The sequence below is a fragment of the Taudactylus pleione genome, unplaced genomic scaffold (assembly GCF_031769625.1).
Source record: "Taudactylus pleione unplaced genomic scaffold, aTauple2 ptg003137l, whole genome shotgun sequence".
In the NCBI taxonomy this organism is placed as follows: Eukaryota; Metazoa; Chordata; class Amphibia; order Anura; family Myobatrachidae; genus Taudactylus; species Taudactylus pleione.
Genome location: NW_028287496.1, coordinates 4,482,444 through 4,770,801, shown reverse-complemented (window position 1 = coordinate 4,770,801; position 288,358 = coordinate 4,482,444). Strand labels below are relative to the sequence as shown.

At 46.3% G+C, this 288,358-nt stretch overlaps 1 protein-coding gene across 1 annotated transcript; it reads left to right on the top strand.

Moving 5' to 3' along the window:
• The first annotated feature begins 97,201 nt into the window (after positions 1-97,201).
• On the top strand, positions 97,202-266,176 carry LOC148430841 (pancreatic triacylglycerol lipase-like). The gene is made up of 13 exons (XM_088466432.1): positions 97,202-97,255; positions 97,371-97,485; positions 99,511-99,568; positions 109,963-109,970; positions 110,146-110,300; positions 112,718-112,843; positions 113,447-113,581; positions 178,092-178,200; positions 180,072-180,191; positions 185,036-185,155; positions 210,893-211,011; positions 258,101-258,217; positions 265,930-266,176. The coding sequence occupies exons 1-12, from the start codon at positions 97,202-97,204 to the stop codon at positions 258,209-258,211; spliced, it is 1,230 nt and encodes a 409-aa protein (XP_088322558.1). The 3' UTR covers positions 258,212-258,217; positions 265,930-266,176.
• Positions 266,177-288,358: the final 22,182 nt, after the last annotated feature.

Below are 288,358 nucleotides of genomic sequence, written 5' to 3'. Positions count from 1 at the left end.
ATTTTGAGCTTCATGACAAAGACCGTGAATACTTATGTATATGTGATATCTTAGTGGTGGGTTTTTTATTAAATTTGCAAAAATCTCAAAAAAACTTTTTACATGTTGTCATTATGGGGTATTGTGTGTCGAATTTTGAGGACAAAAATTAATTTATTCCATTTTGAAGTAAGGCTGTAACATAACAAAATGTGGAAAAAGTGATGCGCTGTGAATACTTTCCGGATGCACTGTAGCATAATACTGCTTCAAACAGCTATTTTATTAAAAATATTACAGATAAAAAACAGAACCTCTATATATAATAACAAGTCCAGAAAATAAAAAACACTAAGACTCATTTGAATGAGGATGCCTACCATCCCACTGCCAGGGACCACCCCCGCTCCGCCTCCAAAACACCACAGCCTGTCAATCAGGCTGCAGCTGGGAGACACTGCAAGCGGACAGAGCCAGAGGGCTGCACATGCGCAGTTCTCCCACCATCGGAGATGTGACCTAGCCATTGGGTTACCGTATACCTCTGAATCAGGCCCAAAGAGCGCCATTCCAAGGGAGTGATATACAGTATGTGGGACTATACATACTGTGAGCCCTCATAAATTAAATATAAAATAAGTATGATTTCAGAAGTTTATTGGTGTTTTATATGTTTAAGCACCTACAGGTCTATTAAAAAATAGAAAAATTGGTTAACATCGATGTTCCAGAACCAATGTTTAGGTCTAAACAATGTTTTGTAATCAACATTAAAAACTTTACAGTACTTTCAATGTTGTCTTTTTATGTCCTATTCTTAGTGCACACACTCCAAGCAGTTCTCCCCCTCCCCCTATCCCTGATAACAGCATCACTGGCTCTGTGTGCCCCCCTCCCCCACCCATAGTAGTGTAATGGCGCATACACACGTAGCGATCTGCCAGCAATACAATATCGCTGGCAGATCATACTGCACACTCCCTGGTGTATATAGATCATCCAACACACCAATAACTTGCCAGCAACTATAGTGACCCGCGATCAGCAGGTTGTGCAGCATGCAGGGACGAAGGGCGATATCGCTATCATCCACACGTGACTGCACATTGCTGGTTGAAGGTAAGTTGGTAGGGTACATTAAAAAAAAATGATTTGATAGATAACGGTAATGATAACGATATCGATATAATTTATATCGTCCTTTTAAATTGCTACATGTATGCACCTTTACAGCAGCAGCTCTCCTCTTCCTTCCCCCTCTATGAACAGAGCAGCGGTGGCTCTGTGTGCCCCCTCACCCATAGACACCACTGGCACTGCTGACATTGCCAGTACCCCTCACTGAGGACACTGCAGCACTGCCATCCCATGTACTACAGACACCGTCAGCAACCCCTGCACTGACGACACAGCCAGCAAACCTGCACAGAAGATACTGCTGGCACCCCCACAGTACCAACACTGCAATTCCATGTATCGAGGACACCATCAGCAACCCCTGCACTGCCGACACAGCTAGAAAACCTGCACTGAAGACACCGCTGGCACCCTGCAATGCCAACACTGCCAGTACCCTTCACTGAGGACACTGCCAGCACTACAGCACTGCCATCCCATGTACTGCAGACACCGTCAGCAACCCCCGCACTGCCGACACTGCCGGTACCCATCACTGAGGACACTGCCAGCACTGCAGCACTGCCATCCTATGTACTGAGGACACCGTCAGCAACCCTGCACTGCCGACACAGCCAGCAAACCTGCACTGAAGATACTGCTGGCACCCCCACACTACCGACACCTCCATTACCTGTCACTGAGAACACTGCCAGTACTGCAGCATTGCCATCCCAGTATTCATATACAGTACTGGTTCTAGATACACATTATAATTCAAAAACTGCCCATCAGTAATTTACAGTGTGTTCATGTCCTTTTTCAGAATAACCTGCCCATTGTTTGTCTCTACACAGAGGGGGAGGGAGGAGGAATACATTTGTAAAGGCTGCACTTTTATACACAGACAACAAATCAAGTTTTCATTAGCCCTCCCCCTGTGTGTTGTTACTACTCATTAATGTTTCCCTTTGTGTACTGAGACACTTTTGTACTTTCAGTCCCTCCCTTCCTCCCAAAACTGTACTCATTTTCCATGGTTATATTGTACATTCATAGACCAGTAATGTAGCTGGAAGCAAAATGTTTTGTTTTCCACTTTGTTATTACAGTAAAGTATACACAGTATGCCAATTGCTATATATATATATATAGAGAGAGAGAGAGAGATGTGCTCCCACCGTTGTGTTTTTGTTTTTGGATCTGGATATTTTCTTAAAATATCATAAAAACAGTTAAAATCACATTATGGGCTTGTTTTTGATCCTACAGTATTATTAACCTCAATAACATTTATTTAAAGTCATTTCCAATCAATTTTGACCACCTCACAATATTATATTTTTCATCTTGTTAAGGCAAAAAGGTTGCATCCAGCTAGCTGGCTGACTAAGCTAAGTGACACAGTGTGTGACACTAACATGTGGCAGTTCATCTTCCAATTTCCAACATGGATACAGTGTGTTATACAGTGTGGGTTGGATACACCAATAGTGCACATACTGTGACAGCAGTGTCGGCAGTGCAGGGTTGCTGAAGGTGTCCTCAGTACATGGAATGGCAGTGCATTGGTGTTGGCAGTGTCCTCAGTGAAGGGTACTGACAATGTCGGCAGTGCCAGTGGTGTCTTTAGTGCAGGTTTGCTGGCTGCATCAGCATTGTAGGGGTTGCTGACTGTGTCCTCAGCATGTGGTTTGGCCATGCTGCGGTGTCCTCAGTGTAGGGTACCAGCGATGTTGGTAGTGCGGGGGTGCCAGCAGTGTCCTCAGTGTAGGCTTTCTGACTAAGTTGGCAGTACAGGGGTGTTCTTAATGCAGGGTGCCGGCGATGTCGGCAGAGCGGGGGTGCCAGTAGTGTCCTCAGTGTAGATTTGCTGGCTGTATCGGCAGTGTGGGGGTTGTAGGCGATGTCCTCAGTACATGGAATGGCAGTGCTATGGTGCAGGCAGTGTCCTCAGTGAAGGGTACCGGCGATGTTGGCAGTGCAAGGGTGCCAGCAGTGTCCTCAGTGCAGGTTTGCTGACTGTGTTGGCAGTGTAGGGGTGTTCTCAATGCAGGGTGATGGCAATTTCAGCAGAGCGGGGGTGCCAGCGGTGTTCTCAGTGCATGACTGCTGACAGTGTCGGCAGTGCAAGGGTGCTGGTGGTGTCCACAGTGTCGGCAGTGTGGGGGTCGCTGACTGTGTCCTCAGTACGTGGGGTAGCAGGGCAGGAGTATCGGCAGCGGTGGTGTCAGCTGCGGGGGATGCTGCCAGTGGGGTGCCGGCAGTGTCGGCAGCAGGGGTGCAGGTGGTGTAGGGCAACGGGGGATGGTGGGCGCAATCTTCTTTTGCTTCGTGTGTGCATAGTAAATCGGCTTAATGCTGATTGGCTTAGAGCCATGACGGAAGGCTCTCTCAGCCAATCAGCGTTAAGCCCGCTCAAAACAAAACCTCGTGACCCCACAACCTCGTGACCCAAGAGTGGGATCGCGTGGTTTTGCCTTAGGTTAGGGATCTGGGGCAGACAGAGAGATCTGAGCACCCTCTATGGGTTGGTGCCCTTGTTCGACCGCACTGGTCGAACATCCCAAGAGTTGGCTCTTATTAGGGGGTCCTTAGCTCCCCACGGATTCCCGGCCTGGGCTGATTAGCGGTCAGGTTTCATGCTTTGACTGGGGGGCCCAGTGAAAGGGCTCCCCTGGCTGTGGCATTAGCCCCCTCACTAGAAAACGTCTGGTGCTGGTTCTGAATTTTACAGGGGGACCCTACTCATTTTTCCCCCTGTATTTCCAAAATCAGATCAGTGCCCAGTGCTAGTTGCGCACTGTCCCTATGTCATTTGTCCCCCATATTTTTGCAACCACAGCTGGTTCTGACTAGCCCAGTGCTTGTTGTGCTTAAGTACAGGGGAACCCTATGTCATTTGTCCCCTGTATTTAATCAAAAACAGCACTGGGTCACTAAAAGCTCAGGGCTCTTTTGTGGAGGGGGGCATGCCATTTTTTATTTATTTGTTTTCACAGGTTTTTGTTTTTTTTACCACAGCAACACAGACAGGTCTCTCTGATCCCATCTATGCTCTGTATCATTGATATACATAGCCGCACAGAGGGGTCTCTCTGATCCCACCTATGCTCTGTATCATTGATATACATAGCCGCACAGAGGGGTGTCTCTGATCCCGTCTATGCTCTGTGTCATTGATATACATAGCCGCACAGAGGGGTGTCTCTGATCCCGTCTATGCTCTGTGTCATTGATATACATAGCCGCACAGAGGGGTGTCTCTGATCCCGTCTATGCTCTGTGTCATTGATATACATAGCCGCACAGAGGGGTGTCTCTGATCCCGTCTATGCTCTGTGTCATTGATATACATAGCCGCACAGAGGGGTGTCTCTGATCCCGTCTATGCTCTGTGTCATTGATATACATAGCCGCACAGAGGGGTGTCTCTGATCCCGTCTATGCTCTGTGTCATTGATATACATAGCCGCACAGAGGGGTGTCTCTGATCCCGTCTATGCTCTGTGTCATTGATATACATAGCCGCACAGAGGGGTGTCTCTGATCCCGTCTATGCTCTGTGTCATTGATATACATAGCCGCACAGAGGGGTGTCTCTGATCCCGTCTATGCTCTGTGTCATTGATATACATAGCCGCACAGAGGGGTGTCTCTGATCCCGTCTATGCTCTGTGTCATTGATATACATAGCCGCACAGAGGGGTGTCTCTGATCCCGTCTATGCTCTGTGTCATTGATATACATAGCCGCACAGAGGGGTGTCTCTGATCCCGTCTATGCTCTGTGTCATTGATATACATAGCCGCACAGAGGGGTGTCTCTGATCCCGTCTATGCTCTGTGTCATTGATACACATAGCCGCACAGAGGGGTCTCTCTGATCCCGTCTATGCTCCGTGTCATTGATACACATAGCCGCACAGAGGCGTCTCTCTGATCCCGTCTATGCTCCGTGTCATTGATACACATAGCCGCACAGAGGCGTCTCTCTGATCCCGTCTATGCTCCGTGTCATTGATACACATAGCCGCACAGAGGGGTCTCTCTGATCCCGTCTATGCTCCGTGTCATTGATACACATAGCCGCACAGAGGGGTCTCTCTGATCCCGTCTATGCTCCGTGTCATTGATACACATAGCCGCACAGAGGGGTCTCTCTGATCCCGTCTATGCTCCGTGTCATTGATACACATAGCCGCACAGAGGGGTCTCTCTGATCCCGTCTATGCTCCGTGTCATTGATACACATAGCCGCACAGAGGGGTCTCTCTGATCCCGTCTATGCTCCGTGTCATTGATACACATAGCCGCACAGAGGGGTCTCTCTGATCCCGTCTATGCTCCGTGTCATTGATACACATAGCCGCACAGAGGGGTCTCTCTGATCCCGTCTATGCTCCGTGTCATTGATACACATAGCCGCACAGAGGGGTCTCTCTGATCCCGTCTATGCTCCGTGTCATTGATACACGTAGCCGCACAGAGGGGTCTCTCTGATCCCGTCTATGCTCCGTGTCATTGATACAAATAGCCGCACAGAGGGGTCTCTCTGATCCCGTCTTTGCTCCGTGTCATTGATATACATAGCCGCACAGAGGGGTCTCTCTGATCCCGTCTATGCTCCGTATCATTGATATACATAGCCGCACAGAGGGGTCTCTCTGATCCCGTCTATGCTCCGTGTCATTGATATACATAGCCGCACAGAGGGGTCTCTCTGATCCCGTCTATGCTCCGTGTCATTGATATACATAGCCGCACAGAGGGGTCTCTCTGATCCCGTCTATGCTCCGTGTCATTGATATACATAGCCGCACAGAGGGGTCTCTCTGATCCCGTCTATGCTCCGTGTCATTGATATACATAGCCGCACAGAGGGGTCTCTCTGATCCCGTCTATGCTCCGTGTCATTGATATACATAGCCGCACAGAGGGGTCTCTCTGATCCCGTCTATGCTCCGTGTCATTGATATACATAGCCGCACAGAGGGGTCTCTCTGATCCCGTCTATGCTCCGTGTCATTGATATACATAGCCGCACAGAGGGGTCTCTCTGATCCCGTCTATGCTCCATGTCATTGATATACATAGCCGCACAGAGGGGTCTCTCTGATCCCGTCTATGCTCCGTGTCATTGATATACATAGCCGCACAGAGGGGTCTCTCTGATCCCGTCTATGCTCCGTGTCATTGATATACATAGCCGCACAGAGGGGTCTCTCTGATCCCGTCTATGCTCCGTGTCATTGATATACAGAGCCGCACAGAGGGGTCTCTCTGATCCCGTCTATGCTCCGTGTCATTGATATACAGAGCCGCACAGAGGGGTCTCTCTGATCCCGTCTATGCTCCGTGTCATTGATATACAGAGCCGCACAGAGGGGTCTCTCTGATCCCGTCTATGCTCCGTGTCATTGATATACAGAGCCGCACAGAGGGGTCTCTCTGATCCCGTCTATGCTCCGTGTCATTGATATACAGAGCCGCACAGAGGGGTCTCTCTGATCCCGTCTATGCTCCGTGTCATTGATATACATTGCCGCACAGAGGGGTCTCTCTGATCCCGTCTATGCTCCGTGTCATTGATATACATAGCCGCACAGAGGGGTCTCTCTGATCCCGTCTATGCTCCGTGTCATTGATATACATAGCCGCACAGAGGGGTCTCTCTGATCCCGTCTATGCTCCGTGTCATTGATATACATAGCCGCACAGAGGGGTCTCTCTGATCCCGTCTATGCTCCGTGTCATTGATATACAGAGCCGCACAGAGGGGTCTCTCTGATCCCGTCTATGCTCCGTGTCATTGATATACAGAGCCGCACAGAGGGGTCTCTCTGATCCCGTCTATGCTCCGTGTCATTGATATACAGAGCCGCACAGAGGGGTCTCTCTGATCCCGTCTATGCTCCGTGTCATTGATATACAGAGCCGCACAGAGGGGTCTCTCTGATCCCGTCTATGATCCGTGTCATTGATATACAGAGCCGCACAGAGGGGTCTCTCTGATCCCGTCTATGCTCCGTGTCATTGATATACAGAGCTGCACAGAGGGGTCTCTCTGATCCCGTCTATGCTCCGTGTCATTGATATACAGAGCCGCACAGAGGGGTCTCTCTGATCCCGTCTATGCTCCGTGTCATTGATATACATAGCCGCACAGAGGGGTCTCTCTGATCCCGTCTATGCTCCGTGTCATTGATATACATAGCCGCACAGAGGGGTCTCTCTGATCCCGTCTTTGCTCCGTGTCATTGATATACATAGCCGCACAGAGGGGTCTCTCTGATCCCGTCTATGCTCCGTGTCATTGATATACATAGCCGCACAGAGGGGTCTCTCTGATCCGGTCTATGCTCCGTGTCATTGATATACATAGCCGCACAGAGGGGTCTCTCTGATCCGGTCTATGCTCCGTGTCATTGAAATACATAGCCGCACAGAGGGGTCTCTCTGATCCCGTCTATGCTCCGTGTCATTGATATACATAGCCGCACAGAGGGGTCTCTCTGATCCCGTCTATGCTCCGTGTCATTGATATACATAGCCGCACAGAGGGGTCTCTCTGATCCCATCTATGCTCCGTGTCATTGATATACATAGCCGCACAGAGGGGTCTCTCTGATCCCGTCTATGCTCCGTGTCATTGATATACATAGCCGCACAGAGGGGTCTCTCTGATCCCGTCTATGCTCCGTGTCATTGATATACATAGCCGCACAGAGGGGTCTCTCTGATCCCGTCTATGCTCCGTGTCATTGATATACATAGCCGCACAGAGGGGTCTCTCTGATCCCGTCTATGCTCCGTGTCATTGATATACATAGCCGCACAGAGGGGTCTCTCTGATCCCGTCTATGCTCCGTGTCATTGATATACATAGCCGCACAGAGGGGTCTCTCTGATCCCGTCTATGCTCCGTTTCATTGATATACATAGCCGCACAGAGGGGTCTCTCTGATCCCGTCTATGCTCCGTGTCATTGAAATACATAGCCGCACAGAGGGGTCTCTCTGATCCCGTCTATGCTCCGTGTCATTGAAATACATAGCCGCACAGAGGGGTCTCTCTGATCCCGTCTATGCTCCGTGTCATTGATATACATAGCCGCACAGAGGGGTCTCCCTGATCCCGTCTATGCTCCGTGTCATTGATATACATAGCCGCACAGAGGGGTCTCCCTGATCCCGTCTATGCTCCGTGTCATTGAAATACATATCCGCACAGAGGGGTCTCCCTGATCCCGTCTATGCTCCGTGTCATTGATATACATAGCCGCACAGAGGGGTCTCCCTGATCCCGTCTATGCTCCGTGTCATTGATATACATAGCCGCACAGAGGGGTCTCCCTGATCCCGTCTATGCTCCGTGTCATTGATATACATAGCCGCACAGAGGGGTCTCCCTGATCCCGTCTATGCTCCGTGTCATTGATATACATAGCCGCACAGAGGGGTCTCACTGATCCCTTCTATGCTCCGTGTCATTGATATACATAGCCGCACAGAGGGGTCTCTCTGATCCTGTCTATGCTCTGTGTCAATGTACAAAAGTGTCTCATGAAAATGTGGTTTGTTGTCTGTATGTTGGAAATGTGCAGCTTTTACAAAATGAATTCCTCCCCCCTCCTCTCTGTGTTGAGAAAAGCAAAGGGTTTACCTAGAGAAGGACATAAACATATAGTATATTACTGATGGTCAGTTTTTGAATTATACTAAATATATATTGAATCATAAAAATTTATTTTTGGAGAAAAAAATAGGTTTACACTGAGATTCAAACCCTAATTTCCTGGTGTGATGTGCAGTCACCTTATCACTACACTATAACCCCTACAGGCAAATACTGAAGTCTTTTACCTCTTACATAGTGAAAATGAACTGAAACTGACATCTGACAGCTTCTGTTCTAGATCCAGCTACAAATATAGCAATAGTGTTTTTTTTAGTATATGAAATATGGTGCTATAATTCCAAGTGCTATTTTCTATTCTGTAGGACTTTTTACTGTATATGTAGCCAAAGTATGCAGGAGATTCTGTAAGCCTGTCTGGCACTGCAATGGGAAGCAGCTCACTGTATTGGATCTTCCTCTCCAGCTTTCTACTTTTCTAAAAATGCCACCTGCTGTCTGAAAAGTGGTACTACACTATATTTCAGCCTCCTTACACATTTCCCGACATGTATATCTTGGCAGGGCTGGTTATCTGATGCCATGAATGGCAGGCCATGGTTCAATTTTCACAAAGGTGTATATGGACACATCTGTACCTGCTGGTGTTGGCCATGTAACCCAGTTGGGATGCCAAGTTCGGGATTCTGACCACCGGGATTCTGAGTGGCGGCATCCTGTACCAAACTGCCTGAGGCAGAGTGTAAAACACATGCAGTGTGTAATATAGAACGGATCTTAGTACAGTATATGGGTGCAATGCTCATACAATAGATATTAGAATAGATTACTGATTAGCGTTACACCAACAATAGTAGCTAATCCAAAGACCTCACTTTCCGAGCAGCTTCCATCTACAGAGGAAAAGCAGAGGTCAGGGAACGCAGCAGGTATACAGGCAAAGATGTACCCACAATGGAAAGAGAATGGCAGCAGTCCATTGTGAATGGTGCCCCCGTCATTTATATGCTGCTATGCTGGGACCGTCCGCTGGTCTATTGATATATTAAAGGATATAAAGGTGACCACCCATGTGGCCCTGCCAGCACCTGGAGCACATGCCCTGACTGCTCTGCCCTCACTGTGCCCTTGGGTATATGACCATGGTAAGGGGCTGGTTTATTAAGCCCTATCGCTGAGCAGATATTGTGTTTGCTATTCATCAAGGGACACTGCCTGCAGCAGCCAACTGACCAGTGTGTCTATTTACTAAGCCTTGTATGGAGAAAAAGTGCCAACCAACCAGCTCCTAACTGTTATTTTTTAAGCACAGCCTGTAACAAGACAGTTAGGCTCTGATTGGCTGGTACTTTATCTCCGTCCACTTTATCTCCATCCAAGGCTTAGTACGTAGACCCCCAGATTCTGTAACGACATTTGATCAGGGGGATGTGATAAAAGGAAAAAATCTTCATTAATAAAACAAAGCGATTATTCCTTTAATGAACAAATTAGTCTTTAATGCTAGTTTCATTATTACAGTGAGTCCCCGGCATGCACTTAGGGAACCTGGAGCTTCTCCTTGTTTCGCCATGATGGGAGATGTAACTAGCAGGGGAGCCAAGAGGGGGGGGTGGCGGGTGCAGATTACCCTGGCCCGGGCCTCCTGAGGGGCATGGCGGGGACCCGGGTCTGGCACCGCCCCCCTCCCAGCAGCCCAACACACGTGTGTTGAGCTGCAGTGGGAGACTGCTCGTGGCTGTTGAGCAGGAGCCACAGCAGTCTCCTATGCCTGTGCGGGGGAGCGATCTCATTGATTGCACCCCCCCTGGGAAGGGGGCATGGCCACACCTCCTACGATTAGACCACGCCCCCTGTTACCCTGGCCCGCCGAGGCTCTTGGCGGGCCTGGTAACTAGGGGCAGTGACAGCGCCCAGGGAGCGGCACCGTTCATGTCTCCTGGTCCCTGGAATGGCACCCTGCAGCCTAGACAGTCGGGCATCTCGCTTCTTGTACCATCATACATTTGGGTGTGGGGACAGCACAATGCACCCTATTGCCCGCCTACAGCTCGGAGATAAGGGGATTTTTGTCTAGAACAGGATTGTGCAGGAGAGGCGCTTCAGGACTTTTAAATGTCTTTTAGGACTGCAACATGCGGCCATATTCAATTAGGCTGCGAAAAGCCGTTATCGGCGATAAAGTATATGACGTCATTTTTTGCAGGTTTGACTTATCCCCGCATTAAATTTTCCCGACTTTACACTGGAGCGAAAAGTCAATGCATCAGAACCAGCGAAAAAGTATCGCCTATGAAAAGGTGGCGAAAAAAAGTGAAGAATTGGGGTTTTGGGGTACAAACTTCAACAAACCACACTGCACCCCTTGGACAGTCCCCCAAAAGTATTCTGTTTCAAAAAAGTTTAAAAAAGTACCACAGGACATCCCAGAAAAGGGGGCAAAAAAATAAAAAGATGGGGGATTAACTTCTAAACCAGCAAAATAGACTCGGGAGGGGGGTAAGTATGCCCCAGGTGTTTTTTGGATTGCAGGTGGTTGCAGCGAGTGGATTTTCCACAATTTGAAAAAATTCACTTTAGCCATTTAAAAATATGCTTGCACCCATTTTCAGTTACCACAAATTTCATGGGACTACTTATTTTCCCCCCAAAAAGTGGCTAAATGCTATTCTTCACCACTGTCTTAAAAACGCAAAACTGCAGCTATTGAGACCGTTTAAAGACCCCACATACCTTTAGCAGTGCTATTCGGGGGTACCCATAGTGACCCCCATGTCAGAGCATCTTTTGGGGGGTGTCAGGCTGATCTAAAAAAGAACTAAAAGTAACATGCACAGGGTGAGTACACAAAGACTGCAGTGATACCAGGGGTGATCCTCACAATCTGTACCATAAGACATAGAAAGGCCGCTATGGCGCACATTGTGGTGAATTCAGTTAGTGACAATGGGCCTCATCCAAAGGTGCACGCGGTGTCAATGTTGCATGCAGTAGAGCGATTTTTTTACTACTGCACATGTACAAAGGCAGCGCTGCAAATGGGTTTTAGGATTGCTCAGATGTTCAATGTACAACCAATGTTTTGAAAAATGCGATCGTTTTCTGCAGAACATTTGCTGTTCTTTGTGTGCACCTCCCTGAGCAGGTGGATAGACAGGGAAAATGCCGGCACGCTCCTACTTATGCTTTGGTACACCTTAGCGGTGTCACTTGGGAGAGTCGCCCCACACCCTGCCACAAGCTGTTCTGCTCACGGGGTATCTTCTGCCACCCACTAATGTACTCTCTGATCACAATGGCATCTCTCTCGCTCATTCTAGCACACCAATCTCCACTACACCCCCGTTGTATTCATTGGTTTCTCCTTGCTCACCCTTAGCACGGCTCCATTTTTCTGGCTTCCAGTCTCTCCTACTGTACATGCACCTTTTACATTCCTCTGCCCCAATGGCTTGTGTGATTTGTATTCCTGCACAACCGTTGCTTCCTTAAGCTGACTTCAGTGATATTAGATAAGTGATACCCAACAATTGCGGGTGTCACAGAATTTACTAAAATACTGATCATTTGCTCCATCTCCTACACAAATTATCTTCAGGAAAGCAGCCAAGGTAGAACTGCATACTGTGGGCCTGATTCAGACCCGCTCGCAAACGCACAGCACTCGCAAGTGCTTCGATGGTCCCCCACTGCGCATATGCATGCCGGAGCTGGTAGGGTCAGTTGTGAGCTTCCGGCTCTATTAAAGCTGAAAGCTCACTGGGGCTTGCGGGAACGAGACCCTACCACATGGGTCCAGTCGCAAGCCCCGATGGTCGCGATGGCCGTGACCATCAAAACCATCACCTGGCTGCTCGCTAAAGCTATGGGTGGTCACCCACAGCTATGCGAGTGGCCAGGAGGCCGTCTTTTTAAAAAAACAGAGATGCCCTGATTCAGAGCGAGTGCTCTCAAAGAGCGTCCGGCTCTGAATCAGGCCCTGTGTACGGTAGCTATACCCTGAGTGTACTTTAGCTATACATGAGTGTACTGTAGCTAAACCCTGAGTGTACTTTAGCTATACATGAGTGTACTGTAGCTATACCCTGAGTGTACTTCAGCTATACATGAGTGTACTGTAGCTATACCCTGAGAGTACTTTAGCTATACATGAGTGTACTGTAGCGATACCCAGAGTGTACTGTAGCTATACTCTGAGTGTACTTTAGCTATACTCTTAGTGTACTGTAGCGATACCCGGAATGTATTGTAGATATTCTCTGAGTGTAAAGTAGCTATACCCTGAGTGTACTGAAGCTATACTTTGAGAGTACTGTAGCTATACCCTGAGTGTACTGTATCTATACCCTGAGTGTACTGTAACTATTCTCTGAGTGTAGTGTAGCTATACTCTGAGTGTACTGTAGCTACATCCTGAGTGTACTATAGCTATTCTTTGAGTGTACTATAGCTATACTCTGAGTGTACAGTAGCTATACTCTGATTGTACTGTAGCTATACCCTGATGGTACTGTAGCTAAACCCTGAGTGTACTTTAGCTATACATGAGTGTTCTGTAGCGATACCCAGAGTGTACTGTAGCTATAACCTGAGTGTACTGTAGCGATACCCTGAGTGTACTGTAGCTATACCCTGAGAGGACTTTAGCTATACATGAGTGTACTGTAGCTATGCTCTGAGTGTACTGTAGCTATACCCTGATTGTACTGTAGCTATACCCTGAGTGTACTACATCAATCCCCTGAGTGTACTGTAGCTATACCCTGAGTGTACTGTAGTTATACCCTGAGTGTACTGTAGCTATACCCTGAGTGTACTGTAGCGATACCCTGAGTGTACTGTAGCTATACCCTGAGTGTACTGTAGCTATACCCTGAGTGTACTGTAGCGATACCCTGAGTGTACTGTAGCTATAACCTGAGTGTACTGTAGCGATACCCTGAGTGTACTGTAGCTATACCCTGAGAGGACTTTAGCTATACATGAGTGTACTGCAGTCATATTCAGAGTGTGCTATAGCTATACACTGAGTGTACTCTATCTATACTCTAATTGTACTGTAGCTATACTCTGAGTGTACTGTAGCTATTCTCTGAGTGTAATGTATCTATATTCTGAGTGTACTTTAGCTATTCTCTGAGTGTACTGCAGCTATAACTGAGTGTACTGTAGCTTTACCCTGTGTGTTCTGTATCTATACCCTAAGTGTACTACATCTATACTCAGAGTTTACTGTAGCTATTATCTGAGTGTTCTGTAGCTATTCTCTGAGTGTACTGTTGCTATACCCTGAGTGTACTGTAGCTATACCCTGAGTGAACCGTAGCTATACCCTGAGTGTACTGTAGCTATACCCTGAGTGTACTGTATCTATACTCTGAGTGAACCGTAGCTATACCCTGAGTGTACTGTAGCTATACCCTGAGTGTACTGTATCTATACTCTGAGTGTACTGTACCTATACCCTAAGTGTACTGTGTCTATGCTCTGAGTGTACTGTATCTATACCCTGAGTGTACTGTACCTATACCCTGAGTATACTGTATCTATGCTCTGAGTGTACTGTAGCTATTCTCTGAATGTACTATAGCTATACTCTGAGTCTATTGTAGCTATACCCTGAGTGTATTGTAGCTATACTCTGAGTATACTATAGCTATACTCTTGAGTCTACTGTAGCTATACTCTGAGTGTACTGTAGCTATACCCTGAGTGTACTGTAGCTGTTCTCAAAGTGTACTGTTGCTATACCATTAGTGTACTGTAGCTATACCATGAATTTACTGTAGCTTTACACTGACTATGCTGTATCTATACCCTGAGTGTACTGTACCTATACCCTGAGACAGAGCCGTAACTAGACTTTTTGGTGCCCTGTGCCAGAAAGAACATTGGAGCCCCCCTCATTTCTCAAAGGGACATAATGCACCTAAAAAGTGGCTTCATGGGGAAGGGCCAGGGAAGAGATAGGAGAGGCCAGGAGATGCTGGGGATGGAATAAGAGGAAGCTACAAGCAAGAATTATAATAAATAGAAACTTGTCATGCTCAAACAGCACCCCCTGACCTGTGGTGCTCTGTGCGATGGCACCAGCCTCACTACCCTAGCTATGGCCCTGCCCTGAGTGTACTATATATATACTCTGAGTGTACTGTAGCTATTCTCTGAGTGTACTGTACCTATACCCTGAGTGTACAGTATCTATGCTCTGAGTGTACTGTATCTATACCCTGAGTTTACTGTACCTATACCCTGAGTGTACTGTATCTATGCTCTGAGTGTACTGTAGCTACTCTCTGAGTGTACTATAGCTATACCCTGAGTTTATTGTAGCTATACACTGAGTGTATTGTAGCTATACTCTGAGTGTACTATAGCTATACTCTGAGTCTTTTGTACCTATAACACAGAAAAAAGAAATTTGCCCCACAGCACACTGCAGCAAAAACAATACTTAAATCCTACATGATAATAGCGATTCAGAGGTATTAGTTACACACATTTGCAAATATATGAATAAGCGCCAGGCCAATCGTCAAGGCTCCTCTATAGTGGCGTCCCTAAAATTAAGGGGCTCACGTCCAAGAAGCAAGGCACCCCAAAAAAATTCCAGCCAAGGGCCATCCCCAGGGCATCACACGAAAAAGGGAAAAAAGGTGATAGTGAAGTATAAAGAAAAGATGTGTAAAGATAAATCAATAAGTGTTAATGAAATGAAAAAGAATTAACATGACATAAATAATATACAAACAAATAGAGAAGTGATAAAAGTATTCTATGTGAATTAAGTGGTGATGCCATGAGAAAGGCCCAGTCAGAAGCCCCCCGGGGGCCCCACTCCCAAATGCTCACCCTAAAATAATTATTGCTACATAATGGTAGCACCCACTCTAGGTCATATAATTACAATTGATGTACTGCATGATAACAGCACATATATAAGCTGAGAGCTAACTTACCCTGGAGGTACCCCAAAAAACCTCCACATGGCACTATAAGCATCAGCACCTCCTCCTAATGCTCCTTTCAGCTTTAATAGAGCCGGAAGCTCACAACTGACATCACTCGTAATGTCAGTGGGTTCCTTTGGGAACGCCTCCGTTTGGCCATCCACCCCCCCGCCCGCCTACAAAACAGGGCAAGCTGCGAATCACAATCGACAGCTGTTCCGCTTTGGTGCAAGACCCGTAGCGACGGAGCACCCGTCGCTGGCCGGGTCTCGTGCATGCCCAACTCCTAGCCAGCTCCGGCGTGCGTATGCACAGTGGGGGACCATCGACCCGCTTGCGAGCGCTGTACGTTTGCGAGCGGGTCTGAATCAGGCATAGGAGATGGAGCAAATGATTAGTATTTTAGTAAATTCTGTGACTCCCGCAATTGTTGGGTATCACTTATCTAATATCACTGAAGTCAGCTTAAGGAAGCAACGGTTGTGCAGGAATACAAATCACACAAGCCATTGGGGCAGAGGAATGTAAAAGGTGCATGTACAGTAGGAGAGACTGGAAGCCAGAAAAATGGAGCCGTGCTAAGGGTGAGCAAGGAGAAACCAATGAATACAACGGGGGTGTAGTGGAGATTGGTGTGCTAGAATGAGCGAGAGAGATGCCATTGTGATCAGAGAGTACATTAGTGGGTGGCAGCAGATACCCCGTGAGCAGAACAGCTTGTGGCAGGGTGTGGGGCGACTCTCCCAAGTGACACCGCTAAGGTGTACCAAAGCATAAGTAGGAGCGTGCCGGCATTTTCCCTGTCTATCCACCTGCTCAGGGAGGTGCACACAAAGAACAGCAAATGTTCTGCAGAAAACGATCGCATTTTTCAAAATTGAGTGAAAATGAAAAGTACGGTGCGAGTTTGCAGTGAGAATGGATTGCAGGAGCCACATTGGGCCCAGGTCAGTGTTGCAGCAAATCCTATCGTAACTGTGATCCCGTGTTCAGTGTTGATGCAAAATTACGCTAATGACTTGTGTCTAGTGCACAGGGACGCCAACCTCCAGCGCCCAACACACGCCGACTGCGTACAAAAGACAAAACATTGGTTGTACATTGAACATCTGAGCAATCCTAAAACCCATTCACAGCGCTGCCTTTGTACATGTGCAGTAGTAAAAAAATCGCTCTCCTGCATGCGACATTGACACCGCGTGCACCTTAGGATGAGGCCCATTGTCACTAACTGAATTCACCACAATGTGCGCCATAGCGGCCTTTCTATGTCTTATGGTACAGATTGTGAGGATCACCCCTGGTATCACTGCAGTCTTTGTGTACTCACCCTGTGCATGTTACTTTTAGTTCTTTTTTAGATCAGCCTGACACCCCCCAAAAGATGCTCTGACATGGGGGTCACTATGGGTACCCCCGAATAGCACTGCTAAAGGTATGTGGGGTCTTTGGCCCTCATTCAGAGCCGCTCGTTAGCGGCAGTACGCTCGTTCCGAGCGATGTTTGCACATCTGCGCATGCGTACGCTTTTTAGTACGCATGCGCGAACCAGTCAGTGCGGCCGAAAATCGTTTGTACGCTATATAGCGAGTGCCTGCTATTTTGAGTGACAGAATGAGGCATATGTGAGTGGTAACGGGGGAAGGTGCTTGAAAATGGGGAGTGGAGATCCGAACGCAGGCGTGCTTAAAGGTCAAAACGGGCGTTTTATGGGTGTGTATATTTAAAACAGCAGCGTCAATGACCACGTCACTGGGTTATTTTATAGCCAGAACTGCTCGCAAATTTGTGGTAGCAAACACCAACCACAAGAATAGCGAGCAGTTCATACGCTGGTCGATGTACTCGATTAATCTAATAAATAGCGGACATGACGTATGGTGCGAGCGGCCAGGGGGCGTTTTTAGCAAATAAACGAGCGTATGTTTTGCTCGTTCGTTCAGACTTAGAGGTGTGAACAGACTGCAATGTGCGTACGGATCATTTGAATAGCCACCCCTTGTTTTTAAACGAACGACCGCAAATAGCGAACGGCTCTGAATGAGGGCCTTTAAACGGTCTCAATAGCTGCAGTTTTGCGTTTTTAAGACAGTGGTGAAGAATAGCATTTAGCCACTTTATTGGGGGAAAATAAGTAGTCCCATGAAATTTGGGGTACCTGAAAATGGGTGCAAGCATATTTTTAAATGGCTAAAGTGAATCTTTTTAAATTGTGAAAAATCCACTCGCTGCAACCACCTGCAATCCAAAAAACACCTGGGGCATACTTACCCCCCTCCCGAGTCTATTTTGCTAGTTTAGAAGTTAATCCCCCATCTTTTTATTTTTTTGCCCCCTTTTCTGGGATGTCCTGTGGTACTTTTTTAAACTTTTTTGAAACAGAATACTTTTGGGGGACTGTCCAAGGGGTACAGTGTGGTTTGCTGAAGTTTGTACCCCAAAACCCCAATTCTTCACTTTTTTTCGCCACTTTTTCATAGGCGATACTTTTTCGCTGGTTCTGATGCATTGACTTTTCGCTCCAGTGAATAGTCGGGAAAATTGAATGCGGGGATAAGTCAAACCTGCAAAAAATGACGTCATATACTTTATCGCCAATAACGGCTTTTCGCAGCCTAATTGAATATGGCCGCATGTTGCAGTCCTAAAAGACATTTAAAAGTCCTGAAGCGCCTCTCCTGCACAATCCTGTTCTAGACAAAAATCCCCTTATCTCCGGGCTGTAGGCGGGCAATAGGGTAAATTGTGCTGTCCCCACACCCAAATGTATGATGGTACAAGAAGCGAGATGCCCGACTGTCTAGGCTGCAGGGTGCCATTCCAGGGACCAGGAGACATGGACGGTGCTGCTCCCTGGGCGCTGTCACTGCCCCTAGTTACCAGGCCCGCCAAGAGCCTTGGTGGGCCTGGGTAATAGGGGGCGTGGTCTAATCGTGGGAGGTGTGGCCATGCCCCCTTCCCAGGGGGGGTGCAATCAATGAGATCGCTCCCCCGCACAGGCATAGGAGACTGCTGTGGCTCCTGCTCAACAGCCATGAGCAGTCTCCCACTGCAGCTCAACACACGTGTGCTGGGCTGCTGGGAGGGGGGCGGTGCCAGACCCGGGTCCCCGCCGTGCCCCTCAGGAGGCCCGGGCCAGGGTAATCTGCACCCGCCACCCCCCCCCTCTCGGCTCCCCTGCTAGTTACATCTCCCATCATGGCGAAACAAGGAGAAGCTCCAGGTTCCCTATGTGCATGCCGGGGTCTCACTGTAATAATGAATCTAGCATTAAAGACTAATTTGTTCATTAAAGGAATAATCGCTTTGTTTTATTAATGAAGATTTTTTCCTTTTATCACATCCCGCTGATCAAATGTTGTTACAGAACCTGGGGGTCTACGTACTAAGCTTTGGATGGAGATAAAGTGGACAGAGATAAAGTACCAGCCAATCAGAGCCTAACTGTCATGTCACAGGCTGTGCTTAAAAAATGACAGTTAGGAGCTGGTTGGTTGGCACTTTTTCTCCATACAAGGCTTAGTAAATAGACACACTGGTAAGTTGGCTGCTGCAGGCGGTGTCCCTTGATGAATAGCAAATACAAATCTGCACAATGATAGGGCTTAATAAACCAGCCCCTTACCATGTCATATACCCAAGGGCACAGTGAGGGCAGAGCAGTCAGGGCATGTGCTCCAGGTGCTGGCAGGGCCCGGGAGGTGCTGGCAGGGCCACATGGGTGGTCACCTTTATATCTTTTGAAATATCAATAGACCAGCGGACGGTCCCAGCGTAGCAGCACATAAATGACGGGGGCACCATTCACAATGGACTGCTGCCATTCTCTTTCCATTGGGGGCACATCTTTGCCTGTATACCTGCTGCGTTCCCTGACCTCTGCTTTTCCTCTGTAGATGGAAGCTGCTCGGAAAGTTAGGTCTTTGGATTAGCTACTATTGTTGGTGTAATGCTAATCAGTAATCTATTCTAATATCTATTGTATGAGCATTGCACCCATATACTGTACTAAGATCCGTTCTATATTACACACTGCATGTGTTTTACACTCTGCCTCAGGCAGTTTGGTACAGGATGCCGCCACTCAGAATCCCAGTGGTCAGAATCCCGAACTTGGCATCCCAACTGGGTTACATGTCCAACACCAGCAGGTGCAGATGTGTCCATATACACCTTTGTGAAAATTGAGCCATGGCCTGCCATTCATGGCATCAGATAACCAGCCCTGCCAAGATATACATGTCGGGAAATGTGTAAGGAGGCTGAAATATAGTGTAGTACCACTTTTCAGACAGCAGGTGGCATTTTTAGAAAAGTAGAAAGCTGGAGAGGAAGATCCAATACAGTGAGCTGCTTCCCATTGCAGTGCCAGACAGGCTTACAGAATCTCCTGCATACTTTGGCTACATATACAGTAAAAAGCCCTACAGAATAGAAAATAGCACTTGGAATTATAGCACCATATTTCATATACTAAAAAAAACACTATTGCTATATTTCTAGCTGGATCTATCAGTTTCATTTCATTTTCACTATGTAAGAGGTAAAAGACTTCAGTATTTGCCTGTAGGGGTTATAGTGTAGTGATAAGGTGACTGCACATCACACCAAGAAATTAGGGTTTGAATCTCAGTGTAAACCTATTTTTTTCTCCAAAAATAAATTTTTATGATTCAATATATATTTAGTATAATTCAAAAACTGACCATCAGTAATATACTATATGTTTATGTCCTTCTCCAGGTAAACCCTTTGCTTTTCTCAACACAGAGAGGAGCGGGGAGGAATTCATTTTGTAAAAGCTGCACATTTCCCACATACAGACAACAAACCACATTTTCATGACACACTATTGTACATTGACACAGAAGTACAGATGGGATCAGAGAGACCCCTCTGTGCGGCTATGTATATCAATGACACAGAGCATAGACGGGATCAGAGAGACCCCTCTGTGCGGCTATGTATATCAATGACACAGAGCATAGACGGGATCAGAGAGACCCCTCTGTGCGGCTATGTATATCAATGACACAGAGCATAGACGGGATCAGAGAGACCCCTCTGTGCGGCTATGTATATCAATGACACAGAGCATAGACGGGATCAGAGAGACCCCTCTGTGCGGCTATGTATATCAATGACACAGAGCATAGACGGGATCAGAGAGACCCCTCTGTGCGGCTATGTATATCAATGACACAGAGCATAGACGGGTTCAGAGAGACCCCTCTGTGCGGCTATGTATATCAATGACACAGAGCATAGAAGGGATCAGAGAGACCCCTCTGTGCGGCTATGTATATCAATGACACAGAGCATAGAAGGGATCAGTGAGACCCCTCTGTGCGGCTATGTATATCAATGATACAGACCATAGATGGGATCAGAGAGACCCCTCTGTGCGGCTATGTATATCAATGACACAGAGCATAGACGGGATCAGAGAGACCCCTCTGTGTGGCTATGTATATCAATGACACAGAGCATAGAAGGGATCAGAGAGACTCGTCTGTGTTGCTGTGGTAAAAAAAACAAAAAACCTGTGAAAACAAATAAATAAAAAATGGCATGCCCCCCTCCACAGAAGAGCCCTGAGCTTTTAGTGACCCAGTGCTGGTTTTGATTAAATACAGGGGACAAATGACATAGGGACAGTGCACAACTAGCACTGGGCACTGCTCTGATTTTGGAAATACAGGGGGAAAAATGAGTAGGGTCCCCCTGTAAAATTCAGAACCAGCACCAGACTTTTTCTAGTGAGGGGGCTAATGCCACAGCCAGGGGAGCCCTTTCACTGGGCCCCCCAGTCAAAGCATTAAACCTGACCGCTAATCAGCCCAGGCCAGGAATCCCTGGGGAGCTAAGGACCCCCTAATCAGAGCCAACTCTTGGGATGTTCGACCAGTGCGGTCAAACAAGGGCGCCGACCCATAAAGGGTGCTCAGATCTCTCTGCCTGCCCCAAATCCCTAACCCGAGGCAAAACCTCGCGATCCCACTCTTGGGTCACGAGGTTGTGGGGTCACGAAATTTTGTATTGAGCGGGCTTAACGTTGATTGGCTGAGAGAGCCTTCTGTCACTGCTCTCAGCCAATCAGCGTGAAGCCCATTTAATATGCACACAGGAAGCAAAAGAAGATGGTGCCCACCATCCCCCACTGCCCTACACCGCCTGCACCCCTGCTGCCAACACTGCCGGCACCCCACTGGCAGCATCCCCCGCTGCTGACACCACCACTGCCGACACTCCTGCTGACACGCACTGAGGACACAGTCAGCGACCCCCACACTGCCGACACTGTGGACACCACCAGCACCCCTGCACTGCCAACACTGTCAGCACTCATGCACTGAGGACACCGCTGGCTCCCCTGCACTGCTGAAATTGCCATTACCCTGCATTGAGAACACCCCTACACTGCCAACACAGTCATCAAACCTGCACTGAGGACACTGCTGGCACCCTTGCACTGCCAACATCGCCGGTACCCTTCACTAAGGACACTGCCAGCACCACAGCACTGCCATTTCATGTACTGAGGACATCGCCTGTAACCCACGCACTGCCGACACAGCCAGCAAATCTGCACTGAGGACACTACTGGCACCCCTGCTCTGCCGACATCACCGGCACCCTGCATTAAGAACACCTCTGTACTGCCAACATAGTCAGCAAACCTGCACTGAGGACACTGCTGGCACCCTTGCACTGCTGACATCGCCGGTACCCTTCACTAAGGAGACTGCCAGCACTACAACACTGCCATTCCATGTACTGAGGACATCGCCTACAACCCCCACACTGCCGACACAGCCAGCAAATCTACACTGAGGACACTACTGGCACCCCCACTCTGCCGACATCGCCAGCACCCTGCATTAAGAATACCCTTGTACTGCCAACATAGTCAGCAAACCTGCACTGAGGACACTGCTGGCACCCTCACACTGCCAACATCGCTGGTACCTTACACTGAGGACACTGTCAACACCGCAGCACTGCCAATCCATGTACTGAGGACATTGCCTGCAACCCCTGCAGTGCTGACACAGCCAGCAAATCTACACTGAGGACACTACTGGCACCCCTGCACTGCCAACATCGCTGGTACCCTACACTGAGGACACTGTCAGCACCGCAGCATGGCCAAACCACATGCTGAGGAAACCATCAGCAACCCCTACAATGCCGATGCAGCCAGTAAACCTGCACTAAAGACACCACTGGCACTGCCGACATCGTCAGTACCCTTCACTGAGGACACTGCCAACACCAATGCACTGCCATTCCCTGTACTGAGGACACTTTCAGCAACCCTGCTATGCCAACACTGCTGTCACAGTATGTGCACTATTGGTGTATCCAACCCACACTGTATAACACACTGTATCTGTGTTAGAAATTGGAAGATGAACTGCCACATGTTAGTGTCACCCATTGTGGGGCTGATTCAGACCCACTTGTGTGCGCAGGACGCTCGCAAGCCGGTCATTGGTGCCGAATTGCGCATGCGCATGACGGAGGGAGCTCTGTCGTGCGCATGCGCGAGACCCGAATAACGATGGCTAAGCCGTCGTTATGGGTCTCGCACCAAAGGGGGCGTGCTGTCAATGGTGACTGACAGCACGCCCCCTTTGATGGGCGTGCCAGGGGCGTGGCTGCCAGACGGAGGTGTTCCCATGGGAACGCCTGCCGTCTAAGTCCGGCCCTACTGACATCACTAGTGATGTCAGCGGGAGTGATTTTGGCTCTGATAGAGCCAAAATCACTCCAGGGCTTGCGGCAGTGAGACCCTACCGCAAGGGTCTCGTCGCAAGCCCGATGGTCGCGATGGTCTTGACAATCACGACCATTATCATGGATGCTCGCTATAGCTGAGGGTGGTAACAGTAGTGTGGCTGTGTCGGCAGAGCAGGGGTTGCTGACGGTATCCTCGATACATGGAATGGCAGTGCTGCAGTGCTGGCAGTGTCCTCAGTGACAGGTAATAGAGGTGTTGGTAGTGTGGGGGTGCCAGCAGTATCTTCAGTGCAGGTTTGCTGGCTGTGTCCTTAGTACATAGGATGGCAGTGCTGCAGTGCTGGCAGTGTCCTCAGTGACGGGTACCGGCAGTGTTGGCAGTGCGGGGGTTGCTGACGGTGTCTGCAGTACATGGGATGGCAGTGCTGTAGTGCTGGCAGTGTCCTCAGTAAAGGGTACTGGCAGTGTTGGCATTGCAGGGTGCCAGCGGTGTCTTCAGTGCAGGTTTTCTGGCTGTGTCGGCAGTGCAGGGGTTGCTGACGGTGTCCACGATACATGGAATGGCAGTGTCGGTAGTGTGGGGGTGTCATCAGTATCTTCAGTGCAGGTTTTCTGGCTGTGCCGGCAGTGCAAGGGTTGCTGACGGTGTCCTCGGTACATGGAATGGCAGTGTTGGTAGTGTGGGGGTGCCAGCAGTATCTTCATTGCAGGTTTGCTGGCTCTGTCGGCAGTGCAGGGGTTGCTGACGGTGTCCTTGGTATATGGAATGGCAGTGTCGGTAGGGTGGGGGTGCCAGCAGTATCTTCAGTGCAGGTTTGCTGGCTGTGTCGGCAGTGCGGGGTTGCTGACGGTGTCTGCAGTACATGGGATGGCAGTGCTGCAGTGTCCTCAGTGACTGGTACTGGAAATGTCAGCAGTGCCAGTGTTGTCTATGGGTGAGGGGGGCACACAGAGCCACCGCTGCTCTGTTCATAGAGGGGCAAGGAGGAGGAGAGCTGCTGCTGTAAAGGTGCATACACGTAGCAATTTAAAAGGATGATTTAAATGATATCGTTATCGTTACCATTATCTATCAAATCATCCTTTTTTAATGTACCCTACCAACTTACCTTCAACCAGCAATGTGCAGGCACGTATGGATGATAGCGATATCGCCCATCGTCCCTGCATGCTGCACAACCTGCTGATCGCGGGTCGCTATAGTTGCTGGCCAGTTATTGGTGTGTTGGATGATCTATATACACCAGGGAGTGTGCAGTATGATCTGCCAGCGATATTGTATTGCTGGCAGATCGCTACGTGTGTATGCGCCATTACACTACTATGGGTGGGGGAGGGGGGCACACAGAGCCAGTGATGCTGTTATCAGGGATAGGGGGAGGGGGAGAACTGCTTGGAGTGTGTGCACTAAGAATAGGACATAAAAAGACAACATTGAAAGTACTGTAAAGTTTTTAATGTTGATTACAAAACATTGTTTAGACCTAAACATTGGTTCTGGAACATCGATGTTAACCAATTTTTCTATTTTTTAATAGACCTGTAGGTGCTTAAACATATAAAACACCAATAAACTTCTGAAATCATACTTATTTTATATTTAATTTATGAGGGCTCACAGTATGTATAGTCCCACATACTGTATATCACTCCCTTGGAATGGCGCTCTTTGGGCCTGATTCAGAGGTATACGGTAACCCAATGGCTAGGTCACATCTCCGATGGTGGGAGAACTGCGCATGTGCAGCCCTCTGGCTCTGTCCGCTTGCAGTGTCTCCCAGCTGCAGCCTGATTGACAGGCTGTGGTGTTTTGGAGGCGGAGCGGGGGTGGACCCTGGCAGTGGGATGGTAGGCATCCTCATTCAAACAAGTCTTAATGTTTTTTTATTTTCAGGACTTGTTATTATATATAGAGGTTCTGTTTTTTATCTGTAATATTTTTAATAAAATAGCTGTTTGAAGCAGTATTATGCTACAGTGCATCCGGAAAGTATTCACAGCGCATCACTTTTTCCACATTTTGTTATGTTACAGCCTTACTTCAAAATGGAATAAATTCATTTTTGTCCTCAAAATTCTACACACAATACCCCATAATGACAACGTGTAAAAAGTTTTTTTGAGATTTTTGCAAATTTAATTAAAAAAACTCCACTAAGATATCACATATACAGTCAGGTCCATAAATATTGGGACATTGACAGAATTTTCATATTTTGGCCTCTATTCACCACCACAATGGCTTTGAAATGAATCAAACAAGATGTGCTTTACCTGCAGACTTTCAGATTTAATTTGAGGGTAATTACATCCAAATCAGGTGAACGGTGTAGGAATTACAATGGTTTCTATATGTGCCTCTCACTTTTTAAGGGGCCAAAAGTAATGGGACAAGCTAAACAATCCTAAATCTAAACTTTCACTTTTTAATACTTTGTTGCAAATCCTTTGCAGCCAATTACAGCCTGAAGTCTGGAACGCATAGACATCATCATCCCTAGTGATGCTCTGCCAGGATTGACTTGGCCACTGTATAAAATTCCATTTTTTAGCCTTAAAAAACTCTTTGGTTGATTTTGCAGTATGCTTTGGATCATTGTCAATCTGCACTGTGAAGCACAGTCCAATGAGTTCTGAAGTATTTGACTGAATATGAGCATATAATATTGCCCAAAACACTTCAGAATTCATTCTGCTGCTTTTGTCAGCAGTCACATCATCAATAAATATAAGGGAACAAGTTCCATTGGCAGCCATACATGCCCACACCATGACACTACCACCACCATGCTTCAATGATGAGGTGGTATGTTTTGGATCATGAGCAGTTCCTTTCCTTCTCCATACTCTTCTCTTCCCATCATTCTGGTACAAGTTGATCTTTGTCTCATCTGTCCATAGGATGTTGTTCCAGAACTGTAATGGCTTTTTTAGATGTTATTTGGCAAACTCTAATCTGGTCTTCCTGTTTTTGTGGCTTACCAATGGTTTGCATCTTGTGGTAAACCCTCTATATTCACTCTTGTGAAGTCTTCTCTTGATTGTTGACTTTGACACATATACATCTACCTCCTGGAGAGTGTTCTTGATTTGGCCAACTGTTGTGAAGGGGTTTTTCTTCACCAGGGAAATAATTCTTCTGTCATCCACCACAGTTGTTTTCCGTGGTCTTCTGGGTTTTTTGGTGTTGGTGAGCTCTCCGGTGCGTTCTTTCTTTTTAAGAATGTTCCAAACAGTTGACTTGGCCACACCTAATGTTTTTGCTATCTCTCTGATGGGTTTGTTTTGATTTTTCAGCCTAATGATGGCTTGCTTCACTGATAGTGACAGCTCTTTGGATGTCATATTGAGAGTCAACAGCAACTGATTCCAAATGCAAATGTCACACCTAGAATCAACTCCAGACCTTTTACCTGCTTAATTGATAATGAAATAACGAGGGAATAGCCCACACCTGTCCATGAAATAGCTTTTGAGTTGATAGTCCCATTACTTTTGGCCCCTTAAAAAGTGGGAGGCACATATTGAAACCGTTGTAATTCCTACACCGTTCACCCGATTTGGATGTAATTACCCTCAAATTAAATCTGAAAGTCTGCAGTTAAAGCACATCTTGTTTGTTTCATTTCAAATCCATTGTGGTGGTGAATAGAGGCCAAAAATTGAAAATTCTGTCAATGTCCCAATATTTATGGACCTGACTGTACATAAGTATTCACGGCCTTTGTCATGAAGCTCAAAATTGAGCTCACGTGCATCCTCTTTCCACTGATCATCCTTGAGATGTTCCTACAGCTTAATTGGAGTCCACCTGTGGTAAATTCATTTGATTGGACATGATTTTGAAAGGCATACACCTGTCTATATAAGGTCCCACACTTGACAGTGCATATCAGAGCACCAAACAAGCATGAAGTCCAAGGAATTGTCTGTAGACCTCCGAGACAGGATTGTCTCAAGGCACAAATCTGGTGAAGGGTACAGAAAAATATCTGCTGCTTAGAAGGCCCCAATGAGCACAGTGGCCTCCATCATCCGTAAATGGAAGTTCGGAACCACCAGGACTCTTCCTAGCGTTGGCCGTCCATCTAAACTGAGCGATCGGGGGAGATGGGCCATAGTCAGGGAGGTGACCAAGAACCCGATGGTCACTCTGTCAAAGCTACAGCATTCCTCTGTGGAGAGACAAGAACCTTCCAGAAGAACAACCATCTCTGCAGCAATCCACCAATCAGACCTGTATGGTAGAGTGGCCAGATGGAAGCCACTTCTTAGTAAAAAGCACATGGCAGCCCGCCTGGAATTTGTCAAAATGCACCTGAAGAACTCTCAGACCATGAGAGACAAAGACTGAACTCTTTGGCAAGAATGCCAGGCATTCTATTTGGAGGAAACCAGGCACCGCTCATCACCAGGCCAATGTCATCCCTACAGTGAAGCATGGTGGTGGCATGCTGTGGGGATGTTTTTCAGCGGCAGGAACTGGGAGACTAGTCAGGATAGAGGGAAAAATGAATGCAGCAGTGTACAGAGACATCCTGGATGAAAACCTGCTCCAGAGCACTCTTGACATCAGACTGGGGCGACGGTTAATCTTTTAGCAGGACAACGACCCTAAGCATACAGCCAAGATATCAAAGGAGTGGCTTCAGGATAAGTCTGTGAATGTCCTTGAGTGGCCCAGCCAGAGCCCAGACTTGAATATGATTGAACATCTCTGGAGAGATCTGAAAATGGCTGTGCATCGACGCTTCCCATCCAACCTGATGGAACTTGAGAGGTGCTGCAAAGAGGAATGAGCGAAACTGCCCAAAGATAGGTGTGCCAAGCTTTTGGCATCATATTCAAAAAGACTTGAGGCTGTAATTGCTGTCAAAAGTGCATCAACAAAGTATTGAGCAAAGGCTGTGATACTTATGTACATGTGATTTTTTAGGTTTTTTTTTATTAAATTTGAACAAATCTCAAAAAAAACTTTTTACACGTTGTCATTATGGGGTATTGGGTGTAGAATTTTGAGGAGAAAATTTAATTTATTCCATTTTGGAATAAGGCTGTAACATAACAAAATGTGAAAAAAGTGGCGCGCTGTGAATACTGTCCGGATGCACTGTATGTACTGTACCTCTATTTACTTTTATGTTAGTACATGAAATATCATCTGGAAATCATCTGTTGCAATAAAGGATTTTATTGAAATCTACTGTATGCTGTTGAATCCTCTTTATGTGAAGAAAATTATAAGGTAACCTTAAAACCTGAAGGGGTAATAAGAGGTGTTTGCTTTAAATATATCAAGAGGTATGTACCTTGAACATCAGGTGGACGGGACTGTTCTATCAACACCTATTTTTCAGATATAAATAATCCCTCACATTGGGTGGATCAACAATAATTTTAAAATACTACACTATGGGTCTCATTTATTAACGAGTTTTATCACCAGAACGAGTGAAACATTTCACTGTGTATGATAAATGGTGCTCCAGCCAATCAGCTCCCAACTGTCACTGTGTATGATAAATGGTGCTTCAGCCAATCAGCTCCCAACTGTCACTGTGTATGATAAATGGTGCTCCAGCCAATCAGCTCCCAAATGTCACTGTGTATGATAAATGGTGCTCCAGCCAATCAGCTCCCAACTGTCACTGTGTATGATAAATGGTGCTCCAGCCAATCAGCTCCCAACTGTCACTGTGTATGATAAATGGTGCTTCAGCCAATCAGCTCCCAACTGTCACTGTGTATGATAAATGGTGCTTCAGCCAATCAGCTCCCAACTGTCACTGTGTATGATAAATGGTGCTCCAGCCAATCAGCTCCCAACTGTCACTGTGTATGATAAATGGTGTTCCAGCCAATCAGCTCCCAACTGTCACTGTGTATGATAAATGGTGCTCCAGCCAATCAGCTCCCAACTGTCACTGTGTATGATAAATGGTGCTCCAGCCAATCAGCTCCCAACTGTCACTGTGTATGATAAATGGTGCTCCAGCCAATCAGCTCCCAACTGTCACTGTGTATGATAAATGGTGCTTCAGCCAATCAGCTCCCAACTGTCACTGTGTATGATAAATGGTGCTTCAGCCAATCAGCTCCCAAGTGTCAACTGCAAGAAAAGTGACAGTTGGGAGCTGATTGGCTGGAGCAACATTTATCATACACGGTGACATTTGTCACTCGTTTTGGTGATAAAACTAGTTAATAAATAAGAGCCTTTGATTGTTTCCTTTTGTTGTCATCATTTTGAGGTAAATATAAGGACACAAAGGGCCTGGATGGAATTGCAGAACCGCACATAAGCGCACACAAGAGACTGTGCAATTCTGTTCATTTAAAATGCGAATGCAGAAGGAGGTATCGCACACACACACATACATACATACACACACATACATACACACACATATATACATACACACACACACATATATATACATACACACACACATATATATACATACACACAAACATACACACACACAGACATACACACACACACACACACACACACACACAGACACACACACACAGACATACACACACACAGACACACACACACACAGACATACACACACACACAGACATACATACACACACACACACACATAGACACACACACACACACATAGACACACACACACACATACACGCACACACACACACACACACATACACACATACACGCACACACACACACACATACACACACACACACATACACACATACACCTCCTTTCTGCATTTGCATGATCTCAGCTCTGCCACTGAGCTAAAACTTCCCACAGCCTGGCCGGGTCCTGGCAGCTTGCGAGGCCAGAAAGTCTGCGTGCACCCATATGGACTCTGCCCTTGCCCCTCCTTGAAAAATGGGGCAACACGCCCCTGTTTCCGGGAACACTGCCAGGGAACATCCCCGCTCCACCTCCAAAACACCGCAACCTGTCAATCAGGCTGTGGCCGGGAGACACTGCAAGCGGACTCGCAGTCAGAGGGCTGTACATGCTCAGTACACCTCCTGCACATGCGCAGTCCTACCACCATAGGAGATGTGCGCTAACCATCGGGTTTCAGAACCAATGTTTAGGTCTAAACAATGGCCCTCATTCAGAGCCATACGCACTGAGCAGAGCGCACGCTCCGAATGAGGGCCGCCCTCCATAAAAATGGAGCGTCCTCCTGGACGCTCGTAAAGCTGTGGGTCACCACCCACAGCCTATACGAGCGTGCATTTTGATGGCCGCGATGGTCGTGACCATCGCGACCATCGAAACTGCGAGCCGGAGCCTGCGGTTGAGGTTTTCAACCGCAAGCTCCGGAGTGATTTTGGCTCTATCAGAGCCAAAATCTCTCCCACTGACATCACTAGTGATGTCAGTGGGCCGGCTTCTGATGGGAGGCGTTCACGTGGGAATGCCCCAGTCAGGGAGGCACGCCCCCGGCACGCCCACCAAAGGGGCCGTGCTGTCAATCAACATTGACAGCATGCCCCCTTTGATCAGACACAACGAGCGAAGGACTTTCCTTCTCTCGTCGCGTCTGGCGCATGCGCACGACGGAGCTCCCTCCGTCGTGCGCATGCTCAGTGCAGAACATCGACCCACTTGCGAGTGGACAGCCGCTCGCGAGTGGGTCTGAATCAGGCCCTATGTTTTGTAATTAATGTTAAAAACATTGGTACAGTACTTTCAATGTTGTCTTTTTATGTCCTATCCATAGTGCACATACTCCAAGCAGCTCTGCCCCTCCCCCCATCCCTGATAGCAGCATCACTGGCTCTGCGTGTCCCCCTCCCCCACCCACAACAGTGTAACAGCAGCAGCTCACCTCCTCCTCTTCCTTTCCCCTCTATGAACACCACAGTGGTTGGTCAATGTGCAACCCTCACCCAGGGCTAAATTTAGGTCTGTGCAGATTCCTGGGAAACAAATGTGGGGGTTCTATCAAGTATATATATATATATTAGAGGTGTGCACTGGCCACTTTTCGTGTTTTGTGTTTTGGTTTTGGATCTGGATCTTTCTTCGTGTTTTGGATCTGGATTGGTTTTGCCAAAACCACCCTTCCGTGTTTTGGGTTCTGGGTTTTGTGTTTTGGATCTGTATTTTTTTGAAAAAAAGCATAAAAACAGCTAAAATCACAGAATTTGTGGGTTTTTCTGCTCCTATGCTATTATTAACCTCAATAACCTTAATTTCCACTCATTTCCAGTCTATTCTGAACACCTCACACCTCACAATAGTGTTTTTATGTCCAAAAGGTTGCACCGAGGTAGCTGGATGACTATACTAAGCGACACGAGTGGGCAGCACAAACACGTGACCCATCTCGGAGTGATACTGCAGTGGCAGACAGGATGGCAGTTTGAAAAACTAGGCCCCAAACTGTACATAATGCAAAGAAAAAAAAGAGGTGCAAGATGGAATTGTCCTTTGGCCCTCCCACCCACCCTTATGTTGTATAAACAGGACATGCACACTTTAACAAACCAATCAATTCAGCGAGAGACACCACATAGGCTTTAAACCTAGGATCGAGCATGGTGGCCAAAATGTAGTGGTCTGATTTCAACAGATTGACCACCCTGGAATCCTGGCAAAGGGCTTCATCCACAAGTCCCACATGCAGAGCGGAATCGTTCCATCTTAGGTCCTCCTTCACTTTCTCCAGCTGCTTCTGCAAAAGCCTGATGAGGGGAATGACCTGACTCAAGCTGGCAGTGTCTGAACTGACTTCACGTGTGGCAAGTTCGAAGGGCTGGAGAACCTTGCACAACACGGAAATCATTCTCCACTGCACTTGAGTCAGGTGCATACCCCCTCCTTTGCCTATGTCATAGGTGGATGTATAGGCTTGAATGGCCTTTTGCTGCTCCTCCATCCTCTGAAGCATATAGAGGGTTGAGTTCCACCGCGTCACAACCTCTTGCTTCAGGTGATGGCGGGGCAGGTTCAAGAGTGTTTGCTGGCGCTCCAGTCTTCGGGACACGCAGTTGCTGAATGGCGAAAGTGGCCAGAAATTTTTCGGGCCACCCAAAGCGTCTCCTGCATGCCCCTGTCGCTTTTCAGAAAATTCTGCACCACCAAGTTTATTGTGTGAGCAAAACATGGGATGTGCTGGAATTTGCCCAGATGTAATGCCCGCACAATATTGGTGGCGTTGTCAGATATCACAAATCCCCAGGAGAGTCTAAGTGGGGTAAGCCACTGGGCAATGATTTCCCTCAGTTTCTCTAAGAGGTTGTCGGCGGTGTGCCTCTTACTGAAACCGGTGATACACAGCGTAGCCTGCCTTGGAACGAGCTGGCGTTTCTGAGATGCTGCGACTGGTGACGCTGCTGCTGTTGCTGTGTAAGGTGATACATCTACCCAGTGGGCTGTCACAGTCATATAGTCCTTAGTCTGCCCTGTTCCACTTGTACAACGGCATTTTTCAGGACACTGAGGACACTTTTTCTGACGTTTCTGTACAGTCTCGGTATCGCCTGCCTAGTGGAATCGAGACGGGATTTGGAACCGGGGACACACTACCTCCATCAATTGTCTAAATCCCACTGCACTAATGGCGGATACCGGATGCACGTCTAACACCAACATAGCAGTCAAGGCCTCAGTTATACGTTTTGCTTCAGGATGACTGCTGTCGTACTTCATCCTCCTCACTAAGGACTGTTGAAGGGTCAATTGTTTAGTAAAAGTAGTGGTGTTCCTACTTCCTCTCTGGGATGATGAACGACTCCCAGCAGCAGCAACTGCAGCAGCGGCAGCAGGAGGCGTAGCAATGCAGGATCCTCCGGAGGAATCCCCGATAGGAGAGTCAGTCATGCCAGTGACATGGCCTGCAGGACTACTTCCGATCCTGACTAAGGAGGAAATTGACGAGGAGGGAGTTGACAGTGTGGTTTGCAGGCGCTTGGATACAACAGGACAACGGGATTTAGGTGTCTCTGGACTGCTTACGGTCTTAGCCAAAGTTTCTGAACTTGACAGTAACTTATTATGAACGCGCTGCAGGTGCCGTATAAGGGAGGATGTTCCTAGGTGGTTGACGTCCCTACCCCTACTTATTCCACCTTTACATAAGGTACATATGGCAAGACAGTTGTTGTCCGGATTTGGATAGAAATATTGCCAGACCAAAGAGGTGGAATGTTTGGTCTTCTGCCCAGGCATGACCGTGATGGGCTTTTTCATCCCACGGACAACAACTGTCTTCCCCGGAGCCTGATTTAAACAAACCACATCACCATCAGAATCCTCCTCGCCAACTTCCTCCTCAGCGCCAGCTACACCAGTATCCTCATCCTGTTGTACTTCAACAGTGACATCTTCAATTTGCATATCAGCAAGTGGACTGTGGGTGCTCCTTTCAGCACTTGCAGGGGGTGTGCAAATGGTGGAAAGAGCCACCTCTTCCCGTCCAGTGCTGGGAAGGTCAGGCATCGCAACCACCACCACACTTGGACTCTCCTTGGGGATTTGTGATATCTTCTTAGAAAGCACAGTTCTTCGCTGTGCTTTTGCCAGCTTAACTCTTTTGATTTTTTTAGTGGGAGGAGGGCTTCCATTGTCATGTGAAGCTGAACCACTAGTCATGAACATACTAGGGATCGACCTTAGCCGTTCCTTGCCACTCCGTGTCGTAAATGGCATATTGGCAAGTTTACGTTTCTCTTCAGCTGATTTAAATGTTTTTTTCAAGGTCATTTTCCTGAACTTTGTCATTTGGGATTGTATGTGCCCTCTATTATGACATTGGGCATCGTCCTTGGCAGACGACTTTGATGGCATGTTATCGTCTATGTCATGACTAGTGGCAGCAGCTTCAGCACTAGGAGGAAGTGGTTCTTGATCTTTCTCTATTTTATTTTAATCAGAGAAAGTTTGGTCCTCCATTTATGTTATATCGATTTGATATATACGTGCGGCTAAACACAGAAAATATTGCTGGAGAGTAGTGCACTTAGTGGGTTACACCAGCCTTTAAGAAATGAGCCAGCTGGCTCTTTACTTATGGGACACAGGCGCACGCTTGGCGCTTCTCCTTTGTTGATGCACGTGCGGCTACTGCGCACACAATTCACAAACACAGAAAATAATTTTTTTTTTGGTTCGGACTGGAGTGTACTTTGGGGGTTACAGCACCCTTTAACGGTCAAGCCAGCCGGCCCTTTACTTATGACACAGGTGCACGCTTGGCACTACTTTGTTGATGCATGTGCGGCTACTGCGCACACAATTCACAAACACAGAAAATATTTTTTTTTTTGGTTTGGACTGGAGTGTACTTTGGGGGTTACAGCACCTTTTAACTGTCAAGCCAGCCGGCCCTCTAGTTATGACACAGGCGCACGCTTGGCACTACTTTGTTGATGCACGTGCGGCTACTGCGCACACAATTCACAAACACACAAAAAATATTATTTTTTTAGCACTTGGGTGGAGTACCCCTGATGGACAGAGCACCCCCTGGACAACACTACAGCACCCCTTTAGGACTGGGACACTGCACAGGACTTTGGATTGGACACAGCCCCTATGGAGAACTGACTGCACAACACAGTCCAGCCAGCCCCTATGGACTTTGAAGTAGTGGACACAGCCCCTATTAACAACAGCAGCACAGCACAACACAGCCAGCACCTATGGACTTTGAAGTAGTGGACAACAGCAGCACTACACTACACTACACTACACAGCCCTAACTCCCACCCTCCCTCTTCACTGTCCACAGCCGAGTGAGAAAATGGCGCCGACGCGGGTACCTTATATAGGATCCAAAACCCGCGAGACTCGGAAGGCGGGATGATGACGTTTTGCCTCGATTTCAGATCCGAGTCAGGCGGGAAAAGTCGAGCCTGACTCGGATCTGCCTCGGATCGGGGGGGCTCGGGGGGGTTCGGATTTCTGAAATCCGAACCCGCTCACCCCTAATATATATATATAAAAAGCTAGTTCAGCACTTATATAAGCACACAAAGAAACGGGTCACTCCAAGACTTGTAAATTAGAATTTTTTTTTTTTTGCAATCCGCATATTCCAACGTTTTGGGACTGCGCAGAGTCCCTTTATCAAGTTTACAATAATAGAAACACAATATAAGCTGTGCTTACCTTATATCCCCTCGTGTGAAAAGAAATGCGGTCTCCGGAGGTGAGAGTGGCCCACCCGCTCCGTCTTGCCGCGCAGGCGGGATGACGTCAGAGCGAAGGCATGTCTGGTAGCCATGGCAACCATTAGCAGCGTCTCTCCCTCTGGCAGATGGCTACAACAACAATAAAAACAAAATTAATCTATAAGTGCAGTGTATATATATATATAGCAATTGGCATACTGTGTATACTTTACTGTAATAACAAAGTGGAAATCAAAACATTGAGCTACATTACTGGTCTATGAATGTACAATATAACCATGGAAAATGAGTACTATTTTGGGAGGAAGGGAGGGACTGAAAGTACAAAAGTGTCTCAATACACAAAGGGCAACATTAATGAGTAGTAACAACACACAGGGGGAGGGCTAATGAAAACTGGATTTGTTGTCTGTGTATAAAAGTGCAGCCTTTACAAATGAATTCCTCCTCCTCCCCCCTCTGTGTAGAGACAAACAATGGGCAGGTTATTCTGAAAAAGGACATGAACACACTGTAAATTACTGTTGGGCAGTTTTTGAATTATAATGCATATCTAGAACCAGTGCTGTATATAAAATATCGAGCCATATTTTCAGGGGAAAATTTCTACACTAAGAAATCACTACACACATACGCCATTCTCACTGACTCAGATCCCCACATAGTGTACACGGTGTTCACAGCCTCTAGATGAAATATATTATTCTAAAAAGTTTTATTATTATTATTACTGTAGCAAAAAAAAAAAATTTTTACACTGGGATTCAAACCCTAACTGCCAAGTATGATGTGCAGTGACTTTACCACTACGCCACAATACTGGTGGATGGGAAGTACAGAATCAGTGTTTTCAGGAACTGATGACAGTTTCCTAGTGACAGTTTTTTTGGTGCTAGTACAGTGTTTTAGCGGCTAGTACAGTGATATAGCCGCAAATGCATATTAGCCCATATAATATGCACACAGGAAGCAAAAGAAGATGGCGCCCATCACCACCCGCTGCATGACACTGCCTGCACCCTCGCTGCTGACACAGCCAGCACACCACTGGCAGCATCCCCCGCTGCTGACACCACCGCTGCTGACACTGCCAGCACCCTTACACTGCTACCCCACGTACTGAGGACACCGTTAGTGACGCCCACACTTCCAACACTGCTGGCACTCCCACACTGAGGACACCACCAGCACCCCTGCACCGCTGACACTGTCAACACACATGCACTGAGGACACTGCTGGCTCCCCTGCTCTGCCGACACCACCAGAAACCTGCATTGAGAACACCCCTGCACTGCCAACACAGTCAGCAAACCTGCACTGAGGCCACTGCTGGCACCCCTACTCTGCTGACTTTGCCAGCACCCTGCATTGAGAACACCCCTGCACTGCCAACACAGTCAGCAAACCTGCACTGAGGACACCACTGGCACCCTTCACTGAGGACACTGCCAGCACCACAGCAATGCCATTCCATGTACTTAGGACACTGCCAGCAACCCCTGCTCTGCCGACACAACCAGCAAACCTGCATAAAAGACACCACTGGCACTGCCTACATCGCCAGTACCCTATATTGAGGACACTGCCAGCACCTCAGCACTGCCATTCCTTGTACTGAGGACACCGTCAGCAACCCCTGCATTGCCGACATAGCCAGCAAACCTGCACTGAAGATACCACTGGCACCCCAGCACTGCCAACATCGCCAGTACCCTTCACTGAGGACACTTCCAGCACCGCAGCACTGGAATTCAATGTACTAAGGACGCCGTCAGCAACCACTACACTGCTGACACAGCCAGCAAACCTGCTCTAAAGACACCACTGGCACTGCCGACATTGCCAGTACCCTTCACTGAGGACACTGCCAGCACCACAGCACTGCCATTCCATATACTGAGGACACCGTCAGCAACCCTGCTCTGCCGACACTGCTGTCATAGTAAGAGCACTATTGGTGTATCCAACCCACACTGTATAACACACTGTATCCATGTTGGAAATTGGAAGCTGAACTGCCACATGTTAGTGCCGTCCACTGTATCACTTAGCGTAGTTAGCCAGCTAGCTGGATGCAACCTTTTGGCCTTAACTAGATGAAAAAAATAATATTGTGAGGTGGTTAAAATTGATTGGAAATTACTGGAAATAAATGTTATTGAGGTTAATAATACTGTAGGAACAAAAACAGGCCTATTTTATGTGATTTTTGCTGTTTTTATGATATTTTAAGAAAAAATCCAAAACCAAAACACGAGGGCCGGCACACATGAGAGAGATAGAGAGAGAGAGAGTGAGTGAGTGAGAGTGCAACTGACATACAGTGTATACTTCTTCTAGCTCCATTACTGGTCAAATAATGTATAATATAACCATGGAAAATGAGTACTATTAAGTGTCTCAATTCAAAAAGGGCTACATTAACAACACAAAACACAGGGGGAGGGCTAATGAAAACTTAATTTGTTGTCTGTGGAAAATGTGCAGCCTTTACAAATGAATTCCTCCTCCCCCCTCTGTGTTGAGACAAACAATGGGTTAATCTGATAAAAGAACATTAACATACTGTAAATTACTGATGGCCAGTTTTTGAATTATAATGTATATCTAGAACCAGTACTGTATATGAAATATCGAGCCATATTTTCAGGGGGAAATTTCTACACTAAGAAATCACTACACACACATGCCGTCCTCACTGACTCAGATCCCCACAGCCTCTAGATGAAATATGATATTATTCTAAAAAGTTTTATTGTTATTACAATAATATTATTGATATTATTATATTATTGAATTATATAAATTTATTTTTGGAGCAAAAAAAAAAAAATGTTTACACTGGGCTTCAAACCCTAGCTGCCAAGTGTGATGTGCAGTGACCCTACCACTACACCACAATACTGGTGGATGGCAAGTACTGAATTAGGGCCTGATTCAGAGCCGCTCGTAAGCAGACGCTCGTTCGTTCCGAGCGATGTTTGCCCAACTGCGCATGCGTACGGATCGTAATACGCATGCGCTAACCAGTCAGTGCGGCCAAAAATTGTTTGTTTGCTAAATAGCGAATGCCTGCTATTTTGAGTGACATGAGGAGGCGTATGTGAGTGGAAACAGGGGAAGGTGCTTGAAAACGGGGAGTGGAGATCCGAACGCAGGCATGCTTAAAGGTCAAAATTGGGGTTTTATGGGTGTGCATAATTAATACAGCAGCGTCATTGACAACGTCACTGGGTTATTTTTTAGCCGGAAATGCTCACAAAATTGTGGTAGCAAAAACCAACCACAAGAATAGCGAGCAGCTCATACGCTGGTCGATGCACTCAATTAATCTAATAAATAGCGGACATGACGTAGGATGCGAGCGGCCAGGGGGCGTAGTTTCCCAAAAAACGACGGCAAGTTTTGTTCGCTCGTTCAGACCTAGAGGTGTGAACAGACCGCAATGAGCAAACGGTTCATTTGAATAGCCACCCCTTTTTTTTGAACAAACGACCGCAAATAGCGACCGGCTCTGAATCAGGCCCTTAGTCTTTTCAGGAACTGGTGACAGTTCCTAGTGAGTTTTTTTGGTGCTAGTACAGTATTTCAGTGGCTAGTACAGTGATTTAGATGCAAATGCATATTGCACCTTAACATAAACACTCCTCAAAACTCCTTGTTTGCCCTCTATTAAAATCCAAAGGAGACCACTACTGTATATTTGTTACATAGGTTGAACACTATTAAGTGCTACATTACATGATACACTGGCCACCCAGTGGTGAAAGTATGAATTGCACCTTTGCTGCACCGCAGATAGCACGGCACGACAATATATGAGAATTGATGTCATGCCAAATTGAGAGCTATGGCACAGTTTTCAGAAAGGTGTATGTGGACACATCTGTAAGTACACTAACCCTACCCCTAAATCTCACCCACCCTCCTCACAACCTAAACCTAACCCTACCCCTAACCCACCCTCCTCACAGCCTAAACCTAACCCTAAACCTAACCCACCCTCCTCACAACCTAAACCTAACCCTACCCCTAAACCTAACCCACCCTCCTCACAGCCTAAACCTAACCCTACCCCTAACCCACCTTCCTCACAGCCTAAACCTAACCCTACCCCTAACCCACCCTCCTCACAACCTAAACCTAACCCTACCACTAACCCACCTTCCTCACAGACTAAACCTAACCCTATCCCTAAACCTAACCCACCCTCCTCACAACCTAAACCTAACCCTACACCTAAACCTAACCCACCCTCCTCGCAGCCTAAACCTAACCTTAAACCTAACCCACCCTCCTCACAGCCTAAACTTAACCCTACCCCTAACCCACCCTCCTCACAACCTAAACCTAACCCTACCCCTAACCCACCTTCCTCACAGCCTAAACCTAACCCTACCCCTAAACCTAACCCACCCTCCGCACAGCCTAAATCTAACCCTAAACCTAACCCACCCTCCTCACAACCTAAACCTACCACTAAACCTAACCCACCCTCCTCATAGCCTAAACCTAACCCTACCCCTAACCCACCCTCCTCACAGCCTAAACCTAACCCTACCACTAACCCATCTTCTTCACAGCCTAAAACTAACCCTACCCCTAAACCTAAAGCACCCTCCTTGCAGCCTAAACCTAACCCTAAACCAGTGTTGGCTAACCTTGACACTCCAGCTGTTGTTGAACTATATATCCCAGCATGCCCTGCCACAGTTTTAGCATGCCCTAATAGCAAAACTGTAGCAGTGCATGCTGGGTTATGTAGTTCCATAACAGCTGGAGTGTCAAGGTTAGCCAACACTGCCCTAAACCTAACCCACCCTTCTCACAACCTAAACCTAACCCTACCCCTAAAACACCTTCCTCACAGCCTAAACCTAACCCTACCCCTAAACCTAACCCACCCTCCGCACAGCCTAAATCTAACCCTAAACCTAACCCACCCTCATCACAACCTAAACCTACCCCTAAACCTAACCCACCCTCCTCATAGCCTAAACCTAACCCTACCCCTAACCCACCCTCCTCACAGCCTAAACCTAACCCTATCACTATCCCATCTTCTTCACAGCCTAAAACTAACCGTACCCCTAAACCTAACGCACCCTCCTCGCAGCCTAAACCTAACCCTAAACCAGTGTTGGCTAACCTTGACACTCCAGCTGTTGTTGAACTATATATCCCAGCATGCCCTGCCACAGTTTTAGCATGCCCTAATAGCAAAACTGTAGCAGTGCATGCTGGGTTATGTAGTTCCATAACAGCTGGAGTGTCAAGGTTAGCCAACACTGCCCTAAACCTAACCCACCCTTCTCACAACCTAAACCTAACCCTACCCCTAAACCTAATCCAGCCTCCTCACAGCCTAAACCTAACCCTACCCCTAAACCTAACCCACCCTCCGCACAGCCTAAATCTAACCCTAAACCTAACCCACCCTCCTCACAACCTAAACCTACCCCTAAACCTAACCCACCCTCCTCATAGCCTAAACCTAACCCTACCCCTAACCCACCCTCCTCACAGCCTAAACCTAACCCTACCACTAACCCATCTTCTTCACAGCCTAAAACTAACCCTACCCCTAAACCTAAAGCACCCTCCTTGCAGCCTAAACCTAACCCTAAACCAGTGTTGGCTAACCTTGACACTCCAGCTGTTGTTGAACTATATATCCCAGCATGCCCTGCCACAGTTTTAGCATGCCGTAATAGCAAAACTGTAGCAGTGCATGCTGGGTTATGTAGTTCCATAACAGCTGGAGTGTCAAGGTTAGCCAACACTGCCCTAAACCTAACCCACCCTTCTCACAACCTAAACCTAACCCTACCCCTAAAACACCTTCCTCACAGCCTAAACCTAACCCTACCCCTAAACCTAACCCACCCTCCGCACAGCCTAAATCTAACCCTAAACCTAACCCACCCTCATCACAACCTAAACCTACCCCTAAACCTAACCCACCCTCCTCATAGCCTAAACCTAACCCTACCCCTAACCCACCCTCCTCACAGCCTAAACCTAACCCTATCACTATCCCATCTTCTTCACAGCCTAAAACTAACCGTACCCCTAAACCTAACGCACCCTCCTCGCAGCCTAAACCTAACCCTAAACCAGTGTTGGCTAACCTTGACACTCCAGCTGTTGTTGAACTATATATCCCAGCATGCCCTGCCACAGTTTTAGCATGCCCTAATAGCAAAACTGTAGCAGTGCATGCTGGGTTATGTAGTTCCATAACAGCTGGAGTGTCAAGGTTAGCCAACACTGCCCTAAACCTAACCCACCCTTCTCACAACCTAAACCTAACCCTACCCCTAAACCTAATCCAGCCTCCTCACAGCCTAAACCTAACCCTACCCCTAAACCTAACCCACCCTCTTCACAGCCTAAACCTAACCCTAAACCTAACTCACCCTCCTCGCAGCCTAAACCTAACCCTAACCCCTATACTTATGATTGTGATGCTGGCAGTTGGCGTGATGGCGCCAGGATTCTGATTGGTGATGGAATTCCATCACCAACATTCTGAGCACCGAAATCCCAACCGCTGAGATATGATCTACATCCCACCTCGGGTACTCACTGCTCAATAAATAATTTCAATACTTTCTAATAATTATCATTGCCTCTGGCCCTTCAGTGTTGTTCCCCTCTGCCAGCTTCCACGTGTTACCTCAGCTGGCCATTCACCTTTGCATGGATGTTTAGGCCCCTTAAGCACCACGACACACTATTTCATGGGCTTCCAGTATTGCACTAGACCATCACTGTTCGCCTGCTGAGTTTTATTTTTTGCAATTCAGCTTGACCCCCACATGTTGGCCGTGTCTCTTCCCCATACACTTCAGTACCATTGGTGGTTGGGGGGAGTGGGCCAAGTGCTTTCTCCTGGCACCATGATTCCACACTATACCTCTGCATATACCTTAAGATATTTTATACGTCCTGAAGATCCATTCTCCAATCTAAATGGAAATTTCAGAACATACTGTAATGTCATTTTATCAAAAAGGCAAATAAGAGTAAGGAGATAACTGTAGTGACCCATTAATGAGTGTCCGCCATCTTGTGTTAGAAGTTATAACGCAGACGTCTAATGTTTGTTTTTCATTGTCTTGTTTGCAGAGTCAGAAGCAATAACATACTGTAATATAACATACTGTAATACAACATACTGTAATATAACATACTGTAATATAACATTAGGAGGGTCTGGCAAACAATAATTGGAAGTTGAAGATGTTGGAGTAACCAAAGCTGGAAATATCCACTTATATAAGGATAAGGAGAAGGGGGCTCCGACCAGCAGCTTGCCTGGGGTCCAATGGGGGTCTTAACACAGAGTTTGATATAACTCCTTTTTAGAGACCACCACATTTAGCAGGAGAATATTGGCAGCTAAATTGAAAGAAAAGCAACAAAATCAAATAGTTTATTAGCAAGTAGCTGGGAGCCAGGACTCAGCGATAACTTGTTCCCATGTGAAATAGATGCACCCAGGTTGGTGCTTTGAATGCAAAGATCAGTTCATGGAAATTTAGCAGAATCTTGTTCTTTATCTGTGTTTTCCTAAGCTGTCGCTAAACCAAGAGTCCCGTGTAGCATTGACCTTGATCATGGTGAAGATAAGTACAGTTACAGTGTTCTGTGCTGTACACCAATGATGATAAATAACGCTGCAGGAGAGTCACATAGGTGGATTATTGTAATTATCTTAGAGCTGCCCTGAAGTTTATTATAATTACATTTTTATTGGTGTTTTATTAATGTTTAGAGGTGGTCTCCTGGGTATCAGCCTGGAACGTGGACAATAGTGCCACAGTGCCAGCCGGATAATCTGTGCCAGCGGGCAACATCATGAGCTCGTGCCTGAAGATATGCTAATTAGGGTTCCCTAGAGAGTGCTCCATTAAACTGCATAACGTCATAATCCCACTGGTCCTGATTGGCAGAGGAGGGAACAGGGAGGAGGGTGCCGCAGGCAGTAGAAGTGGGTGTTGCAAATGTGGCAGGAATAAAATGTAATTTTCTTTTTGTTACTAAGAACAGTAGCTGAAGGTCTTACTCCAATAGGCCTGATTCAGAGGGGGTGCTAATGCAGTCTCCATTGCGTCTCTTTACAGAATCGCAGCAGTGATAATATGCAAATGCTAGTTTCAGCCTTCCCCATGTGTAGTAGCGCGCGCTGGACAGTGCAAGCCCTGAGACACGCATTGCCTGTGGATGGTGCAACTCAGCCAGTGGTTATGAACACTTACACTTCACAACTGGCACCTCATCACATGTATCATCGACATTTGCACCAGCCTACGGTAAGTGCAGCATCTCCTTCTGAGATTCATTTGAACATGGCATCTGTGGCTGCTGCTCTGCATCTGAGAACGCGGCTGTGCTCACTGACACGTCCAGGACACTCCAGTAACACGCAGATGAGATGGACATTTACTGCATTCAATTCAGGCCACCATCCAGTCAGAGTATCACCAACTGTGGCACAGAGGGAGGCACCCTAGGGTGGCTATCTAATCATTCACCATCGAAGGTCCCCAGCAATAGTGCGTGGTGTAATTGGTGTTTACTGACAGAATTTACTGCTTCTCACTGATTATTAAGCAACTTAGCGGTGACCATCGCAGTGTATTGTCGGTGGTCCCATAGTTGCTGCAGGAGCTCTTCTGTGTCACCTTTCCCATTAGGAAGCTATTTACCATGGACAGTGGTGACCTGTCCCCTGTCCTCCTACACCGTCACCGTCTGGATAGCACATGCTGTAATCAATGAAAGCTGCTGTTCATCACATTGTAATTTATAATAAAATATATGTATTTATTTCTTTATATTTATTATGTTTTAATTGAATTTGCACAGGAAGCACTTTGCATGTGTAAGACCACAACCATCTCTATGGTGCCTCAACAATAGCTCAAACAGACAATACTAGGACATTTTTAAGCCTATTTTTGTGACGTCTTCACTCATTTTATTATTCCCTGGGTTATTGTAACCACCCAATAATAATATATAATATAACTGAGGTACATTTAATTATAGTTACGGTAGGTTTACTAATGTATGTTTTGTTAAATATTCATACTGTATAACATATGTACTATTATTGTCAGATTAGATTTTGTAGATATTGTTAAAATATATATGTTTGAAGGAATTGCTTCCCTCTACCCATGCATTCCACAACACACCTCACACGCGCCCCGATGGTCACCTCCGAGGGACACAGATAATATTATATGGAGATCCATGCTAATTTGGTGGGTGTTTCTGTGTGGTAACTGGTGGGTGGCTAACAGGTGGCAGCGCGACTTCTAAAGATGCAGTTCCACTGACACCAGTGGGTGTGGTCCCTTAGACATTCAGGTGCAATGTCCACTGATGCGGCCGTAGTGCAACTTTGTAGGCACATCCGCAGATTTGTACCACTGGCGGTGGGCATCTCAATAGGATAACTATAAACTGCGGAATGTACATAAAGACGTAGGAACTACTGCAACTGTGACCACAGTTATTACAGGAGTGTCTGGACAGAGGACTGAGGATTATTGGTAGATTTACTAAAGTTACTAAAAAGGAAATGTCGGGTGTTGCCTACAGCAACCAAATTAGATTATTTCATTTTCTAGAATTCAATAGAGAGATTATAACTATAACCTGATTGGTTGTTATGAGCACTTTTACTTTTGAGAAACCTTTGTAAATATAGCCCTTAGGTCAGTAAAAATTCAGAATTTAGCGCTGTCTAACTTCTTTCAGAGAATACTGGCTCTGGTTTAAAAAGTTATCCATGTCCAGCCTCCTATTATCCCAATGCAAGTGTTCCATGTCCAGCTTCCCTGTATCCCAATGGGAGTGTACCATGTCCAGCTTCCCTGTATCCCAATGGGAGTGTTTCATGTCCAGCTTCCCTGTATTCCAATGGGAGTGTACCATGTCCATTCTCCCTATATCCAAATGGGAGTGTTCCATATTCAGCCTCCCTGTATCCCAATGGGAGTGTTCCATGTCCAGCCTCTCTATATCCCAATGGGAGTGTTCCATGTCCATTCTACATATATATCCAAATGGGAGTGTTCCATGTCCAGACTTTCTATATTCCAATGGGAGTGTTCCATGTCCAGCTGCCAAATATCCCTATGGGAGTGTTCCATGTCCAGTCTCTCTATATCCCAATGGGAATGTTCCATGTCCAGCCTTCTTATATCCAAATGGCAGTGTTCCATGTCCAGACTTCTTATATCCCAAAGGGAGTGTTCCGTGTCTATTCTGACTATATCCCAATGGGAGTGTTCCATGTAAAGCCTTCTTATATTCCAAGGAGAGTGTTCCATGTCCAGTCTTCTTACATCCCAATGGGAGAGTTCCATGTCAAGCCTCTCTATATCCCACTAGGAGTGATCCATGTCCAGCCTACCTATTTCCCAATAGGCATGTTCAATGTCCATCATCCCTATATCCAAATGGAAGTGGTTCATGTCCAGTCTTCTTATATCCCAATGGTAGTGTTCAGTGTCCATTCTGCCTATATCCAAATGGGAGTGGACAATGTCCAGCCTTCTTATATTCCAATAGGAGTGTTCCATGTCCAGTCTTCCTATATCCCAATGGGAGTTTTCCATGTCCAGCTTCCCAGTATCCCAATGGGAATGTTCCATGTCCAGCCTTCCTATATCCCAATGGGTGTGTTTCATGTCCAGCTTTCCTGTATCCAAATGGGAGAGTTCCATGTCCATTCTCCTTATATCCAAAAGGGAGTGTTCCATGTCCAGCCTCCCTGTTTCCCAATGGGTGTGTTCCATGTCAAGCCTACCTATTTCCCATTGGGAGTGTTCCCTGTCCAGACATTCTATATTCCAATGGAAGTTTTCCATATCCAGTCTTCATATATCCCAATGGGAGTGTTCCACGTGTAACCTTTCTATAGCCCAATGGAATGTTCCATGTCAAGCCTTCTTATATCACAATGGGAGTGTTCCATATCTAGCCTTCCTATATCCCAATGGGAGTGTTCCAAGTCCAGTCTCCCTATATCCCAATGGGAGTGTTCCATGTCCAGCCTCCCTGTATCCCAAAGGGAGTGTTCCAAGTCAAGCCTACCTAAATCCCAATGGGAGCTTTCCATGTCCAGCCTCCAAATATCCCTATGGGAGTGTTCCATGTCCAGCCTCTCTATATCCCAATGGTAATGTTCCATGTCCAGCCTTCTAATATCCCAATGGGAGTGTTCCATGTCCATTCTCCCTATATCAAAATGGGAGTGTTCCATGTCCAGCCTCCCTGTATCCCAATGGGAGTGTTCCATGTCAAGCCTACCTGTATCCCAAAGGGAGTGTTTCATGTCCAGCATTTCTATATCCCAATAGGAGTGTTCCATGTCCAGCCTACCTATATCCCAATGGGAGTGTTCCATGTCCAGCCTACCTATTTCCCAATAAGCATGTCCAAGTCCAGCATCCCCATATCCCAATGGGAGTGTTCCATGTCCAGTCTTCTTATGTGCCAATGGGAGTGTTCCATGACCAGCCTCCATGTATTCCAATGGTAGTGTTCCATGTCCAGCTTCCCTATATCCCAATGGGAATGTTTAATGTCCAGACTTCTTATATCCCAATGGGAGTTTTCCATGTCCAGACTCCCTGTATTCCAATGGGAGTGTTCCCTGTCTAGCCTCCCTATATCCCAATGGGAGTGTTCCATTTCCAGCCTTGATATATCCCAATGTGAGTGTTCCATGTCCAGCCTTGATATATCCCAATGGGAGTGTTCCATGTCCAGCTTCCCTGTATCCAAATGGGAGTGTTCCATGTCCAGCCTCCCAGTATCCCAATGGGAGTGTTCCATGTCTAGCCTTTCTATATCCCAATGGGAGTGTTTCATGTCCAGCCTCTCTAGATCCCAATAGGTGTGTTCCACATCCAGCCTCACTATATCCCAATGGGAGTGTTCCATGACCAGCCTTCTTATATCCCCATGGGAGTGTTCCATGTCTAGCCTCCTTTTATCCCCATGGGAGTTTTCCATGTCCACCTTTCATGTATCCCAATGGGAGTGTTCCATATCTAGCATTCCTATATCCCAATGGGAGTGTTCCATGTTAAGCCTTCCTATACCCCAAAGGGAGTGTTCCATGTCCACACTTCTTATATCCCATTGGGAGTGTTCCATGTTCATTCTGCCTGTATGCCAATGAAAGTGTTCCATGTCCAGCCTCCCTATATCCTAATGGGAGTGTTCCATGTCCATTTTCCCTATGTCCAAATTGGAGTGTTCCTTGTCCAGCCTCCCTATAGCCCAAAGGGAGTATTCCATGTCCAGCTTCCCAGTATTTCAAATGGAATGTTCCATGTCAAGCCTTCTTATATCCCAATGGGAGTGTTCCATGTTTATTCTCCCTATATCCAAATGGGAGTGTTTCATGTCCAGACATTCTATATTCCAATGGAAGTTTTCCATATCCAGTCTTCATATATCCCAATGGGAGTGTTCCACGTGTAACCTTTCTATAGCCCAATGGAATGTTCCATGTCAAGCCTTCTTATATCACAATGGGAGTGTTCCATATCTAGCCTTCCTATATCCCAATGGGAGTGTTCCAAGTCCAGTCTCCCTATATCCCAATGGGAGTGTTCCATGTCCAGCCTCCCTGTATCCCAAAGGGAGTGTTCCAAGTCAAGCCTACCTAAATCCCAATGGGAGCTTTCCATGTCCAGCCTCCAAATATCCCTATGGGAGTGTTCCATGTCCAGCCTCTCTATATCCCAATGGTAATGTTCCATGTCCAGCCTTCTAATATCCCAATGGGAGTGTTCCATGTCCATTCTCCCTATATCAAAATGGGAGTGTTCCATGTCCAGCCTCCCTGTATCCCAATGGGAGTGTTCCATGTCAAGCCTACCTGTATCCCAAAGGGAGTGTTTCATGTCCAGCATTTCTATATCCCAATAGGAGTGTTCCATGTCCAGCCTACCTATATCCCAATGGGAGTGTTCCATGTCCAGCCTACCTATTTCCCAATAAGCATGTCCAAGTCCAGCATCCCCATATCCCAATGGGAGTGTTCCATGTCCAGTCTTCTTATGTGCCAATGGGAGTGTTCCATGACCAGCCTCCATGTATTCCAATGGTAGTGTTCCATGTCCAGCTTCCCTATATCCCAATGGGAATGTTTAATGTCCAGACTTCTTATATCCCAATGGGAGTTTTCCATGTCCAGACTCCCTGTATTCCAATGGGAGTGTTCCCTGTCTAGCCTCCCTATATCCCAATGGGAGTGTTCCATTTCCAGCCTTGATATATCCCAATGTGAGTGTTCCATGTCCAGCCATGATATATCCCAATGGGAGTGTTCCATGTCCAGCTTCCCTGTATCCAAATGGGAGTGTTCCATGTCCAGCCTCCCAGTATCCCAATGGGAGTGTTCCATGTCTAGCCTTTCTATATCCCAATGGGAGTGTTTCATGTCCAGCCTCTCTAGATCCCAATAGGTGTGTTCCACATCCAGCCTCACTATATCCCAATGGGAGTGTTCCATGACCAGCCTTCTTATATCCCCATGGGAGTGTTCCATGTCTAGCCTCCTTTTATCCCCATGGGAGTTTTCCATGTCCACCTTTCATGTATCCCAATGGGAGTGTTCCATATCTAGCATTCCTATATCCCAATGGGAGTGTTCCATGTTAAGCCTTCCTATACCCCAAAGGGAGTGTTCCATGTCCACACTTCTTATATCCCATTGGGAGTGTTCCATGTTCATTCTGCCTGTATGCCAATGAAAGTGTTCCATGTCCAGCCTCCCTATATCCTAATGGGAGTGTTCCATGTCCATTTTCCCTATGTCCAAATTGGAGTGTTCCTTGTCCAGCCTCCCTATAGCCCAAAGGGAGTATTCCATGTCCAGCTTCCCAGTATTTCAAATGGAATGTTCCATGTCAAGCCTTCTTATATCCCAATGGGAGTGTTCCATGTTTATTCTCCCTATATCCAAATGGGAGTGTTTCATGTCCAGTCTCCCTGTATCCCAATGGGATTGTTCCATGTCCAGCCTCCCTATAGCCCAAAGGGAGAATTCCATGTCCAGCCTCCCTTCATCCCAATGGGAGTGTTCCATGTCCAGCCTCCCTATATCCCAATAGGCATGTTCCATGTCCAGCCTCCCTATATCCCAATGGGAGTGTTCCGTGTCCAGCCTTCTTATATCCCAATGGGAGCCTTATCCAGCCTTCATATATCCCAATGGGAGTGTTCCATGTCCAGCCTACCCATATCCCAATAGGTATGTTCCATGTCCAGCATCCCTATATCCAAATGGGAGTGTTCCATGTCCAAACTTCTTATATCCCAATGGGAGTGTTCCATGTAAATTCTGCCTATATCCCTTCTTATATCCCAATGGGAGTGTTCCATTTCCAGCCTTTTTATATCCCAATGGGAGTGTCACATGTCCATTCTCCCTATATCAAAATGGGAATGCTCCATGTCAACACCTCCATAAATTGCAATGGGAGTTTTCCTTGTCCATTAATCCCTATATCTAAATGGGATTGTTCAATGTCCAGCCTCCCTCTATCCCAATGGGAGAGATTTATGTCCAGCATCCCTATATCCCAATGGGAGTGTTCCATGTCCATACTCCCTATATCCAAATGGGAATGTTTCATGTCCAGCATCCCTGTATCCCAATGGTAGTGGTCCATGTACAGCCTCCCTATATAGCAATGGGAGTGATCCATGTCCAGCCTACCTATATCACAATAGGAGTGTTCCAAATGTAGCCTAACTATATCCCAATGGGAGTATTACATGTCCAGCCTCCCTATATCCCAATAGTAGTGTTCCATATCCAGCCTCCCTATATCCTAATGGGAGTGCTCCATGGTCAGCCTCCCTATATCCAAATGGGAGTGCTCCATGTCCAGCCTCCCAATATCCCAATGGGAGTGTTCCATGTCCATTCTCCCTATATCCAAATGGGAGTGTTCCATGTTCAGCCTCCCGATATCGCAATGGGAGTGTTCGATTTCCAGCCTCTCTAAATCCCAATGGGAGTGTTCCAAGTCCATTCTCCCTATATCCAAATGGGAGTGTTCAATGTCCATTCTCCTTATATCCAAATGGGAGTGTTCCATGTCCAGACTTTCTATATTCCAATGGGAGTGTTCCATGTCCAGCTGCCAAATATCCCTATCTGAGTTTTCCATGTCCAGCCTCTATATATCCCAATGGGAATGTTCCATGTCCAGCCTTCTTACATCTAAATGGGAGTGTTTAATGTCCAGACTTCATATATCCCAATGGGAGTGTTCCGTGTCTATTCTGACTATACCCCAATTGGAGTGTTCCATGTAAAGCCTTCTAATGTCCCAATGGGAGTGTTCCATGTCAAGCATCCCTATATCCCAATGGGAGTGATCCATGTCCAGACTACCTATTTCCCAATAGGCAGGTTCCATGTCCATCATCCCTATATCCTAATGGACGTGGTCCATGTCCAGTCTTCTAATACTGCAATGGGATTGTTCCATGTCCAGTCTTCTTATATCCCAATGGGAGTTTTCCATGTCCAGCTTCCCAGTATCCCAATGGGAATGTTCCATGTCCTGCCTTCCTTTATCCCAATGGGAGTGTTCCATGTCCAGCTTCCCTGTATCCAAATGGGAGTGTTCCATATCCATTCTCCTTATATCCAAATGGGAGTGTTCCATGGCCAGACTCCCTGTTTCCCAATGGGTGTGTTCCATGTCAAGCCTACCTATTTCCCATTGGTAGTGTTCCATATCCAGTCTTCATATAGCCCAATGGAATGTTCCATGTCCAGCCTTCTTATATCACAATGGGAGTGTTCCATATCTAGCCTTCCTATATCCCAAAGGGAGTGTTCCATGTCCAGCCTCCCTATATCCCAAAGGGAGTGTGCCATGTCCAGCCTTCCAATATCCCAATGGGAGCGTTCCATGTCCAGCTTCCTTGTATCCCATTGGCAATGTTTAATGTCTAGACTTCTTATATCGCAACGGGATAATTCTATGTCCAGACTCCCTGTATTCCAATGAGAGTGTTCCTTGTCCAGCCTTGATATATCCCAATGGGAGTGTTCAATGTTCAGGCTTCCTATATCCCAATGGGAGTGTTCCAGGTCCAGCCTCCCTTTATCCCAATGGGAGTACTCCAGGTCCAACCTCTCTTTATCCCAATGGGAGTGTTCCATGTCCACCCTCCCTATATCCCTATGGGAGTGTTCCATGTCCAGCCTCCCTGTATCCCAATGGGAGTGTTCCATGTCAAACCTACCTATATCCCAAAGGGAGTGTTTCATGTCCATCATTTCTATATCCCAATAGGAGTGTTCCATGTCCAGTCTTCTTTTATCCCAATGGGAGTTTTCCATGTCCAGCTTCCCAGTATCCCAATTGGAATGTTCCATGTCCAGCCTTCCTATATCCCAATGGGAGTGTTCCATATCCAGCTTCCCTGTATCCAAATGGGAGTGTTCCATGTCCATTCTCCTTATATCCAAATGGGAGTGTTCCATGTCCAGCCTCACTGTATCCCAATGGGTGTGTTCCATGTCAGGCCTACCTATTTCCCATTGGGAGTGTTCCATGTCCAGACTTTCTATATTCCAATGGTAGTGTTCCATATCCAGTCTTCATATATCCCAATGGGAGTGTTCCATGTCTAGCCTTTCTATAGCCCAATGGAATATTCCATGTCCAGCCTTCTTATATCACAATGGGAGTGTTCCATATCTAGCCTTCCTATATCCCAATGGGAGTGTTCCATGTTCAGGCTTCCTATATCCCAATGGGAGTGTTCCAGGTCCAGCCTCCCTATATCCCAATGGGAGTGTTTCATGTCCACCCTCCCTATATCCCAATGGGAGTGTTCCATGTCCAGCCTCCCTGTATCCCAATGGGAGTGTTCCATGTCAAGCCTACCTAAATCCCAATGGGAGTTTTCCATGTCCAGCCTCCAAATATCCCTATGGGAGTGTTCCATGTCCAGCCTCTCTATATCCCAATGGGAATGTTCCATGTCCAGCCTTCTTATATCCCAATGGGAGTGTTCCATGTCCATTCTCCCAATATCAAAATGGGAGTGTTCCATGTCCAGCCACCCTTTATCCCAATGGGAGTGTTCCGTGTCCAGCCTTCTTATATCCCAATGGGAGCCTTATCCAGCCTTCATATATCCCAATGGGAGTGTTCCATGTCCAGCCTACCCATATCCCAATAGGTATGTTCCATGTCCAGCATCCCTATATCCAAATGGGAGTGTTCCATGTCCAAACTTCTTATATCCCAATGGGAGTGTTCCATGTAAATTCTGCCTATATCCCTTCTTATATCCCAATGGGAGTGTTCCATTTCCAGCCTTTTTATATCCCAATGGGAGTGTCACATGTCCATTCTCCCTATATCAAAATGGGAATGCTCCATGTCAACACCTCCATAAATTGCAATGGGAGTTTTCCTTGTCCATTAATCCCTATATCTAAATGGGATTGTTCAATGTCCAGCCTCCCTCTATCCCAATGGGAGAGATTTATGTCCAGCATCCCTATATCCCAATGGGAGTGTTCCATGTCCATACTCCCTATATCCAAATGGGAATGTTTCATGTCCAGCATCCCTGTATCCCAATGGTAGTGGTCCATGTACAGCCTCCCTATATAGCAATGGGAGTGATCCATGTCCAGCCTACCTATATCACAATAGGAGTGTTCCAAATGTAGCCTAACTATATCCCAATGGGAGTATTACATGTCCAGCCTCCCTATATCCCAATAGTAGTGTTCCATATCCAGCCTCCCTATATCCTAATGGGAGTGCTCCATGGTCAGCCTCCCTATATCCAAATGGGAGTGCTCCATGTCCAGCCTCCCAATATCCCAATGGGAGTGTTCCATGTCCATTCTCCCTATATCCAAATGGGAGTGTTCCATGTTCAGCCTCCCGATATCGCAATGGGAGTGTTCGATTTCCAGCCTCTCTAAATCCCAATGGGAGTGTTCCAAGTCCATTCTCCCTATATCCAAATGGGAGTGTTCAATGTCCATTCTCCTTATATCCAAATGGGAGTGTTCCATGTCCAGACTTTCTATATTCCAATGGGAGTGTTCCATGTCCAGCTGCCAAATATCCCTATCTGAGTTTTCCATGTCCAGCCTCTATATATCCCAATGGGAATGTTCCATGTCCAGCCTTCTTACATCTAAATGGGAGTGTTTAATGTCCAGACTTCATATATCCCAATGGGAGTGTTCCGTGTCTATTCTGACTATACCCCAATTGGAGTGTTCCATGTAAAGCCTTCTAATGTCCCAATGGGAGTGTTCCATGTCAAGCATCCCTATATCCCAATGGGAGTGATCCATGTCCAGACTACCTATTTCCCAATAGGCAGGTTCCATGTCCATCATCCCTATATCCTAATGGACGTGGTCCATGTCCAGTCTTCTAATACTGCAATGGGATTGTTCCATGTCCAGTCTTCTTATATCCCAATGGGAGTTTTCCATGTCCAGCTTCCCAGTATCCCAATGGGAATGTTCCATGTCCTGCCTTCCTTTATCCCAATGGGAGTGTTCCATGTCCAGCTTCCCTGTATCCAAATGGGAGTGTTCCATATCCATTCTCCTTATATCCAAATGGGAGTGTTCCATGGCCAGACTCCCTGTTTCCCAATGGGTGTGTTCCATGTCAAGCCTACCTATTTCCCATTGGTAGTGTTCCATATCCAGTCTTCATATAGCCCAATGGAATGTTCCATGTCCAGCCTTCTTATATCACAATGGGAGTGTTCCATATCTAGCCTTCCTATATCCCAAAGGGAGTGTTCCATGTCCAGCCTCCCTATATCCCAAAGGGAGTGTGCCATGTCCAGCCTTCCAATATCCCAATGGGAGCGTTCCATGTCCAGCTTCCTTGTATCCCATTGGCAATGTTTAATGTCTAGACTTCTTATATCGCAACGGGATAATTCTATGTCCAGACTCCCTGTATTCCAATGAGAGTGTTCCTTGTCCAGCCTTGATATATCCCAATGGGAGTGTTCAATGTTCAGGCTTCCTATATCCCAATGGGAGTGTTCCAGGTCCAGCCTCCCTTTATCCCAATGGGAGTACTCCAGGTCCAACCTCTCTTTATCCCAATGGGAGTGTTCCATGTCCACCCTCCCTATATCCCTATGGGAGTGTTCCATGTCCAGCCTCCCTGTATCCCAATGGGAGTGTTCCATGTCAAACCTACCTATATCCCAAAGGGAGTGTTTCATGTCCATCATTTCTATATCCCAATAGGAGTGTTCCATGTCCAGTCTTCTTTTATCCCAATGGGAGTTTTCCATGTCCAGCTTCCCAGTATCCCAATTGGAATGTTCCATGTCCAGCCTTCCTATATCCCAATGGGAGTGTTCCATATCCAGCTTCCCTGTATCCAAATGGGAGTGTTCCATGTCCATTCTCCTTATATCCAAATGGGAGTGTTCCATGTCCAGCCTCACTGTATCCCAATGGGTGTGTTCCATGTCAGGCCTACCTATTTCCCATTGGGAGTGTTCCATGTCCAGACTTTCTATATTCCAATGGTAGTGTTCCATATCCAGTCTTCATATATCCCAATGGGAGTGTTCCATGTCTAGCCTTTCTATAGCCCAATGGAATATTCCATGTCCAGCCTTCTTATATCACAATGGGAGTGTTCCATATCTAGCCTTCCTATATCCCAATGGGAGTGTTCCATGTTCAGGCTTCCTATATCCCAATGGGAGTGTTCCAGGTCCAGCCTCCCTATATCCCAATGGGAGTGTTTCATGTCCACCCTCCCTATATCCCAATGGGAGTGTTCCATGTCCAGCCTCCCTGTATCCCAATGGGAGTGTTCCATGTCAAGCCTACCTAAATCCCAATGGGAGTTTTCCATGTCCAGCCTCCAAATATCCCTATGGGAGTGTTCCATGTCCAGCCTCTCTATATCCCAATGGGAATGTTCCATGTCCAGCCTTCTTATATCCCAATGGGAGTGTTCCATGTCCATTCTCCCAATATCAAAATGGGAGTGTTCCATGTCCAGCCACCCTTTATCCCAATGGGAGTGTTCCATGTCAAGCCTACCTATATCCGAAAGGGAGTGTTTCATATCCCAATAGGAGTGTTCCATGTCCAGCCTACCTATATCCCAATGGGAGTGTTCCATGTCCAGCCTACCTATATCCCAATAAGCATGTCCCATGTCCAGCATCTCTATATCCCAATGGGAGTGTTCCATGTACAGACTTCTTATATCCCAATGGGAGTGTTCCGTGTCCATTCTGCCTATATCCCAATGTGAGTGTTCCATGTCCAATGGGAGTGTCCTGCGTGTATACATTATATATCTACAGCCTGCATGCATACATCATATATCTATAGCCTGCGTGCATACATCATATATCTATAGCCTGCGTGTATACATCATATATCTATAGCCTGCATGTATACATCATATATCTATAGCCTGCATGCATACATAATATCTATAGTCTGTGTGTATACATCTTATATCTATATCCTGTGTGTATACATCATATATATATATAGCCTGCATGTATAGATCATATATCTATAGCCTGCGTGCATACATCATATATCTGTAGCCTGCATGTATACATTATATATCTTTAGCCCTGCGAGCATCCATGGGAGGAGGTTGTGTGTGCTGCTGCTCCTCCTCTACTACCATGGCTTTGTGAGAGGGAGGTTCCCCTGCAGGCTTCCCAAGGCAGGCTGCCTGTGCCTTGGGGAAGTGTTTAGGAAAGTGTGGTTGTGAGCCTGGTGCAGCCTACACAGCTTATTACTGCCGTTTATTGTGGGAGAAAGTGGACTTTTTTTCCCTGTTTAATCCCAGTGTTCTGTACTTGGCTAGAGACGCACAGGAGAAGTGCCAATGACTACAAAAAAATAGGCCCCGGGTTTGTGTGGCTGTTTCCCAGCCAAGAGTAATGGACAGCAGTGGGGGACCATGTGTAACAGATGTACTGCAGCAGCAGCCAGAGGAAAGTCCCTCTGTTTCTGGAGTGACAGGCGTGGGGGATCCGGCAGGCGCGTCTTACCTGGAGGGCCCCAGCATGAGTATGGAGCTAGGTGAAGCGGTTCCAGCTGCACTTGTGGCTTTGGACATCTGGGTGGGTGCTGAATGTGAAGCATCCATCCCAGCAGAGGCTCTGGTGTCAGCGGCAGAGATGTCCTGGGGGATGGATGGCCTGGAAAGTGCGGTGGCTCCTGTCAGAGTTCTGGCAGGGTCACCGATGACAGGAAAGGTTGCAGTAGGCCCTCTGCATACTAAGGGTGTCCAGGCGGATGCCGGTCCGGTGGTGCAGTCTGGGGTGTCTCCAGTCCTGGCAGCCTCTATTGTGGTTGAAAGTGTGTCAGCAGACTCTGGGCAGGAGAGGAAGCTGTCAGCAGCTGAGGACCTGGCAGTGCAAGCAAGAGTGTCTTGGTGGTCACAGGGGGGCAAGAATGTTCCAAAGGGTCTTCTAATCTAGCAGTTTCCCATAAACTACCAGTGGGGGAAGCCCTGAGTGAAGTAACTCAGGGTAGTGTGTTAGAACCCACTGGCAGTGAGGCAGGGGGAGCACTGTTACTAGAAGTAAGTGACAGTGTGCTAGGTTCTGCTGAAGCAGGCCTGGAAAGTGAGGAGGATGCTTATGCCCAGTACAGCATGGAAGAGCTGCAAAGGGAAGCTTGAAGGCTGAATTCTAGGATGCAGTATAAAGTGACAAAGAAAAGCACTTGCTTTATATGGGAGCGTCCTGCTGTGGAGGATGAGATCCTGATAATGACAACAGCGTTAGATAAAATTAAGAAAAATCTGGCGGTGATTAAAAGAATAAAAAAGGAAAATATGCAGAATCTGTTGGTGTTTTAATACCACAGACAGTGGCAAAGATGAGTACAGAAGGTTCTGATGAGAGGAGTGTTGGTGTAATAAAAATCAGTCGGAGGTGCAGAGGAGGATGGAGTCCCAGGATTCAGTGGTATAGATGGATACAAGGGCGGGAGATGCGGTTCTCCAGAGCAAACCAGAACGGTGGGTAAGTGATGATTCACGAGGGCCTGGGAACGTGGTAGGTGTTGGTGCTCCATCTACTGTGCCGTTCGTCCTATATGAGTCAGGGCCACCCACAGTAGAAACCGGTGTTTTGATAGTTTGGTTGGGTTGGAGCAAGTGGCGCAGGGTATGCCGATATTGGATAAGAGCACGGTGTCATTGGAAGAGAGACTGATAATAGAGACAGTGTATGGTGATAAGGTGGCAGGCCCTTTATGGGCGAAAAAGGCTGCTGAGGTGATTGCCAAAGACGTGGAAGCAAGAGCTGGGAGAACCATGGAATGTATGGACAAATCTGTGTCAAAGGCAGTTTCCTATGCGAGCATAAATGTGTCTTGTAATGTGCCTGTTGGGAATGTTGGGAAAAGGAGGAATTTGGTGCAATTCAGGTGGGTGGGGGAGGGTGAAGCACCAAATAATGAGCAATTCTTAAAGATTCTATTTGATTTTGGGTTCACTGCAAGTGATCTGTATGCCTGCATTCACCCAGCAAGGTCTGTGGGATATGATTTGAGTTTCCTGACATATTTTTTGTTACAGGCCTTCTGGGTGAAGTGGCAGGCATATAGGAAGTCAGAACCATATAGTAAGTTTCTCACAAACTGGTAACAAAGTGAGATAGGGTAAACGCTACAGTTTTGGTCAGAAACAAATCATTGCCGCCTGAGGATATACATTTCTGGCTATCCAGGTTTTGTGATGTGCAATCGTGAAGGCTGGTCACACAATGGGGGTGTGTGGGGGGGGGCTTGGGAGATATTGATCAAATTGTGTCATTCAGATGCCGGGTTTGTGCATGTTCCCTTGGCTGCCTACCTAGGGCGAGATAGGGTTCTGTGTTTTTACCCTGGGCAGCCGAGGACGTGTTTTAAATGCGGGGACTTTAGGAATCTGAGTGATGATTGTACAGTTATTAAGTGTTCGCTATGTGGCAAAATAGGCCATGTCTCAAAGGATTGCCATGTGGTTAAATGCAATTTATGTGGGGAAGAAGGGCACCCTTATAGCAGGTGTCTGAGAGCATGTCACAATGCAGAATCTAGACAGCCTTATCAGGGAAGAGGGGAGAGTAAGGATATGGAAAATAGGGAAGATGCAGTGGTAGAAGTGATAAAAGAAGGACAGAGTAAGAGAGTGGAGGAGGTGAGAAGGGCGGGGGAGAGAAGAGTAGAGGTTGGGGAAGAACCTTTTCAAAAAGTTAAAGGTGGGAGGAAGAAGAAGAGGATAGGGGAAGATACGATCTTAGTATTATCAAATAAATTTGATGTCTTTATGTCTGATGAAGATGGTGAAGCAGTAAGAGAGGGAGGTGAGTTGTTTTTGGTATTTGGGGTTAGTAGAAGGAAAGTGAAGAGGGTGACAAAACGAGGTGAAGTGAAGTATGGTGATAGAGAGAAAGGGAGAAAGAGAAAAGGACCAGAACAAGAGGTGTAGGTATCACCAAGAGAAGATCAAAATGACTTGATATAGAACCCAGTAGGAACAGAGAATGTTTCAAAAATTGATGGGGTGATGGAGGATGTGGCAGATGTTATAGACATCACTACTGATGTCAGTGGGGCCGGACTCAGACGGTAGGCGTTCCCATGGGAACGCCTCCATCTGGCAGCCATGCCCCTGGCACGCCCACCAAAGGGGGCGTGCTGTCAGTCTCCATTGACAGCATGCCCCCTTTGGTGCGAAAACCCCGAGCGTCACTTGCCGGGTCTCATGCAAGCACACGACGGAGCTCCCTCCGTCGTGCGCATGCGCATTCAGCCAACATCGGCCCGCTTGCGAGCGTCCTTCGCTCGCGAGCGGGTCTGAATCTGGCCCACAGTTTTCTCCCAGTAACTTTGAATACCTCAGAAACCCCTAAGAAAGCGCAGGGCCTCTGGCATTTGAACTCGGAGCTTCTGGAAGAAGAGAAAGTTAGGCAGTCCTTTAGGGTCTTCTCTCAGGAGATGCTTCTCGAGGCTGGTTGGAGTAGGTCAGAGTGGCGGGAGGTAATTAAAAAGAGAATCTGTAAGTTTGTCCGTGGTCCTGTAGCGAAGAGAAACTTAATAAAGAAAAATTGATCTCTGAGGAGGGAGATTGTGGGGAAATCTCCCGAGTGAACTCTGAGATGAGAGAGTTTCAATATAACCGTTTGGCGTCTTTGGTTTTGGAAAGGGATTATTGTATATACCACTCGTCAGATCCTTACCAGAGCTGTAAAGTGTCAGTTGATGCCATACATATCAGAGGATTGGTTGACGGACAGGGTGCTCTTCGCAAGGATAAAGAAGGCATTCTGGATGTAGTTGTGTCCTACTATTCTGATCTGTTGTCTGAGCAACCACTTATTAGAGAGAGGATGGAAACATTTCTAAGGGGGACTCCTGGTCTGATTCCTCAGGATACGTCTCTTAACTCTTTGGCTTGTGATATAACTGCAGCGGAAATTAGGAAAGAGATAGTGGGTCTGAACCCCAAGAAATCACCAGGACCAGTTTTATAAGACCTTTTCAGACCTCCTAATTCCCCGCCTAGTGGAAGTATTTAATGAGAGCCTGGATGAGGGAATTCTCCCTCCTTCCATGAGGTTGGTGCCCCATAGCCATTCTTAATACAGACAGAAAGATTTTGGTGAAAGTACTATTTAATAGGCTTTTAGAATTTTCGGAGCTTTTGCTTTCTTCTCAGCACTGTACTGTGAATGGTCGAAGCACATTTAGTGCTGTCCTTGGTGTCCGAGAGGCCATTGAGTGGTGCAGGGCTGAGAAGTGGGGAAAGTACCTACTGGCATTGGATCAGTCTAAGGCTTTTGACTGGGGAAACCACAAGTACCTTTGGGCTTTACTGGAATAGTATGGTCTTCCAGGGTGGGTGGTTAATTGGTTGCAGACTCTATAATGACTTGCTGAAAGCTTCCCACTTGTGAATGGTTGGGTGGGTCCTACCTTTGAGGTATGCTCTGGGGTTTGTCAGGGTTGCCCCCTGAGCCCCCTTTTATATATTTTTCTGATCGATCCCTTTATCAGAAGGGTAGAGAGTGAAACTGTAGGAGGGGTGCAGCTGAGTCAGGAGTGTCCCTTGAGGGTGGTAGCCTACACAGATGATGTCACAGTGGTTCTGTCTTCTCAGGCAGAGGCCTGTGACATAGAGCATATTATTTGTGAGTATTCTGAAGCCTCGTGCTCCAGGGTAAATCAGGAAAAGTGCGACGTTTTTTGGATGGGGGAAGAAGGTGATGAATTTTCCCTTCCGGACAGCTTCCCTCAGGTCAGCGATCAGATTAAAATCCTAGGCATCAAATTTGATTATGGTGACTATGCCTCTCGAAATTGGGTTATAAGGCTGGAAGATGCTACCAAGAAGGTAGAGTGTTGGAAAAGATGTATGTCATCTTTTAGGGAAAAGGTTGACCTGTGCAAAACTTACCTTGTCCCTATAATTTTGTATGTTAGTTAAGTGTGCTTTCTGCCTCAATTTATGTGGGCTAGATTGAACTCCTTATTCTTTCTACTGTTGTGGTGGAATAGGACCAACATAGTTAAGAGAAGTATTACCTAAACCGAGGAAAGAAGGCGGTTTAGATATGGTAAACCCTGTGGTCTTTTTTGCAACAGCTTTTAGAAAACTCAATGTCGGGAGTATGTTTTTGGATACTCCCCCTCTGTGCGTAGAGGGATTCAGGCCATGGGTGTCTCCCTTCCTCAGTCTATGGATAGATGGTGGCCAAGTGAAAAGTTTTCAGATTTGGCTTTGTTACCTCCCGATCTATGTCATCCAGAACTTGAAGGTGATAAAGCTATATGGTGTGAAAGTGAGTGAAGGCAAAAACTGTTCCAGGAGGAAGTTGGGGAAGAGAATTTTGCAGACTCACTTTCATGTCCCGCTGTCACTGAGGGACTGCCCGGGTAATGTTGCTTCAGACGGGTTAGCTCTGCTAAATTCATAGAGGATACAACTAAACTTTAAAGATATTGCTTTTCTCTCTTTTTATGGAAAGCTTTACGTTGGAGAGAAACTCAAGTGGCGGAGTGCCAGTGAGCGTGGTTGTCTAGGGGAGGAATGTCCAGGGGTGGAGGAGACAATGGACCACTTCCTGCTTGAGTGATCCTTTAATGTAAAAGTTTATTTTCAAGGTTTCAAGGGCTATTGGAATCCCGTGCCTTTCGGGTCTTAGTTACCCTAAGTGGACTTATGGGGTAGTCAGAAGATACGGTGGATTCGATTTGACCACAATTTTTTTAGTTAGTTTAGTGGTTAGATACCACACATGGGGTGCACGGTTTCATGTCTCCATACGGAGAAAGGTCCTCCTCTGTGAAGTGGTGGTGGGTTTGATACTTCAAGAGGTGAAGAGTATGATGGATCTGGATAAGGGGAAGCTAGACACTCTCAGCTGGTCCAGTCAGTGGGGTCATTTGAAGGCCCCTTGAGTAGGTGATGGATAGCCTCTTTTTGTCCAGCTGGGAGTCTTTTTCTTCTAATGCACCCCGTAGATTTTGTGGTTATTATTTTTTTATGAGAAGGTTTTGCATACATCTGTCTGGAGGTGGCAGGTAATGGTGGTGGGTAGAGTTAAGTTTTAGTTAGTTAATTTATAATAGGTGATGTGTGTTATAAATCCTTGCTCAGGCTTTTTTTTTTAAGGATAAAATGATATATGATTAAGTTAGGTGATATCTGCTTGGAGGGGGCATAATATGTCGTAATATTATGTGTACCTAAGTTTTTGTTATTATGTATATTATATAATATTATTTATTATATATATATATATATATATATATATATATATATATATATATATATATATATATATATATACTATATTTAGGCTATTTATGAATTTTATGTTGCAAGTTTTAAAATAAAATAAGTATTATCTTATATCTATAGCCTGTGTGTATACATCATATATCTATAGCCTGCTTGAATACATTATATATCTATAGCCTGTGTGTATACATCATATCTATAGCCTGCATGTATACATCATATCTATAGCCTGTGTGCATACATCATATATCTATAGCCTGCATGCAGCTTTACAATTACTATCATTACAGAATCAGGCCCTGAGTACCCAATTACAAGATGCTGCATCCTCTAAAATTTTATTCCTATGCATCTTCCCTATATAATGGAATAAGAATTATTTTATATTTATGCTATTTATGTATTTTATGTTGCAAGTTTTAAAATAAATGAAGTATTATCATATATCTATAGCCTGCTTGCATACATCATATATCTATAGCCTGCATGCATACTTCATATATCTATAGCCTGCGTGTATACATCATATATCTATAGCCTGCATGCATACATATATATCTATAGCCTGCGTGTATACATCATATATCTATAGCCTGCGTGTATACATCATATACCTATAGCCTGCGTGTATACATCATATATCTATAGCCTGTGTGCAGCTTTGCAATTACGATCCTTACAAAATCAGGCCCTGAGTACCCAATTACAAGATGCTGCATCCTCTAAAACTTTATTCCTATGCATCTTCCCTATATAATGGAATAAGAATTCTTAATTTGTATGGCACCATTATTATCATTAATGTTATCATTAGTGTACTACTATAGTTGATGGTAAGATACCACAGTGCTCTGCAGCAGTGGCCAGTGGGGAACATCATACATACTGTCATATATGGGCCCATTGTTTCCACATGATTTCGGTAATGGGACCATTTATGATTATGGGCCCGATGTGGACGCCTAGTATTCAGCCAACTCCAAAAACTGCAAGTTTCCAGAGATCACCTGCAGGAACCAGCACCATACTCAGATGGCATTGCTTCCTGGGGCTCACTGCTTCCTAAGGGGCCCCACTGCTTCCCGGGGTCCACTGCTTCCCGGGCCCCACTGCTTCCCAGGGCCCCACTGCTTCCTAAGGGAAGAAAAATAAGGGGCGCAAAGAGTGATCTGAGCTGATCCCGAGGCCCCGATTATACTGTGTGCCCTATGGCATCATGCATGTGGATCGGCAGAGATAAGTACAGTATCACTGCTACTTCAGTTGTGTTAGGGATCGTGGGGACAGATGCTTTTTGAAGCAGCTGTTCCTGCACCAGATTAATACTGAATTACTCCGGTAGTTAAGTATCCAGCACTACAAATCACAGCCAGTTGGATACTTAATTATTGGGGGCCACCTGGCCTCCAATGATGAATAGGCCCACAAATCACAAGAATCAAAAGGTACCATGAACAAAGAAGGAGAGAAGACCTTACACCCTCTACTATATACCTTCTGTAACACCTCACACAACTGCCTTATTGGGTATCAGCCATATCTCCATTACAGTTACCACAAATCACATCTGGTGCTCTATAAACCTCAGGCTGATATTGTTGGCAATGATGTGTGTGCAGGAGCTGATATTGCAAAGTTCTGTAGGCACACACCAGCAGATGACTCACACTATGAACATCCCAGTTACTTACCCAGTGGTGTTGGTTCATTGATAGATATAGCAGGTACAGCTGTACTCACTATTATATGCACACTGGTGATGTAGTGGAGCCTGAGCAGAACGGGGTTCTATACAGTGCACCAACCAGTGAGTGTATGCTGGAAACGGGTGGCAGTGCAGCGGTCTGGAACAGATTTATATACATGGATTAACCAGATTATATTAGAAGATAAGTAGGAGACTTATGTCTTCTACCATGTCACTCTCACAGTAAAGATGGCTGTAGTCACATGTAGTAGCACATCAGGTTGGAGGATGGACCTTCCTGCAGACTCTGGGTCCAAGTGCCCAGCATGTATGCACAGTGAGGAGACTGATTTCTATGAATGAGGCCCAGGAATATCCTTGATCTATTTCTTCATAAACTGTACAAATAAATAAAGTCATGCCTGTAAACACGGGACAGATGGGTGATGATGGGAGACTCTTGAATGGCACTAAACCTGTGACAGGTGATGGCATAAGGGAAACCCTGACACTCACCACATCCCGTGTGCAGATATCTGGATTTAGAAATGGCTGTGTTACTCTCTACATGACAAGAGAGGCGCTATACAAAACATCAGGAAAGTGGCACCGTGCCATTCTTTCAGTGACCTGCGCATGTGCAGTAGACTCTGAGCACAGACTAGTGCCCGGAGTCTACTGAGGCTGTCAGTGTGCGGCGGCTGCCAGATGGGGAGTGAACACGGGGCCTCTCTCTCTTAATACTCCCCTGCTTCTATATACTGTATGTGCTTCCTCTATAGTCTATCTTTGACTACACAATAAATACTAATTTATACACTGCTCCTCCAACCTCAGCACTGCACCTTCTCCGTACATTGCAGGGAACGTCTAACTCCTCACCCAGCTGGCACACTCCTGCTCTGCCAGAAACACTGCATGAGCTGTCTAACTCCTCCCCCAGCCAGGCACACTCCCACTCTGCCAGAAACACTGTATGAGCTGTCTAACTCCTCCCCCAGCCGGGCACACTCCTGCTCTGCCAGAAACGCTGTATGAGCTGTCTAACTCCTCCCCCAGCCGGGCACACTCCTCCTCTGCCAGAAACACTGTATGAGCTGTCTAACTCCTCCCCCAGCCGGGGACACTCCTGCTTTGCCAGAAACACTGTATGAGCTGTCTTACTCCTCCCCCAGCCAGGCACACTCCTGCTCTGCCAGAAACACTGTATGAGCTGTCTTACTCCTCCCCCAGCCGGGCACACTCCTGCTCTGCCAGAAACACTGTATGAGCTGTCTAACTCCTCCCCCAGCCTGGCACACTCCCGCTCTGCCAGAAACACTGTATGAGCTGTCTAACTTCTCCCCCAGCCTGGCACACTCCCGCTCTGCCAGAAACACAGTATGAGCTGTCTAACTCCTCCGCCAGCCATGCACACTCCTGCTCTGCCAGAAACACTGTATATAGCTGTCTAACTCCTCCCCCAGCCTGGCACCTCCTCAGCCAGAAACACTGTATGAGCTGTCTAACTCCTCTCCCACCCGGGCACACTCCTGCTCTGCCAGAAACACTGTATGAGCTGTCTTACTCCTCCCCCAGCCGGGCAAACTCCTGCTCTGCCAGAAACAATGTATGAGCTGTCTAACTCCTCCCCCAGCCGGGGACACTCCTACTCTGCCAGAAACAATGTATGAGCTGTCTATCTCCTCCCCCAGCCGGGCACACTCCTGCTCTGCCAGAAACACTGTATGAGCTGTCTAACTCCTCCCCCTGCCGGGCATACTCCCGCTCTGCCAGAAACACTGTAAGAGCTGCCTAACTCCTCCCCCAGCCAGGCACACTCCTGCTCTGCCACAAACACTGTATGAGCTGCTTAACTCCTCCCCCAGCCGGGCACACTCCCGCTCTGCCAGAAACACTGTATGAGCTGCCTAACTCCTCCGCCAGCCGGGCACACTCCTGCTCTGCCAGAAACACTGTATGAGCTGCTTAACTCCTCCTCCACCCGGGCACACTCCTGCCAGAAACACTGTATGAGCTGCCTAACTCCTCCCCCAGCCGGGCACACTCCTGCTCTGTCTGAAACACTGTATGAGCTGCTTATCTCCTCCTCCAGCCAGGCACACACCTGCCAGAAACACTGTATGAGCTGCCTAACTCCTCCCCCAGCCGGGCACACTCCTGCTCTGCCAGAAACACTGTATGAGCTGTCTCACTCCTCCACCAGCTAGGCACACTCCTGCTCTGACAGAAACACTGTATGAGCTGCCTAACTCCTCCCCAAGCCGGGCACACTCCTGCTCTGCCAGAAACAGTGTATGAGCTGTCTTACTCCTCCCCCAACCGGGCACATTCCTGCTCTGCCAGAAACATTGTATGAGCTGCCAAACTCCTCCCCCAGCCGGGCACACTCCTGCTCTGCCAGAAACACTGTACGAGCTTCCTAACTCCTCCCCCAGCCGGGCACCTCCTATGCCAGAAACACTGTATGAGCTGCCTAACTCCTCCCTCAGCCGGGCACACACCTGCTCTGCCAGAAACAATGTATGAGTTGTGTAACTCCTCCCCCAGCCGGGCACATTCCTGCACTGCCAAAAACACTGTATGAGCTGTCAAACTCCTCCCCCAGCCGGGCACACTCCTGCTCTGCCAGAAACACTGTATGAGCTGTCTAACTCCTCCCCCAGACGGGCACACTCCCGCTCTTCCAGAAACACTGAATGAGCTGTCAAACTCCTCCCCCAGCCGGGCACACTCCCGCTCTGCCAGAAACACCGTATGAGCTGTCTAACTCCTCCCCCAGCCAGGCACTATCCCGCTCTGCCAGAAACACTGTATGAGCTGTCTAACTCCTCCCCCAGCTTGGCACACTCCAGCTCTGCCAGAAACACTGTATGAGCTGTCTAACTCCTCCCCCAGCCGAGCACCTCCTCTGCCAGAAACACTGTATGAGCTGTCTAACTCCTCTCCCAGCCAGGAACACTCCTACACTGCCAGAAACACTGTATGAGCTGCCTAACTCCTCCACCAGCCGGGCACACTCCTGCTCTGCCAGAAACACTGTATGAGCAGCCTAACTCCTCCCCAAGCCGGGCACACTCCTGCTCTGCCAGAAACACTGTATGAGCTGCCTAACTCCTCCCCCAGCTGGGCACATTCCTGCTCTGCCAGAAACACTGTATGAGATGCCTTACTCCTCCCCCAGCCGGGCACACTCCTGCTCTGCCAGAAACACTGTATGAGCTGTCTTACTCCTCCCCCAGCCGGGCACACTCCTGCTCTGCCAGAAACACTGTATGAGCTGTCTAACTCCTCCCCCAGCCTGGCACACTCCCGCTCTGCCAGAAACACTGTATGAGCTGTCTAACTCCTCCCCCTGCCTGGCACACTCCCGCTCTGCCAGAAACACTGTATGAGCTGTCTAACTCCTCCGCCAGCCAGGCACACTCCTGCTCTGCCAGAAACACTGTATATAGCTGTCTAACTCCTCCCCCAGCCGGGCACCTCCTCAGCCAGAAACACTGTATGAGCTGTCTAACTCCACTCCCACCCGGGCACACTCCTGCTCTGCCAGAAACACTGTATGAGCTGTCTTACTCCTCCCCCAGCCGGGCAAACTCCTGCTCTGCCAGAAACAATGTATGAGCTGTCTAACTCCTCCCCCAGCCGGGGACACTCCTACTCTGCCAGAAACACTGTATGAGCTGTCTATCTCCTCCCCCAGCCGGACACACTCCTGCTCTGCCAGAAACACTGTATGAGCTGTCTAACTCCTCCCCCTGCCGGGCATACTCCCGCTCTGCCAGAAACACTGTAAGAGCTGCCTAACTCCTCCCCCAGCCGGGCACACTCCTGCTCTGCCAGAAACACTGTATGAGCTGCTTAACTCCTCCCCCAGCCTGGCACACTCCATCTCTGCCAGAAACACTGTATGAGCTGCCTAACTCCTCCGCCAGCCGGGCACACTCCTGCTCTGCCAGAAACACTGTATTAGCTGCTTAACTCCTCCTCCAGCCGGGCACACTCCTGCCAGAAACACTGTATGAGCTGCCTAACTCCTCCCCCAGCCGGGCACACTCCTGCTCTGTCTGAAACACTGTATGAGCTGCTTATCTCCTCCTCCAGCCAGGCACACACCTGCCAGAAACACTGTATGAGCTGCCTAACTCCTCCCCCAGCCGGGCACACTCCTGCTCTGCCAGAAACACTGTATGAGCTTTCTAACACCTCCACCAGCTAGGCACACTCCTGCTCTGAGAGAAACACTGTATGAGTTGCCTAACTCCTCCCCAAGCCGGGCACACTCCTGCTCTGCCAGAAACACTGTATGAGCTGCCTAACTCCTCCCCCAGCCGGGCACACTCCTGCTCTGCCAGAAACACTGTATGAGCTGTCTAACTCCTCCCCCAGCCGGGCACCTCCTCTGCCAGAAACACTGTTTGAGCTGCCTAACTCCTCCCCAAGCCGGGCACACTCCCGCTCTGCCAGAAACACTGTATGAGCTGTCTAACTCCTCCCCCAGCCGGGCACCTCCTCTGCCAGAAACACTGTTTGAGCTGCCTAACTCCTCCCCCAGCTGGGCACACTCCTTCTCTGCCAGAAACACTGTACGAGCTGCCTAACTCCTCCCCCAGCCGGGCACACTCCTGCTCTGCCAGAAGCACTGTATGAGCTATCTAACTCCTCCCTCAGCCGGGCACACACCTGCTCTGCCAGAAACAATGTATGAGCTGTCTAACTCCTCCCCCAGCCGGGCACACTCCTGCACTGCCAAAAACACTGTATGAGCTGTCTAACTCCTCCCCCAGCCGGGCACACTCCTGCTCTGCCAGAAACACTGTATGAGCTGTCTAACTCCTCCCCCAGACGGGCACATTCCCGCTCTGCCAGAAACACTGAATGAGCTGTCTAACTCCTCCCCCAGCCGGGCACACTCCCGCTCTGCCAGAAACACTGTATGAGCTGCTTATCTCCTCCTCCAGCCAGGCACACACCTGCCAGAAACACTGTATGAGCTGCCTAACTCCTCCCCCAGCCAGGGCACACTCCTGCTCTGCAAGAAACACTGTATGAGCTGTCTCACTCCTCCACCAGCTAGGCACACTCCTGCTCTGACAGAAACACTGTATGTGCTGCCTAACTACTCCCCAAGCCGGGCATACTCCTGCTCTGCCAGAAACACTGTATGAGCTGTCTTACTCCTCCCCCAGCCGGGCACATTCCTGCTCTGCCAGAAACACTGTACGAGCTGCCAAACTCCTCCCCCAGCTGGGCACACTCCTGCTCTGCCAGAAACACTGTATGAGCTGCCTAACTCCTCCCCCAGCCGGGCACCTCCTCTGCCAGAAACAAGGTATGAGCTGCCTAACTCCTCCCCCAGCTGGGCACACTCCTTCTCTGCCAGAAATACTGTATGAGCTGCCTAACTCCTCCCCCAGCCGGGCACACTCCTGCTCTGCCAGAAGCACTGTATGAGCTATCTAACTCCTCCCTCAGCCGGGCACACACCTGCTCTGCCAGAAACAATGTATGAGCTGTCTAACTCCTCCCCCAGCCGGGCACACTCCTGCACTGCCAAAAACACTGTATGAGCTGTCTAACTCCTCCCCCAGCCGGGCACACTCCTGCTCTGCCAGAAACACTGTATGAGCTGTCTAACTCCTCCCCCAGACGGGCACACTCCCGCTCTGCCAGAAACACTGAATGAACTGTCTAACTCCTCCCCCAGCCGGGCACACTCCCGCTCTGCCAGAAACACTGTATGAGCTGCCTAACTCCTCCCCCAGCCAGGCACTATCCAGCTCTGCCAGAAACACTGTATGAGCTGTCTAACTCCTCCCCCAGCTGGGCACACTCCTGCTCTGCCAGAAACACTGTATGAGCTGTCTAACTCCTCCCCCAGCTGAGCACCTCCTCTGCCAGAAACACTGTATGAGCTGTCTAACTCCTCTCCCAGCCAGGCACACTCCTACTCTGCCAGAAACACTGTATGAGCTGCCTAACTCCTCCCACAGCCGGGCACACTCCTGCTCTGCCAGAAACACTGTATGAGCTGCCTAACTCCTCACCCAGCCGGGCACACTCCTGCTCTGCCAGAAACACTGTATGAGCTGCCTTACTCCTCCCCCAGCCGGGCACACTCCTGGTCTGCCAGAAACACTGTATGAGCTGTCTTACTCCTCCCCCAGCCGGGCACACTACTGCTCTGCCGTAAACACTGTATGAGCTGTCTAACTCCTCCCCCAGCCTGGCACACTCCCGCTCTGCCAGAAACACTGTATGAGCTGTCTAACTTCTCCCCCAGCCTGGCACACTCCCGCTCTGCCAGAAACACTGTATGAGCTGTCAAACTCCTCCGCAAGCCAGGCACACTCCTGCTCTGCCAGAAACACTGTATATAGCTGTCTAACTCCTCCCCCAGCCAGGCACCTCCTCAGCCAGAAACACTGTATGAGCTGTCTAACTCCTCTCCCAGACGGGCACATTCCCGCTCTGCCAGAAACACTGAATGAGCTGTCTAACTCCTCCCCCAGACGGGCACATTCCCGCTCTGCCAGAAACACTGAATGAGCTGTCTAACTCCTCCCCCAGCCGGGCACACTCCCGCTCTGCCAGAAACACTGTATGAGCTGCTTATCTCCTCCTCCAGCCAGGCACACACCTGCCAGAAACACTGTATGAGCTGCCTAACTCCTCCCCCAGCCAGGGCACACTCCTGCTCTGCAAGAAACACTGTATGAGCTGTCTCACTCCTCCACCAGCTAGGCACACTCCTGCTCTGACAGAAACACTGTATGAGCTGCCTAACTACTCCCCAAGCCGGGCATACTCCTGCTCTGCCAGAAACACTGTATGAGCTGTCTTACTCCTCCCCCAGCCGGGCACATTCCTGCTCTGCCAGAAACACTGTACGAGCTGCCAAACTCCTCCCCCAGCTGGGCACACTCCTGCTCTGCCAGAAACACTGTATGAGCTGCCTAACTCCTCCCCCAGCCGGGCACCTCCTCTGCCAGAAACAAGGTATGAGCTGCCTAACTCCTCCCCCAGCTGGGCACACTCCTTCTCTGCCAGAAATACTGTACGAGCTGCCTAACTCCTCCCCCAGCCGGGCACACTCCTGCTCTGCCAGAAGCACTGTATGAGCTATCTAACTCCTCCCTCAGCCGGGCACACACCTGCTCTGCCAGAAACAATGTATGAGCTGTCTAACTCCTCCCCCAGCCGGGCACACTCCTGCACTGCCAAAAACACTGTATGAGCTGTCTAACTCCTCCCCCAGCCGGGCACACTCCTGCTCTGCCAGAAACACTGTATGAGCTGTCTAACTCCTCCCCCAGACGGGCACACTCCCGCTCTGCCAGAAACACTGAATGAGCTGTCTAACTCCTCCCCCAGCCGGGCACACTCCCGCTCTGCCAGAAACACTGTATGAGCTGCCTAACTCCTCCCCCAGCCAGGCACTATCCAGCTCTGCCAGAAACACTGTATGAGCTGTCTAACTCCTCCCCCAGCTGGGCACACTCCTGCTCTGCCAGAAACACTGTATGAGCTGTCTAACTCCTCCCCCAGCTGAGCACCTCCTCTGCCAGAAACACTGTATGAGCTGTCTAACTCCTCTCCCAGCCAGGCACACTCCTACTCTGCCAGAAACACTGTATGAGCTGCCTAACTCCTCCCACAGCCGGGCACACTCCTGCTCTGCCAGAAACACTGTATGAGCTGCCTAACTCCTCACCCAGCCGGGCACACTCCTGCTCTGCCAGAAACACTGTATGAGCTGCCTTACTCCTCCCCCAGCCGGGCACACTCCTGGTCTGCCAGAAACACTGTATGAGCTGTCTTACTCCTCCCCCAGCCGGGCACACTACTGCTCTGCCGTAAACACTGTATGAGCTGTCTAACTCCTCCCCCAGCCTGGCACACTCCCGCTCTGCCAGAAACACTGTATGAGCTGTCTAACTTCTCCCCCAGCCTGGCACACTCCCGCTCTGCCAGAAACACTGTATGAGCTGTCAAACTCCTCCGCAAGCCAGGCACACTCCTGCTCTGCCAGAAACACTGTATATAGCTGTCTAACTCCTCCCCCAGCCAGGCACCTCCTCAGCCAGAAACACTGTATGAGCTGTCTAACTCCTCTCCCACCCGGGCACACTCCTGCTCTGCCAGAAACACTGTATGAGCTGTCTTACTCCTCCCCCAGCCGGGCAAACTCCTGCTCTGCCAGAAACAATGTATGAGCTGTCTAACTCCTCCCCCAGCCGGGGACACTCCTACTCTGCCAGAAACACTGTATGAGCTGTCTATCTCCTCCCCCAGCCGGGCACACTCCTCCTCTGCCAGAAACACTGTATGAGCTGTCTAACTCCTCCCCCTGCCGGGCATACTCCCGCTCTGCCAGAAACACTGTAAGAGCTGCCTAACTCCTCCCCCAGCTGGGCACACTCCTGCTCTGCCAGAAACACTGTATGAGCTGCTTAACTCCTCCCCCAGCCTGGCACACTCCCGCTCTGCCAGAAACACTGTATGAGCTGTCAAACTCCTCCGCCAGCCAGGCACACTCCTGCTCTGCCAGAAACACTGTATATAGCTGTCTAACTCCTCCCCCAGCCTGGCACCTCCTCAGCCAGAAACACTGTATGAGCTGTCTAACTCCTCTCCCACCCGGGCACACTCCTGCTCTGCCAGAAACACTGTATGAGCTGTCTTACTCCTCCCCCAGCCGGGCAAACTCCTGCTCTGCCAGAAACAATGTATGAGCTGTCTAACTCCTCCCCCAGCCGGGGACACTCCTACTCTGCCAGAAACACTGTATGAGCTGTCTATCTCCTCCCCCAGCCGGGCACACTCCTGCTCTGCCAGAAACACTGTATGAGCTGTCTAACTCCTCCCCCAGCCGGGCATACTCCCGCTCTGCCAGAAACACTGTAAGAGCTGCCTAACTCCTCCCCCAGCTGGGCACACTCCTGCTCTGCCAGAAACACTGTATGAGCTGCTTAACTCCTCCCCCAGCCTGGCACACTCCCGCTCTGCCAGAAACACTGTATGAGCTGCCTAACTCCTCCGCCAGCCGGGCACACTCCTGCTCTGCCAGAAACACTGTATGAGCTGCCTAACTCCTCCTCCAGCCGGGCACACTCCTGCCAGAAACACTGTATGAGCTGCCTAACTCCTCCCCCAGCCGGGCACACTCCTGCTCTGTCTGAAACACTGTATGAGCTGCTTATCTCCTCCTCCAGCCAGGCACACACCTGCCAGAAACACTGTATGAGCTGCCTAACTCCTCCCCCAGCCGGGCACACTCCTGCTCTGCCAGAAACACTGTATGAGCTGTCTAACTCCTCCACCAGCTAGGCACACTCCTGCTCTGACAGAAACACTGTATGAGTTGCCTAACTCCTCCCCAAGCCGGGCACACTCCTGCTCTGCCAGAAACACTGTATGAGCTGTCTTACTCCTCCCCCAGCCGGGCACATTCCTGCTCTGCCAGAAACACTGTATGAGCTGCCTAACTCCTCCCCCAGCCGGGCACACTCCTGCTCTGCCAGAAACACTGTATGAGCTGCCTAACTCCTCCCCCAGCCGGGCACCTCCTCTGCCAGAAACACTGTTTGAGCTGCCTAACTCCTCCCCCAGCTGGGCACACTCCTTCTCTGCCAGAAACACTGTACGAGCTGCCTAACTCCTCCCCCAGCCGGGCACACTCCTGCTCTGCCAGAAGCACTCTATGAGCTTTCTAACTCCTCCCTCAGCCTGGCACACACCTGCTCTGCCAGAAACAATGTATGAGCTGTCTAACTCCTCCCCCAGCCGGGCACACTCCTGCACTGCCAAAAACACTGTATGGGCTGTCTAACTCCTCCCCCAGCCGGGCACACTCCTGCTCTGCCAGAAACACTGTATGAGCTGTCTAACTCCTCCCCCAGACGGGCACACTCCCGCTCTGCAAGAAACACTGAATGAGCTGTCTAACTCCTCCCCCACCTGGGCACACTCCCGCTCTGCCAGAAACACCGTATGAGCTTCCAAACTCCTCCCCCAGCCGGGCACTATCCCGCTCTGCCAGAAACACTGTATGAGCTGTCTAACTCCTCCCCCAGCCGGGCACCTCCTCTGCCAGAAACACTGTATGAGCTGTCTAACTCCTCTGCCAGCCAGGCACACTCCTACTCTGCCAGAAACACTGTATGAGCTGTCTAACTCCTCCCCCAGCTTGGCACACTCCTGCTCTGCCAGAAACACTGTATGAGCTGTCTAACTCCTCCTCCAGCCTGGCACACTCCTGCTCTGCCTGAAACACTGTATGAGCTGTCTAACTCCTCCCGCAGCCGGGCACACTCCTGCTCTGCAAGAAACACTGTATGAGCTGTCTAACTCCTCCAGCAGCCGGGCACACTCCTGCTCTGCAAGAAACACGGTATGAGCTGTCTAACTCCTCCCCCAGCCAGGCACATTCCTGCTCTGCCAGAGACACTGTATGTGCTGTCTAACTCCTCCCCCAGCAGGGCACATTCCTGCTCTGCCAGAAACACTGTATGAGCTGTCTAACACCTTCCCCAGCCAGACACACTCCTGCTCTGCCAGAAACACTGTATGAGCTATCTAACTCCTCCCCCAGCCGGGCACCTCCTCTGCCAGAAACACTGTATGAGCTGTCTAACTCCTCCTCCAGCCTGGCACACTCCTGCTATGCCAGAAACACTGTATGAGATGTCTAACTCCTCCCACAGCCGGGCACACTCCCGCTCTGCCAGAAACACTGTATGAGCTGTCTAACTCCTCCACCAGCCGGGCACACTCCTGCTCTGCCAGAAACAATGTATGAGATGTCTAACTCCTCCCACAGCCGGGCACACTCCCGCTCTGCTAGAAACACTGTATGAGCTGTCTAACTCCTCCCCCAGCCAGGCACACTCCTGCTCTGCCAGAAACACTGTAGGAGATGTCTAACTCCTCCCACAGCCGGGCACACTCCCGCTCTGCCAGAAACACTGTATGAGCTGTCTAACTCCTCCACCAGCCGGGCACACTCCTGCTCTGCCAGAAACACTGTATGAGATGTCTAACTCCTCCCACAGCCGGGCACACTCCCGCTCTGCCAGAAACACTGTATGAGCTGTCTAACTACTCCCCCAGCCAGGCACACTCCCGCTCTGCCAGAAACACTGTATGAGATGTCTAACTCCTCCTCCAGCCTGGCACACTCCTGCTCTGCCAGAAACACTGTATGAGATGTCTACCTCCTCCCCCAGCCGGGCACACTCCCGCTCTGGCAGAAACACTGTATGAGCTGTCTACCTCCTCCCCCAGCCGGGCACACTCCCGCTCTGGCAGAAACACTGTATGAGATGTCTACCTCCTCCCACAGCCGGGCACACTCCCGCTCTGCCAGAAACGCTGTATGAGCTGTCTACCTCCTCCCCCAGCCGGGCACACTCCCGCTCTGGCAGAAACACTGTATGAGCTGCCTAACTCCTCCCCCAGCCGGGCAAACTGTCAGTCCAATTGTACTTGCTCAGGTCGAAATCTATGGCGTGTCCAAAGCTGATTTTGCGCTGTACATCTGACGCTTTGCGCTTCATAAATTGTCTCCAAAATGTTTTACATAAAAGATACTAATAAGGAATAATGATCAGGGAACAGAAAACATTTATTCCAGATACGGTGATTATGGCCTATAATATATATTATACAGTTTTCTATGGTGCTAGAGCTGGTAATTTCCTCAGTTACATCATCTACTAGAAACACACAGATCACATATCCAACATCTGCCACAGTAACAAGCACATATATTAATAGTAATATAGGCTAAATGCTCTTAATTATTAATTGTGCTCGAGGACATTCTGCAGTATACGGCAGACTCCTCCTATCCATGTCTATATTTATACAATCACTCCTCCCATCAATATATCTATATATACAGTGTGATGTCCTCACTAAGGTGCTTCTAACAGTAAGTCTGAAGGGATAAAGGTGAGTGTAAAGTATCACTGTGTGTACCCTATAGTCAGGGTAATGTATCACTGTGTGTACCCTATAGACAGTGTAATGTATCACTATGTGTACCCTATAGTCAGGGTAATGTATCACTGTGTGTACCCTATAGTCAGTGTAATGTATCATTGTGTGTACCCTATAGTCATTGTAATGTATCACTGTATGTACCCTATAGTTAGTGTAATGTATCACTGTGTGTACCCTATAGTCAGTGTAATGTATCACTGTGTGTACTCTATAGTCAATGTAATGTATCACTGTGTGTACCCTATAATAGTCAGTGTAATGTATCACTGTGTGTACTCTATAGTTAGTGTAATGTATCACTGTGTGTACTCCGTAGTCAGTGTAATGTATCACTGTGTGTACTCTATAGTCAGTGTAATTTATAAATGTGTGTACTATATAGTCAGTGTAATGTACCACTGTGTGTACTCTACAGTCAGTGTAATGCATCACTGTGTGTAATCTATAGTCAGTGTAATGCATCACTGTGTGTACTCTATAGTCAGTGTAATGTATCACTGTGTGTACCCTATAGTTAGTGTAATGTATCACTGTGTGTACTCTATAGTCAGTGTAATGTATCACTGTGTACACCCTATACTATGTGAAATGTATCACTGTGTTTACCTTGTAGTCAGTGTACTGTATCATAGTGTAAACCCTATACTATGTGTAATGTATCACTGTGTATACCTTAAAGTCAGTATAATGTATCCCTGTGTGTACACTATAGTCAGTGTAATATATCATTGTGTGTACCCTATAGTCATTGTAATGTATCACTGTGTGTACTCTATAGTCAGTATAATGTATCACTGTGTGTGCTCTAGTTAGTGTAATGTTCCAGTGTGTACGCTATAGTCAGTGTAATGTATCTTTGTGTGTACCCTATAGTCAGTGTAATGTATCTTTGTATGTACCCTATAGTCAGTGTAATGTATAATTGTGTGTACCCTATAGTCATTGTAATGTATCACTGTATGTACCCTATAGTTAGTGTAATGTATCACTGTGTGTACCCTATAGTCAGTGTAATGTATCACTGTGTGTACTCTATAGTCAATGTAATGTATCACTGTGTGTACCCTATAATAGTCAGTGTAATGTATCACTGTATGTACTCTATAGTCAGTGTAATGTATCACTGTGTGTACTCTATAGTCAGTGTAATGTATCACTCTGTGTACTGTATAGTCATTGTAATGTATCACTGTGTGTACCCTATAGTCAGTGCACTATATCACTGTGTGTAAACTATAGTCAGTGTACTGTATCACTGTGTGCAACCTATAGTCAGTGTAATGTATCACTGTGTGTACCCTATAGTCAGTGCAATAAATCACTGTGTGTACTCTATATTCTGTGTAATGTATCACTGTGTATACTCTATAGTCAGTGTAATGTATCACTGTGTGTACCCTATAGTCAGTGTAATCTATAACTGTGTGTACTCTATAGTCAGTGTAATATATTACTGTGTGTACTCTATAGTCAGTGTAATGTATAACTGTGTGTACTCTATAGTCATTGTTGTCACGACCAGGGGTGACAGGCTGCTGAGATCGCGGCGCTTACCGCTCCGGGGGCTGTGGCATGGTGTTTCCAGCAGAGGTGCAGGTTCCTGGAGAATAGCGCTGGGTGCTATGAGTCTCCGCAGACCAAGGGCTTCCATCTGGAGGCAGGTGAGAGGGGCTGAGACTGGTAGAGCTTCCATGCTGTGACCACTGGGCGCGGCCATCTTGGATTTGGGTCACATGTCTTTTCTGGCCAATCAGGTTCAGTCTGGGCTGGGGAGGCTAGCAACCAATCCTGCACTAACTGAGGGTACTAAAGGGCTGTCCAGAGGCTCTTTAGTTGCCAGTGCAACGTCTATGACAGCGTATGCTGTGAGCTAGTTCTCTGTGCTCCTTTGCTCATTTAAAGTGTCAGTACCAGTGTGTTTCTGCAGACTCCCCTCTCAGCCTTGGTGCAGTTTGCTCCTGTTACTACCTGTCTCCTGATCCCGTCTACCTGCTATACCCAGCCTACCCCGGGTCTCTAAGGTCTGCGAGTGTCTCGCAGCCTGGTTCTGATCCCGTCACGAACCACTGCTTCATGAGTCATACTCCCCTAAGGCCGGCTGCCTTCAAGTACCAGCAAACGAATCCTCATTCATCATCCGACTCCACTCCGGGTCCAAGCGCATGCCAAGCCGTGACAGTTTGCACTGGCCAGATGGATTCGGCCAGTGGACAGGATCTGAGGGCCGACTTGCTCCAGGGTATCGCCAGTCGCCTAGAGGGACTAGAGGCGTCTCAGCACCAAATGGCTCAGTTCCTGCAGGAAATGTCTCTTCGTCAGGATACGCTGCAAGCTTCCCTGGTTACTGTTAATTTGCCTGCCGCCTCCAACCAGCCAGCAGCTCCAGCTGTCCCTGTTCCACCTGCACCATCTCATTTGCTCCTTCCGACTCCCAATAAGTTTGACGGGAACCCCAAGTTGTGCCGAGGGTTTCTCAACCAGTGTGACGTCCACTTCACACTACAGCCTGCGAACTTTCCATCTCCAAATTCCAAAGTGGCATATATAGTGTCTCTACTGACCGGTTCTGCCCTGGACTGGGTTTCGCCTCTCTGGGAGAGGTCCGACCCGTTACTAGACAACTACTCTGGATTCCTCACGTCCTTCCGGAGGATTTTCGACGAGCCCGGCAGAACAACCTCCGCGGCGACGGAAATCCTGCGACTTCGCCAAGGGAACCGACCAGTCAGTCAGTATATCATTCAATTTCAAACGCTGGCTTCGGAACTAAAATGGAATGAAGAAGCCCTGACTTCCACCTTTTGGAATGGATTGACAGATCGCATAAAAGATGACCTCGCCACTCGTGATCCGCCGGCTACCCTCAATGAGCTTATCTCCCTTTGCAATAAAGTGGATTTGCGGTACAGAGAATGCCAGAGTGAAAAAACTAGGGGACATCGCTTTAGGTTCCGGCCGACCACTACTCCAACCCTCCCTCCGTCTGAACCTGCGGGTGACGAACTCATGCAGATTAACCGGGCCCGCCTCACGGTAGAAGAACGGCAAAGACGCCGACGAGAAAGTCTATGCATGTACTGCGGGGAGACCGGTCATATGGTTGCAGCCTGCCCACGTCGTCCGGGAAACTCCCGATCCTAATCTGTGCCGGAGACACCAGGTTAGGAGTGATGTCTCCGTCTCTGTCAAAAAATGAATCTACCCTCTCCATTACTTTTGAGATCTCCACTGGTTCTAAAACTGTTCTTTCTCTCCTCGATTCAGGGGCCGCTGAAAATTTTATCACCGCTGAACTTGTCCAGAGGCTCCGGCTTCCTGTCTCCTCTCTCGACCACACCATCACTCTATCTGCTGTAGATGGCACTCAGATTACCAACGGAATCGTCTCTCAACGTACCCTTCCTGTGCCAGTTCGTATCGGAGCTCTCCACACTGAAACTATCCGGTTCCTAGTAATTCCCAAAGCCTCCCATGAGGTCATCCTTGGATACCCCTGGTTACGCAAGCACTCCCCCAATATTGACTGGGGCACCATGCAGATCTTGTCCTGGGGAGAGACTTGTCAAGTATCCTGCCTTTCTCAAATCAAACCCGTCAAAGGTAGTTACATTGCAACCACTACTCCAATTCCCTACCAGTGTCGCTCCTTCTCCGATGTCTTCTGTAAGACCAAAGCCGATATTCTGCCTCCTCATCGGGAGTGGGACTGTCCTATTGAGTTGATTCCTGGCAAAATTCCTCCGCGAGGTCGTACTTACCCACTCTCCCTACCCGAGACTGTAGCCATGTCAGCATACATCCAGGAGAACCTGCAAAAGGGGTTCATTCGACCATCCTCCTCACCGGCAGGGGCAGGATTCTTTTTTGTGTCTAAGAAGGATGGAGGCCTGCGTCCTTGCATCGATTACAGGGGCTTAAACGATATAACCATCAAAAATCGCTACCCGATACCCCTCATTACTGAACTTTTCTATCGAGTAAAAGGTGCTACTATTTTTACCAAGCTGGATTTAAGAGGGGCCTACAATCTCATTAGGATACGAGCCGGGGACGAATGGAAAACAGCATTCAATACTCGAGACGGGCATTTTGAATACCTGGTAATGCCTTTTGGTCTCTGTAACGCACCTGCTGTGTTCCAAAACTTTGTGAATGAGATCTTTCGGGACTTATTATATATCTCTGTGGTAGTATACCTCGACGATATTCTGATATTCTCCTCCAACATTGTCAGACATCGATCCCAAGTCAAGGAGGTGTTAACTCGCCTACGAATGAACCACCTGTACTGCAAAGCTGAAAAATGCGTATTTGAAGTTCCCTCAGTTCCCTTTTTAGGTTACATTGTTTCAGGTGCCGGCCTTGAAATGGATCCCCAGAAAGTTCAGGCAATATTGGATTGGTCTCGTCCGAATTCTTTGAAGGCAGTACAAAGATTTTTGGGCTTTGCAAATTATTATCGAAGGTTTATCAAAGGATTTTCCACTCTCATGGCACCCATTTCCGCCCTAACTTGCAAGGGGGCAAATCCATCCCGATGGCCTCCAGAGGCTGAAACTGCCTTTCTACTCTTAAAGCAAGCCTTCATTTCCGCCCCCGTGCTGAGACAACCCAACATTAACTACCCATTCTTTCTTGAGGTAGACGCCTCTTCTGAAGCGGTAGGGGCAGTGCTATCCCAGAAACTCGAGGATAGCAAGTTTCATCCCTGTGGCTTCTTCTCAAAGAAATTTTCCCAAGCAGAAAAGAATTATCCCATTGGAGAGCAGGAATTATTGGCTGTGAAACTAGCTTTTGAAGAGTGGCGTTATCTTCTTGAGGGCGCGATGTATCCCATCACCGTTTATACAGATCATCGGAATCTCCTATACCTAAAAAATATTCAGTGCCTGAGTTCCCGCCTGGCTCGATGGTCAATATTTTTTTCTCGTTTCAATTTTACTTTAACTTTTTGCCCAGGCTCACTAAATCAAAAAGCAGATGCCCTCTCTCGATCACTCTCCTCCGATGCATCTTCTGAAAGTCATAAGGAAACTCCAGTTCTAGACTCCAGAGTATTCACTACCACTTGCATTCAATCTCCTCCTGGGAAGACATTTGTGGCCTCAGATATGCGCAAGCAGCTTTTGAAGTGGGCTCATACCTCTCGTTTTGCCGGACACCCGGGCATATGCAAGACCTTGGAATTCCTGCAACGATCATACTGGTGGCCTGCTATGAAGTCGGAAATTTAAGCTTTTATCGCCTCCTGTCCACAGTGTGCTCAACATAAAACATCCAGACAGGTTCCTGCCGGCACACTCCTACCTCTGTCAGTACCAACCCATCCTTGGACACACCTTTCCATGGACTTTGTAACGGATCTACCTGTTTCTAATGGGTTTACCACCATCTGGGTAGTAGTGGATCGTTTCTCCAAAATGGTTAATTTCGTTCCCCTCAAGAAGTTGCCGTCTGCTCCAGAGTTGGCTCAGTTATTCATCGACAACATCTTCCGTCTCCATGGACTTCCAACTGAGATTGTTTCTGATAGAGGGGTACAGTTCATAGCCAGATTTTGGAGAGCTATATGTTCTATCTTTCAAATCAAACTGAATTTTTCAACAGCTTACCATCCTCAGTCTAACGGGTCTACAGAGAGGGTCAATCAAGACCTTGAAACTTTCTTAAGAATTCACATGTCTTCAGCACAAGACAACTGGGCGGACACCTTACCCTGGGCCGAATTTGCCCATAACAGCTCCTATCATTCATCTACGGGGCAAACCCCATTCTTTGTAGTTTTTGGACTGTATCCCAGAGTACCAGAGTTTCAAGAATTGCCAGTCTTCGATGTACCAGCAGTGACCTCCACCCTACAGAAATTGTCTCAGATTTGGACTCAGGTCCATTCCTCCTTACAAAAAGAACACACTTCGATATAAATTAACAGCGGACAAAAAAAGGAGAGCGGTGCCCAACCTAAAAACAGGTGACTTAGTATGGCTATCCACTCTGAATCTTCGCCTTAAAGTGCCGTCTATGAAATTTGCTCCTCGTTTCATCGGTCCTTTTCCCATCGTTCAAGTGATCAATCCAGTAGCCTATAAATTAAAACTTCTGTCCTACCTCAAAATACCAAATTCCCTTCATATTTCCCTGCTGAAACCTCTCATCCTGAATCGCTTTCGCAAGACTCTGCCACGCTCCCCCAAAGTCTTGACTGAGAGGGGTGTAGAGTTCGAGATCAAACAGGTCCTGGACTCTCGTTTTCGTTATGGGCAACTCCAATATCTACTGGATTGGAAAGGTTACGGTCCCGAAGAACGTTGCTGGGTGAAAGCTGAGGATGTGTACGCTCCTCGCCTAGTGCTTAAGGTTCACTCTGAGAATCCTGGTAAACCCAAGAAGTGTCCAGAGGCCACTCCTAAAGGAGGGGGTACTGTCACGACCAGGGGTGACAGGCTGCTGAGATCGCGGTGCTTACCGCTCTGGGCACTGTGGCATGGTGTTTCCAGCAGAGGTGCAGGTTCCTGGAGAATAGCGCTGGGTGCTATGAGTCTCCGCAGACCAAGGGCTTCCATCTGGAGGCAGGTGAGAGGGGCTGAGACTGGTAGAGCTTCCATGCTGTGACCACTGGGCGCGGCCATCTTGGATTTGGGTCACATGTCTTTTCTGGCCAATCAGGTTCAGTCTGGGCTGGGGAGGCTAGCAACCAATCCTGCACTAACTGAGGGTACTAAAGGGCTGTCCAGAGGCTCTTTAGTTGCCAGTGCAACGTCTATGACAGCGTATGCTGTGAGCTAGTTCTCTGTGCTCCTTTGCTCATTTAAAGTGTCAGTACCAGTGTGTTTCTGCAGACTCCCCTCTCAGCCTTGGTGCAGTTTGCTCCTGTTACTACCATTCTCCTGATCCCGTCTACCTGCTATACCCAGCCTACCCCGGGTCTCTAAGGTCTGCGAGTGTCTCGCAGCCTGGTTCTGATCCCGTCACGAACCACTGCTTCATGAGTCATACTCCCCTAAGGCCGGCTGCCTTCAAGTACCAGCAAACGAATCCTCATTCATCATCCGACTCCACTCCGGGTCCAAGCGCACGCCAAGCCGTGACAATTGTAATGTATGTAACCTATAGTCAGTGTAATGTATCACTGTGTATACGCAATAGTCAGTGTAATATATCACTGTCTATACTCTATGGCCAGTGTAATGTGCAACTGTGTGTACTCTATAGTCAGTGTAATATATCAGTGTGTACCCTATAGTCAGTGTACTGTATCACTGTGTGTACCCTATAGTCAGTGTAATGTATCACTGTGTGTACCCTATAGTCAGTGTAATGTATCACTGTGTGTACTCTATAGTCAGTGTAATGTATCACTGTGTGTACGCTATAATCAGTGTAATGTATCACTGTGTGTACCCTATAGTCAGTGTAATGTATCACTGTGTGTACCCTATAGTCAGTGTAATGTAACATTCTGTGTACCCTAAAGTCAGTGTAGTGTATCACTGCGTGTACCCTATAGTCATTGTAATGTATCACAGTGTGTACCCTATAGTCAGTGTAATGTATCACTGTGTGTACCCTATAGTCAGTATAATGTATCACTGTGTGTACTCTATAGTCAGTGTAATGTATCACTGTGTGTACCCTATAGTCAGTGTAATGTATCACTATGTTTACTCTATAGTCAGTGTAATGTATTACTGTCTATACTCTATAGTCAGTGTAATGTGTCACTGTGTGTACTCTATAGTCATTGTAATATATTACTGTGTGTACTCTATAGTCAGTGTAATGTATCACAGTGTGTACCCTATAGTCAGTGTCTGATTCCTTACCGTCCCACTCCATTACTGCGATCCGTTGACGAAGGATTATTAACAGTGCCTAGAATATCCCGGAATTCGTCTGGGGGGTCGAGTTTTCAGTTTTGGGGCTCCAACCTTAAGGAACTCACTTCTCCGCACAGTTCCAGAGGCCTCCACTCTAGAATCCTTCAAAAATAGACTCAAGACTCACCTATTCACCCAGCATTTCACTAATGTCCCTTGTTTAAGCTTATTTTCCATTTTGTACTGTAAAAGCAAATGCAAAGCACTTTGAGTCCTTTAGGAGAAAAGCACTATATAAATAAACGTATTATTATTCATTATTATTATAATGTATCCCTGTTTGTGCGCTATAGTCAGTGTAATTTATCATAGTGTGTACTCTGCTGTATAGTCAGTATTATGTACTGTGGGCCTGATTCAGAGCCGCTCGTAAGGGCCTCTCATTCGCTCCAAGCGATGTTCGCACATCTGCGCATACGTATGGGTTGTAATGCGCATGCGCCAACCAGTCAGTGCAGTCGGAAATCGTGTGCTTGCAAAATAGCGAATGCCTGGTAATTTGAGTGACAGGATGAGGCGTTTGTGGGTGGTAACGGGAAGGTGCTTGAAAATGGGGAGTGGAGATCCGAATGCAGGCGTGCCAAACTGTCAAAACGGGCGTTTTAAGGGTGTGCATAATTATCAAAGCAGCGTCATCGACCACGTCACTTGGTTGTCTTTTAGCCTGAACTGCTCGCATGATTGCGGTAGGAAAATTCTACCACAAGAATAGCGAGCAGTTCATACGCCTTTCGATGTACTCGATTAATCAAATAAATAGCGGAGATGACGTATGATGCGAGCGGCCAAGGGGCGTCTTTAGAAAATAGCGAGCGCATGTTTCGGACGCTCGCTCAGAGATAGAGGCGTCAACAGACCGCAAAGAGCGAGCACTCAATTTAAATAGCCAGCTCCTTTTTCTGAACGAGCGTCCGCAAATAGCGTCCGGCTCTGAATCAGGCCCTGTCTCCCTTTCAATAGTGTCATATTTCACAGTGTATCCTACTTTTTGTTTGATCACCTTTTGTATGTTTTGTGCTCCCTGTAGATGTTACTTGTCTGGACCGTTGGTATCTTCTTCCTCGGTGCTGTGAAAGGTATAATAAATAATGTATATTAACTTTTATACAGAAAAAAGTTTGTGATCCCGCACTAGTATTATAATGTTTATGATTTATTTTATAATATACAATTCTGACATAGCAAATAAAGGACGTGACATTTAATCGGAATTGCTTTGTCATTATTTGTTCTTATTGCTCATGTGCTACCACAAGCTCTATATATATAAGTTTGCAAAAAAAGGAGAAGAAAAAAAGTAGAGCTATTCTTGCAGTGCACTAAGCTGTCAGTGAATGTTAATCCGTCCTATATTAAAACATATTAGTCTATTCAATTCCATTAAAATACTAACACATAAGGGTTATCACAACTGGCGAAATATTATTTAAAATGAATTCAACATTCAATAGGATAGAAAGATGTGTATGAAAGAATGAAAATAAGTGTATTGTTTTAAAAGAAAATCATGTATGTCGCTGGCTGTAATAATTATATTCTTGTATAATAGAATTGATGTTATTCTCCCAGTATCTTAATTATAATATAATATTATGTGGATATGTGTGGATTCAGCAATCCACATCCATTATTCTTTAGCAGTGATATAAGGGAGAAAACTGTTTATCTGCAGCAGCCAAAGTGTAATAGTTACTATTGTAATAAACTCCCAAAGCAACTATTCAGAGGTAGCGATTTAGCTACTTGTGTAACACTTCACATAAATATTGATAGTAGTCTGTTCACACCACAATATACTGTTATTACGTTTGAGCTAATTAGCTCCGTATGATGGTATCCAGCTTATCAATTCTATAATAACTCTGCTGTTTATTCAATGAAGGAACATATAATATATGGTATTCCCTCAACACTGCTGCATGTATAAACATTTAAACATCAAGATATTTGATAAATAATAGTAAAGAACAGCCAGTCGGCATGTGAAAGAAACGCCAAAGCGCGTTTCGCCCGGCTGCTTTTTCAAGACATCCAAAGGATTATTTATCAAATATCTTGATGTTTAAATGTTTATACATGCAGCAGTATTGAGGGAATACCATATATTATATGTTCCTTCATTGAATAAACAGCAGAGTTATTATAGAATTGATAAGCTGGATACCATCATACGGAGCTAATTAGCTCAAACGTAATAACAGTATATTGTGGTGTGAACAGACTACTATCAATATTTATGTGAAGTGTTACACAAGTAGCTAAATCACTACCTCTGAATAGTTGCTTTGGGAGTTTATTACAATAGTAACTATTACACTTTGGCTGCTGCAGATAAACAGTTTTCTCCCTTATATCACTGCTAAAGAATAATGGATGTGGACTGCTGAATCCACACATATCCACATAATACTATATTATAATTAAGATATTGGGAAAATAACATCAATTCTATTATACAAGAATATAATTATTACAGCCAGCGACATACATGATTTTCTTTTAAAACAATACACTTATTTTCATTCTTTCATACACATCTTTCTATCCTATTGAATGTTGAATTCATTTTAAATAATATTTCGCCAGTTGTGATAACCCTTATGTGTTAGTATTTTAATGGAATTTGAATAAAGACTAATATGTTTTAATATAGGACGGATTAACATTAACTGACAGCTTAGTGCACTGCAAGAATAGCTCTACTTTTTTTCTTCTCCTTTTTTTGCAATATTTACATTTATGTAGACTTTTGACATTTTAAATCTACAAAAAAAGCCATACCTCCCAAACAGCTGACAATAAGTTAATAACATTTACATTTAATACATGCATCGATTTCCTACAACCAGCACTGATAATAATTAATGAGAGTTATGTAAGAAGTTACCTTTGTTAACTCTCTTTCTTTGAAGTCCATAGGGTCCACAGTGAGACCTTGGCGGTATAGGTTTGGGAACCAATTCCAAGCACCACGCAGATAAAGCTTTCAGCTCTGAGGATGCATTGGGTCCTCTCTCCCTATAACCCTGCCCCCAAGACAGAGGCACCTCAATTTCTAAGTAGCCAAAGGCCGGAGTAGGAAAGAGAGAGAGAAAAAAAGACTGGAACACCCAATAACCACAGGGTGCCCTGTGGACTTCAAAGAAAGAGAGTTAACAAAGGTACAGTAAGTTCTTACCATAACTCTCATTTTTTTCTTCAGGGTTCATAGGCTCCATAAGGAGACCTTGGGGATGTCCCAAAGCAGTACTTTTAAGGGTGGGGACACTCCTGCACTGAGAGGAGAATCCGGCACCCAAAGGAAGCATCTTGAGATGTATAGAACCTTAGAAAGGTCTCGATGGAAGACCACATGGCTGACTTGCAAGGCTAAACAGCCGAGGTACAATGGCGAGCTGCCCACGAGGGGCCCACAGACCGAGTAGTATAAGCATTAACAGAAGCCGGAACAGGTAGGACTTCCTGTGTGTAAGCCTCTGAGATAGTCATTTGAAGCCACCTAGCCAATGTTTGTTTTATTGGCAGGCCATCCTTTCATGTGAAATCCATACAGCACAAATAAGGAGTCAGATTTCCGGAAGGAACTGGTACGTCCACGTAAATCCTGAGAGCACAGACCACAGTCAATGCGGCCTTACCTGCCGAGAGGACAGGTGACTGAAAGGCCGGTAGAATAAGTTCCTGAATAATATGGAATTTAGAAACCACCAAAGGAAGAAACACAGGGCGAGTGCGACTCACAGTCCTGTCTTGGTGAAGTATCCAGAAGAGGGAGCCACAGGAGAGTGCCCCCATTCTAACACTCTCCAGGCAGATGCAAACGCCATAAGAAAGAGATTCTAAGTTATAATCTACATAAGGTCTACTGAAAACAGTGGTTCAAATGGAGGCCCCTGGATAATCCAAAGAACTATTGCCAAATCCCATGGTCCCCCTAGGGAGGACAAAGGAAGGTAGAATCCAGAGAACACCCTTAAGGAAGGTATTTTTACCTGGGAATGGAGCAATTCTACATTGTAACCATACTGATAATGCAGAGACCCCTCATTTTCATGGAGGCCAGGCGGAAGGCTAGACCCAATCCAGCTTGAAGGAATGCCAAGACTGGAGATCCTAAACACTTGAGGATCATAGTGTGGTAATCCCCAAGAGCCTGCAATAGCTCTAGTAACTTTATAGGCTTGTAACAGTGGTAATTATATTCAGAGAGGCAAGTTCCCCTTCTACATAGATCTTAGGCTCTAGATTTAAGTCAGTCACAGCTATTAAATATAAATTTAGAATTCAACACAAATAAATTATCTTTACTATTTAATTACATTGCATGTCCACCAATTTATCCAACACCTTATAACATAATATACATGACACTATTTTTCAATATGCCAATACACTATACAGCACAACTTCTATCACTTGCCGGTGGAACTAAATAACATTGATAATGTTTTTATACTGCAGTATAAACTATTTCAGTACAATAAAATGTCTCAAGAGTCAAACCCAAATTATGAGCTGGGAGGTGCACATACATTAGTCCCTGAGCATGCAGGAGGTTGTATAGTGCTGCAGATAACGCTCCAGATTGTTTACATCTACTGTATATGATGTCACTGTGATTGCCAGTGGCAGAGGGCAACCCTTTGCACTTTGCACATTTGTCACTATATATATGCTGCATATATATCTCTATTGTAGTCACTTTATTTCATGTCAGTTTCCAGGTGTGTATTATCTTCCCAGGCCCTGTGTGATCCTCACATGTGGCCGTTACATATACTTTATATAGTATCTCCTCAGTGTGCTTCATATGTTGCTGTGTGCAAGTGCAGGTAGTCCACTCATATGCTCTATATGCCAAATACAGGGGCTGCAGCACTATAACCAGCTCCCTGGGTACCAGTCACATCAGTCTCAGACCAGTCTGCCCTCTTCCCAACTCTGGGGTCTGTCTTGCATCTTACAGACTGCCTCAGGGCTTTCCACCTTCAGAGAGCTGCAGAGCATCCATCTTCCTCCCTGACCATCACCTCAGAGTCTCCTTGAGTAACTGCTGTTCACTTCAAGGTATCACATGTCTGACCACCTGACACTGGTCACGTGACCAGCTGCTGACCTCTTCAGTAGCTGCAGAGACTGCTGGAAACTGTGGTCTGCCTGTGTAATGGCTTCTACATGTGCTGTAGTGTGCTGCACTGTGTAAGACATAACTCGCATAGCGGGGTACAACAATAGCTACTGGTATGAAACAATTAGAAATATGTATGCCACACTCTGTGGCAGATCCCAGCAGAAGCTGCCTTACGCGCTCTAAGCATCCTGATGATGACAGAACCAGAGAATCCTTTGGTCCTTAGTAGGGACGCAGTCAAAAACAGATGAACCAGGTCTGGGGAAAGGTAAGGACCCTGAGACAACAGGTCCAGACGTTAAGGCAGCATGAACGGAGTGTCGATGGAGAGACTCCGAAAATCTACGTAGCCGGGGATGTCTGGGTCAATCTGGAGCAACCAGCAGAACAGTACCTCCACCTTGTTTGAACTTCCGAAGAACTTGAGGAAGAAGGGACACTGGTGGAACAGGTTCGCAAATTGGATCTGGACCCTTACTTCAGCAGTTTGTAATTGTGTCAGGAGGTCATGAGGGTCACCTCTGGGAGGTCCCATCTGCACACTAGGAGCTGAAACACCTCTTGGTGAAGAGATCAGTCCCTGGGATGCATGTCATGATGGCTGAGGAAGTTTGCTTCCCAATTGAGAACTCTCAGAATGAACACTGCAGAGATGGCCGGGAGGCGACCCTCGGCCCATGTCAGAATGTGTGACACTTCTGCCATTGCTGTCCGACTTTGAGTGCCTCCTTGATGTAAGCCACTGTTGTGTCATTGTCAGACTGAACCTGTACAGATTTACCATGAAGTATGTGTTGGGCCAGCGTGAGGGCCCTTAGATAGCTCAAAGTTCCAATATGTTGATTGGCAGGGTTGAATCGACTGATGTCCAATGGCTCTGAAAAGAGTGTGGACTGGTCTATGCACCCCAGCCCATTGTAAAGATTACCCAGACCAGGATCCAAAAAGAGGTGACCCTTGGTTAGATAAGATGGCTATAGCCACCCAGATAGAGAGAGACGCAACACCAGAGAGAGCATCATTGTCTGAACATTGATCTGATGGAGAAATCTGTTCCACCTGGAGAGGATCAATTTTTGCAAAGGCCTGGAATGGAAATGAGCATATTCCACCATGTAGAAGGTGGACACCATGGATTCTAGAATCTGCATTATTGAGTGGATAGACACTCGTCGACTGTGGAGACAGCTGCGCACTCGTAGTTGAAGAGTGGAGATCCTGTCTGATGTCAGAAAGATTCTCTTATCCTGAGAATGCAGCAGGGCTCCCAGATTAATCATTCTCTGTGAGGGATTCAGGGAGGACTTTTTCCAGTTGATTAACCATCCATGCTTGTGAAGGAAAGCAATGGTAAACTGTAAATGACTTTGAAGCACCTCTGGGAATCCTGCTAAGAGCAAGAGGCTATCCAGATATGGTAGCAGTTGGATACCCTGTGCAGGTGGGCTGTCATTGTAGCCATAATTCTGGTAAACCCCGGCGGAGCTGTGGACAGTTCAACAGGCAGAGCTTGAAAATTGGAAGTGTTGCTGTTGCATAGCAAACAGGAGATAATGCTGAGGAGAGTACGAAATAGGTACATGTCCTGAATATCAAGTGATACCATAAAGTCCCCAGGCTCCATAGCTTGGATGATGTAGCGTAGAGTTTCCCTTCTGAACTTTGGCACCTTTAGGAATTTTTACAGGGATTCAAGCTTGAGGATAGGCCTATGAGACCCATTCAGCTTCTGAACCAGAAAGAGAGTAGAATGAGAACCAATCTCTTGCTGAGATAGTGGGACTGGCATAATTACCCCTGCTTACAGCAATGACTGTCTAGCTTTCTGGATTTTTAAGGCCTTGGTCGGGTCTGAAGCAGGGCCTGTGTAGAAAAACTGGTGGGAAGGCCATCTGAGAAATGAGAGTGAGAGACCCCTTTTCCTACCCAAATATGCGTGGTGGTTTGACACCAGCACTGGGCGAACTGAAGAAGTCAGTTTCTTACTCTGGGATCCCCCAGATGAAGGCCTGTCCCGTCAGACTGAGGGTTTATCCACAGGTTTAGAAGCAGGGCATCTGGTGTTCCAGGTGTGCTTGGTTCCGGATATGGTGGCCCTCGTGGAGGACAACTGCCTAGGATAGGACTGGCCTTTAGGCTTTCCTTGAGGACAAAAGGACATAACAGATGTAGTTCAAGGCCTTGTAGTGGAAGTAGCTGAAGGCAGGAAGGTCATTTGTGACACTGCCAACATTGCTACAATCTTGTCAAGGTAAGGACCAAACAAGATCTCCCCATTATAGGGCAATCCTTTAATGCCTATCTTGGAATCCACATCTGTCTTCCATGAGCGCAGCCACAGGATATGTTGAACAGATACAGTCTCGGCCGAAACCCTGGAGGTTAGGAGACTGGCTTCCAATGTTGCTTCTCCAACATAGGAAACTGCATCTTGAATGTGAGCAACAAACGACATCTGATCCCCAGAAGCTTCTGAGGGAAAAAAAAGTCTTCAAATGCATCAGCCCATCTCTTTATAGCGTTAGTCACCCATGCAATAGCCATGGTAGGATGGCAACTGCCCCTGAAAGAGAGTACATTAATTTCAGGCAAGCTTCCACCTTCCTATCCATAGAATCCTTCATGGGAGGGATGGAAGGCATAGTATCGCTTATTATCAAGCGAGTAACATGAGAATCCACCACAGGAGGTGATTCCTATTACTTGCAATGACCTTCAAGGGATGGGTAACATGAGGCCAAACGCTTTTGTGATACCTCTTAACTGGCAATTGCCAGACCTCTGCCATGGGATCCACCAGCTGGTCATAGAGGGGACATTTTAACTGAGTGTCTTGATTTAGGTGCAGGTTCGTCATCCTCTATAACTAAGGTGGACCTGACCACCAGCACCAAAGCAGGGATAGTAATACTTGATTTAGACTCCACCTCGTGATGAAGTGAATCAGAGTCAGACACATCATTCATGTCTCCCTTGTCTGATGATCTGTGTTAGACAGCAGTGCAGACTGGGAAGACACTACAAGATAGCATGTTGAGGTAACCCCAAGTGGGTTACAACATTTGTGGGGGCAGCCAGGCGAACTGCAATGATCCATTAAGGGGCCCGGCATGATGGCACCTTATACATAACCCTTCCTAAGTTAAATCCCCCTTACTCACACCTGCAACACATGACTTGCAGGATAGCAAAATGGGTGCACTATTGTCCTCCATTTCCTGGTCAGACATATCTGATTAACAATTATTGTGGAAATATCAAGAAGTGCTACACTGGTCCTGACTGATGCTAAGATTAGCTGCAGGGACCCACTATCAGTGTATGCAACGCACAGTTCCACCTAAAATATGGCAACATTGAGCACGCAACAGTATGTGACCAACCTCACAAATATTGATAAGTATATATATGTGAGGTCTCAGAACCACCCTAAGTACACTTGTATCAGGGCAGATTGTAAAGAAAAGGGATAGATATACACTGACAGGTGAGAGAATAAAGTACAGACAGTCAGCACTAGCATAAGTCACATAAAATGTAGAAATATATATACAGTATAAACATTACATATAATATACTGCAAATGGCACTACAATCAACTGCACAGATTCAGTGTCTGGGAAGACTATAACACTGTGTACACTGACCCAAAGTAGAGGTACACAGGGGGACTCGACCAAATGCCATCCTAGGAGATCTGTGATGCACCATAGAAAAATGGCCGCCAGAGACCTCAGAGGGAGCGTGGCGCAAGGAGAAAGCAGCTCAGCAAAGCCAGACCTTAGAGGAAAGATGTGTTGAGCTGAGGGGAGGAGCCACTACAACAGGGAAAGCTGTCTCCCCTGGCTGACAATTAACCCCCGGCTTCCCTTGCCAATATTGTCCCTGTTGGTCTAGTGAAAGCACAGGGTATGGGGTGCCTGCATCCTCCTCAGTGCCTCCGGTCTGTCCCCTGAGATCGGAGGCAATGACGGCTCATATGTGGGTCACTGCAAGTGGTGACCCACTTTACCTTGTCCCCGTACATCTGGCAGCAGTCTGGGAAGTCCACAGGGCCTGGCTAGCATGGACCCCGGGGTCCCACCGAGATCCCCAGATTGGTACTGGTGTCACGGCACCAGCGGGGTGACAGAGCAGCAGCACAGATGTCCAATGGACAGTCTGTTGCTGTGCAGTCTAGAGATAGTGAAACTATCATAAATCATAAAAATAGCTTTAAGGGCTGTTGTTATGATCAGAGGGTTAGTCAGGCAGGTTAGAGTCTGTTGGCCAACTTGAAGGCTGGTATGCCTTAGATAGTCATGGCCAAAGGGCCAAGGGTGAGTTGCAGCCTTTGGGCTGTGAGAGCAGCCTTGAGGGCTGGTGTGCCTTAGCTAGTCATGGCCGAAAGGCCAAGAATGAGTTGCAGCCTTTGGACTGTGAGAGCAGCCTTGAGGGCTGGTATGCCTTGACTAGGTATGGCTGAAGGGCCAAGGGTGAGATGCTATCTCTGAGCAGTGGGAGCATCCTTGAGGGCTGGTGTGCCTTGGCTAGTTGTGGCCTGAGGGCTAAGGGTGTGATGCAGCCTTTGGGCTGTGGGAGCAGACATGAGGGCTGGTGTGCCTTGGTGAGTTGAGGCCTGAGGGCAAAGGGAGTGATGCAGCCTTTGGGCTGTGGGAGCAGCCTTGAGGGCTGGTGTCCCTTGGCTAGTTGTGGCCTGAGGGCCAAGGGTGAGATGCAGCCTTTGGGATGTTGAGTCTCTGTCGATGGTATACTAGACAACGTACCCTGGGTGCTGGAATGTAGCTAATGTCACCGGGTTGACACAAGCTGCCGGATGCAGGCAAATCACCCCAGGATGATGATGCACGCCATGCCACCTAGATGACACAAGCATCACTTAGCAGATGGTATGCAGATCGAGCCCCCTGGATGGAACAAATGGCAGCAGATAGACACAGCAGAACTGGACACTGGAACTCGACTGATCAACAGGAGACTGGCACAACCGGAAACATGAGAAACGCTATCACCGGCATCGGAGCAGTGCTGACAGCAGAAGGAAATGGATTCAGGAGCCAATCCGGACCAGCTCCAGAATGACAGACAGGAGGTAGGCGGAGTCTCAACGAATGCTAGCTCGGTGGCTTGTGACAGTACCCCCCCCTTGACGAGGGGTTAAGGAACCCCTAGACCCAGATTTGTCAGGTAAGTCCTCAAAAAATCTTCTCCTCAGGATAGAAGCATGCAATGATCTCTCCAGAAACCTGGAGCACTCCTTCGGAAACTGGAAACCGCCTATGGAAAATCCAGTCCAAGATCTTTTCCATGACAAACTCTCAGCATCCCTGAACAAGAACTGGTGGTGGTCTGATTGAATATCTGGGAGAATATCAGGTGGAGAGAACAACTGGTTTTAGAAGAGAAGAATACAAAGTGTTATTGATCCTGAGAGACCGGGGTAACTTTAATCAGAAACTCATAGGATTTATTTGAGCAATGATTCTGAATGGTCTGATGAACTTAGGTCCCAACTTTTGCGATCTTTGGAGCAGGTTGATGTTCTTGGTGAACAGCCAGACCAAGTCCCCCACCTTTAGACTGCAAGGCCTACGGTGTCTGTCTTCCCAGACCTTGGAATGACCAGACACCTGTAGAAGAGACTGATGTACTTTCTTCCAGACCCACCATAACCTGGAAACAGAGGAAGATGAAGGAACTGTGGTTGAAGAAGTCTCAAAAGAATTGCTCCTGGGATGAATCATGAAATTGCTGAAAAACAGAGATACTGAGGTAGTGGAATGGCAAGTATTGTTGTAGGCAAATTCAGCAAATGGCAACAGGGACACCCAGTTGTTCTGACATTTGACAATGAAGCAACAGAGATACTGCTCCAGAGATTGATTGGCCCACTCCGTCTGTCCATTGGACTGCGGATGATATCCAGATGACAGGCTGACCTTGATGCCCAGATCAGTACAGAAACACCTCCAGAATCTAGCAACAGACTGGGTACCATGGTCCGAAACAGTGTCCAAAGGAAGCCCATGTGTTCTAAAAACATGCTGGACAAAAAAATGGCCAGTTCTTTGGCTGGGGGTAACTTACCGAGCGGAACAAAATGCACCATCTTGGAGAATCTGTCGACAGTGGTCCAGATGACTCTACAATGAGAAGAAGATGGGAGATCCACCACAAAGTCCATTGCGATATGTGTCCATGGTTTAAGAGGAGTTGGTAATGGACACAAAAAACCTGCAGGAGAGGTACGGAGAGTCTTGCTCCTAGAATAGATATCGCAAGCAACCACAAACTCACGAACATCTCGAGGCATGGATTGCCACCAAACAAAGCGTAACAGAAGTTCTACAGTCCTGGTAACACCTGGATGACCCACAGCTTTGGACGAATGGAGATCCTTAAGAACTGCCTTGCGACATCTTTCCAAAACTAACATTAACCCACGGTGCATTTCCGGAGGAGATTCAGATTGACACTGTCTGAGAGAATCTGCCAAGGTTCTTGTCACGGCCCAATGAATCTGAGAAGAGGGAATGATGGTCTCCTCTTTATCGGTAGGACAAAGCTCAACAGAAAAACTACGAAAAAAGGGCATCCGCCTTCATGTTCTTGGACCCAGGCCGAAAAGAGATGGTAAAATTGAAATGGGTGAAGAACAAGGTCCATCGTGCTTGTCTGGCATTCAACCTTTTGGCAGACTCAATATATGCCAGATTTTTATAATCCGTCAATACAGACACCACATGGTTAGCCCCCTCTTAGCAGTGACACCAATCCTTGAATGTCCACTTGATGGTCAAAAGCTCTTGGTTGCCCACGTCATAATTTCTCTCAGCTGACTGGAATTTCTGCGAGAAAGAGGCACAGGGTTGTAATTAATTGTCTTTCAAGTCCTTCTGGGAAAGAATGGCCCCTTCTCCAACCTCAGAAGCATCCACTTCCACTACAAAAGGAAGGTTAGGATTGGGATGATGGAGAACAGGAGCACACACAAAGGCCAACTTGAGATGATTGAACACCTGTACGGCTTTGGGAGGCCAATTACAGATATTCACCCCTTTTTTGGTCAAATCCATGATGGGAGAGACGGTGGTAGAGAAGGACCTGATGAATCGGGGATAATACAGTAGTTTGAGAACCCAAGAAATCGCTGTATGGCCTTAAGGGACATGGGTTGTTTCCAATCTAAGACTGACTTCACCTTATTCGGGTCCATGGAGAACCCCCGAGAGGAAATTATGTAACCCAAAAAGGATATCTTCTCCACCTCAAATTCGTACTTCTCCAGTTTGGCGTACAAATTGTTATCCAAGATTCTTTGCAATATCAGTCTCACGTGTCGTCGGTGTTGTTCCATGGACTTGGAAAAGAAGAGGATGTTGTCCAAGTAAATGACTGTGAAGACTCCCAGGAAATCCCTCAAGACCTCGTTAATAAAGTCCTGGAAGGTGGCTGGGGCAGTGTATAGACCAAACGGCATGACTAAATACTCAAAAGGCCCCAAGTGAGTGTTGAAAGACATCTTACATTTTTCTCCTTTGCAAATGCGGATGAGATTGTAGGCTCTGCTAAGTCGATCTTGGAAAAAATAGATACCTCCCATAACTGGTCGAACAGTACAGAGATCAAAGGAAGACTAGGCATTTTTCACAGTGATCTTGTTAAGACCTTGAAAGTCAATGCAGGGCCGGAGTGATCCATCTTTCTTTTGTATGAAAAAGAAACAGGCATCCACCACAGACTTGGATGGCTATATGAACCCTTTCTCCAGAGCTTCCTGAATATATTCCTGCATAGCCCTGCTTTCAGGAACTGACAAGGCGTAGAGCCTACCCTTGGGGAGTCTGGCATCAGGTAAAAGATCGATGGCACAATTGAAGGACCAATGAGGTGGTGTAACATTAGCTTTTTTTAAAAAAAAAAACCTCCACCAGGTCACGATACGGGGCAGGAATCATGGGAGTTTCAGTGGAAATGACTGCGGCAAGACGAACAGGATGAGACAAACAATGAACAAAACAAGAAGAATCCCACTGTAGAATCTCCCCAGTCTGCCAGTGGATCACTGGGTTGTGTCTTTTTAACCATGGTAAACCCAGAACAACAGGAGCCATCGGACACTGGAGGAGAAGAAAGGATAGTACCTCCTGATTATGTGCACCAATGGTCAACTGTATGGGTGGTGTTTGGAAGGAAAAAGGTAGTGAAGAGAGATTCCTGCCATTGAGACCAACAACAATGACTGGATTATCCAGAGGTTTCGGAAAAAGTCCCAAGGTCTCAAAGAATGCCTGGTCCATAAAATTTTCTGCAGCCCAACTATTACTAAAGGCAGAGACAGAGACCTGGCCATCTTAAGACTTGATCAAGGTGGGGAAAAGGACTGAATTTCTAGGAGAGATGGATCCAAGGCCTAGAAGCAACTCTCCACAAGCATCTAGACCTTGCCTTTTCCCGACTTGACAGGACATAGTTGGGCCATATGTACTTTACCTCCACAATACAAGCATAGGAAGACAGAAAGCTCCCAACTGCATCAGTTCCTCCTGTTCTGCAGAAGTAACCTAAAGAGGAGAATGGGGAGCTAGAGACGGCAGGTTCTTCTCCAGCCTGCGCTCCTGGAGACGTCGTTCTATACAAATAGTCAGACTCATGAGATCATCTAAAGTGCCTGCGGAGGGCTGTTGAACCAGGATGTCCTTAAACTGTTCCGATAGACCCAATAAGAACTGACTTTGCAGAGCAGGGTCATTCCATGCAGAATCCACGGCCCACTTCTGGAAATCTGTACAGTAATCCTCTACAGCCCAGTTCTCTTGTCTCAGGGACCAAAGCTAGCCTCTGCCAGAGCTGCCTTGTTTGGGTCATCATTTAATAGTCCAAAAGCTGAGAAAAAGGAGTCCACAGTTTGAAGTGCCGTAGAAGTGGAGGGGAGACCAAATGCCCAAGTCTGTGGGTCCCCTTGCAGAAGGGAAATAATGATCCCAACTCGCTGGATCTCGGAATCTCAGGATTGAGGCCTAAGGGCCTGATTCAGAGGCGCTTGCTATTTGCGAGCGCTCGCTCTGAATCAGGGCAGATTTTTTTAAAAAAATCTGCCTCCAGGCCACTCACATAGCCGTGGGTAACCACCCACAGCTTGTGCGGGCGGCCTGGTGATGGTCATGATTATCGTGACCATCGGGCTTGCGACGAGACCCTTGTGGTAGGGTCTCATTCACTGCAAGCCCCAGTGAACTTCCTGCTCTAATAGAGCAGGAAGTTCAATACTGACATCACATGTGTTGTCAGTAGGGCTGCCCAGAAATGGCAGGCATTCCTTCAGGAACGCCTCCGTTTGTTCTGCCACCCCCCGACCCGCCTACAAAACGGGGCGAGCTGTATATCAACATCGACAAGTGCCCGTTTTGCTGCATGCCCCGAGCGAGTGAAGTTCTCACTCACTCGGGGCTCGCGCACGTGTATTGCGCATGCTGCGCGTGCACACTGCCTGACCATCGACCCGCTTGGCCCTAAGCTTGAAGTAGAGTTTGCAGCTTTCTTTAACATTAACAAAGGGCCTGATTCAGAGGCGCTCACTATTTGCAAGCCCCAGTGAACTTTCTGCTCTAATAGAGCAGGAAGTTCGCTAGTATTGTATGTCCCTGCCAGAGCTGTATTAGGTATATGGCTACTGCTCCCAGCACATACTGGCCAACTCTCCCTCATTGTCAGGGAGACTCCCTGAAATAGCAGCAATCTCCCTGTCTCCCTGAAGAGTCCACTAATCTCCCTCATTGCACCTTACCCCCATTATGACACTGTTATATAAAAGAAAAATCAGAGATATATACATTCAAATATGATCATTAGTATAATTTCCCTGCATTGGGTATAAGGCACAATGATCCCTATGGCTACATGTATTAGTATAATTTCCCTGCATTGGGTATAAGGCACAATGATCCCTATGGCTACATGTATTAGTATAATTTCCCTGCATTGGGTATAAGGCACAATGATCCCTATGGCTACATGTATATTCTGAGAAATATCAAAGTGTTTTCATCAACAAGTAGATCTTACTGACTGCTTTGGGGCTCATTTACATGTGGATGTAAATCAATTTTAGGACACGCCTCTCAGATGTAGCTGTACACGCCCACTTTACCGCCGCGCTCATAGGTGCTGCTTTCACAATCTCCCTGAAATGCTTTTTCAAAAGTAGGCAAATATGTCCCAGCATATTCTTGCTGCATTGTATTTGTGTGTCTCTGCCTGAGCTGTATTAGGTATTTGACTACTAATTGAACAATTAAATTAGAAGTAATGTTATATTAAGTAGTTTATCACTGTATAGTATCTGTAGCTGATGGTTTTGAATATAGTTTTTTATGTTTTTGTGTTCTTTGTTAGCTTCTAGATATATAGACCCAGATGTTCGCTTAATGGAAATGCTATTTGTTTGTTTAAGGTAATCTATTGCTGGCAATATTAGTGGGACTGTTTTAGGGGTAGTTAGTAATCAGTGGCCTCACATGCCAGGTCCCCTATGTAAGGTTCATTAGATGGCTGGATAGCGCTGGCTGGAGTTGCCCTATCTCATAAGTGTCCTAATTAAAAGTGCCAATTACAATCTAAATTGATTATTGGCGTAATATCAGCGTGAAACAGAAATGAAACAGAAGGAACAACTACGAACAAACAACAACCCAAACATTAATTGGACAAAGTGGGATGAACAATTGTGAGTTCACATTCTCCATACTACTAGATCCTGAGGATACATAACCAGGACTTTCATTACTGAACTCCCTGTTTAGTGGCTACATAAAGCAAACAACTAAAGGCAAAATACATCTGCACACATTTGTATCTATTTATAAGAAAACCCCATATTTAGATTAATATTCCAGTTGGGGGTGCTTATGATTATTTACCACACACTGGTTTATCAAGTAATTTATTCATTTTTTGCACTTATTGTGATCATGATCACATCAAACCAACACCGCACCACTTTTCATTATTAGAATGTGTCAATATTATATTAAGGATTATTCTAATAGCGAAAATGTAACATTTCTTATTTATATAATATGGAATAATTTCTCTAATGATTTCATACCAGTATCGGATTCACATATTAATGATGTGAATCCGCATCCATAATAATGGTACCCCTAGTGTATATAATCGATTTTAGATTACCGTTGTTTATTTCTTATTTTAGTGTAATACACATAATAGCTATTTACTATCAATGTGAGATGTGATGTATACTGATTATTCGTCCCTTTGTAACAAAGCAACCTTATCGGATATATACTACATGTTCCAAATTATTGTCCCCTCATCACGAAGATGACCATAAGTTATTTCTATTCATTATTCTCCAGATATATTTAATCGATTGAGATGGAGATAGAACCACAGTATTATGATATCAATAACATACATGTTCTACCTTGTGTATAATATCACTTCGGTCATTAGGACCACATCGATGTAGGGACACGACTATGAATGAAGGGAAGCTCATTGGTTACCACTGACACACCTCTCATTCATGGCCGAAAGATCTATCATCTCATTGGAGAAGACGCGGAACTCGAAGCGCGAGTGTATTATGACATAGGAATGGTCCCGTTTGACACGTGACCAAAGAAACTGTTTTGAGTGGTCTGCCCACATGAATATAGTTTGGGGCAGTGCTTGCAATCGGCTTGCCTTGACAAAGCATCCAGCGAAACGCGCATCGGCATACCCGCCGTGTGTGCTCTTCAATTTAACCAGCTGAAATATGTGTTATATGATAGATTTATTGTGAACCCAGAGAAATTTGCACTGTGATAGAACTTGTATGCGTGAGATGGTCAAGTGATCTCACCGGTAATTTCACTGACAGCACTGTTGCAACCTCTATATAATTATACAATTGCTTAGAGGACATAATATATGAACCTGCATTGTGACAGGGCGCGAATGCGTGAGGCATATCAGTTACCTCACTAACTATTTGACAAGCAACAGTACTGCTGTGTGTACTGCCACCAATCGAGTCAGTGCTACATTGGTTACAATATAACAAGTTCTCATATTTTGTGTTACTATCTATAATAACCACCCCACAAGATTTCTGGGGGATGGAATAGATAATATATATGAATGACTCATTTATTAAAATATGTATCACATGAATGGGGACTATTAATATTCTATTTGGTGAGATCTATATATATAATGAATCATTAAACTACTCACACAAAAACTAGGTGCATTTACCAAGGGGAACAAGACCAATTTGGTCAATTCAATTATATTACAATTCTTGAGAGACTGCACAGTGGAACCCTGTTAACATGGACAATACTATTGGATAGAAGGGTACCCCCGTCATCCAGTAAAGCCCTTATATTGATATAGGAATATATCCTCTGTTGCATGTGGACATAGGCCCTGATTCAGAGCCGGACGCTCTGACCAGAGCGCTCGCTCTGAATCAGGGCCCACCTCCATTAATATGGAGCGTCCTCCTGGACGCTCGTATAGCTGTGGGTCACCACCCACAGCATATACGAGCGTGCAGGATGATGGTCGCGATGGTCTTGAACTTCACGATCATCGAAACTACGAGCAAAAGCCTGTGGTTGAGTTTTTCAACCGCAAGGCCAGGAGTGATTTTGGCTCTATCAGAGCCAAAATCACTCCCACTGACATCACTAGTGATGTCAGTGGGGCCGGCTTCAGACGGTAGGCGTTCCCTTGGGAATGCCTCCATCTGGCAGGCACGCCCACCATAGGGGGCGTGCTGTCAGTCAACATCGACAGCACGCCCCCTTTGATGAGACACTCCGAGCGAAGGAAATACCTTCGCTCGTCGCGTCTCGCGCATGCGCACGATGGAGCTCCATCCGTCGTGCGCATGCGCAGTGCAGACCATCGACCCACTTGCGAGCGGACAGCCGCTCGCGAGTGGGTCTGAATGAGGGCCATAGTCTCCTTCATACTTTTCTCTCCTACCGTTTTCTCGGGTTGTCACTCAATAGTCTTAATCAATAATACTGTGATTACAAGACTGGAATATCATTGCATTCTATATTAATGGGTATAATACAATAATAAAAAGAGACACATGGCGGGGTAGTTTTTATTATTTTATAAACACTTTCACAGACACCTTTCACAATTGTCACAATATACCATTTTCTTTTTATTGATATTTCGCTGATCTTGGTGCTTTTTGCACCTATTTTTAATGTATACCCAATAAAGATTTATCTTTTATGTCAATTTAATGTTGTATGTGCACCATATATTTAGACAAACACTTTTTTTTCCCTTCATTAATTTAGTGGCTACATAAACCTGGTGCCTCCCTTGCTACTATTTGTGCTGGCTCTGTGCTTTACACATAATCCTAATGCATACTTATCTGTGTTACTGTCAGTATACCTCTATGATAATGTACTTTTACCTTAGCTCTTTTTCTAAGTCTTATATCATCTAGCTCCAATCACTGTCTTATTTATTATTTAATTTCTGCTCCCACCAAATCTCCACTTTGATTATACTCAATAATAAACTTTTGCTGTACAGACACTTTCCCCACACTGTACTATTACTTGCATTTCTGGAAATCTGCTCTCTCCTACATTCTGTCTTCATTCCTACTTTCAACTTTTTCTTCCCCTATTTACATCATCCTTACTATTACCACGATTTCTTCAACTCCCACCTTCACTCAGTGTCTACCTAATCTTTTGTTCTGCCCCCTGCTTCCACCTTTATCCTTTCCCCCTTGTCTCCTCCACTTCCTCTTCCCTTTATCTCCTCTCCTCTGTTTACCTTCCTCCCCATTTTCTCCCATTACTCCACTATCATTTTCTTATACTCCACCGGGGTCCTACTACCTCACTGCTAATCCCTCCTCCCACCTCCGCTCCATTTCACTTCACCCCACATCATTAAGCTCCCTTCATGCCCACCTTCTACTGGCTCCCCTTCTAGCACTGGAGACCGCACCATCACTACACTATTCATCTTGGCCCCCAAATTAATCTCACCTCCATGATACAGCAACCTCGATAATCTCATTCAAATCTCTCCATCAAACTTTGTCTCTCTATCCTGTGCCCTCTGGAATGCCAGGTCAGTCTGTAATAAACTGGTCCCAACCCATGACCTTTTCATCTCCAAATCCCTGAATATCCTAGCCATTACTGAAACTTGGATTTTACCATCTGACACCACTTTTCCTGCAGCTCTCTCCTCTGGGGGCCTCACCTTTTCCCACACCCCATAACCTGGGGGTCACCATGGTGGTGGTGTTGGGGTCCTCCTCTCCCCTGGTTACTCCTACCAGCTAATACCCTCTGAACCATCCCTTACATTATCTACATTTGAAGTCCATGCTTACGCCTCTCCCTCCCAAGTTTCTTGACAACTTTGCTTCCTGGCTCCCTCACTTTCTCTCCTCAGACGTTCCCTCCATTAACCTAGGTGACTTCAATATTCCAATTGATATCCCCACAGAATCTTCTGCCTCTAAACTCCTCACCCTCACATCTTCACTTGGTCTCTCCCAATGGACCTCCTCACCCTACCATGTGAGTGGCCATTTGCTTGATCTGGTCTTCACTCACCAATGTGATATTTCTGATCACTCCAATTCCCCTTTCCCACTTTCTGACCATCACCTTCTCTCTTTTAACCTGTCCCTCTCTCCTTCCCCTCCTCTACTTCCAAAAGCCACCATCAATAAGCGTAACATTAACGCTATTGACACAGTTTCCTTTTCTTCCCTGCTTGACTCACTTCTCTCCCCTATCCTCTCTCTCTCCTGCCCTAATCAAGCCAGTCACCTATACAATGCCTCCCTTACTTCTGCTCTGGACTCTGTTGCTCCGGCGATCACTACTCACACTCGCAGATCTACTCCTCAACCCTGGCATTCCAAATGCACCAGATACCTGCAAAAGTGTTCATGAACCCCCGAGCGACAGTGGAGAAGATCACACTCTAAGGCAGATTTTCTCCATTTCAAATTTATGCTCCCATCCTATAGTGCTGCTCTCTCCTTCTCTAAACAGTCATATTTCAAGATCCTCATCTCCTCTCAGTCCTCTAAACCTCTAATCCACCTCATCTCTTCACCACTTTCAACTCCCTCCTTCTCCCACCCCCTCCTCGTCTCCTTCCTTGCTCTTTGCCCTTGACTTTGCTTCCTACTTTACATCTAAAATTGATTCCATACATCAGGACATCATATCCAACCAGTCCCCCAGTTCTCCACCTCCTCCTTTCCCAGATCACCCCTCCCCATCAACTTTACCAACTCTAACATCCTTCTCCCCTGTATCTAGAGAGGTAGTCATGGCCCTCATCCAGACCCCCCCCTTGATCCTATCCCCTCCAGCCTCCTCCGCTTCCTCTCTTTCTGCCTGCTCCCATCTTGCCCACCTCATTAACCTCTCCCTCTCATCAGGCACTGTTCCTTCTGCATTCAAGCATGCCCTTGTCTCCCCCATTCTTAAAAAACCTACCCTTGATCCTATCCTTTTTTCTAACTACCGACCCATCTCTCTCCTCCCTTTTGCCTCCAAACTCTTTGAGCTGATTGTCTACAAATGCCTTACCGCTTTTTTTCCTCCCACTCCCTCCTTCACCCTTTTCAGTCTGGCTTCCGTTCTCTCTACTCCACTGAATGTCTCACGAAAGTCAACAATGACCTCCTTGCTGCCAAATCCAAGGGCCACTACTCTATTCTCATTCTACTTGATCTCTCTGCTGCTTTTGACACTGTGGACCACCCTCTCCTGCTGCATATCCTTCACTCCCTTGGTCTATGTGACACTGCCCTCTCCTGGCTGTCGTCCTACCTCTCTGACCGATCTTTCTCAGTTTCCTCTCATGACTCCTCTTCCCCCCCACAGCCTCTTATAGTAGGTGTTCCCTAAGGTTCTGTTCTTTGACCTCTCCTATTCTCCCTCTATACTTCCTCTCTAGGTAAACTCATCAGCTCTTTTGACCACATTATCATCTCTATGCTGATGATACTCAAATCTACCTTTCCTCCCTGATCTCTCCCACTCTCTTCTGACTCGTATCTCCAACTGTCTCTCTCCTATCTCTTCCTGGATTTCCCAGCAATTTCTTAAACTTAATATGTCTAAGACAGAGCTGATCGTCTTCCCACCCTCCCACATCACCTCACTTCCCACTATTTCTTTATCAATTGATGGAATAACTATCTCATCTAGTCCCAAGGTGCACTGTCTTTGAGTTATCCTGGACTCATCCCTCTACTTCAAACCACATATCCAGAATCTCTCACAGTCCTGTCTTTTCCATGCTACAAAAACCCTCATACACTCACTTGTCATCTCCAGATTGGACTACTGTAACCTCCTTCTATCTAGCCTCCCCAAATCCCTTCTCTCTCCTCTCCAGTCTATCCTTAATGCTGCTGCATGGCTTATCTTCCTCTCCAAATTCTCTACATCTGCCTGACCTCTCCTACAAGCCCTCCAAGGCACCCCTTCCCTTTTAGAACCCAATTTAAGGTTCTCATGCTCGTTTACAAAGCCCTCGCCTAATCTTCCCCATATACATCTCTGATTTCATCTCTCTTCACTCTCCTCTCCGCTCTCTTCGTTCAACTAATGCATGCCGCCTTTCATGCAAGCTGATTACTTCCTCCCACTCCCGCCTCCAAGATTTTGCCCGCACTGCTCCAAACCTCTGGAACTCTCTCCCACTCCCCATCAGACTTTCCACCTGTTTGCAATTCTTCAAACGGGCTCTCAAGACCCACTACTTCATCAAAGCCTTCCAGCTATCATTCTAACTCCCTGATACATGCTCCTTCCTCCCCATCTACCCCATCTGTGTCACCCCTGTTTGTCTTCCCCTCCCTTTTAGAATGTAAGCTCTAACGAGCAGGGCCCACTACCCTCTTATACTTCTCCCTACTTTAGTTTCATCTACTTCTTACTAACCACTAGGGCACCTAACACTTGGTTGCTTATGCTCTGTTGCTTATCTGGGTGTTATGGTTGCTAATGTAGCAATATATATTATCCATGTCCTGGTCCTGTATTGTATTGTTCTGTAAGTCGCTAGTCTAGAACTTGTTTATGTACTGTGTAAGGTGCTGCAGAACATTTGTGGTGCCATATAAATAAGATAATAATAATACTGACATCACATATGATGTCAGTAGGGCCACCCACAAATGGCAGGCATTCCTTCTGGAATGCCTCCATTTGTGCAGCCACCCCCCGACCCGCCTACAAGCTATCAATCAACATTGACAGCTTCCCCGTTTTGCTGTGAGTCCCGAGCGAGTGAAGTTCTCACTCGCTCTGGGGCTCGTGCACGTGCAGTGCGCATGCCACACATGCGCACTGCCCAACCATCGACCCGCTTGCGAGCACTGTGCGCTCACGAGCGGGTCTGAATCAGGCCGAAGGTCTACACGACTCCCTAAGAAAATGGTCGGGCAGATTAAGTTTGGGCTCATGAACCGTGGGGTGGATGGATACTGCCTACGTTTCCTCGACCTTAATGTAAAGCTCTTGTACTTTCTGGGTAATCAGCTGAATTTCATCTGCCAAAATTTGTGCTGGATTCTGTCCGGGTTTCATGACAAATCCCTACTCAAACTCTTTTTGGGCCGGTGATAATGTTATGATCAGAGGGTTAGTCAGGCAGGTTACAGTCTGGTGGCCGCCTTGAGGGCTGGTATGCCTTAGCTAGTCATGGTCGAAGGGCCATTGGTGAGTTGCAGCCTTTGGGCTGTGAGAGCAGCCATGACTAGGCAGTATGCCTTGACTAGTTGTGGCCGAAGGGCCAAGGGGAAGATGCAATCTCTGGGAAGTGGGAGCAGCCTTGAGGGCTGGTGTGCCTTGACTAGTTGTGGCCTGAGGGCCAAGGATGAGATGCAGCCTTTGGGCTGTGGGAGCAGCCTAGAGGACTGGTATGCCTTGGCTAGTTGTGGCCTGAGGGCCAAAGGTGTGATGAAGCCTTTGGGCTGTGGGAGCAGCTTTGAGAGCTGCAGTGCCTTGGCTATTTGTGGCCTGAGGGCCAAAGGATGATGCAGCCTTTGGGCTGTGGGAGCAGCCTTGAGGGCTGGTGTGTCTTGGCTAGTTGTGGCCTGAGGGCCAAGAGTGTGATGCAGCCTTTGGGCTGTGGGAGCAGCCTTGAGAGCTGCTGTGCCTTGGCTAGTTGTGGCCTGAGGGCCAAAGGATGATGCAGCCTTTGGGCTGTGGGAGCAGAATTGAGGGCTGGTGTGTCTTGGCTAGTTGTGGCCTGAGGGCCAAGAGTGTGATGCAGCCTTTGGGCTGTGGGAGCAGCCTTGAGGACTGGTGTGCCTCGGCTAGTTGTGGCCTGTGGGCCAAGGGTGTGATGCAGTCTTTGGGCTGTTGAGTCTCTGGTGCTGTGTGTCAAAGATGTAAGGGTGTGGCCAATATTGCCGGGTTGACACTGGTGGTGGTTCGCCGGATTGTGCACTTTGGATGCTGAGGTGCGACCTATGTCGCCAGGATGACACTGGCAATGTTACACTAGACAACGTACACTGGGCACTGGAATGTAACTAATGTCGCCGGGTTGACACAAACCGCCGGATGCAGGCAAGCACCCCAGGAAGAAGATACATGCCGTGCCTCCCAGATGACACAAGCAGCACTTAGCAGATGGTATGCAGATCAAGCAGCCTGGATGGAAAAAGCAGCAGCGGATATACACAGCAAAACTGGACACTGGAACTTGACTGATCAACAGGAGACTGGCACAACCGGAAACACGAGAAATGCTATCACCGGCATTGGAGCAGCGCTGACAGCAGGAGGAAATGGATTCAGGAGCCAATCCGGACCAGCACCAGAATGACAGACAGGAGGTAGATGGAATCTCAACAAACGCTAGCACGGCGTTCGGCTCGCATGGCATTAGCTGTGCGGCGGTTTGTGACAGCTGCTAAGCAGCCCCTCAGCAATGTGACCCGACTCCGGCCAGGCACCAACACAAACTGAGGTGTTTCTGGCTCGGGGGCCGTGTAATTGGGAGAGTGGACCCAATGCATCCTGGTAGCTGAAAGCTTTAACTGCTTGGTGCCCAGATTTGGTTCCCCAACCCATACCCCCAAGGTCTCCCTGTGGAGCCTATGGACCCTGAAGAAGAAAATTTGTTTTCACATTTATTAAACATCCCTCCTCCCCAAACTCAATTAATAGTCCCCAAACAACCCCAGCATGAAGTGAGATGTCCATATCCGCATCCAGGAACCACACAGTGCACTGAGACCACCCCATTCCTGGGCAACTGGCCTAATTCTGTGGTACACGCTATGGCGATGGCGCACGCAAGTGGCCAATGTTTTACATATCTCCGAACATCGTTAATTTTAGCATCGGAACACCTGCGTGTCAAAGGCATGGTCGTATCGGAAAAAGGGGTGTGGCCTCATGGTGAATGGGGTGTGGCCTTGTGACGTGCCCCCGTTTACATCATCCTGGGGGTCCAGCACTACTGGAGATGCTGAGCTGCCCCCAGGCTGTGCACATGGGATTGACACTATATAGCATCTCTAATACTATATAGCGCCTCTAATACTATATAGCGCCACTAATACTATATAGCACCTCTAATACTATATAACGCCTCTAATACTATATAGCGCCTCTAATACTATATAGCATCACTAATACTATATAGCACCTCTAATACTATATAGCGCCTCTAATACTATATAGCACCTCTAATACTATATAGCGCCTCTAATAATATATAGCACCTCTAATACTATATAGCACCTCTAATACTATATAGCACATCTAATACTATATAGCACCTCTAATACTATATAGCATCACTAATACTATATAGCATCACTAACACTATATAGCGCCTCTAATACTATATAGCGCCTCTAGTCGTGCACTTCTTGCACTATTATTGGTTTTGCGCATGCAGAGCTGCAGCCCATACACGGGTCAGACGGCAGGACAGTATGCAAGTATGGTCGTCAGTCTGCGCATATGTCCTGATGGTTAAAGCAGAAACCCGCAGAATGAATCTGGACGCAGAGAAAGGCAATTTTAGTGGTCTCTTCGTGGGCGTGTCGTGGTCAGTGACTACGGCTTTTACAGCAGTGACACAGATGGCCATGTTTAGATGGAGATTCTGCCCCTCCATAGGGCTGGTGTAAGCTCCGATGCTGTAACTACACCTACCTACTTTCTGGCTGCTCCCTCCGGGCAAGTACAACTGTAACCATGATGCGTCATAATACGCACAGCGAGGATTAGCGCCGCAGCCGGTGGGTGTCTCTGTACAAATCCCATTGGCCGCTGCATTAGCATAAGGATGAGGCTGCGGCTGGAATAGCGCACACCTCTGTATCAGGCTCTTACTCAGGTAAATTGTATATAGACTGTAATCACTGTGTACAGTAATAATCTGTGTATGAATTTACAGGACACCATTTATTACACAATGACAGCAATAATACAGTATTACTAAGTGTAACACTCTCAGGGGTCTGTTTATTAAAGTGCGGGTGTATAGAAGTGGAGATGTTGCCCATAGCAAACAATTAGATTCTAGCTATTATTTTCTAGAAGGTGCTAGATACATAAATAGAATCTAATTGGTTGCACTTCAGTAAATAGACCCCTCAGTGTCCGGCTCTCACAGACAGCACATGTAATAATGATGAGTGTGACTTGTCCTGATCCGCAAGTGCTGAGGTTTGTTACAGCACATGTAATAATGATGAGTGTGACTTGTCCTGATCCGCAGGTGCTGAGGTTTGTTACAGCACATGTAATAATGATGATACGTGTGACTTGTCCTGATCCGCAGGTGCCGAGGTTTGTTACAGCACATGTAATAATGATGAGTGTGACTTGTCCTGATCCACAGGTGCCGAGGTTTGTTACAGCACATGTAATAATGATGATACGTGTGACTTGTCCTGATCCGCAGGTGCTGAGGTTTGTTACAGCACATGTAATAATGATGAGTGTGACTTGTCCTGATCCGCAGGTGCTGAGGTTTGTTTCGACAGACTCGGCTGCTTTTCCGATGACCCTCCTTGGTCAGGTACTGAAGAGCGACCCTTTACAAGACTACCATGGAGCCCTGAGGAAATAAACACACGTTTCATGCTGTACACCCGGGATAACCAGGACAGCTATCAGGTGAGACTCACAGCCAGGTATTGGGCCGTTAGAATTCTTATAAGGACATATTTATATATTTATGCAATTTAGCCCTTTTAAAGATGATCTTTTATCGCCGCCATTTGTGCAGAGAGTTGTTGAAACTTTGGGGGAATTTTCCATAAAACCCCACCGGGGACATTGCATCCGAAAAGATGTCCCAGCACAGGCACAAAAGTCTGGTGACAGCTGCAGCTCCTGTATCCTTATAAATACAGGTAAAGGCGCGCTTAATCCGGTGCAGATCGCGATAGGCGGGAGCTGCCGAACTAGCGAGGTCACCACTTACCTCTTGTTAAAATGAATGACGTTATCCCAGTCAGCGCTCACCTACCTTATACTGAGTGTAAATGTGATTATGTTAAATAAGGTAATTCCACATGGACACAGGTATCAGACTAGTATTAACAATTTAATAAGAAAATCAATAATAATGTAATTACATATAAATAAATAGGTTATAATACATGGCTGTGTTAATATTGACAAAGCAGTAAATAGTAACTAACTAAAAATGCAATTTCATAAAATTAAACAAGTAATATATAGTATACAGAATGAGTTGGAAGCAGGGTCGGACTGGCCCACAGGGGAAATCCCCGGGGGGCCCCACTGCCCGGGAGCTCCACCTCCTCCTGTATTAGTGGAGCAGGATCATGGATGAACTTGGTGTAGTTTCCATAGCCCCCAAGATTAGCCCTCCTGACAAGTGGGTGGACCTGACACACCCCTGTCCCCTCTTTAATAAAGGGGAGCTATTCTTTGCATCCCCTCTCTAATGATTGGCCAAGTCTCTCTGTTATAGCTAGCCACACCCCCACTGGAGGCTGGCCACACCTCTTAAGCTTGGGCCCCTCCCACTGCATTCCCTGGTGGGCCCTTTATGTCCCAATCTGACACTGGTTAGAAGTATACAACATCACCCTCAGGATTAAGTTCCAGGCCACATTTACATATAAGGTAGGTGAACGCTTAGACCAGCATCCTGGTCCTGCACAACTACCGCAGGAGCAGGGTGAAAATTGGGTCCAATGTCTACAACTCACTTCTAAAGGGAGAAAAATACCAAAAAGAAAATACTTTTATTAGATCACAGGAAGCACCAGAACCACTTTGCAACACCACTAAGGGAGGGTTAGGGGGGGGGGCAGGGAGGGCTAGGGTACTTATTTGCATCCACCGTCGGTACTTCAATCCCATTCCAAGTGGGCCCCCCCTTTCTGCCAAGTGTCCTGTCCTGGCAGTCTCCCCCTGATAGTGGCCCTCGGTGCATTATGGGAGTGCCAGTGATGCAGCTGCATTCTCAGCCGCAGAGCCGCAGCCACAGAGGCCATGTTTACTCGCAGTTGAGAAGGAGACACTGAGTCTGCCATAGGCAGGTGCAAGGGTCAGTGGTGAACGCGATGGTGTGGCCAATGGAGGAGCTTTCAGAAACCACCGGTGAAAGTGGGCGCCCCAGGGCTTGGACTGCCCGGCACATGCTAGGGTACAAGGGGAAGGCTGATACTAGCATTTCCATATTACGCCAATGCAGCGCCACAAAAAGTTACATCTGCCCCACGTGCAGCGCAGCACGGTGTTACCAAGGTGCACGGAAACTGGCCCCCAATTCAGAATCAGGCCTAATATGCGCCATTGATAAATCAGGCCTAATATGCGCCATTGATAAATCAGGCCTAATATGCGCCATTGATAAATCAGGCCTAATATGCGCCATTGGTAAATCAGGCCTAATATGGGCCATTGATAAATCAGGCCTAATATGCACCATTGATAAATCAGGCCCAATATGCGCCATTGATAAATCAGGCCCAATATGCGCCATTGATAAATCAGGCCTAATATGCGCCATTGATAAATCAGGCCTAATATGCGCCATTGGAAAATCAGGCCTAATATGCGCCATTGAAAAATCAGGCCTAATATGTGCCATTGATAAATCAGGCCCAATATGCGCCATTGATAAATCAGGCTCAATATGGGCCATTGATAGATCAGGCCTAATATGCGCCATTGATAAATCAGGCCTAATATGCGCCAGTGATAGATCAGGCCTAATATGCGCCATTGATAAATCAGGCCTAATATGCGCCATTGATAAATCAGGCCTAATATGCGCCATTGGTAAATCAGGCCTAATATGCGCCATTGATAAATCAGGCCTAATATGCGCCAGTGATAGATCAGGCCTAATATGCGCCATTGATAAATCAGGCCTAATATGCGCCATTGATAAATCAGGCCTAATATGCGCCATTGATAAATGAGGCGCTAAAAATAGATTCAGTAAATATCATCAGCTGGTGAACAAAGAAGAACATGTCTGTATTTATGTTTCCTGTTACCACATTAGATGAACCTGTATAATAACCTAACGCTGCTTCTCCCTTCTCCAGGTGATCAGCGCTACTGACCCCTCTACCATCATCTCATCCAATTTCCGTACCACCAGGAACACCCGCTTCATTATCCACGGCTTCAATGGAAGCGGAGAGGACAGCTGGCTGTCTAACATGTGCAGGGTACGGACTGTAGGGGTCCCCGGATCTGAGACTTCAGATGTGACTACGGATATTACATACAGTACAATAACACTTTATCGTAACGTTTTAACTCCATCTGTGTACTCACTATTACACACAATATACAGTATGTCACTAACACCAGCAGTCACTCAGTACAGATGTGTCCTGTTGGATCTTTGTCAGTCGTGCTACAAACATGATTATCCGGGTGCGCTATGCTACGCCATGCACGCTGCATTCACACCATGCAATCCTATGAAGCTGCGGGTGCGAAGGTAGCGCACATACCTGCTCGCGGCTACACATATCGCGCCTTGAGTGGTGTGATTTGATGCAAAAGTGGCATAGATGCAAGAGGGCATATCTGTAGCACACAGTCTAGACAGGGGTATAAACAGTCTTGTAGACTGAAAGCTCTTGTGCCAACGATCCTGGCTGGGATGATCCTGGGGACGAACAGGCTGCAGATACAGGAGAAGTGATCACCACACACAGGCAGTGTATACGTACTGTAATACTATACACAATAATGGACGTATATAGCACAGGGCAGGATGAGTTATTGATAATAATATATTATACATTTATGTTTTTATCCAGACACTGTTCCAGGTTGAAGACTCGAACTGCATCTGTGTGGACTGGAGCGGAGGCTCCGGTGCTCTCTACTCACAGGCCGCTAATAACATCCGTGTGGTGGGGGCAGAAGTGGTCTATTTTGTAGACATCCTCTCGGTAAGGATCCCCAGATATATGATGGTGTTTTATGTCTCTGACAAGAGTCTGTCTTCATTGTTTTAGGGGTATATTTACTTCAGTGAGAGTTTATACAAGTGGAGATGTTGCCCATAGTAACCAATCAGAGTCTACTTAATATTTAACTAGCACATTCTAGAAGATAATAGCTAGAATCTGATTGGTTGCTATGGGCAACATCTCCACTTCTAAAAACTCTCACTCTTCTTCTGGGTGCAGGGAGGAGGAGGAGAAGGCCTGGACTTCCTGCAGAGGTCACCAGCAGATAACTCCAGGGGGCTAGGAGGGGTGGGAGACACACAGAGACATCCTCACCCGGCAGTGGCAGGTTCGCAAAGAGCAGCTCTTATCGCAAAAGCTGTCCTGTACGATACTAATAGAATATGTTAGTACATACTGTATGCGAGTATTATCAGGGCCGGATTAACGGGGGGGGCGACAAGGGCCCCCACACCCATCGGGGTTAAAGTGAACCGGCGGAGACAGAACTAGTTCTGCCTCCTCCGGCCAACCTAACCCCGGCACCGCAAGGAGGCACCATTTGCCAGACGCCCTCTGAGATTGTAACCAGCAGGCACCCAGCTCCCTCCTCGCAGCAGCAGCCGGAGACTGGAGCTCACTCATGAGCTCCGGCTCACGCAGTGCACTATGGGAGAGACTTCATGGTTTTATTATCCTGGTTTTGGATCTGGATTGGTTTCGCCCAAACCGGCCTTCAATGTTTTGTTTTTGGGTCTGGATTTTTTCTCAAAAAATCATAAAAACAGCTAAAATCACATAAAATAGGCCTGGTTTTGCTCCTACAGTATTATTAACCACAATAACATTTCACTCATTTCCAGTCAATTTTGACCACCTCACAGCTCACTATATTGTTTTTATCCAGTTTAGACCCAAACTGTGCACCAAGCTAGCTGGCTGACTAAGCTAAGTGGCAGCAATGGGCGGCACTAACATGTGGCAGTTCAACTTCCAACATGGTACATCAGGAAACAAATGGTTTTATTATTCAAGAGAGGCCTGATGGAGTTGGAGTATGTATGTAGTTGAAGGCAAGGACAAGAAGGATTGATTGGTAGTAAATTGAATAAAATTTACTTAGATTCTGAAGTAAATTTATGAGGGAGAAGGGGAGGCATTTACAAAAAAATATTTTACTCATTCACATCAGTCCTTGCCACAGAAGAATTCTTGAGCACCATGCCTGCTGCTGCTGGGAGTGGATTTTCTCATCCCAGAAGGGGACCAGGAAGACTTCTAGTAGTGCTTTCCAAAATAATTGACTGTTAAATAATCTTTTGCAAAGCTTCCACATGAAAAAGCATTTCCCAACCTGTACAGTGACATTAAAAAAAACATAGTTAGTTAGTGGCTTCCAAACTGCCACTTAACCAGCACAGATATGTGGAGAAACACAAGATTTAAGATTATGGGGTAAATTTAAATGACTAAAGTGAGAGTTTTTACAAGTGAGTTTAAAAGTGATGTTGCCAATAGTAACCAATCAGATTCTACTTAGCATTTACCTAGCACTTTCTAGAAGATAATAGCTAGAATCTGATTGGTTGCTAGGGGCAAGGAACATCACTTCTAAAACTCACTTCTAAAATCTCTCACTTTAGTAAATTAAATTTACCCCTTAAGGTCTTATGTTGTATCTTTCTTTGGAATCTTGCACCAACTTCTGCTGCTAGAAGTGGATTTTCATCACAGAAGGGGACCAGGAAGACTGCTTTCCAAAGCAATTGACTGTAAAATAATCCTTTGCAAAGCTTCCACATGAATATTTCCCAACCTGTACAGGGACATTAAAAAAAACATAGTCAGTGGCCTTCAAACTGCTGTTGTTCCCACTGTCCACTAATATCCTTTTTACACCAGAGCAAAAACCTGGGTTTTTGCTGGGTCTACCTGGGTCACAGCTCAGTGTAAAAGGGTCAAGTGACCCGGCAATCCAACCCAGGTAGCTACCAGGGTTGGACCCAGGATGGTCCTGGGTAATGGTGCAGTGTAAACAGTGCAACCCGGGTTATCTGACCTGGGTCATGCCTAAAATGGAAACAGAGAAAGGAAAACCGCACAGGAAAGAGTGACTATTGATCTTAATGTATGATATATATCTCTTAAACTGACCTATTCAAGAAACAAATATATATTGCATATTCTTCCAATATGCATATTCCCAAACGAGTGATAATAAGACCTTGTCTAAAAAGATCAATATATGGGTAAGTTCCTGGTGCTCCCCAGAGTCAATAAATGGCATTTAGAGAAAAGAGAAGAAAAGGACTCTTTTTGGGGGCACACAATAGGTGATGAGATAAGGCTAATATAACCAGAATAAAAATTAACTTTTAATGAGAATATATTAAAAGGAGCAATTTATCATAAATATAACATACAACAAAAAATATGTAGTTTCAACTGGAGACTGTAATCTCTCAGTTTAGACAAACAAATGCACAATACAAACATATAATTTAGACACTATTAGTCTTTAAAGGTAAAGATATATGGAGGTGTATTCCTCCTGGAGTTGACAAAAAGCCAGGCGAGATAATTGAAAACCAATGGTATATATATACAGCAATATATATACTTCATTGGATTTCAATTATCTCGTCTGGCTTTTTGTCAACTCCAGGAGGAATACACCTCCATATATCTTTACCTTTAAAGACTAATAGTGTCTAAATTATGTTTGTATTGTGCATTTGTTTGTCTAAACTGAGAGATTACAGTCTCCAGTTGAAACTACATATTTTTTGTTGTATGTTATATTTATGATAAATTGCTCCTTTTAATATATTCTCATTAAAAGTTAATTTTTATTCTGGTTATATTAGCCTTATCTCATCACCTATTGTGTGCCCCCAAAAAGAGTCCTTTTCTTCTCTCCTCATGCCTAAAATGAGCTGATACTGGTGGTTGTGGATCAGTCACCTCCCACTTTTTATGACCTCACAAGTTTAGAAGGCCAGACGCAGATTCAGTGTGAACGTGGCTGACCTGAGAATAACCCAGATCGATGGTGCTGTGTAAACGGTGTCTGACCTGGGTTGGACCCATGTCTGAAAATCCAGGTCGGACCTGGGTTTTTGGTGGAAAAGAGGTATTAACCAGAGCAGATATGTGGAAAAGCAGAACAGAGCAGCAAATGCAACATTCAGAATTAAAGTTTACGTCTTACGTTGTGTCTTTTTTGAGAATTCTTGAACGCCATGCCTGCTGCTGGGAGTGGATTTTCAACCCAGAAGAGATGAAGACATTGTTTCGTCTTCCTAACGGACACAGATCTGGAGAGATGTAAATAACTACTGGCAGGAAAAAGAGGCAATTTGGAGGCCCTTACACAAAACTGCCTTTGCTTTACTTGAGCTGCCCACCTTCCAGTGTGTACTCAGAAAGAGTTTTCAGCACAGCCGGGAACCTCGTCAGTGATCGGAGTGAGGCTACTTCCCCAAAATGTGGAAAAGATGATGTCCATGAAAATGAACTACAAATTCTATAAGAAAGATCTTTACCGTCAATTACATGCAAAAATTACAGAGACACCTGTAATGGTGGATTCCAGTGGGGACAAATTAATATTGTGTGAAGATGATGTATACATCACCCCAGATTATACCATCACCCAATCCTATATCGTCACCCCATCCTGTGTTGTGTATAAATTACAACTGCGCTCCCTGTTAGATTGGGGATCATTGTGCACTTTAGTGGATGTGAGCTCCATTTTAGTCCATATCACCAAACACCCTACACATCTTCTGACCTGGGCTACAGGAGGAGCAGCTGCACTCTGGAATACGGTTGCATGGAGTTGCCCCTCTGCCTCGCTGAAATTCAGGTAGAGGTGCCATGGGTATGGAGTAGGGACACTGTAATCAGAGAACGCAGTTTTAGCTGCTTAATTCCATTTTTTCAACCATATCCTCTATTTTCACCTTTGAAAATGTTTATGCAAATCTCAGCTGAGGCGTTTGTGATGCCATGGCTAATGCGCACAGACCGAAAAAAGAACACATTGATTGATTAATTGATTCATTTTTCTTTTACACTGGACAACACAGCAGAACACCTTATGGACTGCAGTGACACAGGAGCCACTGAAGTCCCCTCTTCTGTCTGCAGCCAGCCCTAGTATATAGAGTAACACAGCCCTTATGGACAACAGGCACAGCACAGCCCAGCCCAGCAGCTAGCCCTGGTATATGAATATGGATGGAGTGGACAAAAGCCAGCCCCTATGACAAGTGACAACAGCAACAAGCCCCTATGGAGTATGGACATTAAGCAGCCAGCCCCTGACAAGTGACAACAGTAACCAGCCCCTTAAACACACAGCAACAACGCAGCACAGCACAGCAAAGCACAGCACAGCGCAGCACAGCACAGCACAGCAAAGCACCCTCCTTCCTGTTCACTGTCCACAGTCAGAATGAAAATGGCGGTGATCGTGGGACCTTTTATACAATCCAAAACCAGCGAGAATCTGACAGCGGGATGATGAAGTTTTGCATTGTTTTGAGATCTGAGTCAGGCGGGAAAACCAGAGCCGACTCAGAACTAGCTCAGATCACCTAAGTTCGGGTGGGTTCGGATCTCTGAAATCGGAACCCGCTCATCTCTAGTTTCTACTAGTAATCTATATCTTTGTCCCTTTTGTTTATAGAACATTCTGATCATACTGATCTCTATCCTACAGACAGAGGGCCTGATTCAGACCCACTCGCGAGCGCTATGCTGGTGGCCCAGTGCGCATGCGCCCGACGGAGCCGGCTCCGTCGTGCGCATGCGCAAGACCCGGATAGCGACGGGCAAACCATCGCTCCAGGTCTCGCACCAAAGGGGGCGTGCTGTCGATGTTGAGTGACAGCATGCCCCCTTTGGTGGGTGGGCCGGGGGCGTGGCTGCCCAGACGGAGGCGTTCCCATGGGAACGCCTACCGTCTGGGGCCGGCCCCACTGACATCACTTGTGGGAGTGCTTTCTGCTCTGTTAGAGCCGAAAGCACTCTGGGGCTTGCGGCCATGATACCCTACCACAAGGGTCTCGTCGCAAGCCCGATGGTCGCGATGGTCTTAACCATTGCGACCAACTTCCTGCCCACTCGCTATAGCTGTGGGTGGTCACCCACAGCTATGCGAGCGACCAGGAGGCCATTCAAAAAAGAAAACAGTTCGGCCCTGATTCAGAGCGAGCGCTCTGTCAGAGCGTCCGGCTCTGAATCAGGGACAGAATACATAGTGCACCATACTTGCCCACCTTTGGCTTCTCCTCCCCGGGAGACACCTTGGTAGGAGAAGCAGGTGGGCTGTGACGGGGTGGGGCCTGATGGTTCTCATCATTAAGCCACGTCCCCTTCATGGGAAAATTGACACAATTGGCTTAAATTTAAATAGGGGCGGGGCTAAAATATGTATTTCATGGATAATCACGTCATTAAGCACCGCCCCCTACATGGGGACCCGCGATCGTTGCGGAAATCTCCCCATTATGCCCACTTCACTAGGAAGTGGGCAAAATGTGGGATAAGTGCCTACACTTCTGGGGGTACGGGGGGTTACCTGAAAAATCGTGAGCCTCCCATGAAAACTGGGAGGGTAGGCATGTATGTAATACACATGGCTACAGCCCTCATACCTCGCTGTCAGTTTTTATGCTAAAGACTCCAGAATGAATGTATGCAGTACTGTTTTATCATTAGGGGACCAGGCAGCACCTACTTCTATATGAGGAATATCACAACATATGATAATTTTTTTGACCTGTGAATCCCTGTTCAATGCTAACTATTCCTCAGCATGATCATATGTATATAGGGAATCCTTCTGTATGCCGTGCAATTGCCCCCTGTACTCTGTAGCACACATGATGTAGGTAATGATTTACAAATTTGCCTACTCTACTGATTGTACCAGGGGCCCGATTCAGACCTGGACGCCTAGCCGCGATCGCTTGCTATGGGCGATTGTCGCTCATCTGAGCATGCGTCGCAGTGTCCGTGCGCGAACCAGTCTGTGCGATGGGGTAGTGCTCGCTCAAAACCTGCAGACGGGCCGCTCATTTCAGTGACAGATAGTGCCGTTTGTGGGTGGGAACAGAGGAAGGTCCTTTGAAATGGGGAAGTGGTTGTGGGAGCGCAGGCATGTCTGAGCGTCAAAACGGCGTTCTTTGTGCATGCATAATTAACATGGAAGAGTCGTTGTACACGTCACCTGGTTGTATTTCTGCCTGCAGTGATCGCAGTGCTTGCGGTGGGGTATTGTCTACCTTAAGGGCTGCGTGCAGCTCCAATGGCTCTCGCTGGTTCTGATTAATCATACACTTCCTGGAGATGACGTGTGCTAAGAACGAAAAATGGGCATCATTACACTGGCACTGTCTATAGATCATTCTGCCGTCGCTCTCTGAGACATAGAGGGCATCCTTTAGCCTTGCTGTGCGATTGCGGCATTTGTATATCCTCCCCCTGACGGCTGCGAGAGAGCGCAGCTTAGCGTCCGGGTCTGAATCGCCTCCCAGCTACATTAAGTTTGAAGCACACGCAGCTACATTCACCAGACTCATTGGTTATTTCTGTATTAATGATGTTTATGTGATAGTTTTTTGTCTATTACTTTGGTTTTGCTCCCATTACAATATATGACATTTTTCACCACTATCGGATGATTGAACTATCTATAATAATTCTGTCTATATATCATGTTTGCCAATTTCTTCCTGAGCTAATGTAAATCGTGTATGATGATTATCACCTGTTACTTAAAGAACATGCTAGAAGCCTGTGCCACAAATGGTATGATACAGTGATAACTTGTACACGGTTGTTATTTACATCACCTTTCTCTAGACAGGATATTATTCAGTCCTGATCATTCAACCTATGATTAGTTACACATGTATAATCTAGGGATGTGCGCCGGACCATAAAGTAGTGTCTCTTATTTATGTTACCACACAGAGTAGCGCCCCTTTTACACAATGCCAACAGTAGTGCCCCTTTTACACAATGCCCACAGTAGTGGTGTCCCTTACACAATGCCCCCAGCAGTGGTGCCCCCTATGCAGTCCCCTTAGTAGTAGGGTCCCCTATGCAGTGCCCCCAGTAGTATGCCCCCCAGTAGTATGCCCCCCATTAGCAGGCCCCCCCAGTAGTATGCCCCCCCAGTAGTATGCCCCCATAAGCAGTCCCCCAGTAGTATGCCCCCATTAGCAGTCCCCCCAGTAGCAGGCCCCCCCAGTAGTATGCCCCCATAAGCAGTCCCCCAGTAGTATGCCCCCATTAGCAGTCCCCCCAGTAGCAGGCCCCCCCAGTAGTATGGCCCCCAGTAGCAGGCCACCCCAGTAGTATGGCCCCCCCGCACCCCCAGTAGCAGACCCCCCCAGTAGCGCCCCCAGCCCTTACACACGTAAAAAAAAATCTTTCCTGTATCCCCGCTCCCGCGCCGTCCGCTCTGCTGTCACACGCTGAGGAGGGAGCCGGAAGATGGAGCTCCTGAGTGAGCTCCAGCCGGCTCCCTCCGTGCAGCAGCCAATGAGAGTCTGTATGACTCTCATTGGCTGCTGTAACAAACACACAGCTGCCGCTGGCGGCTGTGTGTTTGTTCTGTGTAGGGCAGACTGCTATCTCAGCGTTCTGCCCTACACGCAAGAAGACCTGATGTCGGATTCTCTAGTGAGAATCCGACAGCAGGCGGCCGCCGTTCGGCCCCTAACGGGGATCTGAGTTAGGTGGGGAACACCCGAACAGGGTTCGGGTGGACTCGGATCCCCAATGTTCAGAGCTGTTGGAATTCCACAGAATCCGAACCGCTCATCTCTAGTATAATCTTGTAGGTGTATTTTGTAATCGAAGTCTCACTTAAGTGTATTTTTTTCAACACTATAGTGTAAGACCCAGAACATCTTTTCAGGATAAGATAAAACTTATTCTTGTCACCATATGTTTATGTGTTGTGTTATTGTCACATTCATGTGAGTACCCTCCTCTACAAATACTTTATATACTTATAATAAAAGTTAAGTTTTAGTTGTATCATATAATTTATTATTTTCTATTATTTATGATGGATTAGCGCCACACCTAGGAGCGTGTCCTTTTCTCCTTCCATTTACCAATATTACACCCCAGTTACTCTCATGGGAGCACCTCTGTGTCCTTATTATATTCATATTCTCATATTTATTACTCATCACAGCATCACATCCATCATTTATCTCTTTTCTGTATTTCCTACATAAGGTCATTGTGCCAGCGTTCCAGTCGTGTCCCATTCCCCTTACACCCCCCCCCACATATTTACCATTTCTGCTGGTTACTGGTTACATTGCTGGTCACACTGTCTGTTACTGGTTACACATATAGTTACTGGTTATGGTGCTGTTTTCACTAGTGCAGGTCACAGTGCTGGTTACATTAATGGTTACTGGCTATGGTGCTGGTCATATTGCTAGTTACTAGTTAAGGAGCTGGCTACACTGCTGGTTTCTGGTAAAGCTACTGGTCACTGGTTACACAGCCGGTTGCTATGCTTTTCACACTTGGTAACTTATTACGGTGTTGGTCACCATGCTGGTTGCTGGTTACGGTGCTAGTCACACTTCTAGTTACTGGTTATGATGCTGCTTACACTGCTCATTGCCAATTAAGCTGTTGGTACAGATTATGGTGCTGGTCAGGTCACACTACTGCTTACTGGCTAAGGTACTGGTTATGATACCGGTTACACTGCTGGTTACTGTGAAAGCCATACTGCTAGTTACTGGTCACGGTGCTGGTCACATAGCTGTTACTGGTTATGACGTTGCTCACTTTTCTGGTTTCTTTTTAAGTTGATGGTTAATGGTTGCAGTGCCGGTCACACTATTTGTTACTGGTTACACATTAGTGCCGGTCACACTATTTGTTACTGGTTACACATTAGTGCCGGTCACACTATTTGTTACTGGTTACACATTAGTGCCGGTCACACTATTTGTTACTGGTTACACATTATTGCCGGTCACACTGTTTGTTACTGGTTACACATTAGTGCCGGTCACACTGTTTGTTACTGGTTACACATTAGTGCCGGTCACACTGTTTGTTACTGGTTACACATTAGTGCCGGTCACACTGTTTGTTACTGGTTACACATTAGTGCCGGTCACACTTTTTGTTACTGGTTACACATTAGTGACGGTCACTCTGTTTGTTACTGGTTACACATTAGTGCCGGTCACAGTGTTTGTTACTGGTTACACATTAGTGCCGGTCACACTGTTTGTTACTGGTTACACATTAGTGCCGGTCACACTGTTTGTTACTTGTTACACATTAGTGCCGGTCACACTGTTTGTTACTGGTTACACATTAGTGCCGGTCACACTGTTTGTTACTGGTTACACATTAGTGCCGGTCACACTGTTTGTTACTGGTTACACTTTAGTGCCGGTCACACTGTTTGTTACTGGTTACACATTAGTGCCGGTCACACTGTTTGTTACTGGTTACACATTAGTGCCGGTCACACTGTTTTTACTGGATCCACATTAGTGCCGGTCACACTGTTTTTTACTGGTTACACATTAGTGCCGGTCACACTATTTGTTACTGGTTACACATTATTGCCGGTCACACTATTTGTTACTGGTTACACATTAGTGCCGGTCACACTATTTGTTACTGGTTACACATTATTGCCGGTCACACTGTTTGTTACTGGTTACACATTATTGCCGGTCACACTATTTGTTACTGGTTACACATTAGTGCCGGTCACACTGTTTGTTACTGGTTACACATTAGTGCCGCTCACACTGTTTGTTACTGGTTACACATTAGTGCCGGTCACACTTTTTGTTACTGGTTACACATTAGTGCCGGTCACACTGTTTGTTACTGGTTACACATTAGTGCCGGTCACACTGTTTGTTACTGGTTACACATTAGTGCCGGTCACACTGTTTGTTACTGGTTACACATTAGTACCGGTCACACTGTTTGTTACTGGTTACACATTAGTGCCGGTCACACTGTTTTTTACTGGATCCACATTAGTGCCGGTCACAGTGTTTGTTACTGGTTACACATTAGTGCCGGTCACACTGTTTGTTACTGGTTACACATTAGTGCCGGTCACACTGTTTTTTACTGGATCCACATTAGTGCCGGTCACACTGTTTGTTACTGGTTACACATTAGTGCCGGTCACACTGTTTTTTACTGGTTACACATTAGTGCCGGTCACACTGCTTGTTACTGGTTACACATTAGTGCCGGTCACACTGTTTTTTACTGGTTACACATTAGTGCCGGTCACACTGTTTGTTACTGGTTCCACATTAGTGCCGGTCACACTGTTTGTTACTGGTTACACCTTAGTGCCGGTCACACTGTTTGTTACTGGTTACACATTAGTGCCGGTCACACTGTTTGTTACTGGTTACACATTAGTGCCGGTCACACTGTTTGTTACTGGTTCCACATTAGTGCCGGTCACACTGTTTGTTACTGGTTACACATTAGTGCCGGTCACACTGTTTGTTACTGGTTACACATTAGTGCCGGTCACACTGTTTGTTACTGGTTACACATTAGTGCCGGTCACACTGTTTGTTACTGGTTACATATTAGTACCTATCACACTGTTTGTTACTGGTTCCACATTAGTGCCGGTCACACTGTTACTGGTTACACATTAGTGCCGGTCACACTGTTTGTTACTGGTTGCACATTAGTGCCGGTCACACTGTTTGTTACTGGTTCCACATTAGTGCCGGTCACACTTTTTGTTACTGGTTACACATTAGTGCCGGTCACACTTTTTGTTACTGGTTACACATTAGTGCCGGTCACACTGTTTGTTACTGGTTACACATTAGTGCCGGTCACACTTTTTGTTACTGGTTACACATTAGTGCCGGTCACACTGTTTGTTACTGGTTACACATTAGTGCCGGTCACACTGTTTGTTACTGGTTACACATTAATGCCGGTCACACTTTTTGTTACTGGTTACACATTAGTGCCGGTCACACTTTTTGTTACTGGTTACACATTAGTGCCGGTCACACTGATTGTTACTGGTTACACATTAGTGCTGATCACACTGTTTGTTACTGGTTACACATTAGTGCATGATGCAGAGTATATTTAATAGGCTGTGCACTATATGATTTACATGTATATTTTGTAGAGAAAATGCACTTATTGAATATATACCTGTATAAGACATGAGCAGCCTCTGTGTCTGCCGATACTAGATGCTGATTGTGATTCCCTTAGCAGGAGATCTGATGAATAGGGTGACTGGAAGGTCTCTGTGTAAAGGTGTCATATAGCCAAACACTACATGTACAGAACTTACTTTGAAAAGACAATTTGTTGTTAAGAACCTTTTGGATGTCACTGAATAGTGTTATGGTTGGAAATGCCAAACTGATGAGGATAAATGTCATTTACTATTTCCTGTGACATGTTATACCAACATTATAGGAGACAGTATAATGTATGATAAATCAGTTTGTGTGGTGGATTAGGAAGGAGGATATTGAGAGACTCCTTTGAAATGTAATATGTTGTTAATTTATGTTTTCTGAGCTAGAATGATTGGCTAGAAGGAGCACAGGGTGGATTTGCCCCCCTGTGATGTTGTGTGTAAGAATAACATAAAAAGAGGGACTGTGAGCCCTGTATGGTGGTACAACCCTGTAACTTCTATGAGGAGAAGAGCTGCTGATGAGGTTCCTGTATGTGGTACATCCTTGTAAATCCTGTGTGGAGAAGAATTGCTGTAACATCCTGTATGCTGATATTCCCCTTCAGACGGAAGGGAGGGTCTTTTTTAAGACTTTGAGCAATAAACACCTTTGCCTTTACCAATTGCCTCAATCTTGCGACTAACAGAATTGCGCAAAACGCTATTCCGTTCTCCTGCTGTTCTGGGTAAGAGCTCCGTGTCTCCAAGTTCACGCCCTCTGCCAGCTACCGTGCAGACCTGGTCCCTTGCGAGGGATCAGGTGGGAACAGCCGACACCAAACAGGAGGCGTGTCCACAGTTAATCAAACGCATATGCAGCAGAAGCGGTTCCAGGTTCCAAGGCAGGAGCCTGAGTGTACCTAGTAAGCGGTTCCAAATGCCGATGGTAGAGTTTGGTGGTGGCAGCATTGTTAAACGCCCATGGCGCAGTGGGCGGAGTTAGTGACAGGCGGTCACTGACGGTGAGTGGGAGTCCACAAGCGCTAACCCGTGACCAGGGACGGCCTAGGCGAAAGGCGTCCGGTCACATCTGGTGGCATAGCGGTGGGATAATCCCAGGCGGCTTTTCGGTCACCCGACGAGAGAAGCCGAGTTACTCAGGAGAGGAGTAACTGCAGTTCAGGAGAACGCGCAGGATGGCTGATTACAGCGGAACGTCCAAGAATGATCTTGAGATGGTGTGCCAGGAAAAGGGCATTTCACTCCCTTACAGTGCAACCGCAAGCGACATGAGGAAGGCACTCAGGGGCTGGATGGAGTTGCATCAGACGGAGGTGGAAAGTGCGGCCAGCGTAACAATGGATGCCCCTCAGAACGTGGTGAGAGCAACAAGTCCTGCCCCCTCTCACAGCAGTTATGTTTCTCAGCATTCCCCAGCATGGCAGGGATCCCAAAGAATGGATACCCTAGCGGAACGGCTAGCGGAATTGGGAGAAAAGGCAACGGAGCAGGAGCATCTGCTAATCATTTGGATGTGGCATGACGAGCGGGCACCACTGGCTGTGGTACCCCAAGCACAGTTGCAGACTGCTGTACCCAGATCAGATCGTATACAGTTTGCCAAGTTTGCAGACAGTGATGGGGACATTGATGGACATTTGCAAGTATTTGAAAGGACATGTAAACTACACGGTTTACCCAAGCAGGAGTGGGTCAGACACCTGGTGCCCACACTGCACGGAGAGGCCCTGGAGGCCTATCGAGGAGTGGCCACCGAGCACTGCGGTGACTATGATGAAGTCATAAGGGCCCTCCTACAGCGATACTTTGTCACTCCTGAGTCCTACAGGAAAAAGTTCCGGGACTTGCCCAAGAACCCTACCAGCACCCATGAGCAGTTCGTCACCCAGCTGAGGCAGTACGTGGTGAAGTGGGTGAAGGGATCTTGTGCCACTACCTGGGATGCACTGATTGATCTGCTATGTCAAGAGCAGTTCTACCGCAGGTGTGCCCTAGAGGTGAAGGAGTGGGTGCTAGACCGGGAGCCACCCAGCTTGAAGATGGCGGCCCAGTTAGCGGACAAGTATGTGGCAATTCGGCCACAAGGGCAGAAGTGCCCGACTAGCGGCAGACCCCAATGGACTGTACAACCAGGGGAACACCCCTCTTCTGCTCATCACCCCCCAAAGCGGGCATCCTCCAACCCGGGTGCTCTTGGCCAGCAATCGTCCCGCCCTGTCCCTGCAAATCACCAGAGACCACCGGGACCCCGACTGGTCAAGAAGTGTTATGACTGTGGGAAAATCGGACATCTGAGGATGAACTGTCCCACACCCCAAGCACCCCAGACTCGTGCCCCAAATCCGAGTGCTGGAGCCCGGCTTGCTTGCCTGACCCGGGGAGGTGAGCCCAAATAGACTGTTCCTACTCCAGATAGTCCAATGGAGTGTGGGGAGAATCAGGTGGACTCTACGGAGAGAGTCACCTGCATGGCCAAGGGGCCACCCCAAAATATGTGGCGGCACCTGCAGATGGTCCAAGTGGGACCCCTGCAGGGACAAGGATTAAGAGACTCTGGGGCCTCAATAACTGTTGTAAGCCCCAGCCTAATTGATCCTGCTGCAGTACTGCCAGGTTGCACTGCCAAAGTGACCGTGGCAGGCGGAATGGAGCGAGAGGTACCTGTGGCGAGAGTCTACCTGGACTGGGGAGCTGGCCCAGAGTTGAGGGATGTTGCTGTCATGGATGGCCTTCCAACGGATGTGGTCCTGGGGAATGACCTTGGTGGTGGAATCATTACCACGTTTGCGGACGCCATCGCCCGGAGTCAAGTTTCCAGATCACAGTCTACATCAACTACACCAGAACAGCCCAGCCCAGAAGAAAAGACCACAGCGGCTAGACAACTGCCAGCGCAGCTTACCACAGCATCAACCAGCCCAGAGGAAAAGATTACAGTGGCTAGATCAGCACATCTACCCAGCATGCCTTTTGCCTCTGGTATGCCTACGTCCCTTAGCAACGCAGAGGATGTTGGTTCCGGCTCGTTGGATCCTGTGAGGGTGCCCAGTGATGCTCCTGTCCCTAGTGGTTTGCCAACTCCGGCGGTGAGTATGAATGACCACACTGACTTCCCTTTGACTGACCTCAACCAGACTGACCCTAGCGATGCCAACCCATATCCCCCTGTAGACTGTCCCTACTTAGAAGGAAGTGAGGGCCCCAGACAGGAGTTCAGGGAAGCTCAGCTTGCTGACCCATATCTGGAAGGCATATCGTGCCAAGCTGGCAGCGGCCTTCCAGGGATAGCGGCAGTGAGTGTGACCTAGCAGGAAGGAATAAGGTACATGATTGCCAGGAAGGTAGAAGGGGATAGGCCAGTTAGGGAGCAAGGTCCCCTGCTTGTGCCAAGTAGATCGGGCAAGACACGCAGCCTACCCATGGTGGATTCCACACGGAGCTCAGAGGCTGGTGATCTGTCCGCCATCACTGTGGAACAGGTAGCGGACGAGGTGGTGAGAGAAGATCTAGGTGACAGGGTAGGTTCCCCTAGTCATAGGTCATTGGAGGATGGTAGGGCAGGTCTGACAGGTAGTACAGACAGATGCCAGGTGGAGATGACAGAGGTGCAGTGCCCAGGGTATAGAGTGGGGGGAGACAGTGGTAGGCCCAGACCAGTGGGGGTGGAGGCAATCAGAAACTGTCCCCGGCCCACAACCCCAAGACAGGTACTGACCTCAGAAACTGTAAGGCCCTACGGACGAGTTGTCCCTGACTGTAGTACTGTAGTGACACCCCTTACAGAGTTGACCAGGGAGGGACTTCCCAAGTCAGTGGACTGGATACCCGCTTGTGAGTTGGCATTCCAGTCATTGAAGGAGGCTCTGGTACCAGCTCCAGTGCAGATGGCGCAATTTCAGGACCAGGACATTGTGGTACGATCTAATGCGTCATTGCACGGACTGGGAGCAGTACGGAGCCAGGAGGAGCCATATGGGCAGGAGCACCCTGTGGCTTGTTTGAGCAGGATACTGCTATGGTGGGAGGTTGGGTATGCCACAATTGGAAGACAGTGGTTGGCAATTGTTTGGGCATTGGACCCCCTTCGGCACTATGTGTGCGACCGGCCCCCCAAAAGGGAAACTGACAGACTGTTGTGGTGGAGCCTTGGACTTCAGTGTGACTATTTGGACATTGTGCACAGACTAGGAAAGGCCCACTGCAATATGGATGAACTGTCTAGGCCGGAGCCGAAGCCCCCTAGATAGTTTCCCTGAACCCCCCAAGAGACTGCGGGACCAGGAGCCAAATCGTTGGGACATGGCCCTCTGGTGGCCCACTTGAGGGGGGGGGGAGAAGTGTGGCCGGAGGCAGGCCACACGGGGTTAATGGCTGCCACAGCACTGAAAGGGTTAACCCTCGTGCTGTGCCGTCATTTTTAAAAGGACAGTGTAAAGGGACACTGCACATGGTTTATGATAAACTGTATTAAAATATATATGTATTTCTGTAATGTACTGCAGCTGATCTGCAATGCATTAGTGCATGATGCAGAGTATATTTAATAGGCTATGCACTATATGGTTTACATATATATTTTGTAGAGAAAATGCACTTATTGAATATATACCTGTATAAGACATGAGCAGCCTCTGTGTCTGCCGATACTAGATGCTGATTGTGATTCCCTTAGCAGGAGGTCTGATGAATAGGGTGACTGGAAGGTCTCTGTGTAAAGGTGTCATATAGCCAAACACTACATGTACAGAACTTACTTTGAAAAGACAATTTGTTGTTAAGAACCTTTTGGATGTCACTGAATAGTGTTATGGTTGGAAATGCCAAAGTGATAAGGATGAATGTCATTTACCATTTTCTGTGACATGTTATACCAACATTATAGGAGACAGTATAATGTATGATAAATCAGTTTGTGTGGTGGATTAGGAAGGAGGATATTGAGAGACTCCTTTGAAATGTAATATGTTGTTAATTTATGTTTTCTGAGCTAGAATGATTGGCTAGAAGGAGCACAGGGTGGATTTGCCCCCCTGTGATGTTGTGTGTAACAATAACATAAAAAGAGGGACTGTGAGCCCTGTATGTGGTACAACCCTGTAACTTCTGTGTGGAGGAGGAGACCTGCTGATAAGATTCCTGTATGTGGTACATCCTTGTAAATCCTGTGTGGAGAAGAATTGCTGTAACATCCTGTATGCTGATATTCCCCTTCAGACGGAAGGGAGGGTCTTTTTTAAGACTTTGAGCAATAAACACCTTTGCCTTTACCAATTGCCTCAATCTTGCGACTAACAGAATTGTGCAAAACGCTATTCTGATCTCCTGCTGTTCTCGGTAAAAGAGCTCCATGTCTCCAAGTTCACGCCCTCTGCCAGCTACCGTGCAGACCTGGTCCATTGCGAGGGATCAGGTGGGAACAGCCGACACCAAACAGGAGGCGTGTCCGCAGTTAATCAAATGCATACGCAGCAGAAGCGGTTCCAGGTTCCAAGGCAGGAGCCTGAGTGTACCTAGTAAGCGGTTCCAAATGCCGATGGTAGAGTTTGGTGGTGGCAGCATCGTTAAATGCCCACGGCGCAGTGGGCGGAGTTAGTGACAGGCGGTCACTGACGGTGAGTGGGAGTCCACAAGCGCTAACCCGTGACCAGGGACGGCCTAGGCGAAAGGCGTCCGGTCACAGCCGGTCACACTGTTTGTTACTGGTTACACATTAGTGCCGGTTACACTGTTTGTTACTGGTTACACTTTAGTGCTGGTCACACTATTTGTTACTGGTTACACATTAGTGCCGGTCACACTGTTTGTTACTGGTTACACATTAGTGCCGGTCACGCTGTTTGTTACTGGTTACACATTAGTGCCGGTCACACTATTTGTTACTGGTTACACATTAGTGCCGGTCACACTGTTTGTTACTGGTTACACATTAGTGCCGGTCACACTATTTGTTACTGGTTACACATTATTGCCGGTCACACTGTTTGTTACTGGTTACACATTATTGCCGGTCACACTATTTGTTACTGGTTACACATTAAAGCCGGTCACACTTTTTGTTACTAGTTACACATTAGTGCCGGTCACACTTTTTGTTACTGGTTACACATTAGTGCCGGTCACACTTTTTGTTACTGGTTACACATTAGTGCCGGTCACACTGTTCGTTACTGGTTACACATTAGTGCCGGTCACACTTTTTGTTACTGGTTACACATTAGTGCCGGTCACACTGTTTGTTACTGGTTACACATTAGTGCCGGTCACACTGTTTGTTACTGGTTCCACATTAGTGCCGGTCACACTGTTTGTTACTGGTTACACATTAGTGCCGGTCACACTATTTGTTACTGGTTACACATTAGTGCCGGTCACACTGTTTTTTACTGGTTCCACATTAGTGCCGGTCACACTGTTTGTTACTGGTTACACATTAGTGCCGGTCACACTTTTTGTTACTGGTTACACATTAGTGCCGGTCACACTGTTTGTTACTGGTTACACATTAGTGCCGATCACACTGTTTTTTACTGGTTCCACATTAGTGCCGGTCACACTTTTTGATACTGGTTACACATTAGTGCCGCTCACACTTTTAGTTACTGGTTACACATTAGTGCCGGTCACACTTTTTGTTACTGGTTACACATTAGTGCCGGTCACACTGTTTGTTACTGGTTACACATTAGTGCCGGTCACACTTTTTGTTACTGGTTACACATTAGTGCCGGTCACACTGTTTGTTACTGGTTACACATTAGTGCCGGTAACACTGTTTGTTACTGGTTACACATTAGTGCCGGTAACACTGTTTGTTACTGGTTACACATTAGTGCCGGTCACACTTTTTGTTACTGGTTACACATTAGTGCCGGTCACACTGTTTTTTACTGGTTCCACATTAGTGCCGGTCACACTGTTTGTTACTGGTTACACATTAGTGCCGGTCACACTTTTTGTTACTGGTTACACATTAGTGCCGGTCACACTGTTTGTTACTGGTTACACATTAGTGCCGATCACACTGTTTTTTACTGGTTCCACATTAGTGCCGGTCACACTTTTTGATACTGGTTACACATTAGTGCCGGTCACACTTTTTGATACTGGTTACACATTAGTGCCGGTCACACTTTTTGTTATTGGTTACAGATTAGTGCCGGTCACACTTTTTGTTACTGGTTACACATTAGTGCCGGTCACACTGTTTGTTACTGGTTACACATTAGTGCCGGTCACACTTTTTGTTACTGGTTGCAGATTAGTGCCGGTCACACTGTTTGTTACTTGTTACACATTAGTGCCGGTCACACTGTTTGTTACTGGTTCCACATTAGTGCCGTTCACACTGTTTGTTACTGGTTACAGATTAGTGCTGGTCACAGTGCTGGTTACCAGTCAAGCTGTTGGTTACTGATTACAGATCGCTGGTCACACTACTGGTTACTGGCTAAGCTGCTGGTTAAGGGTTACGATTCTGGTTGCCCTGCTGGTAACTGTGGTGGTAATTTAGCTAGTTACTGGTTATGGTGCTGGTCCCCTTACTAGTTGCTGGTTAAACTGCTGGATACTGGTTATGGCACTGGTTACACCACTGGTTACTGGTTTCGGTTCTGGTCACGATGCTGGCTACCAGTTACACTGCTATTTATTTAACATATAACTAATTTTCTAACTAAAAAGTCCAGGTAAAAAACAAAATACCTTCCTTTTCTTCACTGCGGAGTAAAATCTTTGATATTAGTAATTTTTTTATTATCTTATGCTATGGACTATGGCCCTCATTCAGAGCTGTACGCTCTGAGCAGAGCGCACGCTCTGAATGAGGGCCGCCCTCCATAAAAATGGAGCGTCCTCCTGGACGCTCGTATAGCTGTGGGTCACCACCCACAGCCTATACGAGCGTGCAGTTTGATGGCCGCGATGGTCGTGACCATCGCGACCATCGAAACTGCGAGCCGGAGCCTGCGGTTGAGGTTTTCAACCGCAAGCCCCGGAGTGATTTTGGCTCTATCAGAGCCAAAATCACTCCCACTGACATCACTAGTGATGTCAGTGGGCCGGCTTCTGATGGGAGGCGTTCCCGTGGGAACACCCCCGTCAGGGAGGCACGCCCCCGGCACGCCCACCAAAAGAGGCGTGCTGTCAATCAACATCGACAGCACGCCCCCTTTGATCAGACACAACGAGCGAAGGACTTTCCTTCGCTCGTCGCGTCTGGCGCATGCGCACGATGGAGCTCCCTCCGTCGTGCGCTTGCTCAGTGCAGAACATCGACCCACTTGCGAGCGGACAGCCGCTCACGAGTTGGTCTGAATCAGGGCCCATATTTATTAAATGCCTTCAAAAGTACAACGTAAAATGCTTTGGATTTGGACAGGTACGGTCCAGCACTGTACCGTCCACTCTCTAGAAGCATCTCCCCAAACTAAGAATGTGCTTATATGTGCGTGACAACCTGAACCAGTGCACTGCGCAACACCGCACATGTGACATGAAAAGTCAGACTCCTCCCACTTTCTATCCACTCCTCAGTAATTCAAACTTTTCAGTTTTTCTCCTCACATTCTGCTTGGTTTATAGTTCAGTAATGGGTTAATCATGTTGGGGACATTGATGTTTGTTTTGTGTGGTGCTTTAAAGTGTGTGATGCTTTCTATTAAGTTGTACACAGGGGGTGCAGAAATGCACTTCTCTGCCAAGGTGGAGCATTAGGCTGTGAAATGTGTGTGTTGCAAGTTCTCTCTCCACCCATATTCTGCTCCTACTCCACATACTGTACAGCAAGTTCTCTCTCCATCCATATTCTCCTCCTTCTTCATATACAGAAAGTTCTCTCTCTACCCATTTTCTCCTCCTACTTCATATACAGAAAGTTCTCTCTCCACCCATATTCTCCTACTTCATATACAGAATGTTCTCTCTCCACCATATTCTCCTCCTTCTTCATATACAAAATGTTCTCTCTCCACCCATATTCTCGTCCTTCTTCATATACAGAAATTTCCCTCTCCACCCATATTCTGCTACTTCTTCATATACAGAAAGTTCTCTCTCCACCCATATTCTCCTCCTTCATATACAGAAAGTTCTCTCTCCACCCATATTCTCCTCCTTCTTCATATACAGAATGTTCTCTCTCCGCCCATATTCTCCTCTTTCTTCATATACAGAAAGTTCTCTCTCCACCCATATTCTCCTCCTTCTTGATATACAGAAAGTTCTCTCTCCACCCATATTCTCCTCCTTCTTCATATACAGAAAGTTCTCTCTCCACCCATATTCTCCTCCTTCTTCATATACAGAATGTTCTCTCTCCACCCATATTCTCCTCCTTCTTCATATACAGAAAGTTCTCTCTCCACCCTTATTCTCCTCCTTCTTGATATACAGAAAGTTCTCTCTCCACCCATATTCTCCTCCTTGATATACAGAAAGTTCTCTCTTCACCCATATTCTCCTCCTTCTTCATATACAGCAAGTTCTCTCTCCATCCATATTCTCCTCCTTCTTCATATACAGAAAGTTCTCTCTCCACCCATGTTCTCCTCCTTCATATACAGAAAGTTCTCTCTCCACCCATATTCTCCTCCTTCATATACAGAATGTTCTCTCTCCACCCATATTCTCCTTCTTCTTCATAAACAGAAAGTTCTCTCTCCACCCATATTCTCCTCCTTCTTCATATACAGAAAGTTCTCTCTCCACCCATATTCTGCTACTTCTTCATATACTGAAAGTTCTCTCTCCATCCCTATTCTCCTCCTTCATATACAGAAAGTTCTCTCTCCACCCATATTCTCCTCCTTCTTGATATACAGAAAGTTCTCTCTTCACCCATATTCTCCTCCATCTTCATATACAGAAAGTTCTCTCTCCACCCATGTTCTCCTCCTTCTTCATATACAGAAAGTTCTCTCTCCACCCATATTCTCCTCCTTCTTCATATACAGAAAGTTCTCTCTCCACCCATATTCTCCTCCTTCTTCATATACAGAATGTTCTCTCTCCACCCATATTCTCCTCCTTCTTCATATACAGAAAGTTCTCTCTCCACCCAATTTCTGCTCCTTCTTTATATACAGAAAGTTCTCTCTCCACCCATATTCTGCTCCTACTCCACATACTGTACAGCAAGTTCTCTCTCCACCCATATTCTCCTCCTTCTCCACATATAGCAAGTTCTCTATCCACCCATATTCTCCTCCCTCTTCATATACAGAAAGTTCTCTCTCCACCCATATTCTGCTCCTACTCCACATATAGCAAGTTCCCTCTCCACCGATACTCTCCTCCTCTTCCACATACAGCAAGTTCTCTCTCCACCCATATTCTCATCCTCCACATGTAAAGTTCTCTCTCCACATATTTTCTGTTTCTACTCTGCATATAGCAAGTACTCTCTCCAACTATACTCTGCTCTTCCTCCCCCACATAAAGCAAGTTCTCTATCCACCCATATTCTCCTCCTACTTTGCATATAGCAAGATCTGTTATGATATCCAATGCTTACTCCATGTGAAAAGTCTAGAACCAGGCTAGCGAGATGTTCTGCCAATAACAACTGCCCGTTGTTCCCTTTGAACTGGGATACGTGCACCAGTACATAGGCGGTGGCCTGGACTTATAGCTCGAGGTAGTAGCAATTCACATAGAATAGCAAAAGGATTCAATGGTGAGAGCAACAGTAGGAATTGAGTGCAGTTATAAGAGTAGAAAAGGTGCCTTGAGGCCCGTGCTGAAGAGTTAGATAATTGATTTGGCTTTGAGAGTTGATGATATGTCTTGAGCAGTGAACCAGATATAATGTCCTAATAATTAGTACACAGATTTGAGTACTGGTCTGTGTACAGGTTGTGCAAGTTTGTGTACAGATTAGTCAACAAAGTAGAATACACAGTTCTGATGGCATTTACATAGATTGGAGTACAAGTTTGTGTACAGGTTGATACAACTTAGCATCCAAAGTCCTGATGGACAATACATAAGTTAGAGTACCGGTTTGCGTACAAGTTGAGCAAGTTTGTGTACAAGTTTGTGTACAAGTTTGTGTACATGTTGAGCAAGTTTGTGTACAAGTTTGTGTACAAGTTTGTGTACGAGTTGAGCAAGTTTGTGTACAAGTAAGCGTCCACTGACCTGCTGAGAATTCTGATTCGGCTTGGAGGGCCATTACTGATGGTGCAGCTAGGAAGCCACAGGTTGTATTAGGAAGCCGGAGCACAGTACGGGAGTTGATGGTGCGGCTAGGGAGCCATAGGAGAGCCTACAGGAGCGGGAGGCAGCTGGGAGATAGAACTGGAGAGACGGAGATTGTTCAAGCAGAGACGACAGGATACTGCTCGTGCCGCTGAGCCAAGTGAACCCACAGGAACGCTATAGGCGGTGAGGCGGTAAAAGTCAAGTGTGTACAAATAGGAGGACTGACCAATCATGCTGCACTGAGGATGATACATCACTTACTGAGGCGTGACGATCGCCTAGCAACAGAAGAAACCGGAGTAAGCCCGTCCTGCCTGGGTAATCTTTTTCAAGGAGACAAGCCGTGACCGCAACTTGTAACAATCACTTTCTACCCATTTTGTCCTCCTTCTCTGCATACAGCAAGTTCTCTCTTCACCCATATTATCCTCCTCCTCCGCATATAGGCCCTGATTCAGACCCACTAGCAAGCGGCTGTCCGCTCGCAAGTGGGTCGATGTTGTGCACTGCGCATGCGCACGATGGCGGGAGCTCCATCGTGCGCATGCGCCAGATGCGACGAGGGAAGGAAAGTCCTTCGCTCGTTGTGTCTGATCAAAGGGGGCATGCTGTCGACGTTGATTGACAGCACGCCCCCTTTGGTGGGCGTGCCGGGGGCGTGCCTCCCTGACGGGGGCGTTCCCAAGGGAACGCCTACCGTCAGAAGCCGGCCCACTGACATCACTAGCGATGTCAGTGGGAGTGATTTTGGCTCTGATGGAGCCAAAATCACTCCAGGCATTGCGGTTGAAAACCTCAACCGCAGGCTCCGGCTCACAGTTTCGATGGTCACGATGGTCAAGACCATCGCGGCCATCAAACTGCACGCTCGTATAGGCTGTGGGTGGTGACCCACAGCTATACGAGCGTCCAGAGGGACGCTCCATAGAAATGGAGAACGGTCCTCATTCAGAGCGTGCGCTCTGCTCAGAGCGTACGGCTCTGAATGAGGGCCATAGTATTTTCTCTACCCAATTTCTCCTCCTCCTCTGCTTGTAGCAAGCTCTCTCTTCACCCATATTCTCCTCCTCTGCATGTAGCAAGTTATCTCTTCACCCATATTCTCCTCCTCCTCTGCATGTAGCAAGTTCTCTCTTCACCCATATTCTGCTCCTACTCTGTATACAGCAAGTTCTCTCTTCACCCATATTCTCCTCCTACTCTGCATATAGCAAGTTCTCTCTCCGCCCATATTCTGCTCCTACTCTGCATATAGCAAGTTCTCTCTCCACCCATATTCTCCTCCTACTCTGCATATAGCAAGTTCTCTCTCCGCCCATATTCTGCTCCTACTCTGCATACAGCAAGTTCTCTCTTCACCCATATTCTGCTCCTACTCTGCATATAGCAAGTTCTCTCTCCGCCCATATTCTCCTCCTACTCTGTATACAGCAAGTTCTCTCTCCGCCCATATTCTGCTCCTACTCTGCATACAACAAGTTCTCTTTTCACCCATATTCTCCTCCTACTCTGCATATAGCAAGTTCTCTCTCCGCCCATATTCTGCTCCTACTCTGCATATAGCAAGTTCTCTCTCCACCCATATTCTCCTCCTACTCTGCATATAGCAAGTTCTCTCTCCGCCCATATTCTGCTCCTACTCTGCATACAGCAAGTTCTCTCTTCACCCATATTCTGCTCCTACTCTGCATATAGCAAGTTCTCTCTCCACCCATATTCTCCTCCTACTCTGCATGTAGCAAGTTATCTCTCCACCCATATTCTGCTCCTACTCTGCATATAGCAAGTTCTCTCTCCACCCATATTCTCATCCTCCTCTGCATGTAGCAAGTTCTCTCTCTGCCCATATTCTGCTCCTACTCTGCATATTGCAAGTTCTCTCTCAGCCATATTCTGCTCCTACTCTGCATATAGCAAGTTCTCTCTCCACCCATATTCTCCTCCTACTCTGCATGTAGCAAGTTCTCTCTCCGCCCATATTCTGCTCCTACTCTGCATATAGCAAGTTCTCTCTCCACCCATATTCTGCTCCTACTCTGCATATAGCATGTTCTCTCTCCGCCCATATTCTCCTCCTCCTCTGCATGTAGCAAGTTCTCTCACTGCCCATATTCTCCTCCTACTCTGCATATAGCAAGTTCTCTCTCCGCCCATATTCTGCTCCTACTCTGCATATAGCAAGTTCTCTCTCCGCCCATATTCTGCTCCTACTCTGCATACAACAAGTTCTCTCTCCACCCATATTCTCCTCCGCCTTTGCATGTAGCAAGTTCTCTCTCCATCCATATTCTGCTCCTACTCTGCATAAAGCAAGTTCTCTCTCCGCCCATATTCTGCTCCTACTCTGCATATAGCAAGTTCTCTCTCCACCCATATTCTCCTCCTCCTCTGCATGTAGCAAGTTCTCTCTCCACCAATATTCTCCTCCTTCTCAACATACAGCAAGTTCTCTCTCCGCCCATATTCTCCTCCTACTCTGCATATAGCAAGTTCTCTCTCCACCCATATTCTCCTCCTACTCTGCATATAGCAAGTTCTCTCTCAGCCCATATTCTGCTCCTACTCTGCATATAGCAGGTTCTCTCTCCACCCATATTCTCCTCCTCCTCTGCATGTAGCAAGTTCTCTCTCCACCCTTATTCTGCTCCTACTGTGCATATAGCAAGTTCTCTCTCCGCCCATATTCTGCTCCTACTCTGCTTATAGCAAGTTCTCTCTCCACCCATATTCTCATCCTACTCTGCATGTAGCAAGTTCTCTCTTCACCCATATTCTGCTCCTACTCTGTATACAGCAAGTTCTCTCTTCACCCATATTCTCCTCCTACTCTGCATATAGCAAGTTCTCTCTCTGCCCATATTCTGCTCCTACTCTGCATATAGCAAGTTCTCTCTCCACCCATATTCTCCTCCTACTCTGCATATAGCAAGTTCTCTCTCCGCCCATATTCTGCTCCTACTCTACATACAGCAAGTTCTCTCTTTACCCATATTCTGCTCCTACTCTGCATATTGCAAGTTCTCTCTCCGCCCATATTCTGCTCCTACTCTGCATACAACAAGTTCTCTCTTCACCCATATTCTGCTCCTACTCTGCATATAGCAAGTTCTCTCTCCACCCATATTCTCATCCTCCTCTGCATGTAGCAAGTTCTCTCTCTGCCCATATTCTGCTCCTACTCTGCATATAGCAAGTTCTCTCTCAGCCATATTCTGCTCCTACTCTGCATATAGCAAGTTCTCTCTCCACCCATATTCTCCTCCTACTCTGCATGTAGCAAGTTCTCTCTCTGCTGATATTCTGCTCCTACTCTGCATATAGCAAGTTCTCTCTCCGCCCATATTCTGCTCCTACTCTGCATATAGCATGTTCTCTCTCTGCCCATATTCTCCTCCTACTCTGCATGTAGCAAGTTCTCTCTCTGCCCATATTCTCCTCCTACTCTGCATATAGCAAGTTCTCTCTCTGCCCATATTCTGCTCCTACTCTGCATATAGCAAGTTCTCTCTCCCCCCATATTCTCCTCCGCCTTTGCATATAGCAAGTTCTCTCTCCGCCCATATTCTGCTACTACTCTGCATATAGCAAGTTCTCTCTCCACCCATATTCTCCTCCGCCTTTGCATGTAGCAAGTTCTCTCTCCATCCATATTCTGCTCCTACTCTGCATACAGCAAGTTCTCTCTCCGCCCATATTCTGCTCCTACTCTGCATATAGCAAGTTCTCTCTCCGCCCATATTCTCCTCCTCCTCTTAATGTAGCAAGTTCTCTCTCCACCAATATTCTCCTCCTTCTCAACATACAGCAAGTTCTCTCTCCGCCCATATTCTCCTCCTACTCTGCATATAGCAAGTTCTCTCTCCACCCATATTCTCCTCCTACTCTGCATATAGCAAGTTCTCTCTCAGCCCATATTCTGCTCCTACTCTGCATATAGCAGGTTCTCTCTCCACCCATATTCTCCTCCTCCTCTGCATGTAGCAAGTTCTCTCTCCACCCTTATTCTGCTCCTACTGTGCATATAGCAAGTTCTCTCTCCGCCCATATTCTGCTCCTACTCTGCTTATAGCAAGTTCTCTCTCCACCCATATTCTCATCCTACTCTGCATGTAGCAAGTTCTCTCTTCACCCATATTCTGCTCCTACTCTGTATACAGCAAGTTCTCTCTTCACCCATATTCTCCTCCTACTCTGCATATAGCAAGTTCTCTCTCTGCCCATATTCTGCTCCTACTCTCCATATAGCAAGTTCTCTCTCCACCCATATTCTGCTCCTACTCTGCATATTGCAAGTTCTCTCTCCGCCCATATTCTGCTCCTACTCTGCATACAACAAGTTCTCTCTTCACCCATATTCTGCTCCTACTCTGCATATAGCAAGTTCTCTCTCCACCCATATTCTCCTCCTCCTCTGCATGTAGCAAGTTCTCTCTCTGCCCATATTCTGCTCCTACTCTGCATATAGCAAGTTCTCTCTCAGCCATATTCTGCTCCTACTCTGCATATAGCAAGTTCTCTCTCCACCCATATTCTCCTCCTACTCTGCATGTAGCAAGTTCTCTCTCCGCCCATATTCTGCTCCTACTCTGCATATAGCATGTTCTCTCTCTGCCCATATTCTCCTCCTACTCTGCATGTAGCAAGTTCTCTCTCTGCCCATATTCTCCTCCTACTCTGCATATAGCAAGTTCTCTCTCCGCCCATATTCTGCTCCTACTCTGCATATAGCAAGTTCTCTCTCTGCCCATATTCTGCTCCTACTCTGCATATAGCAAGTTCTCTCTCCCCCCATATTCTCCTCCGCCTTTGCATATAGCAAGTTCTCTCTCCGCCCATATTCTGCTCCTACTCTGCATATAGCAAGTTCTCTCTCCACCCATATTCTCCTCCTACTCTGCATGTAGCAAGTTCTCTCTCCGCTGATATTCTGCTCCTACTCTGCATATAGCAAGTTCTCTCTCCGCCCATATTCTGCTCCTACTCTGCATATAGCATGTTCTCTCTCTGCCCATATTCTCCTCCTACTCTGCATGTAGCAAGTTCTCTCTCTGCCCATATTCTCCTCCTACTCTGCATATAGCAAGTTCTCTCTCCGCCCATATTCTGCTCCTACTCTGCATATAGCAAGTTCTCTCTCTGCCCATATTCTGCTCCTACTCTGCATATAGCAAGTTCTCTCTCCCCCCATATTCTCCTCCGCCTTTGCATATAGCAAGTTCTCTCTCCACCCATATTCTCCTCCGCCTTTGCATGTAGCAAGTTCTCTCTCCATCCATATTCTGCTCCTACTCTGCATACAGCAAGTTCTCTCTCCGCCCATATTCTGCTCCTACTCTGCATATAGCAAGTTCTCTCTCCGCCCATATTCTCCTCCTCCTCTGCATGTAGCAAGTTCTCTCTCCACCAATATTCTCCTCCTTCTCAACATACAGCAAGTTCTCTCTCCGCCCATATTCTCCTCCTACTCTGCATATAGCAAGTTCTCTCTCCACCCATATTCTCCTCCTACTCTGCATATAGCAAGTTCTCTCTCAGCCCATATTCTGCTCCTACTATGCATATAGCAGGTTCTCTCTCCACCCATATTCTCCTCCTCCTCTGCATGTAGCAAGTTCTCTCTCCACCCGTATTCTGCTCCTACTGTGCATATAGCAAGTTCTCTCTCCGCCCATATTCTGCTCCTACTCTGCTTATAGCAAGTTCTCTCTCCTCCCATATTCTCATCCTACTCTGCATGTAGCAAGTTCTCTCTTCACCCATATTCTGCTCCTACTCTGTATACAGCAAGTTCTCTCTTCACCCATATTCTCCTCCTACTCTGCATATAGCAAGTTCTCTCTCTGCCCATATTCTGCTCCTACTCTGCATATAGCAAGTTCTCTCTCCACCCATATTCTCCTCCTACTCTGCATATAGCAAGTTCTCTCTCCGCCCATATTCTGCTCCTACTCTGCATACAGCAAGTTCTCTCTTCACCCATATTCTGCTCCTACTCTGCATATTGCAAGTTCTCTCTCCGCCCTTATTCTGCTCCTACTCTGCATTCAACAAGTTCTCTCTTCACCCATATTCTGCTCCTACTCTGCATATAGCAAGTTCTCTCTCCACCCATATTCTCCTCCTACTCTGTATACAACAAGTTCTCTCTTCACCCATATTCTCCTCCTACTCTGCATATAGCAAGTTCTCTCTCCGCCCATATTCTGCTCCTACTCTGCATATAGCAAGTTCTCTCTCCACCGATATTCTCCTCCTACTCTGCATATAGCAAGTTCTCTCTCCACCCATATTCTCCTCCTCCTCTGCATGTAGCAAGTTCTCTCTCTGCCCATATTCTGCTCCTACTCTGCAAACAGCAAGTTCTCTCTTCACCCATATTCTGCTCCTACTCTGCATATAGCAAGTTCTCTCTCCACCCATATTCTCCTCCTACTCTGCATGTAGCAAGTTCTCTCTCCACCCATATTCTGCTCCTACTCTGCATATAGCAAGTTCTCTCTCCACCCATATTCTCCTCCTCCTCTGCATGTAGCAAGTTCTCTCTCTGCCCATATTCTGCTCCTACTCTGCATATAGCAAGTTCTCTCTCAGCCATATTCTGCTCCTACTCTGCATATAGCAAGTTCTCTCTCCACCCATATTCTCCTCCTACTCTGCATATAGCAAGTTCTCTCTCTGCCCATATTCTGCTCCTACTCTGCATATAGCAAGTTCTTTCTCCGCCCATATTCTGCTCCTACTCTGCATATAGCAAGTTCTCTCTCTACCCATATTCTCCTCCGCCTTTGCATGTAGCAAGTTCTCTCTCCATCCATATTCTGCTCCTACTCTGCATAAAGCAAGTTCTCTCTCGCCCATATTTTGCTCCTACTCTGCATATAGCAAGTTCTCTCTCCACCCATATTCTCCTCCTCCTCTGCATGTAGCAAGTTCTCTCTCCACCAATATTCTCCTCCTTCTCAACATACAGCAAGTTCTCTCTCCGCCCATATTCTCCTCCTACTCTACATATAGCAAGTTCTCTCTCCACCCATATTCTCCTCCTACTCTGCATATAGCAAGTTCTCTCTCAGCCCATATTCTGCTCCTACTCTGCATATAGCAGGTTCTCTCTCCACCCATATTCTCCTCCTCCTCTGCATGTAGCAAGTTCTCTCTCCACCCTTATTCTGCTCCTACTGTGCATATAGCAAGTTATCTCTCCGCCCATATTCTGCTCCTACTCTGCTTATAGCAAGTTCTCTCTCCACCCATTTTCTCATCCTACTCTGCATGTAGCAAGTTCTCTCTTCACCCATATCCTGCTCCTACTCTGTATACAGCAAGTTCTCTCTTCACCCATATTCTCCTCCTACTCTGCATATAACAAGTTCTCTCTCTGCCCATATTCTGCTCCTACTCTGCATATAGCAAGTTCTCTCTCCACCCATATTCTCCTCCTACTCTGCATATAGCAAGTTCTCTCTCCGCCCATATTCTGCTCCTACTCTGCATACAGCAAGTTCTCTCTTCACCCATATTCTGCTCCTACTCTGCATATTGCAAGTTCTCTCTCCGCCCATATTCTGCTCCTACTCTGCATACAACAAGTTCTCTCTTCACCCATATTCTGCTCCTACTCTGCATATAGCAAGTTCTCTCTCCACCCATATTCTCCTCCTTCTCTGCATGTAGCAAGTTCTCTCTCTGCCCATATTCTGCTCCTACTCTGCATATAGCAAGTTCTCTCTCAGCCATATTCTGCTCCTACTCTGCATATAGCAAGTTCTCTCTCCACCCATATTCTCCTCCTACTCTGCATGTAGCAAGTTCTCTCTCCGCTGATATTCTGCTCCTACTCTGCATATAGCAAGTTCTCTCTCCGCCCATATTCTGCTCCTACTCTGCATATAGCATGTTCTCTCTCTGCCCATATTCTCCTCCTACTCTGCATGTAGCAAGTTCTCTCTCTGCCCATATTCTCCTCCTACTCTGCATATAGCAAGTTCTCTCTCCGCCCATATTCTGCTCCTACTCTGCATATAGCAAGTTCTCTCTCTGCCCATATTCTGCTCCTACTCTGCATATAGCAAGTTCTCTCTCCCCCCATATTCTCCTCCGCCTTTGCATATAGCAAGTTCTCTCTCTGCCCATATTCTGCTCCTACTCTGCATATAGCAAGTTCTCTCTCCACCCATATTCTCCTCCGCCTTTGCATGTAGCAAGTTCTCTCTCCATCCATATTCTGCTCCTACTCTGCATACAGCAAGTTCTCTCTCCGCCCATATTCTGCTCCTACTCTGCATATAGCAAGTTCTCTCTCCGCCCATATTCTCCTCCTCCTCTGCATGTAGCAAGTTCTCTCTCCACCAATATTCTCCTCCTTCTCAACATACAGCAAGTTCTCTCTCCGCCCATATTCTCCTCCTACTCTGCATATAGCAAGTTCTCTCTCCACCCATATTCTCCTCCTACTCTGCATATAGCAAGTTCTCTCTCAGCCCATATTCTGCTCCTACTCTGCATATAGCAGGTTCTCTCTCCACCCTTATTCTGCTCCTACTGTGCATATAGCAAGTTATCTCTCCGCCCATATTCTGCTCCTACTCTGTATACAGCAAGTTCTCTCTTCACCCATATTCTCCTCCTACTCTGCATATAGCAAGTTCTCTCTCTGCCCATATTCTGCTCCTACTCTGCATATAGCAAGTTCTCTCTCCACCCATATTCTCCTCCTACTCTGCATATAGCAAGTTCTCTCTCCGCCCATATTCTGCTCCTACTCTGCATACAGCAAGTTCTCTCTTCACCCATATTCTCCTCCTACTCTGCATATAGCAAGTTCTCTCTCCACCCATATTCTCCTCCTACTCTGCATATAGCAAGTTCTCTCTCAGCCCATATTCTGCTCCTACTCTGCATATAGCAGGTTCTCTCTCCACCCATATTCTCCTCCTCCTCTGCATGTAGCAAGTTCTCTCTCCACCCTTATTCTGCTCCTACTGTGCATATAGCAAGTTATCTCTCCGCCCATATTCTGCTCCTACTCTGCTTATAGCAAGTTCTCTCTCCACCCATTTTCTCATCCTACTCTGCATGTAGCAAGTTCTCTCTTCACCCATATTCTGCTCCTACTCTGTATACAGCAAGTTCTCTCTTCACCCATATTCTCCTCCTACTCTGCATATAACAAGTTCTCTCTCTGCCCATATTCTGCTCCTACTCTGCATATAGCAAGTTCTCTCTCCACCCATATTCTCCTCCTACTCTGCATATAGCAAGTTCTCTCTCCGCCCATATTCTGCTCCTACTCTGCATACAGCAAGTTCTCTCTTCACCCATATTCTGCTCCTACTCTGCATATTGCAAGTTCTCTCTCCGCCCATATTCTGCTCCTACTCTGCATACAACGAGTTCTCTCTTCACCCATATTCTGCTCCTACTCTGCATATAGCAAGTTCTCTCTCCACCCATATTCTCCTCCTTCTCTGCATGTAGCAAGTTCTCTCTCTGCCCATATTCTGCTCCTACTCTGCATATAGCAAGTTCTCTCTCAGCCATATTCTGCTCCTACTCTGCATATAGCAAGTTCTCTCTCCACCCATATTCTCCTCCTACTCTGCATGTAGCAAGTTCTCTCTCCGCTGATATTCTGCTCCTACTCTGCATATAGCAAGTTCTCTCTCCGCCCATATTCTGCTCCTACTCTGCATATAGCATGTTCTCTCTCTGCCCATATTCTCCTCCTACTCTGCATGTAGCAAGTTCTCTCTCTGCCCATATTCTCCTCCTACTCTGCATATAGCAAGTTCTCTCTCCGCCCATATTCTGCTCCTACTCTGCATATAGCAAGTTCTCTCTCTGCCCATATTCTGCTCCTACTCTGCATATAGCAAGTTCTCTCTCCCCCCATATTCTCCTCCGCCTTTGCATATAGCAAGTTCTCTCTCTGCCTATATTCTGCTCCTACTCTGCATATAGCAAGTTCTCTCTCCACCCATATTCTCCTCCGCCTTTGCATGTAGCAAGTTCTCTCTCCATCCATATTCTGCTCCTACTCTGCATACAGCAAGTTCTCTCTCCGCCCATATTCTGCTCCTACTCTGCATATAGCAAGTTCTCTCTCCGCCCATATTCTCCTCCTCCTCTGCATGTAGCAAGTTCTCTCTCCACCAATATTCTCCTCCTTCTCAACATACAGCAAGTTCTCTCTCCGCCCATATTCTCCTCCTACTCTGCATATAGCAAGTTCTCTCTCCACCCATATTCTCCTCCTACTCTGCATATAGCAAGTTCTCTCTCAGCCCATATTCTGCTCCTACTCTGCATATAGCAGGTTCTCTCTCCACCCATATTCTCCTCCTCCTCTGCATGTAGCAAGTTCTCTCTCCACCCTTATTCTGCTCCTACTGTGCATATAGCAAGTTCTCTCTCCGCCCATATTCTGCTCCTACTCTGCTTATAGCAAGTTCTCTCTCCACCCATATTCTCATCCTACTCTGCATGTAGCAAGTTCTCTCTTCACCCATATTCTGCTCCTACTCTGTATACAGCAAGTTCTCTCTTCACCCATATTCTCCTCCTACTCTGCATATAGCAAGTTCTCTCTCTGCCCATATTCTGCTCCTACTCTGCATATAGCAAGTTCTCTCTCCACCCATATTCTCCTCCTACTCTGCATATAGCAAGTTCTCTCTCCGCCCATATTCTGCTCCTACTCTGCATACAGCAAGTTCTCTCTTCACCCATATTCTGCTCCTACTCTGCATATTGCAAGTTCTCTCTCCGCCCATATTCTGCTCCTACTCTGCATACAACAAGTTCTCTCTTCACCCATATTCTGCTCCTACTCTGCATATAGCAAGTTCTCTCTCCACCCATATTCTCCTCCTCCTCTGCATGTAGCAAGTTCTCTCTCTGCCCATATTCTGCTCCTACTCTGCATATAGCAAGTTCTCTCTCAGCCATATTCTGCTCCTACTCTGCATATAGCAGGTTCTCTCTCCACCCATATTCTCCTTCTCCTCTGCATGTAGCAAGTTCTCTCTCCACCCTTATTCTGCTCCTACTGTGCATATAGCAAGTTCTCTCTCCGCCCATATTCTGCTCCTACTCTGCTTATAGCAAGTTCTCTCTCCACCCATATTCTCATCCTACTCTGCATGTAGCAAGTTCTCTCTTCACCCATATTCTGCTCCTACTCTGTATACAGCAAGTTCTCTCTTCACCCATATTCTCCTCCTACTCTGCATATAGCAAGTTCTCTCTCTGCCCATATTCTGCTCCTACTCTCCAATTAGCAAGTTCTCTCTCCACCCATATTCTCCTCCTACTCTGCATATAGCAAGTTCTCTCTCCGCCCATATTCTGCTCCTACTCTGCATATAGCAAGTTCTCTCTCCACCCATATTCTCCTCCGCCTTTGCATGTAGCAAGTTCTCTCTCCATCCATATTCTGCTCCTACTCTGCATAAAGCAAGTTCTCTCTCCGCCCATATTCTGCTCCTACTCTGCATATAGCAAGTTCTCTCTCCACCCATATTCTCCTCCTCCTCTGCATGTAGCAAGTTCTCTCTCCACCAATATTCTCCTCCTTCTCAACATACAGCAAGTTCTCTCTCCGCCCATATTCTCCTCCTACTCTGCATATAGCAAGTTCTCTCTCCACCCATATTCTCCTCCTACTCTGCATATAGCAAGTTCTCTCTCAGCCCATATTCTGCTCCTACTCTGCATATAGCAGGTTCTCTCTCCACCCATATTCTCCTCCTCCTCTGCATGTAGCAAGTTCTCTCTCCACCCTTATTCTGCTCCTACTGTGCATATAGCAAGTTCTCTCTCCGCCCATATTCTGCTCCTACTCTGCTTATAGCAAGTTCTCTCTCCACCCATATTCTCATCCTACTCTGCATGTAGCAAGTTCTCTCTTCACCCATATTCTGCTCCTACTCTGTATACAGCAAGTTCTCTCTTCACCCATATTCTCCTCCTACTCTGCATATAGCAAGTTCTCTCTCTGCCCATATTCTGCTCCTACTCTGCATATAGCAAGTTCTCTCTCCACCCATATTCTCCTCCTACTCTGCATATAGCAAGTTCTCTCTCCGCCCATATTCTGCTCCTACTCTGCATACAGCAAGTTCTCTCTTCACCCATATTCTGCTCCTACTCTGCATATTGCAAGTTCTCTCTCCGCCCATATTCTGCTCCTACTCTGCATACAACAAGTTCTCTCTTCACCCATATTCTGCTCCTACTCTGCATATAGCAAGTTCTCTCTCCACCCATATTCTCCTCCTCCTCTGCATGTAGCAAGTTCTCTCTCTGCCCATATTCTGCTCCTACTCTGCATATAGCAAGTTCTCTCTCAGCCATATTCTGCTCCTACTCTGCATATAGCAAGTTCTCTCTCCACCCATATTCTCCTCCTACTCTGCATGTAGCAAGTTCTCTCTCCGCCCATATTCTGCTCCTACTCTGCATATAGCATGTTCTCTCTCTGCCCATATTCTCCTCCTACTCTGCATGTAGCAAGTTCTCTCTCTGCCCATATTCTCCTCCTACTCTGCATATAGCAAGTTCTCTCTCCGCCCATATTCTGCTCCTACTCTGCATATAGCAAGTTCTCTCTCTGCCCATATTCTGCTCCTACTCTGCATATAGCAAGTTCTCTCTCCCCCCATATTCTCCTCCGCCTTTGCATATAGCAAGTTCTCTCTCCGCCCATATTCTGCTCCTACTCTGCATATAGCAAGTTCTCTCTCCACCCATATTCTCCTCCTACTCTGCATGTAGCAAGTTCTCTCTCCGCTGATATTCTGCTCCTACTCTGCATATAGCAAGTTCTCTCTCCGCCCATATTCTGCTCCTACTCTGCATATAGCATGTTCTCTCTCTGCCCATATTCTCCTCCTACTCTGCATGTAGCAAGTTCTCTCTCTGCCCATATTCTCCTCCTACTCTGCATATAGCAAGTTCTCTCTCCGCCCATATTCTGCTCCTACTCTGCATATAGCAAGTTCTCTCTCTGCCCATATTCTGCTCCTACTCTGCATATAGCAAGTTCTCTCTCCCCCCATATTCTCCTCCGCCTTTGCATATAGCAAGTTCTCTCTCCACCCATATTCTCCTCCGCCTTTGCATGTAGCAAGTTCTCTCTCCATCCATATTCTGCTCCTACTCTGCATATAGCAAGTTCTCTCTCCGCCCATATTCTGCTCCTACTCTGCATATAGCAAGTTCTCTCTCCGCCCATATTCTCCTCCTCCTCTGCATGTAGCAAGTTCTCTCTCCACCAATATTCTCCTCCTTCTCAACATACAGCAAGTTCTCTCTCCGCCCATATTCTCCTCCTACTCTGCATATAGCAAGTTCTCTCTCCACCCATATTCTCCTCCTACTCTGCATATAGCAAGTTCTCTCTCAGCCCATATTCTGCTCCTACTATGCATATAGCAGGTTCTCTCTCCACCCATATTCTCCTCCTCCTCTGCATGTAGCAAGTTCTCTCTCCACCCGTATTCTGCTCCTACTGTGCATATAGCAAGTTCTCTCTCCGCCCATATTCTGCTCCTACTCTGCTTATAGCAAGTTCTCTCTCCTCCCATATTCTCATCCTACTCTGCATGTAGCAAGTTCTCTCTTCACCCATATTCTGCTCCTACTCTGTATACAGCAAGTTCTCTCTTCACCCATATTCTCCTCCTACTCTGCATATAGCAAGTTCTCTCTCTGCCCATATTCTGCTCCTACTCTGCATATAGCAAGTTCTCTCTCCACCCATATTCTCCTCCTACTCTGCATATAGCAAGTTCTCTCTCCGCCCATTTTCTGCTCCTACTCTGCATACAGCAAGTTCTCTCTTCACCCATATTCTGCTCCTACTCTGCATATTGCAAGTTCTCTCTCCGCCCTTATTCTGCTCCTACTTTGCATTCAACAAGTTCTCTCTTCACCCATATTCTGCTCCTACTCTGCATATAGCAAGTTCTCTCTCCACCCATATTCTCCTCCTACTCTGTATACAACAAGTTCTCTATTCACCCATATTCTCCTCCTACTCTGCATATAGCAAGTTCTCTCTCCGCCCATATTCTGCTCCTACTCTGCATATAGCAAGTTCTCTCTCCACCGATATTCTCCTCCTACTCTGCATATAGCAAGTTCTCTCTCCGCCCATATTCTGCTCCTACTCTGCATACAGCAAGTTCTCTCTTCACCCATATTCTGCTCCTACTCTGCATATAGCAAGTTCTCTCTCCACCCATATTCTCCTCCTACTCTGCATGTAGCAAGTTCTCTCTCCACCCATATTCTGCTCCTACTCTGCATATAGCAAGTTCTCTCTCCACCCATATTCTCCTCCTCCTCTGCATGTAGCAAGTTCTCTCTCTGCCCATATTCTGCTCCTACTCTGCATATAGCAAGTTCTCTCTCAGCCATATTCTGCTCCTACTCTGCATATAGCAAGTTCTCTCTCCACCCATATTCTCCTCCTACTCTGCATATAGCAAGTTCTCTCTCTGCCCATATTCTGCTCCTACTCTGCATATAGCAATTTCTCTCTCCGCCCATATTCTGCTCCTACTCTGCATATAGCAAGTTCTCTCTCCACCCATATTCTCCTCCGCCTTTGCATGTAGCAAGTTCTCTCTCCATCCATATTCTGCTCCTACTCTGCATAAAGCAAGTTCTCTCTCGCCCATATTTTGCTCCTACTCTGCATATAGCAAGTTCTCTCTCCACCCATATTCTCCTCCTCCTCTGCATGTAGCAAGTTCTCTCTCCACCAATATTCTCCTCCTTCTCAACATACAGCAAGTTCTCTCTCCGCCCATATTCTCCTCCTACTCTGCATATAGCAAGTTCTCTCTCCACCCATATTCTCCTCCTACTCTGCATATAGCAAGTTCTCTCTCAGCCCATATTCTGCTCCTACTCTGCATATAGCAGGTTCTCTCTCCACCCATATTCTCCTCCTCCTCTGCATGTAGCAAGTTCTCTCTCCACCCTTATTCTGCTCCTACTGTGCATATAGCAAGTTCTCTCTCCGCCCATATTCTGCTCCTACTCTGCTTATAGCAAGTTCTCTCTCCACCCATTTTCTCATCCTACTCTGCATGTAGCAAGTTCTCTCTTCACCCATATTCTGCTCCTACTCTGTATACAGCAAGTTCTCTCTTCACCCATATTCTCCTCCTACTCTGCATATAACAAGTTCTCTCTCTGCCCATATTCTGCTCCTACTCTGCATATAGCAAGTTCTCTCTCCACCCATATTCTCCTCCTACTCTGCATATAGCAAGTTCTCTCTCCGCCCATATTCTGCTCCTACTCTGCATACAGCAAGTTCTCTCTTCACCCATATTCTGCTCCTACTCTGCATATTGCATGTTCTCTCTCCGCCCATATTCTGCTCCTACTCTGCATACAACAAGTTCTCTCTTCACCCATATTCTGCTCCTACTCTGCATATAGCAAGTTCTCTCTCCCCCCATATTATCCTCCTCCTCTGCATGTAGCAAGTTCTCTCTCTGCCCATATTCTGCTCCTACTCTGCATATAGCAAGTTCTCTCTCAGCCATATTCTGCTCCTACTCTGCATATAGCAAGTTCTCTCTCCACCCATATTCTCCTCCTACTCTGCATGTAGCAAGTTCTCTCTCCGCTGATATTCTGCTCCTACTCTGCATATAGCAAGTTCTCTCTCCGCCCATATTCTGCTCCTACTCTGCATATAGCATGTTCTCTCTCTGCCCATATTCTCCTCCTACTCTGCATGTAGCAAGTTCTCTCTCTGCCCATATTCTCCTCCTACTCTGCATATAGCAAGTTCTCTCTCCGCCCATATTCTGCTCCTACTCTGCATATAGCAAGTTCTCTCTCCACCGATATTCTCCTCCTACTCTGCATATAGCAAGTTCTCTCTCCGCCCATATTCTGCTCCTACTCTGCATACAGCAAGTTCTCTCTTCACCCATATTCTGCTCCTACTCTGCATATAGCAAGTTCTCTCTCCACCCATATTCTCCTCCTACTCTGCATGTAGCAAGTTCTCTCTCCACCCATATTCTGCTCCTACTCTGCATATAGCAAGTTCTCTCTCCACCCATATTCTCCTCCTCCTCTGCATGTAGCAAGTTCTCTCTCTGCCCATATTCTGCTCCTACTCTGCATATAGCAAGTTCTCTCTCAGCCATATTCTGCTCCTACTCTGCATATAGCAAGTTCTCTCTCCACCCATATTCTCCTCCTACTCTGCATATAGCAAGTTCTCTCTCTGCCCATATTCTGCTCCTACTCTGCATATAGCAATTTCTCTCTCCGCCCATATTCTGCTCCTACTCTGCATATAGCAAGTTCTCTCTCCACCCATATTCTCCTCCGCCTTTGCATGTAGCAAGTTCTCTCTCCATCCATATTCTGCTCCTACTCTGCATAAAGCAAGTTCTCTCTCGCCCATATTTTGCTCCTACTCTGCATATAGCAAGTTCTCTCTCCACCCATATTCTCCTCCTCCTCTGCATGTAGCAAGTTCTCTCTCCACCAATATTCTCCTCCTTCTCAACATACAGCAAGTTCTCTCTCCGCCCATATTCTCCTCCTACTCTGCATATAGCAAGTTCTCTCTCCACCCATATTCTCCTCCTACTCTGCATATAGCAAGTTCTCTCTCAGCCCATATTCTGCTCCTACTCTGCATATAGCAGGTTCTCTCTCCACCCATATTCTCCTCCTCCTCTGCATGTAGCAAGTTCTCTCTCCACCCTTATTCTGCTCCTACTGTGCATATAGCAAGTTCTCTCTCCGCCCATATTCTGCTCCTACTCTGCTTATAGCAAGTTCTCTCTCCACCCATTTTCTCATCCTACTCTGCATGTAGCAAGTTCTCTCTTCACCCATATTCTGCTCCTACTCTGTATACAGCAAGTTCTCTCTTCACCCATATTCTCCTCCTACTCTGCATATAACAAGTTCTCTCTCTGCCCATATTCTGCTCCTACTCTGCATATAGCAAGTTCTCTCTCCACCCATATTCTCCTCCTACTCTGCATATAGCAAGTTCTCTCTCCGCCCATATTCTGCTCCTACTCTGCATACAGCAAGTTCTCTCTTCACCCATATTCTGCTCCTACTCTGCATATTGCATGTTCTCTCTCCGCCCATATTCTGCTCCTACTCTGCATACAACAAGTTCTCTCTTCACCCATATTCTGCTCCTACTCTGCATATAGCAAGTTCTCTCTCCCCCCATATTATCCTCCTCCTCTGCATGTAGCAAGTTCTCTCTCTGCCCATATTCTGCTCCTACTCTGCATATAGCAAGTTCTCTCTCAGCCATATTCTGCTCCTACTCTGCATATAGCAAGTTCTCTCTCCACCCATATTCTCCTCCTACTCTGCATGTAGCAAGTTCTCTCTCCGCTGATATTCTGCTCCTACTCTGCATATAGCAAGTTCTCTCTCCGCCCATATTCTGCTCCTACTCTGCATATAGCATGTTCTCTCTCTGCCCATATTCTCCTCCTACTCTGCATGTAGCAAGTTCTCTCTCTGCCCATATTCTCCTCCTACTCTGCATATAGCAAGTTCTCTCTCCGCCCATATTCTGCTCCTACTCTGCATATAGCAAGTTCTCTCTCTGCCCATATTCTGCTCCTACTCTGCATATAGCAAGTTCTCTCTCCCCCCATATTCTCCTCCGCCTTTGCATATAGCAAGTTCTCTCTCTGCCCATATTCTGCTCCTACTCTGCATATAGCAAGTTCTCTCTCCACCCATATTCTCCTCCGCCTTTGCATGTAGCAAGTTCTCTCTCCATCCATATTCTGCTCCTACTCTGCATACAGCAAGTTCTCTCTCCGCCCATATTCTGCTCCTACTCTGCATATAGCAAGTTCTCTCTCCGCCCATATTCTCCTCCTCCTCTGCATGTAGCAAGTTCTCTCTCCACCAATATTCTCCTCCTTCTCAACATACAGCAAGTTCTCTCTCCGCCCATATTCTCCTCCTACTCTGCATATAGCAAGTTCTCTCTCCACCCATATTCTCCTCCTACTCTGCATATAGCAAGTTCTCTCTCAGCCCATATTCTGCTCCTACTCTGCATATAGCAGGTTCTCTCTCCACCCATATTCTCCTCATCCTCTGCATGTAGCAAGTTCTCTCTCCACCCTTATTCTGCTCCTACTGTGCATATAGCAAGTTCTCTCTCCGCCCATATTCTGCTCCTACTCTGCTTATAGCAAGTTCTCTCTCCACCCATATTCTCATCCTACTCTGCATGTAGCAAGTTCTCTCTTCACCCATATTCTGCTCCTACTCTGTATACAGCAAGTTCTCTCTTCACCCATATTCTCCTCCTACTCTGCATATAGCAAGTTCTCTCTCTGCCCATATTCTGCTCCTACTCTGCATATAGCAAGTTCTCTCTCCACCCATATTCTCCTCCTACTCTGCATATAGCAAGTTCTCTCTCCGCCCATATTCTGCTCCTACTCTGCATACAGCAAGTTCTCTCTTCACCCATATTCTGCTCCTACTCTGCATATTGCAAGTTCTCTCTCCGCCCATATTCTGCTCCTACTCTGCATACAACAAGTTCTCTCTTCACCCATATTCTGCTCCTACTCTGCATATAGCAAGTTCTCTCTCCACCCATATTCTCCTCCTCCTCTGCATGTAGCAAGTTCTCTCTCTGCCCATATTCTGCTCCTACTCTGCATATAGCAAGTTCTCTCTCAGCCATATTCTGCTCCTACTCTGCATATAGCAAGTTCTCTCTCCACCCATATTCTCCTCCTACTCTGCATGTAGCAAGTTCTCTCTCCGCTGATATTCTGCTCCTACTCTGCATATAGCAAGTTCTCTCTCCACCCATATTCTGCTCCTACTCTGCATGTAGCATGTTCTCTCTCTGCCCATATTCTCCTCCTACTCTGCATGTAGCAAGTTCTCTCTCTGCCCATATTCTCCTCCTACTCTGCATATAGCAAGTTCTCTCTCCGCCCATATTCTGCTCCTACTCTGCATATAGCAAGTTCTCTCTCTGCCCATATTCTGCTCCTACTCTGCATATAGCAAGTTCTCTCTCCCCCCATATTCTCCTCCGCCTTTGCATGTAGCAAGTTCTCTCTCCATCCATATTCTGCTCCTACTCTGCATACAGCAAGTTCTCTCTCCGCCCATATTCTGCTCCTACTCTGCATATTGCAAGTTCTCTCTCCGCCCATATTCTCCTCCTCCTCTGCATGTAGCAAGTTCTCTGTCCACCAATATTCTCCTCCTTCTCAACATACAGCAAGTTCTCTCTCCGCCCATATTCTCCTCCTACTCTGCATATAGCAAGTTCTCTCTCCACCCATATTCTCCTCCTACTCTGCATATAGCAAGTTCTCTCTCAGCCCATATTCTGCTCCTACTCTGCATATAGCAGGTTCTCTCTCCACCCATATTCTCCTCCTCCTCTGCATGTAGCAAGTTCTCTCTCCACCCTTATTCTGCTCCTACTGTGCATATAGCAAGTTCTCTCTCCGCCCATATTCTGCTCCTACTCTGCTTATAGCAAGTTCTCTCTCCTCCCATATTCTCATCCTACTCTGCATGTAGCAAGTTCTCTCTTCACCCATATTCTGCTCCTACTCTGTATACAGCAAGTTCTCTCTTCACCCATATTCTCCTCCTACTCTGCATATAGCAAGTTCTCTCTCTGCCCATATTCTGCTCCTACTCTGCATATAGCAAGTTCTCTCTCCACCCATATTCTCCTCCTACTCTGCATATAGCAAGTTCTCTCTCCGCCCATATTCTGCTCCTACTCTGCATACAGCAAGTTCTCTCTTCAAACAATATTCTGCTCCTACTCTGCATATTGCAAGTTCTCTCTCCACCCTTATTCTGCTCCTACTCTGCATTCAACAAGTTCTCTCTTCACCCATATTCTGCTCCTACTCTGCATATAGCAAGTTCTCTCTCCACCCATATTCTCCTCCTACTCTGTATACAACAAGTTCTCTCTTCACCCATATTCTCCTCCTACTCTGCATATAGCAAGTTCTCTCTCCGCCCATATTCTGCTCCTACTCTGCATATAGAAAGTTCTCTCTCCACCGATATTCTCCTCCTACTCTGCATATAGCAAGTTCTCTCTCCGCCCATATTCTGCTCCTACTCTGCATACAGCAAGTTCTCTCTTCACCCATATTCTGCTCCTACTCTGCATATAGCAAGTTCTCTCTCCACCCATATTCTGATCCTACTCTGCATGTAGCAAGTTCTCTCTCCACCCATATTCTGCTCCTACTCTGCATATAGCAAGTTCTCTCTCCACCCATATTCTCCTCCTACTCTGCATATAGCAAGTTCTCTCTCTGCCCATATTCTGCTCCTACTCTGCATATAGAAAGTTCTCTCTCCACCCATATTCTCCTCCTACTCTGCATATAGCAAGTTCTCTCTCCCCCCATATTCTGCTCCTACTCTGCATACAGCAAGTTCTCTCTTCACCCATATTCTGCTCCTACTCTGCATATTGCAAGTTCTCTCTCCGCCCATATTCTGCTCCTACTCTGCATACAACAAGTTCTCTCTTCACCCATATTCTGCTCCTACTCTGCATATAGCAAGTTCTCTCTCCACCCATATTCTCCTCCTCCTCTGCATGTAGCAAGTTCTCTCTCTGCCCATATTCTGCTCCTACTCTGCATATAGCAAGTTCTCTCTCAGCCATATTCTGCTCCTACTCTGCATATAGCAAGTTCTCTCTCCACCCATATTCTCCTCCTACTCTGCATGTAGCAAGTTCTCTCTCCGCTGATATTCTGCTCCTACTCTGCATATAGCAAGTTCTCTATCCGCCCATATTCTGCTCCTACTCTGCATATAGCATGTTCTCTCTCTGCCCATATTCTCCTCCTACTCTGCATGTAGCAAGTTCTCTCTCTGCCCATATTCTCCTCCTACTCTGCATATAGCAAGTTCTCTCTCCACCCATATTCTCCTCCTCCTCTGCATGTAGCAAGTTCTCTCTCTGCCCATATTCTGCTCCTACTCTGCATATAGCAAGTTCTCTCTCAGCCATATTCTGCTCCTACTCTGCATATAGCAAGTTCTCTCTCCACCCATATTCTCCTCCTACTCTGCATATAGCAAGTTCTCTCTCCGCCCATATTCTGCTCCTACTCTGCATACAGCAAGTTCTCTCTTCACCCATATTCTGCTCCTACTCTGCATATTGCAAGTTCTCTCTCCGCCCATATTCTGCTCCTACTCTGCATACAACAAGTTCTCTCTTCACCCATATTCTGCTCCTACTCTGCATATAGCAAGTTCTCTCTCCACCCATATTCTCCTCCTCCTCTGCATGTAGCAAGTTCTCTCTCTGCCCATATTCTGCTCCTACTCTGCATATAGCAAGTTCTCTCTCAGCCATATTCTGCTCCTACTCTGCATATAGCAAGTTCTCTCTCCACCCATATTCTCCTCCTACTCTGCATGTAGCAAGTTCTCTCTCCGCTGATATTCTGCTCCTACTCTGCATATAGCAAGTTCTCTCTCCGCCCATATTCTGCTCCTACTCTGCATATAGCATGTTCTCTCTCTGCCCATATTCTCCTCCTACTCTGCATGTAGCAAGTTCTCTCTCTGCCCATATTCTCCTCCTACTCTGCATATAGCAAGTTCTCTCTCCGCCCATATTCTGCTCCTACTCTGCATATAGCAAGTTCTCTCTCTGCCCATATTCTGCTCCTACTCTGCATATAGCAAGTTCTCTCTCCCCCCATATTCTCCTCCGCCTTTGCATATAGCAAGTTCTCTCTCTGCCCATATTCTGCTCCTACTCTGCATATAGCAAGTTCTCTCTCCACCCATATTCTCCTCCGCCTTTGCATGTAGCAAGTTCTCTCTCCATCCATATTCTGCTCCTACTCTGCATACAGCAAGTTCTCTCTCCGCCCATATTCTGCTCCTACTCTGCATATAGCAAGTTCTCTCTCCGCCCATATTCTCCTCCTCCTCTGCATGTAGCAAGTTCTCTCTCCACCAATATTCTCCTCCTTCTCAACATACAGCAAGTTCTCTCTCCGCCCATATTCTCCTCCTACTCTGCATATAGCAAGTTCTCTCTCCACCCATATTCTCCTCCTACTCTGCATATAGCAAGTTCTCTCTCAGCCCATATTCTGCTCCTACTCTGCATATAGCAGGTTCTCTCTCCACCCATATTCTCCTCCTCCTCTGCATGTAGCAAGTTCTCTCTCCACCCTTATTCTGCTCCTACTGTGCATATAGCAAGTTCTCTCTCCGCCCATATTCTGCTCCTACTCTGCTTATAGCAAGTTCTCTCTCCACCCATATTCTCATCCTACTCTGCATGTAGCAAGTTCTCTCTTCACCCATATTCTGCTCCTACTCTGTATACAGCAAGTTCTCTCTTCACCCATATTCTCCTCCTACTCTGCATATAGCAAGTTCTCTCTCTGCCCATATTCTGCTCCTACTCTGCATATAGCAAGTTCTCTCTCCACCCATATTCTCCTCCTACTCTGCATATAGCAAGTTCTCTCTCCGCCCATATTCTGCTCCTACTCTGCATACAGCAAGTTCTCTCTTCACCCATATTCTGCTCCTACTCTGCATATTGCAAGTTCTCTCTCCGCCCATATTCTGCTCCTACTCTGCATACAACAAGTTCTCTCTTCACCCATATTCTGCTCCTACTCTGCATATAGCAAGTTCTCTCTCCACCCATATTCTCCTCCTCCTCTGCATGTAGCAAGTTCTCTCTCTGCCCATATTCTGCTCCTACTCTGCATATAGCAAGTTCTCTCTCAGCCATATTCTGCTCCTACTCTGCATATAGCAAGTTCTCTCTCCACCCATATTCTCCTCCTACTCTGCATGTAGCAAGTTCTCTCTCCGCTGATATTCTGCTCCTACTCTGCATATAGCAAGTTCTCTCTCCACCCATATTCTGCTCCTACTCTGCATATAGCATGTTCTCTCTCTGCCCATATTCTCCTCCTACTCTGCATGTAGCAAGTTCTCTCTCTGCCCATATTCTCCTCCTACTCTGCATATAGCAAGTTCTCTCTCCGCCCATATTCTGCTCCTACTCTGCATATAGCAAGTTCTCTCTCTGCCCATATTCTGCTCATACTCTGCATATAGCAAGTTCTCTCTCCCCCCATATTCTCCTCCGCCTTTGCATATAGCAAGTTCTCTCTCCGCCCATATTCTGCTCCTACTCTGCATATAGCAAGTTCTCTCTCCACCCATATTCTCCTCCTACTCTGCATGTAGCAAGTTCTCTCTCCGCTGATATTCTGCTCCTACTCTGCATATAGCAAGTTCTCTCTCTGCCCATATTCTCCTCCTACTCTGCATATAGCAAGTTCTCTCTCCGCCCATATTCTGCTCCTACTCTGCATATAGCAAGTTCTCTCTCTGCCCATATTCTGCTCCTACTCTGCATATAGCAAGTTCTCTCTCCCCCCATATTCTCCTCCGCCTTTGCATGTAGCAAGTTCTCTCTCCATCCATATTCTGCTCCTACTCTGCATACAGCAAGTTCTCTCTCCGCCCATATTCTGCTCCTACTCTGCATATTGCAAGTTCTCTCTCCGCCCATATTCTCCTCCTCCTCTGCATGTAGCAAGTTCTCTGTCCACCAATATTCTCCTCCTTCTCAACATACAGCAAGTTCTCTCTCCGCCCATATTCTCCTCCTACTCTGCATATAGCAAGTTCTCTCTCCACCCATATTCTCCTCCTACTCTGCATATAGCAAGTTCTCTCTCAGCCCATATTCTGCTCCTACTCTGCATATAGCAGGTTCTCTCTCCACCCATATTCTCCTCCTCCTCTGCATGTAGCAAGTTCTCTCTCCACCCTTATTCTGCTCCTACTGTGCATATAGCAAGTTCTCTCTCCGCCCATATTCTGCTCCTACTCTGCTTATAGCAAGTTCTCTCTCCTCCCATATTCTCATCCTACTCTGCATGTAGCAAGTTCTCTCTTCACCCATATTCTGCTCCTACTCTGTATACAGCAAGTTCTCTCTTCACCCATATTCTCCTCCTACTCTGCATATAGCAAGTTCTCTCTCTGCCCATATTCTGCTCCTACTCTGCATATAGCAAGTTCTCTCTCCACCCATATTCTCCTCCTACTCTGCATATAGCAAGTTCTCTCTCCGCCCATATTCTGCTCCTACTCTGCATACAGCAAGTTCTCTCTTCACCCATATTCTGCTCCTACTCTGCATATTGCAAGTTCTCTCTCCACCCTTATTCTGCTCCTACTCTGCAATCAACAAGTTCTCTCTTCACCCATATTCTGCTCCTACTCTGCATATAGCAAGTTCTCTCTCCACCCATATTCTCCTCCTACTCTGTATACAACAAGTTCTCTCTTCACCCATATTCTCCTCCTACTCTGCATATAGCAAGTTCTCTCTCCGCCCATATTCTGCTCCTACTCTGCATATAGCAAGTTCTCTCTCCACCGATATTCTCCTCCTACTCTGCATATAGCAAGTTCTCTCTCCGCCCATATTCTGCTCCTACTCTGCATACAGCAAGTTCTCTCTTCACCCATATTCTGCTCCTACTCTGCATATAGCAAGTTCTCTCTCCACCCATATTCTCCTCCTACTCTGCATGTAGCAAGTTCTCTCTCCACCCATATTCTGCTCCTACTCTGCATATAGCAAGTTCTCTCTCCACCCATATTCTCCTCCTACTCTGCATATAGCAAGTTCTCTCTCTGCCCATATTCTGCTCCTACTCTGCATATAGCAAGTTCTCTCTCCACCCATATTCTCCTCCTACTCTGCATATAGCAAGTTCTCTCTCCCCCCATATTCTGCTCCTACTCTGCATACAGCAAGTTCTCTCTTCACCCATATTCTGCTCCTACTCTGCATATTGCAAGTTCTCTCTCCGCCCATATTCTGCTCCTACTCTGCATACAACAAGTTCTCTCTTCACCCATATTCTGCTCCTACTCTGCATATAGCAAGTTCTCTCTCCACCCATATTCTCCTCCTCCTCTGCATGTAGCAAGTTCTCTCTCTGCCCATATTCTGCTCCTACTCTGCATATAGCAAGTTCTCTCTCAGCCATATTCTGCTCCTACTCTGCATATAGCAAGTTCTCTCTCCACCCATATTCTCCTCCTACTCTGCATGTAGCAAGTTCTCTCTCCGCTGATATTCTGCTCCTACTCTGCATATAGCAAGTTCTCTCTCCGCCCATATTCTGCTCCTACTCTGCATATAGCATGTTCTCTCTCTGCCCATATTCTCCTCCTACTCTGCATGTAGCAAGTTCTCTCTCTGCCCATATTCTCCTCCTACTCTGCATATAGCAAGTTCTCTCTCCACCCATATTCTCCTCCTACTCTGCATGTAGCAAGTTCTCTCTCTGCCCATATTCTGCTCCTACTCTGCATATAGCAAGTTCTCTCTCAGCCATATTCTGCTCCTACTCTGCATATAGCAAGTTCTCTCTCCACCCATATTCTCCTCCTACTCTGCATGTAGCAAGTTCTCTCTCCGCCCATATTCTGCTCCTACTCTGCATATAGCAAGTTCTCTCTCCGCCCATATTCTGCTCCTACTCTGCATATAGCATGTTCTCTCTCTGCCCATATTCTCCTCCTACTCTGCATATAGCAAGTTCTCTCTCTGCCCATATTCTGCTCCTACTCTGCATATAGCAAGTTCTCTCTCTGCCCATATTCTGCTCCTACTCTGCATATAGCAAGTTCTCTCTCTGCCCATATTCTGCTCCTACTCTGCATATAGCAAGTTCTCTCTCTGCCCATATTCTGCTCCTACTCTGCATATAGCAAGTTCTCTCTCCCCCCATATTCTCCTCCGCCTTTGCATATAGCAAGTTCTCTCTCCGCCCATATTCTCCTCCTACTCTGCATGTAGCAAGTTCTCTCTCTGCCCATATTCTCCTCCTACTCTGCATATAGCAAGTTCTCTCTCTGCCCATATTCTGCTCCTACTCTGCATATAGCAAGTTCTCTCTCTGCCCATATTCTGCTCCTACTCTGCATATAGCAAGTTCTCTCTCCCCCCATATTCTCCTCCGCCTTTGCATATAGCAAGTTCTCTCTCCGCCCATATTCTGCTCCTACTCTGCATATAGCAAGTTCTCTCTCCACCCATATTCTCCTCCGCCTTTGCATGTAGCAAGTTCTCTCTCCATCCATATTCTCCTCCTACTCTGCATATAGCAAGTTCTCTCTCCGCCCATATTCTGCTCCTACTCTGCATATAGCAAGTTCTCTCTCTGCCCATATTCTGCTCCTACTCTGCATATAGCAAGTTCTCTCTCCGCCCATATTCTACTCCGCCTTTGCATGTAGCAAGTTCTCTCTCCATCCATATTCTGCTCCTACTCTGCATATAGCAAGTTCTCTCTCAACCCATATTCTGCTCCTACTCTGCATATAGCAAGTTCTCTCTCCGCCCATATTCTCCTCCTCCTCTGCATGTAGCAAGTTCTCTCTCCACCAATATTCTCCTCCTTCTCAACATACAGCAAGTTCTCTCTCCGCCCATATTCTCCTTCTACTCTGCATATAGCAAGTTCTCTCTCCACCCATATTCTCCTCCTCCTCTGCATGTAGCAAGTTCTCTCTCCACCAATATTCTCCTCCTTCTCAACATACAGCAAGTTCTCTCTCCGCCCATATTCTCCTCCTACTCTGCATATAGCAAGTTCTCTCTCCACCCATATTCTCCTCCTACTCTGCATATAGCAAGTTCTCTCTCAGCCCATATTCTGCTCCTACTCTGCATATAGCAGGTTCTCTCTCCACCAATTTTCTCCTCCTCCTCTGCATGTAGCAAGTTCTCTCTCCACTTTTATTCTGCTCCTACTGTGCATATAGCAAGTTCTCTCTCCGCCCATATTCTGCTCCTACTCTGCTTAAAGCAAGTTCTCTCTCCACCCATATTCTCATCCTACTCTGCATGTAGCAAGTTCTCTCTTCACCCATATTCTGCTCCTACTCTGTATACAGCAAGTTCTCTCTTCACCCATATTCTCCTCCTACTCTGCATATAGCAAGTTCTCTCTCTGCCCATATTCTGCTCCTACTCTGCATATAGCAAGTTCTCTCTCCACCCATATTCTCCTCCTACTCTGCATATAGCAAGTTCTCTCTCCGCCCATATTCTGCTCCTACTCTGCATACAGCAAGTTCTCTCTTCACCCATATTCTGCTCCTACTCTGCATATTGCAAGTTCTCTCTCCGCCCATATTCTGCTCCTACTCTGCATACAACAAGTTCTCTCTTCACCCATATTCTGCTCCTACTCTGCATATAGCAAGTTCTCTCTCCACCCATATTCTCCTCCTCCTCTGCATGTAGCAAGTTCTCTCTCTGCCCATATTCTGCTCCTACTCTGCATATAGCAAGTTCTCTCTCAGCCATATTCTGCTCCTACTCTGCATATAGCAAGTTCTCTCTCCACCCATATTCTCCTCCTCCTCTGCATGTAGCAAGTTCTCTCTCCGCTGATATTCTGCTCCTACTCTGCATATAGCAAGTTCTCTCTCCGCCCATATTCTGCTCCTACTCTGCATATAGCATGTTCTCTCTCTGCCCATATTCTCCTCCTACTCTGCATGTAGCAAGTTCTCTCTCTGCCCATATTCTCCTCCTACTCTGCATATAGCAAGTTCTCTCTCTGCCCATATTCTGCTCCTACTCTGCATATAGCAAGTTCTCTCTCTGCCCATATTCTGCTCCTACTCTGCATATAGCAAGTTCTCTCTCCCCCCATATTCTCCTCCGCCTTTGCATATAGCAAGTTCTCTCTCCGCCCATATTCTGCTCCTACTCTGCATATAGCAAGTTCTCTCTCCACCCATATTCTCCTCCGCCTTTGCATGTAGCAAGTTCTCTCTCCATCCATATTCTGCTCCTACTCTGCATACAGCAAGTTCTCTCTCCGCCCATATTCTGCTCCTACTCTGCATATAGCAAGTTCTCTCTCCGCCCATATTCTCCTCCTCCTCTGCATGTAGCAAGTTCTCTCTCCACCAATATTGTCCTCCTTCTCAACATACAGCAAGTTCTCTCTCCGCCCATATTCTCCTCCTACTCTGCATATAGCAAGTTCTCTCTCCACCCATATTCTCCTCCTACTCTGCATATAGCAAGTTCTCTCTCAGCCCATATTCTGCTCCTACTCTGCATATAGCAGGTTCTCTCTCCACCCATATTCTCCTCCTCCTCTGCAAGTAGCAAGTTCTCTCTCCACCCTTATTCTGCTCCTACTGTGCATATAGCAAGTTCTCTCTCCGCCCATATTCTGCTCCTACTCTGCTTATAGCAAGTTCTCTCTCCACCCATATTCTCATCCTACTCTGCATGTAGCAAGATCTCTCTTCACCCATATTCTGCTCCTACTCTGTATACAGCAAGTTCTCTCTTCACCCATATTCTCCTCCTACTCTGCATATAGCAAGTTCTCTCTCTGCCCATATTCTGCTCCTACTCTGCATATAGCAAGTTCTCTCTCCACCCATATTCTCCTCCTACTCTGCATATAGCAAGTTCTCTCTCCGCCCATATTCTGCTCCTACTCTGCATACAGCAAGTTCTCTCTTCACCCATATTCTGCTCCTACTCTGCATATTGCAAGTTCTCTCTCCGCCCATATTCTGCTCCTACTCTGCATTCAACATGTTCTCTCTTCACCCATATTCTGCTCCTACTCTGCATATAGCAAGTTCTCTCTCCACCCATATTCTCCTCCTACTCTGTATACAACAAGTTCTCTCTTCACCCATATTCTCCTCCTACTCTGCATATAGCAAGTTCTCTCTCCGCCCATATTCTGCTCCTACTCTGCATATAGCAAGTTCTCTCTCCACCGATATTCTCCTCCTACTCTGCATATAGCAAGTTCTCTCTCCACCCATATTCTGCTCCTACTCTGCATACAGCAAGTTCTCTCTTCACCCATATTCTGCTCCTACTCTGCATATAGCAAGTTCTCTCTCCACCCATATTCTCCTCCTACTCTGCATGTAGCAAGTTCTCTCTCCACCCATATTCTGCTCCTACTCTGCATATAGCAAGTTCTCTCTCCACCCATATTCTCCTCCTCCTCTGCATGTAGCAAGTTCTCTCTCTGCCCATATTCTGCTCCTACTCTGCATATAGCAAGTTCTCTCTCAGCCATATTCTGCTCCTACTCTGCATATAGCAAGTTCTCTCTCCACCCATATTCTCCTACTACTCTGCATGTAGCAAGTTCTCTCTCCGCCCATATTCTGCTCCTACTCTGCATATAGCAAGTTCTCTCTCCGCCCATATTCTGCTCCTACTCTGCATATAGCATGTTCTCTCTCTGCCCATATTCTCCTCCTACTCTGCATGTAGCAAGTTCTCTCTCTGCCCATATTCTCCTCCTACTCTGCGTATAGCAAGTTCTCTCTCCGCCCATATTCTGCTCCTACTCTGCATATAGCAAGTTCTCTCTCTGCCCATATTCTGCTCCTACTCTGCATATAGCAAGTTCTCTCTCCACCCATATTCTCCTCCGCCTTTGCATGTAGCAAGTTCTCTCTCCATCCATATTCTGCTCCTACTCTGCATATAGCAAGTTCTCTCTCAACCCATATTCTGCTCCTACTCGCATATAGCAAGTTCTCTCTCCGCCCATATTCTCCTCCTCCTCTGCATGTAGCAAGTTCTCTCTCCACCCATATTCTGCTCCTACTCTGCATACAGCAAGTTCTCTCTTCACCCATATTCTGCTCCTACTCTGCATATAGCAAGTTCTCTCTCCACCCATATTCTCCTCCTACTCTGCATGTAGCAAGTTCTCTCTCCACCCATATTCTGCTCCTACTCTGCATATAGCAAGTTCTCTCTCCACCCATATTCTCCTCCTCCTCTGCATGTAGCAAGTTCTCTCTCTGCCCATATTCTGCTCCTACTCTGCATATAGCAAGTTCTCTCTCAGCCATATTCTGCTCCTACTCTGCATATAGCAAGTTCTCTCTCCACCCATATTCTCCTACTACTCTGCATGTAGCAAGTTCTCTCTCCGCCCATATTCTGCTCCTACTCTGCATATAGCAAGTTCTCTCTCCGCCCATATTCTGCTCCTACTCTGCATATAGCATGTTCTCTCTCTGCCCATATTCTCCTCCTACTCTGCATGTAGCAAGTTCTCTCTCTGCCCATATTCTCCTCCTACTCTGCGTATAGCAAGTTCTCTCTCCGCCCATATTCTGCTCCTACTCTGCATATAGCAAGTTCTCTCTCTGCCCATATTCTGCTCCTACTCTGCATATAGCAAGTTCTCTCTCCACCCATATTCTCCTCCGCCTTTGCATGTAGCAAGTTCTCTCTCCATCCATATTCTGCTCCTACTCTGCATATAGCAAGTTCTCTCTCAACCCATATTCTGCTCCTACTCGCATATAGCAAGTTCTCTCTCCGCCCATATTCTCCTCCTCCTCTGCATGTAGCAAGTTCTCTCTCCACCAATATTCTCCTCCTTCTCAACATACAGCAAGTTCTCTCTCCGCCCATATTCTCCTCCTACTCTGCATATAGCAAGTTCTCTCTCCACCCATATTCTCCTCCTACTCTGCATATAGCAAGTTCTCTCTCCGCCCATATTCTGCTCCTACTCTGCATATAGCAGGTTCTCTCTCCACCCATATTCTCCACCTCCTCTGCATGTAGCAAGTTCTCTCTCCGCCCATATTCCTCTCCTACTCTGCATATAGCAAGTTCTCTCTCCGCCAATATTCTCCTCCTACTCTGCATGTAGCAAGTTCTCTCTCTGCCCGTATTCTGCTCCTACTCTGCTTATAGCAAGTTCTCTCTCCACCCATATTCTCCTCCTACTCTGCATATAGCAAATTCTCTCTCCGCCCATATTCTTCTCCTCCTCTGCATGTAGCAAGTTCTCTCTCTACCCATATTCTGCTCCTACTCTGCATATAGCAAGTTCTCTCTCCGCCCATATTCTTCTCCTACTCTGCTTATAGCAAGTTCTCTCTCCACCCATATTCTGCTCCTACTCTGCATATAGCAAGTTTTCTCTCCGCCCATATTCTGCTCCTACTCTGCATATAGCAAGTTCTCTCTCCGCCCATATTCTGCTCCTACTCTGCATATAGCAAGTTCTCTCTCCGCCCATATTCTGCTCCTTCTCTGCATATAGCAAGTTCTCTCTCCACCCATATTCTCCTCCGCCTTTGCATGCAGCAAGTTCTCTCTCCATTCATATTCTGCTCCTACTCTGCATATAGCAAGTTCTCTCTCCACCCATATTCTGCTCCTACTCTGCATATAGCAAGTTCTCTCTCCGCCCATATTCTCCTCCTCCTCTGCATGTAGCAAGTTCTCTCTCCACCAATATACTCCTCCTTCTCAACATACAGCAAGTTCTCTCTCCACCCATATTCTCCTCCTACTCTGCATATAGCAAGTTCTCTCTCCACCCATATTCTCCTCCTACTCTGCATATAGCAAGTTCTCTCTCAGCCCATATTCTTCTCCTACTCTGCATATAGCAGGTTCTCTCTCCACCCATATTCTCCTCCTCCTCTGCATGTAGCAAATTCTCTCTCCACCCTTATTCTGTTCCTACTGTGCATATAGCAAGTTCTCTCTCCGCCCATATTCTCCTCCTACTCTGCATATAGCAGGTTCTCTCTCCACCCATATTCTCCACCTCCTCTGCATGTAGCAAGTTCTCTCTCTGCCCAATTTCTGCTCCTACTCTGCATATAGCAAGTTCTCTCTCCGCCCATATTCTCCTTCTACTCTGCATGTAGCAAGTTCTCTCTCCGCCCATATTCTGCTCCTACTCTGCATATAGCAAGTTCTCTCTCCACCCATATTCTCCTCCTACTCTGCATATAGCAAGTTCTCTCTCCGCCCATATTCTTCTCCTCCTCTGCATGTAGCAAGTTCTCTCTCCACCCATATTCTGCTCCTACTCTGCATATAGCAAGTTCTCTCTCCGCCCATATTCTGCTCCTACTCTGCATATAGCAAGTTCTCTCTCCACCCATATTCTGCTCCGCCTTTCCATGCAGCAAGTTCTCTCTCCATTCATATTCTGCTCCTACTCTGCATATAGCAAGTTCTCTCTCCACCCATATTCTGCTCCTACTCTGCATATAGCAAGTTCTCTCTCCGCCCATATTCTGCTCCTACTCTGCATATTGCAAGTTCTCTCTCCGCCCATATTCTGCTCCTACTCTGCATTCAACAAGTTCTCTCTTCACCCATATTCTGCTCCTACTCTGCATATAGCAAGTTCTCTCTCCACCCATATTCTCCTCCGCCTTTGCATGCAGCAAGTTCTCTCTCCATTCATATTCTGCTCCTACTCTGCATATAGCAAGTTCTCTCTCCACCCATATTCTGCTCCTACTCTGCATATAGCAAGTTCTCTCTCCGCCCATATTCTCCTCCTCCTCTGCATGTAGCAAGTCTCTCTCCACCAATATACTCCTCCTTCTCAACATACAGCAAGTTCTCTCTCCGCCCATATTCTCCTCCTACTCTGCATATAGCAAGTTCTCTCTCCACCCATATTCTCCTCCTACTCTGCATATAGCAAGTTCTCTCTCCGCCCATATTCTTCTCCTACTCTGCATATAGCAGGTTCTCTCTCCACCCATATTCTCCTCCTCCTCTGCATGTAGCAAGTTCTCTCTCCACCCTTATTCTGTTCCTACTGTGCATATAGCAAGTTCTCTCTCCGCCCATATTCTCCTCCTACTCTGCATATAGGAGGTTCTCTCTCCACCCATATTCTCCACCTCCTCTTCATGTAGCAAGTTCTCTCTCTGCCCAATTTCTGCTCCTACTCTGCATATAGCAAGTTCTCTCTCCGCCCATATTCTCCTTCTACTCTGCATGTAGCAAGTTCTCTCTCCGCCCATATTCTGCTCCTACTCTGCATATAGCAAGTTCTCTCTCCACCCATATTCTCCTCCTACTCTGCATATAGCAAGTTCTCTCTCCGCCCATATTCTTCTCCTCCTCTGCATGTAGCAAGTTCTCTCTCCACCCATATTCTGCTCCTACTCTGCATATAGCAAGTTCTCTCTCCGCCCATATTCTGCTCCTACTCTGCATATAGCAAGTTCTCTCTCCACCCATATTCTGCTCCTACTCTGCATATAGCAAGTTTTCTCTCCGCCCATATTCTGCTCCTACTCTGCATATAGCAAGTTCTCTCTCTGCCCATATTCTGCTCGTACTCTGCATATAGCAAATATTCTCTCCGCCCATATTCTGATCCTACTTTGCATATAGCAAGTTCTCTCTCCACCCATATTCTGCTCCTACTCTGCATATAGCAAGTTCTCTCTCCACCCATATTCTCCTCCTCCTCTGCATATAGCAAGTTCTCTCTCCACCAATATTCTGCTCCTACTCTGCATGTAGCAAGTTCTCTCTCCGCCCATATTCTGCTCGTACTCTGCATATAGCAAGTTTTCTCTCCACCCATATTCTGCTCCTACTCTGCATATAGCAAGTTCTCTCTCCACCCATATTCTCCTCCTCCTCTGCATATAGCAAGTTCTCTCTCCACCCATATTCTGCTCCTACTCTGCATGTAGCAAGTTCTCTCTTCACCCATATTCTGCTCCTACTCTGCATATTGCAAGTTCTCTCTCCGCCCATATTCTGCTCCTACTCTGCATTTAACAAGTTCTCTCTTCACCCATATTCTGCTCCTACTCTGCATATAGCAAGTTCTCTCTCCACCCATATTCTCCTCCTACTCTGTATACAACAAGTTCTCTCTTCACCCATATTCTCCTCCTACTCTGCATATAGCAAGTTCTCTCTCCGCCCATATTCTGCTCCTACTCTGCATATAGCAAGTTCTCTCTCCACCGATATTCTCCTCCTACTCTGCATATAGCAAGTTCTCTCTCCGCCCATATTCTGCTCCTACTCTGCATACAGCAAGTTCTCTCTTCACCCATATTCTGCTCCTACTCTGCATATAGCAAGTTCTCTCTCCAACCATTTTCTCCTCCTACTCTGCATGTAGCAAGTTCTCTCTCCACCCATATTCTGCTCCTACTCTGCATATAGCAAGTTCTCTCTCCACCCATATTCTCCTCCTCCTCTGCATGTAGCAAGTTCTCTCTCTGCCCATATTCTGCTCCTACTCTGCATATAGCATGTTCTCTCTCTGCCCATATTCTCCTCCTACTCTGCATGTAGCAAGTTCTCTCTCTGCCCATATTCTCCTCCTACTCTGCATATAGCAAGTTCTCTCTCAGCCATATTCTGCTCCTACTCTGCATATAGCAAGTTCTCTCTCCACCCATATTCTCCTCCTACTCTGCATGTAGCAAGTTCTCTCTCCGCCCATATTCTGCTCCTACTTTGCATATAGCAAGTTCTCTCTCCGCCCATATTCTGCTCCTACTCTGCATATAGCATGTTCTCTCTCTGCCCATATTCTCCTCCTACTCTGCGTGTAGCAAGTTCTCTCTCTGCCCATATTCTCCTCCTACTCTGCATATAGCAAGTTCTGTCTCCGCCCATATTCTGCTCCTACTCTGCATATAGCAAGTTCTCTCTCTGCCCATATTCTGCTCCTACTCTGCATATAGCAAGTTCTCTCTCCGCCCATATTCTCCTTCGCCTTTGCATGTAGCAAGTTCTCTCTCCATCCATATTCTGCTCCTACTCTGCATATAGCAAGTTCTCTCTCAACCCATATTCTGCTCCTACTCTGGATATAGCAAGTTCTCTCTCCGCCCATATTCTCCTCCTCCTCTGCATGTAGCAAGTTCTCTCTCCACCAATATTCTCCTCCTTCTCAACATACAGCAAGTTCTCTCTCCGCCCATATTCTCCTCCTACTCTGCATATAGCAAGTTCTCTCTCCACCCATATTCTCCTCCTACTCTGCATATAGCAAGTTCTCTCTCCGCCCATATTCTGCTCCTACTCTGCATATAGCAGGTTCTCTCTCCACCCATATTCTCCACCTCCTCTGCATGTAGCAAGTTCTCTCTCCGCCCATATTCCTCTCCTACTCTGCATATAGCAAGTTCTCTCTCCGCCCATATTCTCCTCCTACTCTGCATGTAGCAAGTTCTCTCTCTGCCCATATTCTGCTCCTACTCTGCTTATAGCAAGTTCTCTCTCCACCCATATTCTCCTCCTACTCTGCATATAGCAAATTCTCTCTCCGCCCATATTCTTCTCCTCCTCTGCATGTAGCAAGTTCTCTCTCCACCCATATTCTGCTCCTACTCTGCATATAGCAAGTTCTCTCTCCGCCCATATTCTTCTCCTCCTCTGCATATAGCAAGTTCTCTCTCCACCCATATTCTCCTCCTACTCTGCATATAGCAAGTTCTCTCTCCGCCCATATTCTGCTCCTACTCTGCATATAGCAAGTTCTCTCTCTGCCCATATTCTGCTCCTACTCTGCATATAGCAAGTTCTCTCTCCACCCATATTCTTTTCCGCCTTTGCATGTAGCAAGTTCTCTCTCCATCCATATTCTGCTCCTACTCTGCATATAGCAAGTTCTCTCTCAACCCATATTCTGCTCCTACTCTGCATATAGCAAGTTCTCTCTCCGCCCATATTCTCCTCCTCCTCTGCATGTAGCAAGTTCTCTCTCCACCAATATTCTCCTCCTTCTCAACATACAGCAAGTTCTCTCTCCGCCCATATTCTCCTCCTACTCTGCATATAGCAAGTTCTCTCTCCACCCATATTCTCCTCCTACTCTGCATATAGCAAGTTCTCTCTCCGCCCATATTCTGCTCCTACTCTGCATATAGCAGGTTCTCTCTCCACCCATATTCTCCACCTCCTCTGCATGTAGCAAGTTCTCTCTCCGCCCATATTCCTCTCCTACTCTGCATATAGCAAGTTCTCTCTCCGCCCATATTCTCCTCCTACTCTGCATGTAGCAAGTTCTCTCTCTGCCCATATTCTGCTCCTACTCTGCTTATAGCAAGTTCTCTCTCCACCCATATTCTCCTCCTACTCTGCATATAGCAAATTCTCTCTCCGCCCATATTCTTCTCCTCCTCTGCATGTAGCAAGTTCTCTCTCCACCCATATTCTGCTCCTACTCTGCATATAGCAAGTTCTCTCTCCACCCATATTCTTCTCCTACTCTGCATATAGCAAGTTCTCTCTCCACCCATATTCTGCTCCTACTCTGCATATAGCAAGTTTTCTCTCCGCCCATATTCTGCTCCTACTCTGCATATAGCAAGTTCTCTCTCCGCCCATATTCTGCTCCTACTCTGCATATAGCAAGTTCTCTCTCCGCCCATATTCTGCTCCTTCTCTGCATATAGCAAGTTCTCTCTCCACCCATATTCTCCTCCGCCTTTGCATGCAGCAAGTTCTCTCTCCATTCATATTCTGCTCCTACTCTGCATATAGCAAGTTCTCTCTCCACCCATATTCTGCTCCTACTCTGCATATAGCAAGTTCTCTCTCCGCCCATATTCTCCTCCTCCTCTGCATGTAGCAAGTTCTCTCTCCACCAATATACTCCTCCTTCTCAACATACAGCAAGTTCTCTCTCCGCCCATATTCTCCTCCTACTCTGCATATAGCAAGTTCTCTCTCCACCCATATTCTCCTCCTACTCTGCATATAGCAAGTTCTCTCTCCACCCATATTCTTCTCCTACTCTGCATATAGCAGGTTCTCTCTCCACCCATATTCTCCTCCTCCTCTGCATGTAGCAAGTTCTCTCTCCACCCTTATTCTGTTCCTACTGTGCATATAGCAAGTTCTCTCTCCACCCATATTCTCCTCCTACTCTACATATAGCAGGTTCTCTCTCCACCCATATTCTCCACCTCCTCTGCATGTAGCAAGTTCTCTCTCTGCCCAATTTCTGCTCCTACTCTGCATATAGCAAGTTCTCTCTCCGCCCATATTCTCCTTCTACTCTGCATGTAGCAAGTTCTCTCTCCGCCCATATTCTGCTCCTACTCTGCATATAGCAAGTTCTCTCTCCACCCATATTCTCCTCCTACTCTGCATATAGCAAGTTCTCTCTCCGCCCATATTCTTCTCCTCCTCTGCATGTAGCAAGTTCTCTCTCCACCCATATTCTGCTCCTACTCTGCATATAGCAAGTTCTCTCTCCGCCCATATTCTGCTCCTACTCTGCATTTAACAAGTTCTCTCTTCACCCATATTCTGCTCCTACTCTGCATATAGCAAGTTCTCTCTCCACCCATATTCTCCTCCTACTCTGTATACAACAAGTTCTCTCTTCACCCATATTCTCCTCCTACTCTGCATATAGCAAGTTCTCTCTCCGCCCATATTCTGCTCCTACTCTGCATATAGCAAGTTCTCTCTCCACCGATATTCTCCTCCTACTCTGCATATAGCAAGTTCTCTCTCCGCCCATATTCTGCTCCTACTCTGCATACAGCAAGTTCTCTCTTCACCCATATTCTGCTCCTACTCTGCATATAGCAAGTTCTCTCTCCAACCATTTTCTCCTCCTACTCTGCATGTAGCAAGTTCTCTCTCCACCCATATTCTGCTCCTACTCTGCATATAGCAAGTTCTCTCTCCACCCATATTCTCCTCCTCCTCTGCATGTAGCAAGTTCTCTCTCTGCCCATATTCTGCTCCTACTCTGCATATAGCATGTTCTCTCTCTGCCCATATTCTCCTCCTACTCTGCATGTAGCAAGTTCTCTCTCTGCCCATATTCTCCTCCTACTCTGCATATAGCAAGTTCTCTCTCAGCCATATTCTGCTCCTACTCTGCATATAGCAAGTTCTCTCTCCACCCATATTCTCCTCCTACTCTGCATGTAGCAAGTTCTCTCTCCGCCCATATTCTGCTCCTACTTTGCATATAGCAAGTTCTCTCTCCGCCCATATTCTGCTCCTACTCTGCATATAGCATGTTCTCTCTCTGCCCATATTCTCCTCCTACTCTGCGTGTAGCAAGTTCTCTCTCTGCCCATATTCTCCTCCTACTCTGCATATAGCAAGTTCTGTCTCCGCCCATATTCTGCTCCTACTCTGCATATAGCAAGTTCTCTCTCTGCCCATATTCTGCTCCTACTCTGCATATAGCAAGTTCTCTCTCCGCCCATATTCTCCTTCGCCTTTGCATGTAGCAAGTTCTCTCTCCATCCATATTCTGCTCCTACTCTGCATATAGCAAGTTCTCTCTCAACCCATATTCTGCTCCTACTCTGGATATAGCAAGTTCTCTCTCCGCCCATATTCTCCTCCTCCTCTGCATGTAGCAAGTTCTCTCTCCACCAATATTCTCCTCCTTCTCAACATACAGCAAGTTCTCTCTCCGCCCATATTCTCCTCCTACTCTGCATATAGCAAGTTCTCTCTCCACCCATATTCTCCTCCTACTCTGCATATAGCAAGTTCTCTCTCCGCCCATATTCTGCTCCTACTCTGCATATAGCAGGTTCTCTCTCCACCCATATTCTCCACCTCCTCTGCATGTAGCAAGTTCTCTCTCCGCCCATATTCCTCTCCTACTCTGCATATAGCAAGTTCTCTCTCCGCCCATATTCTCCTCCTACTCTGCATGTAGCAAGTTCTCTCTCTGCCCATATTCTGCTCCTACTCTGCTTATAGCAAGTTCTCTCTCCACCCATATTCTCCTCCTACTCTGCATATAGCAAATTCTCTCTCCGCCCATATTCTTCTCCTCCTCTGCATGTAGCAAGTTCTCTCTCCACCCATATTCTGCTCCTACTCTGCATATAGCAAGTTCTCTCTCCGCCCATATTCTTCTCCTCCTCTGCATATAGCAAGTTCTCTCTCCACCCATATTCTCCTCCTACTCTGCATATAGCAAGTTCTCTCTCCGCCCATATTCTGCTCCTACTCTGCATATAGCAAGTTCTCTCTCTGCCCATATTCTGCTCCTACTCTGCATATAGCAAGTTCTCTCTCCACCCATATTCTTTTCCGCCTTTGCATGTAGCAAGTTCTCTCTCCATCCATATTCTGCTCCTACTCTGCATATAGCAAGTTCTCTCTCAACCCATATTCTGCTCCTACTCTGCATATAGCAAGTTCTCTCTCCGCCCATATTCTCCTCCTCCTCTGCATGTAGCAAGTTCTCTCTCCACCAATATTCTCCTCCTTCTCAACATACAGCAAGTTCTCTCTCCGCCCATATTCTCCTCCTACTCTGCATATAGCAAGTTCTCTCTCCACCCATATTCTCCTCCTACTCTGCATATAGCAAGTTCTCTCTCCGCCCATATTCTGCTCCTACTCTGCATATAGCAGGTTCTCTCTCCACCCATATTCTCCACCTCCTCTGCATGTAGCAAGTTCTCTCTCCGCCCATATTCCTCTCCTACTCTGCATATAGCAAGTTCTCTCTCCGCCCATATTCTCCTCCTACTCTGCATGTAGCAAGTTCTCTCTCTGCCCATATTCTGCTCCTACTCTGCTTATAGCAAGTTCTCTCTCCACCCATATTCTCCTCCTACTCTGCATATAGCAAATTCTCTCTCCGCCCATATTCTTCTCCTCCTCTGCATGTAGCAAGTTCTCTCTCCACCCATATTCTGCTCCTACTCTGCATATAGCAAGTTCTCTCTCCACCCATATTCTTCTCCTACTCTGCATATAGCAAGTTCTCTCTCCACCCATATTCTGCTCCTACTCTGCATATAGCAAGTTTTCTCTCCGCCCATATTCTGCTCCTACTCTGCATATAGCAAGTTCTCTCTCCGCCCATATTCTGCTCCTACTCTGCATATAGCAAGTTCTCTCTCCGCCCATATTCTGCTCCTTCTCTGCATATAGCAAGTTCTCTCTCCACCCATATTCTCCTCCGCCTTTGCATGCAGCAAGTTCTCTCTCCATTCATATTCTGCTCCTACTCTGCATATAGCAAGTTCTCTCTCCACCCATATTCTGCTCCTACTCTGCATATAGCAAGTTCTCTCTCCGCCCATATTCTCCTCCTCCTCTGCATGTAGCAAGTTCTCTCTCCACCAATATACTCCTCCTTCTCAACATACAGCAAGTTCTCTCTCCGCCCATATTCTCCTCCTACTCTGCATATAGCAAGTTCTCTCTCCACCCATATTCTCCTCCTACTCTGCATATAGCAAGTTCTCTCTCCACCCATATTCTTCTCCTACTCTGCATATAGCAGGTTCTCTCTCCACCCATATTCTCCTCCTCCTCTGCATGTAGCAAGTTCTCTCTCCACCCTTATTCTGTTCCTACTGTGCATATAGCAAGTTCTCTCTCCACCCATATTCTCCTCCTACTCTACATATAGCAGGTTCTCTCTCCACCCATATTCTCCACCTCCTCTGCATGTAGCAAGTTCTCTCTCTGCCCAATTTCTGCTCCTACTCTGCATATAGCAAGTTCTCTCTCCGCCCATATTCTCCTTCTACTCTGCATGTAGCAAGTTCTCTCTCCGCCCATATTCTGCTCCTACTCTGCATATAGCAAGTTCTCTCTCCACCCATATTCTCCTCCTACTCTGCATATAGCAAGTTCTCTCTCCGCCCATATTCTTCTCCTCCTCTGCATGTAGCAAGTTCTCTCTCCACCCATATTCTGCTCCTACTCTGCATATAGCAAGTTCTCTCTCCGCCCATATTCTGCTCCTACTCTGCATATAGCAAGTTCTCTCTCCACCCATATTCTGCTCCTGCTCTGCATATAGCAAGTTTTCTCTCCGCCCATATTCTGCTCCTACTCTGCATATAGCAAGTTCTCTCTCCACCCATATTCTGCTCCTGCTCTGCATATAGCAAGTTCTCTCTCTGCCCATATTCTGCTCGTACTCTGCATATAGCAAGTATTCTCTCCGCCCATATTCTGATCCTACTTTGCATATAGCAAGTTCTCTCTCCACCCATATTCTGCTCCTACTCTGCATATAGCAAGTTCTCTCTCCACCCATATTCTCCTCCTCCTCTGCATATAGCAAGTTCTCTCTCCACCAATATTCTGCTCCTACTCTGCATGTAGCAAGTTCTCTCTCCGCCCATATTCTGCTCGTACTCTGCATATAGCAAGTTTTCTCTCCACCCATATTCTGCTCCTACTCTGCATATAGCAAGTTCTCTCTCCACCCATATTCTCCTCCTCCTCTGCATTTAGCAAGTTCTCTCTCCACCCATATTCTGCTCCTACTCTGCATGTAGCAAGTTCTCTCTCCGCCCATACTCTCCTCCAACTCTGCATGTAGCAAGTTCTCTCTCCGCCCATATTCTGCTCCTACTCTGCATGTAGCAAGTTATCTCTCCACCCATATTCTCCTCCTACTCTGCATATAGCAAGTTCTCCCTCCACCCATATTCTGCTTCTACTCTGCATGTAGCTAGTTCTCCCTCCGCCCATATTCTGCTCCTACTCTGCATGTAGCAAGTTCTCCCTCCGCCCATATTCTGCTCCTACTCTGCATATAGCAAGTTCTCTCTCTTCTCATATTCTGCTCCAACTCTGCATGTAGCAAAGTTCTCCCTCCGCCCATATTCTGCTCCTACTCTGCATATAGCAAGTTCTCTCTCCACCCATATTCTCCTCCTCCTCTGCATATAGCAAGTTCTCTCTCCACCCATTTTCTCCTCCTCCTTTGCATGTAGCAAGTTCTCTCTCTGCCCATATTCTGCTCCTACTCTGCATATAGCAAGTTCTCTCTCCGCCCATATTCTCCTCCTACTCTGCATATAGCAAGTTCTCTCTCCGCCCATATTCTCCTCCTACTCTGCATATAGCAAGTTCTCTCTCCGCCCATATTCTCCTCCTACTCTGCATATAGCAAGTTCTCTCTCCGCCCATATTCTCCTCCTACTCTGCATATAGCAAGTTCTCTCTCTGCCCATATTCTCCTCCACCTACTGTATGTAAATTTATTTTGCTGGTTTTATGTTGTGACTCATTTTGGGCTTTGTGTATGATGTTTTATTATTAATGAATACTTCTGAGGCTGTTCTAAGTTTGTGTAAAGGAATCCTTTGTTTTGTCCCTGTATCCAGTTTCTTATTATGACCTCTTGCTCTATGTTTTCCCTACATTATTTCCTCTTGTTATAATGTCTTTGTTACCAGCAAGACTTTGCCTATTCTCCTGCCAATGTTCACGTGATTGGCCACAGCTTGGGGGCGCACACTGCTGGAGAGGCTGGAAAGAGGATGAAGGGCATTGCTCGGATCACAGGTGACCAGGCAGGGGTTATAATTTATAGTAAAGATGGAAAAAAGAAATTACAGTGGTGAAAAACATAATGAGATCTACAGAAGAACAATGGATAGACAATGAGGTGTGGGAAATAACTGACAGTAGCCAATGAGGTGTGGGGAATAACTGACAGTAGCCAATGAGGTGTGGGGAATAACTGACAGTAGCCAATGAGGTGTGGAGAATAAATGACAGTAGCCAATGAGGTGTGGGGTAAAAACTAGAAATAGTTAATGGGATGTGGGGAAGGGTTGTGGAGAATGAAAAGGAAATAACCGGCCACTGAGATGTGTTGTAGAGCTGGAAAGAGCCAATGGGGTATTTGGAATTGGATGACTGGAAAGAACTTGGTTTGAGCTGAAACTACCAATGAACTCTAGGCAGGGAATAACCAATCAGATCTTAGAAAAGAAACTAGAGGTGACCAATTAAGTCCTTAGAAAAATGAGCTGCTCAACAGGAGAATTTAATTAATGGGAAAAAGAACCAAACACGGTGGCAGAAAAGTAGGAAGATGCCATGAGGGGGAAGAGGAGCATTGTTTGAACATAAAACTGAGCCACTCACAGCTAGTTACAATTGTACAATAATACACCAATGTATTAGCTATTAGATACACCTGCAAGTCTATTTAGTCACACATGATACACCTGGTTAGATACACCTACAGAATGATACACCTGATTAGTTATACTTCTAGAATGATACACCTGGTTAGATACACCTACAGAATGATACACCTGGTTAGTTACACCTACAGAATGATACACCTGGTTAGTTACACCTCCAGAATGATACACCTGGTTAGTTACACCTCCAGAATGATACACATGATTAGTTACACCTACAGAATGATACACCTGATTAGTTACATCTACAGAGTGATACACCTGATTAGTTACACCTACAGAATGATACACCTGATTAGTCACACCTACAGAATGATACACCTGATTAGTTACACCTACAGAATGATACACCTGATTAGTCACACCTACAGAATGATACACCTGATTAGTTACACCTACAGAATGATACACCTGATTAGTTACACCTACAGAATGATACACCTGATTAGTCACACCTACAGAATGATACACCTGATTAGTTACACCTACAGAATGACAGAATGATACACCTGATTAGTCACACCTGCAGAATGATACACCTGGTTAGATACACCTACAGAATGATACACCTGATTAGTTACACCTACAGAATGATACACCTGATTAGTTACACCTCCCGAATGATACACATGATTAGTTACACCTACAGAATGATACACCTGATTAGTTACACCTGCAGAATGATACACCTGATTAGTCACACCTGCAGAATGATACACCAGATTAGTTACACCTACAGAGTGATACAAATGATTAGTTACACCTACAGAATGATACACATGATTAGTTACACCTACAGAATGATACACATGATTAGTTACACTTACAGAATGATACACCTGATTAGTTACACCTACAGAATGATACACCTGATTAGTTACACCTACAGAATGATACACCTGATTAGTTACACCTACAGAATGATACACCTGATTAGTTACACCTACAGAATGATACACCTGATCAGTTATACCTGCAGAATAATACATGTTTAGTTGCACCAGTAGATTGAGGTTTGTTTCCCCTATGCACAGTTCCCCCTGCAGTGCATACACCTGTTTAGTCCACCCTGCAGTGCATATACCTGTTTATTTCCTCCTGTAGCACCTACACCTGTTTAGTCCACCCTGCAGCACATATACCAGGTTTGTTACATTGGCAGAACAATACCATTGTATTTGTCCTGTTGGTTGATTCTTCTTTTTGGTTCTCTCTCATCAGGCCTGGACCCAGCAGAACCATATTTCCAGAACACAGATCCAGAAGTCAGGCTGGATCTGTCAGATGCTAATCTCGTTGATGTGATCCACACAGATGCCGGTCCTGTACTTCCTGACCTAGGTTGGTTTTTTGTAGCTCTTTAGTGTATGACAATTGTCTGATGCTGTGACCTTCTGTGCTTATCTACTGTAACCTTTATAAAAGTATATATTATAGGGAAGTGCATTAAATATTGTAGGTTTTATCATATGTATTTATCTATATAATTAGCAAGAAAGCATGTCTGTCTGTTTGTCTTTTATGCATGGCCAGAGTTTTGGACCTAGCTCCATCAAATTTTACAGGGTGGTGCAGTTTGACCAAGATTAGGATTTTGCCTAGGTTTGAACTTCATCAGGGACACACACTGTCACACAATCCCTAAAAATGGCGACACTGAAATTCCTTAAGTGTTGGGGCTGGCTCCAGTGGAAATTGGCAGACTGACAAAATCCTGTGTAAAAGCAACAAAAGTATCCTTTTAAACTCAGTCTGAGCAAACTTTATGACTCACACAAGTTCATTAAATCCAGAGTTAGTCCTTTTTAAAGTGTCCATATATATTAGTCAGCCCACTGTGTTAACATGCAAGTGCGTAACTAAAACTTTGGGGACCACATAGCAAGGTCTTAGAAGGGCCCACCAGAGGTATAAAAAAACACATAAATTTTCCCCCACACAGAGCCCATTCAGGTTATGCCACACAGTAGTACCCCTTATACACATTTGCCATGCAGTAGTACACTTATATACATTAAGTCATGCAGTAGTAGTGCCCCTTTGGGTTCTCCAAGTACCAGCATGCGGGGAAGGCTTGCTGGGACCTGTAGTTCCACTGTAAATACAATGTTGTTAATTCTAATTCTTAAATACTACATACACTATCAACCCGCCACCCACCACCCAGGTGTGGTGGAGATATTACCGGGCAATTAATCTATGCAAGGGGTACCCTGGAGAGGGGGATCCCTTTATTGGGGGGTCCCCAACTCCCCAGGGATCCCTGGCCTGGACTGACTAGTGGTCAGGGTTGATGCTGTGGCTGGGGGACCCGGTGAAAGGGCTCCCCTGGCTGTTGCATCAGCCCCCGCTAGAAAGGGTACAGAGATGGTTTTAAATATAGGTGGAACCTCACGCAAAATTGTTTCACCCTATATTTAAAACCAGCTCTGTCCATGCTGCCTGGTGCTAGTTCTCAAATTACAGTGGAACCCTACAAATTTTTTTCCTTGTAATTTTAAGAACCAGGACTGGCTGACAAGTCCAGGGCTGGTTAGTCTTTTGAGGGGGACCTCATGTAATTTTTAAGAAAAAATTAACCCTGTTTTAACACTTCACAGAAAGAAACATACACAAAAAACAATGTTTTGTGTATGTTTCAGTCAAACTCGCAGCTCTGGAGGTGAGTGTTTAAAACGTCAATTTGGCAGAGAGTTTGCAGGCATCTCACCCGAACTTGTCATCTCGATTCCTGGTAAATTTTTGCGAGCTGTATCTTTTAGGTGAAAAGTACTTCCGAGTTTACCCGATGGGGATAAGATTCGAGTTTGCTATCTCACTGAGAAGAGAGAATCTCTCTCTAACTCACCTGACTTTGCCTTTAGTCCATTTGCGAGTTGAAAATCATGCCTAAACTCTCCTGAGATGGTCATCTTGACCTATCTTGATTTTTAGTAAACTTCGCCTAAGGGTGACAGGTCATCACATCCCTGTCCCCAACACATACCTGACCCTAAGGGTAATAGGTCAGAACATCCCTGTCCCCACCACAAAACTGACCCTAAGGGTGACGGGTCAGCACATTCCAGTTCCCACCACAAAACTGACCTTAAGGGGACAGGTCATCACATCCCTGACCACCAACACAGAACTGACCCTAAGGATGAGGTTAGCACTTCTCTGTCCCCACCACATAACTGACCCTAAGGATGACAGGTCAGAACATCCCTGTCCCCACCACATATATGACCCTAAGGGTGACAGGTCAGCACATCCCTGAAAACCAATGCATATCTGCCCCTAAGGATGAGGTAAGCACATCCCTGTCCTCACCACATAACTGACCCTAAGGATGACCGGTCAGCACATCCCTGTCCCCACCACATAACTGAGCCTAAGGATGACAGGTCAGCACATCCCTGTCCCCACCACATATATGACCCTAAGGGTGACAGGTCAGCACATCCCTGACCACCAACGCATATCTGACCCTAAGGATGAGGTAAGCACATCCCTGTCAACCACCACATAACTGACCCTAAGGATGACAGGTCAGCACATCCCTGTCCACCAGCACATAACTGAACCTAAGGGTAACAGGTCAGCACAAACCTGTCCTCACCACATAACTGACCCTAAGGGTGACAGGTCAGCACTTCCCTGTCCTCACCACATAACTGAGCCTAAGGATGACAGTTCAGCACATCCCTGACCACCAACACATACTGTAACTGATCCTGAGGGTGACAGGTCAGCACATACCTGTCCCCGACCACATAGCTGAGCCTAAGGATGACAGGTCAGCACATCCCTGTCCACACCACATAACTGACCCAAACGATGACAGGTCAGCACATCCCTGTCCTCACCACATAACTGAGCCTAAGGATCAAGTCAGCACATCCCTCTCTACCACATAACTGACCCTAAGAGTGATAGGTCAGCACATCCCTGTCCATCATCACATATCTGACCCTAAGAATGAGGTGAGCACATCCCTGTCCACCACCACATAAATGACCCTAAAGGTGACAGGTCAGCACATTCCTGACCACCAATATATAACTGACCCTAAGGATGAGGTCAGCACATCCCTGTCCCCACCATATAAATGGCCCTAAGGATGACAGGTCAGCACATCCCTGTCCTCACCACATAACTGACCCTAAGGGTGACAGGTCAGCACATCCCTGTCCCCACCACATAACTGACCCTAAGGATAACAGATCAGCACATCCCTGTCCCCACCAAATAACTGACCCTAAGAATGACAGGTCAGCACATCCCTGTCCCCACCACATAACTGACCCTAAGGATGACCGGTCAGCACATCCGTGTCCCCACTACATAACTGACCCTAAGGCTGACAAGTCAGCACATCCCAGTCCTCTCCACATAACTGACCCTAAGGGTGACAGGTCAGCACATCCCTGTCCCCACCACATAACTGACCCTAAGAATGACAGATCAGCACATCCCTGTCCTCCCCACATAACTGACCCTAAGGATGACAGGTCAGCACATCCCCGTCCTCACCACATAACTGACCCTAAGGATGACAGGTCAGCACATCCCTGTCCCCACCACATAACTTGACCATAAGGATGACAGGTCAGCACATCCTTGTCCTCCCCACATAACTGACCCTAAGGATGACAGGTCAGCACATCCCTGTCCTCACCAAATAACTGACCCTAAGGATGACAGGTCAGCACATCCCTGTCCCCACCACATAACTTGACCCTAAGGATGACAGGTCAGCACATCCCTGTCCCCACCTCATAACTGACCATAAGGATGACAGGTCAGCACATCCCTGTCCCCACCATATATATGACCCTAAGGGTGACAGGTCAGCACATCACTGAAAACCAACGCATATCTGCCCCTAAGGATGAGGTAAGCACATCCCTGTCCTCACCACATAACTGACCCTAAGGATGACAGGTCAGCACATCACTGTCCCCACCACATATATGACCCTAAGGATGATAGGTCAGCACATCCCTGTCCCCACCACATAACTGACCCTAAGGATGACAGGTCAGCACATCCCTGTCCCCACCACATATCTGACCCTAAGGATGACCGGTCAGCACATCCCTGTCCCCACCACATAACTGACCCTAAGGATGACAGGTCAGCACATCCCTGTTCCCCACCACATAACTGACCCTAAGGATGACATGTCAGCACATCCCTGTCCCCACCACATAACTGACCCTAAGGATGACAGGTCAGCACATCCCTGTCCCCACCACATAACTGACCCTAAGGATGACCAGTCAGCACATCCCTGTCCTCACCACATAACTGACCCTAAAGATGACAGGTCAGCACATCCCTGTCCTCACTACATTACTGACCCTAAAGAAGACTGGTCAGCACATCCCTGTCCTCACCACATAACTGACCCTAAGGGTAACAGGCCAGCATATTCCTGTCCCACCACATAACTGACCCTATGGATGACAGGTCAGCACATCCCTGTCCCCCACCACATAACTGACCCTAAGGATGACAGGTCAGCACATCACTGTCCCCACCACATATATGACCCTAAGGATGATAGGTCAGCACATCCCTGTCCCCACCACATAACTGACCCTAAGGATGACAGGTCAGCACATCCCTGTCCCCACCACATATCTGACCCTAAGGATGACCGGTCAGCACATCCCTGTCCCCACCACATAACTGACCCTAAGGATGACAGGTCAGCACATCCCTGTCCCACACCACATAACTGACCCTAAGGATGACATGTCAGCACATCCCTGTACTCACCACATAACTGACCCTAAGGGTGACAGGTCAGCACATCCCTGTCCTCACCACATAACTGACCCTAAGGATGACAGGTCAGCACATCCCTGTCCTCACCACATAACTGACCCTAAGGGTGACAGGTCAGCACATCCCTGTACTCACCACATAACTGACCCTAAGGGTGACAGGTCAGCACATCCCTGTCCTCACCACATAACTGACCCTAAGGGTGACAGGTCAGCACATCCCTGTCCCCACCACATAACTGACCCTAAGAATTACAAATAAGCACATTTTTATATTTCATTGATTTTTGTTTCTTTAAAAAATATTAATAAGAAATCTTGACCTAGGGGTGCCGTAAAAAAAATGTTGGTACTCTAATGATTGAGGAAAGTTTGGGAAACAGTGACTTAACATAAATATGTGTCTTTCAGGACTTGGAATGAGTCAGGTTATTGGTCACTTGGATTTCTTCCCAAACGGTGGAGTTAATATGCCTGGTTGTCCTCAGAACAAGCAGAACCCCAACGCCAATGTTGAAGATGTTTGGAGTGGTAAATATTATCCTCTTATTGCTGGTTTTGGCCTTGAGATTGCTGTATATCCTGCACATAGGATAAATGCTTGGCCTGGAACTCAGGCTGTATAGTAGCCAGGCTGTAATGCTGTTCCTGAGCGGCACCTGCAGTAAATAGTTATGTGTCCATTTATGAAGCCAGACTGCGGGATGACTGAGAAACTCACTCAGCCGGGTTCAAAGCCACCCAGACACCATCATCATCTTTCACTAGGCAGACAGAAGCTCATTTCTGATTGGTTGCTGTTGCTTAGTGCTTTTGGATTTTACTCCTCTCTCATGAAACATTTACTAACTTCCCATGGCAGGGTCAGTTCAGCCGGTCCGTATATAAGACGGCGTGTTAGCGACATGTATCGTACAGTATAGTTGGGGTTTCAGTGATTGCGAAAAGTGGAAAAATTTGAGGGTCCCAGGGACCCTTCGCTTTGTATAATTGGAATCCTACTCCACCGTTCCTGGGTCCCATCACATATTATGGTGGGGTGAAAGCAGGCAGCAGCTGGGACAATGCTGGTGGGCAGGTAGCAGTTGGGGTAGAGGGGAAGAAAGGCAGGGAGGGAGAAGATGGGGTAGAGGGGAGTAAGGCCAGGCAGTGCTGGGGCTAGGGAGGGGGTAAGTGCAGACAGCAATCACAACAGTGCTGGGGGGCAAGGATAGATAACAGCTGCCACAGTATTGGGGTGCAAGGAGAGGGCTGGGGCAAACAGTACTGAGGGTAGAGAGGGGGCAAGTGTAGATAGCAGCTGAGGCAGTACTATGGGCAAGGAGGTGGTTAGGGGCAGGCAGTGCTGGGGGTAGGAAGGGGGCGAGGATAGAAAGCAACTTGGGCAGTACTGAGGGCAAAGAGGAAGTTAGGGCCTGGTAGGGAGGGTGAAACTGTAGGTGGCTGGGTCAGTACAGGGGGCAAGGAAAAGGTTAGAGGCTGGCAGTGCTGAAGGGTAAGGAGGGTGTAATGGTAGACAGCAGCTGGGGCAGTACTGGAGGTAAGGGGCAGGCAGTGCTCGGGGTAGGGAGGCGGTAAGGGTAGACAGCAGCTGGGGCAAGAAGGAGATTAGCGGTAGGCATATATACAATGCATCAAACACAGGAGTACCCCATAAATATAGTGTCCCACACACAGGAGTGCATTTATAGAGTGTGACACACAGCAGTGCATTTACAGTGCGTACCACACAGGAGGGAATTTACAGAGTGTGACACACAGGAGTGCATTTACAGAGCGTAACACGCAGGAGGGAATTTACAGAGTGTGACACACAGGAGTGCATTTACAGAGTGTGACACACAGCAGTGTATTTACAGAGTGTGAAACACAGGAGTGCATTTACAGAGTGTATCACACAGCAGTGCATTTACAGAGTGTGACACACAACAGTGCATTTACAGAGCGTGACACACAGGAGTGCATTTACAGAGCGTGACACACAGCAGTGCATTTACAGAGTGTGACAATTAGCAGTACATTTACAGAGTGTGACACACAGCAGTGCATTTACAGAGTGTATCACACAGCAGTGCATTTACAGAGTGTGACACACAGCAGTGCATTTACAGAGTGTGACACACAGCAGTGCATTTACAGAGTGTGACACACAGGAGTGCATTTACAGTGCGTGACACACAGCAGTGCATTTACAGAGTGTGACACACAGCAGTGCATTTACAGAGTGTATCACACAGCAGTGCATTTACAGAGTGTGATACACAGGATTGAATTTACAGAGTGTAACACACAGCAGTGCAGTTACAGAGCGTGACACACAGCAGTGCATTTACAGAGCGTGGCACACAGGAGTGCACAGCAGCCAGGGGAGGCAGAGACACAGCTGTCAGGGGAAGCAGAGAAACAGCAGCCAAGGGAGGCAGAGACACACTACATAGCAGCCAGGGGAGGCAGAGACACAGAACAAAGCAGCCAGGGGATGCAGAGACATGGCACACAGCTGCCAGGGGAGGCAGAGACATGGCACACAGCAGCCAGGGGAGGTAGATGCACGGCACACAGCAGCCAGGGGAGGCAGAGACACTTCACACAGCAGCAAGGGGAGGCAGAGAGACAATAGACAGCAGCCGGGAGGCAGAGACATGGCACACAGCAGCCAGGGAAGGCAGAGACACAGCACACAGCAGCCTGGGGAGGCAGAGACACAGCACACAGCAGCCAGGCGAGGCAGAGATATGGCACACAGCAGCCAGGGGAGGCAGAGCCACGGCACACAGCAGCAAGTGGAGGCAGAGATACGGCACACAGCAGCCAGGGGAGGCAGAGACACTGCACACAGCAGCCAGGGGAGGCAGAATACAGCAGCCTGGGGAGGCAGAGACCCGGTACACAGCAACCAGGGGAGGCAGAGACACGGCACACAGCAGCCAGGGAGGCAGAGACTTGGCACAGAGCAGCCAGGGGAGGCAGATGCATGGCACACAGCAGCCAGGGGAGGCGGAGACACCCCTCACAGAAGCCTGGGGTGGCTGATACACTGCAGACAGCTGCCAGGGGAGGCAGAGGCACGGCACAGAGCAGCCAGAGGAGGCAGAGGCACAGCAGACAGCAGCCAGCGGAGGCAGAGACACGGCAAACAGCAGTCAGGGGAGGCAGAGACATGGCACAGAGCAGCCAGGGGAGGCAGAGGCTCGGCAGACAGCATCCAGGGGAGGCAGAGGCATGGCACACAGTTGCCAGGGGAGGCAGAGACACAGCAGCCAGGGGAGGCAGAGACACAGTACACAGCAGCCAGGGGAGGCAGAGACACAGCATCCAGGGGAGGTAGAGGCATGACACACTGCAGCCAAGGGTGGCAGAGGCACGGCACACAGCAGCCATGGGAGGCAGAGACACAGCACACAGCAGCCAGGGGAGGCAGAGACACAGCAGCCAGGGGACTCAGAGACACAGTACACATCAGCCAGGGGAGGCAGAGACACAGCAGCCAGGGGAGGCAGAGACATGGCACACAGCAGCCAGGGGAGGCAGAGACACAGAAGTCAGCAGACAGAGGAGGCAGAGACACAGAAGCCAGGGGAGGCAGAGACACAGCAGACAGCAGTCAGAGGAGGCAGAGACACAGCATCCAGGGGATGTAGAGGCATGGCACACAGCAGCCAGAGGAGGCAGAGGCACGGCACACAACATCCAGGGGAAGCAGAGGTCCGGCACACAGCAGCATGGGGAGGCAGAAACATGGCACACAGCAGCCAGGGGAGGCAGAGACACTGCAGCCAGGGGAGGCAGAGACACAGCACACAGCTGATAGGGGAGGCAGAGACACAGCACACAGCAGCCATGGGAGGCAGAGACACGGCACACAGCAGCCAGGGGAGGCAGAGGCACAGCACACAGCAGCCAGGGGAGGCAGAGACATGGCACACAGCAGCCATGGGAGGCAGAGACACGGCACACAGCAGCCAGGGGAGGCAGAGACACAGCATCACAGCAGCCAGGGGATTCAGAGACACGGCACAGAGGAGCCAGGGGAAGCAGAGGCAAGGCACACAGCAACCAAGGGAGGCAGAGACACAGAACACAGCAGCCAAGGGAGGCAGAGACAAAGAACACAGCAGCCAGGGGAGGCAGAGACACGGCCCACAGCAACCATGGGAGGCAGAGACACAGAACACAGCAGCCAGGGGAGGCAGAGACATGGCATAGAGCTGCCAGGGGAGGCAGAGACACAGAACACAGCAGCCAGGGGAGGCAGAGACACAGAACACAGCAGCCAGGGGAGGCAGAGACACAGAACACAGCAGCCAGGGGAGGCAGAGACACAGAACACAGCAGCCAGGGGTGGAAGAGACAAGGCACACAGCAACCATGGGAGGCAGAGACACTGAACACAACAGCCAGGGGAGGCAGAGACACAGAACACAGCAGCCAGGGGAGGCAGAGACACCGCACACAGCAGCCATGGGAAACATAGACACGGGACACAGCAGCCATGGCAGGCATAGACACGGCACATAGCAGCCAGGGGATGCAGAGACAGCACACAGCAGCCAGGGGAGGCAGAGACATGCACAGAGCAGCCAGGGGAGGCAGAGGCATGGCCACAGCAGCCAGGCGAGGCAGAGATACAGAACACAGCAGCCAGGGGAGGCAGAGACACGGCACACAGCAGCCAGGGGAGGTGAGAGACGGCACACAGCATCCAGGGGAGGCAGATCCACAGCACACAGCATACAGGGGAGGCAGAGCCACGGCACACAGCGGCCAGGGGAGGCAGAGCCATGGCACACATCCAGGGGAGGCAGAGACACGGCACACAGAGGCCAGGGGAGGCAGAGACATGGCACACAGTGGCCAGGGGATGCAGAGACACAGAACACAGCAGCCAGGAGAGGCAGATCCCTGGTACAGAGCAGCCAGGGGAGGCAGAGACACGGCACAGATCAGCAAGGGGAGGCAGAGACACAGAACATAGCAGCCAGGGTAGGCAGAGACATGGCACACAGTAGCCAGGGGAGGCAGAGACACGGCACACAGTGGCCAGGGGAGGCAGAGACACAGAACATAGCAGCCAGGGTAGGCAGAGACATGGCACACAGCAGCCAGCGGAGGCAGAGACAAGGCACACAGCAGCCAGGGGGGGCAGAGACATGGCACACAGTGGCCAGGGGAGGCAGCGACACGGAACACAGTGGCCAGGGGAGGCAGAAACACGGCATACAGCAGCCAGGGGAGGCAGAGGCATGGCACACAACAGCCAGGGAATGCAGAGAAACTGCAGCCAGGGGAGGTAGAAACACAGCAGCCAGGGGAGGCAGAGACACAGCACACAGCATCCAGGGGAGGCAGAGACACAGCACACAGCAGCCAGGGGAGGCAGAGACACAGAACAAAGCAGCCATGGGAGGCAGAGACATGGCACATTGCAGCCAGGGGAGGCAGAGACATCGCACACAGCAGCCAGGGGAGGAAGAGACACAGCACTCAGCAGACAGGGAAGGCAGAGCCATGGCACACAGCAGCCAGGGGAGGCAGAGACACAGCAGCCAGGGGAGGTAGAGACACAGAACAAAGCAGCCAGGGGAGGCAGAGACACAGAACACAGCAGCCAAGGGAGGCAGAGACACAGCACACAGCAGCCAGGGAAGGCATAAATATGGCACACAGCAGCCTGGTGAGGCAGAGGCACGGCACACAGCAGCAATGGGAGGCAGCGACAGCACACAGCAGCCAGGGGAGGCAGAGATATGGCACACATCAGCCAGGGGAGGCAGAGACACAGCAGCCAGGGGAGGTAGAGGCATGACACACTGCAGCCAAGGGTGGCAGAGGCACGGCACACAGCAGCCATGGGAAGCAGAGACACAGCACACAGCAGCCAGGGGAGGCAGAGACACAGCAGCCAGGGGACTCAGAGACGCAGTACACATCAGCCAGGGGAGGCAGAGACACAGCAGCCAGGGGAGGCAGAGACATGCACACAGCAGCCAGGGGAGGCAAAGACAAGCCACACAGCAGCCAGGGGAGGCAGAGACACAGAAGTCAGCAGACAGAGGAGGCAGAGACACAGAAGCCAGGGGAGGCAGAGACACAGCAGACAGCAGTCAGAGGAGGCAGAGACACAGCATCCAGGGGATGTAGAGGCATGGCACACAGCAGCCAGAGGAGGCAGAGGCACGGCACACAACATCCAGGGGAAGCAGAGGTCCGGCACACAGCAGCCAGGTGAGGCAGAAACATGGCACACAGCAGCCAGGGGAGGCAGAGACACTGCAGCCAGGGGAGGCAGAGACACAGCACACAGCTGATAGGGGAGGCAGAGACACAGCACACAGCAGCCATGGGAGGCAGAGACACGGCACACAGCAGCCAGGGGAGGCAGAGGCACAGCACACAGCAGCCAGGGGAGGCAGAGACATGGCACACAGCAGCCATGGGAGGCAGAGACACGGCACACAGCAGCCAGGGGAGGCAGAGACACAGCATCACAGCAGCCAGGGGATTCAGAGACACGGCACAGAGGAGCCAGGGGAAGCAGAGTCAAGGCACACAGCAACCAAGGGAGGCAGAGACACAGAACACAGCAGCCAAGGGAGGCAGAGACAAAGAACACAGCAGCCAGGGGAGGCAGAGACACGGCCCACAGCAACCATGGGAGGCAGAGACACAGAACACAGCAGCCAGGGGAGGCAGAGACATGGCATAGAGCTGCCAGGGGAGGCAGAGACACAGAACACAGCAGCCAGGGGAGGCAGAGACACAGAACACAGCAGCCAGGGGAGGCAGAGACACAGAACACAGCAGCCAGGGGAGGCAGAGACACAGAACACAGCAGCCAGGGGTGGAAGAGACAAGGCACACAGCAACCATGGGAGGCAGAGACAATGAACACAACAGCCAGGGGAGGCAGAGACACAGAACACAGCAGCCAGGGGAGGCAGAGACACCGCACACAGCAGCCATGGGAAACATAGACACGGGACACAGCAGCCATGGCAGGCATAGACACGGCACATAGCAGCCAGGGGATGCAGAGACACAGCACACAGCAGCCAGGGGAGGCAGAGACATGCACAGAGCAGCCAGGGGAGGCAGAGGCATGGCCACAGCAGCCAGGTGAGGCAGAGATACAGAACACAGCAGCCAGGGGAGGCAGAGACACGGCACACAGCAGCCAGGGGAGGTGAGAGATGGCACACAGCATCCAGGGGAGGCAGATCCACGGCACACAGCATCCAGGGGAGGCAGAGCCACGGCACACAGCGGCCAGGGGAGGCAGAGCCATGGCACACATCCAGGGGAGGCAGAGACACGGCACACAGAGGCCAGGGGAGGCAGAGACATGGCACACAGTGGCCAGGGGATGCAGAGACACAGAACACAGCAGCCAGGAGAGGCAGATCCCTGGTACAGAGCAGCCAGGGGAGGCAGAGACACGGCACAGATCAGCAAGGGGAGGCAGAGACACAGAACATAGCAGCCAGGGTAGGCAGAGACATGGCACACAGTAGCCAGGGGAGGCAGAGACACGGCACACAGTGGCCAGGGGAGGCAGAGACACAGAACATAGCAGCCAGGGTAGGCAGAGACATGGCACACAGCAGCCAGCGGAGGCAGAGACAAGGCACACAGCAGCCAGGGGGGGCAGAGACATGGCACACAGTGGCCAGGGGAGGCAGCGACACGGAACACAGTGGCCAGGGGAGGCAGAAACACGGCATACAGCAGCCAGGGGAGGCAGAGGCATGACACACAACAGCCAGGGAATGCAGAGAAACTGCAGCCAGGGGAGGTAGAAACACAGCAGCCAGGGGAGGCAGAGACACAGCACACAGCATCCAGGGGAGGCAGAGACACAGCACACAGCAGCCAGGGGAGGCAGAGACACAGAACAAAGCAGCCATGGGAGGCAGAGACATGGCACATTGCAGCCAGGGGAGGCAGAGACATCGCACACAGCAGCCAGGGGAGGAAGAGACACAGCACTCAGCAGACAGGGAAGGCAGAGCCATGGCACACAGCAGCCAGGGGTGGCAGAGACACAGCAGCCAGGGGAGGTAGAGACACAGAACAAAGCAGCCAGGGGAGGCAGAGACACAGAACACAGCAGCCAAGGGAGGCAGAGACACAGCACACAGCAGCCAGGGAAGGCATAAATATGGCACACAGCAGCCTGGTGAGGCAGAGGCACGGCACACAGCAGCAATGGGAGGCAGCGACAGCACACAGCAGCCAGGGGAGGCAGAGATATGGCACACATCAGCCAGGGGAGGCAGAGACACAGCAGCCAGGGGAGGCAGAGACATGGCACACAGCAGCCAGGGGAGGCAAAGACAAGCCACACAGCAGGCAGGGGAGGCAGAGACACAGAACCCAGCAGACAGGGGAGGCAGAGACACAGAAGCCAGGGGAGGCAGAGACACAGCAGACAGCAGTCAGGGGAGGCAGAGACACAGCATCCAGGGGATGTAGAGGCATGGCACACAGCAGCCAGAGGAGGCAGAGGCACGGCACACAACATCCAGGGGAAGCAGAGGTCCGGCACACAGCAGCCATGGGAGGCAGAGACATGGCACACAGAGGCCAGGGGAGGCAGAGACATGGCACACAGTGGCCAGGGGATGCAGAGACACAGAACACAGCAGCCAGGAGAGGCAGATCCCTGGCACAGAGCAGCCAGGGGAGGCAGAGACACGGCACAGATCAGCAAGGGGAGGCAGAGACACAGAACATAGCAGCCAGGGTAGGCAGAGACATGGCACACAGTAGCCAGGGGAGGCAGAGACACGGCACACAGTGGCCAGGGGAGGCAGAGACACAGAACATAGCAGCCAGGGTAGGCAGAGACATGGCACACAGCAGCCAGCGGAGGCAGAGACAAGGCACACAGCAGCCAGGGGGGGCAGAGACATGGCACACAGTGGCCAGGGGAGGCAGCGACACGGAACACAGTGGCCAGGGGAGGCAGAAACACGGCATACAGAAGCCAGGGGAGGCAGAGGCATGGCACACAACAGCCAGGGAATGCAGAGAAACTGCAGCCAGGGGAGGTAGAAACACAGCAGCCAGGGGAGGCAGAGACACAGCACACAGCATCCAGGGGAGGCAGAGACACAGCACACAGCAGCCAGGGGAGGCAGAGACACAGAACAAAGCAGCCATGGGAGGCAGAGACATGGCACACTGCAGCCAGGGGAGGCAGAGACATGGCACACAGCAGCCAGGGGAGGAAGAGACACAGCACTCAGCAGACAGGGAAGGCAGAGCCATGGCACACAGCAGCCAGGGGAGGCAGAGACACAGCAGCCAGGGGAGGTAGAGACACAGAACAAAGCAGCCAGGGGAGGCAGAGACACAGAACACAGCAGCCAGGGGAGGCAGAGACACAGCACACAGCAGCCAGGGAAGGCATAAATATGGCACACAGCAGCCTGGTGAGGCAGAGGCACGGCACACAGCAGCAATGGGAGGCAGCGACAGCACACAGCAGCCAGGGGAGGCAGAGATATGGCACACATCAGCCAGGGGAGGCAGAGACACAGCAGCCAGGGGAGGCAAAGACAAGCCACACAGCAGCCAGGGGAGGCAGAGACACAGAACCCAGCAGACAGGGGAGGCAGAGACACAGAAGCCAGGGGAGGCAGAGACACAGCAGACAGCAGTCAGGGGAGGCAGAGACACAGCATCCAGGGGATGTAGAGGCATGGCACACAGCAGCCAGAGGAGGCAGAGGCATGGCACACAACATCCAGGGGAAGCAGAGGCCCGGCACACAGCAGCCAGGGGAGGCAGAGACACTGCACACAGCAGCCAGGGGAGGCAGAATACAGCAGCCAGGGGAGGCAGAGACCCGGTACACAGCAACCAGGGGAGGCAGAGACACGGCACACAGCAGCCAGGGAGGCAGAGACTTGGCACAGAGCAGCCAGGGGAGGCAGATGCATGGCACACTGCAGCCAGGGGAGGCGGAGACACCCCTCACAGAAGCCTGGGGTGGCTGATACACTGCAGACAGCTGCCAGGGGAGGCAGAGGCACGGCACAGAGCAGCCAGAGGAGGCAGAGGCACAGCAGACAGCATCCAGGGGAGGCAGAGGCATGGCACACAGTTGCCAGGGGATGAAGAGACACAGCAGCCAGGGGAGGCAGAGACACAGTACACAGCAGCCAGGGGAGGCAGAGACACAGCATCCAGGGAAGGTAGAGGCATGACACACTGCAGCCAAGGGTGGCAGAGGCACGGCACACAGCAGCCATGGGAGGCAGAGACACAGCACACAGCAGCCAGGGGAGGCAGAGACACAGCAGCCAGGGGACTCAGAGACACAGTACACATCAGCCAGGGGAGGCAGAGACACAGCAGCCAGGGGAGGCAGAGACATGGCACACAGCAGCCAGGGGAGGCAAAGACAAGCCACACAGCAGCCAGGGGAGGCAGAGACACAGAAGTCAGCAGACAGAGGAGGCAGAGACACAGAAGCCAGGGGAGGCAGAGACACAGCAGACAGCAGTCAGAGGAGGCAGAGACACAGCAGCCAGGGGAGGCAGAGACACAGAACACAGCAGCCAGGGGAGGCAGAGACACAGAACACAGCAGCCAGGGGAGGCAGAGACACAGAACACAGCAGCCAGGGGAGGCAGAGACACAGAACACAGCAGCCAGGGGTGGAAGAGACAAGGCACACAGCAACCATGGGAGGCAGAGACACTGAGCACAACAGCCAGGGGAGGCATAAGACACAGAACACAGCAGCCAGGGGAGGCAGAGACACCGCACACAGCAGCCATGGGAAACATAGACACGGGACACAGCAGCCATGGCAGGCATAGACACGGCACATAGCAGCCAGGGGATGCAAAGACACAGCACACAGCAGCCAGGGGAGGCAGAGACATGCACAGAGCAGCCAGGGGAGGCAGAGGCATGGCCACAGCAGCCAGGGGAGGCAGAGATACAGAACACAGCAGCCAGGGGAGGCAGAGACACGGCACACAGCAGCCAGGGGAGGTGAGAGACGGCACACAGCATCCAGGGGAGGCAGAGCCACGGCACACAGCATCCAGGGGAGGCAGAGCCACGGCACACAGCGGCCAGGGGAGGCAGAGCCATGGCACACATCCAGGGGAGGCAGAGACACGGCACACAGAGGCCAGGGGAGGCAGAGACATGGCACACAGTGGCCAGGGGATGCAGAGACACAGAACACAGCAGCCAGGAGAGGCAGATCCCTGGCACAGAGCAGCCAGGGGAGGCAGAGACACGGCACAGATCAGCAAGGGGAGGCAGAGACACAGAACATAGCAGCCAGGGTAGGCAGAGACATGGCACACAGTAGCCAGGGGAGGCAGAGACACGGCACACAGTGGCCAGGGGAGGCAGAGACACAGAACATAGCATCCAGGGTAGGCAGAGACATGGCACACAGCAGCCAGCGGAGGCAGAGACAAGGCACACAGCAGCCAGGGGGGGCAGAGACATGGCACACAGTGGCCAGGGGAGGCAGCGACACGGAACACAGTGGCCAGGGGAGGCAGAAACACGGCATACAGCAGCCAGGGGAGGCAGAGGCATGGCACACAACTGCCAGGGAATGCAGAGAAACTGCAGCCAGGGGAGGTAGAAACACAGCAGCCAGGGGAGGCAGAGACACAGCACACAGCATCCAGGGGAGGCAGAGACACAGCACACAGCAGCCAGGGGAGGCAGAGACACAGAACAAAGCAGCCATGGGAGGCAGAGACATGGCACATTGCAGCCAGGGGAGGCAGAGACATCGCACACAGCAGCCAGGGGAGGAAGAGACACAGCACTCAGCAGACAGGGAAGGCAGAGCCATGGCACACAGCAGCCAGGGGAGGCAGAGACATGGCACAGAGCAGCCAGGGGAGGCAGAGGCTCCGCAGACAGCATCCAGGGGAGGCAGAGGCATGGCACACAGTTGCCAGGGGATGAAGAGACACAGCAGCCAGGGGAGGCAGAGACACAGTACACAGCAGCCAGGGGAGGCAGAGACACAGCATCCAGGGAAGGTAGAGGCATGACACACTGCAGCCAAGGGTGGCAGAGGCACGGCACACAGCAGCCATGGGAGGCAGAGACACAGCACACAGCAGCCAGGGGAGGCAGAGACACAGCAGCCAGGGGACTCAGAGACACAGTACACATCAGCCAGGGGAGGCAGAGACACAGCAGCCAGGGGAGGCAGAGACATGGCACACAGCAGCCAGGGGAGGCAAAGACAAGCCACACAGCAGCCAGGGGAGGCAGAGACACAGAAGTCAGCAGACAGAGGAGGCAGAGACACAGAAGCCAGGGGAGGCAGAGACACAGCAGACAGCAGTCAGAGGAGGCAGAGACACAGCAGCCAGGGGAGGCAGAGACACAGAACACAGCAGCCAGGGGAGGCAGAGACACAGAACACAGCAGCCAGGGGAGGCAGAGACACAGAACACAGCAGCCAGGGGAGGCAGAGACACAGAACACAGCAGCCAGGGGTGGAAGAGACAAGGCACACAGCAACCATGGGAGGCAGAGACACTGAGCACAACAGCCAGGGGAGGCATAAGACACAGAACACAGCAGCCAGGGGAGGCAGAGACACCGCACACAGCAGCCATGGGAAACATAGACACGGGACACAGCAGCCATGGCAGGCATAGACACGGCACATAGCAGCCAGGGGATGCAAAGACACAGCACACAGCAGCCAGGGGAGGCAGAGACATGCACAGAGCAGCCAGGGGAGGCAGAGGCATGGCCACAGCAGCCAGGGGAGGCAGAGATACAGAACACAGCAGCCAGGGGAGGCAGAGACACGGCACACAGCAGCCAGGGGAGGTGAGAGACGGCACACAGCATCCAGGGGAGGCAGAGCCACGGCACACAGCATCCAGGGGAGGCAGAGCCACGGCACACAGCGGCCAGGGGAGGCAGAGCCATGGCACACATCCAGGGGAGGCAGAGACACGGCACACAGAGGCCAGGGGAGGCAGAGACATGGCACACAGTGGCCAGGGGATGCAGAGACACAGAACACAGCAGCCAGGAGAGGCAGATCCCTGGCACAGAGCAGCCAGGGGAGGCAGAGACACGGCACAGATCAGCAAGGGGAGGCAGAGACACAGAACATAGCAGCCAGGGTAGGCAGAGACATGGCACACAGTAGCCAGGGGAGGCAGAGACACGGCACACAGTGGCCAGGGGAGGCAGAGACACAGAACATAGCATCCAGGGTAGGCAGAGACATGGCACACAGCAGCCAGCGGAGGCAGAGACAAGGCACACAGCAGCCAGGGGGGGCAGAGACATGGCACACAGTGGCCAGGGGAGGCAGCGACACGGAACACAGTGGCCAGGGGAGGCAGAAACAAGGCATACAGCAGCCAGGGGAGGCAGAGGAATGGCACACAACAGCCAGGGAATGCAGAGAAACTGCAGCCAGGGGAGGTAGAAACACAGCAGCCAGGGGAGGCAGAGACACAGCACACAGCATCCAGGGGAGGCAGAGACACAGCACACAGCAGCCAGGGGAGGCAGAGACACAGAACAAAGCAGCCATGGGAGGCAGAGACATGGCACATTGCAGCCAGGGGAGGCAGAGACATCGCACACAGCAGCCAGGGGAGGAAGAGACACAGCACTCAGCAGACAGGGAAGGCAGAGCCATGGCACACAGCAGCCAGGGGAGGCAGAGACACAGCAGCCAGGGGAGGTAGAGACACAGAACAAAGCAGCCAGGGGAGGCAGAGACACAGAACACAGCAGCCAAGGGAGGCAGAGACACAGCACACAGCAGCCAGGGAAGGCATAAATATGGCACACAGCAGCCTGGTGAGGCAGAGGCACGGCACACAGCAGCAATGGGAGGCAGCGACAGCAAACAGCAGCCAGGGGAGGCAGAGATATGGCACACATCAGCCAGGGGAGGCAGAGACACAGCAGCCAGGGGAGGCAGAGACATGGCACACAGCAGCCAGGGGAGGCAAAGACAAGCCACACAGCAGGCAGGGGAGGCAGAGACACAGAACCCAGCAGACAGGGGAGGCAGAGACACAGAAGCCAGGGGAGGCAGAGACACAGCAGACAGCAGTCAGGGGAGGCAGAGACACAGCATCCAGGGGATGTAGAGGCATGGCACACAGCAGCCAGTGGAGGCAGAGGCACGGCACACAACATCCAGGGGAAGCAGAGGTCCGGCACACAGCAGCCATGGGAGGCAGAGACATGGCACACAGAGGCCAGGGGAGGCAGAGACATGGCACACAGTGGCCAGGGGATGCAGAGACACAGAACACAGCAGCCAGGAGAGGCAGATCCCTGGCACAGAGCAGCCAGGGGAGGCAGAGACACGGCACAGATCAGCAAGGGGAGGCAGAGACACAGAACATAGCAGCCAGGGTAGGCAGAGACATGGGACACAGTAGCCAGGGGAGGCAGAGACACGGCACACAGTGGCCAGGGGAGGCAGAGACACAGAACATAGCAGCCAGGGTAGGCAGAGACATGGCACACAGCAGCCAGCGGAGGCAGAGACAAGGCACAAAGCAGCCAGGGGGGGCAGAGACATGGCACACAGTGGCCAGGGGAGGCAGCGACACGGAACACAGTGGCCAGGGGAGGCAGAAACACGGCATACAGAAGCCAGGGGAGGCAGAGGCATGGCACACAACAGCCAGGGAATGCAGAGAAACTGCAGCCAGGGGAGGTAGAAACACAGCAGCCAGGGGAGGCAGAGACACAGCACACAGCATCCAGGGGAGGCAGAGACACAGCACACAGCAGCCAGGGGAGGTAGAGACACAGAACAAAGCAGCCATGGGAGGCAGAGACATGGCACACTGCAGCCAGGGGAGGCAGAGACATGGCACACAGCAGCCAGGGGAGGAAGAGACACAGCACTCAGCAGACAGGGAAGGCAGAGCCATGGCACACAGCAGCCAGGGGAGGCAGAGACACAGCAGCCAGGGGAGGTAGAGACACAGAACAAAGCAGCCAGGGGAGGCAGAGACACAGAACACAGCAGCCAGGGGAGGCAGAGACACAGCACACAGCAGCCAGGGAAGGCATAAATATGGCACACAGCAGCCTGGTGAGGCAGAGGCACGGCACACAGCAGCAATGGGAGGCAGCGACAGCACACAGCAGCCAGGGGAGGCAGAGATATGGCACACATCAGCCAGGGGAGGCAGAGACACAGCAGCCAGGGGAGGCAAAGACAAGCCACACAGCAGCCAGGGGAGGCAGAGACACAGAACCCAGCAGACAGGGGAGGCAGAGACACAGAAGCCAGGGGAGGCAGAGACACAGCAGACAGCAGTCAGGGGAGGCAGAGACACAGCATCCAGGGGATGTAGAGGCATGGCACACAGCAGCCAGAGGAGGCAGAGGCATGGCACACAACATCCAGGGGAAGCAGAGGCCCGGCACACAGCAGCCAGGGGAGGCAGAGACACTGCACACAGCAGCCAGGGGAGGCAGAATACAGCAGCCAGGGGAGGCAGAGACCCGGTACACAGCAACCAGGGGAGGCAGAGACACGGCACACAGCAGCCAGGGAGGCAGAGACTTGGCACAGAGCAGCCAGGGGAGGCAGATGCATGGCACACTGCAGCCAGGGGAGGCGGAGACACCCCTCACAGAAGCCTGGGGTGGCTGATACACTGCAGACAGCTGCCAGGGGAGGCAGAGGCACGGCACAGAGCAGCCAGAGGAGGCAGAGGCACAGCAGACAGCAACCATGGGAGGCAGAGACACAGAACACAGCAGCCAGGGGAGGCAGAGACATGGCACAGAGCTGCCAGGGGTGGCAGAGACACAGAACACAGCATCCAGGGGAGGCAGAGTCACAAAACACAGCAGCCAGGAGTGGAAGAGACACAGCACACAGCAACCAGGGGAGGCAGAGACACAGAACACAGCAGCCAGGGGAGGCAGAGACACAGCACACAGCAGCCAGGGAAGGCATAAATATGGCACACAGCAGCCTGGTGAGGCAGAGGCACGGCACACAGCAGCAATGGGAGGCAGCGACAGCACACAGCAGCCAGGGGAGGCAGAGATATGGCACACATCAGCCAGGGGAGGCAGAGACACAGCAGCCAGGGGAGGCAGAGACATGGCACACAGATGATAGGGGAGGCAGAAACACAGCACACAGCAGCCAGGGGAGGCAGAGACATGGCACACAGCAGCCAGGGGAGGCAGAGGCACAGCACACAGCAGCCAGGGGAGGCAGAGACATGGCACACAGCAGCCATGGGAGGCAGAGACACAGCACACAGCAGCCAGGGGAGGCAGAGACACAGCTCACAGCAGCCAATGGATTCAGAGACACGGCACAGAGCAGCCAGGGGAGGCAGAGGCATGGCACACAGCAACCAAGGGAGGCAGAGACACAGAACACAGCAGCCAGGGGAGGCAGAGACACGGCACACAGCAACCATGGGAGGCAGAGACACAGAACACAGCAGCCAGGGGAGGCAGAGACATGGCACAGAGCTGCCAGGGGTGGCAGAGACACAGAACACAGCATCCAGGGGAGGCAGAGTCACAAAACACAGCAGCCAGGGGTGGAAGAGACACAGCACACAGCAACCAGGGGAGGCAGAGACACTGAACACAACAGCCAGGGGAGGCAGAGACACAGAACACAGCAGCCAGGGGAGGCAGAGACACGGAACACAGCAGCCATGGGAAACATAGAGACGAGACACAGCAGCCATGGGAGGCATAGACACAGCACATAGCAGCCAGGGGATGCAGAGACACGGCACACAGCAGCCAGGGGAGGCAGAGACACGCACAGAGCAGCCACGGGAGGCAGAGGCATGGCCACAGCAGCCAGGGGAGGCAGAGACACAGAACACAGCAGCCAGGGGAGGCAGAGACACGGCACACAGCAGCCAGGGGAGGTGAGAGACGGCACACAGCATCCAGGGGAGGCAGAGCCACGGCACACAGCGGCCAGGGGAGGCAGAGCCACGGCACACAGCATCGAGGGGAGGCAGAGACACGGCACACAGAGGCCAGGGGAGGCAGAGACATGGCACACAGTGGCCAGGGGATGCAGAGACACAGAACACAGCAGCCAGGAGAGGCAGATCCCCGGCACAGAGCAGCCAGGGGAGGCAGAGACATGGCACAGATCAGCCAGGGGAGGCAGAGACACAGAACATAGCAGCCTGGGTAGGCAGAGACAAGACACACAGTAGCCAGGGGAGGCAGAGACACAGCACACAGTGGCCAGGGGAGGCAGAGACACAGAACATAGCAGCCAGGGTAGGCAGAGACATGGCACACAGCAGCCAGGGGAGGCAGAGACACGGCGCACAGCAGCCATGGGAGGCAGAGACACAGAACACAGTTGCCAGGGGAGGCAGCGACACGGAACACAGTGGCCAGGGGAGGCAGAGACACAGCACACTGCAGCCATGGGAGGCAGAAACACGGCATACAGCAGCCAGGGGAGGCAGAGGCATGGCACACAACAGCCAGGGAATGCAGAGAAACTGCAGCCAGGGGAGGTAGAAACACAGCAGCCAGGGGAGGCAGAGACACAGCACACAGCATCCAGGGGAGGCATAGACACAGCACACAGCAGCCATGGGAGGCATAGACACGGCACACAGCAGCCAGGGGAGGCAGATCCCCGGCACAGAGCAGCCAGGGGAGGCAGAGACACGGCACAGATCAGCCAGGGGAGGCAGAAACACAGAACATAGGAACCAGGGTAGGCAGAGACATGGCACACAGTAGCCAGGGGAGGCAGAGACACGGCACACAGTGGCCAGGGGAGGCAGAGACACAGAACATAGCTGCCAGGGTAGGCAGAGACATGGCACACAGCAGCCAGCGGAGGCAGAGACAAGGCACACGGCAGCCTGGGGAGGCAGAGACATGGCACACAGTGGCCAGGGGAGGCAGCGACACGGAACACAGTGGCCAGGGGAGGCAGAAACATGGCATACAGCAGCCAGGGGAGGCAGAGGCATGGCACACAACAGCCAGGGAATGCAGAGATACTGCAGCCAGGGGAGGTAGAAACACAGCAGCCAGGGGAGGCAGAGACACAGCACACAGCATCCAGGGGAGGCAGAGACACAGAACAAAGCAGCCATGGGAGGCAGAGACATGGCACACTGCAGCCAGGGGAGGCAGAGACACGGCACAAAGCAGCCAGGGGAGGAAGAGACACAGCACACAGCAGCCAGGGGAGGCAGAGCCATGGCACACAGCAGCCAGGGGAGGCAGAGACACAGCAGCCAGGGGAGGTAGAGACACAGAACACAGCAGCCAGGGGAGGCAGAGACACGGCACACAGCAACCATGGGAGGCAGAGACACAGAACACAGCAGCCAGGGGAGGCAGAGACATGGCACAGAGCTGCCAGGGGTGGCAGAGACACAGAACACAGCATCCAGGGGAGGCAGAGTCACAAAACACAGCAGCCAGGGGTGGAAGAGACACAGCACACAGCAACCAGGGGAGGCAGAGACACTGAACACAACAGCCAGGGGAGGCAGAGACACAGAACACAGCAGCCAGGTGAGGCAGAGACACGGAACACAGCAGCCATGGGAAACATAGAGACGAGACACAGCAGCCATGGGAGGCATAGACACGGCACATAGCAGCCAGGGGATGCAGAGACACGGCACACAGCAGCCAGGGGAGGCAGAGACACGCACAGAGCAGCCACGGGAGGCAGAGGCATGGCCACAGCAGCCAGGGGAGGCAGAGACACAGAACACAGCAGCCAGGGGAGGCAGAGACACGGCACACAGCAGCCAGGGGAGGTGAGAGACGGCACACAGCATCCAGGGGAGGCAGAGCCACGGCACACAGCGGCCAGGGGAGGCAGAGCCACGGCACACAGCATCGAGGGGAGGCAGAGACACGGCACACAGAGGCCAGGGGAGGCAGAGACATGGCACACAGTGGCCAGGGGATGCAGAGACACAGAACACAGCAGCCAGGAGAGGCAGATCCCCGGCACAGAGCAGCCAGGGGAGGCAGAGACATGGCACAGATCAGCCAGGGGAGGCAGAGACACAGAACATAGCAGCCTGGGTAGGCAGAGACAAGACACACAGTAGCCAGGGGAGGCAGAGACACGGCACACAGTGGCCAGGGGAGGCAGAGACACAGAACATAGCAGCCAGGGTAGGCAGAGACATGGCACACAGCAGCCAGGGGAGGCAGAGACACGGCACACAGCAGCCATGGGAGGCAGAGACACAGAACACAGTTGCCAGGGGAGGCAGCGACACGGAACACAGTGGCCAGGGGAGGCAGAGACACAGCACACTGCAGCCATGGGAGGCAGAAACACGGCATACAGCAGCCAGGGGAGGCAGAGGCATGGCACACAACAGCCAGGGAATGCAGAGAAACTGCAGCCAGGGGAGGTAGAAACACAGCAGCCAGGGGAGGCAGAGACACAGCACACAGCATCCAGGGGAGGCATAGACACAGCACACAGCAGCCATGGGAGGCATAGACACGGCACACAGCAGCCAGGGGAGGCAGATCCCCGGCACAGAGCAGCCAGGGGAGGCAGAGACACGGCACAGATCAGCCAGGGGAGGCAGAAACACAGAACATAGGAACCAGGGTAGGCAGAGACATGGCACACAGTAGCCAGGGGAGGCAGAGACACGGCACACAGTGGCCAGGGGAGGCAGAGACACAGAACATAGCAGCCAGGGTAGGCAGAGACATGGCACACAGCAGCCAGCGGAGGCAGAGACAAGGCACACGGCAGCCTGGGGAGGCAGAGACATGGCACACAGTGGCCAGGGGAGGCAGCGACACGGAACACAGTGGCCAGGGGAGGCAGAAACATGGCATACAGCAGCCAGGGGAGGCAGAGGCATGGCACACAACAGCCAGGGAATGCAGAGATACTGCAGCCAGGGGAGGTAGAAACACAGCAGCCAGGGGAGGCAGAGACACAGCACACAGCATCCAGGGGAGGCAGAGACACAGAACAAAGCAGCCATGGGAGGCAGAGACATGGCACACTGCAGCCAGGGGAGGCAGAGCCATGGCACACAGCAGCCATGGGAGGTAGAGACACAGAACAAAGCAGCTAGGGGAGGCAGAGACACAGAACACAGCAGCCAGGGGAGGCAGAGACACAGCACACAGCAGCCAGGGAAGGCATAGATATGGCACACAGCAGCCAGGGGAGGCAGAGGCATGGCACACAGCAGCAATGGGAGGCAGCTACAGCACACAGCAGCCAGGGGAGGCAGATATATGGCACACATCAGCCAGGGGAGGCAGAGACACAGCAGCCAGGGGAGGCAGAGACATGGCACACTGCAGCCAGGGGAGGCAAAGACAAGCCACACAGCAGCCAGGGGAGGCAGAGACACAGAACCCAGCAGACAGGGGAGGCAGAGACACAGAAGCCAGGGGAGGCAGAGACACAGCAGACAGCAGTCAGGGGAGGCAGAGACACAGCATCCAGGGGATGTAGAGGCATGGCACACAGCAGCCAGAGGAGGCAGAGGCACGGCACACAACATCCAGGGGAAGCAGAGGTCCGGCACACAGCAGCCAGGGGAGGCAGAGACACTGCAGCCAGGGGAGGCAGAGACACAGCACACAGATGATAGGGGAGGCAGAGACACAGCACACAGCAGCCAGGGGAGGCAGAGACATGGCACACAGCAGCCAGGGGAGGCAGAGGCACAGCACACAGCAGACAGGGGAGGCAGAGACATGGCACACAGCAGCCATGGGAGGCAGAGACACGCACACAGCAGCCAGGGGAGGCAGAGACACGGCACACAGCAGCCAATGGATTCAGAGACACGGCACAGAGCAGCCAGGGGAGGCAGAGGCATGGCACACAGCAACCAAGGGAGGCAGAGACACAGAACACAGCAGCCAAGGGAGGCAGAGACACAGAACACAGCAGCCAGGGGAGGCAAAGACACGGCACACAGCAACTATGGGAGGCAGAGACACAGAACACAGCAGCCAGGGGAGGCAGAGACATGGCACAGAGCTGCCAGGGGAGGCAGAGACACAGAACACAGCAGCCAGGGGAGGCAGAGACACAGAACACAGCAGCCAGGGGAGGCAGAGACACAGAACACAGCAGCCAGGGGTGGAAGAGACATGGCACACAGCAGCCAGGGGAGGCAGAGGCACAGCACACAGCAGCCAGGGGAGGCAGAGACATGGCACACAGCAGCCATGGGAGGCAGAGACACGCACACAGCAGCCAGGGGAGGCAGAGACACGGCACACAGCAGCCAATGGATTCAGAGACATGGCACAGAGCAGCCAGGGGAGGCAGAGGCATGGCACACAGCAACCAAGGGAGGCAGAGACACAGAACACAGCAGCCAAAGGAGGCAGAGACACAGAACACAGCAGCCAAGGGAGGCAAAGACACGGCACACAGCAACCATGGGAGGCAGAGACACAGAACACAGCAGCCAGGGGAGGCAGAGACATGGCACAGAGCTGCCAGGGGAGGCAGAGACACAGAACACAGCAGCCAGGGGAGGCAGAGACACAGAACACAGCAGCCAGGGGAGGCAGAGACACGGAACACAGCAGCCATGGGAAACATAGACACGGGACACAGCAGCCATGGGAGGCATAGACACGGCACACAGCAGCCAGGGGTGGCAGAGACATGCACAGAGCAGCCAGGGGAGGCAGAGGCATGGCCACAGCAGCCAGGGGAGGCAGAGACACAGAACACAGCAGCCAGGGGAGGCAGAGACATGGCACACAGCAGCCAGGGGAGGTGAGAGACGGCACACAGCATCCAGGGGAGGCAGAGCCACGGCACACAGCATCCAGGGGAGGCAGAGCCACGGCACACAGCGGCCAGGGGAGGCACAGCCATGGCACACAGCATCGATGGGAGGCAGAGACACGGCACACAGAGGCCAGGGGAGGCAGAGACATGGCACACAGTGGCCAGGGGATGGAGAGACACAGAACACAGCAGCCAGGAGAGGCAGATCCCCGGCACAGAGCAGCCAAGTGAGGCAGAGACATGGCACAGATCAGCCAGGGGAGGCAGAGACACAGAACATAGCAGCCAGTGTAGGCAGAGACAAGGCACACAGTAGCCAGGGGAGGCAGAGACATGGCACACAGTGGCCAGGGGAGGCAGAGACACAGATCATAGCAGCCAGGGTAGGCAGAGACATCGCACACAGCAGCCAGGGGAGGCAGAGACATGGCACACAGTTGCCAGGGGAGGCAGCGACACAGAACACAGTGGTCAGGGGAGGCAGAGACACAGCACACAGCAGCCATGGGAGGCAGAAACACGGCATACAGCAGCCAGGGGAGGCAGAGGCATGGCACAGAGCTGCCAGGGGAGGCAGAGACACAGAACACAGCAGCCAGGGGAGGCAGAGACACAGAACACAGCAGCCAGGGGAGGCAGAGACACAGAACACAGAAGCCAGGGGTGGAAGAGACATGGCACACAGCAACCATGGGAGGCAGAGTCACAGAACACAGCAGCCAGGGTAGGCAGATACACGGCACACAGCAGCCAGGGGAGACAGAGACATGGCACACAGCAGCCAGGGGAGGCAGAGACACAGCACGTGGCACACAGCATCCAGGGGAGGCAGAGGCACGGCACACAGCAGCCAGGGGAGGCAGAGACATGGCACACAGATTCCAGGGGAGGCAGAGCCACGGCACACAGCGGCCAGGGGAGGCAGAGCCATGGCACACAGCGTCCTGGAGAGGCAGAGACACGGCACACAGAGGCCAGGGGAGGCAGAGACATGGCACACAGTGGACAGGGGATTCAGAGATACAGAACACAGCAGCCAGGAGAGGCAGAGACACGGCACAGATCAGCCAGGGGAGGCAGAGACACGGCACAGATCAGCCAGGGGAGGCAGAGACACAGAACAAAGCAGCCAGGGTAGGCAGAGACATGGCACACAGCAGCCAGGGGAGGCAGAGACACGGCACACAGTGGCCAGGGGAGGCAGAGACACAGAACATAGCAGCCAGGGTAGGCAGAGACATGGCACATAGCAGCCAGGGGGGGCAGAGACACGGCACACAGCAGCCAGGGGAGGCAGAGACATGGCACACAGTGGCCAGGGGAGGCAGCGACACGGAACACAGCGGCCAGGGGAGGCAGAGACACAGCACACAGCAGCCATGGGAGGCAGAAACACGGCATACAGCAGCCAGTGGAGGCATAGGCATGGCACACAGCAGTCAGGGAATGCAGAGATACTGCAGCCAGGGGAGGAAGAAACACAGCAGCCAGAGGAGGCAGAGACACAGCACACAGCAGCCAGGGGAGGCAGAGACACAGCACAAAGCAGCCAGGGGAGGCAGAGACACAGAACAAAGCAGCCATGGGAGGCAGAGACATGGCACACAGCAGCCAGGGGAGGCAGAGACATGGCACACAGCAGCCAGGGGAGGAAGAGACACAGCACACAGCAGCCAGGGGACGCAGAGCTATGGCACACAGCAGCCAGGGGAGGCAGAGACACAGCAGCCAGGGGAGGTAGAGACACAGAACAAAGCAGCCAGGGGAGGCAGAGACACAGAACACAGCAGCCAGGGGAGGCAGAGACATGGCACACAGCTGCCAGGGGAGGCAGAGACACAGAACACAGCAGCCAGGGGACGCAGAGACACAGAACACAGCAGCCAGGGGTGGAAGAGACATGGCACACAGCAACCATGGAAGGCAGAGTCACAGAACACAGCAGCCAGGGTAGGCAGATACACAGCACACAGCAGCCAGGGGAGGCATAGACATCGCACACAGCAGCCAGGAGAGGCAGAGACACGGCACACAGCAGCCAGGGGAGGCAGAGACACAGAAAACAGCAGCCAAGGGAGGCAGAGACACAGAACACAGCAGCCAGGGGAGGCAGAGACACGGCACACAGCAACCATGGGAGGCAGAGACACAGAACACAGCAGCCAGGGGAGGCAGAGACATGGCACCGAGCTGCCAGGGGAGGCAGATACACAGAACACAGCAGCCAGGGGAGGCAGAGACACAGAACACAGCAGCCAGGGGAGGCAGAGACACAGAACACAGCAGCCAGGGGTGGAAGAGACACGGCACACAGCAACCATGGGAGGCAGAGTCACAGAACACAGCAGCCAGGGTAGGCAGAAACACGGCACACAGCAGCCAGGGGAGACAGAGACATGGCACACAGCAGCCAGGGGAGGCAGAGACACAGAACGCAGCACACAGCATCCAGGGGAGGCAGAGGCAAGGCACACAGCAGCCAGGGGAGGCAGAGACATGGCACACAGCATCCAGGGGAGGCAGAGCCACGGCACACAGTGGCCAGGGGAGGCAGAGCCATGGCACACAGCGTCCTGGAGAGGCAGAGACACGGCACACAGAGGCCAGGGGAGGCAGAGACATGGCACACAGTGGATAGGGGAGGCAGAGACACAGAACACAGCAGCCAGGAGAGGCAGAGACACGGCACAGAGCAGCCAGGGGAGGCAGAGACACGGCACAAATCAGCCAGGGGAGGCAGAGACACAGAACACAGAAGCCAGGAGAGGCAGAGACACGGCACAGAGCAGCCAGGGGAGGCAGAGACACAGCACAAATCAGCCAGGGGAGGCAGAGACACAGAACACAGCAGCCAGGGGAGGCAGAGACACGGCACACAGCAGCCAGGGGAGGCAGAGACACGGCACAGAGCGGCCAGGGGAGGCAGAGACACAGAACACAGCAGCCAGGGGAGGCAGAGGCACAGCACACAGCAGCCAGGGGAGGCAGAGACACGGCACACAACAGCCAGGGGAGGCAGAGCTTTTAGTATTTAAAGAAAAGAAGCCACCATCCCAACACCATTGAATGATTACCATTCGATGGCAGCAAACATCAGAATGCTGTCATCGAATGGTAAAAACACTAACATCGGAAGCAAACATTGATGGTCTGCAAACATCGACTATCAAAGTCCATCCCTAGCTCTTCCAGTCAGCTCTCTGCCTGTAAGCACTGTAGCTCCGTCGCTATTGCAGGTGGCCTCCGGGGGCAGAGACAAGGCCGTCTCCTCTATAATAAACACATTTGGCTCACAGGGGGGTTTCTGCTTGCGCTAGCAGGTTGTACTTCACCTTCCAACACCACAGTTATTTTCTTCCACGCTGCAGTCAGCGCTGCTGCTCCAACGGCATGGTCACTCTCCTCCCAACTGCTGACAGTGCCGCAGGGAGAAGGACCGGAGCTAGCAGAGAAGGGAGAGAAGCCTCATGGCAGGCGAGAATTCCTCCACGCAGACATGCAATATCCCGCCCACTCCTGTAACTACCAATAGTTACAGCTAGATTACAGAGGGAGGGGTCCAGTCCAGGAAACATATTCCCCTCTCTCTGCCTCGCAGCCCAGCCCACCCTTGTCAGCCACTTAATTGGCGGCAAGGGATTGGCTGTAGCGGAGCGCGTCCCCGGGGACCCACTCATTTGTAAATAGTGAGTCCCCGGTCCTCAAAAGTGGGTTTATTATTTCTATTTTGCCTATTGCCTTCCTATCAGCAGATCAGTTATGGTGAAGAGTTCCCAGCAATGGTTACATATAGTGTTTTGGTGCATACACACGGTCAGATTTTTCTTCAGATCTGAACGATAATGATTTAAAAAATCATTCAATCGTTCATATCTGAAGGAAAATCTGACATATCTGACATGCCTGAACGATGAACGATGCGCGTTACCGATGGTCAGATAACGATATCTGACATCTGATGTGTTTGCAGTCAGATTTGGATGATTCCATTCATTTTACTGCAATCAAAAATCGTTCATAGTTCAAATCGTTCAGATAGTTCATCTGACAAATCTGACTGTGCGTATGCTCCATTAGATAGCAGCATGACCACCTCCAGTCGGGAAAGGATCCATTTTTTATATACTGTAGAATATCAGGTGTGTCTGATTCCATGTCATTAGAAGGAATACAATGGGAGACATACATTGAGGATACACATGGCCATAGAGAGCAATGGTGGGTCCAGGTGATGGGGGAGGTGTGGCCTATTGTGGGGACGGAGGTGTGGCCTATTGTGGGGATGGAGGTGTGGCCTATTGTGGGGATGGGGTCAAATCTTCTCATATATTAAATCTATTGTACAGACAAGGGGACAATTCTTATCCCTGACAGCTTAAGACAAGCTCGGGCCTAAGGTGATTAGTATCCATCCACCCCTCTCAGCGAGGATACACATATGTTTTCCTGACATTAACCCTTTGGTGTCTGGATCTTCTTTGCAGGAGCCGTGGTCTTTGGCTCATGTAACCACAGCAAGGCCGTCACGTATTACACGGAAAGCATCATAGACCCCAACAGCTTCATCAGCTACCCTTGCACTGACTGGAAAAGCTACAAAGCGGTGAGTCTCTGGCCCAAATGTAATAAAGTGCAAGATTTGCAAAGTATCACAATTTTACTGATTCAGAACTAAGGGCCTGATTCAGAGCCAGTCGCTATTTGCGCTCGCTCGTCCTGAAAATAGGGGTGGCTATTCAAATGAACCATTCGCTGTTTGCGGTCTGTTCTTGCCGCTAGGTCTGAACGAGCGAACAAAACTTGCGGTCGTTTTTTGGGAAACTACGCCCCCTGGCCGCTCGCATCCTACGTCATGTCCGCTATTTATTAGATTAATCGAGTACATCGAACAGGGTATGAGCTGCTCGCTATTCTTGTGGTTGGTTTTTGCTACCACAATTTTGCGAGCAGTTCTGGCTTAAAAAAAACCCAGTGACGTGGTCAATGACGCTGCTGTTTTAAATATGCACACCCATAAAACGCCCGTTTTGACCTTTAAGCACGCCTGCGATCGGATCTCCACTCCCCGTTTTCAAGCACCTTCCCCTGTTACCACCCACATACGCCTCATCCTGTCACTGAAATTATCAGGCATTCGCTATTTCGCGAGCACATGAATTTCGGCCGCACTGACTGGTTCGCGCATGCGTATATCGATCCGTACGCATGCGCAGTTTGGCAAACATCGCTCGGAGCGAACGAGCTGCCGCTTACGAGTGGCTCTGAATCAGGCCCTAAGATTTATACAAAACCAGATTGGTACAGAAAGGCCAATGTAACAAGATGGACTTCACCCAAAAAATGTGCTTTGATAAATTATTGCATGATAAATGTAATAATGTGGTATCAGTCAGATGTACTGTATTAAGCCAGGAATGAAGGTTTTTTTTTATAAAATGATTGCAATAAATATCTATTAGCAAAAACCTCTGTCTTGCAATTGAAATATACTGTAGTAGAAATGTTATATTTTCATATGTTGCAAAAACTTATCGGATTTTCTTGCTCCTCTTTCATAAGACGACAGCAGGAGAAGGGGTTCTGTGAGCCAACTCGTCTGTGAGAAAGGCTCCCATGGTTGAAAAGGCCTTCAATGTATGAGAAGGCCCCCATGGTTGAGAAGGTCTCCCATGTATGAGAAGACAGCCCATGTGTGCGAAGTCCTCCCATGTACAGTATGAGAGCCTCCCATGTGTGATTTTCTTGCTCCTCTTTCATATGACAACAGAGAAGACCTCACATGTATGACACGATCCCCCATGTATGACAAGACCTCCCATGTAGATCTTCCATGTATGAGAAGACTGCCCTTGTATGAGAAGGTCTCCCATGGTTAAAAAAGGCCTCCCATGTTTGAAAAGACCTATGTATAAGAACTCCCATGTATGAGAAGGCCTCCCATGGTTGAGAAAGCCTTTCATGTATGAGACAGCCTCTCATGTATGAGAGGACCTCCCATGTATGAGATGACCCATGTATGAGTAAACCTCACATGTATGAGAAGACTGCTCATGTATGAGAAGGCCTCCCATGTACAGTATCAGAAGGCCTCCCATGTGCAGTATCAGAAGACCTCCCAAGTATGAGACAGCCTCCTATGTATGAGAAATCTCACATGTATGAGAAGACTGCCCATGTTTGAGAAGGCCTCCCATATACAGTATCAGAAGGCCTCCCATGTAGGAGAAGACCTGCCATGTATGAGAAGGCCTCCCATGTATGAGAAGATCTCCCATGTATGAGATCTCCCATGTATGAGCAGACCACCCATGTATGCAAAGGCCTCTGATGTATGATTTTGAGAAAGCCTCTCTTGTATGATTTTCTTTCTCCTCTTTCATAAGACAATGGTAGGAGATGGAGATCTGAGAGCCCACTCATGTATGAGAAGGTATCACATGTATGAGAAGGCCTCCCATGTATAAGAAGGCCTCCCATGTATGAGAAGACCTCCAATGTATGAGAAGATCTCCCATGTATGAGAAGACTGCCCATGTATGCAAAGGCATCCCATGTACAGTATGAGAAGGCCTCCCATTCATGATTTTCTTGCTCCTCTTTCATAAGACGACAGTAGGAGAGGGAGACCTGAGAGCCCACAAATGAGAAGGTCTCCCATGTATGAGAAGGCCTCCCATGTTTAAAAAAGGCCTCCCATGTATGAGAAGACCTCACATGTATGAGACCTCCCATGTATGAGAAGGCCTCCCTTGGTTGAGAAGGCCTCCCATGGATGAGAAGGCCTCCCATGTATGAGAAGACCTCCAATGTATGAGAAGACCTCCCATGTATGAGAAAGACCGCCCTTGTACAATTCTCTTGCTCTTTTTTCATAAGATGACAGGAGTAGAGGGAGATATGAGAGCCCACTCATGTAAGAGAAGGCCTCCCATGGTTGACAAGGCCTCCCATGTATGAGAAGACCTCCCATGACTGAGAAGGCCTCCCATGGTTAGAAAAGGCCTCCCATTTATGAGACCTCCTTTGTATGAGAAGGCCTCAAATATATAAGAAGACTTCCCATGTATGAGAAGGCCTCCCATGTACAAGAAAGCCTCCCATGTACAGTATAAGAAGGCTTCTAATGTATGGGCAGACCTCCCATGTAAGAGAAGGCATCCCATGTATAAGAAGGCCTTTCATGTATGAGAAGGCCTCTCATGTATGAGAAGGCCTCCCATGTATGAGAAGGCCTCCCATATACAGGATGAGAAAGGCACACATGTATGAGAAGGCCTCCCATATACAGTATGAGAAGGCCTCCCATATACAATATGAGAAGACCTCCCATGTATGAGAAGGCCTCCCATGTACACTATGAGTAGACCTCCCATATAGAGTATGAGAAGACCTCTCATATACAGTATTAGAAGACCTCCCATGTACAGTATGAGAAGACCTCCCATGTATGAAAAGTTCTCTCATCTATGCAAAGGCAACAGTGACTAACGCCTTGGAAAGATGCCATTAGGTACCGGATCTTATCCCAGAATGCTTTGCTTTGCATTCCTGAACTTGGTTTATTCCACAATAAAGCAGCCCCATAGAAAACTTTTTTCTACTGAAATGTGGAGACTGCAGCAGATATAACACCCAGTAATGTAGACTATGCTGATCCCTTGTGCTGACACATGTCTGATCTGTATTGCAATCTCCCAGGGGCAGAACTATGGGAGACAATGGAGGTGCCTGCCGCCAGGCTCCAGCTCTGAAGGGGCACCTCCTCCATTGTCCGCAATGTATTCACCAATACTTAGAGCTGTAACTATGTACCGAAGTGTACCGTCACGGTCACCCAATACATGGCCCCCCTTCCCGGCACCTGAGAAGCCACCATACACTAGTGGAGAGCTCATGTCAAACCATTACCTGCTGCCTACATCTATCTATAGCCTGTCTGCATGCGAATTGCTACATTACAGTGTCAGCAGCTGTGACGGGAATCGGGGAGGCACAAAATTATAAACTGCCTCAGGGCGCCTGGGATGAATTTACGCCACTGCGGTCCCCCTAGATACTTACAGGGAGAACGTTGGATTAATGGACATGCTCCGCTTCTTCCCAGGACATGGACAATGCAACAGATTACAGGGTGTTGGTCTAAAAATTTGTAATAAGCAAACATGATAACCATTGTATCTCTAATGATCACCATTGCATCTCCAATGATCACCATTGTATCTCTAATGATCACCATTGCATCTCTTATGATCACCATTGCATCTCTAATGATCACCATTGTTTCTCTAATAATAACCAATGTATCTCTAATGATCACCATTGCATCTCTAATGATCACCATTGCATCTCTAATGATCACCATTGCATCTCTAATGATAACCATTGCATATCTAATGATCACTACTGTATCTCGAATGATCACAACTGTATCTCGAATGATCACCATTGCATCTCTAATGATCACCATTATATCTCTAATGATTACCATTGTATATCTAATGATCAACATTGCATCTCTTATGATCACCTTTGCATCTCTAATGATAACCATTGCATCTCTAATGATCACCATTGCATCTCTAATGATAACCACTGCATCTCTATTGATCACCACTGTATCTCTTATGACCACCACTGTATCTCTAGTGATCACCATTGTATCTCTAATGATCACCATTGTATCTCTAATGATCACCATTGTATATCTAATGATAACCATTGCAACTCTAATAATCACCATTGCATCTCTAATGATCACCATTGAATCTCTAATGATCACCATTTCATCTCTAATGATAACCATTGTATCTCCAATTATCACCATTGCATCTCTACGGATCAGCAATGCATCTCTAATGATCAGCATTGTATCTCTAATGCCAACCATTGTATCTCTAATGCCAACCATTGCATCTCTAATGATCACCATTGTATCTCTAATGATCACCATTGTATCTCAAATGATCACCATTGCATCTCTAATGATAACCATTGTATCTCTAAAGATCACCATTGCATCTCTAAAGGCCAACCATTGCATCTCTAATTATCACCATTGCATCTTTAATGATCACCATTATATCTCTAATGATCACCATTGTATCTCTAATGATCACCATTGCATCTCTAATGCCAACCATTGCTTCTCTAATGATCACCATTGCATCTCTAACGATCACTATTGCATCTCAAACGATCACCATTGCATCTCCAATGATCACCATTGCATCTCCAATGATCACCATTGCATCTCCAATGACCACAGTTGCATCTCTAATGATCATCGTTGCATCTCTAATGATCACCGTTGCATCTCTAATGATAACCATTGTATCTCTAATGATCACCATTGTATCTCTAATGATCACCATTACATCTCTAATGCCATCATTTGCATCTCTAATTATCACCATTGCATCTCTAATGATCACCATTATATCTCTAATGATCACCATTATATCTCTAATGATCACCATTGCATCTCTAATGATCACCATTGCATCTCTAATGATAACCATTGCATCTCTAATGATCACCACTGTATCTCTAATGATCACCATTGTATATCTAATGATAACCATTGCAACTCTAATGATCACCATTGCATCTCTAATGATCACCATTGCATCTCTAATGATCACCATTGCATCTCTAATGATAACCATTGTATCTCTAATTATCACCATTGCATCTCTACGGATCAGCATTGCATCTCTAATGATCAGCATTGTATCTCTAATGCCAACCATTGTATCTCTAATGCCAACCATTGCATCTCTAATGATCACCATTGTATCTCTAATGATCACCATTGTATCTCAAATGATCACCATTGCATCTCTAATGATAACCATTGTATATCTAATGATCACCATTGCATCTCTAAAGGCCAATCATTGCATCTCTAATTATCACCATTGCATCTTTAAGGATCACCATTATATCTCTAATGATCACCATTGTATCTCTAATGATCAGCATTGCATCTCTAGTGCCAACCATTGCATCTCTAATGATCACCATTGCATCTCTAATGATAACCATTGCATCTCTAACGATCACCATTGCATCTCTAACGATAACCTTTGCATCTATAATGATCACCATTTTATCTCCAATGATCACCATTGCATCTCCAATGATCACCGTTGCATCTCTAATGATCATCGTTGCATCTCTAATGATCACCGTTGCATCTCTAATGCCCACCTTTGCATCTCTAATGCCAAACATTGCATCTCTAATTATCACCATTGCATCTTTAATGATCACAATTATCTCTCTAATGATCATCATTGCATCTCTAATGATCACAATTGCATCTCTAATGCCTACCATTGCATCTATAATGATCACCATTGCATCTCTAATGTTGACCAGTGTATCTCTAATGATAACCATTGGATCTCCAATGATAACCATTGGATCTCTAATGATCACCATTATATCTCTAATGATCACCATTGTATCTCTAATGCCAACCATTGCATCTCTCATTATCACCATTGCATCTCTAATGATCACCATTGGATCTCTTTTGGTCACCATTGCATCTCTAATGATAACCATTGTATCTCTAATGATCATCATTGTATCTCTAATGATCACCATTGTATCTCTAATGATCATCATTGCATATCAAATGATCACCATTGTATCGCTAATGATCACCATTGTATCTCCAATGATCACTATTGAATCTCCAATGACCACCGTTGCATCTCTAATGATCATTGTTGCATCTCTAATGATCACCGTTGCATCTCTAATGATCACCATTATATCTCTAATGATCACAATTATATCTCTAATGATCACCATTGCATCTCTAATGATCAACATTGCATCTCTAATGATAACCATTGCATCTCTAATGATCACCACTGTATCTCTAATGATCACCACTGTATCTCTAGTGATCACCATTGTATCTCTAATGATCACCACTGTATCTCTAATGATCACCATTGTATATCTAATGATAACTATTGCAACTCTAATGATCACCATTGCATCTCTAATGATCACCATTGCATCTCTAATGATCTCCATTGCATCTCTAATGATAACCATTGTATCTCTAATTATCACCATTGCATCTCTACGGATCAGCATTGCATCTCTAATGATCAGCATTGTATCTCTAATGCCAACCATTGTATCTCTAATGCCAACCATTGCATCTCTAATGATAACCATTGTATCTCTAATGATCACCATTGCATCTCTAAAGGCCAACCATTGCATCTCTAATTATCACCATTGCATCTTTAATGATCACCATTATATCTCTAATGATCACCATTGTATCTCTAATGATCAGCATTGCATCTCTAGTGCCAACCATTGCATCTCTAATGATCACCATTGCATCTCTAATGATAACCATTGCATCTCTAACGATCACCATTGCATCTCTAACGATCACCATTGCATCTCCAATGATCAAACTTGCATCTCCAATGATCACCGTTGCATCTCTAATGATCACCGTTGCATCTCTACTGATCACCGTTGCATCTCTAATGCCCACCATTGCATCTCTAATGCCAAACATTGCATCTCTAATTATCACCATTGCATCTTTAATGATCACAATTATATCTCTAATGATCACCATTGCATCTCTAATGATCACCATTGCATCTCTAATGCCTACCATTGCATCTATAATGATCACCATTGCATCTCTAATGTTGACCATTGTATCTCTAATGATAACCATTGGATCTCCCATGATAACCATTGGATCTCTAATGATCACCATTATATCTCTAATGATCACCATTGTATCTCTAATGCCAACCATTGCATCTCTCATTATCACCATTGCATCTCTAATGATCACCATTGGATCTCTTTTGATCACCATTGCATCTCTAAAGATAACCATAGTATCTCTAATGATCATCATTGTATCTCTAATGATCACCATTACATCTCTAATGCCATCCTTTGCATCTCTCATTATCACCATTGCATCTCTAATGATCACCATTGCATCTCTAATGATCACCATTGCATCTCTAATGATAACCATTGTATCTCTAATGATCACCATTGTATCTCTAATGATCACCATTACATCTCTAATTGCGATCCTTTGCATCTCTAATTATCACCATTGCATCTCTAATGATCACCATTATATCTCAAATGATCACCTTTATATCTCTAATGATCACCATTGCATCTCTAATGATCACCATTGCATCTCTAATGATAACCATTGCATCTCTAATGTTCACCACTGTATCTCTAATTATCACCACTGTATCTCTAGTGAGCACCATTGTATCTCTAATGATCACCATTGTATATCTAATGATAACCATTGCAACTCTAATGATCACCATTGCATCTCTAATGATCACCATTGCATCTCTAATGATCACCATTGCATCTCTAATGATAACCATTGTATCTCTGATTATCACCATTGCATCTCTACGGATCAGAATTGCATCTCTAATGATCAGCATTGTATCTCTAATGCCAACCATTGTATCTCTAATGCCAACCATTGCATCTCTAATGATCACCATTGTATCTCTAATGATCACCATTGTATCTCAAATGATCACCATTGCATCTCTAATGATAACCATTGTATCTCTAATGATCACCATTGCATCTCTAAAGGCCAACCATTGCATCTCTAATTATCACCATTGCATCTTTAATTATCACCATTATATCTCTAATGATCACCATTGTATCTCTAATGATCAGCATTCCATCTCTAATGCCAACCATTGCATCTCTAATGATCAGCATTGCATCTCTAATGATAACCATTGCATCTCTAACGATCACCATTGAATCTCTAACGATAACCTTTGCATCTATAATGATCACCATTGTATCTCTAATGATAACCATTGCATCTCTAACGATCACTATTGCATCTCTAACGATCACCATTGCATCTCCAATGATCACCATTGCATCTCCAATGATCACCATTGCATCTCCAATGATCACCGTTGCATCTCTAATGATCATCGTTGCATCTCTAATGATCACCATTGCATCTCTAATGATCACCATTGGATCTCTTATGATCACCATTGCATCTCTTATGATAACCATTGTATCTCTAATGATCACCATTGTATCTCTAATGATCACTATTACATCTCTAATGCCATCCTTTGCATCTCTAATTATCACCATTGCATCTCTAATGATCACCATTATATCTCTAATGATCACCATTATATCTCAAATGATCAGCATAGCATCTCTAATGATCACCATTGCATCTCTAATGATCACCATTGCATCTCTACTGATCACCATAGCATCTCTAATGATAACCATTGCATCTCTAAGGATCACCATTGCATCTCTAATGATAACCATTGCATCTCTAATGATAACCATTGCATCTCGATGATCAACATTGTCTCTCTAATTATCACCATTGTATATCTTATGTTCACCATTGTATCTCTAATGATAACCATTGTATCTCTAATGATCACCAATATATCTCTAACGATCACCAATGTATCTCTAATGATCACCATTGTATCTCTAATGATCACCATTGTGTCTCTAATGATAACCATTGTATCTCTAATGATAACCATTCTATATCTAATGATCACCATTGCATCTCTAATGATCACCATTGCTTCTCTAATGATCACTATTGTATCTCTAAAGATGACCATTGCCTCTCTAATGATCACCTTTGCATCTCTAATGATCACCATTGTATCTCTAATGCCAACCATTGCATCTCTATTGCCAACCACTGCATCTCTAATGATCACCATTGCATCTCTACTGATCACCATTGCATCTCTACTGAACACCATTACATTTCTAACTATCACCATTCTATCTCTAACGATTACCAATGTATCTCTAACGATCACCTTTCTATCTCTAACGATCACCATTCTATCTCTAACAATCACCATTGCATCTCTAACGATCATCTATGCATTTCTAATGATCACCATTGCATCTCTATAGATCACCATTGCATCTTTAATGATCTCCATTGCATATCTAATGATCACCATTGCATCTCTAATGATCACCATTGCATCTCCAATGATCACCATTGCACCTCTAATGATCACCATTGCATCTCTAATGATCACCATTGCATCTCAATCGATCACCATTGCAACTCTAACGATCACCATTCCATCTCTAATGATCACCATTGCATCTCACATGATCACCATTGCATCTCTAATGATTACCATTGCATCACTAATGATCACCATTGCATCTGCAATGATCACCATTGCACCTCTAATGATCACCATTATATCTCTAATGATGACCATAGTATCTCTAATGATCACCATTGCATCTCTAATGCCAACCATTGCATCTTTAATGTTCACAATTGCATCTCTAATGATAACCATTGTATCTCTAATGATCACCATTGCATCTCGATGATCACCATTAAGTCTCTAATGATCACCATTGCATCTCTAATGATAAACTTTGGATCTCTAATTATCACCATTGGATCTCTAATGATCACTATTGCATCTCTAATGATCACCATTGTATCTCTAATGATCACCATTGTATCTCTAATGATCATCATTGCATCTCAAATGATCACCATTGTATCTCTAATGTTCACCATTGTATCTCTAATGTTAATCAATGCATCTACAATGATCACCATTGCATCTCTAATGATCACCATTGCATCTCTAATGATCACCATTGCATCTCTAATACCAACCATTGCATCTCTAATTATCACCATTGCATCTCTAGTGATCACCATTATATCTCTAATGATTATCGTGGCATCTCTATTGATCACCATTGCATCTCTAATGCCAACCATTGCATCTCTAATGATCACCATTGTATCTCTAATGATCACCATTGTATCTCTAATGATAATCATTGCATCTCCAATGATCACCATTGTATCTCTTATGATCACCATTGCATCTCTAATGCAAACCACTGCATCTCTAATGCCAACCGTTGCATCTCTAATTATCACCATTGTATCTCTAAAGATCACCATTATATCTCTAATGATTATCATGGCATCTCTAAGGATCACCATTGCATCTCTAATGCCAACCATTGCATCTCTCATTATCACCATTGCATTTCTAATGATCACCATTGCATCTCCAATGATCACCATTGTATCTCTTATGATAACCATTGCATCTCTAATGCCATCCACTGCGTGTCTAATGATCACCATTGCATCTCTAAAGATCACCATTGCATATCTAATGCCAACCATTGCATCTCTCATTATCACCATTGCATCTCCAATGATCACCATTGTATCTCTTATGATCACCATTGCATCTCTAATGCCAACCACTGCATCTCTAATGCCAACCGTTGCATCTCTAATTATCACCATTGTATCTCTAATGATAACCATTGTATCTCTAATGATCACCAATATATCTCTAACGATCACCAATGTATCTCTAATGATCACCATTGTATCTCTAATGATCACCATTGTGTCTCTAATGATAACCATTGTATCTCTAATGATAACCATTCTATATCTAATGATCACCATTGCATCTCTAATGATCACCATTGCTTCTCTAATGATCACTATTGTATCTCTAAAGATGACCATTGCCTCTCTAATGATCACCTTTGCATCTCTAATGATCACCATTGTATCTCTAATGCCAACCATTGCATCTCTATTGCCAACCACTGCATCTCTAATGATCACCATTGCATCTCTACTGATCACCATTGCATCTCTACTGAACACCATTACATTTCTAACTATCACCATTCTATCTCTAACGATTACCAATGTATCTCTAACGATCACCTTTCTATCTCTAACGATCACCATTCTATCTCTAACAATCACCATTGCATCTCTAACGATCACCTATGCATTTCTAATGATCACCATTGCATCTCTATAGATCACCATTGCATCTTTAATGATCTCCATTGCATATCTAATGATCACCATTGCATCTCTAATGATCACCATTGCATCTCCAATGATCACCATTGCACCTCTAATGATCACCATTGCATCTCTAATGATCACCATTGCATCTCAATCGATCACCATTGCAACTCTAACGATCACCATTCCATCTCTAATGATCACCATTGCATCTCACATGATCACCATTGCATCTCTAATGATTACCATTGCATCACTAATGATCACCATTGCATCTGCAATGATCACCATTGCACCTCTAATGATCACCATTATATCTCTAATGATGACCATAGTATCTCTAATGATCACCATTGCATCTCTAATGCCAACCATTGCATCTTTAATGTTCACAATTGCATCTCTAATGATAACCATTGTATCTCTAATGATCACCATTGCATCTCGATGATCACCATTAAGTCTCTAATGATCACCATTGCATCTCTAATGATAAACTTTGGATCTCTAATTATCACCATTGGATCTCTAATGATCACTATTGCATCTCTAATGATCACCATTGTATCTCTAATGATCACCATTGTATCTCTAATGATCATCATTGCATCTCAAATGATCACCATTGTATCTCTAATGTTCACCATTGTATCTCTAATGTTAATCAATGCATCTACAATGATCACCATTGCATCTCTAATGATCACCATTGCATCTCTAATGATCACCATTGCATCTCTAATACCAACCATTGCATCTCTAATTATCACCATTGCATCTCTAGTGATCACCATTATATCTCTAATGATTATCGTGGCATCTCTATTGATCACCATTGCATCTCTAATGCCAACCATTGCATCTCTAATGATCACCATTGTATCTCTAATGATCACCATTGTATCTCTAATGATAATCATTGCATCTCCAATGATCACCATTGTATCTCTTATGATCACCATTGCATCTCTAATGCAAACCACTGCATCTCTAATGCCAACCGTTGCATCTCTAATTATCACCATTGTATCTCTAAAGATCACCATTATATCTCTAATGATTATCATGGCATCTCTAAGGATCACCATTGCATCTCTAATGCCAACCATTGCATCTCTCATTATCACCATTGCATTTCTAATGATCACCATTGCATCTCCAATGATCACCATTGTATCTCTTATGATAACCATTGCATCTCTAATGCCATCCACTGCGTGTCTAATGATCACCATTGCATCTCTAAAGATCACCATTGCATATCTAATGCCAACCATTGCATCTCTCATTATCACCATTGCATCTCCAATGATCACCATTGTATCTCTTATGATCACCATTGCATCTCTAATGCCAACCACTGCATCTCTAATGCCAACCGTTGCATCTCTAATTATCACCATTGTATCTCTAAAGATCACCATTATATCTCTAATGATTATCATGGCATCTCTAAGGATCACCATTGCATCTCTAATGCCAACCATTGCATCTCTCATTATCACCATTGCATCTCTAATGATCACCATTGCATCTCCAATGATCACCATTGTATCTCTTATGATAACCATTGCATCTCTAATGCCATCCACTGCGTCTCTAATGATCACCATTGCATCTCTAAAGATCACCATTGCATATCTAATGATCACCATTATATCTCTAATGATCACCATTGTATCGCTAATGATCACCATTGCATCTCTAATGCCAACTATTGCATCTCTAGTTATCACTTTTCCATCTCTAATGATCACCATTGCATCTCAAATGATCACCATTGCATGTCTAATAATAACCATTGTATATCTAATGATAACCATTGCATCTCTAATGATCAGCATTGTATCTCTAATGATAATCACTGTATCTCTAATGGTCACCATTGCATCTCTAATGCCAAACTTTGCTTCTCTAATGATCACCATTGCATCTCTAATGATCACCATTGCATCTCTAATGATAACCATTATATCTCTACTGATCACCGTTATATCTGTGATGATCACCATTGCATCTCTAATGATCACCATTGCATCTCTAATGATCACCAATGCATCTCTACTGATCACCATAGCATCTCTAATGATAACCATTGCATCTCTAAGGATCACCATTGCATCTCTAATGATAACCATTGCATCTCGATGATCAACATTGTATCTCTAATTATCACCATTGTATCTCTTATGTTCACCATTTTATCTCTAATGATAACCATTGTATCTCTAATGATCACCAATGTATCTCTAATGATCACCATTGTATCTCTAATGATCACCACTGTATCTCTAATGATAACCATTGTATCTCTAATGATAACCATTCTAAATCTAATGATCACCATTGCATCTCTAATGATCACCATTGCTTCTCTAATGATCACTATTGTATCTCTAAAGATCACCATTGCATCTCTAATGATCACCATTGCATCTCTAATGATCACCATTGTATCTCTAATGCCATCCATTGCATCTCTATTGCCAACCACTGCATCTCTAATGATCTCCATTGCATCTCTACTGATCACCATTGCATCTCTACTGAACACCATTACATCTCTAACTATCACCATTCTATGTCTAACGATCACCAATGTATCTCTAACGATCACCTATCTATCTCTAACGATCACCATTCTATCTCTAACGATCACCATTGTATCTCTTAGGATAACCATTGCATCTCTAATGCCAACCACTGCGTCTCTAATGATCACCATTGCATCTCTAAAGATCACCATTGCATCTCTAATGATCACCATTATATCTCTAATGATCACCATTGTATCTCTAATGATCACCATTGCATCTCTAATGCCAACTATTGCATCTCTAATTATCACCATTGCATCTCTAATGATCACCATTGCATCTCAAATGATCACCATTGCATGTCTAATGATAACCATTGTATATCTAATGATAACCATTGCATCTCTAATGATCACCATTGTATCTCTAATGATAACCATTGTATCTCTAATGATCACCATTGCTTCTCTAATGCCAAACTTTGCGTCTCTAATGATCACGATTGCATCTCTAATGATCACCATTGCATCTCTAATGATCACCATTGTATCTCTTATGATCACCATAGCATCTCTAATGATCACCATTGCATCTCTAAGGATCACCATTGTATCTATAATGATCAGCATTGCATCTCTAATGATAACCATTGCATCTCGATGATCATAATTGTATCTCTAAGGATCAACATTCTATCTCTAATGATAACCATTGTATCTCTAATGATCACCAATGTATCTCTAATGATCACCATTGTATATCTAATGATCACCACAGTATCTCTAATGATCACCATTGCATCTCTAATGATAACCATTGGATCTCTAATGATCACCATTGCATATCTAATGATAACCATTGTATCTCTAATGATCACCATTGTATCTCTAATGATCACCATTACATCTCTAATGCCATCCTTTGCATCTCTCATTATCACAATTGCATCTCTAATGATCACCATTGCATCTCTAATGATCACCATTGCATCTCTAATGATAACCATTGTATCTCTAATGATCACCATTGTATCTCTAATGATCACCATTACATCTCTAATGCCATCCTTTGCATCTCTAATTATCACCATTGCATCTCTAATGATCACCATTATATCTCTAATGATCAACATTGCATCTCTAATGATCACCATTGCATCTCTAATGATAACCATTGCATCTCTAATGTTCACCACTGTATCTCTAATTATCACCACTGTATCTCTAGTGATCACCATTGTATCTCTAATGATCACCATTGTATCTCTAATGATCACCATTGTATATCTAATGATAACCATTGCAACTCTAATGATCACCATTGCATCTCTAATGATCACCATTGCATCTCTAATGATCACCATTGCATCTCTAATGATAACCATTGTATCGCTGATTATCACCATTGCATCTCTACGGATCAGAATTGCATCTCTAATGATCAGCATTGTATCTCTAATGCCAACCATTGTATCTCTAATGCTATCCATTGCATCTCTAATGATCACCATTGTATCTCTAATGATCACCATTGCATCTCTAATGATCACCATTGTATCTCTAATGATCACCATTGCATCTCTAAAGGCCAACCATTGCATCTCTAATTATCACCATTGCATCTTTAATGATCACCATTATATCTCTAATGATCACCATTGTATCTCTAATGATCAGCATTGCATCTCTAATGCCAACCATTGCATCTCTAATGATCACCATTGCATCTCTAATGATAACCATTGCATCTCTAACGATCACCATTGCATCTCTAACGATAACCATTGCATCTATAATGATCACCATTGCATCTCTAACGATCACTATTGCATCTCTAACGATCACCATTGCATCTCCAATGATCACCATTGCATCTCCAATGATCACCATTGCATCTCCAATGATCACCGTTGCATCTCTAATGATCATCGTTGCATCTCTAATGATCACCGTTGCATCTCTAATGCCCACCATTGCATCTCTAATGCCAAACATTGCATCTCTAATTATCACCATTGCATCTTTAGTCATCACCATTATATCTCTAATGATCACCATTGTATCTCTAATGATGACCATTGCATCTCGATGATCATAATTGTATCTCTAATGATCACCATTCTATCTCTAATGATAACCATTGTATCTCTAATGATCACCAATGTATCTCTAATGATCACCATTGTATATCTAATGATGACCACTGTATCTCTAATGATCACCATTGCATCTCTAATGATAACCATTGGATCTCTTATCATCACCATTTCATCTCTAATGATAACCATTGTATCTCTAATGATCACCATTACATCTCTAATGCCATCCTTTGCATCTCTCATTATCACCATTGCATCTCTAATGATCACCATTGCATCTCTAATGATCACCATTGCATCTCTAATGATAACCAATGTATCTCTAATGATCACCATTGTATCTCTAATGATCACCATTACATCTCTAATGCCATCCTTTGCATCTCTAATTATCACCATTGCATCTCTAATGATCACCATTATATCTCTAATGATCACCATTGCATCTCTAATGATCACCATTGCATCTCAAATGATAACCATTATATCTCTAATGATCACCATTGCATCTCTAATGATCACCATTGCATCTCAAATGATAACCATTGCAACTCTAATGTTCACCACTGTATCTCTAATTATCACCACTGTATCTCTAGTGATCACCATTGTATCTCTAATGATCACCATTGTATCTCTAATGATCACCATTGTATATCTAATGATAACCATTGCAACTCTAATGATCACCATTGCATCTCTAATGATCACCATTGCATCTCTAATCATCACCATTGCATCTCTAATGATAACCATTGTTTCGCTGATTATCACCATTGCATCTCTACGGATCAGAATTGCATCTCTAATGATCAGCATTATTTCTCTAATGCCAACCATTGTATCTCTAATGCCAACCATTGCATCTCTAATGATCACCATTGTATCTCTAATGATCACCATTGCATCTCTAATGATAACCATTGTATCTCTAATGATCACCATTGCATCTCTAAAGGCCAACCATTGCATCTCTAATTATCACCATTGCATCTTTAATGATCACCATTATATCTCTAATGATCACCATTGTATCTCTAATGATCAGCATTGCATCTCTAATGCCAACCATTGCATCTCTAATGATCACCATTGCATCTCTAATGATAACCATTGCATCTCTAACGATCACCATTGCATCTCTAACGATAACCTTTGCATCTATAATGATCACCATTGTATCTCTAATGATCAGCATTGCATCTCTAATGATAACCATTGCATCTCGATGATCATAATTGTATCTCTAATGATCACCATTCTATATCTAATGATAACCATTGTATCTCTAATGATCACCATTGTATCTCTAATGATCACCATTGTATATCTAATGATCACCACTGTATCTCTAATGATCACCATTGCATCTCTAATGATAACCATTGGATCTCTTATGATCACCATTGCATCTCCAATGATCACCATTGCATCTCTAATGATCATCGTTGCATCTCTAATGATCACCGTTGCATCTGTATTGCCCACCATTGCATCTCTAATGCCAAACATTGCATCTCTAATTATCACCATTGCATCTTTAATCATCACCATTATATCTCTAATGATCACCATTGTATCTCTTATGATCACCATTGCATCTCTAATGCCAACCATTGCATCTCTAATGATCAACATTGCATCTCTAATGATAACCATTGTATCTCTAATGATAACCATTGGATCTCCAAAGATAACCATTGGATCTCTAATGATCACCATTATATATCTAATGATCACCGTTGTATCTCTAATGCCAAAATTTGCATCTCTCATTATCACCATTGCATCTCTAATGATCACCATTGGATCTCTTATGATTACCATTGCATCTCTAATGATAACCATTGTATCTCTAATGATCACCATTGTATCTCTAATGATCACCATTACATCTCTAATGCCATCCTTTGCATCACTAATTATCACCATTGCATCTCTAATGATCACCATTATATCTCTAATGATCACCATTATATCTCAAATGATCAGCATAGCATCTCTAATGATCACCATTGCATCTCTAATGATCACCATTGCATCTCTACTGATCACCATAGCATCTCTAATGATAACCATTGCATCTCTAAGGATCACCATTGCATCTCTAATGATAACCATTGCATCTCTAATGATAACCATTGCATCTCGATGATCAACATTGTCTCTCTAATTATCACCATTGTATCTCTATTGTTCACCATTGTATCTCTAATGAAAACCATTGTATCTCTAATGATCACCAATGTATCTCCAATGATCACCAATGTATCTCTAATGATCACCATTGTACCTCTAATGATCACCATTGTGTCTCTAATGATATCCATTGTATCTCTAATGATAACCATTCTATATCTAATGATCACCATTGCATCTCTAATGATCACCATTGCTTCTCTAATGATCACTATTGTATCTCTAAAGATGACCATTGCATCTCTAATGATCACCTTTGCATCTCTAATGATCACCATTGTATCTCTAATGCCAACCATTGCATCTCTATTGCCAACCACTGCATCTCTAATGATCACCATTGCATCTCTACTGATCACCATTGCATCTCTACTGAACACCATTACATCTCTAACTATCACCATTCTATCTCTAACGATTATCAATGTATCTCTAACGATCACCTTTCTATCTCTAACGATCACCAATCTATCTCTAACGATTACCATTGCATCTCTAACGATCACCTATGCATTTCTAATGATCACCATTGCATCTCTATAGATCACCATTGCATCTTTAATGATCTCCATTGCATATCTAATGATCACCATTGCATCTCTAATGATCACCATTGCATCGCTAATGATCACCATTGCATCTCCAATGATCACCATTGCACCTCTAATGATCACCATTGCATCTCTAATGATCACCATTGCATCTCTATCGATCACCATTGCAACTCTAACGATCACCATTGCATATCTAATGATCACCATTACATCTCAAATAATCACCATTGCATCTCTAATGATTACCATTCCATCGCTAATGATCACCATTGTATCTCCAATGATCACAATTGCACCTCTAATTATCACCATTATATCTCTAATGATGACCATTGTATCTCTAATGATCACCATTGCATCTCTAATGCCAACCATTGCATCTTTAATGATCACAAATGCATCTCTAATGATAACCATTGTATCTCCAAGGATCAACATTGTATCTCTAATGATCACCATTGCATCTTGATGATCACCATTAAGTCTCTAATGATCACCATTGCATCTCTAATGATAAACTTTGGATCTCTAATTATCACCACTGGATCTCTAATGTTCACCATTGCATCTCTAATGATCACCATTGTATCTCTAAAGATCACCATTGTATCTCTAATGATAATCATTGCATCTCCAATGATTACCATTGTATCTCTTATGATCACCATTGCATCTCTAATGCCAACCACTGCATCTCTAATGCCAACCGTTGCATCTCTAATTATCACCATTGTATCTCTATTGATTATCGTTGCATCTCTATTGATCACCATTGCATCTCTAATGCCAACCATTGCATCTCTAATGATCACCATTGTATCTCTAATGATCACCATTGTATCTCTAATGATAATCATTGCATCTCCAATGATTACCATTGTATTTCTTATGATCACCATTGCATCTCTAATGCCAACCACTGCATCTCTAATGCCAACCGTTGCATCTCTAATTATCACCATTGTATCTCTAATGATCACCATTATATCTCTAATGATTATCATGGCATCTCTAAGGATCACCATTGCATCTCTAATGCCAACCATTGCATCTCTCATTATCACCATAGCATCTCTAATGATAACCATTGCATCTCTAAGGAACACCATTGCATCTCTAATGATAACCATTGCATCTCTAATGATAACCATTGCATCTCGATGATCAACATTGTATCTCTAATTATCACCATTGTATTTCTTATGTTCACCATTTTATATCTAATGATAACCATTGTATCTCTAATGATCACCAATGTATCTCTAATGATCACCATTGTATCTCTAATGATCACCACTGTATCTCTAATGATAACCATTGTATCTCTAATGAAAACCATTCTATATCTAATGATCACCATTGCATCTCTAATGATCACCATTGCTTCTCTAATGATCACTATTGTATCTCTAAGGATCACCATTGCATCTCTAATGATAACCATTGCATCTCTAATGATAACCATTGCATCTCGATGATCAACATTGTATCTCTAATTATCACCATTGTATTTCTTATGTTCACCATTTTATCTCTAATGATAACCATTGGATCTCTAATGATCACCATTACATCTCTAATGCCATCCTTTGCATCACTAATTATCACCATTGCATCTCTAATGATCACCATTATATCTCTAATGATCACCATTATATCTCAAATGATCAGCATAGCATCTCTAATGATCACCATTGCATCTCTAATGATCACCATTGCATCTCTACTGATCACCATAGCATCTCCAATGATAACCATTGCATCTCTAAGGATCACCATTGCATCTCTAATGATAACCATTGCATCTCGATGATCAACATTGTCTCTCTAATTATCACCATTGTATCTCTTATGTTCACCATTGTATCTCTAATGATAACCATTGTATCTCTAATGATCACCAATGTATCTCCAATGATCACCAATGTATCTCTAATGATCACCATTGTACCTCTAATGATCACCATTGTGTCTCTAATGATATCCATTGTATCTCAAATGATAACCATTCTATATCTAATGATCACCATTGCATCTCTAATGATCACCATTGCTTCTCTAATGATCACTATTGTATCTCTAAAGATGACCATTGCATCTGTAATGATCACCTTTGCATCTCTAATGATCACCATTGTATCTCTAATGCCAACCATTGCATCTCTATTGCCAACCACTGCATCTCTAATGATCACCATTGCATCTCTACTGATCACCATTGCATCTCTACTGAACACCATTACATCTCTAACTATCACCATTCTATCTCTAACGATTACCAATGTATCTCTAACGATCACCTTACTATCTCTAACGATCACCATTCTATCTCTAACGATCACCATTGCATCTCTAACGATCACCTATGCATTTCTAATGATCACCATTGCATCTCTATAGATCACCATTGCATCTTTAATGATCTCCAATGCATATCTAATGATCACCATTGCATCTCTAATGATCACCATTGCATCGCTAATGATCACCATTGCATCTCCAATGATCACCATTGCACCTCTAATGATCACCATTGCATCTCTAATGATCACCATTGCATCTCTATCGATCACCATTGCAACTCTAACGATCACCATTGCATCTCTAATGATCACCATTGCATCTCAAATGATCACCAGTGCATCTCTAATGATTACCATTCCATCGCTAATGATCACCATTGTATCTCCAATGATCACAATTGCACCTCTAATTATCACCATTATATCTCTAATGATGACCATTGTATCTCTAATGATCACCATTGCATCTCTAATGCCAACCATTGCATCTTTAATGATCACAAATGCATCTCTAATGATAACCATTGTATCTCTAAGGATCAACATTGTATCTCTAATGATCACCATTGCATCTCGATGATCACCATTAAGTCTCTAATGATCACCATTGCATCTCTAATGATAAACTTTGGATCTCTAATTATCACCATTGGATCTCTAATGTTCACCATTGCATCTCTAATGATCACCATTGTATCTCTAAAGATCACCATTGTATCTCTAATGATAATCATTGCATCTCCAATGATTACCATTGTATCTCTTATGATCACCATTGCATCTCTAATGCCAACCACTGCATCTCTAATGCCAACCGTTGCATCTCTAATTATCACCATTGTATCTCTATTGATTATCGTGGCATCTCTATTGATCACCATTGCATCTCTAATGCCAACCATTGCATCTCTAATGATCACCATTGTATCTCTAATGATTACCATTGTATCTCTAATGATAATCATTGCATCTCCAATGATTACCATTGTATTTCTTATGATCACCATTGCATCTCTAATGCCAACCACTGCATCTCTAATGCCAACCGTTGCATCTCTAATTATCACCATTGTATCTCTAATGATCACCATTATATCTCTAATGATTATCATGGCATCTCTAAGGATCACCATTGCATCTCTAATGCCAACCATTGCATCTCTCATTATCACCATAGCATCTCTAATGATAACCATTGCATCTCTAAGGATCACCATTGCATCTCTAAAGATAACCATTGCATCTCTAATGATAACCATTGCATCTCGATGATCAACATTGTATCTCTAATTATCACCATTGTATTTCTTATGTTCACCATTTTATCTCTAATGATAACCATTGTATCTCTAATGATCACCAACGTATCTCTAATGATCACCATTGTATCTCTAATGATCACCACTGTATCTCTAATGATAACCATTGTATCTCTAATGATAACCATTCTATATCTAATGATCACCATTGCATCTGTAATGATCACCATTGCTTCTCTAATGATCACTATTGTATCTCTAAAGATCACCATTGCATCTCTAATGATCACCATTGCATCTCTAATGATCACCATTGTATCTCTAATGCCAACCATTGCATCTCTATTGCCAACCACTGCATCTCTAATGATCTACATTGCATCTCTACTGATCAACATTGCATCTCTACTGAACACCATTACATCTCTAACTATCACCATTCTATCCCTAACGATCACCAATGTATCTCTAACGATCACCTTTCTATCTCTAACGATCACCATTGTATCTCTAACGATCACCTATGCATTTCTAATGATCAACATTGCACCTCTATAGATCACTATTGCATCTTTAATGATCTCCATTGCATATCTTATGATCACCATTGCATCTCTAATGATCACCATTGCATCGCTAATGATCACCATTGCATCTCCAATGATCACCATTGCACCTCTAATGATCACCATTGCATCTCTAACGATCACCATTGCCTCTCTATCAATCACCATTGCAACTCTAACAATCACCATTGCATCTCTAATGATCACCATTGCATCTCAAATGATCACCATTGCATCTCTAATGATTACCATAGCATCGCTAATGATCACCATTGTATCTCCAATGATCACAATTGCACCTCTAATTATCACCATTATTTCTCTAATGATGACCATTGTATCTCTAATGATCACCATTGCATCTCTAATGCCAACCATTGCATCTTTAATGATCACAAATGCATCTCTAATGATAACCATTGTATCTCTAAGGATCAACATTGTATCTCTAATGATCACCATTGCATCTCGATGATCACCATTAAGTCTCTAATGATCACCATTGCATCTCTATGATAAACTTTGGATCTCTAATTATCACCATTGGATCTCTAATGATCACCATTGCATCTCTAATGATCACCATTGTATCTCTAATTATCACCATTGTAACTCTAATGATAATCATTGCATCTCCAATGATTACCATTGTTTCTCTTATGATCACCATTGCATCTATAAATCCAACCACTGCATCTCTAATGCCAACCGTTGCATCTCTAATTATCACCATTGTATCTCTAATGATTATTGTGGCATCTCTATTGATCACCATTGCATCTCTAATGCCAACCATTGCATCTCTAATGATCACCATTGTATCTCTAATGATCACCATTGTATCTCTAATGATAATCATTGCATCTCCAATGATTACCATTGTATTTCTTATGATCACCATTGCATCTCTAATGCCAACCACTGCATCTCTAATGCCAACCGTTGCATCTCTAATTATCACCATTGTATCTCTAATGATCACCATTATATCTCTAATGATTATCATGGCATCTCTAAGGATCACCATTGCATCTCTAATGCCAACCATTGCATCTCTAATGCCAACCATTGCATCTCTAGTGATCACCATGATATCTTTAATGATTATCGTGGCATCTCTATTGATCACCATTGCATCTCTAATGCCAACCATTGCATCTCTAATGATCACCATTGTATCTCTAATGATCACCATTGTATCTCTAATGATCACCATTGTATATCTAATGATAACCATTGCAACTCTAATGATCACCATTGCATCTCTAATAATCACCATTGCATCTCTAATCATCACCATTGCATCTCTAATGATAACCATTGTATCGCTGATTATCACCATTGCATCTCTACGGATCAGAATTGCATCTCTAATGATCAGCATTGTATCTCTAATGCCAACCATTGTATCTCTAATGCCAACCATTGCATCTCTAATGATCACCATTGCATCTCTAAAGGCCAACCATTGCATCTCTAATTATCACCATTGCATCTTTAATGATCACCATTATATCTCTAATGATCACCATTGTATCTCTAATGATCAGAATTGCATCTCTAATGCCAACCATTGCATCTCTAATGATCACCATTGCATCTCTAATGATAACCATTGCATCTCTAACGATCACCATTGCATCTCTAACGATAACCTTTGCATCTATAATGATCACCATTGTATCTCTAATGATCAGCATTGCATCTCTAATGATAACCATTGCATCTCGATGATCATAATTGTATCTCTAATGATCACCATTCTATCTCTAATGATCACCATTGTATCTCTAATGATCACCATTGTATCTCTAATGATCACCATTGTATATCTAATGATAACCACTGTATCTCTAATGATCACCATTGCATCTCTAATGATCACCATTGGATCTCTTATGATCACCATTGCATCTCCAATGATCACCATTGCATCTCTAATGATCATCATTGCATCTCTAATGATCACCGTTGCATCTGTAATGCCCACCATTGCATCTCTAATGCCAAACATTGCATATCTAATTATCACCATTGCATCTTTAATCATCACCATTATATCTCTAATGATCACCATTGTATCTCTAATGATCACCATTGCATCTCTAATGCCAACCATTGCATCTCTAATGATCAACATTGCATCTCTAATGATAACCATTGTATCTCTAATGATAACCATTGGATCTCCAATGATAACCATTGGATCTCTAATGATCACCATTATATCTCTAATGATCACCGTTGTATCTCTAATGCCAACCATTGCATCTCTCATTATCACCATTGCATCTCTAATGATCACCATTGGATCTCTTATGATTACCATTGCATCTCTAATGATAACCATTGTATCTCTAATGATCACCATTGTATCTCTAATGATCACCATTACATCTCTAATGCCATCCTTTGCATCACTAATTATCACCATTGCATCTCTAATGATCACCATTATATCTCTAATGATCACCATTATATCTCAAATGATCAGCATAGCATCTCTAATGATCACCATTGCATCTCTAATGATCACCATTGCATCTATACTGATCACCATAGCATCTCTAATGATAACCATTGCATCTCTAAGGATCACCATTGCATCTCTAATGATAACCATTGCATCTCTAATGATAACCATTGCATCTCGATGATCAACATTGTCTCTCTAATTATCACCATTGTATCTCTTATGTTCACTATTGTATCTCTAATGATAACCATTGTATCTCTAATGATCACCAATGTATCTCCAATGATCACCAATGTATCTCTAATGATCACCATTGTACCTCTAATGATCACCATTGTGTCTCTAATGATATCCATTGTATCTCTAATGATAACCATTCTATATCTAATGATCACCATTGCATCTCTAATGATCACCATTGCATCTCTAATGATCACTATTGTATCTCTAAAGATGACCATTGCATCTCTAATGATCACCTTTGCATCTCTAATGATCACCATTGTATCTCTAATGCCAACCATTGCATCTCTATTGCCAACCACTGCATCTCTAATGATCACCATTGCATCTCTACTGATCACCATTGCATCTCTACTGAACACCATTACATCTCTAACTATCACCATTCTATCTCTAACGATTACCAATGTATCTCTAACGATCACCTTACTATCTCTAACGATCACCATTCTATCTCTAACGATCACCATTGCATCTCTAACGATCACCTATGCATTTCTAATGATCACCATTGCATCTCTATAGATCACCATTGCATCTTTAATGATCTCCAATGCATATCTAATGATCACCATTGCATCTCTAATGATCACCATTGCATCGCTAATGATCACCATTGCATCTCCAATGATCACCATTGCACCTCTAATGATCACCATTGCATCTCTAATGATCACCATTGCATCTCTATCGATCACCATTGCAACTCTAACGATCACCATTGCATCTCTAATGATCACCATTGCATTTCAAATGATCACCAGTGCATCTCTAATGATTACCATTGCATCGCTAATGATCACCATTGTATCTCCAATGATCACAATTGCACCTCTAATTATCACCATTATATCTCTAATGATGACCATTGTATCTCTAATGATCACCATTGCATCTCTAATGCCAACCATTGCATCTTTAATGATCACAAATGCATCTCTAATGATAACCATTGTATCTCTAAGGATCAACATTGTATCTCTAATGATCACCATTGCATCTCGATGATCACCATTAAGTCTCTAATGATCACCATTGCATCTCTAATGATAAACTTTGGATCTCTAATTATCACCATTGGATCTCTAATGTTCACCATTGCATCTCTAATGATCACCATTGTATCTCTAAAGATCACCATTGTATCTCTAATGATAATCATTGCATCTCCAATGATTACCATTGTATCTCTTATGATCACCATTGCATCTCTAATGCCAACCACTGCATCTCTAATGCCAACCGTTGCATCTCTAATTATCACCATAGTATCTCTATTGATTATCGTGGCATCTCTATTGATCACCATTGCATCTCTAATGCCAACCATTGCATCTCTAATGATCACCATTGTATCTCTAATGATCACCATTGTATCTCTAATGATAATCATTGCATCTCCAATGATTACCATTGTATTTCTTATGATCACCATTGCATCTCTAATGCCAACCACTGCATCTCTAATGCCAACCGTTGCATCTCTAATTATCACCATTGTATCTCTAATGATCACCATTATATCTCTAATGATTATCATTGCATCTCTAAGGATCACCATTGCATCTCTAATGCCAACCATTGCATCTCTCATTATCACCATAGCATCTCTAATGATAACCATTGCATCTCTAAGGATCACCATTGCATCTCTAATGATAACCATTGCATCTCTAATGATAACCATTGCATCTCGATGATCAACATTGTATCTCTAATTATCACCATTGTATTTCTTATGTTCACCATTTTATCTCTAATGATAACCATTGTATCTCTAATGATCACCAATGTATCTCTAATGATCACCATTGTATCTCTAATGATCACCACTGTATCTCTAATGATAACCATTGTATCTCTAATGATAACCATTCTATATCTAATGATCACCATTGCATCTCTAATGATCACCATTGCTTCTCTAATGATCACTATTGTATCTCTAAAGATCACCAATGCATCTCTAATGATCACCATTGCATCTCTAATGATCACCATTGTATCTCTAGTGCCAACCATTGCATCTCTATTGCCAACCACTGCATCTCTAATGATCTCCATTGCATCTCTACTGATCAACATTGCATCTCTACTGAACACCATTACATCTCTAACTATCACCATTTTATCCCTAACGATCACCAATGTATCTCTAACGATCACCTTTCTATCTCTAACGATCACCATTCTATCTCTAACGATCACCATTGTATCTCTAACGATCACCTATGCATTTCTAATGATCAACATTGCACCTCTATAGATCACTATTGCATCTTTAATGATCTCCATTGCATATCTTATGATCACCATTGCATCTCTAATGATCACCATTGCATCGCTAATGATCACCATTGCATCTCCAATGATCACCATTGCACCTCTAATGATCACCATTGCATCTCTAACGATCACCATTGCCTCTCTATCAATCACCATTGCAACTCTAACGATCACCATTGCATCTCTAATGATCACCATTGCATCTCAAATGATCACCATTGCATCTCTAATGATTACCATAGCATCGCTAATGATCACCATTGTATCTCCAATGATCACAATTGCACCTCTAATTATCACCATTATTTCTCTAATGATGACCATTGTATCTCTAATGATCACCATTGCATCTCTAATGCCAACCATTGCATCTTTAATGATCACAAATGCATCTCTAATGATAACCATTGTATCTCTAAGGATCAACATTGTATCTCTAATGATCACCATTGCATCTCGATGATCACCATTAAGTCTCTAATGATCACCATTGCATCTCTAATGATAAACTTTGGATATCTAATTATCACCATTGGATCTCTAATGATCACCATTGCATCTCTAATGATCACCATTGTATCTCTAATGATAATCATTGCATCTCCAATGATTACCATTGTATCTCTTATGATCACCATTGCATCTATAAATCCAACCACTGCATCTCTAATGCCAACCGTTGCATCTCTAATTATCACCATTGTATCTCTAATGATTATCGTGGCATCTCTATTGATCACCATTGCATCTCTAATGCCAACCATTGCATCTCTAATGATCACCATTGTATCTCTAATGATCACCATTGTATCTCTAATGATAATCATTGCATCTCCAATGATTACGATTGTATTTCTTATGATCACCATTGCATCTCTAATGCCAACCACTGCATCTCTAATGCCAACCGTTGCATCTCTAATTATCACCATTGTATCTCTAATGATCACCATTATATCTCTAATGATTATCATGGCATCTCTTAGGATCACCATTGCATCTCTAATGCCAACCATTGCATCTCTAGTGATCACCATGATATCTTTAATGATTATCGTGGCATCTCTATTGATCACCATTGCATCTCTAATGCCAACCATTGCATCTCTAATGATCACCATTGTATCTCTAATGATCACCATTGTATCTCTAATGATCACCATTGTATATCTAATGATAACCATTGCAACTCTAATGATCACCATTGCATCTCTAATGATCACCATTGCATCTCTAATCATCACCATTGCATCTCTAATGATAACCATTGTATCGCTGATTATCACCATTGCATCTCTACGGATCAGAATTGCATCTCTAATGATCAGCATTGTATCTCTAATGCCAACCATTGTATCTCTAATGCCAACCATTGCATCTCTAATGATCAACATTGCATCTCTAAAGGCCAACCATTGCATCTCTAATTATCACCATTGCATCTTTAATGATCACCATTATATCTCTAATGATCACCATTGTATCTCTAATGATCAGCATTGCATCTCTAATGCCAACCATTGCATCTCTAATGATCACCATTGCATCTCTAATGATAACCATTGCATCTCTAACGATCACCAATGCATCTCTAACGATAACCTTTGCATCTATAATGATCACCATTGTATCTCTAATGATCAGCATTGCATCTCTAATGATAACCATTGCATCTCGATGATCATAATTGTATCTCTAATGATCACCATTCTATCTCTAATGATAACCATTGTATCTCTAATGATCACCATTGTATCTCTAATGATCACCATTGTATATCTAATGATAACCACTGTATCTCTAATGATCACTATTGCATCTCTAATGATAACCATTGGATCTCTTATGATCACCATTGCATCTCCAATGATCACCATTGCATCTCTAATGATCATCGTTGCATCTCTAATGATCACCGTTGCATCTGTAATGCCCACCATTGCATCTCTAATGCCAAACATTGCATCTCTAATTATCACCATTGCATCTTTAATCATCACCATTATATCTCTAATGATCACCATTGTATCTCTAATGATCACGATTGCATCTCTAATGCCAACCATTGCATCTCTAATGATCAACATTGCATCTCTAATGATAACCATTGTATCTCTAATGATAACCATTGGATCTCCAATGTTAACCATTGGATCTCTAATGATCACCATTATATCTCTAATGATCACCGTTGTATCTCTAATGCCAACCATTGCATCTCTCATTATCACCATTGCATCTCTAATGATCACCATTGGATCTCTTATGATTACCATTGCATCTCTAATGATAACCATTGTATCTCTAATGATCACCATTGTATCTCTAATGATCACCATTACATCTCTAATGCCATCCTTTGCATCACTAATTATCACCATTGCATCTCTAATGATCACCATTATATCTCTAATGATCACCATTATATCTCAAATGATCAGCATAGCATATCTAATGATCACCATTGCATCTCTAATGATCACCATTGCATCTCTACTGATCACCATAGCATCTCTAATGATAACCATTGCATCTCTAAGGATCACCATTGCATCTCTAATGATAACCATTGCATCTCTAATGATAACCATTGCATCTCGATGATCAACATTGTCTCTCTAATTATCACCATTGTATCTCTTATGTTCACCATTGTATCTCTAATGATAGCCATTGTATCTCTAATGATCACCAATGTATCTCCAATGATCACCAATGTATCTCTAATGATCACCATTGTACCTCTAATGATCACCATTGTGTCTCTAATTATATCCATTGTATCTCTAATGATAACCATTCTATATCTAATGAACACCATTGCATCTCTAATGATCACCATTGCTTCTCTAATGATCACTATTGTATCTCTAAAGATGACCATTGCATCTCTAATGATCACCTTTGCATCTCTAATGATCACCATTGTATCTCTAATGCCAACCATTGCATCTCTATTGCCAACCACTGTATCTCTAATGATCACCATTGCATCTCTACTGATCACCATTGCATCTCTACTGAACACCATTACATCTCTAACTATTACCATTCTATCTCTAACGATTACCAATGTATCTCTAACGATCACCTTTCTATCTCTAACGATCACCATTCTATCTCTAACGATCACCATTGCATCTCTAACGATCACCTATGCATTTCTAATGATCACCATTGCATCTCTATATATCACCATTGCATCTTTAATGATCTCCATTGCATATCTAATGATCACCATTGCATCTCTAATGATCACCATTGCATCGCTAATGATCACCTTTGCATCTCCAATGATCACCATTGCACCTCTAATGATCACCATTGCATCTCTAATGATCACCATTGCATCTCTATCGATCACCATTGCAACTCTAACGATCACCATTGCATCTCTAATGATCACCATTGCATCTCAAATGATCACCAGTGCATCTCTAATGATTACCATTGCATCGCTAATGATCACCATTGTATCTCCAATGATCACAATTGCATCTCTAATTATCACCATTATATCTCTAATGATGACCATTGTATCTCTAATGATCACCATTGCATCTCTAATGCCAACCATTGCATCTTTAATGATCACAAATGCATCTCTAATGATAACCATTGTATCTCTAAGGATCAACATTGTATCTCTAATGATCACCATTGCATCTCGATGATCACCATTAAGTCTCTAATGATCACCATTGCATCTCTAATGATAAACTTTGGATCTCTAATTATCACCATTGGATCTCTAATGATCACCATTGCATCTCTAATGATCACCATTGTATCTCTAATGATCACCATTGTATCTCTAATGATAATCATTGCATCTCCAATGATTACCATTGTATCTCTTATGATCACCATTGCATCTCTAATGCCAACCATTGCATCTCTAATGCCAACCGTTGCATCTCTAATTATCACCTTTGTATCTCTAATGATTATCGTGGCATCTCTATTGATCACCATTGCATCTCTAATGCCAACCATTGCATCTCTAATGATCACCATTGTATCTCTAATGATCACCATTGTATCTCTAATGATAATCATTGCATCTCCAATGATTACCATTGTATTTCTTATGATCACCATTGCATCTCTAATGCCAACCACTGCATCTCTAATGCCAACCGTTGCATCTCTAATTATCACCATTGTATCTCTAATGATCACCATTATATCTCTAATGATTATCATGGCAACTCTAAGGATCACCATTGCATCTCTAATGCCAACCATTGCATCTCTCATTATCACAATAGCATCTCTAATGATAACCATTGCATCTCGATGATCAACATTGTATCTCTAATTATCACCATTGTATTTCTTATGTTCACCATTTTATCTCTAGTGATAACCATTGTATCTCTAATGATCACCAATGTATCTCTAATGATCACCATTGTATCTCTAATGATCACCACTGTATCTCTAATGATAACCATTGTATCTCTAATGATAACCATTCTATATCTAATGATCACCATTGCATCTCTAATGATCACCATTGCTTCTCTAATGATCACTATTGTATCTCTAAAGATCACCATTGCATCTCTAATGATCACCATTGCATCACTAATGATCACCATTGTATCTCTAATGCCCACCATTGCATCTCTATTGCCAACCACTGCATCTCTAATGATCTCCATTGCATCTCTACTGATCAACATTGCATCTCTACTGAACACCATTACATCTCTAACTATCACCATTCTATCCCTAACGATCACCAATGTATCTCTAACGATCACCTTTCTATCTCTAACGATCAACATTCTATCTCTAACGATCACCATTGTATCTCTAACGATCACCTATGCATTTCTAATGATCAACATTGCATCTCTATAGATCACCATTGCATCTTTAATGATCTCCATTGCATATCTTATGATCACCATTGCATCTCTAATGATCACCATTGCATCACTAATGATCACCATTGCATCTCCAATGATCACCATTGCACCTCTAATGATCACCATTGCATCTCTAACGATCACCATTGCCTCTCTATCAATCACCATTGCAACTCTAACGATCACCATTGCATCTCTAATGATCACCATTGCATCTCAAATGATCACCATTGCATCTCTAATGATTACCATAGCATCGCTAATGATCACCATTGTATCTCCAATGATCGCAATTGCACCTCTAATTATCACCATTATATCTCTAATGATGACCATTGTATCTCTAATGATCACCATTGCATCTCTAATGCCAACCATTGCATCTTTAATCATCACAAATGCATCTCTAATGATAACCATTGTATCTCTAAGGATCAACATTGTATCTCTAATGATCACCATTGCATCTCGATGATCACCATTAAGTCTCTAATGATCACCATTGCATCTCTAATGATAAACTTTGGATCTCTAATTATCACCATTTGATCTCTAATGATCACCATTGCATCTCTAATGATCACCATTGTATCTCTAATGATCACCATTGTATCTCTAATGAAAATCATTGCATCTCCAATGATTACCATTGTATCTCTTATGATCACCATTGCATCTCTAATGCCAACCACTGCATCTCTAATGCCAACCGTTGCATCTCTAATTATCACCATTGTATCTCTAATGATTATCGTGGCATCTCTATTGATCACCATTGCATCTCTAATGCCAACCATTGCATCTCTAATGATCACCATTGTATCTGTAATGATCACCATTGTATCTCTAATGATAATATTTGCATCTCCAATGATTACCATTGTATTTCTTATGATCACCATTGCATCTCTAATGCCAACCACTGCATCTCTAATGCCAACCGTTGCATCTCTAATGATCACCATTATATCTCTAATGATTATCATGGCATCTCTAAGGATCACCATTGCATCTCTAATGCCAACCATTGCATCTCTAATGCCAACCATTGCATCTCTAGTGATCACCATGATATCTTTAATGATTATCGTGGCATCTCTATTGATCACCATTGCATCTCTAATGCCAACCATTGCATCTCTAATGATCACCATTGTATCTCTAATGATCTCCATTGTATCTCTACTGATCACCATTGTATATCTAATGATAACCATTGCAACTCTAATGATCACCATTGCATCTCTAATGATCACCATTGCATCTCTAATCATCACCATTGCATCTCTAATGATAAACATTGTATAGCTGATTATCACCATTACATCTCTACGGATCAGAATTGCATCTCTAATGATCAGCATTGTATCTCTAATGCCAACCATTGTATCTCTAATGCCAACCATTGCATCTCTAATGATCACCATTGTATCTCTAATGATCACCATTGCATCTCTAATGATAACCATTGTATCTCTAATGATCACCATTGCATCTCTAAATGCCAACCATTGCATCTCTAATTATCACCATTGCATCTTTAATGATCACCATTATATCTCTAATGATCACCATTGTATCTCTAATGATCAGCATTGCATCTCTAATGCCAACCATTGCATCTCTAATGATCACCATTGCATCTCTAATGATAACCATTGCATCTCTAACGATCACCATTGCATCTCTAACGATAACCTTTGCATCTATAATGATCACCATTGTATCTCTAATGATCAGCATTGCATCTCTAATGATAACCATTGCATCTCGATGATCATAATTGTATCTCTAATGATCACCATTCTATCTCTAATGATCACCATTGTATCTCTAATGATCACCATTGTATCTCTAATGATCACCATTGTATATCTAATGATCACCACTGTATCTCTAATGATCACCATTGCATCTCTAATGATAACCATTGGATCTCTTAAGATCACCATTGCATCTCCAATGATCACCATTGCATCTCTAGTGATCATCGTTGCATCTCTAATGATCACCGTTGCATCTGTAATGCCCACCATTGCATCTCTAATGCCAAACATTGCATCTCTAATTATCACCATTGCATCTTTAATCATCACCATTATATCTCTAATGATCACCATTGTATCTCTAATGATCACCATTGCATCTCTAATGCCAACCATTGCATCTCTAATGATCAACATTGCATCTCTAATGATAACCATTGTATCTCTAATGATAACCATTGGATCTCCAATAATAACCATTGGATCTCTAATGATCACCATTATATCTCTAATGATCACCGTTGTATCTCTAATGCCAACCATTGCATCTCTCATTATCACCATTGCATCTCTAATGATCACCATTGGATCTCTTATGATTACCATTGCATCTCTAATGATAACCATTGTATCTCTAATGATCACCATTGTATCTCTAATGATCACCATTACATCTCTAATGCCATCCTTTGCATCACTAATTATCACCATTGCATCTCTAATGATCACCATTATATCTCTAATGATCACCATTATTTCTCAAATGATCAGCATAGCATCTCTAATGATCACCATTGCATCTCTAATGATCACCATTGCATCTCTACTGATCACCATAGCATCTCTAATGATAACCATTGCATCTCTAAGGATCACCATTGCATCTCTAATGATAACCATTGCATCTCTAATGATAACCATTGCATCTCGATGATCAACATTGTCTCTCTAATTATCACCATTGTATCTCTTATGTTCACCATTGTATCTCTAATGATAACCATTGTATCTCTAATGATCACCAATGTTTCTCCAATGATCACCAATGTATCTCTAATGATCACCATTGTACCTCTAATGATCATCATTGTGTCTCTAATGATATCCATTGTATCTCTAATGATAACCATTCTATATCTAATGATCACCATTGCATCTCAATTGATCACCATTGCTTCTCTAATGATCACTATTTTATCTCTAAAGATGACCATTGCATCTCTAATGATCACCTTTGCATCTCTAATGATCACCATTGTATCTCTAATGCCAACCATTGCATCTCTATTGCCAACCACTGCATCTCTATTGATCACCATTGCATCTCTACTGATCACCATTGTATCTCTACTGAACACCATTACATCTCTAACTATCACCATTCTATCTCTAACGATTACCAATGTATCTCTAACGATCACCTTTCTATCTCTAACGATCACCATTCTATCTCTAACGATCACCATTGCATCTCTAACGATCACCTATGCATTTCTAATGATCACCATTGCATCTCTAATGCCAACCATTGCATCTTTAATGATCACAAATGCATCTCTAATGATAACCATTGTATCTCTAAGGATCAACATTGTATCTCTAATGATCACCATTGCATCTCGATGATCACCATTAAGTCTCTAATGATCACCATTGCATCTCTAATGATAAACTTTGGATCTCTAATTATCACCATTGGATCTCTAATGATCACCATTGCATCTCTAATGATCACCATTGCATCTCTAATGATCACCATTGTATCTCTAATGATAATCATTGCATCTCCAATGATTACCATTGTATCTCTTATGATCACCATTGCATCTCTAATGCCAACCACTGCATCTCTATTGCCAACCGTTGCATCTCTAATTATCACCATTGTATCTCTAATGATTATCGTGGCATCTCTATTGATCACCATTGCATCTCTAATGCCAACCATTGCATCTCTAATGATCACCATTGTATCTCTAATGATCACCATTGTATCTCTAATGATAATCATTGCATCTCCAATGATTACCATTGTATTTCTTATGATCACCAGTGCATCTCTAATGCCAACCACTGCATCTCTAATGCAAACCATTGCATCTCTAATTATCACCATTGTATCTCTAATGATCACCATTATATCTCTAATGATTATCATGGCATCTCTAAGGATCACCATTGCATCTCTAATGCCAACCATTGCATCTCTCATTATCACCATAGCATCTCTAATGATAACCATTGCATCTCTAAGGATCACCATTGCATCTCTAATGATAACCATTGCATCTCTAATGATAACCATTGCATCCCGATGATCAACATTGTATCTCTAATTATCACCATTGTATTTCTTATGTTCACCATTTTATCTCTAATGATAACCATTGTATCTCTAATGATCACCAATGTATCTCTAATGATCACCATTGTATCTCTAATGATCACCACTGTATCTCTAATGATAACCATTGTATCTCTAATGATAACCATTCTATATCTAATGATCACCATTGCATCTCTAATGATCACCATTGCTTCTCTAATGATCACTATTGTATCTCTAAAGATCACCATTGCATCTCTAATGATCACCATTGCATCTCTAATGATCACCATTGTATCTCTAATGCCAACCATTGCATCTCTTTTGCCAACCACTGCATCTCTAATGATCTCCATTGCATCTCTACTGATCACCATTGCATCTCTACTGAACACCATTACATCTCTAACTATCACCATTCTATCCCTAACGATCACCAATGTATCTCTAACGATCACCTTTCTATCTCTAACGATCACCATTCTATCTCTAACGATCACCATTGCATCTCTAACGATCACCTATGCATTTCTAATGATAAACATTGCATCTCTATAGATCACCATTGCATCTTTAATGATCTCCATTGCATATCTTATGATCACCATTGCATCGCTAATGATCACCATTGCATATCCAATGATCACCATTGCACCTCTAATGATCACCATTGCATCTCTAACAATCACCATTGCCTCTCTATCAATCACCATTGCAACTCTAACGATCACCATTGCATCTCTAATGATCACCATTGCATCTCAAATGATCACCATTGCATCTCTAATGATTACCATTGTATCGCTAATGATCACCATTGTATCTCCAATGATCACAATTGCACCTCTAATTATCACCATTATATCTCTAATGATGACCATTGTATCTCTAATGATCACCATTGCATCTCTAATGCCAACCATTGCATCTTTAATGATCACAAATGCATCTCTAATGATAACCATTGTATCTCTAAGGATCAACATTGTATCTCTAATGATCACCATTGCATCTCGATGATCACCATTAAGTCTCTAATGATCACCATTGCATCTCTAATGATAAACTTTGGATCTCTAATTATCACCATTGGATCTCTAATGATCACCATTGCATCTCTAATGATCACCATTGTATCTCTAATGATCACCATTGTATCTCTAATGATAATCATTGCATCTCCAATGATAACCATTCTATCTCTTATGATCACCATTGCATCTCTAATGCCAACCACTGCATCTTTAATGCCAACCGTTGCATCTCTAATTATCACCATTGTATCTCTAATGATTATCGTGGCATCTCTATTGATCACCATTGCATCTCTAATGCCAACCATTGCATCTCTAATGATCACCATTGTATCTCTAATGATCACCATTGTATCTCTAATGATAATCATTGCATCTCCAATGATTACCATTGTATTTCTTATGATCACCATTGCATCTCTAATGCCAACCACTGCATCTCTAATGCCAACCGTTGCATCTCTAATTATCACCATTGTATCTCTAATGATCACCATTATATCTCTAATGATTATCATGGCATCTCTAAGGATCACCATTGCATCTCTAATGCCAACCATTGCATCTCTCATTATCACCATAGCATCTCTAATGATAACCATTGCATCTCTAAGGATCACCATTGCATCTCTAATGATAACCATTGCATCTCTAATAATAACCATTGCATCTCGATGATCAACATTGTATCTCTAATTATCACCATGTTAATTTCTTATGTTCACCATTTTATCTCTAATGATTACCATTGTATCTCTAATGATCACCACTGTATCTCTAATGATAACCATTGTATCTCTAATGATAACCATTCTATATCTAATGATCACCATTGCATCTCTAATGATCACCATTGCTTCTCTAATGATCACCATTGCATCTCTAATGATCACCATTGTATCTCTAATGCCAAACATTGCATCTCTATTGCCAACCACTGCATCTCTAATGATCTCCATTGCATCTCTACTGATCACCATTGCATCTCTACTGAACACCATTACATCTCTAACTATCACCATTCTATCCCTAACGATCACCAATGTATCTCTAACGATCACCTTTCTATCTCTAAAGATCACCATTCTATCTCTAACGATCACCATTGCATCTCTAACGATCACCTATGCATTTCTAATGATCAACATTGCATCTCTATAGATCACCATTGCATCTTTAGTGATCTCCATTGCATATCTTATGATCACCATTCCATCTCTAATAATCACCATTGCATCGCTAATGATCACCATTGCATCTCCAATGATCACCATTGCACCTCTAATGATCACCATTGCATCTCTAATAATCACCATTGCCTCTCTATCAATCACCATTGCAACTCTAACGATCACCATTGCATCTCTAATGATCACCATTGCATCTCTAATGATCACCATTGCATCTCTAAAGATCACCATTGTATCTCTAATGATCACCATTGCATCTCTAATGATAACCATTGCATCTCGATGATCACCATTGTATCTCTAATGATCACCATTGCATCTCTAATGATCACCATTGCATCTCTAATGATAACCATTGCATCTCGATGATCACCATTGTATCTCTAATGATCACCATTGCATCTATTATGATCACCATTGCATCTCTATTGATCACCATTGCATCACTAATGATCACAATTGCAACGCCAATGATCACCATTGTATCTCTAATGATAACCATTGTAACTCTAATGATCACCAATGTCTCTCTATTGATCACCATTGTATCTCTAATGATCACCACTGTATCTCTAATGATCACCATTGTATCTCTAATGATCACCATTGTATCTCTAAGGATCACCATTGCATCTCTAATGATATCCATTGCATCTCGATGATCACCATTGTATCTCTAATGATCACCATTGTATCTCTAATGATCACCACTGTATCTCTAATGATCACTATTGCATCTCTAATGCCAACCATTGCATCTCTAATTATCATCATTGCATCACTAATGATCACCATTGCATCGCTAATGATCACCATTGCATCTCCATTGATCACCATTGCACATCTAATGATCACCATTGCATCTCTAATGATCACCATTGCATCTCTAATGCCAACCATTGCATCTCTAATTATCACCATTGCATCTCTAATGATCACAATTGCATCGCTAATGATCACCATTGCATTTCCAATGATCACCATTGCACCTCTAATGATCACCATTGCATCTCTAATGATCATCATTGCTTCTCTAATGATCTCCATTGCATCTCTAATGCCAACAATTGCATCTCTAATTATCACCAATGCATCTCTAATGATCACCATTATATCTCTAATGATGACCATTGTAACTCAAATGATCACCATTGCATCTCTCTTGCCAACCGTTGCATCTTTAATGATTATAATTGCATCTCTAATGATAACCATTGTATCTCTAAGGATCACCATTGTATCTCTAATGATCACCATTGTATCTCTAATGATCACCATTGAATCTCTAATGATCACCATTGCATCTCTAATGATCACCATTGTATCTCTTATGATAACCATAGCATCTCTAATGATCACCAGTGCATCTCTAAGGATCACCATTGTATCTCTAATGATCAGCATTGCATCTCTAATGATAACCATTGCATCTCGATGATCATAATTGTATCTCTAATGATAACCATTCTATCTCTAATGATAACCATTGTATATCTAATGATCACTATTGCATCTCTAATGCCAACCATTGCATCTCTAATTATCACCATTGCATATCTAATGATCACCATTATATCACTAATGATGACCATTGCATCACTAATGATCACCATTGCATCGCTAATGATCACCATTGCATCTCCAATGATCACCATTGCACATCTAATGATCACCATTGTATCTCTAATGATCACCATTGCATCTCTAATGATCATCATTGTATCTCTATCGATCACAATTGCATCTTTAATGATCACCATTGCATCTCTAGTTATCACCATTGCATCTATTATTATCACCATTGTATCTATAATGATCACCATTGCATCTCTAATGCCAACCATTGCATCACTAATTATCACCATTGCATCTCTAATGATCACCATTATATCTCTAATGATGACCATTGCATCACTAATGATCACCATTGCATCACTAATGATCACCATTGCATCTCCAAAGATCACCATTGCACATCTAATGATCACCATTGCATCTCTAATGATCACCATTGCATCTCTAATGATCACCATTGTATCTCTATCGATCACCATTGCATCTTTAACGATCACCATTGCATCTATTATGATCACCATTGCATCTCTAATGATAACCATTATATCTAATGATCACCATTGCATCTCTAATGATCACCATTGCATCTCTAAAGATCACCATTGTATCTCTAATGATCACCATTGCATCTCTAATGATAACCATTGCATCTCGATGATCACCAATGTATCTCTAATGATCACCATTGTATCTCTAATGATCATCATTGCATCTCTAATGATAACCATTGCATCTCGATGATCACCATTGTATCTCTAATTATCACCATTGCATCTATTATGATCACCATTGCATCTCTATTGATCACCATTGCATCACTAATGATCACAATTGCATCGCCAATGATCACCATTGTATCTCTAATGATAACCATTGTATCTCTAATGATCACCAATGTCTCTCTAATGATCACCATTGTATCTCTAATGATCACCACTGTATCTCTAATGATCACCATTGTATCTCTAATAATCACCATTGTATCTCTAATGATCACCATTGCATCTCTAATGATATCCATTGCATCTCGATGATCACCATTGTATCTCTAATGATCACCATTGTATCTCTAATGATCACCACTGTATCTCTAATGATCGTTATTGCATCTCTAATGCCAACCATTGCATCTCTAATTATCACCATTGCATCACTAATGATCACCATTGCATCGCTAATGATCACCATTGCATCTCCAATGATCACCATTGCACATCTAATGATCACCATTGCATCTCTAATGATCACCATTGCATCTCTAATGATCATCATTGTATCTCTATCCATCACCATTGCATCTTTAATGATCACCATTGCATCTCTAGTTATCACCATTGCATCTATTATTATCACCTTTGTATATCTAATGATCACCATTGCATCTCTAATGCCAACCATTGCATCTCTAATTATCACCATTGCATCTCTAATGATCAACATTATATATCTAATGATGACCATTGCATCACTAATGATCACCATTGCATCACTAATGATCACCATTTGATCTACAATGATCACCAATGCACATCTAATGATCACCATTGCATCTCTAATGATCACCATTGCATCTCTAATGATCACCATTGTATCTCTATCGATCACCACTGCATCTTTAACGATCACCATTGCATCTCTTATGATCACCATTGCATCTATTATGATCACCATTGCATCTCTATTGATCACCATTGCATCACTAATGATCACCATTGCATCGCCAATGATCACCAATGTCTCTCTAATGATCACCACTGTATCTCTAAAGATCACCATTGCATCTCTAATGATAACCATTATATCTAATGATCACCATTGCATCTCTAATGATCACCATTGCATCTCTAAAGATCACCATTGTATCTCTAATGATCACCATAGCATCTGTAATGATAACAATTGCATCTCGATGATCACCATTGTATCTCTAATGATCACCATTGTAACTCTAATGATCACCATTGCATCTCTAATGATAACCATTGCATCTCGATGATCACCATTGTATCTCTAATGATCACCATTGCATCTATTATGATCACTATTGCATCTCTATTGATCACCATTGCATCACTAATGATCACCATTGCATCGCCAATGATCACCATTGTATCTCTAATGATAACCATTGTATCTCTAATGATCACCAATGTCTCTCTAATGATCACCATTGTATCTCTAATGATCACCACTGTATCTCTAATGATCACCATTGCATCTCTAATGATCACCATTGTATCTCTAATGATCTCCATTGCATCTCTAATGATAACCATTGCATCTCGATGATCACCATTCCATTTCTAATGATCACCATTACATCTCTAATGCCAAGCATTGTATATCTAATTATCACCATTGCAACTCTAATGATCACCATTATATCTCTAATGATCACCAATGTATCTCTAATGGTAACCATTGAATGTCTAATGATCACCATTGTATCTCTAATGATCACCATTGCATCTCTAATGATAAACATTGCATCTCGATGATCACCATTGTATCTCTAATGATCACCATTGCATCGCCAATGATCACCATTGTATCTCTAATGATAACCATTGTATCTCTAATGATCACCATTGTATCTCTAATGATCACCATTGTATCTCTAATGATCACCATTGCATCTCTAATGATAACCATTGCATCTCGATGATCACCAATGTATCTCTAATGATCACCATTGTATCTCTAATGATCACCACTGTATCTCTAATGATCACCATTGCATCTCTAATGATCACCATTGCATCTCTAATGATCATCATTGTATCTCTATCGATCACAATTGCATCTTTAATGATCACCATTGCATCTCTAGTTATCACCATTGCATCTATTATTATCACCATTGTATCTATAATGATCACCATTGCATCTCTAATGCCAACCATTGCATCACTAATTATCACCATTGCATCTCTAATGATCACCATTATATCTCTAATGATGACCATTGCATCACTAATGATCACCATTGCATCACTAATGATCACCATTGCATCTCCAAAGATCACCATTGCACATCTAATGATCACCATTGCATCTCTAATGATCACCATTGCATCTCTAATGATCACCATTGTATCTCTATCGATCACCATTGCATCTTTAACGATCACCATTGCATCTATTATGATCACCATTGCATCTCTAATGATAACCATTATATCTAATGATCACCATTGCATCTCTAATGATCACCATTGCATCTCTAAAGATCACCATTGTATCTCTAATGATCACCATTGCATCTCTAATGATAACCATTGCATCTCGATGATCACCAATGTATCTCTAATGATCACCATTGTATCTCTAATGATCATCATTGCATCTCTAATGATAACCATTGCATCTCGATGATCACCATTGTATCTCTAATTATCACCATTGCATCTATTATGATCACCATTGCATCTCTATTGATCACCATTGCATCACTAATGATCACAATTGCATCGCCAATGATCACCATTGTATCTCTAATGATAACCATTGTATCTCTAATGATCACCAATGTCTCTCTAATGATCACCATTGTATCTCTAATGATCACCACTGTATCTCTAATGATCACCATTGTATCTCTAATAATCACCATTGTATCTCTAATGATCACCATTGCATCTCTAATGATATCCATTGCATCTCGATGATCACCATTGTATCTCTAATGATCACCATTGTATCTCTAATGATCACCACTGTATCTCTAATGATCGTTATTGCATCTCTAATGCCAACCATTGCATCTCTAATTATCACCATTGCATCACTAATGATCACCATTGCATCGCTAATGATCACCATTGCATCTCCAATGATCACCATTGCACATCTAATGATCACCATTGCATCTCTAATGATCACCATTGCATCTCTAATGATCATCATTGTATCTCTATCCATCACCATTGCATCTTTAATGATCACCATTGCATCTCTAGTTATCACCATTGCATCTATTATTATCACCTTTGTATATCTAATGATCACCATTGCATCTCTAATGCCAACCATTGCATCTCTAATTATCACCATTGCATCTCTAATGATCAACATTATATATCTAATGATGACCATTGCATCACTAATGATCACCATTGCATCACTAATGATCACCATTTGATCTACAATGATCACCAATGCACATCTAATGATCACCATTGCATCTCTAATGATCACCATTGCATCTCTAATGATCACCATTGTATCTCTATCGATCAACACTGCATCTTTAACGATCACCATTGCATCTCTTATGATCACCATTGCATCTATTATGATCACCATTGCATCTCTATTGATCACCATTGCATCACTAATGATCACCATTGCATCGCCAATGATCACCAATGTCTCTCTAATGATCACCACTGTATCTCTAAAGATCACCATTGCATCTCTAATGATAACCATTATATCTAATGATCACCATTGCATCTCTAATGATCACCATTGCATCTCTAAAGATCACCATTGTATCTCTAATGATCACCATAGCATCTCTAATGATAACAATTGCATCTCGATGATCACCATTGTATCTCTAATGATCACCATTGTAACTCTAATGATCACCATTGCATCTCTAATGATAACCATTGCATCTCGATGATCACCATTGTATCTCTAATGATCACCATTGCATCTATTATGATCACTATTGCATCTCTATTGATCACCATTGCATCACTAATGATCACCATTGCATCGCCAATGATCACCATTGTATCTCTAATGATAACCATTGTATCTCTAATGATCACCAATGTCTCTCTAATGATCACCATTGTATCTCTAATGATCACCACTGTATCTCTAATGATCACCATTGCATCTCTAATGATCACCATTGTATCTCTAATGATCTCCATTGCATCTCTAATGATAACCATTGCATCTCGATGATCACCATTCCATTTCTAATGATCACCATTACATCTCTAATGCCAAGCATTGTATATCTAATTATCACCATTGCAACTCTAATGATCACCATTATATCTCTAATGATCACCAATGTATCTCTAATGGTAACCATTGAATGTCTAATGATCACCATTGTATCTCTAATGATCACCATTGCATCTCTAATGATAAACATTGCATCTCGATGATCACCATTGTATCTCTAATGATCACCATTGCATCGCCAATGATCACCATTGTATCTCTAATGATAACCATTGTATCTCTAATGATCACCATTGTATCTCTAATGATCACCATTGTATCTCTAATGATCACCATTGCATCTCTAATGATAACCATTGCATCTCGATGATCACCAATGTATCTCTAATGATCACCATTGTATCTCTAATGATCACCACTGTATCTCTAATGATCACCATTGCATCTCTAATGATTACCATTGTATCTCGATGATCACCATTGTATCTCTAATGATCGCCATTGTGTCTCTAATGATCACCATTGTATCTCTAATGATAACCATTGTATCTCTATTGATCACCAATGTCTCTCTAATGATCACCTTTGTATCTCTAATGATCACCACTGTATGTCTAATGATCACCATTGCATTTCTAATGATCACCATTACATCTCTAATGCCAAGCATTGTATATCTAATTATCACCATTGCAACTCTAATGATCACCATTGTATCTCTAATGATCACCATTGTATCTCTAACGATCACCATTGCATCTCTAATGATCACCATTGCATCTCTAATCTCTGCATTCCACAGTGGTTTTACGCAAAATCTTCTTTTTATATTCCAGCAATAATACATTTTTTCTGTATTGCAAAGACCTGCGATATTAGTCTGATTGTTTTGCAAAATATGCAGAAATTATACATTGGCCTATTAGTGCATAGTGACAATTATTAGTGTATAGTAACAATTATTAGTGCATAGTGACAATTATTAGTATATAGTGACAATTATTAGTGCATAGTGACAATTATTAGTGTATCATGACAATTTTTAGTATATAGTGACAGTTATTAGTGCATAGTGACAATTATCAGTATATAGTGACAATTATTAGTGCAGAGTGACAATTATTAGTATATAGTGACAATTACTGTATAGTGACAATTATTAGTGCATAGTGACAATTATTAGTATATAGTGACAATTAGTGTATAGTGACAGTTATTAGTGTATAGTGACAATTATTAGTGTATTATTAGTGTATAGTGGATTATGCCAGATATAACAGAAGAAGTCACCTCAGGCTTGTATGAGCTGTATATAAAGTCCGCTAGTTTTTACCTGTATACTGTCACAGAACTCATTCATATAATATACAATATATATTACTTCCTCCTCTCCATAACGTACAGATTTTTTTTAATATTGTGTTTCATGTATTTTGTTGTACACTAACGATTGTAAGCTCTTTAGGGCAGGGACTTCTCACATGGACTAAGCTCTATGACAATCTATAAAAGACAACATACATAGATAAAATAAAAATGTTTCTTTAATTTTTTATGCCATTTACAGGGCGTCTGCCACTACTGCCCAAGTGACGAATGTGCCAAGATGGGTCACTTCGCCGATACCTACAGCGGTGTTACCAGTTCCAGCCAAGTCTTTTACCTCATCACCTCGTAATCATTGGTAAATGAAAACCGTCAGTACTGGGAAGGGAGATAAGACAGGGATGTTCCCTTCTCTTTATTAGGTAATAGAAGAGAAGTGACCTCTGTGACAACGAGACAGAGAGTGATATTACACATGTGTCTCCCAGCCAAGGCAGAGAATAATGAGTGAGAACCACACAGAGGGTGCGATACATCCCGTCACTGACCAATAAGAGCCGTCCTGTGCTGTGTGAGGATGTCCCGGTCCTATTGCACATGCACGTCCATAGACCAGTACTGTACATGCGTGAGCCATGGGGGACTCCAGGAGGTATCTTATTAATGTAGATCTCTCCTGGGGAATTCTGCAAAAAGAATCTCTTTGGCTCCTATTAGGCATTGCTATCTATAGATGGCGTTCCTATAGGCTCCAGAGAGGGGGTGCCAGCGGTGTCGGCAGTGCGGGGGTTGCTGACGGTGACCTCAGTACATTGGATGAAAGTGCTGTGGTGCTGGCAGTGTCCTCAGTGAAGGGTACCAGCGGTGTTAGCAGTGCGGGGATGCCATCCATGTCTTCAGTGCAGGTTTGCTGGCTTTGTCGGCAGTGCCGGGGTGTTCTCAGTGCAGGGTGCCAGCGGTGTCGGCAGCATGGGGAGCCAGTGGTGTCAGCAGCGGGGCTGCGGCGGTGTCAGCAGTGGGGGTGCCGAAGGTGTGGGGTGCGGGCAGCAGGTGTGTCGGCAGCGGGGGGTGCCAGCCGTGTAAACCAGCGCCATCTTCTTTTAGTTGTTTTTTTCCCTGCATTCAATGGGCTTATAGCTGATTGACAGGCATCTGTCATGGCTGTCAGCCAATCAGCGTTTTGCCCATTGAAGGCAAAGGGATTTTCAAAATGGCCGCTCAAGGCAAAACCTGGAGATCCGACAGCAGAGGGGTGCGGGGCAGGCAGGGGGATCCCCGAAATATGGATGAGTTCAGTTCTCAGAGAACCGAACCCGCTCGTCCCTAACTGTAACGGCGGTGAAAAGCACTGGCATGCCTGCATTTCGCCAACTATAGTTGGTTTCCCCCAGCTGGGCCTGACATACAGCTAAGGATCACTTTAGTGAGGTGTACGAGGCCTCACTGCAGCTGTCTTCTTATCAGAAGCAATAGTGGAAATGGAAATCGTATATTACAGTTTGTTCTCCTTCCTTACATCCAGCTCATGTCTCCCTTATTGGGTACTTTCCTTTCTCATCGGACAGTGTCGGGCTATAGGGGCCTGAATTTGTTCCACCAAAACCAAAATATCTTATTCCATAGGTAGTTGTGTCTGCAATATTTCAAGTTGTTCCAGCCAACAGGCTAATAGACATCCGGATTCTAGGGGTAATCATCTAATTGGAGTCACGTCTCCACCAGTGATGTGCGGCTTTCTCAGTAATGGGGACAGGTCTATTACACTGGATCTATACTATATCCAAGTTTCCTCCAAATCCCCATCTTACTTCACCTTCTGATGTCTCTACATTAAGCTTAAGACTTGGGAAATTGGAGGATGAAAACAGAGGTTCTGTGTGAGCTAAAGCATCTCCTACCTTCATTCATCAAAGTGTACAGTATATAGGGTGGACAGCTGTTCCTGGAGGTAAGACCAGGGTATCTTCTATCTTTCATTCATCAAAGTGTACAGTATATAGGGTGTACGGCTGTTCCTGGTGGAAAGACCATGGTATCTTCTACCTTCCTCTATCACAGTGTACATTATATAGGGTGTACGTCTGTTCCTGCAAGTTAGACCAGGGTATCTTCTACCTTTGACTATCACAGTCTACAATATATAGGGTATATAGCTGTTACTGGAGGGAAGACCAGGGTATCTTCTACCTTCTTCCATCACAATGTACAGTATATAGGGTGTATGGCTGTTCCTAGAGGGAAGACCAGGGTATCTTCTACCTTCTTCTATCACAGTGTACAGTATATAGGGTGTATGGCTGTTCCTGGAGATAAGACCAAGGTATATTCTGCCTTCTTCTATCACAGTGTGCAGTATATAGGGTATACAGCTGTTCCTGGAGGGAATACCAGGGTATCTTCTACCTTCTTCTATCACAGTGTGCAGTATATAAGGTATATGACTTCCTGGAGGGAAGACCAGGGTATCTTCTACCTTCTTCTATCACAGTGTGCAGTATATAAGGTATATGACTTCCTGGAGGGAAGACCAGGGTATCTTCTACCTTCTTGCACCACAGTCTGCAGTAAATAGGGTATATGGCTGCTGCTGGAGGGAAGACCAGGGTAACTTTTACCTTCTTCTATCACAGTGTACAGTATATAGGGTGTACATCTGTTCCTGGAGGGAAGACCAGGGTATCTTCTACCTTCTTCAACCACAGTCTGCAGTATATAGGGTATACGGCTATTCATGGAGGGAAGACCAGGGTATCTTCTACCTTCTTCGATCACAGGGCCTGATTCAGACCCAGTCGCAAGCGCTGAGCGCTCACAACCGGGTCGATGTTTGCTCACTGGACATGCGCACAACAGAGCCGGCTCCGTCATGTGCATGCGTGAGACCCGGCTAGCGATGGGTGCTCCGTTGCTTCGGGTCTCGCACCAAAGGGGGTGAGCTGTTGATGGTGATTGACAGCTCGCACAATTTAGTAGATGCGGCCGGGGATTGGCTTCACAAACGGAGGCGTTCCCAAGCGAATGCCTGCCGATTGTGGGCGGCCCCACTGACATCACCAGTGATGTCAGTGGGAGAGCTTCCGGCTCTATTAGAGCCAGAAGCTCTCTGGGTCTTGTGGCCACGAGACCCTACCACAAGGGTCTCATCACAAGCTCGATGGTCGCGATGGTCTTGACCATGTGAAGCTGCGGGACTGTACAGATCTCACTAACCACGAGAGGCTGCAAGTCTGTACATTAGTGACCATGCGAAGCTGTGGGACTGTACAGATCTCACTTACCATGTGAAGCTGCGGTACTGTACGGAACTCACTGGCCATGTGAAGCTGCATGATTGTACGGACATCACTGACCATGTGAAGCTGCAGGACTGTACGGACCTCACTGGCCATGTGAAGATGTGGGACTGTATGGACCTCACTGAACATGTGAAGCTGCGGGACTGTACAGACCTCACTAACCACGAGAGGCTGCAAGACTGTACATTAGTGACCATGTGAAGCAGTGGGACTGTACGGATCTCACTTACCATGTGAAGCTGCAGAACTGTATGGACATCACTAACCATGTGAAGCTGCGAGACTGTACGGACATTACTGACCATGTGAAGCTACTGGACTGTACGGACCTCACTCATCATGTGAAGCTGCGGGACTGTACGGACCTCACAGGCCATGTGAAGCTGTGGGACTGTATGGACACCACTGACCATTTGAAGCTGCTGGACTGTACGGAACTCACTGACCATGTGAAGCTGTGGGACTGAACGGACCTCACTGACCATGTGAGGCTGCGGGACTGAACGGAGCTCACTGGCCATGTGAAGCTGCATGATTGTACGGACATCACTGACCAAGGGAAGCTGCAGGACTGTACGGACCTCACTGGCCATGTGAAGCTATGGGACTGTATGGACCTCACTGACTATGTGAAGCTGTGGGACTGTACGGACATCACTGACCATTTGAAGCTGCTGGACTGTACGGAAATCACTGACCATGTGAAGCTGCGGGACTGTATGGACTTCTCTGACCATGTGAAGCTGTTGGACTGTACGGACATCACTGACCATGTGAACCTGTAGGACTGTATGTACCTCACTGACCTTGTGAAGCTGTGGGACTGTACGGACATCACTGACCATGTGAAGCTGTGGGACTGAACGGACCTCACTGACCATGTGAGGCTGCTCGACTGTACGGAACTCACTGGCCATGTGAAGCTGCATGATTGTACGGACATCACTGACGATCTGAAGATGCAGGACTGTATGGACCTCACTGGCCATGTAAAGCTGTGGGACTGTATGGACCTCACTGACCATGTGAAGCTGCGGGACTGTACAGACCTCATTAACCACGAGAGGTTGCAGGACTGTACATTAGTGACCAGCTGCAGGACAGTACAGACCTCACTGACCATGTGAAGCTGTGGGACTGTATGGACATCACTGACCATGTGAAGCTGTGGGACTGTACTGACATTACTGACTTTGTGAAGCCACTGGACTGTATGGACCTCACTCATCATGTGAAGCTGTGGGACTGTATGGACAACACTTACCATTTGAAGATGCGGGACTGTACAGACAACACTTACCATTTGAAGCTGCGGGACTGTACGGAACTCACTGACCATGTGAAGCTGTGGGACTGTACGTACCTCGCTGACCATGTGAAGCTGCGGGATTGTACGGACATTGCTGACCATGTGAAGCTGTGGGATTGTACGTACATCACTGACCATGTGAAGCTGTGGGACTGTACGGACCTCACTGACCAGGCTAGGCTGTGGGACTGTATGGACATCACTGACTGTGCTAGGCTGTGGGACTGTATGGACATCAGTGACCATGTGAAGCTGTGGGACTGTACGGACATCACTGACCATGTGAAGTTGCGGGACTGTATGGACATCACTGACCATGTGAAGCTGTGGGACTGTACGGACATCACTAACCATGTGAAGCTGTGGGACTGTACGGACTTCACTGACCAGGCTAGGCTTTGGGACTGTACAGACATCACTGACTGTGCTAGGCTGTTGGATTGTACGGAGGGCCTTTAAGTGGTTAGTGGATATGGCTTTAGCACCAGGCTGAAGATGGAAGCCAATAGTAAACAACTGAGTCCTGTGCTAGCTGAAGTTTGGAGCAAGATACCTCATGTCTCTTTCTGGCCAGGGTCATTGAAAGAAAACTCAGTATATAGTGTATAATGGGTACAAAGAGTAGGAGGACGGATTGTTACCGGACATCCTGGAGATTTGTGCGAGTGGCCTTAATGTACAGGGAGGGGCTTTTAGTGTAGCCATGTACCAAACATTGCCAGGTGTATTGTCAGCATTTGTGTCTGAGGGCACTGAGTTACTGAGAGTCAGGACATGGAGGAACACTACAGAAGTCACCCCTGGGCCTATGATACTGGTGTATTTGGGGGAGTCTGTGGGATAGAATCCATGAACTGATATTAATCCCTCAGGGTATATGTATCAGTGCTGGAGATGATCTCTGAGAGAATACAGGTTCATTGACCATACATAACAGAAATAAAAATAAAGTACGAGACAGTTCATGAACATTTTATTGTTATATTGGTGATTTCCACAGGGCCTGAGAAAATGCCCAATTACCAAACCCATAATTGCACGTGAACGGCCAATGGTGACAAATGTGCATTAGGTCAGCCTGTCTCTCCTTCCCATACAGAATATACATCTCTCCTATACCTCTAAACTAATCTCACTCCACATTCCCTATTGTCCTCTTCCTCTGAGTGTGGTCTACGTGCTGATTACCTACTCTCACTCCCACATTCGAGACTTCTCCTGTGCTTCTCCTGCACTTCTCCTGCGCTTCTCCCCTCCTCTGGTACTTACTTTCCCCCAAGGATTCAGACTAACAGAATACTTTGTTCAAACATGCCCTGAAAAGAAAACGCACCTGTTCCTTCAAGCCTACCAGCTCTTAACTTGCACTATCTGTCCTCCTCTCATCTCTTCATAATTTTCCTCCCAGTTATACCCCCTCCCCTAGACTTTGCGCTCTCACAAGCAGGGCCCTCCACCTCTTTGTTCTCGTTATGCACGACCCATGTTTCCGGTGCTCTCCCATTTGCAGTCAGTGACTCTGATCGTTTTACCCATTCTTAACTGCCATTCACTTTATATTCATTGTTTGAGTTTTCCCTTGCACTGTCTATTAATATTTATTGTTTGTAATTTTCAGTGTATGGCCATATAAGTAATATATTCTTATTACTTTGTGTAGCAGGGCTCCTCACAGTGACGTGACCATAGGAGGAGGAGCTTAGTTATGTGTGTAATTCATCTCACCTTGCAAAGCAGAGCTCTTTACAGTATTGTAGCTCTAGAAGGAGAGGTTCAGACCATGTCTGTATGCAGAGTTGGACTGGCCCACAGGGGTACAGGGGAAAACCCCGGTGGGCCCCACTGCCTGTGGGCCTATCCTCCTCTTCTAGGTGTTGGGTTCCAGACCTCAAAGTATAGACTGTTACCTTATTAGACAGTCAGTTACCTGATATGCATGGGGGCTTGGTTCTCTTTTATAGAAATTACACCAAGTTATGCCTAACTGTTAGACAAGCGTCTGTGGTGGCTGGCCACACCCCCTCTAGAGGGTGACCACACCCCTTAAGTAAGGGCCCCTACCACTGCATTCCTCTGGTGAGCCCTTCATTTCCCAGTTCAACACTGTCTGTATGTATGAACTTCACTCATGTAACTCTAGAAGGAGATGTCCAGGACCTTGTGTGTATGTATTACATTCTGCCCTGTACAGTAGCAGTGCACCTCACAGTAACTCTAGAAGGAGAGGTCCAGGACCATGTCTGTGTGTATTACATTCTGCCATGCACAGTAGCAGTGCACCTCACAGTAACTCAAGAAGGAGAGGTGCAGGACCATGTCTGTGTGTATTACATTCTGCCATGTACAGTAGCAGTGCACCTCACAGTAACTCTAGAAGGAGAGGTGCAGGATCATGCCTGTGTGTGTTACATTCTGCCATGTACAGTAGCAGAGCTCCTCACAGTAACTCTAGAAGGAGAGGTGCAGGACCATGTCTGTGTGTATTGCATTCTGTCATGTACAGTAGCAGTGCACCTCACAGTAACTCTAGAAGGAGAGGTCCAGAACCATGTCTGTGTGTATGACATTCTGCCATGTACAGTAGCAGTACACCTCACAGTAGCTCTAGAAGGAGAGGTGCAGGACCATGTCTGTGTGTATTACATTCTGCCATGTACAGTAGCAGTGCACCTCACAGTAACTTTAGAAGTTGAGGTCCAGGACCATGTCTGTGTGTATTACATTCTGCCATGTACAGTAGCAGTGCACCTCACAGTAGCTCTAGAAGGAGAGGTCCAGGACCATGTCTGTGTGTATTACATTCTGCCATGTACAATAGCAGTGCACCTCCCAGTAGCTTTAGAAGGAGATGTGCAGGACAATGTCTGTGTGTATTACATTCTGCCATGTACAGTAGCAGTGCACCTCACAGTAACCCTAGAAGTAGAGGTCCAGGACCATGTCTGTGTGTATTACATTCTGCCATGTACAGTAGCAGTGCACCTCACAGTAGCTCTAGAAGGAGAGGTCCAGGACCATGTCTGTGTGTATTACATTCTGCCATGTACAGTAGCAGTGCACCTCACAGTAGCTCTAGAAGGAGAGGTCCAGGACCATGTCTGTGTGTATTACATTCTGCCATGTACAGTAGCAGTGCACCTCACAGTAGCTCCAGAAGGAGAGGTGCAGGACTTATGTAATTGTCTGTCTGTATTGCAGGCTGTTCCCTGGAATATATTCTATTCCTGTAGTATCAGAAGTTTATTGTTATAAAGCACAGATTTATACATGTCTAGTACACAGGTGATGGTAATATTTGAACAAAGTGCTGTAAATAAAATCTGAATAAATGTGTCTAATGCCATCACTGTGACCATTAGGTAGATGTGTGTAATATAAGAAATAATTCTCCCTAGCTGACTAATAATATGTATAGCGTGCGTTATATCATGTAATATTAATGGTTTCTATTATACTTATTTTCAGATACATTAACAGCTTCAGAAGTCGTCTCCAGAAACCAGTAGCTAATACCGGCAAGGCAATATATGAAGAGAACATTTGCTGTATAAATAAACACTATATCAGGAAACGCTTCTTTCTGTTTGTACTGAATCTTTCTCACCTCTTCCCCCAATTAGCGCTTTTCTCACCCTCCTGCTGAGCTTATGGTCACACTGTTTAGTGCAAAACATTTCCAACATTAGTAATAATAATAAACTGTTTATTCTGCACCCACAAAAATTGTAGCTTGTTTTTAGAAGAATATGAATTTTTAGAAAATATTATTAGTTTGCTTAAAACCTAAGAAAGTATATAGAGAAAATGGGCAATAAAGTGTTCTGTGACGTAAGCGTGCGCGGTTTTTGTCTCGTTTTGTGATCTCGCTTTGGAATCAGTCCAGCAATAATATGATGGGCAGGGAAAGGATCCATTTTATAACTAGACAACCTGCCTCATGAAATGAAAGTACTAACGAGTTTACATGAGCAAAGATAGATAGATCTAATGATTGTAGCCCCCAGACAGTCTTAGATATAGTGCTAATAGCACATACTGTATACTTATATAGGCTACTTCTGTCATCTATTGTACATACTTAGGGATAATATGGTATTTGCATATATTTTATGAGACATGGTAACTAAGGCATCCATAACTTTACTGCAATTAAAGACAATATAACAAATTACAACTAACTTATACTAAAGATAAAGACACAGACACAGACTGCTTTGGTTAAATGGTCATAACTCGCTTTTATTGAAGGTGACCCTCAGCTTTACATTTACTTTTGGGAGGCAAAGAAGGATGATACAAACTCTCAGCTCCAGCCATATGTTACCAATATTAGGGAGCGACTGATACGCCAATATTAGGGAGCGACTGATACGCCCCCTGTGGTCATTGTAAGTTGAGCGTTATTTAACCACTATTATGGAGAGACTGATACGCCCCATGTGGTCATTGTAAACTGAGCGTCACTTACCCAATATTAGGGAGCGACTGATATACCCCCTGTGGTCATTGTAAACTGAGCGTCACTTACCCAATATTAGGGAGCGACTTATATACCCCCTGTGGTCATTGTAAACTGAGCGTTACTTAGGAAATATTAGGCAGCGACTGATACGCCCCCTGTGGTCATTGTAAACTGAGCGTTACTTAGCCAATATTAGGGGGCGACTGATATGCCCAATGTGGTCATTGTAAGCTGAGCGTTACTTACCCATATTAGGGAGCGACTGATACGCCCCCTGTGGTCATTGTAAGTTGAGCGGTATTTAACCACTATTATGGAGAGACGGATACGCCCCCAATGTGGTCATTGTAAACTGAGCGTCACTTACCCAATATTAGGGAGCGACTGATATACCCCATGTGGTCATTGTAAACTGAGAGTTACTTAGGAAATATTAGGCAGCAACTGATACACCCCCTGTGGTCATTGTAAACTGAGCGTTACTAACCCAATATTAGGGGGCGACTGATATGCCCAATGTGGTCATTGTAAGCTGAGCGTTACTTACCCATATTAGGGAGCGACTGAAACGCCCCCCTGTGGTCATTGTAAGCTGAGCGATACTTAAACAATATTAGGGAGAGATTGATATGCCCCCTGTGTTCATTGTAAGCTGAATGTTACTTAACCAATATTAGGGAGCGACTGATATGCCCCCTTTAGTCATTGTAAGTTGAGCGTTATTTACCCAATATTAGGGAGCAACTGATACGCCCCCTGTGGTCAAGGTAAGGTGAGCGTTACTCAACCAATATTAGAGAGAGACTGAAACGCCCCCTGTGGTCATTGTAAGCTGAGCGTTACATAACCAATATTAGGGAGCGACTGATACGACCCCTCTGTGGTCATTGTAAGTTGAGAGTTACTTAACAAATATTAGGGAGCGACTGATACGCCCCATGTGGTCATTGCAAGCTGAGCATTACTTAACCAATATTAGGGAGCGACTGATATGCCCCCTGTGGTCATTGTAAGCTGAGCGTTACTTAACCAATATTAGGGAGCGACTGATACGCCCCCTGTGGTCATTGTAAGTTGAGCGTTATTTAACCACTATTATGGAGAGACTGATACGCCCCATGTGGTCATTGTAAACTGAGCGTCACTTACCCAATATTAGGGAGCGACTGATACACCCCATGTGGTCATTGCAAGCTGAGCGTTACTTAACCAATATTAGGGAGCGACTGATATGCCCCCTGTGGTCATTGTAAGCTGAGCGTTACTTAACCAATATTAGGGAGCGACTGATACGCCCCCTGTGGTCATTGTAAGTTGAGAGTTACTTAACAAATATTAGGGAGCGACTGATACGCCCCATGTGGTCATTGCAAGCTGAGCGTTACTTAACCAATATTAGGGAGCGACTGATATGCCCCCTGTGGTCATTGTAAGCTGAGCGTTACTTAACCAATATTAGGGAGCGACTGATACGCCCCCTGTTGTCATTGTAAGTTGAGCGTTATTTAACCACTATTATGGAGAGACTGATACGCCCCCTGTGGTCATTGTAAACTGAGCGTCACTTAGGAAATATTAGGCAGCGACTGATACGCCCCCTGTGGTCATTGTAAACTGTGCATTACTTACCCAATATTAGGGGGCGACTGATATGCCCAATGTGGTCATTGTAAGCTGAGTGTTACTTACCCAATATTAAGGAGCGACTGAAACGCCCCCCTGTGGACCTTGTAAGCTGAGCGATACTTAAACAATATTAGGGAGAGATTGACACGCCCCCTGTGGTCAAGATAAGCTGAGCGTTATTTAACCAATATTAGGGAAAGACTGAAACGCCCCCTGTGGTCATTGTAAGCTGAGCGTTATTTAACCAATATTAGTGAGCGACTGAAACGCCCCCTGTGGTCATTGTAAGCTGAGCGTTACTTAACCAATATTAGGGAGAGACTGATACGCCCCCTGTGGTCTTTCTAAACTGAGCGTTACTTAGCCAATATTATTGAGCGACTGATTCGCCCCCTGTGGTCATTGTAAACTGAGCGTTACTTACCCAATATTAGGTAGCGACTGATTCGCCCCCTGTGGTCATTGTAAGCTGAGCGTTATTTAACCAATATTAAGGAGCGACTGAAACGCCCCCTGTGGTCATTGTAAACTGAGCGTTTCTTAGCCAATATTAGGGAGCGACTGATACGCCCCCCCCTGTGGTCATTGTAAGCTGAGCGTTACTTACCCAATATTAGGGAGCGTCTGAAACGCGCCCTGTGGTCATTGGAAGCTGAGCGTTACTTATCCAATTTAAGGTAGAGACTGATACGCCCCCCTGTCGTCATTCTAAGTTGAGAGTTATTTAACCAATATTAGGGAGCGACTGAAACACTCCCCCCTGTGGTGATTGTAAACTGAGCATACCTTAACCAATATTAGGGAGCGACTGATACGCCCCCTGTGGTCATTGTAAGCTGAGCGATACTTACCCAATATTAGGGAGTGACAGATACGTGCCCTGTGATCATTGCAAACTGAGCGTAATTTAACCAATATTAGGGAGCGACTGATATGACACCCCCGTGGTCATTGTAAACTGAGCGTTACTTACCCAATATTAGGGAGCAACTGATATGCCCCCCCCTGTGGTAATTGTAAGCTGAGCGTTACTTAACCAATATTAGGGAGAGAATGAAACGCCAACTCTGTGGTCATTTTGTAAGCTGAGCGTTATTTAACCAATATTAGGGAGCGACTGATACGCCCTCTGTGGTCTTTGTAAGCTGAGTGTTACTTACACAATAATAGGGAGCAACTGATACGCCCCCCCGTGGTCATTGTAAGCTGAGCATTGCGTACCAAATATTAGGGAGCGACTGATACGCCTCCCCCCTGTGGTCATTGTAATCTGATCGTTACTTAACCAATATTAGGGAGCAATTGAAACACCCCTGTGGTCATTGTAAGCTGAGCGATTCTTAGCCAATATTAGGGAGCGACTGAAACACCCCCCTGTGGTCATTGTAAGATGAGCTTTACTTACCCAATATTAGGGAGCGACTGAAACGTCCCCCCTGTGGTCATTGTAAGCTGAGCGTTACTTAGCCAATATTAGGGAGCGACTGAAACGCCCCTTTGGTCATTGTAAGCTGAGCGTTTTATAGCCAATATTAGGGAGCGACTGATACTCCCCCCAGTGGTCATTGTAAGCTGAGCGTTATTTACCCAATATTAGGGAGAGACTGATACGCCCCATGTGATCATTGTAAGCTGAGCGTTACTTAACCAATATTAGGGAGCGACTGATACGCCCCCTGTGGTCATTGAAAGTTGAGCGTTATTTAACCACTATTATGGAGAGACAGATATGCCCCATGTGGTGATTGTAAACTGAGCGTTACTTAGGATATATTAGGCAGTGACTGATACGCCCCCTGTGTTCATTGTAAACTGAGCGTTACTTACCCAATATTAGGGGGCGACTGATATGCCCAATGTGGTCATTGTAAGCTGAGCGTTACTTACCCATATTAGGGATCGACTGAAATGCCCCCCTGTGGTCCTTGTAAGCTGAGCGATACTTAAACAATATTAGGGAGAGATTGATACGCCCCCTGTATTCATTGTAAGCTGAACGTTACTTAACCAATACTAGGGAGCGACTGATATGCCCCCTTTAGTCATTGTAAGGTGAGCGTTACTTAACCAATATTAGAGAGAGACTGAAACCCCCCCACTGTAGTCATTGTAAACTGAGCGTTACTTAGCCAAAATTTCTGGAGAGACTGATACGCCCCATGTGGTCATTGAATGCTGAGCGTTACATAACCAATATTAGGGAGCGACTGATACGCCCCCCTGTCGTCATTCTAAGTTGAGTGTTATTTAACCAATATCAGGGAGCGACTGAAACACTCCCCCCTGTAGTCATTGTAGACTGAGCGTTACTTACCCAATATTAGGGAGTGACAGATACGTCCCCTGTGGTCATTGCAAGCTGAGCGATTCTTACCCAATATTAGGGAGTGACAGATACGTCCCCTGTGGTCATTGCAAGCTGAGCGTAATTTAACCAATATTAGGGAGCGACTGATATGACACCCCCGTGGTCATTGTAAACTGAGCGTTACTTACCCACTATTAGGGAGCAACTGATATGCCCCCCCCTGTGGTAATTGTAAGCTGAGCGTTACTTAACCAATATTAGGGAGAGAATGAAACGCCAACTCTGTGATCATTTTGTAAGCTGAGCGTTATTTAACCAATATTAGGGAGCGACTGATACGCCCTCTGTGGTCTTTGTAAGCTGAGTGTTACTTACCCAATATTAGGGAGCAACTGATACGCCCCCCTGTGGTCATTGTAAGCTGAGCATTGGGTACCAAATATTAGGGAGCGACTGATACGCCCCCCCCCTGTGGTCATTGTAAACTGATCGTTACTTAACCAATATTAGGGAGCAATTGAAACGCCCCTGTGGTCATTGTAAGCTGAGCGTTTCTTAGCCAATATTAGGGAGCGACTGAAACACCCCCCTGTGGTCATTGTAAGATGAGCGTTACTTAGCCAATATTAGGGAGCGACTGAAACGCCCCTGTGGTCATTGTAAGCTGAGCGTTTTATAGCCAATATTAGGGAGCGACTCATACGCCCCCTGTGGTCATTGTAAGCTGAGCGTTACTTAGCCAATATTAGGGAGAGACTGAAACCCCCTGTGGTCATTGTAAACTGAGCGTTACTTAGGAAATATTAGGCAGCGACTGATACGCCCCCTGTGGTCATTGTAAACTGAGCGTTACTTACCCAATATTAGGGGGCGACTGATATGTCCAATGTGGTCATTGTAAGCTGAGCGTTACTTTCCCATATTAGGGAGCGACTGAAATGCCCCCCTGTGGTCATTGTAAGCAGAGCGATACTTAAACAATATTAGCGAGAGATTGATACGCCCCCTGTGTACATTGTAAGCTGAACGTTACTTAACCAATATTAGGGAGCGACTGATATGCCCCCTTTAGTCACTGTAAGTTGAGCGTTATTTACCCAATATTAGGGAGCAACTGATACGCCCCCTGTGGTCAAGGTAAGGTGAGCGTTACTTAACCAATATTAGAGAGAGACTGAAACGCCCCTCCCTGTGGTCATTGTAAACTGAGTGTTACTTAGCCAATATTAGGGAGAGACTGATACGCCCCCTGTGGTCATTGTAAGCTGAGCGTTACATAACCAATAACAGGGAGCGACTGATACGACCCCTCTGTGGTAATTGTAAGTTGAGAGTTACTTAACAAATATTAGGGAGTGATTGATACGCCCCATGTGGTCATTGTAAGCTGAGCATTACTTAACCAATATTAGGGAGCGACTGATATGCCCCCTGTGGTCTTTGTAAGCTGAGCGTTACTTAACCAATATTAGGGAGCGACTGATACGCCCCCTGTGGTCATTGTAAGCTGAGCGTTACTTAACCAATATTAGGGAGCGACTGATATACCCCTTGTGGTCATTGTAAGCTGAGCGTTACTTAACCAATATTAGGGAAAGACTAATACACCCCCTCTGTGGTCATTGTAATCTGAGCATTATTTAACCAATATTAGGGAGCGACTGATACGCCCCCTGTCGTCATTGTAAGCTGAGCGTTACTTAACCAATACTAGGGAGAGACTGATATGCCCCCTGTGGTCTTTCTAAACTGAGCGTTACTTAGCCAATATTATTGAGCGACTGATTCGCCCCCTGTGGTCATTGTAAACTGAGCGTTACTTACCCAATATTAGGTAGCGACTGATTCGCCCCCTGTGGTCATTGTAAGCTGAGCGTTATTTAACCAATATTAAGGAGCGACTGAAACGACCCCTGTGGTCATTGTAAACTGAGCGTTGCTTACACAATATTAGGGAGCGACTGATATGCCCCCCCTGTGGTAATTGTAAGCTGAGCGTTACTTAACCAATATTAGGGAGAGAATGAAACGCCAACTCTGTGGTCATTTTGTAAGCTGAGCGTTATTTAACCAATATTAGGGAGCGACTGATACGCCCTCTGTGGTCTTTGTAAGCTGAGTGTTACTTACCCAATATTAGGGAGCAACTGATACGCCCCCCCGTGGTCATTGTAAGCTGAGCATTGCGTACCAAATATTAGGGAGCGACTGATACGCCCCCCCCCTGTGGTCATTGTAAACTGATCGTTACTTAACCAATATTAGGGAGCAATTGAAACGCCCCTGTGGTCATTGTAAGCTGAGCGTTTCTTAGCCAATATTAGGGAGCGACTGAAACACCCCCCTGTGGTCATTGTTAGATGAGCGTTACTTACCCAATATTAGGGAGCAACTGAAACGCCCCTGTGGTCATTGTAAGCTGAGCGTTTTATAGCCAATATTAGGGAGCGACTGATACGCCCCCTGTGGTCATTGTAAGCTGAGCGTTACTTAGCCAATATAAGGGAGAGGCTGATACTCCCCCCTGTGGTCATTGTAAGCTGAGCGTTATTTACCCAATATTAGGGGGAGACTGATACGCCATATGTGGTCATTGTAAGCTGAGCGTTACTTAACCAATATTAGGGAGCGACTGATACGACCCCTGTGGTCATTGAAAGTTGAGCGTTATTGAACCACTATTATGGAGAGACAGATATGCCCCATGTGGTCATTGTAAACTGAGCGTCACTTACCCAATATTAGGGAGAGACTGATATACCCCCTTTGGTCATTGTAAACTGAGCGTTACTTAGGATATATTAGGCAGTGACTGATACGCCCCCTGTGTTCATTGTAAACTGAGCGTTACTTACCCAATATTAGGGGGCGACTGATATGCCCAATGTGGTCATTGTAAGCTGAGCGTTACTTACCCATATTAGGGAGCGACTGAAATGCCCCCCTGTGGTCCTTGTAAGCTGAGCGATACTTAAACAATATTAGGGAGAGATTGATACGCCCCCTGTGTTCATTGTAAGCTGAACGTTACTTAACCAATATTAGGGAGCGACTGATATGCCCCCTTTAGTCATTGTAAGGTGAGCGTTACTTAACCAATATTAGAGAGAGACTGAAACCCCCCCACTGTGGTCATTGTAAACTGAGCGTTACTTAGCAAATATTAGGGAGCGACTGATATGACCCCTCTGTGGTCATTGTAAGTTGAGAGTTACTTAAATATTAGGGAGCGACTGATACGCCCCATGTGGTCATTGTAAGCTGAGCGTTACTTAACCAATATTAGGGAGCGACTGATATGCCCCCTATGGTCATTGTAAGCTTAGCGTTACTTAACCAATATTAGGGAGCGACTGATACGCCCCCTGTGGTCATTGTAAGTTGAGCGTTATTTAACCACTATTATGGAGAGACTGATACGCCCCATGTGGTCATTGTAAACTGAGCGTCACTTACCCAATATTAGGGAGCGACTGATACACCCCTTGTGGTCATTGCAAGCTGAGCGTTACTTAACCAATATTAGGGAGCGACTGATATGCCCCCTGTGGTCATTGTAAGCTGAGCGTTACTTAACCAATATTAGGGAGCGACTGATACGCCCCCTGTGGTCATTGTAAGTTGAGAGTTACTTAACAAATATTAGGGAGCGACTGATACGCCCCATGTGGTCATTGAATGCTGAGCGTTACATAACCAATATTAGGGTGCGACTGATATGACCCCTGTGGTCATTGTAAGCTGAGCGTTACTTAACCAATATTAGGGAGCAACTGATACGCCCCCTGTGGTCATTGTAAGTTGAGTGTTATTTAACCACTATTATGGAGAGACTGATACGCCCCATGTGGTCATTGTAAACTGAGCGTCACTTACCCAATATTAGGGAGCGACTGATATACCCCCTGTGGTCATTGTAAACTGAGCATCACTTACCCAATATTAGGGAGCGACTTATATACCCCCTGTGGTCATTGTAAACTGAGCGTTACTTAGGAAATATTAGGCAGTGACTGATACGCCCCCTGTGGTCATTGAAAAACTGAGCGTTACTTACCCAATATTAGGGGGCGACTGATATGCCCAATGTGGTCATTGTAAACTGAGCGTTACTTACCCATATTAGGGAGTGACTGATACGCCCCCTGTGGTCATTGTAAGTTGAGCGGTATTTAACCACTATTATGGAGAGACTGATACGCCCCCAATGTGGTCATTGTAAACTGAGCGTCACTTACCCAATATTAGGGAGCGACTGATATACCCCCTGTGGTCATTGTAAACTGAGAGTTACTTAGGAAATATTAGGCAGCGACTGATACGCCCCCTGTGTTCATTGTAAACTGAGCGTTACTCACCCAATATTAGGGGGCGACTGATATGCCCAATGTGGTCATTGTAAGCTGAGCGTTACTTACACATATTAGGGAGCGACTGAAACGCCCCCCTGTGGTCATTGTAAGCTGAGCGATACTTAAACAATATTAGGGAGAGATTGATACGCCCCCTGTGTTCATTGTAAGCTGAACGTTACTTAACCAATATTAGGGAGCGACTGATATGCCCCCTTTAGTCATTGTAAGTTGAGCGTTATTTACCCAATATTAGGGAGCAACTGATACGCCCCCTGTGGTCAAGGTAAGGTGAGCGTTACTCAACCAATATTAGAGAGAGATTGAAACGCCCCCTGTGGTCATTGTAAGCTGAGCGTTACATAACCAATATTAGGGAGCGACTGATACGACCCCTCTGTGGTCATTGTAAGTTGAGAGTTACTTAACAAATATTAGGGAGCGACTGATACGCCCCATGTGGTCATTGTAAGCTGAGTGTTACTAAACCAATATTTGGGAGCGACTGATATGCCCCCTGTGGTCATTGTAAGCTGAGCGTTACTTAACCAATATTAAGGAGCGACTGATACGCCCCCTGTGGTCATTGTAAGTTGAGCGTTATTTAACCACTATTATGGAGAGACTGATACGCCCCATGTGGTCATTGTAAGTTGAGCGTCACTTACCCAATATTAGGGAGCGACTGATATACCCCCTGTGGTCATTGTAAACTGAGCGTCACTTAGGAAATATTAGGCAGCGACTGATACGCCCCCTGTGGTCATTGTAAACTGTGCATTACTTACCCAATATTAGGGGGCGACTGATATGCCCAATGTGGTCATTGTAAGCTGAGTGATACTTACCCATATTAGGGAGCGACTGAAACGCCCCCCTGTGGACCTTGTAAGCTGAGCGATACTTAAACAATATTAGGGAGAGATTGATACGCCTCCTGTGGTCAAGGTAAGGTGAGCGTTACTTAACCAATATTAGAGGGAGACTGAAACCCCCCCACTGTGGTCATTGTAAACTGAGCGTTACTTAGTAAATATTAGGGAGCGACTGATATGACCCCTCTGTGGTCATTGTAAGTTGAGAGTTACTTAAATATTAGGGAGCGACTGATACGCCCCATGTGGTCATTGTAAGCTGAGCGTTACTTAACCAATATTAGGGAGCGACTGATATGCCCCCTATGGTCATTGTAAGCTGAGCGTTACTTAACCAATATTAGGGAGCGACTGATACGCCACCTGTGGTCATTGTAAGTTGAGCGTTATTTAACCACTATTATGGAGAGACTGATACGCCCCATGTGGTCATTGTTAACTGAGCGTCACTTACCCAATATTAGGGAGCGACTGATATACCCCCTGTGGTCATTGTAAACTGAGCGTTACTTAGGAAATATTAGGCAGCGACTGATACGCCCCCTGTGGTCATTGTAAACTGAGCGTTACTTACCCAATATTTGGGGGCGACTGATATGTCCAATGTGGTCATTGTAAGCTGAGCGTTACTTACCCATATTAGGGAGCGACTGAAACGCCCCCCGGTGGTCATTGTAAGCTGAGCGATACTTAAACAATATTAGCGAGAGATTGATACGCCCCCTGTGTACATTGTAAGCTGAACGTTAATTAACCAATATTAGGGAGCCACTGATACGCCCCCTGTGGTCTAGGTAAGGTGAGCGTTACTTAATCAATATTAGGGAGAGACTGATACGCCCCCTGTGGTCACTGTAAGCTGAGCGTTACATAACCAATATTAGGGAGCAACTGATACGACCCCTCTGTGGTCATTGTAAGTTGAGAGTTAATTAACAAATATTAGGGAGCGACTGATACGCCCCATGTGGTCATTGTAAGCTGAGCGTTACTTAACCAATATTAGGGAGCGACTGATATGCCCCCTGTGGTCTTTGTAAGCTGAGCGTTACTTAACCAATATTAGGGAGCAACTGATACGCCCCCTGTGGTCATTGTAAGCTGAGCGTTACTTAACCAATATTAGGGAGCGACTGATATAACCCCTGTGGTCATTGTAAGCTGAGCGTTACTTAACCAATTTTAGGGAAAGACTGATACACCCCCTCTGTGGTCATTGTAATCTGAGCGTTATTTAACCAATATTAGGGAGAGACTGATACGCCCCCTGTCGTCATTGTAAGCTGAGCGTTGCTTAACCAATATTAGGGAGAGACTGATATGCCCCCCTGTGGTCATTGTAAGCTGAGCGTTATTTAACCGATATTAGTGAGCGACTGAAACGCCCCCTGTGGTCATTGTAAGCTGAGCGTTACTTAACCAATATTAGGGAGAGACTGATACGCCCCCTGTGGTCTTTGTAAACTGAGCGTTACTTAGCCAATATTATTGAGCGACTGATTCGCCCCCTGTGGTCATTGTAAACTGAGCGTTACTTACCCAATATTAGGTAGCGACTGATATGCCCCCCCTGTGGTCATTGTAAGCTGAGCGTTACTTACCCAATATTAGGGAGCGACTGATAGCCCCCCCCCTCTGGTCATTGTAAGCTGAGCGTTACTTACCCAATATTAGGGAGAGACTGAAACCCCCCCTGTGGTCATTGTAAACTGTACGTTACTTACCCAATATTAGGGAGTGACTGAAACGCGCCCTGTGGTCATGGGAAGCTGAGCGTTACTTATCCAATTTAAGGTAGAGACTGATACGCCCCCCTGTGGTCATTCTAAGTTGAGCGTTATTTAACCAATATTAGGGAGCGACTGAAACACTCCCCCCTGTGGTCATTGTAAACTGAGCATACCTTAACCAATATTAGGGAGCGACTGATACGCCCCTGTGGTCATTGTAAGCTGAGCGTTTTATAGCCAAAAGTAGGGAGCGACTGATACGCCCCCTGTGGTCATTGTAAGCTGAGCGTTACTTAGCCAATATAAGGTAGAGGCTGATACGCCCCACTGTGGTCATTGTAAGCTGAGCGTTATTTACCCAATATTAGGGAGAGACTGATACGCCCCCTGTGGTCATTGTAAGGTGAACGTTACTTAACTAATATTAGGGAGCGACTGATACGCCCCCTGTGGTCATTGTAAGTTGAGCGTTATTTATCCAATATTGGGGAGCGACTGAAACGCCCCCTCTGTGGTCATTGTAAGCTGAGCATTACTTAGCCAATATTAGGGAGCGACTGATACGCCCCCTGTGGTCATTGTAAGCTGAGCGTTATTTACGCAATATTAGGGAGAGACTGATACGCCCCCTGTGGTCATTGTAAGCTGAGCGTTACTTAACCAATATTAGGGAGAGACTGATACGCCCCCTGTGGTCATTATAAGTTGAGCGTTATTTAACCAATATTAGGGAGCAACTGAAAATCCCCCCTGTGGTCATTGTAACCTGAGCGTTACTTACCTAATATTAGGGAGCGACAGACATGCCCCCTGTGGTCATTGTAAGCTGAGCGTTACTTACCCAATATTAAGGAGCGACTGATACGCCCCATGTGGTCATTGTAAACTGAGTGTAACTTAGCCAATTTTAGGGAGAGACTGATACGCCCCCCGGTGTTCATTGTAAACTGAGCGTTACTTACCCAATATTCGGGAGTGACTGATACGCCCCCTGTGGTCATTGTAAGCTGAGCATTACTTAACCAATATTGGGGAGCGACTGAAACGCCCCCCTGTGGTCATTGTAAGCTGACCATTACTTAACCAATATTTGGGTGCGACTGATACGCCCCATGTGGTCATTGTAAACTGAGTGTAACTTAGCCAATTTTAGGGAGAGACTGAAACCCCCCAACTGTGGTCATTGTAAACTGAGCGTTACTTAACCAATATTAGGGAGCGACTGATACGACCCCTCTGTGGTCATTGTAAGTTGAGAGTTACTTAACAAATATTAGGGAGCGACTGATACGCCCCATGTGGTCATTGTAAGCTGAGCGTTACTTAACCAATATTAGGGAGCGACTGATATGCCCCCTATGGTCATTGTAAGCTGAGCGTTACTTAACCAATATTAGGGAGCGACTGATACGCCCCCTGTGGTCATTGTAAGTTGAGCGTTATTTAACCACTATTATGGAGAGACTGATACGCCCCATGTGGTCATTGTAAACTGAGCGTCACTTACCCAATATTAGGGAGCGACTGATATACCCCCTGTGGTCATTGTAAACTGAGCGTTACTTTGGAAATATTAGGCAGCGACTGATACGCCCCCTGTGGTCATTGTAAACTGAGCGTTACTTACCCAATATTTGGGGGCGACTGATATGTCCAATGTGGTCATTGTAAGCTGAGCGATACTTAAACAATATTAGCGAGAGATTGATACGCCCCCTGTGTACATTGTAAGCTGAACGTTACTTAACCAATATTAGGGAGCGACTGATATGCCCCCTGTGGTCAAGGTAAGGTGAGCGTTACTTAACCAATATTAGAGATTGACTGAAACGCCCCCCCTGTGGTCATTGTAAACTGAGCGTTACTTAGCCAATATTAGGGAGAGACTGATATGCCCCCTTTGGTCTTTGTAAGCTGAGCGTTACTTAACCAATATTAGGGAGCGACTGATACGCCCCCTGTGGTCATTGTAAGCTGAGCGTTACTTAACCAATATTAGGGAGCGACTGATACACCCCCTCTGTGGTCATTGTAATCTGAGCGTTATTTAATCAATATTAGTTAGAGACTGATACGCCCCCTGTCGTCATTGTAAGCTGAGCGTTACTTAACCAATATTAGGGAGAGACTGATACGCCCCCCTGTGGTCATTGTAAGCTGAGCATTATTTAACCAATATTAGTGAGCGACTGAAACGCCCCCTGTGGTCATTGTAAGCTGAGCGTTACTTAACCAATATTAGTGAGAGACTGATACGCCCCCTGTGGTCTTTGTAAACTGAGCGTTACTTAGCCAATATTATTGAGCGACTGATTCGCCCCCTCTGGTCATTGTAAACAGAGCATTACTTACCCAATATTAGGTAGCGACTGATATGCCCCCCCTGTGGTCATTGTAAGCTGAGCGTTATTTAACCAATATTAAGGAGCGACTGAAACGCCCCCCCCTGTGGTCATTGTAAACTGAGCGTTACTTAGCCAATATTAATGAGCGACTGATACTCCCCCTGTGGTCATTGTAAGCTGAGCGTTACTTACCCAATATTAGGGAGCGACTGATACGCCCCCCCCTGTGGTCATTGTAAGCTGAGCGTTACTTACCCAATATTAGGGAGAGACTGAAACCCCCCCTGTGGTCATTGTAAACTGTGCGTTACTTACCCAATATTAGGGAGCGACTGAAACGCGCCCTGTGGTCATTGGAAGCTGTGCGTTACTTATCCAATTTAAGGTAGAGACTGATACGCCCCCCTGTGGTCATTCTAAGTTGAGCGTTATTTAACCAATATTAGGGAGCGACTGAAACACTCCCCCCTGTGGTCATTGTAAACTGAGCATACCTTAACCAATATTAGGGAGCGACTGATACTCCCCCTGTGGTCATTTAAGCTGAGCGATACTTACCCAATATTAGGGAGTGACAGATACGCCCCCTGTGGTCATTGCAAGCTGAGCGTAATTTAACCAATATTAGGGAGCGACTGATATGACACCCCCGTGGTCATTGTAAACTGAGCATTACTTACCCAATATTAGGGAGCAACTGATATGCCCCCCCCTGTGGTAATTGTAAGCTGAGTGTTACTTAACCAATATTAGGGAGAGAATGAAACGCCAACTCTGTGGTCATTTTGTAAGCTGAGCGTTATTTAACCAATATTAGTGAGCGACAGATTCGCCCTCTGTGGTCTTTGTAAGCTAAGTGTTACTTACCCAATATTAGGGAGCAACTGATACGCCCCCCCGTGGTCATTGTAAGCTGAGCATTGCATACCAAATTTTAGGGAGCGACTGATACGCCCCCCCCTGTGGTCATTGTAAACTGATCGTTACTTAACCAATATTAGGGAGCAATTGAAATGCCCCTGTGGTCATTGTAAGCTGAGTGTTTCTTAGCCAATATTAGGGAGCGACTGAAACGCCCCCCTGTGGTCATTGTAAGATGAGCGTTACTTACCCAATATTAGGGAGCGACTGAAACGTCCCCCCTGTGGTCATTGTAAGCTGAGCGTTACTTAGCCAATATTAGGGAGCGACTGAAACGCCCCTGTGGTTATTGTAAGCTGAGCGTTTTATAGCCAATATTAGGGAGCGACTGATACGCCCCCTGTGGTCATTGTAAGCTGAGCGTTACTTAGCCAATATAAGGGAGAGGCTGATACGCCCCACTGTGGTCATTGTAAGCTGAGCGTTATTTACCCAATATTAGGGAGAGACTGATACGCCCCCTGTGGTCATTGTAAGGTGAACGTTACTTAACTAATATTAGGGAGCGACTGATACGCCCCCTGTGGTCATTGTAAGTTGACCGTTATTTAACCAATATTAGGGAGCGACTGAAACGCCCCCTCTGTGGTCATTGTAAGCTGAGCATTACTTAGCCAATATTAGGGAGCGACTGATACGCCCCCTTTGTGGTCATTGTAAGCTGAGCGTTATTTACGCAATATTAGGGAGAGACTGATACGCCCCCTGTGGTCATTGTAAGCTGAGCGTTACTTAACAAATATTAGGGAGAGACTGATACGCCCCCTGTGGTCATTATAAGTTGAGCGTTATTTAACCAATATTAGGGAGCAACTGAAAATCCCCCCTGTGGTCATTGTAAGCTGAGCGTTACTTACCTAATATTAGGGAGCGACAGACATGCCCCCTGTGGTCATTGTAAGCTGAGCGTTACTTACCCAATATTAAGGAGCGACTGATACGCCTCATGTGGTCATTGTAAACTGAGTGTAACTTAGCCAATTTTAGGGAGAGACTGATACGCCCCCCGGTGTTCATTGTAAACTGAGCGTTACTTACCCAATATTCGGGAGTGACTGATACGCCCCCTGTGGTCATTGTAAGCTGAGCATTACTTAATCAATATTAGTGAGCGACTGAAACGCCCCCTGTGGTCATTGTAAGCTGACCATTACTTAACCAATATTTGGGTGAGACTGATATGCCCCCCTGTGGTCATTGTAAGCTAAGCGGTATTTAACCAATATTAGGGAGAGACTGAAACACCCCCCTGTGGCCATTGTAAGCTGAGCTGTGAAGACTCCAAACTGCCTTATAATACTGCATAGTATGAGCGTGTCCGCATAGATGGACGCCCAAAGTCCTCATGCCAGGTATGCCATGCTATGACTCTTCAAAGGATATGTGCTCCACAATATTTTCTTACACCTTACATGGCCGCTGGTTTGTAGCACTTTCTTGCCCAACATGATAATATAACGTAGTGTTAGTAAGAACACAACACAATAAAGAGCATAAGAAAGAGATAGGGGAGGAAGGGCGGGACAAACACCATCCAGAAAGGAAGTTGCTGGGCATACACCAGCCTTATAAAGCCCACATCTAGCCGCTCCCAATATCTCACACATGGTCAGAAACCAACCAACCAAATAAACCCCCCAAACTACTCTACCTAGCAACAGTTGACCAAATTCTAACAAATTACAAAAAACTAAGGACTCTTATAAATCCTTAAGCTTATGCAACTCTTGTCTCATCTTATATAAGGACTGCAGAGTAGGGAAGTCATTGGAACCTCTTCTGTAAATGAAGAGACATAAAGCCCCAGAATCCTCGTTGTGCAGATTATCATTGAAATGACATATTCTAACCATGGAACTGGAAGTCTTATACTCACCTTTTTGATTGAAGTTAAGCAAATCACTTCCCTGTATATATGTATGTTAGTTTGTTATCATTTCCTTGTGCTTGTATTTTGCGATTCTAATCTTGATAACCTGATACACCAACTAAGTACAGTACTTTCCTTTCAATGCAATTCCTGTGTGAGCAAACACAGCATAAGCTGCTGGACGAGACAGTTTGCCTCATTAATGGCCCCACCCACCTGTACAATACAGTCATCATTCTCACATAACGACCCAGACCAGGGGTGTATTTTTAATGGGTGTAGGGTGTGCGCGGCGGCCATTTTCCCGGTGATCAGCTCATGCGCTATATACTTTGGGCTCACTCTAGTGTCCAGAGTCTATAAGTGCGGCGCTGGCCACGCTGCGCTCAGTGCGCCTCCGGACGCAGTACTGAGAGGAGGGATCCCATGATGGAGACTGCACGTGGGCCCTCTCCTCTCTAGAAACGCCCGTGACCCAACCCAGGAGGAATATAACAAGCAATCTCCTAATGCCAATCCTGGAGGGTCAAGTACCTAAATGTGACATTTCAGATGACAGTGAGGCCTCTAGCAGATACCTTAGGACAGAGCTGGCTCTAGCGGTGTTCGACCTGAGCGGTCGCACAGGGGGCCCATAGAGGGCGCACCCCTCCCCAACATCCCGATTTCAGTGGGCCCCGCAGCGTAATGCCGTCTGAAGATGGCGCTGTGCTGCTGTAGCTTATGAGTTACACTTCATATAACTTACAGGATGAGGGTTTCTCCGAAACCCTCCACAGCAGTGGCCGCCACGCATGCAAGTTCTGCAGACCGCACATGCCCAGGAGTCCTGGCACAGGAGTGAAGAGACCGCTGATAAGTCTCTGCGCATATCGCCCCTGTCCCTGCATATGCTGTTTCATACATCCGGGCGGTATAACAGCATCCTGCAATGCGATTCACTAATATCGCGCCCAGATCGCATCGCTAATACAATTATTGATAAATCTGCTCCTAGATCTGCTTATTTTGCAGTTCCTTATAAGCTGCAGAAAATCAGTGTGAGCCCATTCCCAGGGAGATTTGTATATAAATTGTTCTGGTGGGAATTGATTTACCATTCATCTGGGATGTAAATGATTGTTCCAGCTGTTTCAGAGTGTTCAGTCACTTAGGGGCCTATTGCTCCCTGATTAACTATGAAACTTACGGCAGTGGATATTTAAATACTGAAGACTGAAGCAATTTACCATTGCTCAGTGCTGGGTCAGCTGCTTGAAAACCAGCCATCCCCATGAGACCCAGCACCTGCAGTTACACCACTAATTACCAGTCACGTAAATTTACTCTGCTGGGTCTGATCAGAGGGCCTGATTCAGACCAGGACGCAAAGCAGCGCAATTTCGCAGCCATCAGTAACAGGGTATGCAAATTCCACGAATGCATGTCAAGGCTAAATGACGCCCTCTATGTCATAGAGCGACGGCAGAGCGAACGCACGCTGGTCTAAAGACGCCTCCTTTTCCTTCACAGCACACATCATCTCCAGGAAGTGTATGTAATATCCATAGCCCTAGAGGTAGACCCTAATCTTCCGCAAGCACTGCAGGCTGAAATACAATCAGGTGACACGTACAATGACGCCTCCATGCTAATTATGCACGCCCATGAAATGCCGTTAGAACTAGAGATGTGCGCCGACCCCCTGTTTTGATTTTGGTTCTGTATCTGTACTGCCCCACACTAAGGCCCTGATTCAGAGCCGGACGCTCTGACCAGAGCGCTCGCTCTGAATCAGGGCCCACCTCCATAAATATGGAGCTTCCTCCTGGACGCTCGTATAGCTGTGGGTCACCACCCACAGTATATACGAGCATGCAGGATGATGGTCGCGATGGTCTTGACCATCGCGACCATCACCACTGCGAGCAGAAGCCTGCGGTTGAGTTTCTCAAACGCAAGGCCAGGAGTGATTTTGGCTCTATCAGAGCCAAAATCACTCCCATTGACATCACTAGTGATGTCAGTGGGGCCGACTTCTGACGGGAGGCGTTCCCTTGGGAACGCCTGCGTCTGGCAGGCACGCCACCGGCACGCCCACCAAAGGGGGCGTGCTGTCAATCAACATCGACAGCACGCCCCCTTTGATCAGACACTACGAGCGAAGGAAAGTCCTTCGCTCGTCACGTCTCGCGCATGCGCACGACGGAGCTCCCTCCGTCGTGCGCATGCGCAGTGCAGACCATCGACCCACTTGCGAGCGGACAGCCGCTCGCGAGTGGGTCTGAATCTGGCCCTAAGTGTCTGACAAATTTGGAGCAGCCAGCATAACAAAAACTCTATCTTCCAATAATCCAGTCAGATGTGATCTGAAGAACTGAGTTTATTATTCAATAGAGGAACTTGCGTGGAAATGATAAGTAATGTGAGTGATGATATCGCAAGTGATGGTAAAACTGTAAACAAACAATGAAAAGCAATTACTATATATACATGGGATATGCAAACAACATGAAACATACAGTATGCACATTATAGACTGTAATGTCACAGAGCACAGCTAACATGCATTACTGACTAAGCAGAATTACAATATGATGGCACAGTTGAAGCTTAGAACTCAAGCTGACAATGTGAGATCATGGTATGGATCGTTGTCACAGCTAGCACTGCAGCACAAAGTTCTAGCCTAGGTATGGTGTGCTCTGGAAGTGGTGCTAACTTCGGTTTGCCCATGACAAACCCAATATGACACTGGCTTCTAATACAGCGGCAATTGCTTGGATTGAAGCATCAGAAAATACACATAGGGCCTGATTCAGAGCCGCTCGTAAGCAGCTGCTCGTTCGTTCTGAGCGATGTTTGCCCAACTGCGCATGTGTACGGATTTTAATATGCATGCGCGAACCAGTCAGTGCGGCCGAAAATCGTTTGTTCGCTAAATAGCGAATGCCTGCTATTTTGAGTGACAGGAGGAGGCGTATGTGAGTGGTAACAGAGGAAGGTGCTTGAAAACGGGGAGTGGAGATCCGAACGCAGGCGTGCTTAAAGGTCAAAACGGGCGTTTTATTGGTGTGCATAATTAATACAGCAGCGTCATTGACCACGTCACTGGGTTATTTTATAGCCAGAACTGCTCGCAAAATTGTGGTAGCAAAAACCAGCCACAAGAATAGCGAGCAGTTCATACGCTGGTCAATGTACTCGATTAATCTAATAAATAGCGGACATGACGTATGCCAGCCAGGGGGCGTAGTTTTCCAAAAAACGAACCCAAGTTTTGTTCGCTCGTTCAGACCTAGAGGCGTGAACAGACCACAAAGAGCAAACGGTTCATTTGAATAGCCACCCCTATTTTCTGGACGAGCGAGCGCTAATTGCGTCTGGCTCTGAATCAGGCCCATAGTGTCTGGTTTTGTACTTCTGTAGAAGGCACAGGAGCATATGAACGTGTAATATAAAAGTTGGTTAAGGTGGACAGAGAACTTTTCCACTCCTCCCACAAGTCTCCTTTCTGAGGAGAGAGTGGCTCGTCCCAGTCAGATGACTCGCAGGTTAGGTCTCTGAGCAAGGCTTTACCTTGGATAGTGACAGGAGCAGCAAATCCTAAGGGATCATACAAACTGTTTATAACAGACAAGACATCTCTGCGGGTGTAGGGTCTTTCCTCACTGTTCACTTGTAAGGTAAAGGAATCAGATTTTTTTTTCTGAATAATATTTTTATTATTATTACACAATTTTAACAGAGAATACATTTCTCAATATAACTTATAACTATAACAATTCTATGACATAGTAATATAGAAAAGACTAAAATGTATGTCATACAATAAAAGACAGAGGCCCTCATTCAGAGCCGAATGCTCTGAGCAGAGCGCACGCTCTGAATGAGGGCCAGCCTCCATGAAAATGGAGCATCCTTCTGGACGCTCGTATAGCTGTGGGTCACCACCCACAGCCTATACGAGCATGCATTTTGATGGCCGCGATGGTCGAGATCATCACGACCATCGAAATTGCGAGCCGGAGCCTGCGGTTGAGGTTTTCAACCGCAAGCTCCGGAGTGATTTTGGCTCTATCAGAGCCAAAATCGCTCCCACTGACATCACTAGTGATGTCAGTGGGCCGGCTTTTGACAGGAGGCGTTCCCGTGGGAATGCCCCTGTCAGGGAGGCACGCCCCCGGCACGCCTACCAAAGGGGGCGTGCTGTCAATCAACATTGACAGAACGCCCCCTTTGATCGGACACAACGAGCGAAGGACTTTCCTTCGCTCGTCGCGTCTGGCGCATGCACACGACGGATCTCCCTCCGTCGTGCGCATGCTCAGTGCAGAACATCGACCCACTTGCGAGCGGACAGCCGCTCGCGAGTGGGTCTGAATCAGGCCCCGAATCTCCACTTATTAGTCAGCATCTCAGAAAAATAATACATAGAACAAAGCATGAACCATATAGTGACTGTATTGTACAAAAACATTCCCGCACCACAAAATGAGCTTTAAACAATATGATTTACCCTCATAATGGTCGATGACCTTTCTCAAGTACTCACTACTTTACATATATTTTCTTTAATAGATGGAGATAAAATACTGATATAAGGGAGCCATATCTTAAAAAAATTTTTGCACTAATTTTAATATCAAGTGAGCTTTCCACTCAGTCCATCTGATAAAGATACGTTAATCTTGGTAACATAAGCGTTAAGGGAATGGAATTAGAATCGATCCACTGTGACAGGATAGTTTTTTTTTGCTGTTCCCGCAGCTCTAGTTAATAGTAAATGTTTTCCCTTTGATATTCTCGGTTGAGTCGCGGTGGAGGAATGGTTCCATAGCGCCCAGGCCATCGATATCTCAAAAGGGATATTTAATATATTATTTATATAAAACTGTACTTCTCTCCAAAATATCTGAACAATCTCACAGGACCACAAGCAATGCACTATGGGCCTGATTCAGACCCGGAAAATGTAAATTAAAGCGCTCACTCGTATTTTCGATCGCAGCTAATCTTCCACCCCATAGTCTCCCAACCCCTCCTCTAGCTAGCGAACATTCGAAATAGCGACCATCCGTCTCCTCTTTGGTTGCGGGGAACGCTCGCACAAGTCAATTCCGGAAGTGGCCTTGTCAGTTTCCGATTGCCTGCTATTTCATTCTGCAAACATACTTGAATCGATTAATAGCAATCACTATATTAATTAGCTTAATTGGTATTCACATCTTTGCAATCGTTTTTTTTTTACAATGTCAATAAACTTTATTTTTGTTGGTGTGTGTCATTCCTTCCGCAGAATACGTACGTTTGTACCAAGGGGATGGTTGTTCAAATTTTAAAGTTTGTTTGAATGCTACTATTGTTTTGCGTTTGTTTATATGCATATTATTCATCTTTATTAATATTATTTAAATTAGCTTACG

Coding starts and splice junctions, on each gene's coding strand:
- LOC148430841 (XM_088466432.1), top strand. CDS start 97,202: ATGGTAAACCCAGAACAACAGGAGCCATCGGACACTGGAGGAGAAGAA. Junction 113,582..178,091: donor ATTTTGTAGACATCCTCTCG/GTAAGGATCCCC, acceptor CTTTGTTACCAG/CAAGACTTTGCCTATTCTCC. Junction 185,156..210,892: donor TGTTGAAGATGTTTGGAGTG/GTAAATATTATC, acceptor TCTTCTTTGCAG/GAGCCGTGGTCTTTGGCTCA.